This window comes from Trachurus trachurus (assembly GCF_905171665.1).
Source record: "Trachurus trachurus genome assembly, chromosome: 13".
Taxonomy (NCBI): Eukaryota; Metazoa; Chordata; class Actinopteri; order Carangiformes; family Carangidae; genus Trachurus; species Trachurus trachurus.
This window is the reverse complement of record NC_139892.1, coordinates 12,492,104-12,726,562: the sequence shown is the minus strand read 5'-3', so window position 1 is coordinate 12,726,562 and position 234,459 is coordinate 12,492,104. Positions and strand designations below refer to the sequence as shown.

Here is a 234,459-nt window from a genome sequence, read left to right as displayed (position 1 = left end):
CTTGAATTGTGTCCTAGATTCAACTCTGGACCGCTCTAGCCCAACACATAGTGTGCTAAGTAAATCTGCACAATGCATTAACTCCTTTTGTAAAACATATGGTATATTCGATCCATGGAGATATGCAAATCCGACCTCCAGACAGTACTCCTTTTATTCCCCGCCACACCAAACTTATACTAGAATTGATTATTTTTTGTTAGACAATAAATTGACCCCTACAGTAATGAGTGTAGAATACCCTGGTATAGTAATATCTGACCATAGCCCGGTCATACTGAAACTTCATTTTCCTGAGTATACGCCACCTCAGAGGATGTGGCGGCTTAATAGTAGATTATTGGCTGATGACGATTTTAAAGAATTAATTAATTCGCAAATAGTTTTTTTCTTGGATCTTAATGATACCCCTGATATAAGTAGTGGCACTTTATGGGACTCATTAAAAGCGTATATACGCGGACAAGTCATTTCATACAGTGCTGGTGAAAGGAAAAGAAAAACGAAACGTACCATAGAATTAATGAAAGCAATAAAAGAAGTTGACCTGGCAAATTCTATGACTCCCTCTGAGGAGCTGCATAGAAAGCGTATTTTGCTCCAGCCTGAATATGACATCTTGACAAGTCAACGTGAGGAGGATTTATATCTTAGGTCAAGACAAGATCTCTATGAGCATGGTGAGCGCGCTGGCAAGCTCCTGAGCTACCAGCTAAAACAGTCAGCAGCTGCTGGTATGATAGTAGAGATAGGAGATAACGTGGGTAATAAAATTATAGATCAGAAGGGTATTAACAATCAATTTAAATCTTTTTATGAGGACTTATATACCTCAGAAATAAATGATAGGGACCGAGTGAAGAATTTTTTAGAAAACCTTGAAATTCCATCGCTAGAGGCGGCAGATAGAGATAGATTAGAGGGACCCATATCTGCTAGGGAGATAGACAAGGCAATTCGGAATATGAAGACAGGAAAAGCGCCGGGCCCTGATGGGTTCCCGAGTGAGTTTTATAAAACATTTGCTCCTAAACTGATACCCTTGCTTTGCAGAGTATTTAAGGAGGGTCTTGATAAAAAAGCTCTGCCCCAAACAATGTCACAGGCCTTGATCTCTGTACTCCTTAAGAAGAATAAAGACTCACTTAAATGTGAGTCATACCGTCCAGTAAGTTTACTTGGTTGCGATTATAAAATATTGACCAAAGTACTGGCAGCTAGAATTGAGCTTGTTATAAGTAAGATAATACATCCTGATCAGACAGGGTTTGTTGCAGGTAGACAACTCTCCAGCAATCTCCGCCGTCTGTTCAATGTGATATACACTGCTGAAGATAACATTGTGCCAGAGATTGTGATATCCCTAGATGCCCACAAAGCCTTCGATAGAATAGAGTATTTCTATCTATTTACGGCCCTCGAGAGATTCGGATTTGGTCCTACATTTTGCTCGTGGATTAAGATAATTTATGCGAACCCCCAGGCTATGGTAAGAACAAATATTATAATATCTGAACCCTTTTCTTTGTTCCGGGGAACAAGACAGGGGTGCCCTTGGTCACCCCTGCTCTTTGATGTGGCAATTGAACCCCTTGCAATAATGCTGAGACAGGCTGCTGAATTGGTAGGAATACAAAGGGGGACACAAAACCATAGGCTGTCTTTGTATGCTGACGACCTCCTCCTTTTCCTGTCAAACCCTGTCATTAGTGTCCCGGTGGCCCTTGGTATTATCAAAGATTTTGGGAAGGTGTCGGGCTATAAAATTAACTTAGAAAAAAGTATTCTTTTCCCCATTAATAAACAGGCGAGGAAACTTTCTTTCCAGGCCTATCCCTTCGCAACACATAAGGATAAATTCACCTATTTAGGTGTTAATGTAACTAGTAAATATAAAGATTTATTGGATCATAACTTTAGAGTAACATTGGATAAGGCAAAATTAGATATGGAAAGGTGGGCATCGCTCCCCCTATCATTAGCAGGGAAGATAAATTCTGTAAAAATGAATATAATGCCACGGTTCCTCTATCTATTCCAGACGATACCAATTTTCATTCCTAAATCATTTTTTAAAGAATTGAACAAATGTACATCTGCCTTTATTTGGAAAAAAAACAGTCCCCAGGATAAGAAGAGAGTTTCTTGAGAGACAGAAAGGAGAGGGAGGCCTGGCGTTACCGAACTATATGCACTATTATTTTGCTGCTAATATACATAAATTGTTATTTTGGGTCTCAGAGTTAGATGAGGATGAAACCCCAATGTGGGTTCATATGGAAAGATATACTTCTAGCCCAGTGTCCCTGCACTCCCTGGTCTGCGCTCCTCTGCCCTTAAACAAACGCCTTTACACAAACAACCCTGTGGTATCTAATTCTTTGAAAATTTGGGTCCAATTCAGATCACATTCTAAAAACAGAAACGCCCTCCTATCTGCTCCCATGGCAATCACTTGTTTCCCCCAGCCCTCGGGGGAACAGCTTTTAGGGAATGGCATAGAGCTGGGGTGGAATGTGTCAAACATCTTTTTAAAAATTGTATTTTTATGTCTGCTGCTCAGCTGGAAAAGGACTATGGAAACTCCTCCAAGACTAATTACTTTAGATATTTCCAGGTTCGAGACTTTGTGAAAAAGACATTCAGCCCCTCCCTCGAGCTTCCACAAAGCGGATGGATAGACGAGCTGATGGACACAGATCCGACTGCTAAAGGGACAGTCTCCACGCTATATGCGGATATTCAGAAGGTGGCTTCCCCCTCCCTGGACGGTGTGAAAAGGAAATGGGAGGAAGAATTGGGGCTGGACATATCGGAGGTTGACTGGGGAGGGGCAGTGGAACTAGTACACTCTTCTTCTGTATGTGTGAGACACGGATTGATACAGTTCAAGGTGTTACACAGACTCCACTTGTCAAGGGACAAATTGGCAAGAATGTACCAGGGGGCCGATCCGACTTGCCCTAGATGTAAACAGGTGCCAGCCAACTTATGCCACATGTTCTGGTCTTGTTCCAGGCTGAAAGAGTTCTGGGCCAAAATTTTTAGAACGTTCTCATTCATTTATAACAAAGATATAGAGCCAGTGCCTCTGACAGCCATCTTTGGTGTGGCACCGAGGGAATCTCAACTAACAGCCTCTCAGAGGAAGGCAATAGCATTCACCTCACTGTTGGCTAGGAGACTGGTCCTATTTAACTGGATAAAGGCAACACCGCCATCCATGGAAGAGGTGATGGCACACCTCAAATTAGAACATCTTAGATTTACTATACAGGGCAACACCAAGAAATTCTCCAAGGTCTGGCAGCCTTTTATTTCCTATTTTGAAAATGAGTTTCCATCTGCTCCAACATAACTGGCAGCTTTTTACCCCCCCCCCCCCCCTTTTTTTATTTTTATTTTTTATTTATTTTATTTTCTTGAACCTTCTAATCCGTTTGTATAATAACTTTCATCCAAGACTGTCTGTCTGTCTGTCTGTCTGGGTATGTCAGGTTTCAGTATGGTATGTTGTGTTATTGTTTCGTAGTTTAGTCTTACATTGTGCTGTAGGACTTGAGTTCGTGTTTTTCTGTATGAATGATATACTTTTTGAAAACTCAATAAAAACACTTTGATTATTATTACATTCCTGCTTTTAAAAACGTTAATTGTGGTGACATTTGCCTATACACAATTGTCCTCCAAGTGCTGCTGTATGTCCACAATGACATTCAAGACTGTCATATTAATACTTTTATTAATATGTGTGTACTGTGTGCATATGTGCGTGTGTGTTTTCATTTAAGGATGTGTAATACTTTGCCCTTCAGAATAATGGTGCTTCAGTCATAGTAGGGACACTTAACGTGTGAGCTATAAAGCTGAAGATACTAGTTAATAACAGCAGCATAAATCAACATGACAGTCCCACTTTGTGCTCTCAGGCAAAACACTTGTATCTGTCCTTGTGTAAGATATTATGCATTGATAAATCTTCTACAGCAGAGTTTTTTTCTTTTCTTTTCTTTTCTTTTTTGATTTAAAGATCTTCAGTTTATACACATATAATTTGAACTAGAAAAGTGGCAGGATAATAGAAAATAAAGTAGATTTTAAAATGTAGAGACTCAGCTGTCAGCAACAGAGGAGTTATATTCAGCCAGACGTCCAGCAGCTCCACGGGGAGTGGGTTTACTCTCTGGGCTGAACACTGTGGTCTCCAGAGCCTTGTACACAGGATCTCTACAGACCTCTGACAGATGGTGAATCTCCAGTAGGTGCTCAGTTCACAGGAGAGAAAACTATGACCTGAGGTTAATAAGGCGAAAGCAAACAAGACACTGAGCAGCTGGAGAAAGAAGAGGAACTTAATGGTGGATAAATGGCAGAAATTCTCAAACTATAGCTGCTATAGTAGAGCTCCTTTCAAATGTAATCCTCGACATAAAATGGTTACATTTTTTATTTCACTAAATAATATTATCAAAACAACTATAAAGACAAAATAATATATTTATCGAAAATGGACACATTAACAAGTGTGGGTAATGTTGATTCATCCACATTAATATGAGACTATTTTATAAACAAAGCAAACGTCTGGGAGTATATTTAAATTTAGAGTATTCACAGACCATGGTTGCACATGTTGACTTTGTAGTTTCATTGTCTAATGAGCCTAAACTACAGTAGCTACTTTTGATAGCTTGTTAGCTTTAGTTGATAACTAGGTAATTAGCCTACTAAACTTCAAATGTATTGCACTTGACCTGGTCTTTTTAGTTGTGGAAACTGTGTTTCTGTATTGTCAATGTGTTGTCTATTGTCTATTTGTGTCATTCTATGTATCATCCTTGTATAGTAGTTTGTGGTCTGTGTTTTCTGTGTTATATGTTGGGACTGCAGATGGAAATTGGCTGTAAGCTAAATCTGGTGCAACCATCTCTTCATTTTCTGCAAATGATTAATGTCATTGCTCACTGCCCCTTAATAAACTAAAAAAAAACGAAACAAAATTAGCCTCAATTTAGCCTTTGAGCAAGATGTGCTCATAGGAACTTACTAAACCAGTATGAACTCAGTCTTAGCATTTTTGGATTAGCCATAAAGTAGGCGGAGTCAGGCACTGTCAAGATGGTGACAACAACAGCAGCGTCTTCACACAAGCTACTTCCCTCTATACAGCCTATTGAAAAGCTACTGTTAACGGGAATACTTCACTGACACTAAACTGTGAACCTTCACAGCTACAGTATTAGTCTTCTACTGATAATTTGGATTCCAGCAGTCACAGACATTTTAAGATTAAAAAATATGAGAATGAGAGATGAATGAGAATTTATTTACGTTTTGACCCAAATACTGTTGGGTTATGTTCAGTTCACAGCGTGTGCAGCAGCCATTCAGCCAACCAAGCCTCAACATCAGATTTCCCACTCTGTTACAGAGATCTGATCTTTTCATGGTTGTCTGAACCGGGGGAAATCAGACGTGGTTCCAACCTGTTTCCATGACCAACACCAGATAAGATTTCCTCAAAGGAGTCATTTTTTGTACCTGTAACTGTTTTGTAACTGCATTTATCTGCTGTATAATGTAGAGTAGGTACAAGGATCTAGAAGAGGATAAAAGTATGTGCACGTTTTTCACTGACATGATGTGACAAAAACTCTTTATGCACAAGATTTTTTACCAGCCTTTTGATTGTGACATTGCATGAGGTGTTTGAATCATTAAAGGAATTCATGGACATTTCTGTCTGTTTAGGAATCTAATACATTACATTATACCATCAGAAATGCAGCGTCTGGCTCAGGCTTTCATTTTCTCTCATCTCAGAAGGACATTGGTGATCTGTCTGTCGGATAATTTATGTGCCAACAAGAGATCATCAGAGGAAAAGACAACCTGGAGGTGGAGAGAAAATAAAAAGACTGAATGAGAGTCAGGAATCGGGATTAAATAAAGCAGAGATACTGTTCTTTTACACAAGAATATACTGATCCTTGGCAACCAGTGTACCTACTGTATACCTTACCTGTTCTGTTCCCTCTCTTGTACCTGACCCGATTGACCTGGCTAGGCTTTGTTCAACAGTCTTTCTCTGTGCAAGCCATTACCCAACTTCACCTAATAGCAAAGCACATCAGCAACCCAGCCACATCCACAACATAAAAGTGTTGTGCAGTGCTGCAGTTGTGTTGGTCTGATCAAGGCCTTCCTAAAGCCTGTGCCTCTGTTGGATGGCGCTACATTAGACTTACAGTAAATTACAGTAAATGTCTGATCAAAATAATCTGGACAAACAGTCAACGTCATAATTCGCCCCCAAACCTTAAAGTAATAGTTCAACCCTAATAATAGCCCTTTTTTTTTATTGCAAAACAAAAAGATTTAAGATTTATTGCAAAATCTAAAAGATAGATAGATAGATAGATAGATAGATAGATAGATAGATAGATAGATAGATAGATAGATAGATAGATAGATAGATAGATAGATAGATAGATAGATAGATAGATAGATAGATAGATAGATAGATCCAGCTTAGGAAAATTCATAGAGCCTTTTTCCTTGCATTTTCATATTTTTAGAAACCTCATCATGGAGCATCTTATTCACACCGGACATGTGTATGTAGGAGGTCCAAATGTCTAAAAAAGAAAACCACATGATCACACACACACACACACACACACACACACACACACACACACACACACACACAGGCTTTGATTTGAAATCCATCAGGTCCTGCTCTGATATCCCCCCCTCCTCTCCCTCCCTGAACGACCAATTGGATTAGAGCGCTCCCCGGGGACCCATGATGTCATGGAAAGATGAAATACTCACTGCTGTAGAATCACTAAGACCAGCTCGACCCTGTGCTGGTGTCTCTCCGACTGCGTCCTCTGCCCCGGTAATAACTTAATAATGATGATGATGTCGTCATGTCATCTGGGGTGGGTGGGGGGCGCTAATTGAAGCAGGTTTTATGGTGTGTGCACCGGAGTGAACATCCAGTAGTGATAATTCATTATTTAATTAGAGTCATAAAACACTAGCCTATATACGTGAGATTAATGTAGATTCCTATATGCCCTCATCTGGTTCCACAACACTGAAAATTACTCTCTCAACAAGTCCTCCAACCCAGTGGCGTGTCTACAGGTGGGCCGGGAAGGGCATGGCCCACCGTGAGCTCAGCCTTGCCCATCCAATGGAAACAGTGACACATAATTCACACGCCTGCATTATCCAATGCAAAAGAAAAACTGCCCCACTTTCATCCCGGATTTACTTGAAAATAGTAGTTTGCACAAAGTTTGGGCTACATCGTCTAATAGATGAGTCATTACACTAATTTTAAGACCCGTGGTGGGATCAAATATATCATACCATATTTCTCTGTTTTGTGTTTTTTTTTGTTGCAAAGAACAATAACAATAATTTATCAACTTTATCAATATTTTTATTAACTCGAAACCATATCAGATGCAGCAAACAAAGATTCATTTGTCAAATCCAAGGTGGCAATATTCAAATAATTACATTCAGCCAAAAGAGGAAGAAAAGTATTAAAAAGGAACAAAAAGAGGGGGAAAAAGAAAGAAAGACGGGATTGAGATTTCAGAGGGACGAGAAGGTGTGTGTGTGTGAGTGTGTGTGTGTGTGACTGATGCTGATGCTGATGGTGATACACAACCCACTGTGCAGTGGATGGGACAGTACATTCATTCAGGGTCATCTGTTTTCCTCGTACCCTGTTAGTTCATAGTGTCTTTGAGCTGTATGGCTTTGCTGTCTGAACTCTCACATGCCGTCTTCACTGTAGGTCTCTTTCTATTCAATGTGTGTGTGTGTGTGTGTGTGTGTGTGTGTGTGTGTGTGTGTGTGTGTGTGTGTGTGTGTGTGTGTGTGTGTGTGTGTGTGTGTGTGTGTGTGTGTGTGTGCGCGCCTGGTGTCACTGTGTGCAACCCCCCCAAGAGGATTGTGGGACTTTTTAATTAAGACGTTGGAGGCTAATGTGGGTTAAACACAGACCATGTCTCTCTCTGTGTTCAGATCCTCCAGCAGTTTTCACACTCTCAGTTATGTGTTTGCACGTTTTTTTGTCCTGATGTTCACAGCTGGAGGGGGGTGGGATTGAGTGTGTGTGTGTGTGTGTGTGTGTGTGTGTGTGTGTGTGTGTGTGTGTGTGTGTGTGTGTGTGTGTGTGTGTGTGTGTGTGTGTGTGTGTGTGTGTGTGTTTGGGAGGTGGAGGAGGTGTGGGGGGGTTGGCATGAACAGTCCCCAGGCCCTTCAGCTTTGTTCTAAAATGGAAAGTAGGCTACAGGCGACCACCACCACCACCACCAGCAGTTGAATATTCATGCGTTGCCCTCCTGCCTTGACACTGTCCAACAGATGTTTTGATGTCTTTTTATAGCGCTGGGTTCTTCCGTCACTATCACACGCACACACACACACACACATACATACAACCTCACACACACAGAATCTGGAGCACTTCTCTCTGATAAGTATCCAATGTCAGCACTTGCCTGGAGCAACAAACTAAAACACACACTGCCCACCCACACACACACAAACACATACATACATGCATGGGACATGTTTCACGCTAAAGACATCGGTCCGACTCAAGGACAGCGCGGGATGTTCCTCTGTTACTGGACTATGAAATGTTATTAATCACTTCCAAACAGACAGGCGAGCAAAGAGAAGAGAAGAAGCACTTCCCCTTCATTAACCCGTCATCCCTTCCACACAAAACGGCGAGGAGCTTTCTGGGACAGCCAACCTCAAAAGATGGCACGTAGAAAAAGATTGTGACAGCGGGTTGGGAGGGGGGCGGGGGGGAGTGAAGGGGAAAAAAGAAAGACAGGGGAGAGAGATACGCATCTCCTGTTCGTCAGGCGGTTTTATAATCACGGGCTAATTGCCTGTCAGCAAAGGTAGCACTCAGATGTCCTCTCGGTTACGTAATGATGAGCCCCCCTCATCCCCCCTCTCGCCCACCCCCTTGTGGGAATGGGTGGATGGATGGATGATGGGGAGGAAGGGGAAGGGGGGGAGAGAGTGGAAGCAAAAAAAAAAAAAAAGGAGAAGGACGGAGATGAAGGAGGAGGCAGGAAATGACAGGACAGAGACAGAAGGATGGAGAGGGGAGACATTCATCAGGCTGTCTGTGTGCAGTGTGTGTGTCTTTGTGTGTGTGTCAGTGGGCAGTCGACAAAGTGTTGCTGTTAGATTCAGGATGGGGTTAAAGGAAAAGTTAGAAGAAGACAAGCGGGTGAATGAAAAGTGCATCGCATCAAGGTGCCCGTCTTCTCACTCACACACTCTCTTTACTAGAGGAGGGGGGAGGGTGGAAGGGGGGACACGGGGGAGACAGACTGAGCAAAAATGCACAGCGGTGGAGAGAGTGAGCTGATAAATAGAGGTGGGTGGATGGATAGAGAGAGAGAGAGAGAGGGAGAGAGGGAGGGAGGGAGGAACAATGCTGCGCTCGCGTCACTGCGCCCGGACAAAAGCACAACCTCGCCTCACCAGCATCGCCCGGCTTTTAATGTCAACCAAAAGGACAATGACGCAAATCGGGCCGCTGTAACCTCCAGCTACGGCAAGAGAAAGCGCACACACACACACACACACACACACACACAGAAACACACACACACACAGTGGAGATGCAACAGGATATTTACTCCCCACTCACCCGGTAGCGTTTCACTCTTCTAACTCATGCTCATTTAAAAAGAGGGGAAGGAAGCCAAGCTATGGCCTGAGTGACAGAGATGATGATGATGAGGATGAGGATGAGGATGAGGATGAGGATGAGGATGAGGATGAGGATGAGGATGAGGATGAGAGGTCAAAGTTGACGAATGAAAGGCACAGCTTCAATGGTTCCCCCTGAGTTGTCACTGTCTTTTCAGTTTCCTTTCCTGACTGAGACTCGTCTACGTCTTCTTCTAATTCTTCTTCTAATTCTTCACTGGTTTATTTACCGTCCAGCCTCCAACGAGAGCTCAGCTTCACCAGACACTGTTTTTTGTTTTGTTTTTTAAAGGGAATCGCTGCGTTGGAGGGGTTTTTGGAATGGATATACAAGTGCAAGCCTGAGCAGCTTGCTGACATCTTACAATACACACACACACACGTACATACGCACTCGTGCAAAAACTTCCCGGACTCACACATTGAGGCTTTTTTTCTAAACAACATAAAAGAAGGATGCAGAAGGGACTGGATCTGTGCTTTAATTATCTGTAGAAAATAACTGCGCACACACACTCACACTCACACTCACACAAACATGCACACACATGCGCGCGGCGGAGGAGGAGTGGAGTGGTGTAATGCGGTGCGGCAGGATGCATTTGATGCTCTGGTCCGATGGGATTTCCTGAGTTGTATGAATGACGGTCCCTCTGGGAGAACCTCGACGGGGGCTCCTCGCATTTACGGAAGTTTTCTGCAATGTGTCGCAATAAAACACGCCCTTTTTGCAAACACCATTAGAAAAGAAGGGGAAAGTATAGAGTAAAAGGCCAAAGCTTTTCAGTATGAGCAGAGGGGGGAGGAGGAGGGAGAAGAAAGTAGAAGAGGAGGAAGAGGAGGAAGAGCAATTAGAATTTTTTTTTTACAAAAGAAAAAACAAGAGCTCTTCGTGAGGATCATGACAAATGGCAATAACAAACCGTATCACAGTATCCTCTTTTTGAAAATAAAAAATAAAATAAAAACTTTTTTGTTCACATTTGTTTTGTTGTTGTTGTTTTTTTTGTTTGTTTTTGTTTTTGTTTTTTTTCCCAGTAGACTATATCACACAGTGATAACGAAGAAAAGGAGGAAAATCTACAGCCACGTTAGCTTCGTGCAAAAAACCACATTACACTGGCACGCCGCATTATAGGCAAAGAGATCAAAGCAAGACAACGCATACAAAAATATAGAAAAATCTCCGATGCAACTTCGTCTCTTCGCAGACACACACAAAAAAAAAACAACAAACAAAAAAACCCAAAGAAAAAAAAAAGGTTTTCTGTCTTTTCATTTCAACCTCAGCGAGGAACGGTCACTTCAGGGACATTCTGTTTGTGTTTGTCGTCACTGTTGCTGCAATTGTTGTTTTGTTGTGTTGTTTTTCTTCAAAGACAGCCAAAGTTCTGGCGTCTTCCTCGCAGGAATCCAGAGAACAACCCCCCGCCCCGCCCCCGCCCGCCCCCCAGCCCAGTAGCTATTGGTTGATCATCATTATGACCCACGTCCGTCATAACGATGCTTGGAATAATGTGAACAACAACAACAACATGTTGGAGTGATAGAAAACTAGTACATTTAAAAGCATATCATTTCTATCGTATCGTTTGTGACAAATCTTTTTTCTTTTTTTCTTTTTTTTTTTCTTAAACGTCGTTATTTTTAAAATACATACTATGTTCCTGTCACTTTTTGAAAGACATTCCAGCATTTGCTCATAATTGGTAGTGACAGGGTTAAATAGTTTGGCATACTCAGCAAGCCATGCCTCAAATGGATGCTATTTTTTGTCTCTTGCAAAGGAGGGGAGGGATTTTTGGGGGAGGGGAGGGGGTGGGCCGGGTAAGGGCAGGTCCCAGGATGCAGTGTCAACCTGCCCCCCTGTGGGAGATCCCGAGGGGAAGAGGGGAGGAAGGGGAGGAAGGGGAGGAGGGGGGGGGGGGGGGGGGGGGGGGCGGGGGTTATACAGAACAGTTGAGATTACAAACCGTGCTCAAGACCGGGTCAGCCCCATTGATTTCAGCACTTGCAAAAACACATGCAAAGATTAAGTCAAGAGTTCTGGACTCAGTCTTTCTGTCTGCCCCCAGGTGTCGGCGTCCATTTAGTTTTTTGTTTTTTTTTGTTTGTTAGTTTGTTTTGTTTGTTTCCTGTCACAGGTCTTTCACAGGTAGAGACGGAGCTGAAAACTTAAGAGCGTCATACCCGCCGCGGGTACAGTAAGTCGTTGGACGGAGCCACCGCCACCGCCACCGCTCCTGCTCTCACACTGATAGAAAAGATTGTTTGGACGCCTTTAAAGAAAAACAAAAAAGAGTTGGTACATTGAAGAAGGAGGAAGAGGAAGGAGAAGGAGGAGGAAGCGGAGGAAGCGGAGGAGGGAGGTCGAAATGCTGCGAGTAAGGCAAAGACGGATGATTTTAGTCAGATGTGGGGGAAAAAAGAAGAAAAAACACACATGCGCAGAAGTCTGTCTCGAGGTGATGAGTGGAATCGAACACTGAGGTAAGGAGGGAGGAGTCATTGGTTGCTCGGCGCTCCTGCCCTCTCCTCTTCTTCCTCCTCCTCTTCGTCGTCCTCGTCCAGCGACACCACCCCGGAGGACGCCACGTCGGAGACCCTCCTGCGTGGGTCGTAGTCGGGCGCCTCCACCTGGCACACGGGGCTCTCGTAGTCCTTGCAGGGCGTGTCGTCGTCGTCGTCCTCGCCCGGCGACAGGTACGTCTCCGAGTACGACATGGAGTAGCAGGGAGAGTCCTGGCCGCCGCAGGGCCTGATGCCGCGCCCCCCTCCTCCGATTCCACCGCCTCCACCGCCGCCGCCGCCGCCTCCTCCTCCTCCGCCCAGGCTGTGGAAGACGCAGTCCCCGCCGCCGCCGAGCCCGCTCTGCCCCACCCTCTGAAGCCGCGCCAGCAGCTCCTCCCCGCCCTGCAGCGCCGACAGGATCTTGGCGGCGAGCTCGGCGGCGTTGCTGTGGGAGTGGTTGCCACGATGGCTACCGCTGCCGCCCAAGTCGCGCAGCAGCGGGTGGTGCTCGTCCAGGCTGCACAGGCTGGAGCACAGCGTGTCCGGAGAGCCCGCCGTCGGGGAGGGCTCGCCGCTGCCGCTGCCACCTCCCTCTCCTCCTCCTACTCCTCCGCCACCGCTGCCACCGCCGCCATCGCAACAAGGCCCTCGCAGGCCGAGATGTTGGCAGAGCTGGCTGTGGATCAGGTCCTTCAGGTAGGGAGGGTACGACGGCACATCTAGAGAGAGACAACGACACAGACGGTGAGGTGAGCATCAGGTGTTCGTAATGTGAAAACACTAAAAAACTCGTTCCAGTCAGTGTTTGTTGACTCATTTAAAATCACCTGTGGAGAGATTTTACCACCCGCCGGCCCCATAAAGCAACACTTTGATGATCGGGCCTCAGTTGTGTTTGTATCTCAGGTTTGTCTAACACATGTACCTGCCAACAGCTTCCTGCTCCTCCACCGACTGAGAGTTGGCAGCAGTGGCGCAAAAACGTCCAACAGCACATGGCAGGATGTTATTATTAAATATGTTTGTTAGGCCTCAAATGTGTTTAAGATACATCACGAAACGAAGCTCCAGAGTCCAGAACCAACCGAGACCCGACTTGTACCTAATATCAAAACACACTCAGATTAAATCTCATCTGGTGTTCAGAAAAGGCTGTTTGTCCTGTTTGTCGCGCCTCCTTCCACAAGTTTCCATGAGTTGCCGCACTAGTTTACCTGAGTAAGGAAAACAAATTTGATTGGACATAATCGAGCGGGCGGGATATTCAATGTTTGGGGCGGGACCGAGCTCGGTGTGTGTGCGAGTGTTTTTAGTAAACGTAGCTAACTGTTAGTGAGTAGACTTGCTACTTTGTAGCTCGTTAATTTAGCTAGCGTGGCTAAGTGATGGACCGCAGGGATCTGAAGAGAGTGTAGTACGGATGGAGGAGAGTTTGTGTCCGTGGTGGTGGACAAGAGCAATGTGACATAATTTGTGCGCCTGCATTATCCAATGCGAAAGAAATTACCCCACTTTCATCCCGGATTTACTCGAAAATAGAATTTTGCACAAAGTTTGGGCTACAAACTGATAGATGAGTTACCCTAATTACTAAATCTAAAATAGCCTCTTGGCTAATTCTGGCGCATTTACAGTGATGTTATTAATGTGCACTGTCCCTGTTTTCAAATAAACTTATTATTACGCTAATTTAAAGATCCATAGTGGGCTCAAATTCAATGTACTTTTCTGAATACCTTTAAGAACATTTTTATGATGATTACTTTGTGGTTTCTGTCCCATCAGAGAGGAACTATGCAAGTCTGGTCTCTTCTTCACTGTTTTGCTAACCCTCCTCCCGGCCATGTGCATTTGTTTTCAATGAAGCTGGCGAGAAATCAATACATGAAGCGGTGGATAACGTTATTAATCACATACAGTATGTGTTACGACATATTTGTGTAGTCTTATCTTTCATAAACAAGAGATTATGGGGCATGTTTCTGTCGCGGTGCCAGGACGCCGGGTCGGAGGCTCTGATCTTACAAGGTTGGTTTTCAGCCAAGAGATGCTAGGTGGAAGGCAGAGAGCCTCCATTCTCCCCCTTAAGAAGTTACAAGTCATTTATTTAACCATCACAATTACTCCCAAGCTGTTTAATTAAGGTAAAAATGTAGCTTAGGTACAGTATGTAAGAAATCTAAAGCAACCTCCTAATATGTCACAGAGACTCAGGAATAATGTTCATATAACATGATGAACTGACCAACAACAATAGTACAGCCAGAGTATTCACATTAAAAATCTTTTTTTGCAGACTGCAAATCATGTTTATGTTTTGAATTTACGTGCGCCACCTAGCCCTCTCTCCCAGTCACGGCGGCGTCAGTGGCATTTCAGCCTCCAGTCTGGTCCACTGAGCTGCTGCTACGACTGGGAGAAAAAATGAAATCGCTGTGTTTTGAATTTGACTGCAGTAACTGTTTTTGGCCACATTCTTACATATTGCACCTTTAAGGTAAAAGTCTTGCATAGTTCCTCTTTAAGATGACCATTTAATAAAAGTGGCACAAAGCTAACATCTGTCCACATGTTCTGAGAGAACTCCAGTGACTCTGAACTCTCACCTCTGTACTGATGGTTAACTGTATTGCAGGAGCTCACAATAAAATTTTGCTTCTTCCATCCACTGTCTCCCCACATTAAGTTAATTTTCACCTGTGAATTAATATAAACATAGCTGTTGCACACAATTTTTGTGAGCCAAACCCATTTAGCTGACCACTTTCTGCTGCTGACTGAAAACTGTACTGTTATACTGTATAATTATTAATTACTCGAGGAAGAAAAGAAAAATCACTTTGAAGTAAGAAAAACTGTTGCAAAGCATTGCATTTAGTAACTAACCAACTGTGCTGTTGAACGCGTTACCATTGAAATGATTTTTTTTTTTAAAGTCAGCATTAATTAATAAACTAATAGGGAATGGAAAGTACAAGCAGATGAGGGAAAAGAAATCAGGCAATACAAAGAAAAACTATGACACTGTAGATAAGGAATATATACAATGAGAAGAAAAATGCAAAAAAAAGAAAAACATATACCCAGCTGCAAAATGTAAATGATGACATATGCTCTGTGACTTTTGACTGTCATTCTCTAGATTATGTGTCCACAACAGCGCTGAAGGTCAACATCTGTGTGACAGCGGAGTAAAGAATCAGGTTGTGTAGCGGCGTCGACTCTGATCAGGTTTCACACAGAGTTGATTAATGTCACCGGTTCATGTGAAACTCAGTGTTTCATTCACTAAACGGTCTCTGCTGCAGACGCCCGCCGTCGTCGATGGAGGTTTTTAAAGATGCAGCAGCAGCGACACCACTGTGTGTTATGAATGTTATTAGCCGCTGCATGCGCAGATTTATTGGTGATGAACAAAATGAAAGCTTCTGGTAGACACACACACACACACACAGAGGGTCAAACACAGTGTGTATTTATAACCCCGTCACGCACCCTCCTCACACAGACACTGTCTCTGCAGCAAAGGAAATTATATTAAACTTGCAGGAGGGATATCAAATTGCGCCGGGGAACAAAAAAAAAAAAAAAAGAAAAATGTCGGGAGAGGATGAAAACTAGGGCACTGGGACAATGAGCGATACGGAGGGAGGAAGATGGATGAGGAGGAGGAGGTGTGATGGGGTATTAAAGAGGAAGGGCGCTATATGAAGGAAATAAATGTGATTTAGTGTCACAGCGGCTATTGTGGTATAGAGGTTCATTGTGTGTGTGTTTATGTGTGTGTATGTGCGTACCTGTGCTCTGTGTGGTGGGCTCGTTGGCAGGCAGAAAGTCTTCGTCATATGAGTCATCGTTGGACTCGTCGCCGTCCACAGAGGACCAGGCTCTCAGCTTAGCCTCCGCGATGGCAAACTGCTCCGCCACACCTTCAAACACACACACACAAACACACAAAGACAAATATATATGTATAGGTAAATAAACACACACAAGCTGCACATGTACACACGGTTGGCATGGTAACAAGAACACAGAACAGAACCGTTGTGTCATGTGGGGTTTATTTGATTGGCAGCGTGTTTGTGTGTGTGTTTGTGTGTGTTGTTCGGCTGCCGTCGTGTGTGTGCTGCTCTTAAGATGGCTGTCTTGGCGGTTTGTCGTTGTGCAGCTCAGACAAACATCTGTAGCTACGTCACAGGAAAACACCTGGAGTAGGTATAAATGTTTATTTCCTGTAAAAACACCTGGACTCAGGTAGAAGCTCTCATCATCATCATCATCATCATCATCATCATCATCATCATCATCATCATCATCATCATCATCATCATCATCATCACCATCTTTAATTACTTAAATACGACCGTTGGTTCCAAACAAGTGGTTTGATTAAACCAGAGGTAACTCCCATGTATCACTCCTTCTTTACAGGTGGTTAATTAACAACACATCAACAGACATCATCAATCTCTGCAAAGACAAATGTATTTCCAAAAAAAACAACATTTGAATGGGTAACACTTTATAATAAGTACACACTATTAAGCATTAGTTAAGCATTTATTAATAAATACTGAATTCTTCATTTAACGCATGAATACTCATTAGTATGTAGTTTATAAATACAGTTAGTGCTTATCAATGATGAGTAAAACATTTTTAACTGTGTTTATAAACTACATACTAATGAGTATTCATGTGTTATAAATAATAACTAATGCTTAATAGTGTGTACTTGTTATAAAGTGTTACCCAATTAATGAAATGATGTTTGGTCGTCAGAAGAGGAACGTGGAGGGAAGCAGAAGATGCTTCAGTGAGCAAACACTTGACAAAGAAGGAAGCTCGTGTGCAGGGTCGGTGAAATGTTTTTGTGTTGCTTAGCAACAGCCCAGTACCTGTGGCACCTGCAGAACTTTTTGTGAAATAAATTATAAAATAAACAAAGAAATAATTATCTGTTGCAGGTTATTGTAAACTAATATGGCGCTTGTTGAGCCTTTGACCTCGTTCCTGTGACTATCACATTTAAAGAATTCAAACTTCGGTCTTCATTTATTATTATTATTATTATTTATTTTTAAATTTTTTTTATCATTATTATTTTCCTCTGTTCAGTGTTTTTAATTTGATGTTGTATTTCTTTATGTAGCCTTCATGTTTAATGACTGGTTGAAATGAATGGTTTCCCTCCTCTCTCTCTCTTGCTGCTCCTTTCTTTTATCATGTTATGTCTTACCGTAACTTCTGTGCAAATGGATAAAAAAATAAATAAAACTAAAAGAACAGATCGTCAATAAAGGGCAGGTCGGGAAAAAAAGGAAAAAAAAGAAAGAAAGAATCACTGAGTGGTGTGGGATTACCTGCAGCCTAATGGCTCACATGGTGAGTTCAGCATGATGCACATTTCTGGAGCAACAATTCCATCAGCACAGCCGATCGATACACTTCTCACCACCCGGCTACTATCAGATTGTATTTTCTTTCTTTTTTTTCCTCCCAAACAGACATGCTGGTGCACAAAAAGCTAAAAGCCTACTAATAAAAGCCGGAATAAAATTAGTTTTAATTTGAAAATAAAAAACAAAACTGCAGGAAGTGTTGAATTTCACCCATAATAGATCATCATAAACCAACAGAGGAGGCCAAATTAACCCAGAACAGGGAAACAGGAAGAATTTAGGGGATGAAAGTCTAAAATAAACCTGCTCCTGTAGCAGCTGAGGTGGATAAAGGCTCCAGACAGTACTTGAGGTTTATTTGCGAAGCTCATCTATGGGTCTGTGTGTGAATATAAAAAACCTAGAAAAAAAACAAAACACTGCAGGTGCTTTTTTTTCTGCGGCTCTAAAATTCATCCATATTGGAGCAATAATCCTGTAAACAATAGCAAATTAATGTCAGACCTGGGATTTGAAGCTCCTCTTTAACTTATGACCACACACACACACACACACACACACAGGGAGAGGACATCATGGACTGTCTGTATTGTTTGGTTGAGGTGACTCAGCATGTGCCAGAACCAGTGAGCCACAAGGTCCAAGCGACCAATCGCCTCCAATTATCATCAGCGTCGGACCAATCAGAGTCTCCCTGCTTGCCTCCTCTTTCCTCTGGATCCATCTGTTTTGTATTCCTCTCTATTCATCCTCTCTCTCTCTCTAAACCCTCTCTTTCTCTCTGCCTTTTCTTCCACTCTTCCACCTCTCAATAAAACGCTCTATCGACTCACCTCCCTCTCTCCCTCCCTCCTCCTCTCCCCCCTCTTTCTGCTCCTGCTGCCGTTCTCTTTTCTTCTGCCGAGCGATCTTTCAGCCTTGTCCCTCACTTTTCATTTTGATTTCTATCTCTCTGGCTCTCCCTCCCTGTCCTCCCCTCCTCTCTCTCTCTGACTCTGTTGCTCAGTATTCATGTGTTGTCTCCCACAGAGAGAGATCGATGCTCTCATTCATCTTCCACTGTATAGCCGGGGCCCTGAACTCTCCTCGCAGACACTGGCACATCTTCTGGAAAAATGCTTCTCTTCAAGTTCTCCTTTGAAAGCTTCTACTCTATCTTTATTTATTTATTTATTTTTATTCAGTAAGAAAGAGAGGCTTTCACCTGCATACTGTATGTGCTTGTTCTATGTCCCTGACCCACATCCACACATAAATCCTTTACAATAAATTGGGATAAAGAGATAGCAACATGTGGGAGGGAACCTGGTTTACGTAATACCAGTCATAAAATACTAAATATGAGTAAAACATACTAGTACATATTCTTTTATACTGACCTTTGGGCCTGGAAACAAATCAGCTGCAGTCAGGTTTCCACTTTGACTGAGCTGAAATGTTTTTATTTGAATGCAGTGAGATCTTTGAGGTTTTCTGGACATTTGTCATGTTATTTTGGTTAAGTTAAATATACATAAAGTAGAGTATTGGCCTATTATCAAACATTTGAAAAATCTCCCTGTAAGGTACATTTTAAACAAATAAAAACGTGCAATTAATTTGCAGTTAGTTATGGTTAGCTTGATTGACAGGCGTAGTTTAAACAATTTTTTATGTCAATTTAAAGTAAAACATGTGAGATTTTTTTTTGATTTAGTATATTTTTGGCCAGTTTTGCCTTTAATTCATAATTACCGTAAGTGGAGAGAGACGGGAAATGGGGAGGCAGAGAGAGGGAAAATGGCATGCAGCAAAGGGCCACCCAAGTTGGGATTCGATACAGGGCTGCAGCGAGGACTATAGCCTCTGTATATGGAACACCTGCTCTACAAACTGAGCTAAACAACGCCCCAAAAAGTGTGAGATTTTATATATTTTTCTCATAAATATTCAGTTGTTTAGAAGTAAGTGGTGACTCACTCACACACACTGAAGCGCAAATAGAGACTCGTGCAGTTTAGAGGGACAAGAGGTTGTTTAAAATGTACTGATGTTCCCTGAATGCGTCACGACCAGGCTATTGGTAAAACACGAGTTTCGGCAGCTACGCACAGAGAAGATGACTGTCATCCCACGTTCAGTTACTGCAGCACATGCAACTCAATCAGGCGAGAGAGAGAGAGAGGAGAGAAACAGTGTTTATAATTCTAATATATGAGATTTTAGGGACGTCACGCTGTCAGAGGTCACTGAAGCAGCATTTAACTCTGATAACAGCTGCTTCACTGCTGCAGGAAACCAAGGTCACTCTGGACATTGGTACAATATGTCTCTGAAAATGTCCTGAGAGAACTTCATATTTGATTTAGAGACAGTTTATATGTCAGGTGAGAGTTTGTATGAATCGGTCTGTGACTTAAGCACCACGGACAGCACCATGGGTTTATCAATACACAGCACAGTTGTCTATGAATTAACTGTCAATCAAACATGTATCTTTAACAAACATACTAATAATCCATAAACTACTAATGAATATGAACAAAATGACAACACTTTGGTTTACAATGGTTGGACGTTTATACACAGCATCATGTTAAAGCGGTCCTTCATATTTATTTCTGTCCAGTTGAGTCAGTGCATTTTGATGGAAACAAAATAATGTAGTTGTGTAGTAATGTAATAATGTAGTTTTAGGGTTTACACGACAAATGTGTTGCATCACCTTGTCCACCAGACATAAGCATCAAACTCTAGTTGTGTTTCTTGTCATCTTGATGAATTTAAGTTCTATATTTACTCTATTTTTTGAGAGGAACTGCAACGTTGAGTGATGATTTTCTGCAGATTGATCCTGATGAGTAACTCACTTTTCAAATTAAACATAGTTATGAGACATCTGACAAGTGCTTTAGAGATGATGCCGTTCGCGGTACTGTCTGTGTTGATTTCCTGCTTTTTATTTCCCAACAGGTTTGTTTGCTGCTGGGAAAGTGTAAACGTGACTTGGGCTGGTCTCTTAACACACACACACACACACGCACGCACGCACGCACACACACACACACACACACACATACACACTCACAGACACATGGTGACATAAGCTCCTCTGCGTGTTGGTCAAGGCAGGCAGCCAGGTTCATGCAGAACAGAGTCACTGCAGTGTTACAAAACTATGTGCACGTGTGTCAGTCTGTCAATAGGACGACTACAAACTGCAACTTCCAATTCTCAGGATGCATCCCTACACACACACACATAGTGGCGTGTTCTACTGTAACCAGATTGTATATACACACCAAAAGCTTCACTTCACACCTCCGAACACACTCGCTTGATGTGCTAACGCGCTCGCTGACATTCACGCGGTTGTGTCCAGTCACCCACAGGAACACCGTCACCGGGGTTACAAGGAGACGGATGACAAAAATAAAAAGGAGTCAGCACAAGTGGCAGTTCCCTGATGGGGCGGGTGCACGGTGGCGATGATGATGATGTAAGCTGATGAGACAAGGAGAAGTGTAACGTGCAGCAATAACTTCCCCAGGATTTGTCCCATTTAAAGTACAAGTGTATCATGTATAACATGAATGAGCAGGTTCAAACTGTTTTAAATTTAAATAGAATATATATAGAGGAAGAGCAGTGAAACCTATTTAAAGAATAATGAAATGCCTGATTTAAAAAAAAAAAAAGAAACTTGACGGATAATTTTGGGGTACTTTGAACTTTGTCATTTTCATAAATTGGCTTGTTCGAATCATCATTAAAGCCGCACATAGCCAAAGAGCATTGAAATGGATCTTAAAAGAAGAGCAGTCATGGAAATAGTAAGATAAAAGAGAGGACGGACGGAGAGAGGAAAAAAAAGGGGGAAGGAGAACAGAGTAGGCACAGAGGAAAATCGCTCAGTCATGGTGGCACTAGCCAGGAGCAAAACCTTACTGTGCAAATTAACCTTGAGAGTCTGCATTGCAGGGAGCGAGCGAGAGAACGGAGGGAGAGCGGGCGGGCAGGACGGACGGACGGGGGTGAAAAAGAGTGAATAAAAAGGGGGAGATAAAGAGACGGGCGGAGAGGAATATTAAAAGAAGGGACAATGTGAATGAGGGAGAGGAGGTGGAGGAGGAGGAAATGGATCTGGGCAGGAAAGTAATGGGAGAAAAGTAGGAGATGAAGTGAGGGAGAGAAAGATGGAAGAGATAGACGAGCAGAGGAGAAATGTGGCTGAAAAGCTGCAGAATAAGAAGTTGACGATTGACACCTGGTATCAAGGTGGACGGGACAAGTTAGCCAGGTGCAGAGTGGGCGCTACTTGATTTTGATTTTGACAAAGAAGTGTTTGTCAAAAGTTTTCTGACGTGCACCTTGAAAGGTAGAAGAGACTCCTGAAGGTGTTGGATGGACTTTTTTTTTCTCCCAACAAAGAAAAACTAGTCCACATTCGAAGAAATGTGCACCGCAAGTATATGTAGATGTTTTTGTAGCTGTAAAAGAACGTAAAGAGATATGGGTCTTTCTATCTGTCATTGAAGCTGCAGTTCCACCTTCCACCACAATGAGGGAGTGGCGCTGTTTTCAGTCATTGACTCAAATACTATGAAAAACAAAACAACAAAGTTTTCACCCGACCAGTTCAATTTACTGGTTTGAGAATTTTGTTGTTGTTTATATCACAGTTGTTTTGTAAAAATGGTAAATGTGATCACAATTTGCAACTTTAACACTCTTCAGTTCAGCTGAAAAGTTAATAATGGGACTTAAAATGATTTGTTCACTGTAAACGTGAACTTTTTTTATCTTATATTAACAAACTAGAATTAAATTAGTTGTTTAGTTAGAATTGTAAGTGTGATTTATTGTGAAATTCTAGTTTAATGCTATTACAATGCATTCTTGGTGTCATTCATTTTAATGTTGGACTTATTGACTTTCTTTTTGGCCGAGCTCTTTGGTTGTAAAAAGGTTGATGATGACCGGTCTAGAGTCTGAGAAATGAACCCTAATGACGTCACAGCAGTGGAGTTTCTAAGATGTGGATCTGTATTATGGGAAATGTACAAATCAGCTGGTTTTGAGCTCAACCCACACTAATGAATAAAAGGATATGTGAGCCTCTCTTCTGCATCTGCCCAATCTGATTAGAATGGCCGGAGCTTTCTACAGTCTGTACGTTTACATCTTTAATTATATAAGATATCAAAGTCCACATTAAAAGCAGCTTTAAATGGGCTAATAATGTGAGTTTTTGCTTGCAACCAGAATCCAAGTTGGGGGTTTTTTTGTTAGTTTTTTTCTGACATCAGTTCAAAACGATTCCCACCGTTGTGTTAATATGATGTTACAGTAATGTGGAAAAACTGAACTCGTTTGAAGCTTAATTCAGCACATCCATGTCTGTCAAACACTTGCTGGGAAGAGTTTCCCTTTTAATTATCTCAATACTTTCAACATCTTGATTGTTACTGACTGGAATTAATGACCAGATAAATATTGTTTATTGTTTATTTCACACCAGACCACAGCAACCAAACAGAACAAACTACAGACACCAACATACCAATACAACAACAGCACAAAATATTCATCTGCTCCTTTTTAAAAACAAAAAAAACAAAAAAACATGTTGAGCTTTTTGTTGTGATGGTTTTCCGTGTAATTAGGATCCCGTCTGTGATCTTTCATCGTTAATTCACACATTTTTCAGAAGCTCTCTCTCTTGCCCCTAGGTGTGTGTGAGTCATCTCGTCGGTGTGTGTTGTGTGTTGTCAACTGGCCCGTGCAAATACAACAAACACGTAGCACAGCGGGGTGTTTTAATATTTATGTAACAAACAAAATCCCACGCACAGTCAACAGAAGTCTTACCAGCAGCGAAGCGTGCCTCCTGTTCTCCCTCGGTGAGGTCAGAGTAAGAGTTGAAGTCTGATTCGAGGGCCGCCGGAGTGTCTATGGGCTTACACCAGCCTTTCCACTCTATCAGGTGGGCCACTCTGCCCTGAGCCATCGCTGTGGGCTTCGTCACATGGTCCTTCACTACCTGGGAGATTCCTACAAGGCAAAAACATAAGCAGTCAGGCTACAGCATATTACCTTGTAATATACAGGTGCATCTCAATAAATTAGAATATCACGGAAAAGTTTATTTATGTCAGTAATTCAATTCAAAAAGTAAAACTGGTAACCCTTTAATTTACAGGTCATTGATTACGTGATAATGTCTAGAAATAGCCGAGAAATAACGGTCAATTTCACAGTAATGTTGAGAAATATAGCCAAGAAATAACAATTGATTGCGTAGAAATTGTCCAGAAATAACAGTCAGTTGCAAGGACTTGGTGGAGAAAAATTGTTTCCCAAAAAACTCAAAGCATGAAAAGCATGTGTAATCTTTTGCCTTTATGAAAAACATGACATTACTATGAAATTGACCGTTATTTCTGGCCTGTTTCTTGACTTAAAGGGTTAAAGTGAAACTAATACATTCTATAGATCCATTAAACACAGAATGAAAAATTTCAATTCTTTATTTTTTCAATTTCTTTTAACTGTAATGATTATGGCTTACATTTAATGAAGAACTCAAATTAAGCATCTCCAAAAATTTGAATATTACAAAAGGTTAATTTAAATTTCTAATATGGAAATGTTGGCCTTCTGAAAAGTATGTCCACCTATATGCACCCAATACTAGGTTGGGGCTGTTTGACTTGAACAACTGAAATGGATTTTTCCATTATATTCTAATTTATTGAGATGCACCTGTATATGCATACTTCAGAGGGAGGGGAGGGGGGTCAAAAATCTGTGGTCTCAGTGCAAATGTTGTACTCACCATGCAGGGAGGATCGCGCTAACGCAGCAATCTCTTGAATGGTAAGAGCTCTTCTTGATTTTGGTAACATTTCAATGGTGTCATCAACATTCACCTGCAATGACAAGAGGAAAAAAAACACAGTGTGACTCTCAGGAAAACAGGTTTGTTAGCTGAGCTCAGCATGAATGAGAGCACAGCCTCAGTCTGAACACGTCCTGCTATGAGTCACTGGAAAACCCAGCGTTGTCTTTTGACGGGCGACAGAAACTCACGAGAAGCCTACTTCAGCTACTGCAGTGTACTTCAAGGCCTCAAGAAAACTGAAGGTTTTTCTCTTTGCACATTGATTTATGTTTTAATAAGTCAAAAGCTGCCACAACATCACACACGTGCATTCATGTGCATGCATGCACAGAACTGCACTAAAATATGTCACTGCTTGTAAATCGTGTAATCTAAGAACGTAGCTATGTAGCATCTTAAAAGGTCGCAAACAATCTCGACCTAACATTTGATTCATAAACTATTTTTCTAAGTGTGACCGATGTTGTCTGGCCTGCCCTGAGTGAGTTTCGAACCCAAGTCTCCCGCACCACAGGTAACGATGCAAACCGTTTCCCCAAGACCACTTGGCAAGTGGGGTTGCATGTTTTTTTTTTGTTTTATGGGCGAGTGAGTTTAACTTCAGTACCGCTAACCACCACACACCGTCACTTCTCCTCACTGGTACCTCATGACTGTGGTTATAACCACGGACCTCCGTTACATAAGAAGCATGGAAACAACTATTTAAAAAAAAACAAAAGCAGCAAAACTAGATGCTAGTTGTAGCCACATGTTAGGTGTAGGAGTGGTTTGTTACATTAGCCATAATTAGCAGACTAATCATTTGTCAGTTAACTGAGCTGAAACCTCCAAACTACAGCTCAGAGTATTTTGCTGTAATTACAGCTGCAGTGTACTTATCTTTGGTTTTCCGTTAGTTGCATAATGCGTATATATATTTACACATCATGTGCACACAGCATATTGAACCTCTGCAGCCAGATGTGGTCATTAGGATATTTTACTGCAAACATTGAATTAATTACAGCAGAGAGTGATAATCACATTCTGTCTGTGCCTGCATGGCCTGATGGGTAATTTCCTTGCCAAACAGAATCAGACAGTCAGCTGAAGATGGACCTCCCTCCCCCTCTCCCTCCTCCTCCTCCTCCCTTAGTGTCTGTCCGTCAAATCTGTCGACACTGTAAAGTCAAACCACAGAGGGAGTATCAGGTGTTGACAGGTCCCTTTGTCTACTAACCCCCTTTTTATAGCCCCACCTGTGCTCACGTGGGAAACGGACACGTCAACAGTAAAAGGCCACATGCAGAGCCGACGCTGCCCTGTTGTTACTCAATATGGGTCAACAACAACACACATGGCTGACTGAGCGATCTGACAACCAGCGCCTGCATCTCAACAGGTACAGATTGCGTGCAGTGAGTTTCAACCTGCTTTAGTTTTTCGGAGGAGGATGACTGCAGCGAAGTCAGCTCGTCGCTCTGCCCTCGTTCTGTCACGTCATGTTTTAACAGCCAACAAAACCCAAGGCAAATAAAACAAACAAACAAGTAAATTATCTGTGAGGAACGGAGTGGGGGGATCCCGGGCTTACGATGGCATCAGCGGCTGCTGCCGCGAGGCGTGATAATCCTCTTGTGCCGCAGAGCAGCTCACAGATCAGAGGGAGGATAATCTGCTGGAGATGTGACATATACCCTCGAGTAGTGTTCCAATGATATATTGTTTGTGGCCTTATTGTTTTAATTAAACGTCAGATGTGAGGCGTTTTTTTTGTTTCCACACACCCAGTGATGATTTTAGAGACATTTCTATTCAGGCAAAAAAAATAAAATAAAAAATCGCATAATTTCTGGAGTTTGGCACCACAAAATAGTAGGTATGAATCAACATGAGCTTTTAGTAACCAGCACTTGAGCATCAATGCGCCGCACAGCTTCATTTAACAGCACTGCTGCTGCACTCTGCCGACTCGGCTCCTTCGTTCAGCCCCCTCCCTCCTCCCCTCCCCCCTCCGGTCTCCCACTGCCCTACTGAACAGCAGAGCGAAGACATGAGCGGTGCTCAGAGCAGACCGTCAGACTGTGCCACATCTTTTACATCACACACACACAGCGCATGGACATAATAAACAACACAGATCAAGCTGGATATCTTAAACTACCATACTCACATTGATCTATCTGGCCCTGCACAAACACACACACACAACACACACATACGTAACGCCAAGAGGCCGTAAATCTTCATGGTCTGGTGAACGCAGACAGTGGAGAGGCTGTTGTTGATGCAGCTCAGGTTCACGTTTGGCTTTTAAATCATTGGTTAACCGTTGTCTCCATCAGTGAGTGAGTGCGGCTGATAAAACGTGGCCTGGAGACAACGCAGAGGAGGGAAGAAAAAAAAACAGAAAACACAACAGATTCGTCAACACGATGCACCTGTTAGGAGCGCAGAGCAGACAGGCTGCAGGCTGACAGCAGGTGACTGGTGTCTCACCGTCTGCATCACCTTGAATCCAGTATACTTCAAAGATTTCAAGGATTTTGGGTGTGTGTGTTTCAGGTTAGACGCTCTATTCAAAATCACAATGCAGATTTGAAGTGAAATAAACAACAACAACATCAAAACCTCAATGAATATAATGATATCCACTTTAAACAAAAATCTAGATCATTATCTGGAGACTTTTACTTTGATAAGCCAGATTTCATCATCTATAGGTTAAAGCCGTTCAACCTTTTTTGGCTTGTGACCCCATTTTTACATCATAAATTTCTGGCGACTGTCAATGAAGATGCACCAGCTCATATTTTTATAGGCTGCATTTTATTTGAACTGGATTTATATTCGCAAAAGTGAAAGTATAGAATACAGTTGTTTAAAATTGTGTGTGGTGTTTTTAATCACAATTTTAAAAAGAATAATTATTATTATTTATTTTTTTTTTTGTAATTACTAGACATTTCAGGCGACCCCTTTTGAATTTCAGGTGACCCCACGTTGGGTCCCGACCCCAAGGTTGAAAAACACTGGGTTAAAGCCTGAAATATCAGGGCAACTACATTTTGCACAGCGTTAGTTATATGACTTATGTTTGTTCCCCAGCAAACACTTCTTTCTTTTTGTGTTGCATTAGCACAACAGCTCATGTCCTTGATCGCCAAGACGCATTTGTGTTTATTGTTCTAATTAACGTTACATCAGAGCAGAAAAAACTAAACTAACTAAATCCATTTTACTGGCTGATTGAGTCAAATCTCCTTTTTCTTATTTATCAAACGTCAGCTCAGACGCAAAACACAACATCACAGACGCGTTTCGCCTGTTGATTGGATTGCTCTTTCAGTTTCCTGTCAAACAAACACACACAGACACACACATTTACATGGACTTCATTATACCAAACCAAATGAATGGTTTCAGTGGAACAGATCGGCGTGATATCTGCTTTCCCTGGTGGAAAATAACCTGAACATCCTTCTCCTTCTCTGACACGCCACGTTTCTGCATCCCTCCCTCTCTCTCTCTCTATCTCTCTCTATCTCAACTTTTTTCCACAATGGGAACATTTCTATGGCAACCGGTCGCCATGTAACAATGCCTCCAGGCAGGCTTGCACGCTTCAATCACTGATGATGTCACGCACTCAAAACACAAACCCGACGGCCACCACAACAGCCAGATGAATGATGACTCTTGCACGTGCACTCGATGTAGACGAGACTACGTCAGAGATGGGGCTCTTTGCATCACTGCAGCCGAATTCAATCTCACTTGTTGCATTGTAAAACATCTGAGGTAGAGAGGGAAGGGGGGCAGGGGAGGGGTACTTGAAGTGCAAAGCATTCGACAACTCCTCCTCTTTAAAAGAGATGTGATAAGATCAGCAGTCCAGCCAAACCTGTCTCTCACCACCACGGCCAGTATTCAATAACAGCCGGCCCGCTCCGTGAGGACCGAGAGGCTGCATTTCATAATGGATCACTTAGGCGCCGCTAATCGTCACCTCGCTGGCTCACTGCGACACATCAGATTCACACCCAGATGGTGCGCCTGATGGATGGATAAAAAGAGGCAAGGTGGATTCATCATCCTCATTACCATCATCATCATCATCATCTGAGACAATTATAAGCATCCCATTGCCTTAAAAAAGCACAGCCAGTACTTTGCCTTAAGGTCCAGGGATTCTGCATATAATATATATATAATACAGTGCAGGTGATATGCAGCAGAATTAAATGGTTTGCAGCACAACACAGCCCCATAAAAGAAAATGTTCTTTACAGCTGTGATTAAAGAAAAAGACAACACAAGGTCTTTGAAATTATTCTCCCACTGACAAAGCTAAACCGACAACCAAAAAGTCACTGGAGCCTGTTCGAGCCTGTTAATCCACCTAAATCTGCCTTTAACAGGCCAGAATCCAGCAGAAAAGGAAACTGTGTCTGCAGGCTTTTGACTTGTATTAAATATTTAAGGTAGCTGGAGTTGATCCGGCCAACAACAGTTAAGTCTCACTGACCGCACCTCTCAGGAAGAACTTTCATTTTACATTTTGTCCAAAGGCGAGCAGCATTACATTACACTCTGTATCACATGAGATTCCATTCATTAAAAATCCTAAATTAAAAATGAATTGCTAATTATGCTGAATGACTTGCAAATAATTAGAGACCAACTGGTTAACACTAATGAAAACTAAAATGGAGAGAGAACTCAGAGTTGAAACACACATTAAAGACTTGGATGGCTTGATTAATAAGGTAATTATTAAACCAGGAAGGGTTGAGAAAATAATTTTCTGCTTCACATGGCGCATTACATTTCAGACTGTCAGCTTTGATTAGCCGTATCTGCTAGGTGCCCACCTAGGTTGTGGTGCACTGGGCTGCTCGTAGCCTGGCTAAAATCACGTGAGGTGATGTATGCAGAACATCCCATAATTCATATTACAAGAAAAACCAATACCTAAGAACTTTTTTTTTCACAAATTAGCTAACTGGGACTGACTTTTGTGGGTAAAACATAATAGTGCAGGCTGATTTAAACACTTAGGCACAATATAAATGTCTTTTTATCGCTTGTGTGGCCACATATGGCAGATAAAACAAAATTATCTAACAATTATTTTACAAACTACTACTCAAAATTATATTTAGAATCTATTGTAGGGGGTTGCTAAGTTAGTTTATTTACTAAATGGATCATATTACAGCTACCTGGGGGGCTTTAAATATACTATACAACCCTACTGTATCTAACATTTAATTAATACAGTCGGCAATTCTGATGTGGTTTGCTACTAACTGTACTTAGTGTATCTTAAAAGGTCCCAAAAACAACAGGGATAGACCGATTATCAGCATGTCCGATGATATCAGCTGATATCGGCAATTTCACCATACTGTAATTGGTATCGGCCATTTTTTCACCAATAACTGATCAAATAAATATATTTTAAAAGGCGCTCCTTTGGCTCAGATGCAGTCGTCTCTCTGCCTGAAGTCGCCACTGAACCAAAGTTTGTGTTGCCGTTTGTGTTATACTACAAAAAATGTATGGTCTTTTTATCACAGATTTTTACAGTGTAGAAAAAACCCAAACAAACACTATACTGTATTCAGCCTGATCCCAGGTGTGTTATTCTAAATTTCGACCCCCCTGAAAAACAACACCTGTCCGAACAAGTTAGTTATTCTTTTTCAAACAGTATGTTGTTGTTGTATACTGTGTTTTATTGGAATTGTGTCACAGTTCACAAATCCCATATTATCAGAAATTGCCCTACCATATTTCAAATAATGGTTTCAAAGTCCAGCGAAGTGATGGCAAAGCTAGCAATACATTAGCATCCAGGCTAATTAATCTGAAACAACAATCTGTTCTTTTAAACAATGCCTGAAGGCTTAACATTTAATTTAAAGGGATGGTTCAACATTTTGACAAATTCGCCTATTGCCATAATGCCTATAGTCATAGCAGTTGGTTCATTACCTTTAATTATCGGTGCATGTTGTTTTAAGATCCGCGGAGCAGAGATGCGAGCTGCTCAGCGAACACAATGGATGTGAATGGTACAGGTTCCCTGTCCTTCATCTAACTCATCAAATACCAAAATGCCAAAATGTTGAGCTATCCCTTTAATGTGTTTTTCATTTACTTCATTTGAATCATCGCTGTCCATTATAAAACATGTTCATATGGTTACTTAACAATGTTTTAATGTTATAAGTGACGATAACATAGAAATAATACAGTGGGTGGGGCTACATCAGATAAAATAGACTGTAAATTAGCGCCAGGGTCAGCCCAAGCCTCCATGGGGCCCTAAAAGCGAAATCTTATTTATTCATTTACACACCTGCAACAAACTTCATCATTCTAGCCTGGCATCTTTTCAACCTAATCTTTGGTTTTTAATCTGAAATAAATCCAGCTAAAAGTGCAGCCTGGGGTCGACTTACACTTCATATTCAAAGTGATAGTACCAAGTGGGATGCTAGGTAAATAAAGTAAATTGAATAAAATAATGTACAACTGTCTACATAACCTGTATAACTCAGGTGTATTTGTGTCACCATGGATTCTACAGATATTGAATGACTGCGATTTGTGGTATCTTTGGCTCTCTCAAAAAATGTATCAACACTGGCTGGAGCTAACTGCTGAGCAGAGACTAAAAGATCGGTTCCTGCAAAGTGAACTTGGTAGCATGACGTCATGTCATGTGACATTTATATAGAGCTTAAACAAGAGTTCAAATTAGAAAGGTACCTCTACTGTGTCCAAACCCAAAGTACAGACAGGCCATCTGCAATTTTAGAGTGAATAACACTAGAATACCAAAAGTCATTGAAAGGTATAAAGGCCCACATAGAAGTCAGAGGTTTTGTAACCTTTGTGACAATAACCGTCTTGGTAACGAGTTTCATATTTTATTTGAGTGCAAGCAAGAACACAAGCATTATAAATTTCAGAGAAATATATCTCCCCAAGTGTTATGTTAGTCGCCATCTATGTTTAAACTAATCTTGTTACTACAGGCTGATAAAGCAAATGTTATTTATAAATTAGGTGCCTTTCTGAAGAGTGTCCTTCCTATATTTTATTATTATTTATTTATCTTTTTGTTTTTCTGTTTCTTTTTTCCTCCAGTTGTCAGAGATGGAAAGCATGTACAACTAAAAGTAACAAAATAAGCCAATAGACAATGCTTTGCAACAATTAAGGGTTTTTGTAGTTATGCAGGATTTCTCCAGGGATCGACAGAAGCTACGAAGTCACTATAGTTTTTTTAAAAAAAAAGGTCAATTGCTCTTTGGGGCCCCCTAGTGGTCACGGGGCCCTAAGCAGATGCTTAGTTCACTTATGCCTTGGGCCGGTGTGCTGTCGATTTCTGCTACTTTTCAAGAACTGCTACGTTGTGGTTTTGCACATGCGCAGAGGCGATTTTTCAAGTTTCATTTCCACGCCCATATTTTTTTGAAACCGTGTGTTGCAGCTCGTCAGTCCACGCAGTTGTTAACAGTCTGCAAATTCTGAATAATTGTCGATAATATGACATGTACTACTGTAAGCACTTTTGCACATGTTTATTTATTTATCTATTTATTTATTTTTTATTTGCACGTGTTACGTTAATTTTCTAGCCTTTAGCAACATGTTCACGTCATCATCAACGTGAAAAATGTCCTTCCTTATTCTATTTGCTTTTAGCCTTTCAAAGATGTATCAGTAGTCTTACATGAATGCATAGAGTAGAGGGAGCATTATTTGATTGGACTATCAAAATATGCTACCCCTGAAATAAATGTCATTACACTTTTTGTACATTAGACACATGAGAGAAGAAAACACTTACTTTATGCCTTCATTCGATATACAAAGGTAGAAAACCAAGTAGCATTTTTTGATAGGGTGGCTTGAATCGATAGAGACAGACCTATCGGTTTATGTGGCGGTAGCAATTTCCGACAAAGCAGCAGAAATCGACAGAACACCTGACTGTAGCGCTAGGCTACGTCAGTTAAACCAGGCTGTTAACTAAACTAGACTATGTTACAAAACCATACTAGATTTCTGAAGAGACGGCAAGAGAGTTAAAAAAAAAAAAAAAAAAAAAATGAGAAAAATGAAGAGAGGGAGCACCTCGCGGAAGTCCAGTACGCCCAAAGGTGCTGTCAGAATCAGTCTGCGCGCCAAGCAGGTCCGCGTGCTTCCCAAAAGCGCGAGGTCAGACAGGGAGCTTGCCGCGCTCCAGTCCACGCGCAACGAACCGTCAACCGCCACTGTCAGGAGGAAGAGAGCCACGTGAAGAAGAAAATAACAAAGCACAAAGCTCCGAAACCACATTATCGATCCATATTTTTTTTTTTTTAATGTAACTAATTCACTATTATGACAACAACGGCAAAAACGCTGTTGTTCATAATACGTGTGTTTCGATCACTACAACTATGAGTTATAGTTGCAATCACCATGCCAACCCATGCCTCCATAGGGGGTTTCCAGGGCAGCCACTGAGGGGCGATGACCATAAAGGGAATGTAAGGTTGCCTATATCTCACTGCAGTTTCCCCCGAAAAATAAACAAACCAGACGGTTTTCTGATAAGAGATGCATCGTAGCCCGCAAACAACGGGGCCGAGGGGGGTTGAAAAGAGAGATTCAAAGTATTTAATTGGAAGAAAAAAAATTAACAAACAAAACTCAAATGTATTTCAAAGGAAAGTGTTTGAAGATTTCATATACATTTTAAATAGTTTTTACAGCACCCTCAGGATGTAGTTAGGCTTTCACTGAAGGTGCTGTGGAACTAAAATAAAAAATATAAGAAAAAAGCTCTTTGGGCTTGTACCATGCATGCACTTTCAAAGGGTTTACTTCTGGAGCACCCATCCTTTATTTCTATTATGTATGGTACAAGTCAAAGTGTTCGGGCTCGGCCTTAACAGGAACCTTTTTGTTGCAGCAAACTCTGTAGAGATTACTTGTAGTGAGATAACATAGGGGGGTGTAGGAAGGGGAGAGGAGGGGGGAGGGTGTTTATCCATGCACTTTAAAGCCATGCCATGTCATGCAGGTAAGGCTCTGGCTGCAGTCCAAGCCTGTTTGATATTTTATGAAGTTGGTTCTGCTTTGTCAGAGGAGGAGAGGTAAGCGGTTACTATAAAAACATAATAAAAAGCACAGAATAAGGGACACGCCTGAGATGGCATCAGTTGTAGATATAGGCTCCCACACTGTCACGTTATCTACCCCTCCACATGTTGTCCAGCTAATACAAATTTCTCACCATGAACCAGAAACAGCTTCTACAACAACAACAACCCAGCAGCGCCACAAATGTCACTGAGTAACCTCCTGGTCGCTAAACGTCACTTTAATGGCATACAGGTATGGATTATGTGAGTTTAACCTTTCTAACAGCTGCTATCGTCGTGACCCCGAACAGCCTCCTGGACCACAGAGGACCAGAGGTGCTTAGAAACCGTCTGCAGGTGGTGTGTGTGTGTGTGTGTGTGTGTGTGTGTGTGTGTGTGTGTGTGTGTGTGTGTGTGTGTGTGTGTGTGTGTGTGTGTGTGTGTGTGTGTGTGCCTGGCACCATCAAACACACCTATACAGCAGATTTCAGCACCCTGGACAGCTCCAGTCCAGTCACACATAAAAGAGAGGCTGAAGCGACTCTTTTCAAAATCAGATTTGCAAACAAAACAAAACAAAAAAACAGATTAAGAGGCGGGCCCCTCTAAATGTCAGAGCCAGGCTCCTCTTTCCAGCCCTCCGCTCCGCTGCAGGGGGAAGCGTTTCTAGTTACTGTCGGTGAAAAGAACAACTGTCCGGCACCCGGCTCAAATACTGAGCCCAATATCAACACCTCCTCCGGGTCAAAGACCTGCCGTTTAGCGCGCCGAGCTCAAGTTGCCCACCAGCAGAATTCAATATGTTGCCATTTAATTGGGTGTGATGAGATCAGGTGGCTATACCCCTCGAGGGTGGGGGGGATGCTCTGTGTTTGCTGAATCTGGGGCATCCTTATCAATGAATGAAAAGTATTGTGAGGGGTGAGGGTGAGAGGGATGCACACGTGGATTGATGAGAATGATGTGACAGTCACTTGAGCCCAGTCTGAGTTTGCTTTTCATTTATTTATGTATTTATTTATGTAAATTGTGACAAGGCAGCAACTTTTTCATTGTCAGAAAACGCTCATGTTTCACACGCCTGTCGCCTCCTCGTGTGTTTTCTCACTGCGACACTGATTGTGCACAGAAACAGGCCTGGTGTTTGTTTGCACTAATCAGCACTTATAGTCAGTGTTGCATATGTGGGGGTTTTATGCTGCATTGACCCCAGAGTCATTGCAAAGACACAACTGAAATGTCACTGCTGGAAAGAAAGGGACAAATAAAACACTGGTGCATTCTGGGTGCGTTTGTTCTTGCTGCAACTTGTGGCAGCTCATCCTCCATCTGTAGCTGATCTTTTCATTTGTTCCACGTCTTTTTATCTTAATGAATCTCCAATACCCCCCCCCTCCCCCCCTCCAGCTCCTCCACCTCCTCCTCCTGCATGCCTGTGATCTCTGCAGCGCCTCCTCCTCCTTCTTCTCCTTCTTTCCCTCGGAGACAACGGCAATCGCCGTCATTTTCTGTTATTTTTATTTATTTATTTAGCCTATTTTACTCAGGTCTCTCTCTCTCTCTCTCTCTCTCTCTCACACACACACACACCTTCTATCTGTGTAGCTGCCGTTGTCGTGGAAACTGCAGATGGAGAGACCTCTGCCTGCCGCGCATCTCTTCTCTGTGAGACTTTATGAGCGAATCAACACAAATAGGTCAAGACCAGCAGCAGCGGCGGCGACGTGTCTCCCACAAACACACAAACACACACACACACACACACACACATATATATATATACACACACACAGGCTAAAAGATGCGAGTCAAACAGGTGGCTGCGATTAACCTACTGTATATATATGTATGACAAAAACGCGCAGGGGCGTGCACGCCTGTGGTGCTGGTGCCGGTGGCTTCGTGGGACCACGGGGCTTTTACGCAGCTCTCCGAGACAAGGAGACGGGGACAAGGAGGCGCCATAATCATCAAGTGACTGAGGCGACAGATTACACAACCAATTAGAGGCGGAGCGGCGGATCTGTTCTGTGTGCGTGGATGTGACGGATGGATCAGAGTGGAAGGTCGAAGTTGGATGGAGGGATGGATGGATGGATGGATGGATGGATGTGGGGCAGGTCTGACTGATGAAGGCTATATTGTGGTGTTGGTGGTGGTGGTTGGGGGGGGCAACATACGCGTCAGAGGTCGTGGTCTTTCTAGAGCATCCACAGAGGAGCGACATCAAGCCTGATGGGAGACACAGACACGTAGACGCACTACACGGCCGAGGTGTAAACAACCGTGAGAGCCAGTGTGGATGCGGTGGCAACAGGAAGCTCGTCTCTTGGCAACAAGCTGCTGCTGCTTGCTGCTGCTTGCTGCTGCATGTGTGAGCCCAGAGTCCCTTTCAAAACGTGCACGCCTCCCGTGTATTTTCACTTTAACGCCAAGAGGAGATTCCTCAGAAATAAGCAGTGATGTATAAGCCGAGGGTTTTATTGTTATGATCATGTCCTGCGTGCGTAAAAGGAGCAGAAACGTGTCCTACCTTGCAACTAAACTGGGTCAGCGCGGTCAGAACCATCGTGTCCGGATGTGTCTCCTCCTCACACACACAAACACACACAAACACACACACACGCTAAACAAAAACGGCCGTTTATCAAAAGCAGCAGCAGCAGCGCATCCCTCAGCGGTGTCAAGAGCGAGCGCCTCTGCCTTCCCTCTCCGTCTCAGCCTGGCGTGCTCACCAAAAAACCTTCTTGCAACTCTCGCAGCATCGCGATGTTTAGGCTGCAGATACCAGCCCCTCACCACCACCACCACTAAAACGCTACCCCCTCCCTCCCTACCTCCTGCATGCGTACATATAGGGCTACACCATGTAACCTCTACTAGCAGAGACTGAGACTTGTTCAAAGAGATCGCACATCTAAGATGAGGTTGTTAGATGTATTAGGCTCCTTATTCGCATTATGCATATGACTCAGCAGCAGCAGCAGCGCTGTCATGTGTCACAGCATGCTGTGCACCACAAGCACCCACATTTCTCCCATAAAGCCTCTGCACCCGTGAAAGGCTGCAGCAAAACAAAATGCGTAAAAAAAAAAATAAAAAAAAAAAAAAAAGAAAGAAAGAAAAAAAGAGTGAAAACAGAACCAGGCTTCCTTCCCCGCGTGCTTTATTTAATAAGAGCAGATTAAAAACAACTCTTACCAACTGGCGATTTGGAGCTGATACAGCCCATTGTCTCAGCTGCATGTAGAGCCTCTTTACACTGGAAGCAATCTATCAACAAAATAATGTTTCCTGCCCTATACAATCTCTCCCCTTGTGTTAAGAGAAACGACCAGCGTACCTCACTGATCGAAAGCCTCTGTCACTCTCCTCCTCATCTACGGAGGCTCCGCTGGGTTCCGGCGCGAGCGAGCGAGCTCAGACCTCCGGAGTGACGCCGAGGGCGGGGGGGGGGAGTCCAGCCATCATCACTTCTGCTCCGCGTTGACTTGCTTCAAATCCATATATGTAGCCTATATATGTATGTATGTAAATGCATAAATAAATAAATAAAAGTGTTTGTTTTTTATTTATTTATCTATCTATCTTTTTATTTATTTATTTTTTACTTTTAGTTGAGTCTCGGTTCTACGTCACCGGTTGCAGGGTCGAGTCCTGCGGTTCAGGCTCAGGTTCAGGTTCAGCACCACAGCGGACGGACAGCTCCACGTCGAGCGGCACCATGAGTCTCGGTCCCGGCCTGAGCTGTTGTGTTGTGTTGAGGGGTGGGTTGGTGGGTGTAGAGGGGGGGTCTACTGCTGCTGCTGCAGGCTCCCGCGGGGGTTCCCTCTCCTCTCGGTCCCTTTAGCCCCGGTCAAAGTCACACAAAGCTGCACAAGCACCGACCACCACCACTGCCACCTCCACGGATCACGGATCTCCGGTTCCCCCCGCGTGATGCGCTCTTGCTTGCATGTGCGTGTATGCGGTGAAGTGAACCACCGACCAGAGGGGGTGACACGTTGATACAGAAATCCCACGCTTCACCGCTTAGATATATATGTACAGCCCCCCCACCCCACCCCACCCGGCCCCGCCCCCCTCCGGAACGGGTTTCCGCCTCCTTGTGCCGTTTGTCTGTGCTAGGTAGAAGCGGAAGGAGACGTGATTGGCTGGTGTCACCTTACATGCCAGCCCCGACATGGGGGAAGTGTGGGGGGGGGGGGGGGGGGGGGGGGTGTGAGGGCGGGGTTAGTGGTGCCAGCGCAAGAGGAGCAAGTTGTCAACTCAGGGATTGCGTTTCCCCCTCATCCATAAATCAGCTGACATCATGATAAAGAGGCAACACGGTGCTTATGTCAACAGGTCTGAATGGGAAAATGCAGCCTGGAGCGCAATAATAAGAATAACAACAACAACAACAACAATAATAATAATAATGTGAGACACTGACTTCTTTTTCCCCTTGTGGAGAATAATTTTGGTCCTGTAAATGCGCGGGAGCTCTGGTGTTGCATGTAATAATGAGACCGGTCTAATTCTATATGTGCGGAAGGTGACAATTTTCACACGCGAGTCTCTGGAGATCACAGCCTACTACACAGTCCACGCGTCTAAATATAGACACCGTGGCCAGAAATAATCCTTTAGGGTCAATCAGACTGACCCCCTCCTCCCTATTGGAAGTGGGCGTGAGTGATTTAAAGAAGAAAGAAGGGTCCATTGTGGCCTTTTTGAAAGAGACCTATTCTGGTCTCCAGGCAGGTTGAAGCTTGAGCATCTTCTTCACTGCGCCTATTATGTGACACCGGAGAGCGGAGCAGATCCACCCGGGGGTCCTCCTCCTCCTCCTCCTCCTCCTCTAAGAGACAAGCTTTCAATTCATCCACCACCGACTCGGGCCTGTAAATGTAACGGCACGGCACACATAGGCTATACACGGGTACACTGTGTGCGCTCGGTTACAATTAAAGAGCCACATTTACTTACCCGCACAGATTATGATTTACTCATGATGAACTGATCCTAATCATGCGCACCGAGCTGCACAGTGTGATATTTTTTTTAATGAAAGGATAAAGATCATCCACATGCTTCACATCAACAAATGTTTCATTAAATGTACCCCAAATTACGCAGAGAATTGCGCACAGTGGAGGTTTAGTGGGTCTTGGTGACGATAAACTTGAATTTCAGCCCTTTACAGAAAAGTATGAGGGGAGGGTGTCTTTTTTGATTCGTTCAAAATCTAAAAGCTATTGGCAGCGAAACACCCAAAGGGATAATTTGGATCTTCATCGTCGCGCGTAAATACGCGCGTTGAAGACAAAGAATTGCGCAGAGTGAGCCTGAACAGTGTCTTTCAGTGTCACCATGAGAACATTCAGAGATCATAAATTACCAATACTCAACTTAACTGACTGACAGGGGGAAAAAAGTCCTGAAAGTGGAAGATAAACTTTAAATCCAGACACTAAACATGTGTCAGACTTTATCTCCGCCTGATGTGTGATTCTTTACCCCCTCAGAGCTGCTGTGATCTGCTCTGCTCCCTCTCTCATCCTGCACTGCGCACTCAGCTCTCATTTCATAACACATCACAGTTGCGGCAGAGCCAGAGCTCATTTACCCCGATCGCTTGCTGCTCCTTTTTCTGTGCCGTAACAACACACACAATGGCATTTCACGTATGTCTGGTGCTCGAGCGCCACCGACAGGACGCGCTGCGGCACAGGAGGCTGCAGGGAGGAGGAGGAGGAGGAGGAGGAGGAGGAGGAGGAGGAGGAGGAGGAGGAGGAGGAGGAGGAAGAGGAAGAGGAGGGGGAGTGGAGTGGGGAGCCTGTTGCGCAGTACAGTACAGTACAGTGTGTGACTGCAGAGCTGTGCTGCATGGGGGAACATGAGGAGATGCCGTAATCACAGCCTGAACAGCATCACTGCAAACCTCTCATACAAATACATAACATACAACTCACTCCAGTGGTTTGTATCAGACACTGTTGCACCTAAAGTAAGCAGTATTGTGCATTTGAATCCACATTTATATGGCTGTTTTATCCACTAATTTAAACCATTTATCAACGTGCAATAAATTGATAAACAAAACAGGACAGCTATCTGTTGAATTGCCTCTTAAATTGACCTGGCATCAGTCTGATAGATGGTTGGGTGTCTGTGCATGAAATGATGAAAAACAAAATCAGGTTGTTCCAAAGTTTGTGGTTTGTTTAAGTGGATGAGAAGCTTTTTTTTTTTTTTATCAAAGTGGTGCAGCTTTGGATTTACATTCTCAACACAAGTATTTAAAAGTTTGTTGGACTGCAGCTGCAACGTAGAGTTCAACATCAGGGTTGAATTGTTTTGCGGTACACCTGGTGTTTCTATAAGATACGAGCAGCGTGTGACTGAACCATGAAGCACTTAACTGGCACATTGGGGGTGAAACTGAGTTGAATACCATATATTATATGCAATCTGAATTTGAATCTGAAATATAGTTTTAATTAAAGCTTTCAGTCGTGGATCTGCTTATTTCTGCAGATCGAGGTGGTGAGAGAGTGTAAAAAGAGTGTAAAGATTTAAGAGGCTGAAACTACGGTGGCCCTAAGAGGTCAACATCCTGCAACTATACTAGACACTGACACTTATTTATTATACCCATCTCCACACATCTTTATTATGAATGTATTTGTATTTGTATATATTTTCAGTTTCTTTTTAACCTGGTTATTTTTCTTGTAGTGTTTAATCCACATGTTTTTATTGTGGCCCGATGCAATGTAATTTCATTCTGCCAGTGCATGACAATAAAGAAATCTGAATCTGAACTCAAGAAAACACCTGCAAAGACACAAATGTGACGTGGGTGAAAAAGAGTCACTGCTCAGGTTCTTGAAATTAATGTCTCTTCATTCAAGTTGTGCACAGAATCTCCCAGAGTCATGAGAGAAGAGCTTCCTGAACAGAAAAAGTCAAGTACAACGCAGAGTACTCATAGACACAGACTGCCACGTTATCTCTTACGTTGCAAGGAAGATGTTTTCGAAACTTTACCCCTAAAAGCCGTTTGCATACCTTCACTATCTTCAAGGTCGCTTTGCTAATTAAAACTGGACAGTTTCTCACAAAACTTTCATGCAAGACAGGACATATGAACAACATGGTTTAAAGGGATAGCTCAACATTTTGGCAAACTGGCCCATTGCCATAATCCCTATAATTTTAGCAGTAGGTTCGTTACCTTTAATTGTTGGTGCAAGCTATTTTTAGAACGGCGGAGCAGAGCCACGAACTGCTCAGAGCTACGCTACGGAGGCTCATGGGATTTCTTGGTTTCCCTCATCAAACTCATCAAATACACAATCCAACAAAACGCTCTGGTGGACAAGTTGTGAGCTGCACATTCACCACACTTTAAGATAATAACAGAACGTTACGAGACAGAGTTGTTTTAGAGGTAAATGCAGAGACTGCTTGCTGAAAAACTGCCCCAAGCGGGAACGTGCATCAGAGGTTTTGCATGAATTTACCTCGAAAACAACTCTGTCTCGTAACGTTCTGTTATTATCTCATAGCGTGGTGAATGTACAGGTCACAACTTGTCCACCAGAGCGTTTTGGAATTGTTGGATTGTGTATTTGATGGGTTTGATGAGGAAAACCAAGAAATCCCATTAGCCTCCGTAGCGTAGCTCTGAGCAGCTCGCGGCTCTGCTCCGCCGTTCTAAAAAATAGCTTGCACCGACAGTTAAAGGTGATGAACCTACTCCTAAAACTATAGGGATTATGGCAATGGGGCAATTTGCCAAAATGTTGAACTATCCCTTTGAATGAACACTCAGTATTTTTCCATCATGATACAAATTCAAAAAGCAAAACCTCACAAACCAAAAGAGGAGAGAGGAAACAGGGCCACCCTACAAATCTTAACAGATAGAGAAAAGAAAAGAGGAAGAAAAAACAACAAGAGGCCAAGTGAACAACACAGACTGGAAGCTGAGTGAGATTTAAACCCTTAACAAAGTGATGTAAAGCAACAAAGACGAGTCCACCTCCAGAAAAATTTACCTTTACTTCATCCGTCACACCTCTGGGTCCAAACCTTCTTTAGCGGAGCCTTTACAGCAGCAGCAATTGACCATAAATCAACCCTCAACCCATCAGCTGAATAACAGGCCTTTAGCTCACCGGTCTGTGGAGGAAACCAGAACGAAAACCCTGTCGAGCAAAATGTGTGTGTGTGGACGTTTGGACCTGGAGCTGAGTGATGAAGCTTCAGAGAGCAGCATAGAACATCAGGCTGGTGATGAAACAGAGCTCTCCTCCTGCCAGCAGCGCAAACGAACCGTAACATCCATCTTCTCCAGAGTTTCACCCTTCCTCAGTGCTGAGGCCGCAGATAAGAAGGAGATCTTGATCAAGGGAGGCCCCGAAGATTTCAGCTTCTTGGAAAGTCTTGAGAAGGAAGACGAGGACGAGGATGAGCTGAGCTGAGGAGCAGCAGAGAACAGCAGAGTGACAGATGCTTTGACCCAGGTGAAAGAAAGCCGAATGTAGGGAGAGCCGGCGTCTCTCCTTGTGGCAGCAGGAGATGTCCTGTCCCCTCAGGGCTTCAAACGCGAGAGCCAGGAGGACGGAGGCAGGAGAGCTGTGATGGACAGGAGTATTCATCTGGAGCAGGAAAACAAGAGTCCTGGCTCCAACCAGAGAGACAGAGAGGGAGGGAAAGACAAGAAGCAGATTCCCCCATGTCTTCTCATTAGGGATCTGATTTAAAACATTCGGTCTTTATCTGTTAGTGTTTGTCACTAACAGTCTATAATATACAGCCTGTGATTTACAGTGCAATTTCACTGCCAATAAAATACTGACTGGTGCTTAAATGTAGGTTCAGAGGAAGAAAACAAGACAATGTGGAGCGAGGGAATAACAACTGGGAATACTTGAGAGGGAGGGGGAAATAAAAGTATTTTTTGTAAATACTTGGCAGCAGCCCACGGCACACAGTGCTGGGAAACAAGTGGACTTTTGAATAATGGGTTTCACAAACTTATTGTTAAAAAAAAAAGCTTCTTTCTTGTTGTGTTTCTTTCAGATTTTGTTTAATCGATCTGTAGCACAAATACGTGTTTTTTATTATAATAGTTTTTCCCCTCTAGTGTGTGTGTTATGTATGTTTTTTTTTTTACATGGGAATCATGTTATTCTCACATGGGAAACATGTGGTTTTGGACCAATTTTATGTGAATCATAATGTGAAACATGGGAATTCACAAAGCGCATGTGTAAAACATGTTACCTCATGTAGGAAATGGGTCCACCTGGGAATTCACGAATCACATGTGAAGTTCATGTGGTTTTTCTGTAAGGGACATGTCTGCTATAGATCCAAAAGTGGAGACCATGTCTTTGTCATTGTTGTTATATATCATTATATAATATAGTGAAGTAAAAGACAGGTCAATAAAACTCATGTGTGATGTAATTCAACTGCAAAAGGCAACAAACAATCATTATTGCATATTAAATAATTAGCTTGAGAAGAGCTGTTGCCTTATTAACTAGCCAGTTTCCAGTCCTGATGTTAAAGGAATAGTTCACCAAAAAATGAAATTCAGTCATTTTTGACTCACCCTCATGCTGGTGAATACTCCGGAGTAGTCTTTTATTCCTCAAAGTGCATCTGGAGACCTGGGAGGGCGGTTCGTAGTCCAACGAAAACTTTATATGAGATTAATAGCACCCGACACAAAAAGGTCCATAAAACTACACAAAAACCTTGTAATATTCCTGCACACTGATCGTCCGCTGCAATCCAAGTGTCCTGAGGGGATAAAGTCCAGAGTTTACCCGAAACAATGTCTTTTAGGACATTTTTACAGCCTAAACAGTCCTGTTCATGTTCATGTGAGAGCATGCCCCACACACACTTGGATTGCAGCAGACAAGCAGTATGGGGGAATATTACAAGGTTTTTGTGTAGTTTTATGGACCTTTTTGTGTCAGGCGCTATTGACTCTCATGTAAGTATTTCGTTGGACTACGACTGCCGGTTGCTTTATATTCACATGAGAGTGGTATCAGGTTTTCTTCTCTAAATCTGTGTTTCCACCGTGAGATATAGAAGATACTGTAGCTGATGTGTTAAACACAGCAGGAACATGTGTTTATGAAAGAGACACCGTCTCTGATCACCGCCTCCTTTCTACCCATAAATATAACTTCAATACCAGACAGAAGAGATGAGACTTCCTCCTGCGTCTGTTGAGCTTCCCTCCACTGTGTGATCTATAAATGAGCCTCAGCTGAAAGTGTGTAAAAAAGACGAGAACGGGCCCCATCATCTGAAACACAAACGACGGCCCACGGGCCGGTCTAAATGGGTACAAGGAGAGTCAAAATCAGGTTTAATAAACTCCAAACCCCAACAGATGTCCAAAATAATTACCACAATCTGTCTCCCGCAGATAAAAATAGGTGATCTTTAAGTATTTTTGCATTATTAATGGATTGCTGTAGTAGGCCTAATGTCGTCAAACCCAGTCGTCCTCAAATCTCAGGTAGCAGGGCGGATATTAGGAGAGGATCAAAGCAATGAAGAGTCATCCGTGTTGTTTAAATACAAATACACAAAGCTATTTAATCACACAGATCTGGTCTGACATGTGACGTACATTAAAATGTACTAGTCCAATTAATGTATCCTGACATACTCTGACAAAATACAGTCTGAGGATATCACTGTATGCCAGATGGGTATTAAAAATTGAATAAGTTCACGTTTGAATGTGTAAATATAAACCTAACTTTTTTTTTTTTTTAAGTATATTTTTTTAGCTTTTTTTTAAATTTGATAGTAGGCTACACAGTGAGATAGACAGGAAAGGGAGAGGCAGAGAGAGGGGGAATGACATGCAGGAAAGGTCTGCCCGACGCGGGATTCGAATCGGGGACGCCTGTGTTGAGGACTGTAGCCTCTACTTGGGGCGGACGCTTTAACCACTGCGCCACGCACCGCCTCTTATAAACCTAACTTAAAGAAGCATTTTTGTTAGTTAGATGAGAAGTCAAGATACCACTCCCGTGTCAGGGAATGCTAAATGTAAATGTAACTAAAAGCTTAGCATAAAGACCAGATTATTTTCTTTAATCTTCTTCTTTAATCTTTAATCTGTATATTTATAGAAACATAAAATAAAGACTGTCCTGATAAAGACAAATATACATACAACCTGTGGTCAAAGATCCTCAATACAGTATGCTCCACTCTGTGTGATTTGGTCCCAGTCCTTTGGAGGGTTTTAAAGCGACTTTCCAGGGTCACAACTTCTCCCAAGATATATTGTTTTTATTATTTTATTGTACCACTTTCAGTTGTATTTGACTGTGTCAAACGGTTTCTGTATATCTGTTTCTTTTCTCTTTCTGTGTCTTTAATGATGATAATTGAACAAATGTATTCACACTAATTACGAATAGCATTCAAAAGAGTGGAGTGAATTTTCTGATGGCAGCAAGACAACTTTTTAACTTTTAGCAGCAGAGCCATTTCTTCATTTGTGCTGGATGGTAAGAATGACAAATGCAAAATTCATGTTTCAACATGACAGTTGGTTTAGGTTGTTTTTAAAGCCTATATGCTCATTGCTTTCCCAATGTCTCCAATTTGGTAAATTTGAATTTATGACTCCTTTCTAGTCTTACAATAAATAAACCATTTGAAACAGCTTTGTTTGTATTGGATTGAGTTAAATAGGAGGTCTGATAGTAACAATTATTGACAGTCATATTCTTCCAAATCTACCTAGTAATGTGGTGGTAGTTTGTGAGGTGATATAATTTTAAATTTGGAGCAGCTAGGCCTCCACTGTCTCTTGAGCCGTGTTTCCACTGCAGGAACTTCGGGGTAACTTTACGGGGCCAGCCCCGTTGGTGCGTGTTTCCACTGCAGGAACCTCCCCCACAGGGCCATTTACAGGAACTTTTACAGGGGCCAACGGAGTACCTACTCCAGGGTAGGTACTCCGTTCGGCCCTGAAAAGCTCCTGGGTGGGGCTCGAGGTTAACCCGGCGCTGATTGGCTAAAGCTAGAGCAGGCTCTGACGCTACCAGAAAGCACCAAAACAACCGGCATTTTTAAAAGGGGGAGCAGAAGCGGAGCATTAGCCTAGCAGACACCGCTGTAGACAACAAGGAAACAGCAGGAAGATGTACACAAATGGACCGACGGTGAGGTGCAGACATTGATTGCAGTCTATGGCACCGAGGAGATTCAGAGGGGGTTTGAGTCATTGCGGCGAAATGAAAATATCAGCGCACCTCAACACACTGGGGATCCATCACGCCACAAAACAATGCCGTGAAAAGTAAAAAAAAAAAAAAAAAAAACTCAAGCAGGATTACAATCAACCGCCATGCGCACAAACACACAAACCAGAAACGCGGCTACCGCCTCAGCTTCTTCCATCCTTCTCCGTTGTTGTTATGATTTTTGTGCATGTGCTTGTGACCTGCCGGGGTGACGTCACGGTCAAAACTGTCGCACAGCGATTAAGCGGCGATCGAAACTCATGACGTCACCGCGGGGTCCGACTCTGCAGTGGAAACACGACCACTGAGAGGGCCGAGTGAGAGGACGGTTCCTGTAGAAGTTCCTACCCCCTCCCTTTACCAGGAACTCCTGCAGTGGAAACACGGCTAATATTTGGAAATATAATCATTTGAAAACTTTTTTTGATCAGCTGTAAAATGCACTGGAACAAGCCTGAGAGCAATATCCTGATTAATGTAATAAATCAACAGAACTCTCTTTTCAAGGGAAGCTTTATTGTTCTAAAAGCGCTTCAGTATAAAGATGATTTGTTGTGATTTGGACACTGTTTGTTCTCATTTGTCTTCATCAGTTGGAGATTGAGCACTGACGTTAATGATTGTTTTCAGCCTTCAGGAGACAAGGAAAACCCCTGGTTCGATGAGCCCCAGCGGTACGACCTCCGCTCCCTGAGCAAAGTCCCCGAATCCTCTACGACCCTGACCTCTAATCCCTTTTGAAGTGGCAACTGGAATCAGATCAATGGGATCCACCGAGGAGGGGGGGGGGGTTGGGGGGTCTTACATCAGCAGCGTAAGCGCCACCATCACGCCGAGGAGGCTGCTGAGCAGAACCGCGGAGCCGTGAGCGCCCCCGGCCCCGTTGAAGCCGTCGGTGATGGTGGAGTGAGCCGCGGGCGGTTGGGTCTGGCCCCGGCAGTGCCTCAGGTCGGCGCCCACGCAGGCGGCGTAGCCCATGGCGTGGGCGACGTAGTTCTGCTCGTGGACGCCCTGGAAAAGGTGGGACATGGGTCCGCGGGCGAGCACGGCCACATCCTCGCCGCTGTGGGTGGCCGACTCCGTGGGCACGGCGGACAGCTGGACGTAGTCTTTGGTTTCTGGAAGACACAAGAAATATTACATTACATTTATTTGTCTGTATTTACATTATATTACATTTCAACTGCATCTGATGGTTTAATTCACTTAAAAACTGCTATTATCAACGTTTTTATGTATTAAAATATAACTTAAAACTACAGAGACACAAGAAAAATCGGTTTACTTTGTGTGTGAATAAACAACTTTAACCCCCCTGTTGTCTTTCTGGGTCACATTGACCCAATTTGTTCCCTTCCTCCATCCTTCCTTCTTTCCTTTCTTTCTCCCTTTCTTCTTTCCACAATCCTTTTTCCCTCCCTCCCTCCCTTCCTTCCTTCCTTCCTTCCTCTTCCTTCCTCTTTTGATACAACTGACCCTCCATCTTTCTTTCCTTCCTTTTCCCCTTGCTTCTTTCCTCCCATCTTTCCCTTTGTCCTTACTTCTTCTTCCTTCCTCTTTTGATCCAATTGACCCTCCATCTTTTTTCCTTCCTTTCCCCCCCTTCTTCCTTCCTTCCTTGAACAAATCTGTTCCCTCCCTCCATCTATCTTTCCTTCCTTTTCCCCTCCCTTCTTTCCTCCCATCTTTCCCTTTGTCCTTCCTTCCTTCCTTCCTTCCTTCCTACTTTTCCTTTGTCCTTCCTTCCTTCCTTCTTTTCCTTTGTCCTTCCTTCCTTCCTTCTTTTCCTTTGTCCTTCCTTCCTTCCTTGACCCAAGTGGACAACAGGAGGGTTAACACCTTAGCCTTGGGGGTGTTGTGATTACAGTTTGTCGCGCTGCCCCCAAGTGGCCAAAAATATAAATAAATGCCGTTTTAATTAAAGTGTGTATGAATATAAGTGACTAATGCAGATAAAAAAAGATTACATTTTAATCATCCATGTTAGGAAAGTAATGATCACACACTATTTATAGTTTCCATTTCTTACTTGAACACTTGAACTCCTTTAAATTGATTCTTTTTGTCGAGTTATTTGTTTTCCATGGGTCCCATCATCGTCATCATCATGATCATCCATATTACCTTAACTGAACTGTCATTTTCTTTTATGGCTTATAAAAAATATATATATGAAAATCAAATCACAAAAATGTCAGCGAAAGAGAGACGGGAGGTAATGACATTATAAGGAAAGGTTAGAGCGTGTTAGTGGATATGGATCTAAATACAGACGGGTGAAATCTAAAGGTCAATCCAGTTTTATTTATTTTTTTTTTTTTTTTTTTTTTGGGGGGGGGGGGTATACTTTTGTTGTGTGTTTCTGTCCTTCAATGTAGTGAAACTGAAGAAAATAGACAAATATCTATGAATTACTAATGATCTTAAAGAGGTTAAGTGAAGAAACTGTGTGTGTGTGTGTGTGTCTGTGTGTGTCTTACTGGTGTTGACGTTGCGGATGTCGGGGCGTTTGCCGTCTGTGATTTTGTGTCCAGGTCCGTTGCCGTACATCAGCGTGGTGTAAGGCAGCAGGTCCGTAGCCCACAGAGGGGATTTACCTGCAGAACACACACACACACACACACACACACACACACACACACACACACACACACACACACACACACAGAGAGAGACAGGTAGACTTTCAGAAATTATCTTTGAGTTATTGTTTTCATTTTTCTGCTGCTTCTCTCTGCCTCAATTTGCTAAACATATGCAAACACACACAGACGCACACACACACACACACACACACACACACACACACACACACACACACACACACACACACACACACACACTCAGGAGAGGTCTTTGGATCCCCGGGGGGCTGCAGGAGGTCTAGAGCTCGTTGAGTATCTCAGTGTTTCTCTCCAGATGAGCCATTAGCCTGGTGAGTCTCCCCGCTGATGAAGAGCTCAGAGTTTCACAAGCACATTAATCACTGCTGCACCGCTGAGAGGAGGAGGAAGAGGAGGAGGAGGGTAAACTAAGGATAGGACAGGAAAAAGAGAGAGCACACAGAGGTGGAAACAGCACAAATACCCAATCAATATGGCTTCTGACGCTGATTTATTTGTGTGGTGGTGAATCATTAAAGGAGATATGTGTAAGGATGAGCTGCTGCTGCTGCTAGGTAGCTAACGTTAGCATCTGCAGCTGTTGAGAAGACAAATCTGCAGGTTCAGCTTCAGCATCAACATCAACATCATTTCTTTGCTTATGCTGCCGTTGAGACAATTCGCAACGCAGAATCTCCCAGTTGAAAAACTCCTTCAAAGTGCTGGAGACGCACCGCGCCAGAATAACCAAAAACATGGCGGACCGGGACAAACTTTGCATTAAAAGTGCTTCAAGTAGCCTAGCTAAGGCATGGAAATGTTACAAAGGGCATGTATTTTGGCATTTAAATGCATTTTAATCGATGTTTTACCGTTGACAGTGTGTGTGTGGTTCTGCGCGGGTGCAGACTGTTGCGTGACGTCAGACAACTGATTCTCTGAGAAGTCGGGGTAGATTTTTTAGATTAGATTTTTAGGCTACGTTTACACGGAAACGATCTGAACAAAAAATGCAAAAGTGGCGTTGCGTTCACACTTTTTCTTCCACGTTTAGACAAGCGTTTTTTGGGGGGAAATCTGCGTTGTGCATACAGTAACGCAAAAGTTTGTGGAATCCGACATGTTTGTTGGTATTTTCCTGTACTGGCGCATGCCTGTGACGTAAATGCGTTTTTACCCTTTAGACGGGAACACGACAGTGGAGCGTTTTTTTTTTCCTTAGTGACTAACGTTTTTACATTATAATATTATAACCTCTTGTCATGTAAACGTAATGATGGCAAAAATCACACTTGCTCCTGGTGAGTTCAACAGCAGAGATACAAGACGTTAGACACTGACGACTTTTACGTAGATTAGCAGCTTTGGAAGAGAGCGACTGCTTCACTCATTTAAAAGGTTTAGTTTTTATTTCCCAGCAGCTCTATAATGATAGTTTCCCGGAATTTGTTCAGACTTTTTGAGATTTCTTCCACCTCTTCGCATGCTCACGGCTTTGAAGAACGACTTTCATTAAACCAAACCATGTTTTTGTTTCTATTTATGGTCAACATTTTTGTTCTGTAGCAGCCAATCAATGTGTTTATGTTGTGTGATTACCTCTCCTTGTAGTAGCTTTTATTGTCAATGGCAGATTTAAGGATGCAGCGTGTAATTCAGTATTATTGTATTGTAATTTTATCAGCCAAAATATTTCACTCACTGAGTCAGAGCTCTTAAGTTACACAACTTTTCCAATGGTTGTTTTTTGTTTTTTACTTACAGGAAATGCAATTTGTTTGTCAATCAAAAGCGTCCGCAAAACAAAACATGACAATTTCAGATGGAGATGGAGTAATGAAGCAAGAAGGACACTGAGAGTACAATACAGGAGTGCCAATAAATCATTTTAACCCTCGGCCCCTCTGTGAATGAATGTGGTCGGTTCATCTCAGGTTTTTAGACGTTCCAGGTAAAAGGAGAGAGGACGACAGGTGACGGAGTTGAGGGGGGGAATGTGGGTTAGTAAGGTCGATAACGAGGGAGATTAACGGACGAGGAAGACCGACTGGAGCGAGAAAAGGACTCAGGAGAGAATAATGTAAAGTGAGGGAGAGAGGGGCGACAGCCGGCGAGAGGTAGAAGGAGGAGAGAGACGGAAATAGAAAAGGCGAGGGACAGAAAGGCTGCCGGCTATGTGTGTTTACGCAGGCTGTAATTGCAGGGGAGAGAAAGCAGAGGAAATGTCAAGCTGCTGGTGGCAGAGACACTGAGAGGCATCACACACACACACACGGAGCGAGCACAAAATGCCACCTTGGGTGTCTATTGTCACAGGATGGAAAGACACCTGGAAGGGAATAGGTGGATGGAGGGAAAAAAGGAGGAGTTCAACTCTACTGGAAAAAAAAGAGGATTGTAGCAACCCAAAATGTAATAACCGCCAAAATTGTAATAATTTGGGCAATTTTTGAATGTAATAAAACCAATAACGTAATAACTTGCCAATAACGTAATAACATGTTTGATCCAATAACGCAATAACTTTTTTTTTTGCCACTAATACAGTAAGTTATTACATTATTGGCTGGTTATTACGTTATTGGCCTAGTATTAAAAACCATTTTGAAAATGTAATAACAGGTGTTGATAATGTAATAATATATGTACGACTTTATTAATTAGTTTTTTTTTTTCAGGGTAGAAGATGTCAATATGTTACAACGAGGTTGTTGATAGCCTACGATGCTTTTTTTTTCCTTTTTGAAAACATATGTGAGAAACTGCCAAACAAATCGCATCATATCATGTAATAATGTAATAATTTATTACATTATTGGTAAAAAAAAATGTTATTACATTATTGGCTGAAACATTTTATTAGATTATTGGCAAGTTATTAGGCTACGCTATTGGTTTTATTACATTTAAATTGGCGAAAATGATTACCATTATTACATTTTGGGTTGCTACAAGGATTCACAACACATCGACCATATGAAGTCTTTTCATCATTACCCAGAATGCTTTGCCCACGGAAGGGGTATCCGTTGAAGGTGAAGGGGTGGGAGTGGTCGGCCATCACCACGGTGAGAGTCTCGTCCTCCTTGGTGAGTTCCAGGCCCTTGGCGATGGCGTAGTCGAAGGCGACCGCCTCGTGGAGCGCCATGAAGGCCCGGCCGGCGTGGTGAGCCTGGTCGATGCGCCCACCTGACCACGGAGGGAGGGAAAGGGTTAAAGCAGAAGTAAGCGATCCGGTCGTTTTGGCTAACTTCGTTAGTTAGCAGCCCCCGCCCTTGTCATGGATCTATTGGTCCTCGTCCCTACGTCACCACATTCACGCGCATCCCTTGGCTGCACACACAGCCCTTCATGCCGTTCTCTCTCCTCATTGGATAAAACTTGTAGGATACAATGAAGTATACAAGACGTTTTCTCCTCGGCTTACAGCAGAGCAGAGGGACTGACAGACCCGTGTTTCGGACCAAACACTCTATGTAAGTGATTGCCGTCTGAAGATATGACTATTTAAGACTTATATTAACACAAATATTCCACTTACTTCTGCTTTAAAGACGAGGACCAGGGAAGGTAACAGCCGCTGGTGCTGAGTGGGATTTTTAAGTGACAAGAGAACAAAAGTAAGAAAATGTTTGATTTACTTCGGAGGACACGACTTGGACCTCGTCGTCGGTACCGATTGAAGATCTGATACTTGACTCCGACTTTTTCTAACGACTTGACAGAAATTTGAGTCGTCGCTCTTGTCTCGTCTACTGTGGTTCAATCCAGTAACTTGGACCGGTCCAAATGACTTGACAGTTGAAACGTCATCTGGATCTTTTCTTATTTGATTTGAGCGTCCTTAATGACTTTTGGATATTGTTGTTGTTTTCTCAAATGACTTGAGACTTGACAGGAAGTCGTCCTGGTTGATTTGAGACTTGACTCTTGTTCATCTCAGTAGAGTAAAGACTTGACTCTGACTTTTCTCAGATGACCTTTTCACTGTCTTAAGACTTGAGACTTTAGCAACTTGTCCTGGATGACTTGAAACTTGACTCCAAGTCGTCTTGAGTGACTGAAGGCTTCACTCACGCTACTCTCAAACGACTTTTGGACTAAATGACTTGAGACTCGACTGAAACTTGCCATAGATGATTTGAGACTTGACTCCAACTCATCTTGACTCAGGTTCAAATGATTTTGTCTTAAATGACTTGAGACTTGACTTGTCTTATTAGGCAACTAGAGACTTGACTGAGACTTGTCCCATATGACTTTTTGGACCTTGTCATTGTCTTAAATGATACGAGATTTGACGTGAACTTGTCTTGTTTGATTTAAGACTTGACCCTGACCAGTTTCCAATGAGTTTAGACTTAGTCACTGACTTGAGACTTAACAGCAGGAACTAGATAATTTGACTCTTGAATCCATTTAATGATTGAATGATTGAATGATTTTTGGGCTTTGTCACTGTCCCAGATGTCTTAGATGACTTGTGACTTGGCAGAAACTTGCCCTGGATGATTTCAGACTTGACTTCAGTTCATATCAGTGACTTTTCTTGTAACTGTCACTTAAACGTCTTGAGACTTAACAGCAGGAACTTCTCCTGGAAAACTTGACACTTGAATCCAATTTGTCTTAGATGACTAAAGACTTGACTCTGACTTGTCTTAAATTAGTTTTTAGACTTTTATCACTGTCATAAATGACTTGAGACTTGAACTCAATGTGTCATTGGACGGCTCTGCTCTGAATTACGTATTTAGTCTATGAAACATTCAGAAAACATCCCCAATTTTTTTTCTTCCCTATGTATTTCACCCCACTTTGTTTTGTTTTTTCTTTCTTTTCTCCTTTCTTTCTAAGTATGGTTGTTAATAGTCTCTTCACATTTTTTTCTTTTTCTCAGTGGCTGTATGAGTATGTCCATGTTCGGTTGTTTGGACAAGGGGTTATGTTGCGTCATGGGTGGACGTTGGACAAAAAATCAAAAATTATCTTCCTGTGCAGTGCAACAAGGGGGAGTGAATTTCAATTTGAATAAGCTCGAGAGTTGAGTGCCTGGAGTATATCTGTATATATTAATGTATACATATATATTAATGTATACACATATGTATGTATATCCTACGCTGTGCCTTTGGACCCTGTTAAAAATGCAATAGGCTACATTTCCCTTCGTATTGTTAGAGGTGAGATGAGATGATTTCTTAAAAGGAAATGACTCTGAGGAAAGAGTTCCCTCAATCTCCTGCATAAGAATCAAAGCTGAATTTTAGATCAGTCCTCTTGCTGGGAGATGCAGCTCATATAAACATCTATTTTTCTTTTTTTTTTCATTATCAAATTCATCGAGCACCTGTCCTCTTCACCAGCTACACCGGAAAGTGAAGTAGACTGCGGTTAATAAGCTGCAGGTCTCGGTGAGCTGTCAGTGATTGGGTGCACCATATGCCCGTTTCTATTTATACATTTGCCTGTTATTTTAAAGTCATTGTGAAGACACTCGGTTGCATTATGGAGTCCCCGGGCAGCTGCCTCAGATTAAAGCAGAGATGAATGAGGAGGCCGGTGAGGCAGCCGTGTGGAACGAAAACACCTCAGCCAACCACACTCCGCAAACACATACACAAACACACACACACACACACTGCGGCAAACTCATTGAACTGTATGAACAATCAATGTCAAGTCAGCGGGTCCACTGTTGTCTAACCTTATATATTCTGTAGGTTGTCTCTTCCATGAGGATTGGCTCAAGCGCACCCAATGACATTGACGGAAAAATACATTTTATGAAACACACCTTGAAGTTTTAGCAAACAACCACCAATTATACTGTATTGTAGCTTCTTAATTGCCACTCGAACTCCCTTTGTGATCGTTACCGGGTCAGCAGCTATTCAATTGATCCACAGGAGGCCAACCACGTGTCCCTTTTTCCCCCCCTATTTTTAGCAGCGCCATCATCCACCAGGGGATTTGGTTATCCAATCTTTGATTGGCAGAGTAATTGATGGGAGTGTGGGGAAGGTTTGCTGAAGCTCTTGTCCTCACCCTCCACTAGCAGGAAGAAGCCTTTAGGGTTTTTCTGCAGGATGCGAATGGCCTTTTCCGTGGTCTCGACGATGGACGGGTCCATGCTGGGGTCCCTCTCCGCCTCAAAGCGCAGGTCACCAGGTTCAAACAGAGCTGAGGAGAGCAGGGGGAGAGGTAACGCCACATAAAACAACCAGCTTTGGGTAAAAGTGAAGCATATCAATTCTTTTTTTCTTTTCTTTTTTTTTTATCAGCCCACAGTGGAGGAGAAGCACAAAGGAAAGTCCCATCCTCCTACTACTAAAACTATTTTCAGCTCAAACAGGATGTCATAAAGCACAGAGGAAAAGTGCAGGAGTCCAGAAACAGCACAATGACTGGATCTCTCCATCTCCTCCGCACCGTTACACACCACTAAGACCACTATGAGTTTACTTCGTGCCTAGTAACAGAAAAACAAGTTGGCACCTGGCTGGTGAACACATTCAATGGTCCATTTAGCTGCTAAGAGCCAGAGGCAGGTTGCACAAAACACCTTTTCTACCTCAGTATGGTACTTAAGGGTTAGTATCTCCTTTCACTGAGGGAGTTATTTTTAAGGGTTTTGTCAAGAATCTCTTTAAAAGTTAAGGCATTTGCACCAATGAAAGAGTTTTACTGGATCATTTAACCTGTTAAGCCTAGTTGGGGTCACTCATCTTTGGATGTTTAATTTTCTTTATCTATCACCATAAAATCAGCTGTGTAAAGTCAGATGTACCTCTAGTTTTTTTGCTGTGGGTTTTTGTGCAACAGTTTTTTTGACTTGAAGTGATTCCTTAAGTGTAAGGCCAAGATAAGGAGAAAACATTTTAAGAAAACTTTGCAGATAAAACTTAAGGGTTTATTGTGCAACAGTTTCTATTTAAAGGTAATCTTAACTCAGACTTTAAGGAAGATCTTAACTGAACGTGATTTGTGCAACTGTCCAGGAGTAGGTGGAGACCAAAAACAGAGCTAGAAGTGTGAATACTGGACCTTAGATAAATGCTAATGCTAATTTTTCCCATATCTGCCTGTTTGCATTTCTGTTGTAACAACAGATTAACTGATGTTAATATCGATCCACTGCCCCCAAGGTCAAAAAACAAAACAAAACAAAACCAAAAAAACAACCTAACACTGTATCTTTAAATGAAGAATGACGGTTTATTCAATAGTGAGCAGCAAACTGAGATTTCAGACTGACTCATGCAATCAAATGCATCTCGAACATGTGGCACAATGCATTGTGGGCCTGTTTGTAGAAAGTAGTGCAGGGTCACTCTTCCTTTGTGGGATTGTACGAGTGAGTTTACGTGAATGTCTTCACACATTGAAAAACCTTATGTAGGTCAGGTACAGTGGTTGGAGTGAAAACATGAGCAGTTGTATTCAAACTGACATCTGAAGATGAAGTGACTAAGCCGGTGGGCGAAGCGAAGACGCCACATGACATCACATATCTGTTGACATAATGTTCTTCTAAAGTCTGATGGGACTACTTCACCTTCACATACTGTTCTGCTCGGAAAAAGAGAAAATACAAAATAAAGAGAAATATATAAATAAATTAGAACTCACCCATGAGGTAGTCGGTCTTTTCAGGGTCAACAGCATCGAAGTCTGTTTTATTCCACACATAGTGGGCTACCTGCATGACACACAAACACATTGAAAACACTGAGTGGGAGGAGGATAGTAAAGGTCTTTGTGCTTGTTGTTGTTAGTCACTGGATGAGTTCGCACGAGTCACCGTGCACCAAACACAAACACCTTTCTCTTTATAAGCACTGATAACAAACCTCAAAAAAGACAAAAGATGTCTGTACTTACATACTATACTGTATGTCTGGTAATTAAAGATGAACAATAGAAAGTCGTTACGATGATTAAAAAACAACACACCGCCTCTTTAATCAAGTGTTTTGAGTGTAAACATTTGTGTCATCCCTGACACTTCCACTTCTCCTTGTCAGCAAAGAAACAAACAACAGTGAATCTGCATTTAAAGCCGTGCACGGTGAAACTATACTCGCAGCAGATTAAACACAACATTTGCATGCAAAGTTTTAATGACGTGCAAAATAAACAACAACATTAAACAACGACAGCTCTGCAAATTTGAAATTGTGCTTCTACACTAAAACAAGTTTTCATTTAAATATGGCACAAATTTAAAATAAAATAGAGCAGAAAATGTTCATTAATCCAAGTTTACATCTATTTATGTGGAAATATTAGAGGATTGGTCATTCAGTCTACCCATATAAAAACCACAGAAGACTGTGTTTTTATTCTTTTTACAATGTGTCACCTTTCCGGTCTTCTGGGTCTGCCACTCTTTGATGAGGTCGCGTCCGTCTTTCCTTTTGCCCCTGGAGGAGTAATCCCTGGGGTATTCTGGGTCCTTGGTGCCCCTGGGGGTCATGTACTTCCTGCCTCCACCGATGATCACCTGCAAATACACACGAACACAAACACACACATTTAGACTGTGAAACTAATACATTCTATAGATCCATTACACACAGAATGAAACATTTCAAGTCTTTATTTATTTAATTTCTTTTAATAGGGTAACCCTTTAATTTACAGGCCGTTAATTACGTGATAATGCCTAGAAATAGCCTAGAAATAACGGTCAATTTCATAGTAATGTCATGTTTTTTTTTATAAAGACAAAAGATTACATATGCTTTTCATGCTTTGAATTATTTCTAGGCTATTTCTAGACATCATTATGAAATTAATTGTTATTTCTTGGCTTTTTCTTGACATTATCACGTAATTAACGGCCTGTAAATTAAAAGGTTACCCATTTACTCTCAATTCACCCCTAAATTCACCCCTAAAAAGAAACTAACATCATGGCTGACTGTCTTACATCGATGTCTGTGTTTTTGAGGAGCTGAGAGGAGATGTCGGTGCAGCCCTCCTTCTTGGCGGAATCGGGCATGTCGGCGTCGCTGTACCACTTCCTGCTGGCGCTGTGGGCGTAGGTGGTCGCTGGAGTGGCGTGCTGCACCCGGGTGGTTGTTACGATCCCAACAGACTTCCCTACACAAGACCAGTTTGTTTTAATGGTTAGTGTGCAGTGGATTTAAATAGGCCTGTGTGTTCGGTCAGGTGATTGCTTCAGTCATTAATCAGCAGCTTTCTCCTCCTCCTGTGGATACATGTACTGTTATTATGAACATGTTGTTGACTGTAGGGTAGAAAATACAGCTGTTGTCCTCTCAACAACCTTTATACCCAGAATCCCTCGTTAGATTTGGACAATGAGATAAACGAGCTGGAAGCAACACACAGACTCACCTTTTCCTACAAACATCTGCTAAATACAAAATAAACGTTCAAATTCAGGGCTGCTCTAATCACACACAAAAAATATCTGCACACTGCAGCTTTAGGTAATTTTTTGGACGATGCTCTTTGCACCCAGCTGTCTGAAGCCAACAAAGCTTTTTGCATTGTTATTTTGTGGCACTTTCAATTAATTAAATGGTGCATGGCAACAATTTGTGCTGCACTGAACACAATTTTTTTATTAGTTCCAAATAAAACAAGGTGTCATGTGACTGTTTTCACCCAGGTGCAAATATGAGTCTGAGAAAAGGGAACTAGGATTGTTTCTGAAGAAAATCAGCAGGTGTGATGATGTCATGTCCTGTATTATGTGTTATTTTATGCCTAAAGAGGCAGGATTTGGAATAAAGACAATGAAAATGCAAAGCAATGACTAATGGTTCCACTGGTGTGTTGTGGTGAGTGAACTGAAAAGTTTTCTGCAGGAGTGTTGCAGACTAATGAGTCCAGTGAAACCATCAGTTAGGCTGTAAAATGTGATAAAATCTGAATGGTAACCCGTTAATTAACAGGCCGTTAATTACAAGATAATGTCAAGAACTGGCCAAGAAATAACGATTGATTGCGTAGAAATAGCCCAGAAATATCCATCCACTGCAAGAAGACTTGGTGGAGAAAAATTCAGTCCTTTCCCAAAAAAATTCAAAGCATAAAAAGCATGTGTAATCTTTTGCCTTTAGGAAAAACATGACATTACTATGAAATTTACCGTTATTTCTAGGCTATTTCTTGACATTACTACACAATTAATTGTTATTTCTAATTTATTTCTTGATATTATCAGCCTGTAAATTAAAGGGTTACCAAACTTTTTAATAAAAGAATTGATTTTGAGGAGCAGGAGCAAGTTTTTTTTTTTGTCCTGGTCCTGGTCTCCAGGTGGTTTCTTTGAGTCGGAAGTTGAGCCATTTAATGACTTTAAGGCTGAATGATCTATTTCTAAAAATGTGCTTTTATGACATGAAACAGAGTCGTCCTCTGGTCAAAGACACTCACACACCTGGCGTCAGTCCCTGCTGCTGTGCCGGGGTCAGGGCCGCGGCCTGCTGTGTGTCTGTGTGTTATGAGATATTTATGTCCGTAGATAACACTGGAACATGATAAGAGTCAAGGTGCTTCCTTGTGCAGCGTATCATCTGGCAGGGAAACCAGCGGCCGCAGGCGGCTGCTGCCCTCAGCTCCCCGGTGGCGCCTGTAACAGCCAGGACACGGAGCTCATGGCAGAGCGCTCAGCTGTAAAATCAGGTTTTGCTATAAGACTTGAGGGATTTTCTTTTGTCAGGAGCAAGAAGTGAAGTGTGGTACAGAAGGGCCTGCTGCTCAAGAAAAAGTAAAAAAAAATCCAATTTGTTGCTTCAATCACAGCAGCATGTGAAGACATCCTGCATTATCGTCCCCTCGGCATCGTCTGGAGTGGCTCCGAGGAGCAGTTTTCAATGTTTACCAAACAGATATTCTGATTTAAGAGTTTTTATTCCTGCATCATCCTGCGCAGCTGTGGTGCTTTCATTCATATTTATCATAGACATTTTGTTGAAATTGTTCTGTTGCCATTTTTAAGGCCCTGGTGCAGGAAGGTGAGGCGCTCTTTCGTATAGAGAAATTATTGAATAAGACGAGGAATGCATCATGCATGTTTGCACTAAAGTTTGAGATGCTATTCTCTTCTGTTTGTTTTAACACTGTTGCTTTGTGTTTGTCTCACCTGCCTCTTTGGCCCACTTCAGGATGGAAGTGACCTCGTTGCCCTTCTGAGTTTTGCAGACTCCGTTGCGAGCGGCTGCGCTCACGCCGACGGTGTTCAGGTTGGTTTTGACTCCACACAGATACGCCGTGGCTGTAGCTGCACTGTCTGCAATCTGGAAGTCCACGCTATAGGTCTGAACACACACAAACACACACAAAAGAAATACCCCTTGATATTAATGTTCCCAATATAGGAAATGTGCTGTTGCACCAGAAAATAATAATAACAAAAAAGTCAAGAAGAAAACAATGTACTAAGGAAGGAGCAAATGAGGCATTAAGAGCAAAATAAGCAACAATTACAGCACTGTAATCTATCACGTAAATGGAACTGTAACAGTAAACTGCAGATCTGCTTACATTTTCTAATACTACGTTTATTTCTGTAACTCTCTGACTTTCCATTCGTACACAGAAGTGATCCATCAAATCCAATCTATGTAAGATTGGATTTTTTTTTCTGTGTTATCTTATGTTGACCGTGTGTTTTATCTTGTACATAAGCCTTATCAATCTCAATCTTATGATACAATAAATTTGAAATTATTAATTTGGATTAATAACAGTACTCAGCAGGATAGGAAGAACAATAGTACAAGGTTCAATAGAGATAGAATAAAGTTATTTTGTCACAATAATTGATTTAAAGCCCCTGTACAGACTTTTCATTCAGTGTTGATTTTGGCGGCCCCTGTGGACGAAAGCGGTGGTTTTTTGCCGGAATGAAGACTGCATTTTCCACTGTCATGAAGACGTTTGTCTGGCCGGCGCGTGTAGATTTGTTTTGGAAACGTCAGAAAGAAGACGGGACTTGCTTTGAAAACTTTTTTTTTTAGCAGCTATCTGCAGCGTGCATACGGATGAGGTAATGTATCTATTCGTATCATTTCGTCAGTGGTCCGACCCGACCATGCCTTCCAGAGGTGTAGAATTCGACTACTTAGAAATAGCGTATCTTCACACTGATGGGCTCATTTGCTGTTGTAGGTAACAGAGACACATCAGCAGAAACCAGAGACTATTGCGTATCCAGTTAAAAGCTCCGTACCAGGGCTTTGCATATTTAGTGTTTATATGAAACATTAGAAGCAGAAAGCTAATGCTATCTCACCAGCTATCTTTCACAAAAAGTGTTTCTTGTCAATTGTGTGCATGCGTGTGTTCGTGTGCATGTACTTTAGCCAGTCCCACGTTGGGGAAGGTGTCCATGGTCATCACTGTCTCCTCTCCTGTCTCGTTCTGCAGCTGTCCCTTGAGGATACGAGCCGCTGTGTAGGTTGTGATTCCCATGCCTGTTACACACACACACACACACACACACGCACTTCGTAAAAGTAGTTAAACATTGTTTTCTTCAAATATTTGCAATTTCTTGTTTATTTTTTGTTCTTTGTGAATCTGTGACAGGTGGACAGGTGGCAACGTTACTTGTAAAAAGAAGTGGGTCAGGCAGTAATTCCAGATTCTGCTTGTCGTACTGACTCATCCGGGCAGGCACGGCTGTCGGGAGTTATTAGTGTGAGGCAATTAATGTGTTGTGTAACTTACCATCTCCAAGGAAGAACAGGATGTTCTTGGCAACGTTGGTGTTGAGCTTCCTGTCCAAAGCCGACTGCAGCGTCCTCCGCGCCTGTGACCTCCAATACTCCGGGTTCTCCTCCTCAACTGATGGGCAAAAACATGCACAAGTCACACTGGAGTTAGTACAAATATATTGCTGTTATTGGGAACATTGGCGTAAAGATTAGAGGAAGTGGTATTACACATCTCGCTACAGGTTTTTTTTTTATTTGAAAATCTTTAATGTCCCCGAAGGGCAATTTGGTTTGCAGCAAAAGTTCAACACAGTAGAGCTCACATAGCACACACATGACACAATAAATACATATAAATACATATAGTCATCACAGATTACAGTACTGTACATCCTTCCCAACAGGTTCGCCTACAGCGTATTAAGGAATCTAACGGCAGACGGGACAAAGGATTTTAAATATCTGTTTGATTTGGCCTGACAAGGGAACGTGTACCTCCTCTTAGATGGGAGGAGTCGAAACTCTGCATGAAGAGGGTGGAGAGGGTTTGCCAGAATGGCCCTTGCCCTCTGAATGGCTCTGACCTGATAAACATGATCAAGGTCATTCAAGTTAATGCCAATTGTTTTTTGGCAGAGTTTGACCACATTCTTCATCTTATTCTTATTTGATATGCTAAGGTTCCCAAACCAACAAATCATTGCAAAAGTTAAGATAGACTCAATAAAAGATGAGTAAAACAGTTTAAGAAACTTCTTATCAACGTTAAAAGACCTCAGTTTCCTTAAATAAAACAACCTCTGATTTACTTTCCTGCAGATGGCATCTGAGTTGCTCTCAAAAGACAGTTTATCATCCAGGATGGTGCCTAGATACTTATAATGGTTGACTGTGTCCACAGCTGTGCCTTTGACAAAGGTTTTGGCTGTGACAAAGGTTTGGGCTGTAACTTGTGTAACTTAAAGCAGGTATATGACAAACGCAGGGAGTCTAAAGGCTTTAGGGCTCTAATATGTCTATTATTAGCATGTTTGTTTGTATCAGCACCTGTCATACCTCTCTCACATGCTTCCTTATCAACAGTTCAGCTCTCCAGGCTGTAACAGGTAGCGTTTTGTTAATACAGTCGTCCACTAACAAGCTGTTAAGTACTGATAGCAGCCAGTTACACAACTCCACAAGTACCGAGTGTGCCGATTTGAAAAGTTCAGGAGCTCCTTAACAAAAAGAGAGAGGGTAGGAAAGTGCACAAAAGAGTGAAATATCACAAAGAATGAAAGAAAAGATGGAAGCTGAAGAATCAGAATAGGAAGAAAGAAAAGGAAAAGAAAACATGGAGAATGAAATGAGGGCAGAAGTAGAACATCAGTCCTGAACCAGAGATGATTACGTTTTTAAAGCAGAGCATAGAAAAACAGAAAATTTGTCTGACTCCAGGGTGAAAAGGTGAACGACACACATCAAGCGGAACATTTTCGGGCCACCGTGATGTTATCATGAAGAAAAAAAAAAAATGTGTTGGTTTGGGTGAAAGCAGCCAGTGCAGTCAGTCGAAGTGTGAGCACTGAAAGGTGACGAAATGTCAGCTGAAGGGAAATAACTTGGAACTGGGAAATTGAAGTTGACATGAAACAGTGAATGAAGTTGAAAGGCCAGATGAAAATATTAAGAAGAACACAATGGACATGTATGTTGACTAGTGACCACAGAGCACAGTTGAAGTATGAAGTAAGTGGAAAAAGAAAAGACGAAAGCAGTTGCAACGTCACATCAAAAGTGAAAAATGAAAGAAGTTGAAATGTCAGGTGAAAGGTGAAAGACAAACACAGCTGAAATGTAAGATGACAAGTAACCACTGAAAACAGTGGAAGTGTTTGGTAATTAAAGATGAAAACAGGTGAAGTGTAAAATCAAAAGTGAAAGATGAAAAAAGTTTCAAATTTCAGTTGAAAAGTAAAAGAAAGTTTATGTGTAAATGCTGAAAGCAGGTCAGCTGTTGTGTGGAAAACGCATGTGAAAAATATAAGAAGTTGAAACATCAGTTGAAAAGTAAAATGCAAACACAACACAAATGTAAACTGATGTGGAAGCATTAAAAGCAGTTGAAGTGGCACATTCAAGATGAAAGCAGCTCAGACTGTGAAGTGGAGGTAACACTAAAAAAGGGTGAGCTGAATTAAGCTGAATACCAGAATATTTAAAGTGCTGAAAACGGTGGTAGTGGTTCACTGTAAGAAGTTGACGTGTCATTTTAAGTGTGAGTTAAAGTTGTTCTCTGACAGGTAACGTGAGAGCAGCTGCAGTGTGAGCGGGTAAAAGTTACTGTGACACAAAGAGACAGAAACTTAAAGAGATTATAGACCAAAACATGAATTTGCATCTGTTCTGAATTAATTAGATGAAGTACAAAGAGTGGATACGGTCTGAAGTTTCTGATTGAAAATATGAATGAGTTTCAAGAGGCTGAAGAACAAAACGGTTCAAGGATGGTCGAGTTTTTACAGTTTGAGCTTTGAAAGCAACAAAAAAGGGGCAGATTCAGATTGTACATTTTCAGAAAGAATGAAATCTGAATAGGAGACATGAACAAAGTCATTTGTTTTTCTTACCTTTGGCACTGGAAGATCCAAACACCAGCAGCAGAGAGAGAGCCAAGACGGCCACTCGAGTCGATTCCATGGCCACGTTCAGGCTGGAGATGAGCTCCTCTGATCTTCGATCACCTCCTCAGCTGATATAATGCTCTTCTCCGCCAGCCGCCAGCTGCCAATCATCTTCAACAGCATGTCATAAATGCCCAATGACCCCTTGGCCTTTGGTGGATTTTACGACCTCTGACTGGAAAGTCTTGTAGTTCGGATGGAGCTGGGGAAAAAAACTGCTGGAAAAATGCAAAGTGGAAAAATTATAAATGTGGCTAAATTGCTATAGAACAATAAATAAAGTTGAGATGTGTCCACTTGAGTCTGTAAACAGTTTTTAACAAATAGTTTAAATCTAAAGAATTAATTATTAACAGTATTTAAAGCTTAATGATTGGGGTTTTCGTGCATAATTTATGACGCTGTTCTAAAGATCAAGGGAATGGAAGCGAATCTACCAAACAGCTTTGGAAAGAGTGCATGACGTGTGTGTGTGTTCTAATCATGAATGGACTGTATCTGACAGATAATACGATAGGGGACACAGTTATGTAAGTGAGAAAGACAGAGTCCACAGGGACTGAAGCTGAATGGCACAAACACACGGCCATCTATTTTCCAATGAATGCATTAGTGAGAGAAGAATGTCTGTATTGTGTTTTGTTTGATTGCTTGTCCCACAATTTCTCCCCTGGCTGACAATGAGTGTGGAAAAAAACACACACACACACAAAAAAAACACAGGTAGCATGGCAACTGATGCAAAAGTGAGTTTCACCTCTTATTCAACAGGTACCATGCGTCACACACCTTTAATGGGACATTCATCTGAGCTAATTTGATCACGTAATGTTCCCACCGAGTTCAGTGATTAGCTTTGCAAATGCAGAGGAGGACTGTGGTTGATTTTTTTTCTTTTTAATAAACGCTATGCTTCGCTGCTCGGGGCTGGAATTGGATTTGTTTCTAAATATTGTGAATGGAAGCGAGTGCAGCTGCTAAAATGACACTCGTTCATACTGACGACATTGAAACAGCAACAGCTATACGAGAAACTGGAGGCTCTACCTCCAAAATACGAATCAGGTATCAAAGTGGGAAAGGTGGCACACACATCAAAGCAGCTTCATATTTTATTCAAAATGTGATTACTGAGGCCTGTGGAGGACATGAAAGGACCATACTCAACATTTATGCATTCATTGTATTCAATTAAAGCCTCAAATCTGTTCTATTCTGTGAAACTATTTGTTTTGTTTTGTTTTTTATTCCATGTGATTTTTTTTTCTATTTTCCAGTGTTGAACTTGTTTAATGTTTGGTTTTTAATGTTTTCTTTCTAAGTTTATAGAAGCAAAGTACAGTAGCTAATCAAGAGTTTTGATTTTATATAGTTGGCAGGAAACAGGTAATCTAATCTTATTCTAAAGGGATAACTGACAAATTGGCCCATTGCCATAATCCCTATAGTTTTAGGAGTAGGTTCGTTCACGTTAATTGTCGGTGCAAGCTGTTTTTAGAACGGCGGAGCAGAGCCGCAAGCTGCTCAGAGCTACACTACAGAGGCTGATGGGATTTCTTGGTTTCCCTAATCCAACTCATCAAATACACAATCCAATAACTCCAAAATGCTCTGGTGGACAAGTTGTGACCTGCACATTCACCACGCTATGAGATAATAATAATAGACAGAGTTGTTTTAGTGGTAAATTCATGCAAAGCCGCTGATGCACGTTCTCGTCGGAGGCAGTTTTTCGGCAAGCAGTCTCTGAATTTGCCTTGAAAACAACTCCGTCTCGTAACATTCTGTTATTATCTCATAGCGTGGTGAATGTGCAGGTCACAACTTGTCCACCAGAGCGTTTTGGAGTTGTTGGATTGTGTATTTGATGAGTTTGATGAGGGAAACCGAGAAATCATTAGCCTCCGTAGCGTAGCTCTGAGCAGCTCGCAGCTCTGCTCCGCCGTTCTAAAAATAGCTCGCACCAACAATTAAAGGTAACGAACCTACTGCTATGACTATAGGGATTATGGCAATGAGCCAATTTGCCAAAATGTTGAACTATCCCTTTAAGCTTCAACTGACAATTATCAATTTGACTGTTTCTGCATCACCATCACACTTTTACATTTCCATTTTGTTTTTCCGTTTTCTGTTTTCCATTTTCCACTTTTACAGCTACTTCTATTCTAGTTGTATTAAACCTAATTCAAAAATCAGCTGCTGCTTTTAGTCTTTTCTTTGTTATATCATTCAATATAATGGTGCTGATGTATTTTAGCTGAGGAGGCTAAACTGTATTAAGTTATTCATTTATATCAGAGAATTTTCCATTCACAATTTTTGGCTTCAAAATTAAATTGAAACTGTTAATCATACACATTAATATTCTACACTACATTAGCATAACCCATAATGACATAGTGAAATCGTGTTTTTAGAAAGTTTTGGAGATCAACTGAGGTCTCTTATGCACAAAAACTCACACCCTTTTTCTGACGCTTCAAATTGTAGTCAGATTACATTATGATTGATTATATTAATGCTTAAGAGAGATTAGATTTTGATTTTTGATGTGCAATGTGTTTGCAATTCTCCCCATATACATACTGTCCATACACAGTAAACACAGGCTGTGCTCCATTTCCTGTCCTTTTTTTTTTTTTTATCAATTTGCATTAAAATCATGTTTAACCTTTAGTAAAACATGGATTTTATAAGTAAATGTGACCTTGTACAAACTCACACACTCAAAACACACACACCTGAGGTTGTGGCTGCAGCTCTGTGATGGGCCGAGTGTGACAGCTGAATGGGTTGGTGAAGTGGTGAGTCGGTCCGGTTGACATGTTGCTGTCACTGATGCTGGTGAAGGACGGAGACTACATTGTGTCCTCTCTCTGTGGTGTGTGCATGGGATGGGATGGCAGACTGTTGCACACACCCGCTGCCATCTGCTGCAGGGTTTATGATTCATGATGATGCGATGTAGGCTCATTACTTCACTGTACACATGGCCGTGTTTGTGTGTGCAACTGCAGTGATCCCCGTGGGAACCGACGGGTCAGGGCAGCAATTAGTCAGAAAAAAATCTAAAAAGGTCAAAACATAACAGCAGCATCAACAGAACAGAACAGGATATTTTAATGTTAGGAGAGTTTAGCGAGGAGGATGTGAAAAATACGATTACATACAGAAATGTCTGACCTACTACTGATGACTCATGTCTGTAGTAGGCCTATATGCTAAATCTGAAGCAAATCTACATTTTTTCTTGTTGCAGCTTCATTCGTGCCATGAATTATCGGCCTGTTCGGTGTCTTGATGTGTGTGCAGGTTTAGGCTACATACACATGTTTAATAAAATTATTTGTGATGATCACATTTTATCATGTCCCTTTATTTGACAAGGTTTTTGCTTGTTAAACTGTAGGTCAAGTGGATTTGTGAGATCAGTCAAATCTAATACATTGTTCATATTTAATGGGGCCCCGGGGCCACTCTGTACTAAAAGAATTGGGCCTCAAGGTAAAAAAGAACCCGTTTTTTGATTTTGGCTAAGTCCATAATCAGCCAAGGGATGTAGCACGATCGCATGACTTTAGGAAATCGTGAAATTATGATATTTTTCAACATTATTGTTAGTCTTTTCCTAAACAGTTCATTTATATATGGAGTTGAAATGTTGATCTTGACATTGTCAATCTCACAATAAAAACTATTAAAGATGTTAACATTTTCTGCTCTTTACAGAGTGATCACCTCCTCAATGCTGAGGATGTTGAACTGAACCAACATTTTTTAAAAAGGGGTAACTGGTATGTTGTTACAGGGTTGAACAAAACGGGGGCATGATGAAATAATTTATATATTTTTACTGATTTTTGTATTGTTTTGGTTAAAGTAGTCAGGGAATTTTTTTTTATTTAAATTAGGTAAATTGCGTTTATTTGTTTTAAATTCAATGAAAAGGTGACTCTGGTGCAGGGACATGTTCGCTGTCATCTATTCGTTTGCAACGCATAAATAGTTTTTTTTTTATTATTGTTTTTTGTCTTTAATAATCCAAAGACACTCTCAATTTATGGCTTTAAAATGTAAAAATCTTCGAGTTTGAGTTTGACTGATTGTGTGGGCAGCATCAAGTTGTTCAATGGGATTTGGTTAAACTCAACTTTGGGCAGTTTATTTTGTATTTTATACGTATTTTCTCATCTTTAATCAGTGTTAAATCCACCTATGACCCTGAGAGCAGCTCTCAGTGATGGACGGTGAGCGAGGACATCTTGGCTCCGAGTGTCTGATGGTGTTGGGGAGGTCAAAGCAATCAAGTCGTCATTAAAACCCTCCACAGTCGGCTGATTGGTCCTCAGTCCACTCTCAGCAGATGTTTAGTCAGACTAATTAGAAGTAATGAGACTTTACAGTAGAAGGTGCTCTGTCACTTCCACAGTCATAATGTTCTGTCTTCAACCATGGAAAGAAAAAATATAGTTGCTTCAACTACATTATGGTTTCAGGGCCATCGGCGACTGGGGTTCCTTCAGTCAAACACCTTGTGGTACATTTGGTTCTTCATAAAATGGAAATTTATTGGCCGGTGGACTCATGAGGGAAGTCCTCCTGTTTGCCTGGATGAAAGATGGCTGCCAAATAATGTGGTAAAGTTCATTTGGCAGCAGTTACAACCTCTATAAAGTGCTGGCGGCGGTGATGTGCAGCAGTATTTCCTGGTTCGACCTTTCAAGTTCCTCTGGTGATCGAGCTCGACTTCACCTCTGGGTACGTTACATAACTAACTGAAAACACAATTTTGCATAGGTCAGCAGCTTAAAAAGGTGGGAGGCATCATGGGATTGGTGATTTGAAAATATTTAGTGTGAATTTTCGGTAACCCTTTTTCTAAAATACAGGCCACTAATTACGTGATAATGTCAAGAAACAGCAAAGAAATAACAATTAATTGCATCATATGTCTAGAAATGGCCTAGAATTAACAGTCAATTTCATAGTAATGGCGTGAAATATAGCCAAAAAATAACTTTTGATTGCATAGAAAGAGTCCAGAAATAACAGTCCATTGCAAGGACTTGGTGGAGAATTTTTTTTTTCCTTTTCCAAAAAATTCAAAGCATGAAAAGCATGTGTAAACTTTGCCTTTATTTCTAGGCTGTTTCTTGACATTACAAAAAGAAGGAAGAACGCGTAACACTCAAAAAAAGAAGAAAAGAGTCACAAGGTGCTCAACTAAATTGATACCTGGGTTTTCCAGCATAACTGCTCCTGTAAACAAGATTTTAAAAAAGCTATTTTACCTGATATGTATTATATTTTCTATGTTTTGTAGTCTGTTTTTTAGAGGAGTTTTGTCATTTCAGATTAAATGTACCAGCTGCCACCAGGACTTATTCACCACACAGAGCAGTAATGGACGTGTGCAGTGCAATGGCGTCCTCTAGTGTTGGACAATGGTGAATAATGAAGCTCAACTCAAGTGAGTGTGAGGTAGAAAGTTCAAACTCTTTTTATTTATCCTCCTAGGATATTGGTTTTTGAATTTATATTCTTGAAGAAGTAAAAACACATTTTAGATTCACAATATCTAAAAGAAAAATATTCTTTGTAGTTCTCTATATTTTTTTTCTATAAAACACATTCCAATCATCCAACACTGGAAAAAGAGACAAAAAAAAAAGGGGAACGAAAAAGCTAGCTGTCTACATAAGCGCTTCATGTAGATCAAAAACACTGAACATACGACATGACGACAACGCCGCAAGATGTGAACAAGATGTGAACAACCTTTTTAAAGTTTTTTCCTTTTTTTAACAACTGTCGTTAAGCAAAGTGTCTTGAATAGTGTTGCCGTGGCGAGGAAAAGCCAACTGAAAAGGATAAACCTCCAAAAAAAACAAAACAACGGAAAAAGGAAAAATAAAATAAAAACACTGAAGGAAACGGCATCGACTCCCACGGCTCGTAACTTCTCAGCATCATCGTCTTCTCTCATTGTATCTATTCTCTCTCTTTAATCCTGTTTGTCTAAAAAAAAAAAGACATTCGATTGCACAAAGGAAAAAAAAGGAACCAAAAAGAAACTTAACATGATCGACTCCTTTGCCCTGCTACTCGACCGGGTCTGCAGAGCTCAGCTCCTTCTTCTTGCTCTTCTCCAACTCATCGCAGAGCGTGAACTCCACATTCTGCAGACAGAGAGAGAGAGAGAGAAACTAATCTGTAATCTGTTCGTTAACGACCTCGTTACCGCTGCTCACTGGAGAACACCCAGCTCGTCTCTCAGGCGACGACCTCTCACCTGTTCTGTCACAAATTTGTCGACGTCTACGTCCTCGGGCAGGAAGTCTTTCCACCGGAGGCCGGCCTCCCTCCACATTGTGCCTGCTTTATTATGGCTCTGATGCAAACACACACACACAGTTGGTTCATACATGAGGACATTTGAATTAAAAACTGTTTTAACTACAGGCAGCCAGAGTAAATGTGGTGTTACATGCTTTAGGTTGTATATTTATGTAGTTTTCCCCTCTGAGAGGACGACATGCTGCAAAGGATCATGGGTCAGACTAAAACTACAATATGTTTCTGCTCTTTGAGTCCTTGTCCTTTAATATCACCTGTGTTTTCGTCTCAAACTATTGCACATCTTTCTCAGAGCACGAGATGTTGCTGTGGTGTCTTCATGTGTGATTTTCATTGTATATTACTATACACTCCTGGTTGTTGTAAATGTGGGTCAGGTAAACAAAATGTGATTTGATAGATTTGATTGATTGTACGGCTTCCCCCTGCCCCCAAACCACAAACATCGGAAAAAGTTGGTTTTGACCCCCCCCCCCCCCCAAAAAAACGGACAGCAAGTCAGTCTCACAACTTCCTGTATCTGGCCCTTCAAATCAAAAGCCCTATAGTTTTTCACAGTTCAGTCATATTGATTTTGACAATTTTGACAAGACACGACTCCAAATGTTTTTCTTGTTTTTTTCCTGCGACAAATCGACCAATGAAATTTTGGTTGGCTAATGACTTCTTGGTTGACTATTTCGAGGCACCCCTTATTGATTGATAGATAATGGCTGATAATCAATGACAGCTCTCACCATTCCTTTGCAGAGTATGGTCAGGACGTGGGCCAGCAGGACTCCGGCTTTTCCCAGAGGGACCAGAGGCTTAGAAATCTCCCTAGAGACCAAAAAAAAAAGTTAAAAAGCCTTTAAAAAAAAAAATCTCAGACAGATTTTTCCCTCCCGTGGTGCCGACGGCTCACCTGAAGAGTTCTCCCATGGGGAGTCCTCCCTCCTGGAGCATGGGGGTGATCAGCTCAGCCAGGTAGAGCCAGATGTGGGGGATGTCGATCGCCATGTCCTCAGACACCTCCAGGATTTCTTGAAGCCTGAAGAATTTCAACGTTTTATTCAAAGATTCAAGAAAAAGTTAAGAGTTGCTAAACAGATGGAGAAGCCACAAACATACAGAAACACAGACGAAAACTAGCATCCTGCTATAATCCGACATATTGTACATGTTCTTATTTTTTTTTTTTATTAGTTTATTTCATAGGGACAGTGCACCACTAATCAACAGAGTTAAAAGAAAACCTGTAAGTGGGCCAGAGTTAGCCGACAAGGCTAGTTTTCGTCCGTTGTCCCTGGCCAGATGTTAAAGGCAACCTAAAAGCCAAAATATATAGCCATTGATGTTCGCTGTCCCATTCAAATAAACAAAATCTCAGCTCATGTAGCTGCTCAAAGATGTTAGCTACTAGTTTAATTCCTCCTGGTCAGTGTCGCACTCACCCACTCTCGCTCCAACTTTCAATTGACCCTTCGCCAACCCCTAAAAAGAAAATAGAAAGGCTCGCACACCGCAGGGCTCCTGAATGCAGTCCATTTAATGTCAGGAACAAACTTCGCCAACCCCTCCCACAAACGGCTATTGTCCAATCCTACGTTAGCAACCGTAACTATAGGCCTGGCAAGCTTTCCGCAGTGAGTCATTACGTTTGCTTTTGTGGACACATTTTGAGACTAGGACGAAAAACATTTGTTTGTAGAGAAGGATGTTGTTGTTGCTGCTGCTACTACAGTGGCGGCGGCGGCGGCAGCAGCAATATAGAGATGTTCAGATACGAGCTGACTTTTTTTTTCGACTTGAGCAAGTGTAAATATGGGGATAACTATATTTTCACCTCCAAAATGACAGCTGTACTTTTAGGGCTTTTACCTGGGCTTTTAGGGGAGGGATCCTCCAGGCAGGGACTGCTTTCACTGACTGATACAGCGGTGGGAGAAAACAAAACAGCAGGGAAAGCTGTATGTGGTTCACAATCGCCCAAAAACTTGCAGTTTGACAACCAGTGAGGTGACCTAAGTCTTCGTGGGTTGATAGACGGTAAAATGACCAGCCCTTACTGCTGCTCTGTACATTGTCCAGTCGTGTCGTTGAACAGATGTTTTATCCTCCTGCGCGAGTCACGTCACTGAAAACTATGAATGATCTTTGTGACTTCTTCTCTCTATTATCTCAGAACAGTTTATCCAGAAATTTGCTGATATTTCCTTTGAAATCGATACCAATTTTGCCAGGAGCATGGCTGGGAGTGAAAGCTTGCCCGGCGTAGCAACAGTAACCAAGGGGGCGGGGCTTACGAGAAGGGTCAATTGTACTGGTTGCCAGGTAGCCTACGCCTACAGGGAGCGGCTAGCAGCTAAAGCTAAGCTAACGCTAACCATATTTAATTAGCAGCAGCTCCGGTGTTGACGGCGGACTGGAAACACATCTGAATCGTTTCACACTTACTCACCTGCAGATGAACCCGACAAATCCACAGCATCACGCCTGCACCAGAAACGTTACAGTACCGGCTGACCGTTAGTTAGCATTAGCATTAGCATGATGCCATTTTCTCCACAGAGCTATCTCGTTGTGGGCCCCTGAGCTCTGCCTCACGTGACATCAACGTACTAATGCTGTTAGCGCAGAGATGATTACATGCCGATGTTGCCAACGTGATGTAAATATTTATTTAGGACCCGTCACTACCTAATTAGGGTCTCTTTGCATGTGAGACAGAAAAAGAAATAAAATAAAATAAAATAAATGAAAGTTAAATAAATAAATTAAATAACTATGGGTATATGAAAAGGGTGCGTGTATGTACAAAATTGCACAAAGATGCAAAGAGATTGGAAAGATTGATTCTTCAATTCTTTCAAATCCTGCTGTTATAAACATCAAACTTAAAGCTCTCAAATAGTCACACGGACATAATTTGCTCTGGTCTTCATCTCTCTTTCTCCTTCTCTCTCCGTTTTTTTTTCTTTTCTTAGTAGCGATGACACTGACCCTTTATAGTACTGCTGCGTGGGCAGCGTGCCGGTCTTCAGCAGCTGGTACAGCAGCAGGCCCATGTGCTCGCGGGCGATGGCGTTGCACTCCAGCGTCAACTTCAGACCGTTTCGCACAAACACGAAGAGCAGCTGGTTGCTGTTCATCTCCTGCACGCACTGCAGCGCCTCCTGCAGGAAACACACCGACACAGCGGGTTAGAAATTGTTGAAATATTGATCCTCAGCCTCGGCCTCCTTGTGTTGTATGTTGTCGTGGTTGCTAGGCTGGTCGCTATAGCGCACCTTCATGTCTTTGATATGCAGGTACTCCTCGATGATGGCCGTGGACTTCTTGTCCAGTTCTTCTTCTGTCGAGGTCGACTTGGTGGAAGTCTGTGGGGGTGGAGGGGTGGCGGTCGTCTCCTGCTTCCTTACACGCTTTACTGCACACAAACACACACACACAAATCTGTCTTTGTCTAAAATAATAAATTATTTTCAGATTTAAAGTTTTTGCAAACATAAGTTTTAAACTCCTCCCGTTCTCTTTGCTTGTCAGTAGCGTGCCATGTTGACTGAGTGCAAGCAAAGTGTCTTGTACGAGTCGCGACTGGTGCGACGTCACGTAAATTAGCAGGTTGACCCGGGTGTAATGTTTCCACTGCAAGCCGATGGGAGGCAAGTGATTAAAACAAAAATTTTAGGGGATCTTTGCCTTTCTTAAGGGTTAAAGAAATAGAAGCCTGCGCAAGAGTTTTTGTTCAGCTGTTTTAGAAGTCATCTTGTCGATTTACTCACTTGCTTGTCGACACTGAGTATTTTTAAAGGTACAATATGTAGGAATGACCCCCATCTAGCGGTGCGGTTACATATCGGAACGTATTCTTGATGTTGCATTCACGTGAAATCGGGCAGACGTCAGACAGACAACAGACGCTGCATGTAACAGGATAAACAAGCCTCTATGTAAACAAGTGGTCCGCCAGCACGAGGCAAAACAATACAGGCGTGACAATATGTTGTCATGGTGATGTCGTATTGTTTACCTGACCCGCGTTTTACCGTCTTTCTCTCTTTGAGTAAAATGACATCCGGTTGGTTTGCCGACGGCCGTCTGCCTGACTGCACCTGAATGCAACATCAGTGCCTCCGTCCTTCCTCACACTACACAGTGGTGACAGTTTTAACAGGCCGAGCCGACAGCTCCGGTGAGTTTCCGTGGTTACCTACAGTCACGCTGCCACTCAACGTAAAAAAAATGGCGATGCAACATGGCCGCCTCGGTTCGGTGCGTCGCCCACTTATGTATTTGTAACGACTTGTAACAACTCATTCTAAGGTACGAGGAAGCTTTCATTTGTATGCAGGTGTGATTCGACTCCAATGAAATACATATTTATGAAAGCAAATGCAATATTTGATTTTTGCTAATAAAAAGCCAAATAAGTTACATACTGGGGCTTTAAAGCTTTGGGGTGTTGAAAGCATAGCGTTTTTTTTAAAAGGCGGCACTGGCTCAGGCGGTGGAGTGGGTCGTCCAATAATCAGAGGGTTGGCGGCTCTCCCAGTCTCTTACCCAACTTGCCTCGTGTGAATGCGTATGAATGAACATGGTGATGGTCGGAGGGGCCGTTTGGCGCGAAATGGCAGCCATGCTTCCGTCAGTCTGCCCCAGGGCAGCTGTGGTTACATATACGTAGTTTACCACCACCGGTGTGAATGTGGTATGAATGAATCATGGTTGCTGTACGCGCTTTGGGTATTGGGTAACAATAGAAAAGCGCTATATAGATGTAATCCATTATTATTAAAAGATAGCGAGACTTGTGCAGCCACTACGTATACATACCGGATCTCAACCGCTAGTCCTAAACAGGTTTTTTGACCAGAGGCTTCACTGCCACCCAAATGATATGGATTGTTTTTTTTTTTCGTGCGGGGGAACCTACCAGAATCTGCAGGTTTGGTGCTGGTGCCGCCGCTCCTGCCCTTCTCTAAGCTGCCCCAGGTGTCAATGTCCCCGGGGGCGAGCAGGGAAACCCAGTTGTTCTGGGAGGAGGGAGGGGACAGAGGTGAGGAGGAGTTTATACACATTTATGTAAAATAGAAACTTAAAATATGCCTTATTCTTTCCATTTATTAATTAATAAGGAACTAACAAAAAACTAGAGCCTGATCACACCTTAAAGCTATGGTCTACGATAGCTATGGCCCTCCTAACAACACGCCCATCTTCAGCAGAGAAGAGCAACAAGCCTGCCGGCAGAAACCAAACACGGCACCAGCTTTGAATGCGGAGCAAAATGTTGGATTCACAGTCACAACTTCCACGATAAAACCAAAGATTACCTGTTCAACATAAACTCCGCTGTATCACAAAAACCAAAATAATTTGGTATTTGTCCTTACTAATAACACAGAAAAAAAGTACAGCATAACAATGTCGTCTGAGCAAATGGATATCCAAATCTTTAATAACCTACTGAATTACACCAGGTTTCAGCAAAAATTTTGAGTTAATGTTTGTAGTGACGCAGTGTCCTCTGTGTGTACGTGTGTATGTGAGCAACTCACCCGTCGCAGGTCCAACACATCCTGCAGCTTGAAGCAGCTCGTGGGCGTGGTCTTCCCCTCCTTTATGATCTTCTCTATCTGATTGAAGTACTGGTCCATACGAGGCTGAGGAGACAGACGACGGTTGGATGAGTGACTCTGTCTCCATCCAACTAGACATTTATCAGCATTAATTTCAAACACTAATTCCCTCTTTAATCACGTGTGTGTGTTTGTACCTTGGCCTTCTCAAAGTCCAGGTCCTTGCCGATGGTGGACAGCAGCACACACAGACACTCCAGAGACTCCTGGTCCTCGTTTTTCAGCAGCTTCTCGATGCAGTCATGCATTATGGCCTCCGTCAGCATCTTGAGCTTGAACAGCTCGCCGATGAACTTGATATTGCCCAGCGAGCGCCTCCTGACCTTGTCTTTGGCGTCCTGCAGCTCCTCGATGAGCCGCTGCTTCTCCTCCTCCTGCCAGGGAGAGACAGAGAAGGAGAGAGAGAGACGTCGCTAATTGCAGAACATTGGTTTGTAATTAAACTAGGGCTGGAACGGTTTCTGAAAACTGTCCGAACCGAACGGTTCGACTGTCTCAGTTCGCGTGAGTCCCCTTCCACTGATTGGGCAAAGCATTGTTACTGGAAGAGTGCGAGCGCTACGTCCGACATGAGAGTCAAACCTGGAAATTTCAAAAACAGAGCGGCAACAGCGGCCGCTGATCTGTATCGAGACTGTTGTTATTCCTTCACCTGAGTTAAATAATGCCGTGTGTAAAACCACACTGTGGTCTGTTAACGAGGTGCAGACGAGTGAGTTTGGAGCTGACATCACATTTTCCCATTTCCTGTGGCAATGTTGTATGTATCATCCCTGTTAAATAAACATTGAAATAAAAATAAAATAAACCATACCGAGGAGGCGGCCTCCAGCTCCTTCTGCTTCTTCTCGAAGATCTCGTTGTCATCCGTCTTGTCCTTCTCAAACTCCTTCTGGCATTGGTTTAGCAGAAGCTTGCGGAAATTCACAGTGATTCGTGGCTTATCTCGGCTTGGGACTTTTAGCTGTGGAAGAAAACGGACATTTAGTTAGAAGAAGAAAAGAAGAAAATGATGACGCTGGGATCCCATCACTTGGATCAGTGGCCCAGATATGTGCCGCCCAGGTCCTTTCTGTGTGGAGTTTGCATGTTCTCCCCGTGTCTGCGTGGGTTTCCTCCGGGTGCTCTGGTTTCCCCCACCACTAAAAACATGCCAGCTAGCTAATCCTCCAGTCAGCGCCCCTGACCAAAGGCACTGGCTCATAATCTGGAGTTGGTCCCCGGGCGCTGCACCTTGGCTGCCCACTGCTCCTCAGGGATGGGTTAAATGCAGAGAAAGAATTTCACTGTACTAGCTGTATATGTGACAAATAAAGTACCTTTACCTTTACTTATTTCAGGTCATCAACTGTGTCCTGCAGAAGTGTGTGTGTGAAAACCACGGCTGGTAAACACCTCTGCAAGAGTATTTCTTTCAGCGTGGTGAATGTGCAGGTCACAACTTGTGGCTCTGCTCCGCCGTTCTAAAAACAGCTTGCAAAATCGAAAATCGATCTTGAAGTCAGTGATCGATTGTTTTTTTTTCCTTCCTTTTTTCCTTTTTGACACCGGTTCTCATAGGCAATTGTTACATTGCAATGAATAGGCTACTTGGCATCCTGGAAACCTGCGTGATTTTGGAGATATGCAGTGTTTGTTTGCCACCACTTTCATTATTTCCGCTACGATCGCGCACCCCCCCTGGTTACGGTCGCCGCTGCCGCACCCCCCCCCCCATGCAACCATCGGCCGTCGAAGCTTCGATTAAAAACGATTTTATGTCCGCAAAGCTTGAAGCTATTTTGAAAATCGATGCTTCGCGGACATAAAACAGTTTTAGGTTATTTTAAAACATTCTCTGTGGTCTTAAAACCACACCAATTCAGCATGTTTACTTGTTTAGCATAAAACTGCACACAGTTTTTATTTGGACCTAACCAACTGCTGATCGGTGGGCGCTAACCCTGGGCCAGAGGAATACGCGAGTTGGTTAGGTCCAAATAAAAACTGTGTTTTTCCTGCACTTTGAAGGGCTAGAAAAAATTATATTATAGCGAACAATGGAACTGTGTATTTTTTTCCCCACGTAAAACCTCTTTTAGGCCGCGAAAATAGGCCGTTTCTTTGGGTCCATTCACAAAACTGTATGTTGTAAATCTCTGGGCAGGGCTATGGGCTGGCGTTGCTAACGGGAGGAGTGCAGAGAGTCTTCTACTGCAATAAAGTACTTAGGGGCTATTTGTAGATCATACAACCTAACTTTAAAAAAAATGCTACTATCCCTTTAAAGCAGAAGTAAGTGATATATTTGTGTTAATATAAGTCTTAGCCTAAATAGTTATATCTTCCGACAGCAATCACTTACATAGAGTGTTTGGTCTGAAACACGGGTCTGTCAGTCACTCTGCTCTGCTCTGAGCCGAGGAGAAAACATTTATCGTATCCTACAGTTTTTATCCAATGAGGAGAGAGAACGGCATGCAGGGCTGTGTGTGCAGCCAAGGGACGCCGTGAATGTGGCGACGTAGGGACGAGGACTGTTATGGTGCGTTCAAGGAAACTCGTATTTTTCCGACCGTGAAGTCGTACCAGTTTGATTACGAGTGGCCGTTATAGTGACTTTCACCGGTAAAACAGGTCGGAGAAACACGAGTGGGTTGCCTGGAACGCTACAAAGTCGTAAGTTGTGACTTGAAGCTGTAATTTACGATTTCAAAAGCCTGCCTGGAACGCAGCATTAGCGAAAACGACCGGACCACTCACTTCTGCTTTAAGTTATGGTGCAAGCTGCTCTACCAGGTGAGCAGTGAGGAGTTGTCGTCACAGCTCAGAGCCCTAATACATCCATGTCAGAGCCCCGCCCCCCTTCTCCGCCATGATGGAAGGATTCCGGTGGCAAAAGCCTTACTAGTCTATGGGCAAAACATAATCGTCTACTCCGTAATTTACTGTTTTACAATGCCGGAAATCACTGCTGTGTTAAAAACTGCTCCAGTGATTTACTTTCTCCTTATTCTTTCTAGTAATTTGTTGATCTGTTGGCGCAAAAAAGAGCTAGAATTTAGTCGCGTCTCTGTGCTGTTCTAATGACGTTGCCCCTGGCAACCGATAGCGTCTCCTTCCATCATGGCCGACCATCGTCACGTGACTCCTCACTCTCAATACCTGTTGTACCCATAGACTGTAAAAAGAATGGACGTAGCGTCCGTGACGTCACCCATTGGTTTTGGGGGGTCTGTTTTGTGCCGCTACTACGGGGGTTAGAACCGCGCCATGTTGGATTCTACTTGCCATATTTGGAGCGGTGCGGCCGTTGGCCGGCCGAGAGCCCGCCCACTGGCCTCGTAGCAGCGGTCGCCGGACCTGTCACTCAACGGTTCTGCGCCCTGATTGGCCAGAACTTTAACCCTAATAATAGTAAAACGGTAGAGTTTAAAAAAAATTCACCCCCCTCAGAGTGTGTGCGGGGGTAGAAACTATCGATTGAGCCCAAAAAAATAAAATGTACCAGGCTGTAAATATGTTTTTTTAAGCTGTAAAATCGGCTATTTTAACATGGGGCTCGATTGGAGTTGCTCCCTTCTGGAGCCAGCCCCCAGCGACAGCCGAGGGGATTGCAGCTTTTTGAATGCGGAAGTGAGCTTCACTTCTCAGACCGACAACTGCCCCCTTGGTTGTACCTTGACATACCCTCCCCTGGGGTTGTGACACTTCAACCACAGTCTCCCTGAAACTGCCAGTTTGCGTCTGCCATTGGTTCACAGCAATTTGAAGGCAGAAAAACTCAGAAATGCAATTTTGCACTTCCTTTTCTGCCTAACACAAGAAAATGTGAAAAGCACGAAAAACACGATTTTCATCGGAGGGGGTCTTTAAATTAAACAAAATGTGCCGGCCAAGAGAGCTTCCAAAAAGATCAATATATTACTGTATTTGACGTGCATATAAGGTCCGGTCACCTGCACGTGACTGCTCCAAACGCGGCCTCGTTTTGTCAGGCTAGTGTCGAGCTAACATCACTGCTGTAGGCTACACAGTTTTTAACATATCACCCATGACAGCTTTGCTCTCACACGCACAGTCTCTGCTCACACGTCTTTATTCGGTGTGTCTGCGGGCGCCACTCACCCGCATAAGGGAGCGGCACATGTTGGCGTAGACCACCAAGAGGTCTGGCTCGGAGATGGCCTTCTCATGGATGAGGTCGATGACGCCCTGCAGCCTCTCCTCGGTGTCGATGCTCAGCTCCGACATCTGGTCCAGGAGCTGGTTGAACGTCTGCGGCCTCGGCTGGTCGAGGATGCTGCTGCTCACCCGCTTCAACAGCTCCTGGGTCTCGGCCTTTGCCTGCTCCGAGTCGCTCTCCTCGGGCTCCCGGGCCTTCTCCGCCTTGTTCAGCGACATGCTGGTGGTGATCTGCCGCGGCTCTTTCCTCTGGATCTGCTGAGAGCGACGCGCACGTGCTAATCTACAAGTTGGTACAGTATTTCGGTAGCATCAGCAGGACATACTAGGGACACCTGGTGGACAGGTGAGGAATGACGTAAACACACATTAGAGACGAAGGAAACAGAAACATGTGTGAAGTTCAGTGGTCGTATTTCAATAAAGTAGCCTGGCTAAGTCTGATGATGTAAAATTATGATTTTCAACCTAAAACAATTGTAAACTGTATTTTCCAGCATCTTACCTGATATTTTCTGTTTTGTAGTCTGTTGTTTGGAGGAATTCTGTCATTTCAGATCTGCTGCCACCAGCACTTACTCAACACACAGAGCAGTGATAGACGTGCAGTGCAATCGCGCCCTCTAGTGTTAGACGACGCCACAGGTAAACAACCCTAAAGGGACAGCATGTAGCTTATTTGGCTTTTTATTAGCAAAAATCAAATATTGCTTTATACGTATTTACCGAAGTCTAATCACAACCGCATACAAATGAAAGCTGTCTCATAGCTTAGAATGAGTTGTTTAATAGGTGGCCGGTGCACCCACTGGAGGCATGTTGCATCCATCCTTGAATAGCCTATACTACGGTATGCAAAAGCATACACATTTTTTTGTTTTTTTCTGCCATTATAAAATACTCACGGTGTACAGCCAACAATGTGATATTTGATATTTTAATGTTTTACCCTTACTGGGACTTCAACCCACAACCTCTGACACCAAGTACCAGCGCCTAACTCACTGAGCTAATTGTCTTGAAGTGAGACATGGTGTGTGGCTTCTCAAATAGACTCAGGGAGTCACAGACGGGGCACCATCTATCGTAGCAGATTTAGAAATTGTCAAAATGTCACAAATTTTATTATCTAAACACAAATCTGATAATACATAAATTTCATCTAGACAGCATGCAAATGTGGTGATTTGTTTTTAATAAGTGTTTTTCTTCACAAGAGAAAATCTGATGTTTAAAACCACCACTTTTACATACTGCAGTTGTTCCCATGAAAGCAGAATTCAAAATGTTCTCAAAAATTCAGTTTTTGAGATAAAATTCTGATATTTGCCAAACTTCATCAACCACGACTCCAAAATATTGTCAATTTTTTTCAGGAAGATTGAAAATGCAGTTATCAAGAATTGGATGGTATATGTTTACAGTAGGCTACTGTTTACAGTTAGGGGTGGGCGATATGGCAAAAATATCATATCATGATTTTTTAAAAATAAAGTCACAATTTCGAGTTTATCACGCTCTTAAATTGAAAAAAGAAAAACACACAGTTTAGGCCAAATAACCTTTCTGAACAGATTTTAATCTAAATAGTTGCAGTTTTGTCAACATTTGCAAACAACGTAAACATACTAAAAGATAAACAACACTCTGATAAAGTGCACTCTTGCAACATAAAAGGTAGCTTTCAATGAAGACATTAACTGTTTGTTTTATTCAACACAGTAGTAGTATTAAGTAGTAACAGGATAAGTATATCAAAAAAAGGGTCAAATAAAAATGCAAACTAAAGTAACCGGTTATCTCTTTTAGCAAACTTTGCAAAGGACCAGGCTCTCCATGCGGCTACCCTACACACACAAACAAGGAGGCAAATAAGAAAGCTCGTCACTGCCTGTAATTCGTTATGATTGGTCGGTGAGGTTGACGACGTAACACGTCTAGTGCGTCAGTGCATCAGCATAGAACTGCAATTTATAGAATGGGCCCCAGACGATCCTACGATCTCTGCACTTTGGCAGATCGTCTACACGCTCTAATCCTTCACAATCTAATATCGTCATATCGCCCACCCCTATTTACAGTCAAACGTTTTCATGCACTGTAGGCTCAATTTTCGATAAATCAAAAATCTGTGTGGATTGTTTGTGGAGGACAGTCTGACGCCGTGTTCCCACCAAACGTGATGAACGTGATTTAACCGCGCGTCAAATGAAATCGCGTCAGTCCAGTTTTGATGCTGGTCCAATATGCAAAAAACGCCTCGGCGCGGCATCGCGTCACGCGACGAGCCCGCCCAAACAACAACATTTCTTCCACTATTTCATTCTCTCGTCGACCATGGCTGAGATAACCACCATCGCGGGTCTCTGGCCGCAGCGGAGACAGCTCCGTGACACTACTGTGTGACTGACCGCCTGTTGAGTGCTTTGGGACAAGGCGGCCGGCTCACAGCGCCTGCTGGTTGAAAACAGCAGTGATAACGTGCTTTCAGGTCCGAATCTCCAAACCAGAAACATTTGTAACAGCACCGGAAAAGCAACACTGAATAGCTGTGGCTTTGCTGCAGCTAATGGGGATCTGAATAATAAACTAAACTAAACCAAAGATAGTCTATTTAGGCTATAAACCGTCTTTAACTAAACTGCGACGCGCGACCAGGCGTCATCACGTTTGGTGGGAACACGCCGTGAAGATGCTCTCTAGCAAGTTTGGTGTCAATTGAGCAAAAATTGTGGGAGGAGATCCATCTGAAAACGATAAACCTCCCAAAAAAAAACCCAAACGGAAAAAGGAAAAATAAAAATACTGAAGGAAACGGCATCGACTCCCACGGCTCATAACTTCTCAGCATCATCGTCTTCTCTCATTGTATCTATTCTCTCTCTTTAATCCTGTTTAAAAAAAAGACATTCGGTTGCACAAAGGAAAAACAAAAAATGAAACCAAAAAGAAAAATAACATCATTGAACGTTCAATCCATAATACAATCTCTCCCATTTGATTTTTTTCTTAGCTCTCCGAGCTCCCGCCTCGTCTCCCAGGCAGCAGGTCTCTGGGGGTCAACAGGGGGGAGGGTGGTGGTGTAGGGGTGAAGGGGTGAAGGGGGGTTGGAGGGGCTTGAGCAGGGGGGTTTAAGGTGGTGGGAGGGGCCTAGCTGTTGTCGGACTCGGCCTCGGCCTCGCGAATCCACGTGAAGAAGGCGGTGGCGGACTTGAGGGCGACTCCTTTGCCCCACTGCTCGGCGGGGTCTTTGCTCGACTCCCACTTGAAGAAGGCCTCCTCTTTGATTATGTCGTTGTCGTAAAACATGTCAAAGAACATCCGCAGCAGATCTGATGGGGGCGAGGGGAGAGAGAGAGACAGGAAGTGTGTTTCATAACAACATTTAAAGTTGTGACACACACATCATGTGTGCTGCTACTCACTGGCAGGTTGCTCCATCTGCACCATGAGGGCCTGCAGGGCGTAGAGCGCCTGCAGCTCCTTCTGCTCGTCCTTCAGGTATTTCTGCAGCAGCTTGGCTCTCTGCTCCACCTGCTCGCCGTCCACCCTGTAGGGGTTCTTACCTGCACAGGAAAACATCGGGAAAAACTTTATTGAACGAGACTCTGCTGGTTCAGCCTGTGAGCTGGGACGTCACGTTTACAGTGTTTTAACGATGAAGGTGACGGCCGCAGCTGGACTCACAGATGATGGCCGACTGGCAGATGCTCGTCATCAGAGCTCGGACGAACATGTTGGAGGACGTCTGCTGCTCGTCCAGGTTGGCCTACACACACACACACAGAAACACATCTGTTTTACAGCTGGACACAACAACAGTGAGACCTGCTCCTCCGTCAGGCCGATGAGGTGGACGAGCCGGAGGCGGCGGGGACACGAACCTCGACCCAGTCAAAGATCCTCTGGTTGTCGGACTTGTCATGGATCAGCCGGTCCAGATGTTTGCTCAGCTCTGCAGAGCTCAGCTCCTTCTTGCTCTTCTCCGACTCGTCGCAGAGCGTGAACTCCACTTTCTGCAGCACAGAGAGAGAGAGAGAGCCGTAACAAACTGTAATCTGTTCGTTAACGACCTCGTTACCGTTGCTCACTAGAAAACACACAGCTCGTCTTTCAGGCGACGACCTCTCACCTGTTCTGTCACAAATTTGTCGACGTCTACGTCCTCAGGCAGGAAGTCTTTCCACCGGAGGCCGGCCTCCCTCCACATTGTGCCTGCCTTCTTATGGCTCTGATGGAGGACACACACAAAGTTTTTTATTTATTTGTTTATTTCGGGCATGTCAAATTTAAATCATCATCAACACACTTCATCTTTGATATTCATTGTATATTACTGTACAATGCTGCTGATAATTGATGACAGCTCTCACCATTCCTTTGCAGAGTAAGGTCAGGATGTGAACCAGCAGGACTCCGGCTTTTCCTAGAGGGACCAGAGGCTTAGAGATCTCCCTGGAGACAAAATACAAAGAAGAAGAAACAAACAAGTTAAAAAACGTTTTTAAAAAAACAATCTCCTCTGACAGATTTTTCCCTCCGTGGTGCCGACGACTCACCTGAAGAGTTCTCCCATGGGTATTCCTCCCTCCAGGAGCATGGGGGTGATCAGCTCGGCCAGGTAGAGCCAGATGTGGGGGATGTCGATCGCCATGTCCTCAGCCGCCTCCAGGATTTCTTGAAACCTGAAGAAACACGAGTTTCAATGTTTATTTAAGGATTCAAGAAAAGGTTCAAAGTTGCTAAACAGATGGAGAAGAAAACAGAGTGACACAAACATATGGAAACATCTCAGCTTCTGCAGCTGCTAAACAATTTATTGTTTTATATAGTACACTCACAAAGTAAACAATAAAAATTAGCTAGAAAAAGAAAGCATCTTCTGCAGGAAATCCGTGAATGCTGAAAGCAGCTGAACTGCTGAGGCAATGTTGAAAAAGGCTAAGGCTAAAACATAAAACTTGAAGTCTGAGAGATGAATGTCTTTCTATGGGCAAAAGAAAGAAAGAAAGAAAGAAAGAAAACGACAGAGAGAGAGAGGGGTAGAAAGAAAGAAAGAAAGAAAGAAAGAAAGAAAGAAAGAAAGAAAGAAAGAAAGAAGTAAAAAGACAGAGAAAGAAAAAAGTAGAAAAAGAGAGAAAAAAGAGACAGAGAGGGGATGATAGAAAGAAGTAAAAAGACAGAGGGTAGAAAGAAATAAAGAAAGAGAGAGAAAGAAAGAAAGAAATAAAGAAGGAAGTAAAAAGAAAGAAAGGGGGTAGAAAGAAATAATTAAAAAGACAGAGAAAGAAAGAAAGAAAGAAAGAAAGAAAGAAAGAAAGAAAGAAAGAAAGAAAGAAAGAAAGAAAGAAAGAAAGAGACAGAGAGAGGGGGATGGATAGATAGAAAGAAGTGGATAGATAGAGAAGGGTAGAAAGAAAGAAAGAAAGAAAGAAAGAAAGAAAGAAAGAAAGAAAGAAAGAAAGAAATAAGTAAAAAGACAGAGAAAGGGGATAGAAATGAAGAAAGAAAGAGAGGGGGATGGATAGATAGAAAGAGGTAGATAGAAGGGTAGAAAGAAAGACTTTTTGACTTTTAACCCAACTTTTATTAACTACACTTCCTTATTGCACGTACTTTCTGTCAAAGAACAAACAAACATAAAAACATCATTAATAATACCTGTAAATGGCAGTTAATCTTGTCTATGATAATCTATGCAGTTCTGCCACTTTACGTTTTTTTTGTGCTTTATTTTGAAGAACCTGTCGGTGCCCAATCCGTACCCGGAACACGATCCGTTCCAGGACGCTTCTGCGCATGCGCACGCACATGCGCACTCCCCCCTTCTTTTAGTTTACGGCAGACACCGCGGATATGCATGAAAACAGAGACGTTCATTGAGGAAAAACACAAGCACGTCGCAACGAATTCCCCTCTGTTCTATTTCTGATTAAATTAAATGTAATTTAGACCGATCAGTTAATTGTAAAACATTTATTTATTGATGTAAATGTGTTGATTTCTGCACATACAGACAGCAGCAAGTCAGCACTGCTCCTCTGACCAGCTCCTCCTGAAGCTTCACTTTTCATTTACACAAACTAATCAATGAGACCATAAATTAATCTGCTCGCTTTCTCCACCGGCATGACGACGTCTGGGTGACCGGTCGATCACCTCAGCCGGCCGCTGCTGCCTCTGAGATGAGCCGAGCAGCGAGCTAACGTTAGCTCCCGGTGGCTACTCCCAGCTCTGCTCCCAGCTCTGCTCCCAGCTAGCTCTGCACTTCTCCCAAAACCGGAGCAAACTTCCAAACAGACGTCAGTTGGATAAACTGACCACAGATTAGGACTCTAAACTGTGACTTTCTCGCATGAAAAAATATTTAAAATTAATAAAGTGACGTTTTAACAACGCTACGGCGGACTTTTAGCTGCTCTACTGCTAGGCTATCAGTTAGCATAGCTTTGAAGCTAATGCCGTAAAACGGCGCATGCGCAGAAGCGCTGGAACGGATCGTGTTCCGGGTACGGATCGAGCACTGACAGAACCCACTCTCATTTTGTTACTTCCTGTTATGCCGACGCTAGACTTCCTGCTCCCGTCTCAGCAGAACGACATGCTGCTCACGTTATTACAGAGTTGGTAAAACATACAAATGAACAATTAACATGTCGTCGCCTGTATTGAAACCTATGAAAGGTTATTTCATTGCAGTTCGCTCCGTGTTTTTGTGTCATTGTGTTTTTCGTGTAAGGACTGTTACCGCAAGGTGTGTGTGGAAGACAGGCTGCTAGCAGGTTGTGCTCAAACTTAGCGCCCTTGGAAGCAGAAGGAGGTAGGAGGAGACTAATGGTGTATTCATTGTAAAAGAGAGTGATTTATTTAATTTAAAACAAAGAGAAAATGGCCGCGTTTCCCAGATTTGTTAAGAAGCTCTTAGCGCTAAGATCTTCTTTGGAGCGCTCTTAAGAGCGCTGTGAAAGAAGAACGTGTTTCCGAGAGTCGCTCTTAGCCTAAGAAGATCTTTCACTAAGAAGGAAATGTAAGATCGAGCGGACCCACTCTTACGAGTCTTCTTAGCGACCAACGCTCACGTTTTCAAGGCAAATCAATATCACACTAAGCAAGATATTAAACAGTGCACATCGTATGTTTAAAACATTAAATTATGTGCCGAAATAAAAAATAAAGAGATAAAAAAAATAAAATAAGAACAATAATAAACTAAATATGAGGAATAACATGTGCTCTGCACATCAGGCACACAAATAAAATTAATCATCATCATTCATCATAACTTTTTACGCACACATCCACGTCCCATATCTGCATGAACATCAAAAACAACCGTTCTTAAATCAACCCCTAGTGTCGCTGTTTCATCGTGTTTTTACACAGTGGGGAGCTTCTTGGTGTGGTGGGGGCATCGCAAGCAAGGGTCAGTGTCACGGAGTGTGGCAGCCGTGACACCGATCCTCCTGTGCCATTTTATACTGGCACCAAAAAGACTGTCACGCATTAACACTCCACTGCCTAAATATATATGTAGCCTATATACATAATGTAGCCTTGTATTGATCATTTAATGATGATGAGAAAAGAAAAACGTGTTGATCACCAAAATAATATTTTAGTGGGTGGATTCGAACCCAGACCACGGCAATGCTTCCACTTTCTTTTCCAGAGTTGTCTGGCTGTAAACCAGCCAGCCCCTGCGCACGTTTTTATTTTTTATTTTCACACACATCAAGCACATGGCCGTGCAGCCGTCTCGGCCGCATCTTTACGCGGCTGTGCCGTGTCATCTATGGCCAGTCCGTCACTGCCCGTGACCAACGCGGCAACAACAGCGGAGAAGTTTCTAATCAGGCCCGCGGACACCGGGACCTGTGTTAACCCCATGTTTGGAAATCCCGTCTTCGGTTTATTCATGGCCCGTCGGTGCAGCTGCGCTGGTCACTGTGTGTGATCTATGTGTGTATTAGGTGGCGTGTGATATAATAATCGATTTGCCTGGCATCGATTGATTCAGTTTCAGTACTGTGGTGGTGGACAGCTCCCGTTAAGAGCTTCTTAAGAAGCTTCTTTGGCGTGATCTTAAGAAGGCAGTTAAGAACGCATCTGGGAAACACCCGTATCTTAGCGCTCCTTCTTAGCCGAACCCTTCTTAAGAGCCTTCTTAAGTCCTTAAGAAAGATCGAATCTGGGAAACGCGGCCAATGTCATTATTTTCATTTAAATAAAAGCTGTAACTCGTAGCAATTTAAAAAGGGTAATTTCATGTAATATTCATTATTTAAGTTTACTAAAATGTATTTGTTTAAGTTTAAAAATGTGAACATGATTTCTATATATTATTCACTGAAATCTGGTATTATGGCATTTGTATTTCTGTCCATTTTCATAGTATTCACGGTGTCATGGTGTCAGAAGGTGAAAAGAGGAGAGAATTAAAGTAACACCAGTCGAAGCGCTCTGCGTCACGTGTGGTAATTCCAAGTGGGCCGCTACAATACCATTACCTTACAACTTTACACACACAAAACAAAACACGACATTACAAGACAAACTTGTTTTTGAGGCAAATTTATGCAAAACCACTGATGCGCGTTCCCGTCGGGGGCAGTTTTTCATCAAGCAGTCTGCATTTGCCTCGCAAACAACTCTGTCTCATAACGTTCTGTTATTATCTCATAGCGTGGTGAATGTGCAGCTCACAACTTGTCCACCAGAGCGTTTTGGAGTTGTTGGTTTGTGTATTTGATGAGTTTGCTCGTAGCTCTAAGCAGCTCACTGCTCTGCCGTTCTAAAAATAGCTTGCACCAACAATTAAAGGTAACGAACCTACTGCTATGACTATAGGAATTATGGCAATGGGCCAATTTGCCAAAATGTTGAACTTTCCCTTTAAAGCTCTCAAATTATCACACGAGAGATAATTCCCTCAGGGCTTCGTTTCTCTCTCTTTCTTTTCTTGTGTTAGTACCGCTGACACTGACCCTTTGTAGTACTGCTGCGTGGACAGCGTGCCGGTCTTCAGCAGCTGGTGCAGCAGCAGGCCCATGTGCTCGCGAGCGATGGTGCTGCGCTCCAGCGTCGACTCCAGGCCGTTTCGCACAAACACGAAGAGCAGCTGGGTGCTGTTCATCTCCTGCACACACTGTAGCGTCTCCTGCAGGAAATACACCGACACAGCGGGGCGATTTAAGTTACAAATTGTTAAAATATTGATCCTCCTCACATGAGGATTATCAGATGACGATGGCGCACCTTCATGTTGTTGATATGCAGGTACTCCTCGATGATGGCTGTGGACTTCTTTTCCAGCTCCTCTTCTGTCAAGGCCGGCTTGGTGGGGGTCTGTGGGGGGGGAGGGGTGGCGGTTGTCTCCCGCTTCATGGCTGCTGCCACACAAACACGAACACACAGACACACACACATTAAAACCTCTCCTGGAAATCTAATTTAATCTTATTTCATGTAGTTAAATAATCAACTTAAAAAATGTATTTCTGTGCACTCTGTCCTGAGCACTCACCAATCTGGCTTCCAAGAAAAACATAGTACCTCTACCGCTGCAACTCTTGTCCTAAATTATATCACCCTAGCTTAGCCTTAGATAAAAAGAAACACTGTGCTGCTCTCTTTATTGACCTTTCAAAAGCCTTCGACCCAGTTGACACAAACTACTCCTAACCAAACTTCTCAACATCAGCCTCGATGACATTACTTTTAAATGGTTCCAAAGTTACCCCAAGGGTCAATCCGTGGCCCTGTTTTATTTTCACTATATATTAATAACATTGTAACTACTGTCACTGGCTGTAACATTCACCTTTATGCGGATGACACCATTTTGTATTCCATGTCTGACTCTGTACCCTCTGCTATTGAAGCTCTTCAGCACCGTTTCACTGACTTACAAGTTGCTCTCAATAATCACAAACTGGTTCTTAATGCAGGTAAAACAAAATCTATGCTCTTGACTAAATCAAAAAACATCACTTACAATATGCAAATCATCTCCACTATTAATGATACAACTATTGAAAAGGTTTCTGAATATAAATATCTTGGACTTTGGATCGACGACAAAATCACCTTCAAACATCATGTATCTAATTAAACTAAGACAAAAAATAGGCTTTTTCTACAGAAACAAATCATCCTTTCCTTTTCACTGCAGGAAGAAACTTATCGAGGCAACTTTTATGTCTTAGACTATGGAGACATCTTGTATAAGCATGCATCAGCTACAACTTTACATCCACTTGACACCGTTTATCACTCAGCCCTGAGGTTCATTACTGGCGACAGCTACGACACTCATCACTGTGACTTGTATTCCAAAGTTGGATGGCCCTCACTATCTACCAGGCGTGATCAACACTGGATTTTATTTATTTTTAAAGCTCTCACTGGTCTTTTACCATCTTATATTAACTCGCTAGTATCTTTTAATGGAGGTTCCCATCGCACACGCTCAAAAGACTGGCTCACACTGCAGGTTCCCTCTGTCAACTCCTAACTTGGAAAGACTACTTCTTCTTACTCTGCACCTTCGACCTGGAACTCTCTGCAAAATCATCTGAAACTTACCTCACTTTTTACCAATAGGGCAATTTAAATCCATAGTTACATCATATTTTACCTCTAACTGCTCCTGCTTTTAACTACACTTATGTATTCAAGTTATGCTTATGTATGTTTGTTATGTCTGAATATTTATGTATGTCTCAATTGTTTTGTCTTCCGTCTTTATATGTTCTGTGTTTCATCTCGGCTATATCGTAAATGAGGTTTGTTTAGGTTTGTCTAAAATAGATTATATTCAGATTATTTGAGGTTGTTACAAACATAAATTTTAAATTCCTTCATTTCCTCTCCTCCTACCGTTCTCTTTGCTCCTCGCTCTCTCTCTGCTGCCCCGGTCTCGGTCGTCCGTCATACTCGCCACCCAGCGGACGGGGTCGGCAGAGCCGCGCTGCTCGCCGAGCGTGAACTCCACATTCTGCAGCACAGAGAGAGAGAGAGAGCCGTAACAAACTGTAATCTGTTCGTTAATGCCTCTCGTTACCGCTGCTCACTGGAGAACACACAGCTCGTCTCTCAGGCGACGACCTCTCACCTGTTCTGTCACAAATTTGTCGACGTCTACGTCCTCGGGCAGGAAGTCTTTCCACCGGAGGCCGGCCTCCCTCCACATTGTGCCCGCCTTCTTATGGCTCTGATGGAGGACACACGCAAAGTTTTTTATTTATTTGTTTATTTAAATCATCATCATCACACTTCATCTTAGTTCAAGTAATACAATACACATGGCTGAAAGGGTAAAGTAAATGGGCTTTATAACTTTAAAAATAAGCTTGATTTGATAGATAATGGCTGATAATCGATGACAGCTCTCACCATTCCTTTGCAGAGTAAGGTCAGGATGTGGACTAGCAGGACTCCAGCTTTTCCCAGAGGGACCAGAGGCTTAGAGATCTCCCTAGAGACAAAAGAAAACAAAGAAGAAGATACAAACAAGTTAAAAAACCTAAAAAAAAAACAACTCCTCTGACAGATTCCCTCCATGGTGCCGACGACTCACCTGAAGAGTTCTCCCATGGGGATTCCTCCCTCCAGGAGCACGGGGGTGATCAGCTCGGCCAGGTAGAGCCACATGTGGGGGTCGATCGCCATGTCCTCAGACACCTCCAGGATTTCTTGGAGCCTGAGGAAACACGAGTTTCAAAGTTTTATTCAAAGATTCTAGAAAATTAAAAAGTTGCAGATGGAGAACACAAACATATGGAAACACACTGTTTCCCACAGGTTTACAGGGAGACTGTGGCCGTAGCGGATTGTCCGACGGAATAAATTTGTGGCGTGGTGGTCTTGATTCTGTGGCGCAGCGCCACACATTGGTCTATGCATGGGAAACACTGGAAACATCTCAGGTTGTAGCTGCTTAAAGATGTTAGCTACGAGTTTAATTCCTCCCGGTCAGTAAGTGTTGCACTCACACTCCCCCACTCTCGCTCCAACCTTCAATGGGCTCTATGCACAGCTCCACCACTTCCTGAATTTAAGGCAGGTCCTTCATTTCCTGTTTTACATTATTGGACAAACTGATTAATCCAGGTGTGTCTGAGTAGTCACAATGGTCAGACACACCTGGATTAATCAGTTTGTCCAATAAAGGAGAGGATGTGCAGGGTCGGGTTGTGGCAGGACTTTTGTCTTTCCAACATTGACCTCCAGGCCTGCACTCTCATATGCTTCCACAAAAGCATCAGTGGACTCCTGTAGATCAGCAGAAGAAGAGGCTGGGGCACAGTTGTCGTCGCCATACTGGAGTTCTGAAATGTATGTTTCAGATGTCTTTGTTCAGGCTTTCAACCGCCGAAGGTTAAAAAGTCCTCCGTCCACCCAGTGTCTGATACACACTCCAAGATGAGGGTGAGTTGTTTTGACATGTATCAGAATCCGTGAGGGTGCAAACGTTCCAGGAGATGAGACAGAGAGATTGCAGGGTCACCTTTCTTCTTTCTGTATTCTGACCGCAAAAGAGGGTGAGTCCGCCGAGTGCGGTTATTTTTTCAAGTTCAAGTATATACTCACAAAGTAAACAACAAAAATGAATGAAAACAGACAGACAGACTAACTGAGGTTCTACCAAATTAGGGTCTCTATGTATGAGAGACAGAAAAAGAAATAAAATAAATTAAAGATAAATAAATAAATACAATTTTGGGTATATGAAAAGGCACAAAGATGCAAAGAGATTGGAAAGATATCGTGTATGTGAAGGCAGTGAAAGAAGCTTTGCAATAAAGTAGCCTATTATTATCTCACAAGCTAAATCCTTCTTTTCCAAATCCTGCTGTTGTAAACATCAAACTTAAAGCTCTCAAATAGTCACACAGGACATAATTTGCTCTGGTCTTCATCTCTCTTTCTCCTCAGTTTTTTTTTTCTTTTGTTAGTAGCAATGACACTGACCCTTTGTAGTACTGCTGCGTGGACAGCGTGCCGGTCTTCAGCAGCTGGTACAGCAGCAGGCCCATGTGCTCGCGGGCGATGGCGTTGCGCTCCAGCGTCAACTTCAGACCGTTTCGCACAAAAATGAAGAGCAGCTGGGTGCTGTTCATCTCCTGCACGCACTGCAGCGCCTCCTGCAGGAAACACACCGACACAGCAGGTTAGAAATTGTTAAAATATTGATCCTCAGCCTCGGCCTCCTTGTGTTGTATGTTGTCGTGGTTGCTTGGCTGGTCGCACCTTCATGTTTTTGGTATGCTGGTACTTCCTGATGATGGCCGTGGACCTCTTGTCCAGATCCTCTTCTGTCAAGGCCAACTTGGTGGGGGTCTGTGGGGGTGGACGGGTGGCGGTCGTCTCTCGCTTCCCTGCACGCTTTGCTGCACACACACGCATTAACAAAGATGTTAAAACCTCTCCTGGAAATCTGAATTTAAGTTATTTTGTGTAGTTAAATGTTTTATAGTTTGTATAAAATTAATTATATTCAGATTAAAAAATCTTGTGGACAAGTTGTGACCTGCAGAGAGAGAGAGAGACATGCACATCGGGTAGGCCCAATTGGGATGGGTGCTGGATCAAAGAGGAATCAATGCAATAAACGAAAAAATCTGCACACCAAAAAGAGCTCCCTTAAGAAAATTTAATAGCGTGACGTTTCGAGCAAAACAATGCTCTTTTTCAAACTGCTCTCAAACTGCTTTCAGACCTGCACATTCACCACGCTATGAGATAATAACGGAACGTTGCGAGAGGGGACTCGTTTTCGAGGTAAATTCATACAAAACTGCTGATGTGCGTTCCCGTCGAGTGCAGTCTCTTCATTTGCCTCGAAAACAACTCTGCCTCGTAACGTTAAGGTGCGTTCACACCGGACCTTTTATTTTTGTCTCTGGCCACTGAGATTTGTGCTGCTCTTTAATTGCTTGATTAAAAACCTCAAATTGACATTGGTTCCTGTAGCGGAGAATGGCTGTCGCGCTTTTTGTTTGTGCTTTTCTGTGCGCTGAAAAGAAAGACTTTTGGGGGCAAAAACTTGTCGTGACTTAAAGCAGAAGTAAGTGATATATTTGTGTTAATATAAGTCTTAAATAGTTATATCTTCCGACAGCAATCACTTACATAGAGTGTTTGGACCGAAACACGGGTCTGTCAGTCACTCTGCTCTGCTCTGAGCCGAGGAGAAAACATTTATCGTATCCTACAGTTTTTATCCAATGAGGAGAGAGAACGGCATGCAGGGCTGTGTGTGCAGCCAAGGGACGCCGTGAATGTGGTGACGTAGGGACGAGGACTGTTATGGTGCGTTCAAGGCAACTCGTAACTCGTGTTTTTCCGACCTGTGAAGTTGTACCAGTTTGATCTGGTGCGAGGTCACGGGTCGGAAGTTACGAGTGGCCGTTATAGTGACTTTCACCGGTAAAACAGGTCGGAAAAACACGAGTGGGTTGCCTGGAACGCTACAAAGTAGTAAGTTGTGACTTGAAGCTGTAATTTACGATTTCAAAAGCCTGCCTGGAACGCAGCATTAGCGAAAACGACCGGATCACTTACTTCTGCTTTAAGAAGGAAGGATGTGTGTTATTACTGACCTGTAACAAAATTTTGTAGGATTGGGGAGGGCTGGGAAAGGGAGGGAATAAGTGGTTGTTGTTTTTGGGAAAAAAAATGAAAAAATCCTTATTTTTCATTGTATGTACTTTTACCTGTCAAATGAATAAAAACATAAACATAAAAAAAAAAAGAACTTGTCGTGACTTGTCGTGACGTAGGACCCCACACATTGTCCGTCACAACGAGAAATTTTCTGGCATGCCAGAAATTTGCTGGGAGGTCGGCGACTCCTTTAGGACATCGGGACGTGACACAGAGCCTCACTAATTACGCGTCCCGATAAATGCTCACGACCCCGCGATCTCTCTACGATTACGTAAATTATGCTGCGACACGTCTGGGACGACAAAATCGTACAATGTAGGCCTGCCTTTACTCACTTGCTTGCTGACACTGATTATTTTCTAAGCTTTGGGGTGTTTAAAGCGTAGTTTTTTTCTTTTTTAAAGATGAGAGAAGTGAGACCAGTGGGAAAGAGACTTCACCCCAGATGATGTGGATTTTTTTTTCTGTGCGGGGGAACCTACCAGAATCTGCAGGTTTGGTGCTGGTGCCGACGCTCCTCCTCTTCTCCCCCAAGCTTTCCCAGGGGTCAATGCCCCCGGGGGCGAGCAGGGAAACCCAGTTTTTCTGAGAGGAGGGAGTGGACAGAGGTGAGGAGGAGTTTATACACATTTATGTAAAATAGAAATTTAAAATATCTCTTATTCTTTCTATTTATTAATTTTATTAAAGCTATGGTCAACGATAGCTATGGCCCTCCTAACGACACACCCCCCTTCAGCAGAGCAGAGCAACAAGCCTGCCGGCAGAAACCAAACACGGCACCGGCTTTGATTTCGGAGCAAAATGTTGGATTCACCGTCACAACTTCCACAATAAAACCAAAGATTACCTGTTCAACATAAACTCCGCTGTATCAGCACCGCCCCTGCAGCCTGGGCGGGGTCGCTCTGCTAACTGCACACTGCGAGTCTCCCTGCTCCTCTCCTCTCCCCGACACAGCACCCTGCGCCTGGTCGCCCCTCCTTCGCTAGGCACCGCTAATGGCGGCGTCAGGGAGTCGAGGGGATTGGATGGAGGGTACGAGAGAGAAATTGAGCAATAGGTGCCATCTGGGCTGCATGGCTCCTATTGGTCAATTTCTCTGCAGGTCTGCAGCCACTACTATATTTTTTTCATCCTTTGGCTCTTCACATTGTGTAGGTCGTACTACAGGGCCATAACCACCGTCTAAATGACGTTAATAATAATGATCAATCTTTCAAATCGTAGACCGTAGCATTAAGTTATGAAATATCCACTTGAAAAACAGCAAATCTTCATATTCGAGAATCTGTAACTACAAAATAATTTGGTTTTTATCTTTACTAATGACACAGAAAAAAGTACAGCATAACAATGGCGTCTGAGCAAATGGATATTCAAATCTTTAACAACCTACTAAATTACACGAGTTTTCAGCAAAGATTTTGAGTTTTTAATGTTTGTAGTGACGCAGTTTCCTCAGTGTGTATGTGAGAGACTCACCCGTCGCAGATCCAACACATCCTGCAGCTTGAAGCGGATCGTGGGCGTGGTCTTCTCCTCCTTTATGATCTTCTCTATCTGATGGAAGTACTGGTCCATACGAGGCTGAGGAGACAGACGACGGTTTGATGAGTGACTCTGTCTCCATCCAACTACACATTTATCAGCATTAATTACAAACACTAATTCCCTCTTTAATCACATGTGTGTGTTTGTACCTTGGCCTTCTCAAAGTCCAGGTACTTGCCGATGGTGGACAGCAGCACACACAGACACTCCAGAGATTCCTCGTCCTCTTTTTTCAGCAGCTTCACGATGCAGTCGTGCACGATGGCCTCCGTCAGCATCTTGAGCTTGAACAGCTCGCCAATGAACTTGATGTTGCCCACCGAGCGCCTCCTGGCCTTGTCTTTGGCATCCTGCAGCTCCTCGATGAGCCGCTGCTTCTCCTCCTCCTGCAGGGAGAGAGAGAGATGTCATAAATTGCAGAGGAGAGATGGTTTGTATTTAAACCTCTAAAAACTTTGGGATATAAAAAGTAATCGTAGCACAGTGGCTCCTTCGAGACATCTGGCCGCCACACAGCTGAGCTGACCCATCAGCCCAGCCCAGGTTTCGTTAAATAAAAGACGCGACCTAAAGCCTGACCAGGGACAAAAACAGCAAACGTCTTCTATACATCATATTTTCCCATTTCCTGTGGCAATGTTGTTTGTATCATAAATAAACCGTACAGAGGAGGCGCCCTCCAGCTCCTTCTGCTTCTTCTCGAAGATCTCGTCGTCCTTCTCAAACACCACTTGGCATCGGTTTAGCAGCAGCTTACGGAAATTCACAGTGACTCCCGGCTCATCTTGGACTTGGACTTTTAGCTGTGGAAGAAAACGGACATTTAGTTTCAATAGGCTTCATGCACAACTCCACTACTTCCTGAACTTTAGCCAGCTCCTTTATTTCCTGTCTTACATTATTGGACAAACTGATTAGGCCCTAGTGTGACTGCACCCTTAATGAACTTTTCAGAATTTCCACTAGCCAATATTTTTCGGGTGAAAATAAGGATCCTGTCCCTGTCCCCCGCTGGTCTGCACTCACATTACCCCGAACCCAAGTGTGCTCAAGCACGGTTGCCTCCTTCACATTACACTCGCGTTACATTGTTGTTTAATTAAAAATAAACCAAAGCCGTTTCCTACAAAAATGTCTACATGCTTTTATTTTGAAGTTTCTTGCGTGCACTTCCTGTCCCAAGCGGCTTGACACTGGAGGCAGCCTGAGAGTGGAGCCTGCACCGACCCTCTCGACACTTCCACTTCATTATGCTCGAAACGGTGTCAAGCGTAACATCACTATAACACCCTAGACAGCTTTGCTCTCACACGCGGGCGCCGCTCACCCCCATAAGGCAGCGGGACATGTTGGCGTAGACCACCGAGAGGTCTGACTCGGAGATGGCCTTCTCATGGATGAGGTGGACCACGCCCTTCAGCCTCTCCTCAGTGTCGATGCTCAGCCCTGTCACCTGCTTCATGAGCCTCTGGAACGTCTGTGGCCTCAGATTGTTGAGGATGCTGCTCATCCGCTTGAACAGTTCCTGGGTCTTGGCCTGCTCCGAGTCGCTCTCCGCCTTGTTCGGCTGCACGTCGTCGTTCAGCGACATGCTGGTGATGATCTTCCGCGGCTCTTTCCTCTGGATCTGCTGAGAGTGAAGGTGCGTGTGCTAATCTACAAGATGGTGTTTGTAGGTAGCATCAGCAGAACATACGAAGGTCACCTGGTGGACAGGTGAGGAATGACGTAAACACACATTAGAGACAATGGAATGCAATATAATAAAATAAAGAACTAAATTGCTCCTTTTGTGTTTCAGAAACTTCAGATTCTAAGTATTTATGGCATTAATATTTTTCAAATCTGTTTTTCTTTATAAGATACTCTCAAATGAAGGAAATGAGTTGCTACTATTATTTTTTTCATGTTTTCTGACTCTGCTGGATGAAGAAAAGTGAGTTCCGTTCGCTACCATCATATGGACATGCAGTGCTGCGCGGAGCCCCGCTGTAACTCAGGGAAGGCACGGAGGACTCTGAAACTTCTCCCAGCCTTTAGTCCACATGAGGGTGAGTTGATAATGAGTGAAATTTGAATTTGGGTGAACTATCCCTTTAACTATTCAAAGCTGCCTAAACTTAACCATTAACCTAATTATAACCTAAAGTCAAGTCTGTTCTCTCAAATGGCCCTTGGAAAAAGTGAGGACCGGCCAAAATGTCACAAGTACAAGTACAAGTACAAGAACACACACACACACACACACACACACACACACACACACACACACACACACAGGAAGAGAGAGAGAAGCTTACGTGCATGACAGCAGTGTACAGTGAAAGCGAAACTCAACTCACCAAAAAATGACAAAGTGATTTTCCCTCGAAGATTTTCTGACCAATAGCTGACCGACCTGTAGACCACATGTCATTTCTTTACAAAAAAAGGTAAGTATGAACTAGTGTGAACCGTGTGAACACAGACAGGACCAAAACTTTGCAACAATGTATCATTTACACGGACCCCTCTGGTCCGGACTTTCAGGTGTGACAGCGACCTTAAGGATAACATTACCTTTTCTGAGTTAACAATAATTTAGAGCAGGCGTATTTGAAGAAAGTATATCATGCTAACCTTTTGTAAACTCCACACCGTCGCCGAGCGTCTTCTCTGTGAAAATTACTGCATCGGGTTTTCCTTTAGGTGCGTGCAGAGGAGGAGCGGGCCAATCAGCTGTCAGTGTGTGTGCATGCACCAATGATGCGCTGGTTGATAATGTAAGTTTCGTTTTTACCTTCGTTTTTACCACCACGCACCAATGATGCGCTGGTTTATAAGTTTCGTTTTTACCACCCAAACCAAACCAGTGATGCGCTGGTTGGGGAGTTCCTCCTCCCAGATGTAACAGAACACGTCCTCAGTGATTCACATCCATCTCTTCACAGTCGTGTAGGACTCATGTTTCTCCTCAGTCTGTTTCAGCAGCTTCGTGGATTCTCTTCTGAAAAAATGCAAGAAGAAGTTTGATTTTTAACCGTGGGATGTTTCCATAATAATAATAATAATAAAAAATGAAGTTAAATTCAGGTTTGGCAGCTGCTGCTTCTGTATAATGTGTTAATGTCAGCATGTTTCTCTGCAGTAAACTGTGTAGTTCCAGAGGAAACCAAGTACAGTGTTAAAAAATCAAACATGAGACATGAAACTAGTGGATTTGAAAACGTTACAAAACTCAAGAGGAACATGGATAGTTAAAAAAAAAAAAAGTTCAAGTTCATGTATTGGGAGACACTGAATCAAAAGAACCCAGGGAAGTCAGAGTGAAATCCTCCTCAAAGTGACAGAGAAAATTCATAAAAATGAAACTGTGACTCACAGCTCAGCAGACTTTGTTATTGTTGTGTTTTTTGGCCGTTCTTCATCTCAAACTAATCGAGGAACTAAATGTTTTTGGAGGTTCAGCGAAAGCCAAGTCTGGTTTTCTGGAGTTCCCCGAGAAGTCCAGTCAAAACACAGAGAGATGATGATGACATCACCGACGCTTCACCCAGCTTTTTCCTACAGTTTCATCACTTCTCCATGTTGATCTCCCACAGCTTCTTCTTCCTCTTCCTCATGTCTGCTAAACAAAACTGTGAGCATCCAAAAATACTAACAACAACAACAGCTCCTAAAACCTCCACTTCAGACGTCAAGTCAAATCCTAATCAGACCCAGAAAGGATGTGTTAATGAAACATCTGTACACAAAATACAAAAGTGAGGTGTTCGCTGTGGAAACCAGTGGGTCAAGGGGGAATTTTTTGTTCAGTTTGTTGTTTTGGTGGTGGTGGACAGCAGCAGAGAGATTTTTTAGGTTACGTTATAGTTCAATATATATAATATATATGCTTACTTACGTAGTTGGTGTTTATATCCAACATGCCACTTTTTTACAAAATGAAGATCTAGTTTGTTCTTACAAAATAAAGTTTGTAAAGTAGCTATATGGAGCACAGCTGCTGACAGATGTGCAGCTGACAGTGACAGTGTCCTCATCAATAAACCTGAGCCACAAGTGTCTGTCTCTCTCTCGCTCCCATTCCACATAAAAATGAATGTTATATAAAAACAATAACTAGTAAGAAAGAAAACAGATGGAGTGACAACCACAAAATGGAAACATTGTAATAATTCCTGTGACCTGTAGCCACAGCAGGGCAGAGTGGTCTATACCAGCTGTCTATAATATGATCACTATTGAGTGTGTTTCATTTTAATAAGTAGTAGTAGCTTCAGAAACACCGCGCCCCACCTGTCATGTCTCGCCCCACCCACACTTTGAGGATCACTGGTGTAAACAAATAGTTAGAAAGCTGATTCCATCGACTCTGAGCTGGTTGATTTGGCAGCAGCATCTTAACACTCTTCAATTATTATAAATTTAGTACATTATTGTCATTATTTCTGCAGGTAAAATTTACTTTTTTTTTTTTTTTTTTAAAGCTGGCATCTGTTTGCGTTAAGCTTCTCAATGTTTGTGTGTGTGACTTGTAAATCATCTGAGTAAAAATGCATTCAGGGTTCCCACGTGTCCTTGAAAACCTGGAAAATGGTTGACCAGTTTTGGAAAACACATGGAAAATGAGAATTAAAAAAAAGTCAAATGTCCTGGAAAGGCTTGAGTTGTCCTGGAAAATTATTTATCACATCGTGACATCAGCTACCAGAGTTCTTCCATTTGACTTTTTAGCATGTAAGAGATTATTTCATACTGTAAGTTAGAGCCATAGACTACATATCTAAAAAAATACAAATAAGGTACAACTGTGGAAAAGAACCCTTCTCCAAAGCATGAAAGGGACGGGGGATGTATTAGTGTATGGCGTGATAACATGTCTGCCAGACTGTAGCAGCTGAAAAAGTCCTAGAAAATGATTTCAGGGAAACAGTGGGAACCCTGAGCATTGTATAGTTTATCCTCAGGACAAGGTCAGCTGGGAAAGAGCTGCAGCTCCAGGTCCAACTCATGTCTCGACTGCAGCTATTCAATCAGTGATAAAATGCAAATATCAAATTTACAGACGCCTTTAAACACCACATGCCAGTGAATTAAACAGTGGAAAACACAGACAATGAAAGTGAAAGTGAGGAGATTCTGAGGAAATGGTGCGTTCAATGTCCTGAGAGCGCTGCCGTCACAAAAGCACTTTTCTTTCTCTTAGTGTTTTTTTTTTTTTTGCAATGATCTTTATTATCTCTTCCAGTTTTGGATGTGAAAAGAGGCATTAATTTTTCTTTAATTAAATATCTTTTTTAATAAAGAAAAAGCAAAAAAGTATTTACAAATTTTCAAATAAATTGTAATCAATGACCAGGAGGGGTGGGGAGGAAGGGGGGCGTGGATAATTACAACAAGCACCTTCTGCCAGCTGTGGAGAGAAAAATATAAATACAGAGGGGGAAAAAAACTGCCACTTTATCTCAGAGGTGGGGAAAAAAATACATAAACATTTTCTTCTTTGAAAAAGAAAAAAAAAAGAAAAACACTCCTCCATCATATATTTACAGAACTCTCCTGAAATGCATTTTTCACTCATGGAAGCAGAAAAGGCCTTTTAAGGATTCGTACTGTTAAACTCTACTTTTTTTTCATTAAAGTCCTTTTTCGTTAAAGTGGATTTTTGAACTTTTTTCAAGTTTTAACAACGATATTTATTTTTTGCCTTCTTTTAAAATCCAACATCAGGCTTCGTGGGGAGAGGCTGCAGCCGTGGCTCTCCCCGTTTCCCAGTCCACAGTTTGTTTGTGTGTTTTTTCATTTATTAAAGCGCCAGAAACGAGTAAAACAGACACATGGGAGGGAGGGGGGAGGTTTTTAAGAGCAGGGGGAGTTGGTTGGGGGTCGAGGGGCATCGGGGGTTGAAGGAAGGGTGGGGGGGGAGGAGAGCGTTGGCGTCGCCCCCGCCCCAGCAGCAAAAATGGTCATGAATGTTCATCGCCCCTCCCCTCCTCCCTCCTTCTCCCTCTCCTCAGTGAAGCCGTCCTCGTGAAATCCACAAACCGTTGGTGAAGCGTCCGTCAGACGGCCGTCGCCTCTTCTCTTTGTAGTTTTCTATATTTTTTTTTATAAAACACACTCCAATCATCCAACACTGGAAAAAGAAAACAAAAAAAAATTTGACAAAAACAAAAAAATCAAAATAAAGGGAACGGAAAAGCTAGCCGTCTACATAAGCGCTTCATGTAGATCAAAAACACCGAACATGCGACATGACGACAACGCCGCGTCATGTCGACATGATAAAGGATGAATTCATCAAAAATATAGATGTGAACAGCCTTTTTAAAGTTTTTTCTTTTTTTTAAAGTTTTTTTTATTTTTTAATATCTGTCGTTAAGCAAAGTGTCTTGAATAGTGTTGCCGTGGCGAGGAAAAGCCATCTGAAAACAATAAACCTCCCAAAAAAAAAAAAAAAAAAAAAACGGAAAAAGGAAAAATAAAAATACTGAAGGAAACGGCATCGACTCCCACGGCTCGTAACTTCTCAGCATCGTCTTCTCTCTTTGTATCTATTCTCTCTCTTTAATCCTGTTTGTTAAAAAAAAAAAAAAAAGACATTCGGTTGCACAAAGGAAAAACAAAAAATGAAACCAAAATGAAAAATAACATGATCGAACGTTCGATCCATAATACAATCTCTCCCAGTTGAAGAATTTTTTTCTTTGCTTTTTTTTTTTTTTTTTTTTTCTGTTTATGCAGAAGGATTTTGCAGATTCAGATTCTTCTGAATCGTCCACAGAACATTCAGGTTCCTCTCCGAGCTCCCGCCTCGTCTCCCAGGCAGCAGGTCTCTGGGGGTGAACAAGGGGGAGGAGGGTGGTGGTGTAGGGGTGAAGGGGGGTTGGAGGGGCTTGAGCAGGGGGGTTTAAGGTGGTGGGAGGGGCCTAGCTGTTGTCGGACTCGTCCTCGGCCTCGCGAAGCCACGTGAAGAAGGCGGTGACGGACTTGAGGGCGACTCCTTTGCCCTGCTGCTCGGCGGGGTCTTTGCTCGACTCCCACTTGTAGAAGGCCTCCTCTTTGATCACGTCCTCGTCGTAGAGCGTGTCGAAGAACATCCGCAGCAGATCTGACGGGGGAGGGGGGGGGCAGGAAGTAGTTTAATAACTATTTAAACAAGATGTTAAACAAGTTTTGCACTGAAAAAACTTCACAGGAACATCCAAGAAGCTGATTTGTTGTGAATTTTGGAATAAATAATACACAGAATCTGTCAATTCTGCACTTGACAATACAAGCAGAGGAGCACACTATAAATTATTTGTGTGTTTTATGTGAATGTTGTCTGTTGTCCTGTTTGTGTGGATTTTGTGTCTATTGATTTTTTTTTTAGCTACTTTCATGTCCTTTTAAATTCCTTTCCTTCCTTAAAGTGATTGAAATTGAATTGAACTAAATTGGATTCTGATATTTGAGGAGGGTCACACACTAGACAAACTTGGGCCTGATTTGCCGCCTTTATGATCAGGTGGATCGTGACCCGATCTGAGGCTTGTTGCATACAAATATTTGTCCAAATAATCTTCACATTTGTTACGATGTTACGATATTTTTACAGAGGACATTTTTTTTACTGGGAAACGTAACTGACCGGATTTTGTGCACTTTTGCAGCTCACAAATAATTCAGCCCTAATTTTTCCTTTCTCTTCAGACAGGATTTCACAAATACTCTTTCTTTCTTTTTTTCACTGCATAAAACAACACAAGCCTTGACAGTCAGGTGATGATATTGATCGTCTTCTGTATTTGTTTTTCTTTTTGAAATTGTGTTTGATGACACAAGTTTCTGTGAGATCTCCACTGTGAAATTTTGATTTAATTTAGGGACAATGTGCACTCACATTTATCATTTTTAAAAGAAAAGAAAAAAAACTAAAAGATGGGTGCACCAGATTTAGCACAGAGCTAATTTCCATCTGTAGTCTATAATATTCGTCCATATTTGTAGTCCAAACTGTCGCTACAATCAGCAGTGAGTGTTTGGATGATTATAACATTAAATCTGGTTAAAACCGTCTTCATGTATGTGATTTCAAATGTTTTTAAAGATTTCTAAACTGTTGAGGCGTCTGAAAGTCATGACACACATCATGTCAATCAAATGGTCGGTGGCTATGGGAGCCTGGATGGGCCAATACTCACTGGCAGGTTGCTCCATCTGCACCATGAGGGCCTGCAGGGCGTAGAGCGCCTGCAGCTCCTTCTGCTCGTCCTTCAGGTATTTCTGCAGCAGCTTGGCTCTCTGCTTCACCTGCTCGCCGTCCACCTTGTAGGGGTTCTCACCTGCACAGGGAAACATCGGGAAAAACTTTATTGAACAAGACTCTGCTGGTTCAGCCTGTGAGCTGGGACGTTACGTTTACAGTGTTTTAACGATGAAGGTGACGGCCGCAGCTGGACTCACAGATGATGGCCGACTGGCAGATGCTCGTCATCAGAGCTCGGACGAACATGTTGGAGGACGTCTGCTGCTCGTCCAGGTTGGCCTACACACACACACAGAAACACATCTGTTTTACAGCTGGACACAACAACAGTGAGACCTGCTCTTCCGTCAGGCCGATGAGGTGGACGAGCCGGAGGCGGCGGGGACACGAACCTCGACCCAGTCAAAGATCCTCTGGTTGTCGGACTTGTCATGGATCAGCCGGTCCAGATGTTTGCTCAGCTCTGCAGAGCTCAGCTCCTTCTTGCTCTTCTCCGACTCGTCGCCGAGCGTGAACTCCACATTCTGCACAGAGAAAGAGAGAGAAACTAATCTGTAATCTGTTCGTTAACGACCTCGTTACTTCTGCTCACTAGAAAACACACAGCTCGTCTCTCAGGCGACGACCTCTCACCTGTTCTGTCACGAATTTGTTGACGTCTACGTCCTCGGGCAGGAAGTCTTTCCACCGGAGGCCGGCCTCCCTCCACATTGTGCCCACCTTCTTATGGCTCTGATGCAAACACACACAAAGTTTTTTATTTATTTGTTTATTTCGGGCATGTCAAATTTAAATCATCATCAACACACTTCATCAGATGGCGCATTTCCACTAGCACGGCTCGGCTCGGTACGGCTCGGCACGGCACGGCTCGGCTCGGTTTGGTTGTGTTTCCATTACAACTGAGTTCCACTAGTACCGCCGTGACGTCATTTACACGTCGCCGAGCAACGCTCTAAACTCTGTAAATATATAACTTTAGCAACATTTGAAACATTTTCAGGCGAGAAAGTAGTCGTTTAGATCCCCAACGTGTTGAAAATCTGACTAAATACCAGCTGTTTACAATTTTGTTTCAACGAAGTCGGCGTTACTAAAGCTAGCCGTAGTGAGCAACGCACTTCCGGTTATTTTCACAAAATAAAATACCCGTTGCCTTTTATCATAAGGAAAGCCATTACGATAGAATTGGTGCTTTTACTTTGAAAACAGGAAGTGAACCTACCCTCGCTGTAGCTAGCTTTAAACCGCCGTTTTGACAAACAAACTTCTGCTACAGCCACAATTGTTAGATTTCATCAATGAGACCAACATTTAAGAGTTTAACCAGCCGGTGGTAAACCTCTAAAAGCCATCGGGGAAGTTAATTAGCGGTCTGTTCTCCTCGGGGTGACGGTGGTAGGCTGGCCGGCGGAGCACGTCAGGAGCCGGGCTGCTGCCTCTGTGATGTCGCGGTCGCTGCTCGGACCTGGAGCTTCACACTCGAAAAACATCGGGGCAAACTTCTAAACAGCCGTCGTTTGGATAAACTAACCGCACATGGGGATCTAAACAGTTACTTTCTCGCATGAAAAAATATTAAAACTTAATAAAGTCACGTAATAACAGAGCCAGTCTCAATATTAGAAATTCTCTGGTAATAACAGGCTTCAGGCATCAGCAGGAACATTTCTGTTGTCGGTCGTCGCTTCCAGTGACGACACTCATCGGCCAATCAGTGGAAGGCAGTCGGCTGACGTCACGTTTTAGTAACGCTTCGGCTCGCTTGGAACCAGGGCTGAGGTGATACCAAAAATGTACCCGGTTGCAGGTACTGCGTGCTAGTGGAAACACGCAATAGCGCGCCGAGCCGTGCCGTACCGAGCCGAACCGTGCTAGTGGAAATGCGCCATTAGTTCAAGTAATACAATACACATGGCCGAAAGGCCATCCTGACCAAAAAGACGCCTTTTCTATGTTGTGTGATTTTCATTGTATATTACTGTGCAATCCTGGTTGTTGGAAATGGGCTTTATACATTTAAAAAAATAAGCTTGATTTGACAGATAATTGCTGATAATTGATGACAGCTCTCACCATTCCTTTGCAGAGTAAGGTCAGGATGTGGACCAGCAGGACTCCGGCTTTTCCCAGAGGGACCAGAGGCTTAGAGATCTCCCTGGAGACCAAAAAGAAGAAGAAGAAACAAATAAGTTAAAAAAACATTTAAACCCCCCCCCCCAAAAACCAATCTCCTCTGACAGATTTTTCCCTCCACCGACGACTCACCCGAAGAGTTCTCCCATGGGTATTCCTCCCTCCAGGAGCACGGGGGTGATCAGCTCGGCCAGGTAGAGCCACATGTGGGGGATGTCGATCGCCATGTCCTCAGCCACCTCCAGGATTTCTTGAAGCCTGAAGAAACACGAATTTCAAAGTTTATTTAAGGATTCAAGAAAAGGTTCAAAGTTGCTAAACAGATGGAGAAGGAAACAGAGTGACACAAACATACGGAAACATCTCAGCTTCTGCAAACATTTTTATTGTTTTATATATACACACTCACAAAGTAAACAATAAAAATTAACTAGAAAAAGAAAGCATCTCCTGCAGGAAATACGTGTGAATGCTGAAAGCAGCTGAACTGCTGAGGCAATGTTGAAAAAGACAGAGAGAGAGGGGTAGAAATAAATAAATAAAGAAGTAAAAAGACAGAGAAAGGGGGTAGAAGAAAGAAAAAAAAGTACAAAAAGAGAGAAAAAACAGACAGAGAGAGGGGGTGATAGATAGAAAGAGGTGGATAGAGATAGAGATAGAGAGGTAGAAAGAAAAAAGAGAGAAGTAAAAAGACAGAGGGTAGAAAGAAATAAAGAGAGAGAAAGAAGGAAGTAAAAAGACAGAAAGAAAGAAAGAAAGAAAGAAAGAAAGAAAGGAGTAAAAAGACAGAAAGTGGATAGAAAGGAAGAAAGAGAGGGGGATGGATAGATAGAAAGAAGTAGATAGAGATAGTCAAGGGTAGAAAGAAAGAAAGAAAAAGACAGAAAAAGGGGGTAGAAAGAAAGAAGGAAAGAAAGAAAGAGAGGGGGATGGATAGATAGAAAGAGGTAGATAGAGATAGAGAAGGGCAGAAAGGTAGAAAGAAAGAAAGGAAAAGGGGTAGAAAGAAAGAAAGAAAGAAAGAAAGAAAGAAAGAAAGAAAGAAAGAAAGAAAGAAAGAAAGAAAGAAAGAAAGAGAGGGGGATGGATAGATAGAAAGAGGTAGATAGAGATAGAGAAGGGCAGAAGGGTAGAAAGAAAGAAAGAAAAAGACAGAAAAATGGGGTAGAAAGAAAGAAGGAAAGAAAGAGAGGGGGATGGATAGATAGATAGAAAGAGGTAGATAGAGATAGAAGGGTAGAAAGAAAGAAAGAAAGAAAGAAAGAAAGAAAGAAAGAAAGAAAGAAAGAAAGAAAGAAAGAAAGAAAGAAAGAAAGAGAAAGGGAGTAGAAAGAAAGAAATAAAAAGACAGAGAGAGGGTAGAAAGAAAGAGACAGAGAGAGAGGGGGATGGATAGATAGAGGTAGATAGAAGGGCAGAAGGGTAGAAAGAAAGAAAGACTTTGACTTTTAACCCAACTTCTATTAACTACACTTCCTTATTGCACATACTTTCTGTCAAAAAAAAAAAAAAAAACATAAAAACATCATTAATAATACCATTACCTTACAACTCTACACACACGCCTAAAAGTTAAGAAACGAAACACGATATTACGAGACAGAGTTGTTTTCGAAGTAAATTCATGCAAAACAGATGACGCACGTTCCCGTCGGGGCAGTTTTTCAGCAAGCAGTCTCTGCATTTGCCTCGAAAACAACTCCGTCTCGTAACGTTCTGTTATTATCTCATAGCGAGCGAGACTACACGAGAGATAATTCCCTCAGGGCTTCGTTTCTCTTTCTTTCTTTTCTTGTGTTAGTACCGCTGACACTGACCCTTTGTAGTACTGCTGCGTGGACAGCGTGCCGGTCTTCAGCAGCTGGTGCAGCAGCAGGCCCATGTGCTCGCGAGCGATGGTGCTGCGCTCCAGCGTCGACTCCAGGCCGTTTCGCACAAACACGAAGAGCAGCTGGTTGCTGTTCATCTCCTGCACGCACTGCAGCGCCTCCTGCAGGAAACAGACCGACACAGCGGGGCGACTTAAGTTAGAAATTGTTAAAATATTGATCCTCCGAACATGAGGATTATCAGAAGACGATTCATTTTCCACTCCTGAATAATCGGACAGCTACGGCGCACCTTCATGTCGTTGATATGCAGGTACTCCTCGATGATGGCTGTGGACTTCTTTTCCAGCTCCTCTTCTGTCAAGGCCGGCTTGGTGGGGGTCTGTGGGGGGGGAGGGGTGGCGGTCGTCTCCCGCTTCACGGCTGCTGCCACACAAACAAACACACACACACACTTTAAAACCTCTCCTGGAAATCTAATTTAATCTTATTTCATGTAGTTAAATGTTTTATCGTTTGTCTAAAATAAATTATATTCAGATTATTTGAGGTTGTTACAAACATAAATTTTAAATTCCTTCATTTCGTCTCCTACCGTTCTCTTTGCTCCTCGCTCTCTCTCTGCTGCCTCGGTCTCGGTCGTCCGTCATACTTGCCACCCGGCGGACGGGGTCGGCCGAGCCGCGCTGCTCCCTCTCGCGACTCCGCTCCTCGTTCTCGCGGCTGAAGCTGCGCTTGGTGACCTGCAGACGGTTGCGGTCGTCTCGTCGGTCGAAGCGGTCGCTGCCGCCGCCGCCGCCTCGGTCAAAGCGGTCACCGCGCTCTCGACTCGAGCTGTTTCTGTGGAGAGAGGAAGGGAAAGTCTCATTATAACACACACACACAGACACCACAGGGGACATTTTAATGGCGTCTCTGCTCTGTCGAGTGTAAACGCTTCCTGTCGCTCACCTCTGAGGAACTCGTCTGTCTGAGTCCAGCGAGGAGGACGACGGCTGCTGCAGCGCTGAGAACCGGTTCAGAGTGCTGGTGGCTGGACGGCCGCCTGCCTCCGAGCCTGGGGATGGACACACACACACACACACACACACACACACGTTGAGCTCCAGCTTGTCACAATACCAGAATTTCAATAGTCGATACCAATACCAGTCAATTAAAAAAAACGACAATAAAAAAACATAACCCATGTCCTTCTAAGTTCATTAGGCTTCTGAGATCAAACTTTCTTGTATTTAATCTCCACTGAGCTTCAACAACTTCTCACACTGCACAGAATTTAACGAGCAGCAGAAACATGAAGTAAGAACAGAGTTAAAATGGTAAATATGGCTCAACACAAACACAAAGTCATGTAGTCGTTACTTTTATCCTTCAAATAGAACTGTTGTTCTCATTCATTCACTTTTTCACACATACTGATGCAGAAATTATACATTGTTTCATTTTTTAGCTCATACATTTCGTGTTTACACGCGTTTGTTTTTTTGGGGGGCCCAAACCATGGATGTATCATGGTCCAAATACCGCACCACCGTCAGAGACACCGTCATGGACACCGTCATGAACTCAAACTTGTGGCGCACACCAAGCAGTTGGAGTGGGTCGATGTCTGGCCACAATCACATAAACGGACCGTGAGTTCGACTGTAGCCGCACCGAGACCATGCGTGTGCTCACATGCATATACCCGACAGGACTTGACACGGCCCACCAAGGGCAAAGTTACACTGCCTGTCCAAAAAGAAAAAGTCACAACTTGGCTTTAACTAAGCTAATAGGTCAGAGACTTCCATTGGATAATTACTTATTGCTGGCAACAACTTATCTAACCCTATGTGATGCAGTCTCATTTCTTAAACAACCATGTCAGAAGACACATCCTGTGTTAATTGTTTTCAGAAGCGTCAAATTATTGGCATCAAGCAAATAAAACATCTAAGGAGATTACTGAGACTAAAATTAGGTTAAGAACTGTCTAACGCATTATGAAAAACTGGAAGGATAGTGAAGAACCATCATCTTCAAGGAAGAAATGTGGTTGAATGTGACCACAGAGTCCAGACCCTAACCCCACTGAGAATCAACTCTGGACGGAAATAAATGTGTGTGACATTGCAGAAGCGCATTGAAACGATGCCACAGCGAATGCGTGCTGTCATCAAAGCTAATGGCGGTCCAGTTAAATATTAGAGAGTGTGACTTTATTTTTGGACGGGCAGTGTATATATCCGGCACTCATGGTACCAAAAGCAGGCACTGACATATTTTTTGCGTGTTGGCATCGACTTGGTGCCAAAGTATCTGTTCTCGTGACGACCCGAGCTCCAGCTTTGTAACTGCCGACCCAGATGATGTAGCTTTGGTGTCCGTGCGGGGGAACCTACCAGAATCTGCAGGTTTGGCGCTGGTGCCGCCGCTGCTGCCCTTCCCCCAGCTGCCCCAGGTGCCTTTACCCCCGGGGGCGAGCAGCTGGTTGTTGAAGTCGAGAACCGGAGTCTGAAAGAAGAAGAAGAAGAAGTTACATCCACTCGACACTGGATTTTATTTATTTTTAAAGCCCTCATTGGTTTCTTACCATCTTATATTGACTCACTAGTATCTTTTAATACAGGTCTCTATCGCACGCGCTCAACAGATTGGCTCACACTACAGGTTCCCAATATTAACACTAAACTCGGAAAGACCAGTTTCTCTTACTGTGCACCTACAACCTGGAACACTCAAAACACAACACAAAATCATCTGAAACTTACCACACTTTTATCAATAGGACAATTTAAATACATAACTACACTTTATTTTACGTCTAACTGCTCCTGCTTTTAACTACACTTGTTTCAATTTATCTTTTGTCACCTGTAACTTCCGGTATTATGTTATGTTTATGTACGTTTCAAATGTTTTGTGTTCTGTCCTTATATGTTTTGTGTTTCATCTCGGCTATATTGTAAATGAGGTTACTCCTCAATATACTCCGAGCTTAAATAAAGGTTATGAATGACGGAAGACGATGAGAGGTGGAGGTTAGAGAGACGAGCTTCCTGCTGAGATCAGGAAATGACATGTGCTCCACTTCCTGTTTGCTCCTCCCACCTTGGTGATCTTGCTGAGGCGCGACGTGTCGATGGGTCGGTTCTTGGAGATGGGCACCGTGTTCCAGCCCTCGTCCTGGGGCGCGGATCCTCGTCCCGGGGTGTGCTGGCCGCCGCGGCCGCCCTGACCTCCTCCTCCTCCTCCCATCCGGCCGCCGGGGCCTCCTCCTCCGCCCATCTCCTTCTTGGAGATGAGCGCCTGCTGCACCTTCAGCTGCTCCCGGTGCTCCTCCAGCTCCGCATCCTTGTGGATCTGGTCGATGGTCTTGGGGCCCTGGTCGCCTCGCCTGGGAACCCAGTTGTTCTGGGGGGAGGGAGGGGACAGAGGTGAGGAGGAGTTTATACACATTTATATGTAAAAATAAAAACTTAAAATATCCCCTATTCTTTCTATTCATTAATTAATAAGGAACTAACAAAAAACTGATCACACCTGAAGTGGAACTTCCTCTGACTGAAATAAACTTGATGGATCTTTTACATTTATATCATTCAATATACCACATGATCCTGTGCTACAACAACCTGACAACTCTTTTTAATTTAAAGGGATAGTTCAACTGCTCAGAGTTACGCTACGGAGGATCATGGGATTTCTTGGTTTCCATCATCAAACTCATCAAATACACAATCCAACAACTCCAAAACGCTCTGGTGGACAAATTGTGACCTGCACATTCACCACGCTATGAGATAACATGAGCCTCCGTAGCGTAGCTCTGAGCAGCTCGCGGCTCTGCTCTGTTGTTCTAAAAATAGCTTGCACCGACAATTAAAGGTAACAAACCTACTGCTATTATAGGGATAATGGCAATGGGCCAATTTGCCAAAAATGTTGAACTATCCCTTTAAATAAGAAACTCAAATCTACTAATATTGATAAAATCTTATTTCTGATATCGTTTTGTAGATCTGACCCCACACTACTTATTGTTCCTCTATCCATTTGTAATTCTTTAACTTATTTCTGTCATTTGCTTTTATTTATCTATTAAATTCAATTCCTCTTTATATACTGGGGTTTATTTTTTGATTCTGTTTTCATTTGTCTTTGTTTTGTTGCATGTAATTTATATGTATATAAAAGTGACCAACCAGAAATCAACTCACAGGGACATAAAATGTTAAATACTGGATACATTGTTCTTCAATTGTTTCAATGGTTGTTAAATTTTATAGTACGTAACATAAAAAATGAAAAGACTTTATTTGTCTCTTTTAAAACACACGTTCAGCTCGAGCTTACACAAAAAGGAAACAACAAAGGCTGGAGTGTGTGTCTCGGCTGAACTGGGCCGACTCGCTGCCTGTGGAGCAGCTGATTTTGGCTCGTAAAAACCCTGCAGACAGCAGGTTTCTGAGGTTTTGTAACGCCGGCGTGGGCGGGACCGGGGGAGACTAACGACAGGACGGCAGCATTCCTCTCGTCAGAGGAATCAGCTTTGACTCGACTCGGCTTCACAAAAACACACAGGCACACACTCACACAAAAAAGAACTAAAATAAGATGGAGGAAGTAAAAGATGCTGCAACACGGTGTTAAATGAACTAGTGACATAAAGCCCTTTTGTCTCAGCCTATGGCGCAGAGCAGCTCTGAGTTCAGGAGCTGCCCTGCATTAAACGGCTGAGGAGGACGCTTCTTTCTTAGCCCATGACGAGACTCACACAGGCCAGGGCTGAAGGACCAGTGTGGATGTCTCTGGGGCTGTGACGGGAGGAAACACACACACAAACTAACAACAACCCACTGAAAACACCACAGACAAGAGGAGAAGGTCACACACATGAGAGGGAAACGACGAAATAACTCAAACAACAAGATACGACAAACATGCAGCGTGCAACAAAAAGAGAGAAGTGATGAAACCTCCGTGTGACACTGATCCTTCACTGAACAGGAGTGTCTAGTGATCAGCAGCTCGCCTTGACGTGAAGTCATATTTCTAGATAATATGGTGCAACAAGCTGTGGTGCGTTCACTGTCATATTCTGTGGACACTGGAGTTCATTAGTGTAACTGTTGAGGTCTAAATCTAATATCAAAGTATCAATATAAAAATGTACAGATATGATGTGATGGTTTCTTTTCATTCATCTTTAAATGTTGATATAAATGCTTTTGGTACCCTTGTATAATTCTTACATATTTCATATTCTTATTGTGCAAGACTGCAACAGAAGAAATGCCTAACCCTTTTTCAAGTTAGTTCAACCTCTGAAACTACTTTAGGGCTGCTACAGTCAAAGATCAACACCATAGCCTTAATTCAGACAGGTGTACTTACGACTGAAAATCAAAATATTGAATCTAGGGCTTCAGTTATCGACTAGTTATTTTTATGATTAAAGCTTCTTAAGTTATGAATTATTCACTTGAAAAACTGCAAATCCTCACATTTGAGAATCTATAACTACAAAATAATTTGGATTTTGTCTTTACTAATGACACAAGTACAGAGAGCAGAACCAGTGTCGTCTGAGCATATCGATATTCAAATTCAAATCTTCAAAATCTACTGATTTACAAGTCGAATCTTAAAACTCACTTATTTAGAAAGGCTTTTAATATCCAGTGAAATTTGTTATTTGTCATGTATTTTATCACTTCTGTGTTCTCTTTGTTTCCTTTTGTATCTGTTATGTAAAGCACTTTGTTCATCATTCCGGATGTTGTAAGGTGCTATATAAATAAACTTTATTATTATTATTATTATTATTATTATTACTACACCAGGTTTCAGCAGAAATGTTGAGTTTTTAATGTATGTTTGTGACACAGCTTCCTGTGTGTACATGTGTGTGTGTTTTTGTGTGTGTGTGTGTGTATGTGAGACTCACCCGTCGCAGGTCCAACACATCCTGCAGCATGAAGCGGATCCTGGATGTGGTCTTCCTCTCCTTTATGATCTTCTCCATCTGATGGAAGTACTGGTCCATACGAGGCTGAGGAGACAGACGGCGGTTTGATGAGAGACTCTGTGATTAATGCTGATAAATCGGTCGTTAGATCTGAGACGACCCCTGATCCCCCTCTTTAGTCATGTGTGTGTGTTTGTACCTTGGCCTTCTCAAAGTCCAGGTCCTTGCCGATGGTGGACAGCAGCCTGCACAGACACTCCAGAGATTCCTCGTCGTGGTTTTTCAGCAGCTTCACGATGCAGTCGTGCATGATGACCTCTGTCAGCATCTTGAGCTTGAACAGCTCGCCGATGAACTTGATGTTGCCCAGCGAGCGCCTCCTGGCCTGGTCTTTGGCGTCCCGCAGCGCGTCGGAGAGCCGCTGCTTCTCCTCCTCCTGCAGGGAGAGAGAGACAGACGTTGCAAATTGCAGAGGGCGGTTAGTTAATATTTCTACCTCTAAGACTTTGGGATATAAAAAGTGATCGTAGCACAGCCGAGCCCGAGTTTCATTAAATGAAAGACGTGACCGTACCGAGGATGAGGCCTCCAGCTCCTTCTGCTTCTTCTCAAAGATCTCGTCGTCATCTTTGTCCTTCTCGAACTCCTTCTGGCATCGGTTTAGCAGCAGCTTACGGAAATTCACAGTGACTCCTGGCTTATCTGTGGTTTGGACTTTAAGCTGCGGAAGAAAAAAACGGACATTAGTGAAAGAGAAGAAGAAGAAAATGACGACAATCATGAGATCCCACTTGGATCAGTGGCTCAGACACGTGGCACTTATTTCGTGTGTGTGTCGGTGTGTGTGTGTCGGTGTGCGAGTAAACCAGGGCTGTCACGGTAAACACCGCTGCAAGAGCACATTTCTGTTTGCCGCTCACAGTGTGGAGGCCAAAACAACCAACGGCGGCTGCGGGCGTCGTGTTTTTTTTCCTACATTTCTCCCTAAATATTTGTGAACCACAGAAACACTTCCACTCTGTGTTCCCTCCGTGACCCAGTTTCTCTGATTTAAAAGCGTAAAAAGGTCGACACACGAAGCTGAAATAGCTGCATTTGAAATGTTCATAGGTGGGTTTTTTTTTTTTTTTTTTTTAATCTAATGACTGGCAGCATATCTGTAATGGGTCAATACGCAGCAGAGTAATCAATCAATTTCCTTATCAAATACACAGCTTTTATTACGCTGTAATTACGTGCTCCACTGCTAGCGACTTGACGGGCAGCAGACTGATCAATCAGGTTTGTATTGGGAGGATAAGTTATTGTCTTTCTTTTCCAGTTTTGTTCATTATTGATAACCTTAAAATTTATACAGAGCATCAGAGCTCGGACCTCAGAGACAGATTTAACCCCCGGGCGGTCAGACTACTCAACGGTAGCTATTAAATGATTGTGGAAGCTGTGGACTATTTATTTATTTATTTATTTATTTATTGAGGTTTTTTATTGTATATTGCTCTTGTTTTTATTTTGCCATTGTTTTTTATTGCACTATTTATATGTTTTAAGGGCTGAGAGAGAACCAGGGCAGAATGCATTTCATTGCATTGATTGTGCAATGCAATGAAATGCATTGCACATTGATTGTGCAATACTTTTTAATGTATATGACAAATAAACTAAACTAACTACAAATTATAACAGATATTGATGCATACTGTAGCCCCATTTTGAGCAAAACAAAAACAAAAATACATTTTTAAAAAGGTCTAATGGAAGAAGAAGCTCAATTTAGTTTAGTCTCTGCAGGTTTGTGTCTTTTTTCTTCTATGACTTTAAGTGAAAAATCTAATAAACACAGTTCATAACTTAACACCTAAGACAGCTTTGCTCTCACGCATGTTTTAATTTGGTGTGTGTGCGGGCGCCACTTACCCCCATAAGGCAGCGGCACATGTTGGCGTAGGCGACCGAGAAGTCTGGCTCGGAGATGGCCTTCTCGAAGGTGAGGTCGATGACGCCCTTCAGCCTCTCCTCGGTGTCGATGGTCAGCTCCGTCACCTGCTTCATGAGCTGCTGGAACTTCTGCGGCGTCAGCTTGTTGAGGATGCTGCGCACGCGCTTGAACAGGTCCTGGGTCTTGGCCTGCTCCGAGTCGTCCGCCTCGGGCTCCTCGGCGGCGCGGACGGCACGGACGGGCTTCTTCGCCGACGGCTTCCAGGCCTTCTCCGCCTTGTTCAGCTGAATGTCTTCGCCCAGCGACATGCTGGTGATGATCTTCCGCGGCTCTTTCCTCTGGATCTGCTGAGAGCGACGTGCACCACCGCCGCCACCGCCGCCACCACCACCCATGGAGCCCATTCCCATGCCTGGAGGCTGGAGGACAAAGAAGAAGGAGGAGGAGGAGGAGGAGGAGGAGGAGGAGGAGGAGGAGGAGGAGGAGGAGGAGGAGGAGGAGGAGGAGGAGGAGGGGGAAAAAGAAGAACAAGAACAAGAACAAGAACAAGAACAAGAAAAGAAAAGAACAGAAAAGAAAAGAAAAGAAAAGAAAAGTAAAGGCAGAGATGTTATTTAATTTCTGGTCTGAGATCTTCCAGTGCAGATCGACTTGGTCGCGGTGAGAACGTGTTGAACTCACCGGTCCTCTGCCTCCTCCTCCCATTCCCGGTCGGCCCAGGTTGGCGAAAGAGGGCGTGAAGTCGGGACCACAGTTCATTCCTGGGAGACGACTGGGGTCAAGCTGACGCAGAGGAGTCTTATTGGCCTGAAGGGACAAAACACACAAAATGAAACACAAACCAACATTAAATACTGAAAAACACTTGTTTTTTTGTTTTTGTTTTTTAACATATTTTACATATTTTAAGAGAGTTCATGTCAGAACAACTCTGAAAAGTATGTGCATAACAGTCGGTGGGGTGCAATTGTGGAATGCTCTAGAGAATGAGCTCAAAAATAGCACAACTATAAAACTAAAAAAAAATTATATAAAAACATGTTTCTAAAAATATATGAGAATGAAGAAAAGTAGGTTGGACTATCATCTTGACTACATAGGTGATGATGAAACTGAGAGTGAGTCTGTGACTGTGACTTCTTGTATTCTGCCTATCTGGTATTATTGATTATGGAACGATGGAATAGTGATAAAGGGGTGGGAACTGAAAAGCTCGGCTTCCTCCTGCTCCTTTTCAAGCTATCTTTGTTTATGACTTAAATACTTGTTTGGGACTTGTTTTTTAGGACACTATAATGTGTTACTTATTTTATATGACTTTTTTTTTTCTATCTCTGTCTTTATCTTTTTTAATATGTTCGAAATAAAGACTAATCAATCAATCAATATATAAAAACAAAGGTAATCGAGCAGCCGCACCTTGTCCAGGACGACGTCGCTGATGGCGGGCAGACCCTCGGGCTTGTTCATACTGGCCGTGATGAACTGGAAGCCCAGGAGGAACTCCCTGTCGTACTTCTTCTTCTCCTCTGCGTTGAGCGGCTTCCATTGTTCTGAAACGAGACGCAGAAAACAAAACGCTCCGATTGATTCGGGAACTCGACTTTCAAAATGTTTCTTCTTCACTCGTGGCAGGAACCCAGGACGAACCGGTCAGTGTAGACCGTTACCCACAATGCCCACCAGGTGGCAGATAGAGCAGCGAGTGAATGAATGAATGAATAGATAACAGGACAGTTGAATATATTAGAGCAGAGCAGGTGTGGTGATCTACCGGTTGATCCCAGGAATAATGAAGACAATAGAAAGATAAATTAGTGCTCCTCAAATATATAAATAAATAGATAAATATGAAATGGAAGATTTTATCAGTGGAGGTCCAATGAAAAGGGAGAAAAAACAAAGATAGGAAGAGGAATTTCTTTTTACCTTGGTGAAATTCAAACCTAAGTGTGTGTTTGAGTGTGTTTGTTGTACCATCAAATTTTCATTTCATTGCGATTAATTCCATTCATGGTTTACAGCCTTCACATGATAACACATGTTTCCATGATGTACACATACCATAAATGAAAAGGAGCAGGATGAAGAAAAATGTATGGTACCTGCCCCTTTCTATAGTTATAACTGCATTGCTTTAGTATCAGCACCAATATTATACACTATTTTAAAATTTAAAAAAATAAAGATGATGAAACATAATAGTGACAAGAAAAAAGTAGCAATGGACACAGCTCATCTATCTTTTCTTTTTTTCCCCCTTCTTTTTCTCTTTCTCCTTCTTTTTTGTAGGCACTTATTTTGTCTTTTTAAACATCTTAAATTTAAATATACTTATTTAATGTCAACAAACTAGTTTCCTCCTAAATCCTTGCAAAAGTGTGAAAATTATTATTGTTAAATTATTGTTATTGTGAAATTCTCAAAACAAGAAGCTGTGGATTTCAAATTCTAGTTACAGTGAAATTTTGGTGTCATTCATGAGAGAACTGGAGATGTTACAACGGATAGATTTCTGACAAAGTTTGGTGATCTGAGTTATTCTTCTCTCTCTCTCTTCGGTTTTTGTAGTTTAGTCATACTGTATATACAGTATATATAAAAAAGAAAAAGCTCTTAGGTGTCGTGACTCACGGGTTAATAATCACGGAGTCGCCATCGTATAAGTATCGATTTCCTCTGAAGCCTCATATCAGCGGAGGCGCAATCAGGTTGAATGACACTCCCACGTTCTCACTGAGTAAACCTGAGAGCGCGGCGGCGCGAGATAAGAAGAGCGCTGTTCAAACCCACGGTGCGTTCAAGGACCCACCTTCTTTGTACTGGTACTTCTTGTCGGTGGGAGCGTCCGGCTCAATGTTCTCGGCGTCCAGCTTGTCCTCCTTGTCCTCCTTGTCCTCCCAGGTCAGGTCCGACTCCTCCGGGGCGGGGGAGGAGGAGGAGGCGGCGGGGGGCTGGGGCTCCGGCGCCGGGGCGGGGGCGGGCTCGGGCTCAGGCGGCGTCACCACCTGCTCCTGGATCGTCAGAGAAGAAGAAGAAGAAGAAGAAGCAGGATTAGGACGGACAGGTGTAGATTTACATACAACAGGGAAAAATCGATTGACGTTTTCCACTATATACATTTAGTCATGGCCGCCCGCCACTCCTTAGTCATCGCCGCCACTACTTCATAACCGGGTCGGAGCAGATGCACAATAATAATCTACCAGTTCCCGTCACTTTGTAAACTTCCTCAAGTGTCTCTTGATCCGCTGGATGGCGCTCGGTTTATCAATAAACAACGTCAATGAGGTCATTAAGGAGGAGGAGGATGAGGAGGAGGAGGAAGAGGAGGGGGGAGAAGAAGAAGGCCCATAAGTTTTACACCACGTGTCCGTTTCTGTTTATGATCACCTCTCTTCAGCGCTGACGTTCTCACTACACGCTGCTCTGTTGACGACATCACGTGACGGTGGCGACCGATGCTGAACGTTAAATTGTTGGTGTTTTCTTATTGCTCTGGTGTGTGTGTGTTGCTGGAGGTGATGTGTGTGTGTGTGTGTGTGTGTGTGTGTGTGTGTGTGTGTGTGTGTGTGTGTGTGTGTGTGTGTGTGTGTGTGTGTGTGTGGGGACCGGGGTTCACGTGCCGCCACATCTTAAAGAGTCCTAGAGGAAACACTGCACCTAGTAAATAACTGGATATAAATAACGTAGAGTTCTCAAGTTCCCGATTGGACGCTCCGGTTCAGACTGATGATAAACAGCCACAGGCTTCCTTTATCGTCTTTTACAAAACACAACTTTCTCGCTGGTCGCACTGCGCGAAATGCACTGAATCGGCGTCGACGCATCAGGCCAGGCGTTTTGTTTGACACGTATTGTCCAGTTTCAGTCAGATTAAGGCGAATACATGCAGAATACAATCAGTTTCCAATTGCATCATCTGGGCATTTTAGCCAAACTCCAGTTTTAGTCGGACCAACGCACTGTAGTCGTCCAGTTACAGATTTAGGCCATATTTGTGTGTTTTTCCAACTGTCATGTAAACGTACTGAGCGCCGTCAGAGGTCGATTTGATTTGATTGGAGTTTAGGATCCTTCAAAACTCAAAATGAATAAATAAACACATTACAACACACACCTCTTTAAAGGCATCCAGGAGGTCTCCCACCGCCTCCTTTTTGTTCAGGTCCTTCATCTTCCTCTTCTTCTTTGGCACAGACACAGCAGCTGCAGGACGACAGGACGACAAAACGGCGTCTGTGTCAGATCGCTGAAAACACGTCGATCAGAAAAAGAACAAATACACAAACGGAGGAAAAGCGTCTGACCAACCTTGCATAGTAGTTTCTACGGGGGCGACCGCCTGGGGGGGAGCGGCGTCCTCCCGGTCCTCCGCTGCGGGAGGGGGAGGCGTGGGCGTGGGCACTGTTTCCGGGGCGCTGTCGGCGGCGGCGGCGGCGACAGGAACCGTCTCTACAGGAGATGGCGTCTCCTCCTTGGCGGTGGACTCGGGCACTGGGGCGTCCTCCTTCACGACCGGGGCGACCGTCGGAGCCGTGTCCTCGACCTCCTCCTCGGCCTCGACCTCGGCCTCGACCTCGGCCTCAACTGGTGCCGGCGTCGCCTGGACGACCGGCTCGGCAGGAACCTCCTGCACAGCGGGCGCCGGCGCGGGCGGGTCGACGGGCGCTGGCGCGGGAGCAGGAGCGGCGGGTTCTTGGACGACGGGCGCGGGTGTGGGCGCGACCACCGCTGCCTGGGCGGCGGAGGTCTGTGCGACCTCGGGCTCGGCGATGGGGCTGTCGTCGCACTCGGCCGTGCTGACGGCGGGCGCCTCGGGGTCCTGCGGCGCGGGCAGCGGCAGGCCGTTGGGGAGGCGGAGCTCCTCGGGCTGTGCGATGGGAGACTCCGGGGGTTCCTCCTGGTGGTCGGTGGATGTGACCGACGGCTGCTCGGGCTCGGCCGCCGCTACGCCGTTAGCGGTGGCGGAGGGGGGCGGGGCCGGGGGCGTGTCCGTGGAGACGGCGGCTGGCTCCTCTGCTTTAGGCTCCGCCTCCTTCTCCTCCGCCACCTCCTCCGCGGCCTTCTTGTCTGTTTTGTCCCGTTTTGCTGCGGCGCTGGGGACGGGGTCGGGGAGGGGGGCGGGGTAGGCCGGCACCTCGGGCGCCGTCGTCGGGGTTGGGGTGGGTTCCCTTGGCGGCGCGGGGGCGTCCATCACGTCCGCGACGGGGGCGGCTGGCGTGAGGGCGGGCGTAGTGTTGCGGGGGGCGTCGTCTGCTTCCGGTAGTAGAGGGGGGGCGAGGGGGGGCTTAGTGTTCGTGTCAGAGGGCGGAGCCTCTGTGACGGCGGCGACGGCGTTGCCCTTAGAAAGTTCTGGGGTCTTTGACGGAGGGGGAGGCGCCGGTTTACCTCTGTCATCTGGAGGAGAGACAGGAGACGGCGTCAGGACGTCACAGACAACACACGACTTCATGTTTTCTCTTCTTCTACATTCACACGAACATGACGGTGAATTACTCCACAGACTTTACAGAGATGACATCACTCACAAAGATAAAATATAATGTCTCTAGAGACGAGGTCCAATCACAATCATCCTAATCATCCTGTATATAATTCAATCTGTACAATTGCATGTTAACCTAAATTGTGTATGGTGTTTATTATGTTATTATGTGTATTGTTTAACATACTACATGTGCATCTCAATAAGTTATATCATGGAAAAGTCCATTTCCAGTTGTTCAAGTCAAACAGCCCCAACCAGTGCATATAGATGGACAGACTTTTCAGAAGGCCAACATTTCCATATTAGAAATGCTCTTTTTTTTTTAGGTCTTCATTAAATGTGAAGTCATAATCATCACAACTAAAATATTCTAATTAATTGAGATCTGCCTGTATATATTTTAAATGTTTTGAATGCAAGAGTCTATATTATCATCATTATTGTTATTTCTATTATATTTATGTGGAAAGGAGCCCTGTTACATAATGATTTCCCAGAGGGGATCAATAAGATATTTCTAAATCTGATTCTAATATTGGTCGTAACTTGTTTTGTTTTTTTAATTTGTCAGGAAACAGCACGTGATGGAATATGATGAAAGCAAAAGGAGGCGTTTTGCTTTTTTTCTATTAAAGCTTTGCACAATAAAGACTACACTATGTGAAACATCCCAGGAATAGTACAACAGCTGCCATTCCAGTGTTTTACCCCTTTATATAAGCATTTATACTGACATTTTAGAATAAATTGTGTGTTAGGCCATGTCAGACAACTCCAGAGTTTTGAGTTAAACACTCAAAACTGAGACTTTTAGAAACGGCGCTGGTTCTGTTTTAGTGTTAAAAACCTTTAGTCTGTTTGGGTGAAAACAGATCTTTGGAAACACCAACATAGACACTCACAGTCGCTCCCTGATTGGGCCTCAACAGCCTCGACTCCAGGGGGTGAATAAAACACGGTGTTGCAGTTATTGTGCTGTTAAACTTTGCATTTGTCTTCACTGTTCTTCAGATCGTAGGGTTTATTTTTCTACTTCTCAACTACAGAGTAGATCACCTACTTCCTGTTTAAACTGGTTTGCACAGTCGATTTCAGGTGGTTCAGATAATATCAGATGACACAATGTCAGATTTAGAGATATTTTCTTAAATCACATCTCGTATCCTCTCAGTGAGCGACCAGCTGTTTGGAGGTGGAAAATGTAACACAGGATTCAAACTTGTCTCTTCACACAACTATTCAAACAATGATCATGACGTCTCCTTTAAAAGAGCAGCTCTTTAGTTTCTAACACGGCGGGCTCCGTGGGTGAATTCAAACGCTACACAAAACTATCCACGTTTTTCCCTGGATGCCACGTCGTCTGATAGTGGTTTGCTTCTTCTAACTGAAAACAAGCTGCACTCGTGGCGTCCCTCGCTCTGCTCGACCAACTGGTGCGACACATGTCAGCGTTCAAGTCGTGGGTCCTGATTATCCAGAGGTTTCTGTGTGAGATCTGAGTCACAATGTCATCACATCCAAACAGTCGAACAAGCAAAAAAGAAAAAAAAAGAAAAAAAGAAGTTGACTCATTTTTCCCCATTAACCAGCTACTGAATGAAAACTCATTCATGAATCATGAGGTCAAAACCGGCAACGGGATCAACCGCCGCTCTCTATCGGCTTAAAGGTCCACTCGTCCGTAAAAAAAAAAAACTCTTAACAGTGAATCGATCTAAAGAGGAAAACCATTAGCTGGGAACACTTAAGTGTCATTTTTGTTTTCAAGCGGTGGGGTCACATGCTTCCGAGGGGTTTTACAGCTGTTCGGCCTGAATTTAAGTCCTTAAAAGGCGAAATAAATAAGAGATAATGACGGCTTTGAAAATGGTAAATTGGTGAGAAAATGTTTTTATCTCACAGACTTCATGCAGCACAAAAAACAACCTGCTGCTGCGGCAAGAGTGTTAATGCACATGCACAGATAAAACAGCATCTGTGTGATGAGCAGTTTTTGCAGCCAAATTAAAATATTAAAAAAACAGTTTCATGAAGAGACTTCGTGTGCACGTGTCACTCACCTGGTCTGACCAGCGCTGGTGCAGCAGCAGCTGTGACGCTCTCACCGTTGGCCTGCGCCGCTGCTGTACTTTCTGATCCAGATATGGCTGTCTGTTGGGACACACATGTGAAATCATGAGGTCTGACCTCTGTGGCGAGGACAACACTACTTTTTCCACTTGACTAGAGGAGGGGAGGAAAAAAAATTGCTCTGTAGTAGTAACGTGTGTGTGTGTGTGTGTGTGTGTGTGTGTGTGTGTGTGTGTGTGTGTGTGTGTGTGTGTGTGTGTGTGTGTGTGTGTGTGTGTGTGAGAACTGGAAATCTGTGGTGTTTCCCATGAATGAATTCTTGTTTTAAGAGCTGCCTTCCAGGATTAACGTGACACAGAGGCTGAAGGAAACTATAGGAAACGGTTCCAACAGCAGCAAACTACACTTCATTGTGTTTTAAATTGAATCCATAAGCGTCGGTAAAACCGCTGATCCTCCGGCTACAGCTGCTCCGATCCGATACGTGTTGGAAATACAATAGATGCTCTCACAGTAGAGACAGGGGGTTTTGTGTGTTTGTGTGTGTGTTATGCTGTGGTGGTGGTGGCTGTGGTTCATCGTTGCTCACCTGTGGTGGGGTGGGGGTGGAGCCGCTTCGGCCCCCGGACATAATCTCCTCTGTGATGTCTCGCCCTCCTTGGTTGGGGTCTCTTATTCTTATCTGTGGAGGAGAAAAGAAGAAGGGAAGAGAGAGAGAGAGGGAGGGGGGAGGTGGAGAGGTGATAAATCATCCAGGTGGAGGCGACGTAATAAAAAACTGGCTGTTTTTTCACTTGTTAAATGAATGAGTGCGAGGCGTGTGAAGCGAAGTGAGTCGCATTCCCATGATGCAACGTGTCCTGTGTCCTCCCCCCTGCTGCTGCCGCTGCTGCTGCCGTTGAATGAAAAGCTACATTTCTGGCATTCTGAAAACCGAGGTACACCAAATCCAAACACTAACCGCCGTGCAAATTCCTCCTCCCGGCGTGCCTCTGCCTCTGAGTCACCGCCGCGTTGAGAGTCTGAGCTAACAGCCCCGACAAACTCTGAGCTCAAAGTGTCACAACGAAAGAAAAATTCAGAGGAACAGTTTCTGCTGCTGTTGTGAAAACGCCTGACTCACATGAAGGCAAAGCAGTTTTTCCTGTACACACACACACACACAGAAAGAGAGAGCGAGAGCACTCAAGCAGAGAGAGGAGGAAAAAAAAGTGAGAGCAAATCTGATCACTCGCATAAGGAGTGCCCATACATTACAAACACGTGTCTGCAGCTCACCCCTCTCTCTCGCTCGCTCTCGACTCTTTACTTAACTTTCTAGAAGTAGCAACAGGAGCTGTCATGGAAGCAGCAGCGGCTACAAAAGTGACGCACGAGCTCCACGCAGCCCGAGCTCCGAGCGTCCACACCGACACGACACGACAAAGCTCGACTTTGGAAAAAAAAAAGAAGTGCAAACGGCAATATTTGCTCGTCGATTACTGACCTTTACCTGGAATCGCTGCTGTCAGCCCCTCGCCTGCTCGGCTGCTCGCTCGCTCCCCTCCCCGGCGGAGCGTTTACAATCCGCCCCCCTCTTACCAGGCCTCTCTCATCCTGGTGGGGGGGAGTAGAGGCTGGAGTAAGCTGTCCCCGGCAAAGACTTGGACTTTAAACTCCCACCACCACCACCTTCTCCTCCTCCTCCTCCGCAAAGACGCAGGATAGGTGGGGTTGAACGCAAAAAACTCGGTATCCGGCGGAGGGGGTGAGTTGTTGTTGTTTTTTTTCTTTTTGTTTTACAGGCCAGAAGCAGCAGCAGCAGCAGCAGAGGAACAGAACAGGAGCTGAGAGCTGCGGCGCCTGGCCTGTCAGCACAGCACAGCAGAGCAGAGCGGAGCTAGCTTAGCAACTTGACTCACTCCCTCCCCTTTCTCATACGCTGCCCAACAGAACAGGGAGGAGGAGGGGAGTAACACACACAAAAAACTGAAAAAAGAAAAAAGGATAAAGCGACTGGCCTTGTAAAGCTATGGTATTGGAATGCGCACCCCCGCCCACAGAGACCAACAGACAGTTAAAGGGGCCGGAGTGTGAAGGAGGGGCAGGAGGGGGCAGGAGGGGGGCAGAGGGGTAGGGGGTAGGTATGGGAGGGTTTCCAGGAGGAGGAAGAGCAGGAAAAGGAGGAGGAGGAGGAGGGGGGGGTAAAAAAAAAAATATCGTTATCAAATGAGCAGCAGCCAGAACAAGAAACTCCCCCTTTCCCCCCTCGTTCTCTCTCTCTCTGTCTCTCTGTCATCCTGTTCACTCTGAAAGTTTCTCCTCAGATTTTTTTCTTTTCTGAGAGTGGAGGAGGTGGGGGAGGAGGTGTGTGTGTGCGTGGGGGAGGGGGGGGGGGGGTGCCACAGCAGCAGCAGCTAACAGCAGCTAACAGAGAGCAGAGGAAGGCTGCTCCGTCAGTCTGTCAGTCCGTCAGTCGGTCTGTTAGCCCTTCCGGCTCACGAGGAGGGGGAGGAGACCGGTGGCCACGTGGAGCTGAGCTATGTGCTGACATGTCCTTCACCCCCTCCCTCTCCCCCCTCCCCTCTAGATTTTCTCTTTGACACACAGTGAGAGAGGAAAGAGTAGAAAAGTTAAGGGAGGAGGAAAAAAAGGGCAAAAGTTGCATAAAGCTACAGCTACAGCTACAGCTACAGCGTTTTCTTCTGCTGCTGCTTCGTGTCGCCACCAGGTACAAAACTGGGCAGAAAAGTTGCAGAAAAGTTGCAGCAAACCCCCCCCCCCCCCCAAAAAAAAAAAAAAAAACATGACAACTTTTTAAAATCTACAAAGTACAAACACAAACTAATCAACTTCCTTCTCCTTCTCTCTCTGACTCGTACGCCTCAACACAGAAGCTGCTGCTGCAAAGTCCAACACACAAACTCCTAAAAAAATGTCATTAAATCTCTACCTGCATCACCACTGAAACACCAGGTATGCAAATCTCATGGTTGCACGCACAGTCACACACACTGACACACAAATCTCTTTACATACTGAACACAACTCACCCGAGCAGATTTGTGCCACAGTCCCTCTGTCCTGTCATCTTTAAGAGGTTTTTACACAGTGGGAGTTTTTCTTTTTTACGTTTTGTGTCACCAAGTGAGTGTGTGTGTGTGTCTGTGTGCGCTCGGGAACCTTGGAGCCGGTGCTGCAGCAGCAGCAGTGCAGCCGGGGCCCATGGGAACAGGCCAAAGTCCAGCCCAAGCGACCACAGCCGCTGATAACCGGCCAAGTTCCCTGGCAGGACGGACCCGGGGCATCGTGCAAAGTTAAAGTCTTGAGGGAAAAAAAAAGAAGCCCCGAGCGGCGAAGACTCACAGATAAACAGACTTGCACTATCAGCAGGACTTTTAAACTATGACGGGTTCGGATGACATCGTCATCATCGTGACGTGGAGACAAGTGTTAAAGTTCCAGCCTCTATGATATGAAACAAACCTGAGCCACAGACTCAAGACAAAAAATATGGCCAAAAAAAGCTGCAAACCAGACAAAACCAGTTTGTAGACACAAACGGAGCCGTGAGGAGGAAAAAAAACCCAATGCAAATGCAAGACGCAGGGAAACCTGTTCACATGCATGCGCAGGCCTGAGCCGCTTACATTTATGTGTCACATACATGAAAATAACCAAATATCAGAGGATTAAAAGCGTCGCTGCACTGCGGGTACAATGTTTGGTCAAACAAAGACAAGTTTCATCTTGTGCAACAGGTTGAAAAAAAAAATCAACTGTGCAGAAAGCAGAACACGTTCGTCACTCTCAGTTGGACAGAGGGAATCAGACAAGAAGAAGACGCAGGAGGAACAGCAGCGTCTTTACACTTGTTGACTCCATTGTGGAGCTCTGAAAACCAGGATTGCGCGGGAGGCACCGGCCGGGGCCTCGCTTCACAGAGAGCTACCACATACCAGGGCCAGGGCCATCTTGGAGAGCAGAGAGAGGAGGAGAAACACTAGACATACTGTAGGACTCTGTGTGTCGCGGCGGCGGCTTGGTCACTGAACAGCCCAGTTAAGGTCGAGTCTCGCCGCTATCTATTTCAACCCGGTAAACTGAACTCAATGTGCAGAGTCTAGAAGCGTCTTCAGAGGGGGGATTGCAACACAACGGGGGCCGGGTCGCTTTATCTTTATCTCTCGGTGCCATCGGGTCAAACTGTACTGACTTATCTGCAACATTTTGCACTGGAAAAGTGAATAAAAACATTTCTTCAGTGGTATGCCGATAATTCGGTGGTATAAAGTGGTATCCGGTGCTTCCATAAGGCATAAACACTAATAGACTTTAATAAGTTGACAGTGCACTCTTCCAATGTGCAGGACTGACAATAGATAACCTGGTATAGAGTTGTCAGCAGGTTTCAGTCCTTTTATCCGTCCTCACAATGAAGCTACTCTCATTTAAATAGACATGGTATTTCCTTCTGTTTCTAAAAAAAACAGATTTTATAACCACGATAACGTCTGACAAGAAAGAAAAAAAAAACACATAAATCAAAGACAAAGACTGTGCTGTCCGGCTATATTTACTTGTAAAACGATCACTGGACGAGAGAAAACCTCTTGCAGTCCGGCCTGGAGAGGTGTTTCTGTGGTGGAAGGGGGGAGGGAGCGACCTGGCTACACTCATCTCTGCAAAGTCAAGGAGGGTTTGGCCCAAAAAAAAAAGTCGCAGAATTTGTAGCAAAGAGCTTAAAAAAAAAAAAAAGTAGACAGATAGAAGAGCTGCCAACACGTTTTGAAAGAGCAACGACCAACGGGGAAACTTTATCACTCAGTCAGTCAGTCAAAAGCAACAAAATCACAAGACATCACGTTTTCGTCCAAACTTATACTTCACTACCCACAATGCACCTCACAAATGTTGCCATATGTCCACAGTGAAACCCTAAAAACAGTGTCATCTACCATAACACACCAGCTTGGTGCTTGACGATGCCGTTTGAGATCAATCTGAACCCATGAAACTTCCTTCCAAGATGAGCGCGATGATGTGTATTTGAGGTCACGGGATCATAACGTCACAACGTTGCAGAAATTGGAAAACACACTGCAATGGATCGAGGTTGTGATATATGAACACGTGTTAGCCAGGATTAGTGATGATGTTGATAACTTTGGTCATGGTGCCACCTTTTCTGCTTGTAACACTGCTGTGACCCTGCACCACGAAGCAGGATCACCAGCTCAGCGAGGTAACAAAGTAGTGAAGCTCCAGACAGCGTTGCGGTGATTGTATCCAGTTTATGATACATTATGAAAATATATCGAGTGTCTATTCACAACAACAGCGTTAAAGGATTGTCCAGGATCTCACAGCCTGGACTTGAATTTCTCTGCCTATTGTTTTTTTTGAAGGGGTATATGGGGGTGTGTGTGAGGGGTGCTGTCTCTACTATGAGACGAACTGACCCGTCTTATATTAGAGACAGGCGTCTATATGGGACAGGCTTTTATTTAATTTAGAACAAATCTTCTGCTCAGCAAAGATGGAAAATGTAATAAAATCAAATGGTTCTGAGAAGAAAGAGTCGGATCCAGAGCAGCATTCATTTACAAGTTTAATCAGCACTGATTAAACTTCTTCTAAATAAATGTGTCACAGACTGTATACAGGGTCCAGCTCTTTCTTTGGGCCAGTCCGAGTTCTCAACAGACTAAACAACACGACCGGACACACCGGGTTCGGGTTGAAAACATTTAATAACTCGGTTGGGTCGGACCACAGGCTTCTTCTTGTTTTTCTTCATGGTTGTGATTGGTCTGCTGTCTTGAACCCGCCCGTTATACGAGCATTCACCGATTCCCACTAAGACAAACCTGGGTTGAGTTACCGAGTTGATAACCAGCGTCGTGGTCCCACTGATCCGGAGTGACATTGTTCGGACGGTTCAGCTGGATAGGCTGGGTGTAACCCCGGGCAGGTTGAGCTCGCTTCGTGATACAGGTCTCTGATCGACTGCACTGATGTCAGTAAAACTGTAACTGCTGAATGTTTACATTGGTCGTTTTAAATATGAGCATTTCCCATGGGGCTCTGCGTGTCTTGTAACTAAAAAGCAATACTATGTGTTTAAATAAATAAAAATTTTCATAACGAGCACACGCTGCAGCGCCATCACAAAAAAACCTGATATTTGTCTTTTAGTCTGCTTTATCTTTAACATATAGCACTGTGCAGAGGTTTTAGGCCTCCATTAGATTTGTTGTTTTAGTGATGCTACAATGAAATCTAAAGAGGAAGTACTGAAAGAAGATCAATTCAAAAACCTCATGACAGTCACACTAAAGGATGTGCTGACGGGAGGTCACACAACACACTGGCCTTTAGCCTGTAGAGGCAATTTTGGTCAGATTATTGTGTCTTTGCACATTTTGCCTACATGTTTCCCTTATTTTTTTGTTTGTATCTTAATAAAGAGACATGTGGAGGGCAAATCTTTGCTACAACACCAAATCTAAGGCTTTTGCACAATACTGTATACATACAGATGTCTACACAAGATCGGCTCTTTGGAGCTGTGTAGAAAACACACATGTGATATCTCCATATGCAATCAATATAAAAACACCTGATCCCCTGATCTGCTCCTATAAACAGCTGATGACATTTTCCACTTTAGGTGTACTGCCCTTTAAAACGATATACAATCTCATATAAGGAGTTTATTCTAAGGCCCCGTCCAGACGAATTCGTTTTTTTCGAATCCGGATAAATACTTTATCGGATTGGCCTCGCGTCCACACGGATCCGGCGTTTTCAGGGGGTGAAAACGGTATTTTTTGAAAACGGGTCCCAGAGTGGGAAAATTTGAAAACGCCGCCCCAGCGCATCCGTCTGGACGGCCAATACGGATTTTTTCAGAAACGATGATGTCATGCCCCCCGCCGCTCTACCTGTAACCTGACACACACACACACACACACACACACACACCGCTGCAGCAGCTGCTGCACACTGACAGTCTATGCACGTAACAACAACAACGGCCGACTAACGTCGGCTGAATCGCGTCTGTTTAATCATCACTGATCGTAATATTTACTCTGACACGACTCCCTGTCAACATTTAATCCCATGTTTGAGTTTGAATACAGCGGGGAACTTCTTCTATTGAATTACAGCGGGGACCTCCCGTCTTCTTCAGCTGTTTTAAGTGTTTATGTGTGGCAAGCAGCTCTGCAGCGCCACACACACTCCACACACACGCCTGCAGTATGTAGGTACTACAGCGTTTTGGGTCGTTTTCACTGGATCAGTGTGGACGCAGATATTTCTGAAAACGATGCCGTGTTTACGGAGATTTTTTTCAAAACGATTAAGAAAAAGATCGGATTCAGTGAAGCCGCGTTTTCGTGTGGATGGGGCCTAAGGTTCATAAAAGGTTATTAAGCTGGAATCATGTGGAGACTTTAAGTCCAGAGTAGATAAATATGTAAATCCTGAACCACATGTGTGTGTTCTTCTGGTTTATGGTCTGTTTTGTGTTAATGGCGGTGTGTGTGACTCGTGCAACTCTTTACCTGTTTGCGTTCCCGTTTGGTGTGCATGTGCTGTGGGGGCTGAGGCGGTGGTTGCTGCTGCTGGGGCGCCGGGTTCATAATGACGGGCGCCGCCTGCACCGAGGGGGTGAACTGGGGCTGGGCGGGGTAGTAGGCCCCTGCTGTGGATCAGATCAGAGACACAGAGAGAGAAAGAGAGGGGAGAGAGGAGAGAGAGGGGAGAGAGGAGAGAGTGTAAACCAACATATACACCGACTTAATCCCACGGTCATAACACATAAGCTGCGTTAACACATCGCTAAGTCACGTCGGACTAATTTGAGGCTCGTTATACGGAGCTGCGTCTGAAAACTCGACAGTTTGATTTCTGGAGGATTTGCAGCGCGGCAGCTGCGGTTTTATGTCCGCTGCAAAGTTATAATGACATTACACTGAGGTAATTGTACTTTTTTTAAGGTGCTAAAGTCTTTTGGCTGCCGGCTGAGGATGTGGGGGGCTTACGTTTACACCTCCTGGCATCTATCTGACGCTCCGGTGAAGAGCAGCTTGTAAACACACCTCAATTAAACCGGAATTCCTAGATTAACAAAAACAAACAATGTTTAAGCCCCACGCTTTAGAGTCCAAACTGTGATGAGGATGAACAGTTCAGGGTGAGCGGAAGTGGACGTGGGCGATCTGAACAGATGATTCATGACGGAACAAACAAGTGAATAAACAAACTGATCAATAAGAGGTCAGCAGCTTTGAAAAGGAAAAACACTGATGATTTGAACCCAATAAAGGACATTATTGATCAATACACCCAGGCCGACAAGTCATCAAGCTTTATATTGTTACCACTTTCACACTGGTTGTTTGTTTTTTAATGTTTGGACATATACAGGTAAAACTGCTCTTTACCTTTTAAACTCTAATCAGAGCCATGTTGAACTATCTTGTCTTGCTTCACTTGAGCAAATTTGACCTGTTGTGAAAGGTTTCAGCCGACAATCATGTCCACTATCTGCTAATTTGCAGACTATTTTTGCATATCATCTATAAAATGAGTAATAAAATTGTGAAAAATGCTGATTATAAATCCTCAGATATAAAGTTTTATCCCGCTCAAACCTAAATATAACTTATTTCAATGTGATGTGTGTGACATTAAAACTTCTAGATGTTCACATTTTGGTCCCTGGTGACAGCAAAACACTTAATTTTATCATCAAAATAGATGCAGATTAAACATTGGATGATCGACTTCATCGTTTCAGCTCTCACAGCCCGTGTTTACACGCAGAGTCACTAACAGGTGACTTGCTGAAATCAAGTATCAGATGATCAGAATTAAACGATTTCTAAAAATACCTCAAACTGCAATCGCTTCCTTTCCACCGGGCATTTTTCTTACGGCGCTCAAACGCACACCGTTGCACCTTAAACCAACTTTTTGCACCAAAAAGTTGTGTTTTTTTTCTTTTTTCTATCTTTAAAATCTCCCCCTTCGTGTCGTTATCTGCACGCACCGGTTTACCACGGCAGACATGGCACCTGAAGGCACCACCATGGCACAGGTAGGCCTTCAGACCATGACACAGCACTCTCTCTCTCTCCCTCTCTACCCAGCTGTGCAGCAGGAGCCTCTTGTGTCTTAAGGATATAGATATTTATCACGCACACCACACATGCATTCATCACGACAGCAGCCGCCAACCAGACAGAGACCCGAGGAAAAAGGGGTAAAAGAAGAAAAAATACATAAATCAAAAACTCAAAAAGCTCCTACTGTGGCCTCTCCGGTGAATAATGCCATCCAACCACTCAAGTGATATTACCTGGCCTTGCTACGGGCCTCGGTTACAGTTCAGAACCAGTTGCAGTCCAGTTTTCAAAGGACTCAGGGAGGGTAATAAAATCCTCTCGGACTGAAGAGGCCTCCTCTCTTCTCCCAGCGGCTCCCTCCTGCTCTGCCTCTCCCTCTCTCTCTCTCTCTCCCCCTCTGCATGCATTTCAGTCTAACTCACATTACTGAGTCTGCATTGTTGACCAGGAGCAGCGCAGCCTAAATATAGTCAAAAACCCACACCGGCTGAGGGGAAGAGAGAGCAACGCAAGAGGGGGGAAAAAGGGAAAGGGAGGGAAAGAGGGAGACTGTGGGCAGGCAGGCAGGGAAGAGAGGAGGACGAGGAGAAGAAAAATAAGAAGCTGTGAGCTCGCTGGAAACCAGAACGCCAAAAAAGCAGCAATACAAGACACTGATACTGTGAATTAAAAAAAAAAAATAGGCTTGAAGTATGATTCACAATGTGCAGGAGATTGAGAGAGTAATGGAAGAGGAGAGGGAGGAGGAGAAGGAGGAGGAGGGGGGACACGACACCTACCCTCAGAGTCCTGCTGCTCTTGAGACCCACGGTTCCCCATGTTTCTGCTGAAGGCAACAACAAAAATAAAAAAAACAAAAACAAACTGCAAACTGTAGAGAGAGACAGAGAGGGAGAGAGAAAGGAAAGGAGAGGGGGTTTCTCTTCTTCAAACCCCCTCTCTTGACTTCTTCCTGTCCTCTCTACAGGTGCCCTCTCAGAATGACTTCTTTTAACACTCGGCCCTCCCTCTTCCAGCGTGTCTCCATTTTGCTCCTCCCTCTGACCTTCCTGATTCCTCCCTTGCCTTTCACTTTTTCTTTTTTCTTTTACCTTCCTCCCTCCCTTCCCTTCCCTCCGTCTGTTTCCCCCCTCTGGCAGCCGGGCTAAACAGTTCAGTTGTGTCACTGAGAGCGGGCGGCTCCGATTCGGCTGAAGACCCCCCCCCCCCCACCCAGGATCAGCGATCTGATCCATGCTGGTCCAGACTTGACAGGCTACTACTACTAAAGAGAGAGGGAGAGGGGGGTGGGGTGTGTGTGTGTGTGTGTGTGTGTGTGTGTGTGTGTGTGTGTGTGTGTGTGTGTGTGTGTGTGTGTGTGTGTGTGTGTGTTTGCATGCGGGGATGAGTTAAGTAAATCACTCAACTTTGTGGGAGGGGGTTAGTCTTAAAAATAGTCGCCACACTCCGTCAGCGCTGCGCGTGTGTTTGTGTGTTTACCTGACTGCTATTAAAGGACCGAGTGGTCAAAGGGACGGAGCCACTGTGCCTCCATACAAAGCAAACAGCGGCCGGGCCAATCACAGAGTCCGACACAGAGACTCATCGTCACATGACCGGCTCATTTATTAAAGGGGGGGGGGGGTCATATGCCGCTCCTGAGATTGCCACCGGGACACGTGACCAGAATGACCGGTGCGGCCCGGCGCACGCCCACGAACGCAAACACACGGGACATTATGTCCTGTACAGTCATACAAACAAACAGTATTAAGAGCTGCTGCAGAGAGTGAAACTTGTCACTGATATCAAAGGTCCAATAACAGCACAGAGACCTCGTCTTTGATTATTGATGGGCTCTAGGTTCTTTATTGATACTGTGGAAGTATCGAACGCCTCAGTCCACAGAGAAATACACACAGCCCGTGTTCAGAAACTGAGCCTTAAAACCAGCCGGCAGGACTTCTTGTGACTGTGTGATGTCACAACAGAGCCAGCGCCAGGCCCCGCCCACCTGGACCACCACCGTCCAACAGTTATAGGATTTGATGTCAACTGAAATCTGCTCTATTATCTATTAGCCATATTCACAGTGTTGCCATCTTTGCTTACGTCGTCACTTGGGGTGGGAAGATTCAACGCCATAACGTCACATAACGTTACGATTAACATTAGCAGTTGCAGCTAATGCCGGCTGACTTAATTCAAATCAGTTTAACCCAAATGTCGTTTTACTTTGAAATACGGCCCGATGTCCCTTCGCTCGTTAACAACCCATGCCTTCCTTAAATCTGTATCAACCGGGAAGCGATGAAAGGAGTTCATCAGACTGCCGACGTTTGTACGGCTTGAGACGCAGCAGTTACGGTTTGTTTACCCACCCCGAGTGATGACGTAAGGAAAGATGGCGATGCTGTGAATATGGTCAATTCAATGAGAAAACAAAACAAAACAAAACAAAACCAATCAGAGGCGATGACCTGCTGAGAGGAGATGTTTCACTTTCTTCTTCTGGATCAACACTGGAAATGTGTAAAATACTGAACCTTTAACACAAAACCTAAATGTGGCACAGTCTCTGTACCTCTATTGGCTTTTATAAGATCTCATGTTCCAGTTTCTCATGCTAAGTAGGGAAACAAAACCTGATTTGTGTTTCATTTGTAGCTCTTTCCAATTAATGTTGAAATATAAAAATACCCAGGGCTGAGAGTTTCTACCAGAGCAACAATGTTCAGATCATAAATTGACTCCAAGGATCCATTTACAACTTAGTGGTTCCACTTTACATTCAGATTTCAGATTTCAAACCAGATATTGTTATTGTTTATTGTCTGTACTGTAATTTGTTTTGTTTTAATTGTGTGTCTGTTGTGTGGGAATCTGTTATTTGGATCTGGTTTGAAATAAATTATAAAAATAGATTCATTCTCATTTCACAGATGCTTTTATCCTAAAGCATTAAAGCTCCAGGGCGGCAGGAAACTTTGCATCAGATCAAGAAAAGACAAGCAACAAAAGTGCAGAGTCAGCGCTAGTGCAGCAGTTTATCTAAAGTCTAAACCATCTGTTTGTTTCAAGTTGTTTCGATGCTTTTCATGCAAACTCAGGTGAGCAACAACAAGCGCCCTGAGAACATGCACTAAGCTGCGATATAAAACAAAAACAAATCAACAACAGGATATTATTGGTTGCAACAGGAAAAGGTTCAGGCCTCTCTCTCTCATTATGTCTCGCATTTTGCACGCTCACCCTTTCAATCATCGTTAAACACTGAAGATAAGGCTCATTAACCCGACGGTTGAAACTCAAGATAATATTCACTAAAACAGACGTTAACAGAAGAGAGGGGGAAAAGAAACTCGACTTTTCAAGTGTTTACATGACTGAAAATGTGAAAATACAGATAAAGACGCTGCTGACTTCATGCAAACGGTGACATGAAAGAAAGAAACACTGCTAATCGGGTCAAGTTTCTCCTCCAACTAGTAGAAATTGCATTAAGGGCTAAATTGAGTCGCTATTCGAGGTCGGCTCGGGCTAAAAGATCTGGTTAGAGACTCTCGGGCTGCTTCTAAAATGCAGAGCCGGTGAACCCCCCCCCCCCATATCACACAACACAACTGCCGCATTGTGACGGACACAACACGAGAGACCGGGCTTATCTCAGAAGCTTTATGAGCTGATCTCAGCTCAGTTTTTTTAGGGAGAGCAACAGCAACTTTATACACTGAATTCAGACGGGCTGTTATTGTTTCTTCACTGACAAAAGAGAGTTTGAATGTAGGCCAGATGAAAATGCTTCCTGCTGTGTGCGAAGGCCGAGTGCCCAAACACAGAGGCTGCAGAGGTTTTGAGAACAGAGACCGACTCGTTGCAGCTCCAATGAATGATCACCACACTTTTCTTTTTCTATACATCTAGCAGCAGTTTTTTTTTTTTTTTTTTTTTTTTTACAGGAACATGGCGTCACAGGTGCAGAGTGTGCAGAGGTATTGTTTGCACATTGACGCAGGGCGGCGGTGCGGCGAGGTGCAGAGGGAGAGAGAGAGAGAGAGGAGAGCAGCGACGTGGACGACGGCCTAACGGGGAAGAATTGTGTTTTTACAGTCCCGTATTCAGGCCCGTGGCTTTCTATTGCTGATGAGCTACAGTTTAAACAAAGACGACACATAGTTCAGATGCCTGACGGTGGGGGGTCAGCAAGTTTGTTTTCGGGGGCATCATCAGTTCTTGCGGCGCACCGACGGCCGACCGCCACTAGAGGGGGCGACAGTCCACGGAATGAGCAGCAGCAGCAGACGAGGCCGTGGCGCTGCCGTACGGTGTTTAATGGATGTGAAGTAATGTGAGTTAAGATGGGGAATTAAAAAAGACAAAGCTGAAACTTCCACGTGTATTGATTATTGATGACAGCCACATCTGTTCTGATCCGAGTGTCTCATGGAAACATGAAGGTGAAATGCTGAGCGAGGATCTTATTCTCGCTGACCTGCTTGAATTTAATTTTTCACAGAGCGGCCACACCCGTCACCGAGAGCACGATACGTCTCGTAGCTGCATTTTATTACGGTCACAGGGCCTGTGTGTGTGTGTGTGTGTGTGTGTGTGTGTGTTGGCTGAGAGGGGACAGAGAGAGAGAGAGAGAGAGAGACAAAGTCGACTCGGCTCGTTTCTTCCTCCCTGTGTGTTTTTGCTGAATGTCACTGAGCAATTACCGGCTCAGAAAGACGACGAGGACGACGTCGCTCTCTCAAACCAACATCAACGCTGCTGCTCATCAGGAAGGAGATCGTTCAGTCAGATAACTCTTTAGACTGATTTAAACATTTTCATTTCTGACTTCTACGGCCTCAAACGGCTCTAATGTGACCAACTGACCCCAAAGGTCCAGGGTTTGACTCGGCGATTTGCTATTCAAACCGTGGTAAACAAATCAGACACCGTGCCTCTTCTAATAAATCCTCCTCTTACAACACATTTATTTGTCTTAGCCTTGGGTAGTGTCTGATTTGTGTTGTTTTATCCCTTCACACGCTCAATTGCTGCCAGAACCTTTTACTTTAAGCTGATTTTTGATGGGATTTTTTTTTTTTTTTTTTTTTTTTACGATTCTCAGCTGATTTTTTTTCTTTTTTCTCATCAAGTTTTTATTTTTATTGTAAAGCACTTTATCCTTTTAAGAAAAGTGCTATATAAATACAAGCTGTTATTATTTTCATTTTCATAACTATAAAAATATATAGCTCATACTCTTTAAAGAGAGCAGCTGAAAGGCTGTTAAACACAAGCAGCTCTATCATCCGATATCTGTCTGCAGATTCTCCACAAGCACAACAACATGCTGCTCCGTTCATGTCCTACGCAACCAGATTTATTGACCTGTGATAAAGGCAATAGTTTTCTGATAATGTAAAACAAACAAATTGAGCAGGGAGGGACACTCCCAGACCGACAGCTCGGGTCACAACGTCACAACGGGGAAGTGGACGGATGACGCACAGATTTTCCAAACCAACCGAGCACGACACAAAACAACCTGAGAGTGTGAGAGCTGAAGTGATTAATCAATCAACCAACCACTGCTGTGGCTCAGGTTAAATTATGATTCATCAATTACCACACCACTGATTATCTTGGTAGATTTTTTTTCCCCCAGTTTTCTACACTTCCTGCCCTTTATAAAAAAAATTCCTGACATCACATTAAGAAGTGTTTCACTGTAAAGTCTGTCCAAACAAATTTCCGTCGGTAGCATTTTATGATATATTAAACATAGAAGAAAACATAATATTATTGAATCACTAAACATATGCTTTGTGTCATGGGTAGGCTGTACAGTGTGGGAATAAAGGTTGAATTTAATGCATACAAACGGTCACAACATTACTATTTATTACTGTTTATTGTACTGACGGAAATTTGCTAGGACACACTTCATATTTGACTTCAGGGACGTGATCAGTGTCAGTTTAATAATTATTCAACCCTCTATGATTGATTAATTCTGCAGAGGCTGTTCCTCCTGTGTCAGTGTGTGAGTGGCTCAGGTGAGGTGAGGCCCCAGGCAGAGCCTCTTACCATAAGTACCATATTCAGCGGGGCTGGTGCCGGGGTAGAAGCCGGGGGTGCCTGTCGGGACCGGGTACTGCTGGGGCGTGGCCACGTAGGTCGCTGACCGGTACTATGGAGACGATCAGAGGAAGAGAGGAAGAGAGGAGGAGAGGAACAAGGGCGGGAAGGAAAAGACAAATAAAATGATTAGTCAGGGTCATAAAAAGCTGCATAAAAATGTAAAAATAAACCTGCACGTGATCTCTGCATCATAAAGGACCTGGGCTGTTTAAAGACATCTATAAAAAAACAATAAATCTGTATACACTGGGTCTTAATTATGATATTTCACTCTTTTTGGCATGTTGAAAATCCAAAAATGTCAGAATCTCTCTGTTTTGGGCTTTTTGTTTTCAGACTTTTGAACATATTCTTCATAGTAAAGTAATAAATAATGTTAAATTCATTAACACTTCACTTTGCTAACTATAAAAACACATTAAATTCATTTTAAAGTAAGAACATACTTCAAACTACTATTCAGTAGTATCAGGCGTCATTACAGAACAAGTTACTGTTTGGATAATTTAGTGCAGAAATAAGACATTTCACTTTATGTTCATATATCCAATGTACATCGTTTGCCATCTAGCGAGTTATGTGAGCCTGAAAGTTTAACTAACTTGTGCTCCAAAAAGCTAAAATCGTCATGTCCATCACCCGTCACTACCCAGTTTATTCAATAGACTTTAATTAGACTTGAATATATGTTGAGGGAGAAACTTATTTAGACTTGGATACAGAGGCAAGGAAAAGTATGTGAACCCTTTAGAAGTTTTCTGTATTAATTGCTTTGCTTTCCATTGCAGGCCTGAAGTTTACCACTCCAACACACTAATGGGAAAATGTTTTGTGGACTGATGAAACCAAGATTTAATTTTTTTTTTTAATTCATTAGATTTTGGAGGTGGAGGGAGCATCATGGTTTGGGGCTTTGCTGCCTCAGGGCCTGGACAGTTTGCCATCATCAAAGGCAAATTGACTTCCAGAGTTTATCAAGGCTTCCTACAGGATAATGTCAGGGTGGCTGCCCACTAGCTAAAGCTCAGTAGAAGTCGGGTGATGCAGCAGGACAATAGTCAGGTTTACATCTAAATGTATCAACATTTTTGAGCGTATTTGTTGAAAATGCGCAAAAAGAAAACAATAGCACTACAGCGGGAAATAAAACAGCTTTTCGCCTGTTTTACAGCTGTATATGCCACTGCATTCTAGGAAACTGGTATGCTGTATACTGCGGTGTGAATGGCGTCAAGTCATCGTTTATTCGCAAAACCTGTTTCCATGGCAAAAAGTCGCATTTTCCTTTTATCGATACGCTGAGAAATCCACCCCCTCTGAACGTAAATACGTTTTTTGCGAATTTTCAGCCATTTTTCGAATTTCTGGCGTTTCCATCTGAGTATTTTCTCACAAATTTTGAAAATGCGAATATGAATAGGTGGATGGAAACGCCACTAATGACCCTAAACATTGAAATAAATCTACAGCGTTACTTCAAAAAAAAAGAAAATCCACCTTTGGGAGCGGGCCAGTCAGAGCCCGGACCTGAATCCAATAGGGATGCTATGGAATGACCTCAAGAGAGCCGTTTGCACCAGACATCCCATAATAACATGGCTGAGCTGAAGCAGTTCTTTGAGGACCAATGGTCCAAAATTCATCCTCAGTGTTGTGCAGTTCTGATCTGCAGCTACAGGAAACTTTAGGTTGAGGTTGTTGCTGCCAAACGAGGTTCAACCAGATATTAGATCCAAGGGTTCACTTACTTTTTTCACCTGCACTGTGAATATTTAATGGATATGTTCAGTAAATACATTAAACATTATAATCGTTTGTGTGGTATTAGGTTAAGCACATTGTGTTTGTTTATACTTGTGACTTAGATGTAGATTGAAAACTAAGAAATTCCAAAGGGTTCACATACTTTTTCTTGCCACTGTGTATACTGAGGGAGAAACTTCATCTACAATACAGCCGAGCAAAAAGACATATAAAAGGAGATTAGTAATAAAATAAAGAGAAAAGTAAATGATAAAATTGGAAACAGATTAAAAAAAACATTTCACATTTATAGCAAAACTATTAAACAGTTGGAAATAAAATAAGATAAAAATAGGCATTTGAATTGTCCTAATGATAAAAAATGAGGTAAGCTTCAGATATTAACCATCACACAATTGGCTGACGATGATTGATGTCAAACTTACAATCAAAGGCTTTGCTAAGATCTTTGTTCCAGACTATCTGAGAACGCTTTTAAAAGTTAAAATAAATTAATTTTTTCAAGATTTCAAAGGTCAAACGTGCCCACAATTGAAGAATCATCATCAAGTGTCCTCAATTATACATGTATTGTTTACAGGTGCATCTCAATAAATTAGAATAACATGGAAAAGTCCATTCCAAGTAGTTCAAGTCAAATATTGAGTGCATATAGATGAACATACTTTTCAGAAGGCCAACATTTCCATATTAAAAATGCTTTTTTAAATTGGTCTTTTGTAATATAAATTTTTTTAAGATACTGAATCATAGGTGTTCATTAAATGTGAGCCATAATCATTACAATTAAAAAGAAATTAAATACATTTGAATTTGAATGAATTACTGACATAAATAAATAAACTTTTCCATGATATTCTACTTCATTGAGATGCACCTGTACGTATTGATGAATTATAGCTTGTGTGTGTTGAGCCGAGGTGAAAACATCAAACGGTCTGGCGCGGCATGGTGCGGCGTGCTCTACCTGTCCCGGTATGAAGTAGGCGGGTCCCTGCGGCGAGCTCTGGAAGGACAACTGTTGCCCGGGGATCATCATCATCTGGGAGCCAGGGCCCGCCTGGTAGACGTGGGTGGGCGTCACGGGGCGGGGGGCGTTGCTCTGCGGGACGCCTCGGGGCCCGCCGCCCGGAGGCAGGCTCGCCCTGTTGGCATAGTAGGGCTGCAGGGAGGGCGTCGAGGAGGAGGGAGGGGGTGAGGGGAGGAGAACACAGAGAGGAGGTGAAGATGATTGTGTGAAAAAGAACAACAACAAAAAAAAAGAAGAGGTGACAGGAAACGTGTGAAGAAGAGGGCGAAGGGAGACGGACAAACGAGGGAGTTATTAGTTCCTCTGCCATAAAAACAAATAAATAAACATCTATCTACCCCCCCCCCGTATGATTTTTATCTCCTGGACAGAGTGGAGCTGGCCCGGTCCAGGGCTCATAGCTCTGCCCATGAATCTGTGGCGCGGCTCCAAGTGGAAACATATTGGCCCTGCCTGCCAGAGGAGATAAAGCAGCTAATGCCGGTTCATTCAGAGCCTCCTCATTGACATTCTGCTGCTGGCCTGGGAGCTAACCGCCGTGGCCAGCAAAACCACGCCGAGCCAACAGAGCAACAACACTGCCAAATATTAGTCACACACATATGCACTCCTCGGGAGGAGGAGGATGAAGACGGTGGGGAGGGAGAGGGAGGAAGAGAGAGGAAGAGGGAGGAAGAAAAAACTAAACTAAACCAAAAAAAAACAACAACAAAAAAAACAAAACAGGGGGGAATGCGAAGGAGAAACTGAAAGGAAGAGAGGAAATCTTTTAGTTACCTGTAGCGACCTGAAGCTTCCCTTTGACACACATCACACACACACACACACACACAAGAGAAACACACCGAAAAAGGAGAGAGGGTGGGAAAGAGGGGGGGGTCGAGGAGGAGGGAGAGAGAAAAAGAGAGAGCACCACAAGTCAGTTAGAGAGGGGGAAAAAAAGCCCAGAAAAAACCCGTCGGGTCTGAGCCAAGCAGTGAATTAACGAGCTGCATGCAGAGAATAGGCAGAACAGTGGATCCCAATAAACCAGGTCCGGTCAATGCTGAACGAGTAAACACAGGAAAAACTAACACTAAACTAAAAACAACTAGAGCTGGAGGACGAGCATCGGCCACCTGGGTGATTTATTGCTTACAATAAGAAAGCTGCTATGTCTTATTTTCTTTATAAATCAATTTATTATGATTTTAATAGTCAAAAATATTCAGTATGTAGGTGAAATATTAAATAAAAGTAGTGCGATATATTGTTAAATGTTTATTATAGTAATTAATCTTCTCTGGCATCAAGATTATCTGACTTCTGCATCATTTAATGACAAAAAATTTATATGTTTGTCTTTTTATTTGGGAGGTTAACATTTAAAACTAGGGCTGCACAACTGATCGCAATGTAATTGAAATCGCAAGATCTAAAAATTGTAGTAGGTGCTTTTTTTTTCTCTTTCATTTGATTAAGATGAAAACTTGTTGTATTGTTGCTACAGAGATGTCCTGGCCAAACGACATCAAACTCTAAAGACGTAAAGGGGACGTTTGTTTGTTTGGTACAAGACCTAAATAGTCGTATATAATAAATAATTAGACCTTTTACAATGAAATCGCAATTGCAATTTGTTTTGCATACTGTGCCACCCTGTTTAAAAACATGTATTTCCTATAACCAGCCTATAAAACCATAATCACACTATAAAAACATCACAAGGTTATCAAGTAAAAAGTTGCGGTAATCTAATGTCATGGTCCATCACCTTTATTTTAAAACAAGGAAACCCCTCCACCCCTCCACCCTCCATCATGTTAGTCAAGTTATGCTGTTAGTACCTGTTGGTGTATAGGCCGCGGCCCTGGGGCAAACTAGAGGAGGAAGAGGCAGACAGGACAGAGGTTAAGACAAAAAGCACAAGGTCCATGCTTCACTCTGCACAGACCGACTCCTCCGGCCAGTTCAGCACATTTCACAAGACCGAAACAAAAACTCTCTCTCACACCACGGCATCTACGTTTTCCTCATTTGTTTCGGTAAATATTGTAAATTCTCCAATAGAAGCCCCGGCTATTATTTGCTTCAACTGCCGAACCATATAGGACAGGCTTTTATTTAATTTCGAACAAATCTTTTGCTCAGTAAAGATATAAAATAATGTCAAATTGTTCTGCTGTTACTGTTTAAAAGAGTAAGAATAGAAGGAAAGAGACGGATCCAGAGCAGCATTCACTGAGAAGAAGTTTAATCTGCACCAATTAAACTTTTTCTAAATTAACGCGTGTTTCCGACCGTAGACTGTACACAGGCTCCAGCTGGGAGTTCTCAACACAACCAGACGCGTGGGTTTGGGTCGAAAAAAACATACAAATAACTCCACACACACGAATGAAGCAGCTTAGAAACTGCTCAAACGAGCCGATCGTGGGCTTTGAGAGGTTTTTGTACATTCACAAGAACTTACACAGAAAATAGAAATGGACCCGGCTTCTATTTGAGACTCGGCTTTTATTTGAGAATTTACGGTAACTTTAAATAAAACACTTAAAGGTCCAGTGTGCAAAATAGGCGTAAACCCATGATATCAAGCGTTCAGATTCCAGTTTGCAGCGTTCACTCGCTCACACTCACCCCTCCCGTCGGCAAAGTGACGGTGGCCTCCGAGGACAAAAAAACTTGTTTACCACGACTGAGATTATTTCAGCAGCATGGAGCGATGAGGTGGAGATCTAAACCATTTTTTACGATGTGTCTGCTGTTTCCTCCTCCTTCTTGTTTCCTTCCGTCTTCTTCTTCGTTGGTTTATTTATGAACGTGAAACTCGTGAAACGTGCTCTCTGGCTGGCTGGATTTTCCATTCACCCTGCCGTACAAACATGGCGGCGCAAGATGGCGACACTCTCTAAAGCAAGACCCTTGTTATATGTATGTATAAAAGAAGAATTATAAGGCTACGAAAACCAAACAGATTTTATTTTATACACTTATAAAAATATATTCATGGGTATTTTGCCAATTATTACACACTGGACCTTTAAAACTATTTCTTTCTATTGTTTGATCTTGAAAAATGCAGTTGGAGCCACTTGCGTTTTGTCCAGTCGTTTGCTTAGCAGCAGGAGTTTAAACAATGTATATATATGAGGCCAGTGTGAGCGTGTAGCAGCACACTGGGCCGTTATAGTGGCGGTGAGGCAGAGTACAATGGACGGGCTGACACTGACGGTTAAAATGGTGCAGAACTGGTGAGGAGCAGGCAAACAGACATGCAGCCACTCTAAGAAATCCACACATAACACTCAGGAAGAGTGGGGGAGGTAGGGGGTGCTCCAGTGTTTTCCACTGGGGCGGGGAGGGAGGATTTCAGATAGCGACAGTGAGCAGCAGTTGTGTTTGAAAATTTGCAGCATAAAGAAGCTTTTGGTTTATTTTTAAATCAGGAATTAAAGGAGAACAAAAGTTAAGATTGAAAACTTGTTGTTTTTTGTGGGGTTTTTTGGGGGGGGTGTTTGTTCTGTTGATGCGTGCGGTGGGCCGGGCCTACCTGTCGGGTCTGTGGTGTTGGGTTCATTTGTGGAGGCGGTGGGGTGGCAAACACAACAGAAGCAGGCTGCCCGGGGGGGTACGAGGGCTGCAAAGAAGACAGGAAGTGATGTCAGAAGGAGGCAGAAGAGTGGCGGGACGCAGACGAAGAAGAACGAGGAGGCGGAGGAGGAGGAGGATGATAAGGGAGGAAGGGCGGGTGGGCTGAGTGGTCAACGAGTGCACAGATACCCAGGCCAATGTTTACGTTCAGGTTATTTACTGCTCTTTATAACACCACCATCTTTTTGTTTTTAAGTTAATGGAGAGCAGGCGGAGCGTGTACCTTATTTCACAGAACGCCGTGGGCCATCAACCACAAGAATTTGGGGTTGTAGTTTTTTTTTTGTTTTTTTTTTATGGTTAATGGAGATGCACGCTACAGTGACGGCTGGCAACCACGTCACCTCTGACAATAACCACGGGCCGTCGTGCTGTGGCACTTTGTGAGACGTGGTGGTCACGGGGGGTGGGGGATCGCGGCTCGCTCCTCTCCACAGAAAAAAGTGCATTGTTGTGCGATCTGCTTTTCATTATGTGCACAGAGAAAAATGCCGTTGCAGCAGCCCTTTTCCTTTTTTCTTTCTTTCTTTAAAAAAAATAAAAAATTCTGTGAGAAACAAAAGGAGGGATGGAGCGACAAACAGACAAACAAACAAGAGCCGAGAGGAGATGAACAGCGGAGGAGCGAGGAGTATAGTTACCTGTGACAGGCCAGGGGAGGGGGCAGGGTGGGGGGTGGAGGGGGGTCCTGTTATAGGCTGTGGTGCTTTATTCATTTCATGGAGTTCTGCATGTGGAGGCGGATGTGGACCTGTGTACAAATCTGTAAAGAGAGAGAAGAGAGGGAGGGAGGTTAAAATTGATCAATCAATAAGTTCATGGTCCATTCACGAAGCACAATGACATGTGGCAGGAAGGATGGAGGTCGGACAACGCGCTGTGGTTTCTTTCTGTGGAACGAGCAGTTTATTTTAAACGTGTCGTTGAAAAATTAAAAATTAACGTCGACATCCTGCTCAAACAGGAGGTCGCACTCAGAGCTCACACTTCCTGTCGCACACTCGCAGCTCGTCTCTATGTGTGTACACTCACATTTATGAATCCTTAAAGGTCCTACGTCTGGTCACACCGAGGAACCGTTTGTCCTGCGAGACACAAAGACACAAGAAGAATAAGAATAAGAAACCTCGTTAGCAAAAACAGCGCGTATTGATTAACGGCACATCTCAGATTTGTTTACAGCCGCGTCCATGACAACTTTCTGCAGAGGTTACTGAGGGGCACGGCAAACAGACGCGGATACAGACAGATGTTTCTGATGAAGCCGCAAATGTTATAATGATGTCAATACATTGTCTGGTGAGCTGCAAGTTTGAAATGATCTGTTGTTGCTGCTGCTGCTGTGATACAGTGCGACCCTAATAAAACAAAGTGTAATTACAAAGCCGCTCTGTTTTATTTGTTTTTTAACCAGAAGCCAGATAAAAATAAAGTCAGTTAATTAAAAAAGGGAAAAAAAAGCAGCGATAGATCCTTTATAAGAGAGTAAAAGCAGAGATGTTTGACTAACTCCACTATAATGAAAAGATCCATATCAAAGGCTGCAAAGAAAGGCCAGTACATCCTTATAGCAGAGTCCATTCTTTTATTTTTATTACTTTATACTCTGTGTCTGCCTTTATTTCTGATGACAGATGGACAACGATGGGTCCAGTCTTTCATAAAATCTGTGGAGAGACGTTCTGTCGTCCTTCTGTGAGTTCAAGAATGACTACCGTATCCTGTCAGGTATCTCCTCTCCTGTCGAGCTTCTCTCATCTTTTCATTCAGGATTTTGGATGTAAAACTTGTATTTAGCATCTCCATGTTTCTCTTGCAGCCACTGTGGTGGTCCAGGTCCAGGTCCAGGTCCGTGTCAAACATGCTGGACCAGACCTGGTCCAAACAAGGCAGAAAAAACGCTGCTGCCAACATCCATCAGCCCTCTTTTCATGATCTTTGGCAAAACTTCGTTCTTGCAGTTTTGTGCTGTTTTTCTTTTCCTTCTGCTTCTTTCTCCTTTGATGCCGTCGACTTCGTGCAACATCCTTCACACTGTCTGAGCAGGTTACACTGATCCTTGTGCCAAATCAGAAGCACTTAAACGACTGTTTTTCAGTACAAGGTTGTGTGAATAAGGAACTGCGTGCGTGGCGTCACATCTTCAGGGTCTCTCCTGATTCTCCTGCATCCTTTTACGTCTTTATCAAGTCTCTGACTCTGATTACTTCCTTGTGGATCCAAGTTGCACGGCTCAAACCAAACCACATAGAGTTGTGGTGTTTACAGCTTCCTTTATAATTACATTTTTAATCATGCAATTAGAGCCAATTAGAAATCTGATTTGTTGCAGTAATCAGAGGTAAAGTTTGAGGGCTGAATTTTAAACACAGTCCTTCTAACCTGCTTGTTTTTTTTTTTATAGAATAAATAAAAACACATGGCACACACAATTTAAACATAATTCTCAACTTTTGCTAGTTCGTTCATTTGCAATTAACAGGATTAAATTCAGGTGAGCACTGTTAACGCACGACCGTCTGCAGGACTAATGGACCTCGTTAAGACACATGCACTTCTCCAGACGGTGTTTCATTAAACAGGTGGCCGGGTCATAAACATTACACCTGTCGCTCATATCAACAGTCAAAACTTATTAAGCTTCCAGTCAGCGAGAGTCTGATCAGAGTGGATCTTAATAAGTGATAAGTATCTGCAAAGAGAGAGAGGGAGCGATATTAAACACCATCTCACTTTATCTGCTACAACTGTGTCAGGATCAGTTTTATCCTCACAGTTTGAAACCAGAGAACAAACTGACTTTTCTTTTCTTTTCTTTTTTTTTTACTGTCTGCAAAATAAACGACAGCATTAAAACTAAGCTTTGGATATTTGCAGGAGGATATTCAGTGTTGAACTTTGTTCAGAGGTGAGAAAAAGAGGAAACTGCTACATTTCCTTTAACAAAGACAAAAAAAGAAGAGAAAGGAAACATGAGCTCATCAGGAAATTATCAAAGACATTCATTTATGATCATCTCTAGGGTCTAGACGGCATTAGTAACAACATTAATAACACAGTCCATGTCCAGAATCAATTTCCTGAAAAGGTTTTGTCGTCACCTGGATGAATTTTGTCACAATATTAGTCACCAATTATTACAACCATGCAAATTGCTCCCTGTTCATTTTGGTGCATGAGTCGGTGTTTAAAACATAGAACATCTTTTAAATCAAGTCAAGAATCAGCTCAGACTCAGTAACGATCTGATACAGAGTTTGAGCTGGGTGCATTTCATTTCAGGTAACACACGAGGCCGAATCTGTCCGAGCTTGTGCACATTTGACTTGTTTTGTAGGTTTGCAGCAGATTTACAGTCGCAGTTTTTACTCAGTCAGTGGCTAAAATAAATAAATAAACAAACTGTGCTTTGGATCCAGTTTGTGTAACAAAAGTTCTTCGGTTTGGTTCACACCTCCTAGAATAATCATTTGTGGTTTTGTCTCCACTGGCAAACTTTTTCTCAAGAATTTTTCTTTTTTTTTTTTTTTTTGCAACTGCGCCACCTTGTAATACATAATGCAGTTTTTGTCAGGAGGACAGCTGAAACTATGTAGAACATTTTTTCTTTTTTAAACAGACAATATCGTCTCTCTGCAGACTGAAGGGTCACTCCCTGATTCCAGAGTAATCATCATCATCATCCTCCTCCTCTCTGGTTTATATGGTCCTCGCAATAGTGACACATTTGGTATTTATAGCCGAAGAAGCCTACATTATATCTGCCACTGACACACGCAGACACCTCCGTCCCCTGACACACACACACACACACACACACACACACAGCAGTGTGAAAAGCCTGAGTCATGATGAATCAGGGTGTTTTTTCTTTTTTCCTTTTTTTTTCAAAAGAAGAGGAAATCACGCTGCAGAGATGGTTGTAATCGCCCCTGTTACCATGACTAGCAGCACACAAACAAAAAGGAAGGGAAAGAAAGAAAAAAAAAGAAGACAATGGATTTTAACTGAGTGGAGCTTTTCCACACAGTCACAGTCAGATGAAATCTCTGGCTTAAATAAAACACTGGTAAGCTCATATCCTCCACTGTGGAGCTTAGAGAGCGGCGGCGACATAAGACACAGCGCAGATTTAATTATGTGCAAAATGTGAATTCCCTCTTCATGGAAAAAAAGAAAAAGTAAGTACTCAGTAACTCAGTAAGTATTGGTTTTTAAGAAAGCTGTAGACAGGACTAGAGCAGCCACAGGCCAAACACTTCAAAGGCTCATCCACACAAGACAAGAGAGCTGGGCCGGCCGGCCGGCCAGCCGCGACATGAAATGCTGAGTAAACAATCTAGGGGCTAAAAGAGGGTCTCAGCCTCAACAACCTACACTGCCTCAGAGGCTTTACTACTCTCACTGGAAGCAACGCTACTTAAAAGACCTCTAGGTGTTCAGTGAGGGGAAATGCTTTTACCCTGAGGTTGTGATTCTTCAAAAAAAAAAAAAACTACGACACAGGTTTTTCTGCAGGATTTGTACAAATCCTGTGCAGCGCTGCAAAAGAGGAGGGGGACGCACCAGGTCCCCACTTGTCCATGCTATTTAGTGAGGGGGGGGGGGCTAATGCAATGCACCCACCCACCCCTGCTACACACCACCCCACCCCACCCCACCCCACTCTACTAATCACACACAGTCCAGTCATTCGAGCCGGCCTGACATGCAGCGCCGTGGAGACCCAGCCACCAGCACCGCCGCTGGTGAGACATGCTCATTCAACTGTTGCATAAGTCTCTGCATGGACTCCCATGACCCGCTCAAGGAGCAGCGCTGGGTGGGTGGGGTGGGGGTGGGGGGGCATATTTTTGTTAAAAGAAGTTGGCTATCATGTCACCTACTGTACAGTACAGTGGGGCGTAGCCACTGGGACTTTTAGACTCCAGACTCAGCGTGACCGATGCAGCTTTGCTGTGAAAAATCAAACGCTTCCTGTGTTTTTTTGTTTTTTTACAATATTATACAGATGCTGAGAAGTTATCAAACTTAACAGCAGGGTGACGTCATCCAAAGAAACATGAGTCACTGGCTTTGTGAGCTTATGGGCCTACTGCAGATTTAAAGATACTTAAAAAAAAAAAAAGCCACAATATACTGTACAATGCACATACTCATTCCTCAGCTTTCTCTCTTTTTTTCCCTAAAAGCCTATTGTGCCCCTTCTTGTGCACTCAGTAACTTCTCTGTTGTATACAGCTCGCCGGCCTGCAGGCTGAAATCTGTACCTGCCACCGAGCCACGGCGTTTGTTGGCTCTGGTGGCAACACAGTGACACAAAAAGCACCAGTGGTGGTGGCAGGCTTCACTTAACTCGGCTGGACCGATTATAACTGCACAAGTACTACAACTTAAACCAAGCCTGCAGGAAATAAGGGAGCATGGATGTTATGGAAAACAAGAGTTGCATTTAAAGCCTTTAAAAAAGGCAGGAGCAACACATTTAGAAGAAAAAAGTATATTCAAAATTCACAGGGAGTCAAAGTTGGTCGTGTCTGCAGCACCGCATTTCTCTGTACTGATTTACTGTTGCACCAGGATGCAGTAGAAAGGTCAGAATCGAAGCCGCACAGACCGAGATGGTCCACAGGCACTGAAGAGTGCATGTGCCAACGATGCACCCCAATAGTGCCTGACATTAGAGAAACTGCTTGGTAAACTCCCAAATAAACTCCACACTCCATTTGTTTAATTTAAGTACATAAGAGTTGCTTTTTCAACACCTTAAATGCTCCCTGCAGGGCAACAGAAGATACAGGTAATCCTCATATGTAAAATCAGTAAAATAATGTTCTTTCAACGCAACATTATCACAGCTTACAGAATAAACTCCGTCTTTACAGCTGTGGTTTTCAAGTGGCATGCACTTGCGAGTGTGGCTTCAGTTCAGTCTTGACATTTGAAGCCTAGCAGCGATGTACAGACAGACAGTCAGTCAGTCAGTGAAAGTTTAGCTCCAGTGACACAGCATCACACCAGCTCAGGCTGCATCCATCAACCCATCCACCCACCAACACACACACACACACGTTCCTCTGGTTAACCAAGACTTTTGCCAGGATCCCACACATGTCCAGACACACAGCTTTAAAACGTTTTCACAACAGGAAGCTCGGGTACCGTCCTTATGTCGGGTAAACACTGTGACAGCCTGGCTCTGACACATCATTCATATTAGCTTCACTCACCCATCCATCCTCTCTTGCTAAATCTAGATTATGATGACTGCATAATTCTGGATTGATGAGTGGTAAACTAAATATTTTGAGGATAATGAGTAAACATATGTCCTCCCTGGGGTATGCCAAGGAAATAGCATCCATCTTGCACCCACTTTCTCAGCTAAGGTCAGTCTGCAGTCCACAACACCTGCCTTGTGTGCGTGCTGCAGCAAGCAGGCTGAAGTAATCAACACGGCCTCAGCATGAACACATCACAGCCTCTAAAACAAATGATGACACTATGTCAGAGTCACATGATAACAACTGCGACTGAATCACCCGGCGGCACAATACCGGCATTTCGTGTGTGCTACTACAACAACTATGGGGGGACACTTTTGCCATGACACAGGGGCGTGTCTGCCCTGCCTTACTCATCACGCACACACACGGACACACACAAGACAATGACAGCTATTTTGCATGCAATTGCAATAATTATAATACAGAAACAAACAAACAGGTGTTTGCTGAAACAGCTGCAAAATCGGGATGCGAGGACGTGCTGCTGCTGCTGTCCCTCCCTCCTGTTAGCCGTGATGCTAACTTTCCTCTCCCTAGGCCCGAGCTGGATTTTTACCACGTGGTTTTCCTCTTGCTATTGGCGCGATGCAATACACATCACCATCACAGCTGCCGCCGGCTTCATGCCAGCCACACCTCGTCGGCTCGGCCCGTGACAACCACGTATTTTATTTTTAATGTAAAAAAAAAAGAAAAAGAACAAAAAGCACACAAACCATACCCGAGCAGAGAAGGCGACACTCACCGGTTGTAAACGACAGACGTGACGGCGGCCGTCGCCAAAAAATGAATGGGACCAACTATAACTGTCACAAGCTAAAGAGGGAGGCGGCGGCTACCATGGCTACGACATGTTAGCACGCGCGTTCCATCGTTCGTTCCGCCGTTTCATCGTTCGTTCTGTCTCCGTAGCTCAACATTCTACTCGCATTCAAATCCGCCAACCGTTAAATCGAACGCTGCTTAGCTTTAGCTTTAGCTGGCTACATAAACACAGAAGCGGCAGCGGCAGGCACCACCACTGCGACACAGGGATGATGCTGCTGCTGCTGCTGTGTGTTTAAGGCGATGCTGCCAACTTCAAAGCAACTCCCATTAACTAACCTAGTAACAAACTAACTAACTGGAGGAACAGCGAACTGTCATGTCATGTCATCACCGGTTCAAAACAACCTGCCCTGTCAAATCAGCCTCCAGTCACCACCGTCTCAACATCCCTTTGTACACGTTACAACTGCTACATACCTCAGGTTGTCTAGGTAACTAAAGGAGCTAGGATCTTTAAAACAAAATTTAAAACAATAACAATAAAACAACAACATTTCCATATACCTTTACCGCCCCCAAGTACACTACACACGTAGTTTCAGGTTGCTGCCTTGCCTGGTACCAACTTTTACATCCATCCATCCATCCATCGTCATCACATGCTTTCAGTTCAGGTATCGAGTTATTATCACAGTATGCGTTGTTCTTTACAATCACAACTGGCACAACACATTGCTTTTTTACATAAAGCCACGCTGGCAAACACAAGTACATAATTGTCGTACTGGTTGCTGCACAGCAAGGAGGTTGACACCGCTACGACTCAAAACGTTGATTTTTTTTTAACCTCCCGCTATCTCCTATATTAGCTTTAATGTTGTTTCGCTACCTAGCAAACAGTTGGGGCTAGTTGCTAGTAGCACAAATTACGCTAACCGGCGAAAACAACAACAACATTGCGACGCGACAATCTATTTGTTGTCGCTTGATGGAACACGTGTAAATAAAAACACACACGTGCAAATTATAACATGCCGTTATATGGACTCATTTTGGTTGTCTATAGTGATATTATCAACTTGCTACTAGCTGGACTGAGCTAAAGTGATGAAAAGAAACACCCACGTCGTCTTAGCATGGGATGATGCTAGCAGCTAAACTAAGCTAAGCTAACGTAGCTAATCCCTGAAAACACAGCAGGAGCACCAGAACCTCACTGAAGAGGAAAAGTCACCGCAGAATCTGTATATCTGAAGACTAAAAAAACACTGAAACGTACAGCTGGGCCTCCTTAAAGGGTTGTGTCAACTTGCCGGCAAAAGTGACGCTTCAATACAGAGAAATCAAGCATTTTTAGGAAAGAATATAGCTGAGTACCGCGGCGTTACCTTTCTCTCCTTGAGTCCGCGGAGCCGGACGGACGGAAAATCTTCCCGGAAGCCGGTAGCAAGGTAATTCCGGCAAAATCCCATCACGTGAAACTTTCATGTTCTTTTCTTTGCTGGAAAATTCTATAAAGTCATATATATATATATATATATATATATATATATATATATATATATATATATATATATATATATATATATATATATATATATATATATATTGTATACATATGTTTATTTCAAATATATACACATTTGTATATATATATAGATATAGATATAGATATAGATAATTATGTACATTTGAAAATATACATTTGAAAAATAATCTTGCGTTTTGTTTTGTTTGTGTTTCTGTACTTTTTTTTCTATAATATGATTTTCTTTTTTCATTCATTTATTTTTTGTCTGATTGTCTCTACAGTTGTTTGCTCTGTCTGTAAATGTTATTGTTGCTCGAATTCAATATACTATTAGAAATATATATTATATTCAAAGCGTTTCCATTTCAATGACGTGTTTGGAGAGGTAAATATTATATTATAATACTGTATAATATATTTAAATCAAAACATATTTAAATTATATGAATAAAAGAGTAAACTGAAAAAGTGATGGCTTGTCTTGAATCTCGTCTGGTATCTATATAACTCAACTCTCAACTTTAACCTATATTATATCGTAAAAATGAATAATACAATTTTTGTCAATATTGTAAAATCTCATTTAATTGCCTCAAAAGACAGATTGCATAAAGGTCAAGTGTCTGGTTCATATAGATTTAGAAAAAATAACTTATGAATTTATGTGAAAAGCACCTATAGGACGTCAGAATTATTTTATGTTATTTAGATGTCAATTATTTCTATATTCAGGTAACAATTATATGCATTTAGAAAAATAAACTGAAGCATCTGCATATTTGACCAACTCTAAATGTTAAATTTACATTATATATTATGGAGAGATCAGTTTACATGTTTATTAGGCCAAGTCACGTGGGAAGAAACTGATATTTACTCTAAATTACTGTTGCCATTAGTTTCCTCCATATTCACGTACATATGAGAACAGAATACTTAAAATATAACATTAAACCTTTTTTCTTTCCCATAGTGTCTGCTCCTTGTTGAGGTATTTATCTGTAGCTTGTTTCACCTAAACAACATCACATGTGAGTTTCACTGAATTACAACCAAGTTTCATGATATTCCTGCACCTAAATTAACACATCACACACGGATCACATTTCCAACATTAGGATCTGAGTTTTTATTTTTTGATTCAACCTTGTACAGTACTGTAACAAACAATAACCCCCACCCCCACCCCCCTCCCACCAAAAACAAAACAGAGGAAAAACGTGAGGAAGTATACATACTTTTAAATGCTCTAATTACAAAAAAATGACTGAAAATGAATGGAAAAAAAAAACCAAAACAATTCTGAAGCGCTGATGTGGACTGAGCAGTTGTTCATTTACTGATGACTGAAACACACAGACAGGTGAACAGTTCCCACTTTTCAAGAGGCCCTCCCCCCCCCTCCCCCACCCCGGGTCAGTCAGATAAGCTGATTCAGTACAAGTGGGAGAGAGGGGGATCGAACTCAGAGTAATGAGGAAACCATCTATGAAGAGTGTGAATAAGGTCCCAGTTAAACCTTCTCTGTGTCATACCAGTCCAATTAACCAGACCCCAGCCATCCATTTTTAATGACTTGCTGGAGCTGGGCCACAGATGACAGTGAGAAGACAAAAGCGAGGGAGAAGAACAGGCCCCCCCTTTACCTCGCTCTTTTATTCTTTTTTTCTTTTTTTTCAGCCATGCAGTAAATAACTAAAATATAACAACTGCCAAGAGCCATGGAGGGCGACCCCTTTACAAACAGAGAACGCTCTTTTTTCTTTTCTCTTCTTTTCCTCTTCTCCGGAGGTGCAGAAGTCTAGGTTTCGTAGTTGGGGTTCTTGCGGAGGATGACGAAGCCCTCCAGGATGGGGGTGACGGGGAGGTACTCCTCTGTGGCCAGCTCGGCCCTCTCTCCATGAGCCAGCAGCACCGGCGTGGTGTGAGTCTGGAAACCTGTGATGGCCTTTGGCTTGCCTGCCTGACCGACAACGTCCACGGCCTGGACGGACGGAGAGAACGCACACACATAAACAAATTCATGAGATAAAAATGAAAAGGAGTCACTCAATGGTTACAGAAAGTAAATCATGTCAACATGATGGAATATATGACTGCCCAGTTACAGCTAAAATAACCTATTTTATGAGAAGCTGGCCTAAATCTAAGACTCTGATACCTCAAAATTTAAATTTTATTTAAATAACTATGTTATTATCATCATTTGACTTGTTTTTATTCATTTATGGTTTTTATTTATTGTTTTAAACATCCCTTTCTTGGAGTTACAGAACTAGATAAGGTATACATGCTCTACCTTTATACAGTGCTATCTCTGTGAGACAGATTAGACCCAGTCTCAAGATGTTTTTTGTTTTCTTTTTGCCTGTTAATGTGCATTAAAACGTAAAATAATAATAATAAATTACAAGGACCTGTTTGTTTCACGTTGGAGGAAATGGATGGACTATACAACACCACGCAGGTCAGACTTTGACTTGTTTAACTCTAGATAATATGCTGTATATGTAGTAATAACCATACCTCACTCCCTACGTGTTCATGTTTTTATTTTGTTTCTTTATGTTCTTTTATTACTAGAAAAAGGACATTCATGTTGATACTCTGTGACTAATAATTGAAATGGATGTACATGTCATACTTGTTGCAGAATGTCAATAAAAAGCTAAATTAAAAAAAATAAAAAATAATACTGAAAAAGACTCTTTTCTGTCTTTACTTTCCTGACTGTAATTGCACTACTCTACGTTGCTGCTATTTTGCATTTTGTATTATTTATTATTTTGTCTTCTATGCACTTTAATGTTGTATGGTATCACTTGGTGTATCTGCTGTACTTTGCTGCTCACATCCTGTATGTTTTATGTCCTTGTCTGCTGTAAACCAAGGGACAAATCAATAAAGTGAGGTGAAGTGACTGTAAACCGCTTATTTTCGGTTCATCATACCTGTCCAACTCTGACGGACACAGGCAGTGGTCGGAGCTCCTCGTCGAATGTGACCAGCATACGTGGCTGCATGGCGGCGACCAGGCCGTACAGAATATAGTGAGACTTCCCCAGGATGACTGTAATGCACACAATGAACACCAGGGTGGAGGAGAGAAGGAAAGAAAAAAACCTCTAATGAGCACAAACTTCAAATTGCATAACCGTGATGGACAATGTTAAAGTGTGTGGATGCAGGAGCAAGAGGAGGAGGAAAATAAACTGACTGTTCTTGACATCAAGGAAGGAAACGAGCACGGTTAGCAGCCCGGCGACGGCAACCTGGCTCATCAGCTGCCTGTCGCTATGGTAGGGACAGAGTGTCAGTGTGCCTTTGCCCAAATGAGTCAGACCCTGTGGAGGCACAAACAGCAGAGAGTCAACAGTCACTCAAACACACTGTCTGGTACAGAGTGCCTTTTGTGCCGCCACCCACCTGAGCCAGTCGGACCATGAAGAGATTGTTAGGGTCTTTGGCGTGATACTGCGCCAGCTGCCGCAGCATGGCGGCCAGACGGGCGTTATTTGTGCCTGAGGAAATGGAAAGAATGAATGAGTGTGTTGAACGTATTAAGGAAGTTGACACTAGAGGCGCTCCCAGAGGAGGAGGAGGAGGAGGCGGCAGCGCTGTGCATCACTGGGAATGACAAATGTGTAACATGTAACCTTCAAAGTATCTGATGCTGTTTCAAGTGAAATACGTCGTTCAATAGGTTTAAATCTGCAGAGCGTCAAAGCTTCAACGTCATAAGATGCTATGTAAAATAATTCACAATGACAAAATGGAGCACTTTTATCACTTTAAGCAGAAATGCGTCCTTTACCTCTTTTTCATCTCCAACCTCTTTTCATATCCATGTTGCACTCCTCTGTGTATATCATGTGCGTATCCTCTATTCTTTTAAATACGCATTTTCCCTATAGTTTTACACTTTGTTAATGTTTTTTTTTTTTATCGCTTTCCCTTCCTGACTCTTCTGTCTTTATGCCTGAGCATGTTACTTGTACATTTATAGCCTGACAGATAAATTAAGTCTTATCTTATCTCTTAATATTACTGCACGATTAGATGAAAGCACTTTGACACCTTCATTAACTGTACTCAAACTCTAACCTCATCTTTGTCATCCTTTTTGTTTAAACAGAATTTTAATCGGTTGTAGTTTTATTATCAACGATATATCATGGTGTAAACTTTAATTTATTTCATGACCCCTGATTGCATCACATCTTTTGTCCTCTTAGTTATAAACAGCAAATGCCGCATTGAGCTAAAATGTGGAGGTTAATAATACTGCAATATTGTGACCCAAGAACACACACATTTGTAATTAATTTATATTAAAAAAAGGCAACAGCACATGAAAGACTTTGGGTTAAACACTTTGACACAGGGGTTTGGCATCATCTACACTGCTTCATTTAAAGCCCAGAGTCACGACTCACCACTGCCCACCATGCCCATGGCGAAGATGGAGTTGTGGGAAACCTCGGGGTCGGCGTCATGGGAGAACTTGCTGAGGGTGTCCAAGATGTTGAGGCGAGGGTTGGACACGGAAATGAGGGCCAGGGCGAGGGGCACGGCTCGCCTCAGGGTGGGCTCGCCATAACGCAGCTAACACGGAGGAAACAGAGATGATAGAGTTTATTACAGAGGAAAAGCATCTGGAAGAAGCAACGATGGAGAAAAAGAACAAAAATATGGTTTTAATTAGTTTAACTGTTGACTAAGAACTGTCACACCCCCAGACAGACACGAACTCTGATTCATTAAAAAACTTCAGGGCGAGTAAGAGCAGGGCAATAAACGTCAGATCACAACTGAGAAAACAAAAGCAAAAACAGTGGGGAGCGGGATCAAAGGAGGGATGATGTAATGTGAATCAAAAAGAAAAAAGGATAAATGGTGAAGTCTGAAAATATGAAAGCACAGTTTAGTCCAAGATAACCAGGGGAAACAGTGGAGGGAAAAAAAACAATGTGAAGTTAATAGAGAAGGAAGAGGAAATCAGAGGCTGTGAGGTTGTGGAACAATAATGAGGTCACTAAAGGTCAAGAAGAAGACTGACCAGATGTCCAAATGTCCGTAGTGCCATTTCAGAGCCAATCTCCTCACCCATGGCTATCAGAGCAATACCGAGAACAGCGACACCCTGAAGGGAAAATATAGAAATTAACATTTTCTCATTTGTCTAAGTGGAAACAATCACATGAATCCATATTACAGCAGGAACTAATGATAAATAAACGTGTTATGTGAACAATAAGCGAGTGGTTACCTGGTGGGAGCCCATGTCAGCAGCTGTGTCCTTCTTGTCTTTGTCTTTCTTGTCCTTCTTGTCCTTGTCCTCCTCCTTTTCCTTCTCCTTGGCCTCGTAGTGCTCGCTGCAGATGTGCAGAAGCTGCTGCACCTTCAGCACGTTACCAGAACCTGAGGACAGAGACAAATTATTAGTGCTTATTATAGATTATTGCAACCCACCCTCTTCCCCGGAAAATGAAAGATTAAAATCTGATGTAGGTCAGTGCATGATGGTTGACTCTACGGGAGATATGGAGAAGTGAATGGAGCAGGAGGTCGACTGATGGATATCTGCATGTCATTTTGTTTTCAACGGCTGCTAAAAAATAATATAATATATAGCCAGACTGACCTGCATATGCACAGATATCCACTAGTGTGTTGGCAAAGCTGCGGAAAGGTTCAGGCACAACCTGCAGAGCAGCCAGGGTCGTCTCAATCGCTTCTCCTTTACCTGCAGACAGTGAATGACACACACACAGCAGTTAGAGCAGCACCGAGCCGATGGGAAACAGACACAGCCGTAATGGAAACGACCTCTAAAACAAATCCCGACCTACACAAACCGATTTAGAAAAAGCTGCCACAGTGTCAGCAGAGCTACGGGAGGAAACTTAACTAAATTGGAAATCTCCACCTCCACCTAAACCCCTTAAAATGTGACTCAACGAGCTGCTTCTACTGCTGTAATGAAACAGATTGTAAATAACTCACAAATGTCGTTTCCAGAAGGTCTGAAAGTCATTCCTGACGACACTTGAAGAGACTTTACTTCTTAATCTATGAGCTCTGCTGTCATGTTTTACCTCTAGTCTGTAAGCTTCACTCTCCTCCACACATTTTGTTTTGCCTTTTTCTTTTTGCTGTTGTTGTTGGCTTGTTTTTCCGTTTTAATTTTGTTCTGCAATTTATAATTCTTTCACTGGACGTTGTTTATTTGTCTGTGCAGGCTCTTGGGAGCTCTGCTTAACACTCTCCCTTGTCTCTCAGTTCATTTGTATCACTGTCTCAGTCTGTGTGCTTATTCAAACGTAAAAAATACATCACAAATAGTGTATTTTAAAAACAGCAAAAGAAAGAAAATGCAATCTCACATCAGCAGTCTCAGCTGCAGCTCTTCTCACACAGTTCTTAATTGATTTAATAAGAGTTAATTAAAGCTGAAGCCCCCTACCCAGGTGGTTGAGTCCCAGACCCAGAGGCAGCCAGCGGGCGTACGTGTCCTTCAGCTCCGTGTCGTTCTTCTCCATGATGGTCTGAACGATGGTGGAGGTCACGTCGCCGTTACATGAGCCGACTGCGATCATACCGCACGCCAGCGCCGTCACGCCAACCACCTGGAGATCAAAACACACACACACACAAACTGTTCAATCTGGCTCAACTGAAACATGTCTTAAAGGGCAAATCAAACCCGAGGCTGTCGTTTTCTAATATTTTAGGTCTAAAAAAAGATTCTGAAGATTTTCGTTTTAATTGCTCCTGTTTTGCAGTAGTAGTAGTTATGCCCGTCCCTGCATCGCCACGGCAGCGTATAATGAGAGCAGATTGATCTTACGCACACGGACAGAGTCAGATGCCTTCAAATATACACAGAGGGGTTTGTTTACTTCAAGCAAGCAGACATGTTTGTAAACGGAGCTGTAATACAAAGTCTCGCAAAGTCCCGTGTGAACTCACAAAGTCTCACTTGAGAGTCAACTTGACAGCTCACGATGTTTATAGGTCGTCTGAAGCTCCCGTTTGTTTTATCAACTCAGAGCCACAATGACTTCGTAGCAGTGAGAGTAAGGATACTCTTTATTCCACTTGTAAACATACTGAGAGCGTCAACTTGACTCTCGCGCAAGACTTTGTATTACAGCTGCGTTTACAAACATGTCTGCTTGCTTGAAGTAAACAAACCCCTCGGTGTGTGTTTGAAGCCATCTGACGCTGTCTGTGGGGGGGGGAAATTGCAGCTGTAAGGGATGTAAACAGCCTAAACAGCGTAAGATTGATCTGCTCATTATACGCTGCCGACAGGATAGCAATTAAAAACGAAAATCTTCAGAATCCTTCTTTCAGACCTAAAATATTAGGAAACTACAGCCCCAGGTTGAATTTGCCTGGAATTGTCCTTTAAGTGAGAAGAGCTGTCGAGATAAGTCCATACCTCCATGCTTGATTTGGAGTCTCCCATGACGGGGAGAAGCAGAGAAAGGACGTCTTCCCTGTTGGAACCGGCGTAGGCCAGGCCCAGTCTGGAAACAAGACAGCCATGATGAGTATAAATAAATCTGCCTTGTAGAAAAAGGAAAACTCTCCTGGTATCAATGATCTCCTCACCCAAAGATGGCTCCTATCCTCATGACATTGCTGTTGTGGAGGACGTAGTCAGAGAGCAGGGCGAGGGCCGGATCGCATTCGTTCCTCACGCCCGAGTTTACGATGCCACAGGCCAGGAGGGCGCCAGACTGCACAGAGAGGGAGGGAGAGGAGGACGAAGCAGGTTTAAGACGAGAAACAAAGACACCTTGAGGGCTTCATGTTCCCCCTCGCCCGGTAATGAGCCGGAGAATAGCTCGTGCGTGTCGTTCACAACATCAAAATGAAGATGCAGTTGTTATCGAGTCGTTACAATGAATCCAGTTGACTGGGAGCTAATGCGATGTTGCTTAAGTACTGGGCGCATATGGAGTATCTCATTAAGAACAAAACAAAAAAAAAAACTGCCAGGATGTAAAAAGCAGTGGTGCGGAGCAGTTAACAAAGCTGAGCAGGGACACTGATACTTTTAATGGCTCACCTTAAAAAGAGACTGTGGGTCAATTGAACTATGTTGTAGAAAAGTTTCCAGCACTTTCAGAACCTAATGTTTACCTTGATGTAGTCCTCAGAGGAGTAGAGGTATTTGTCGATCTGGGTCAGACCGCCGTCCACGTCCCACAGCAGGATCATACCCAGGGAGGCCGCAGCACTCAACATGCCTGAAGACGATTAGAAAATCACTGTTAATCGCCGAACAACCCAAGGCTCCAGACTAACTGTTTTATTTTTACTAGGCGCACAGTGGTCCCATCTTCAAACTTTAGGAGTGTGAGCAGAAAATTAAAGTGACTTCGAGGAGTTTCACATTACACTTCCCATGAACCTCTGCGTGCACGGTGAAGCCTGGCCCAAGACGGACGAAAGCGAAATCATTTGCCAAGAATGTTTTCATTAATCAAGAATGAAAGTCGGAGGTTCGAAGTCGATCAGATACCGTCGTAGTTCCGACCATAAACGATGTCAACTAGCGTCCAGGAAACCGAAACTAGGAAATGCTGGGTGAGTCGACCACTAAATAATATCAAAATGATACATGTATCGAAAATTGACCCATTAACAAGTGGATTCATCCACATTAATAGGAGACTCTTTTATAACCAAAAGCAAACTACTCAGGGTCTCTTTAAGGGGCGTAAATTGATTTCCTTTTCATTCATGATTCTCACACACATTGGCCTGACGCGTGTAATGACAGATTTCAGATTTTTGAGTTTCCCGTTCCATATTTCATCAGTGTTAAAAAAAAGGAGGAAAATTTACTGGTTGCACACGTGCAAGTACATGAAAAATGTACTTGTGCTGTCTCAAACCTTAGGGGCAAAATTACTCTTTAGGGGCAGTCTGGAGCCCTGCAATCAATAAAAACACATAAAAGCGAATTCAAGGAAGGAAACTTCTAGATATTTTTGTTAATATTGAAAAACAACTGCATGTCCTAGAGCAAATGACTTACTCAACCAAACTCCAAAAAGATCTGTGCGAAGAACGATGGCCGAAGTGGCATGCCTATTTGGCTAATGAGTGAGACTGTTTATGATTTGTTGTGTGATATTTTGTCTTTTGGATAAACACATCACCCCCCCGTACTTTGAATAAGTGTAATTGTTCAGTGTTTTGTATTTGTCCTTTTGTACTAAAAAGACAATTATCTATAAATATTAAATAAAGAGTTTTTAGAAAATGAAAGGAAACTTGTTCTTACCATGGTCCTTGTTCTTGTACAGCCACTTGTTGCCATCGTCCGTGAGCAGCTTGTCCTGTCCAAATGCCGCGTTGACGAAGCCGTTCACGAAGGAGGACGCCAAATTCATACGAGCCGAGTCCACCTGGGAGCCGCTGCCTCCGAACCCTGTCACGTATGACATGAAGGTCACTCAACGTGGCTTACACAAAACAAAACAATAAAGGATAAACTCATTTTCCACCATGACATCATCCGTCCACATCGACTCACTGTTGTTTTCCAGGTGTGTCTTGTAGATGTCATCGGGGACTTTGGGCTCCATGATGTCCAACTGCGGAGGACAGCAGCAGCGCGTTGTTAATGACGGTGAAATGTGTGGAGTCATACTGAGAAACTAAAAGCTATTAGAAAGAGACAAGCTGAATTTTTAATCCCCCCCACCACCTGCTGCTGTGAATCACCACCATCATCCTTTCAGTGCCCCTCCTCTGAAAATTTCCATTCACCATTAACCTTTCATCCGCTCAACCTCTCTCATCCCTCTTACACATTTCATCTTAAATATCCTCAAAACGCTTTTGTTTTCATTACTGTAAAACGTCCAAAGCTTTATGCATTTTTCAATATAATTTCATTTAAATCTTTGGTTGTAATCTTCCTGCACATCCCAGATTTTTACTTAACCGTTCAGGATGCAACTGGACTGATATCAGAGTAGTTACTGACCTTAACAACTGAATCAGGTATCAGCTATGACATCAACTAACCCAGATGCACACAGGCCTTATTATAAAAATCAGTGTTCCTGCTATCAGTTACAGTCATGTAGTCACACAGAGACTCTGACTCAGCCACAGATCCTCTGGCTTTGTGTTACTTTACATAAAAATGACTCCACACGGTGAAGTACACACTTTATATCTGGAAAATGAAAGTCACTGAGCAGGAATCAGCATGAAGAGAGAGAGAAAGTTGAATCTGTGCATCCATATTGCCTGTTTAAGCGCACGTTTTTCATCTGTTCAAAATTCAAACATATTTTCAATTATAAAGCTACCCACTCATAATGACATCAATTTGTTTCTCCAATCTAAAGGTCTGTGTTCATCAAAGCCATCAAAAAAACTAATCTACTTTACAACAGAAAAATTCCAGCAGTGTGTAAATGTGAAGCATCTTCACTTAACCATGAAACTTATAACGAGCAATACTGACATTATCCATAACAAACAAGTCTTTGGTATCAACACATTTCTTCTCTCTTACCTCTCTGGCCAGGGCCAAGAAGTTGCTGTTGAGCTGCACGTTTGACATAATCTCCGTCAGGTCCTCGTAGTCCTCGACGTCCTCATTAAGCTCCAGGAACATGCCGTGGCGACCCAGCATGAAGGCCATCTGCTTCTGGATGACGCTGCGAGGGACACACAAAGTTTGCTTTATCATATAAACCATGTACGATGACTTGAATAACAGAAAGTAGGAAAAGGAATAACAAACAAACCAATTTCCCCCCCTAGCTGCTGTGTTTAATACTTTTCATTATTACTTATGTCCTCTGGGAGCAGTGGTGTAATAGGCACTTACATGTCTTTGCAGGATGTGAAGATATTTTCAACCAGCTCCACATCGTTGAGCATCAGGGCCAGTCGCAGAGCCTCTGGGTAACGGTTGAACTTTCGGAAAATGTTCAGGGCACATCGTAGCAGCGCTGAGTTTTCTGGCTCAGGAACGTAACTCACACAACTGGAGGAACGAAAAAGGAAGTCAGTTGTGTTCCAGAGACAAAATCAAGTACGTTTAAAGATATGTTTTGTGTTTGCTGAGCTCTGAACACACCTGGTGAGGTAAAGGCAGACTTTTCCATAGGCGTTTTCATCGATGTAGTCCTCCAGCATGTCCAGCCTCTCGATCTCCATCAGCAGGTCGCAGGCCTCGTGCTCAGCGTTGTGGGCCATGTTGTAGGGCACGATCTCCTTCACCAGTTTCAGCAGCGTCTCCTGCTGCGTCTTATCGCTCTCCTCCACTTCCTGCCACTCCTTCGCCACCTCACCTGCCAGGTGCCTGGAAGGCGATGGACAGAAAAAGATTTGTTACCAAGCAGCAAATGACACCAACACCTCACGACCAGCACTCTCGTTTTTTTAATGATGTAGTTGTTTTTCTACTAATTTAACAAAGTGAACCACAGCAGGTTAAAGAGGAACTTTTCCCCGCTGTTTTGCTACCCCTCTTCCTGGCCATGTGCTTTTGTTTACAACGAAGCCAGCAAGAAACCAATCAACAGAGCAGCATATACAATGTTACGACCTGTATATTTGTGTAGTGTAATCTGTCATAAACAAGAGATTACGGGTTACGGAGCACGTTTGTGTCAAGCTGCTGTAGAGACAAGAGCTTGGACACCGGGGCGGTGGCTCCAATTCTGCAAGGTTGGTTTTCAGCCAAGAGACACAATAAGTGACACACACACACACACACACGGAAGGCAGAGAGCCTCCACTCTCCCTTTAACAAGTTAAGCCATTTATTAAACCATCACAATTACTCCGAGCTTTTTATTTAAGGTAATAATGTAGCATAGTTAAGCTACAAATCCTGCATAGTTCCTCTTTAACAAAGTGAACCACAGCATGCTAACTATGTTAACTTAAGCGATCTTGGGTGCTTTGAAAGGCACCAACAAATAAAATGTATTATAATTATTATTGTAAAAAAAACAAAATTCCTTCCTTCTTCTTTTGCTTATAAAAAACATAAGAACAAAGTTGTAATCCCTAATGTTACAGGTTCACCAAGACTTCTACGTACATTCTTGGTAGTGAAGTGTCTTACCTGACATATTCATGACCCCAGGAGGCCAGCTCCTCCTGCGAGCCCAGCAGACGATACTTCAGACACTCCCTCTCGCCGCTCATCGTCATGGCCAGCACCGACACCACATCAGCACAGAAACGCTGCAAACACAAACAACATGTACAGTTTTAAATGTGATTCAGTGTGGCAGCTGGATTTAACAGCATTAACATTTATATAAAAAAAACTTTGGCACAAACTAGAAGTTGATAAACTTTTCATATCGCGATGCCATCTGCAGAACGTTACCTTGTTTTCTCCAGCGGCCATGCCCTCGTAGATCTCTTTGAGCTTGCCGTAGTGTGGCCGCAGGAACTTCAGGGGCTTGGGCACTGAGGTCATGGAGGTGGTGGAGGAGCGGATCAGTCTGCGCAGCTCTTCCAGCGCAGGACGGTGCAGCTCTGTGTTCTTCTCCTGTCGATGTGTAGGAAATTATGAGCATTTTGTCTTGTATGGGATTTTGCATACTGACACACGAGGAAAAAGAAAACATCCAAATTGAATACTCACGCCCAGTCTCTCCACCATCATCTCCAGGTCCTCTTGTAACTGCTTGTCTTCCTCTGACTAAAGGGGAGAGAGAAGAGAAGAACATTATCACAAATCAAAAAGACTTTAAAGAAAAGCAAGACTTTATCAGACACTACTTTTTCTGGCATCAAAAGGGAGAGTGTAGCCACATTTTTTACTTGATAATTGTTTATTTTCTTCTCATGTCCTGCAGAAAATATGCATCAATGTTTTCCATTGCCAGCTGCTGCTACTTTTGCAGCATGTTATGTACACTTGGTTTGAACATTTGTTGTAAAAGTAAGGGACAGAAAATGATGGGTAATCAACTTGGTGACCTAATGACCTCTTTGACAAAGCTGTCTACTTTCAACAGTGAGCAAACGCCTGCTGCATTTAGAGGCAGCATAACCTAAAACTCAATTTATAACATGAACGTTATTTCATACAATAGGGGCAACAGTTACACGTGTTTGCACCAGACAATCCACTAACAATGTGAAAAAACAATAATAATCTGACCATTGACATTTAGCATGGGTCAGGCTAATTACAAATACAGCTACATGCAAGACTTTATCTGACACTATTTTTTCTTGCATCAAAGGAGAAAGTGTGCCCACATTTTTTAGTTGATAATCGTTTATTTTCTTCTGATGCCCTGCAGTGCATCAGTGTTTTCCATTGCCAGCAGCTGCTACTTTTGCAGCATATTATGTACACTTGGTTTGAACACTTGTTGTAAAAGTAAGAGAAAGAAAATGATGGTACATTAACTTGGTGACCCATTGACCTCATTATTACAGCTGCCCACTTGAGCACCTGGTGCTTTTAGAGGCAACATAACCGAAAACTTAATCTATTTATTTATTTCTTTACTTTGATTTGCTTATTTTTGTTTTGTCATCTTTTCTTGGATCTTGTCTAGCTGTTGTACACAACATCTAGCCTATTGCACGTCTGCCCGTCCTCACCCTGAGGTTTCTCCAACTTTTACCCTGTTAAGAGGGTTTTCTTGGGAGTTTTTCCCCAGTCGATGTGAGGGTCTAAGGGCAGCAGATGTTGTTATGATGCAACTTTAATGCTGATTATTTATTTTGCTTCATCTGTTGATTATAAGATTTCTGCTACTTTCTGTCACATTGAAATCATAGAACACTAAAGGTTTAACTGAAATGAAGAATTAAAGGGTAGGTACTCATAAGCTGAATAGCTTCAGCCTACACCTTTTCAATCTATGTAAAAATGATTAATTAAGTTTGAATTAAGGAATGCTTTATTGAAGGTCGATTGTTACAGTCAGGCATCAATCAACAATCAATTTGTGCATTGATCAAATAAACTACTATGATAAATATTATTTCATACAATATAGGGGCAATAGTTACACGTGTTTGTGTTTGCACCAAGCTGCACCAGACAATCCACTAACGATGTGAAAAAACAATAATATGACCACTGACAGCTACAGCTACATGCAAGACTTTCTCAGACACTATCTTTTTCTGGCATCAAAAGAGAACGTGTGGCCAGTGCCACATTATATTAGTTGATAAATGTTCATTTTTTCTGATGTCCTGTAGAAAATATACATCACTGTTTTCGATTGACAGCTCCTCCTGGCAAAAGTAAGGGACAAATGATGGCAAATTAACTTGGTGACCTATTGACCTCTCTAACATAGCTGTCCACATTGAAAAGTGAGCACACGACTGGTGCATTTCGAGGCAACATAACCTAAAAACGTAATTTACATTCTCTCTAACTTTTTATTTATTTTCTTTACTTTGATTTGCTTATTTTTGTTTTGTCATCTTTTCTCAGTCCTTGTCTAGCTGCTATATCTATGTTGAGTTGTGATTCCTATTACACAATGAGGTGCTCTGTCAAACCAAAGACCGAAATAAACTAAACTATAAATATTGTTTGATACAATACAGAGGCAACAGTTACACGTGTTTGTGTTTGCACCAGACAATCCAGTAATCATGTGAAAAAACTATAATCTGACCATTGACACTTAGCACAGGCTAATCATAAAGACAGCTACAAGCTAACTATGAAATCAGACTGTTGTAAGTGAATAAATGAACAAATAGCTCAAAGTTAGTGCCAGTCGGAGAACTGTTATTGTGTGTGTTTGTTACGGTTTGTTTTTACTCCACGTTAGCTGCTGTGTCATACAATGTGTAGCTCAGTGCTAGCATGACTAGCATGCTAACGTTAGCATACCGGCTGAGCTCGGCTAGGCTAACGGGAGCTAACGGGATGCAGTTAGTTTGTCTGCAGCTTTTTAAAAACACCACCGCAACGTGTAAAATAAGTCAGAGTGGAGACATTTCATGTAAGAAACTAATAAACATAGTAAATAGAAGTTATTATGTCGTGTATTTTGAAACGCACTGGCTTGACTCGGGCCTGTTGAACCATGTTGTCACAGCGGCGGTGACTAAGGAGAAATAACTCCTCTGTCTCCTCTGCTCACGTCTGAATGAGAAACACCGTCCACACTCACCAGCTCCTGCTCCTCTTTCTTCTCCTTGTCTTTATCCTTGGGCTGCTGGCCCTTCTCCTTGTCCTTGGACTTCTCATCGGTCTTTTCGGGGTGTTTATTCTCTTTCTGTTTTGCCTCCTCCATGGTTGCGGCTGTATGAACTATCAGCTAGAAAACGGAAACTGTGGAAGAGTCAGTCGTTGCTTCTTCTACGATAGAAAGAATGTGCTGTTGTAGTTTCCGCTTAGCGCACCCCTGCTGGCGGTGGGTTGTTATGGCAGCTTGTGTGCACTTCAGGTCCCGCAAAACACAGGCGCTTTTTATGGTTTCAAATGTTTTTATTGTGAAACAACCAGTGTGTATCAATAATAGCACATCCATCTTTGGTTTATACATTGCCTCGTTGCTTTGTAACCTTCATCTCTGGAGGAGATGACGGTCTGGCGAGCGAGACTATAACCTTCATAACAAAGGTAAACAACAAGTGAATAAATAAATGAAAAACAATAGATGGGAGAAAATTAATATTAACAATAATAATAATAATAATAATAATAATAATATTTTTTTAATGGTTTATTAGTACTTTGATTAACTTTTATATACCTAAGATACAATTAATACGTAATCAATTGTGTTTCAAGCCATATACATAACTGCAAGAGCCACAATTTATGGATGAATAAAAATTAAGTTGAATAGTTTCTTCTTTTTGAATGTCATAGTTTGTATTTTTAGTCTATGCATTATATGTTTAGAATGCTTTAGTTTGTGTAATAAAATGACGTCCCTGACAGCTAAAGTGTTCAGATGGGAGCACATAGTTTTTTTAACAGAATGATGTGATGGATGTAATTGAATGATTCCTTAGTAAATTTTTATTTATGTATTTTAAAAAAAAAACAGATACATCTCGTTTTTCCATTCTCGTAAGACCTACCCTACCTTTCTTGCCTCTCATGTTGCCTGGACACCCTGAAGGAAAGCCACAATAATAACACTGTATGGGGTTACAACATTTTCAATGAAAAATATGTGTCATTATAAAACATACTTGTGATAAAAACACACATTTTCTTTACATAATTAAGAAGCAAATATGGTCGTTGATGAATTGAAAACGGTCTTTGAAGTAGGAAACTCATATTTCCCACCCTTCGCGAGTACTCTAACGCCACATGAGTACTTGTCATATGACCACATGAAACTCAGTCACATGCCCTTGTCTGTTTCCCTGTTTAAAATCAACATGGCTCTCCTGACGTGTGGGTTACCTGTGAGGTTGTTTTACCTGCTGTTTCTGTTCACTGTTGCAGATGGACAGTATAAAGGATTCAGGAAGTCGGGTCATGTGCAGGACACCGCGCAGAGAGCTGTGTTGGAGGAGCAGTGGTTCATTCAGAAACTGGATCACTTCAATGGTGCAGAAACCAGAGAGTGGAAGCAAGTAAGCCTGTTTATGTTTTGTGATGTGAATCCATTCATGGGTGAATGTATTTAGAAAAAGTGGATGATGTCAACAATAATCTTTTTGGCTTTTCATAAAGACATGAGACATATACTGCCCCATAATAATCATATTATAGCATTTCCAGTTCTTAATAACTCTCTCCATATTTATTTGTTGCAGAGGTACTTTGTAAATGAAGCCTTCTACAGGCCCGGGGGTCCAGTGTTTCTGATGATAGGTGGAGAAGGTCCAGCCAACCCAGCATGGATGAAGTATGGCACCTGGCTCACCTACGCTGAGAAACTTGGAGCTCTGTGTTTGATGCTGGAACATCGCTTCTATGGAAAAAGTCACCCCACAGTGTATGTACTTGATTTTGTTCAGGGTTTTTTCCTTCCTTGTTTAGTGCTTTTACTCCCTTGACCCCTTTAAGGCAGACAGCAACAAAAGGTAAAACTGTGTTTTTACAGATGTATTCACAAATCTTAGTTTATTACAATCCAAAGTTCAAGTTGCCTGAGCTACAATCACACGTTGACTTAGATTTACCAATGATTATTACACTGTAATTAGGCCTATGTGTTAATATGATCTTTTCAATTTCATTTTCTTGTTGTGTTTAGTTTGTTTGCAAATACAGAAGTGCAACAACCAAAAAAAAGAGGCCTACATGTGGAAGCTGTTTGGTGCTTTATCTTTTTAATCCAGTTAACCTGGGTCAAAGCATTTTGCAAGTCTTAAAAACCAGGACATTTTAATAAACCTTTGCTGAGTCATGTACAAACAAAAAATTCACTCAACCTGGGGAAGTTGTGGTTGTGGATTCTACTCCTCTAATAGGGAAACGTTGCTTTTTAGATAGACGGACGACTGGTGCATGTTTCAATTTATTTCTCACACAGAGCGAAGAGAGATCTAGAGCAAAGGGCAGCCATCATGTTTTATAAGAATAACTCAGGCTGAAAGAGTGACATGAGGACAGTAGCTGATCCCAGTAAAGCTGTTTTACCACTAGATGGCAGCCCTGCATTCACATAAGAACCATGGCTCCTGTGATATTGTATTAACACTATAAATGACCCCTCAGTCTACTTTTTAATCTAACCTTCCCTTCTTCTCTCCCTTTCAGTGACCTCAGCACCGACAACCTGCATTTCCTCAGCAGCCGTCAGGCTTTAGCCGACCTGGCCCACTTCCGCACCGTGATCGGCGAAGACCGGGGGCTGACCAACAGGAAGTGGGTGGCGTTCGGCGGCTCGTACCCCGGTTCTCTCGCCGCCTGGTTCAGGCTCAAGTACCCGCACCTGGTCCATGCCTCCGTGGCCACGAGCGCACCTGTTCATGCTGCTGTCAACTTCCCAGGTGCGAAGAGAGAGACATCAGGAAACATCAGAATACAGTGGCATGCAAAAGTTCCACCTCCACCTCTGGGAAAAGTTTCTGATAATGTGAACAGTTAAGCAAGTGGAAGATGAAATGATCTCCAAAAGACATAAAGTTACAGATGACATATTCCCAACAATATTTTTTATCTTTTACATTTTCAAAATGACAGAAAAGGAAAAGGGCCCGCAGCAAAGATTTGCCCACATAGTTAGTACCTTGTAGCCCCCCCCCACCCCCTGGAAACTATCACAGTGTGTAAATAGTAAATATCTTGCTTGATACCTTGGTCAAAGTTATCTAAGAGCTCAAGTCTCTTGTGTTTCCCATTCTTTTGCAGGGTGCAGCTTTGTTTCCCTTTTTCACTCAATCAATTGTAAAAATATATATTTATTACACTGATATTGCTTAACATATTGCAAAACAGTGTTTCATGTTTAACTTTGTGCCTTTTGGAGATCGTTTCATCTTCCACTTGCTTAACTGTTCACATTAACAGAAATTTTGACCAGGGGTGCCCAAACTTTTGCATGCCACTGTATGTGTAGGATAAACAGAGCTTTATACCAAAGCCTTTATAGAAAAAGGCATTAATACAGCACATGAAATTGTAAAATATTATTGTTAAATTACTAAACCTAGCTTTATATAATGCAGCATCCATCATGTCTAAAGTTGAACTATTGAGCAGTTTTCCAGATTTCTTCAGTGTCTTGGACGTCAGAGTCCCAGACAGATCAAAGATGGAGAAAGAGAGAGAGGAGAGGAGAGGGGGGTTTATTCTGTATCTGTGTCTGTGTTGTGTTTGGCTGAGCCCATTGTTTTCCTCCGGAAGGCTCCGGGCTAGAACCAAGGTCAGAGCAGCTTTGAACACGGAGCTGTGCTGTTTCCGCCCACACACTCCTCCTATCTCCAAGACACTATCGCTCACCTCCACATCCTCGTAGACTTTATCCGTCTGTGATAATCAGAGACAAAACACACACACACCGAGGTAGTAGAGAGTGTTGTATACGGTGGTCTGACGTCTTTTGTCCCCAGAGTTATTATTTCCCAGTGCAGTTACTCAGCATTATTGCCAGTAAGACACTGGCTTTCATCCCAGGTGAAAAATTCCAGGATTTTGTAATGTGTATTCTGCTTTTAGACTTTCATAAACTGTGAGATCCACTCATCACTTCACTTTCACCCTCCTTTTAGAGTAAACACTCTCTCACGACACGCATTTGAACAGAACATGATTCACACTCCCAAAACCCTGTTTTGAAGCGCCTCAGAATAAACTGAGACTTTTTAATGTATTATTGTGGCCTTTTTTTAATGGTGGCCCCAGGTTTAAAGTGTCCACCCCTCCCTCTTGTCTTGATGTTTTGCCAGAGTACTTGGAGGTTGTGTGGCGTTCGCTGGCCTCGGAGAACGCAGAGTGCCCCCTGCTGGTGAAGAAGGCCTCGGATACGCTGCTGGAACGCCTGAAGGATCCCAAGACTTATGACAACATCACCAAAGACTTCAAGTACAGTACAACCCCTCTCCATCCTGTTATTTACCACAAAATTTAACCCAACCCAGACTGGAAATGATGCATTTATTCAATATTTGATTGAAGTCGTTGGTGGAGTTTGAATTACATAAGTGATTACGTAAAGAAACCTAATACTTTTTTACTAGACGCGACAGTGCCAGGGATAATTTACTCCCTAAAACTGTTACACTGAACAGGTGTTTTCACTTTGACTTCCTCTCTGGACCGTGTGTGTGTGTGTGTGTGTGTGGGTGTGTACGTTTGCTGTTGCCTTGGCATTTCCTCCCCTCTCTTGTTAGCTTTGTTATTGCTCTTAGCACTTGGGACAAATTATTCCTCTATTACTGTCATTAGCTGACGAATGGTGACCTATGCAGAGTTGTAGCACGGCTCCAATCACATGGAAAAAAACTGGAAAACACCTGCACTGTATCTTGAGAGCACTTTTCTTAGAAAACCTTTCACAAGAAAAAACAGAAATGTATTTTGATAAGCGCTGCTGTTCCAGGGTGAATCATGTGTGCATCATTATGCCAGCACAGAAAAAAGCAGAAAATGACTGTAGGTCATGTGTTGTGTTCGTGTTGAGCAGGTGATACGTTTTTTCACCACAGACCATGTGGGTATGATGAATTGTTGTGTGGGGTCGACACAAAAGCTATAACTCTCACATGTATTTGGGACAATCACAAGGTTATGTGCACAAGGTGTAACCTTTATTTTAGGAGGACTAACAATAGTTAAACATATCTGTGGGAAAAAGACTGGAGACTGCACACACACACAAAAAAAGCCTGGCTGCATCTAAATTTAACAAAAACCCACCTCCCAACCTCTAAAGCTCAGTTGTTTAAGTATGCAACTATTTTCTTGGCCAGCTGCAGCAGCTTCCTCGAGGCCCTGACGGTTGCCAGGTAACCTCGCTGGGACAACAAGGTGCAAAACCACAAACTGAGATTTTTACACTTTAGTGTTCCTCAGCATTGTTGGACTGAACCCAGTAGCTGTCAGACACTACAGCATGTAAATAATATAATGTGAATCAGATTGATGAGCTGGTCAGTAACACTTGTGAGAGGGCAGATGCAGCTGGATTGGCTAAGTTCAACTATGATTTAATGTGTTTTATTATTAAAAAATAAAAGTGCATTTTCTCAATATTTTTATTAGTGTCTCAATAGATTTAAAATTTAGTTTTGTTTTTTGAGATTTTGAGATAATGGTGTTGCAGATTTATAGCACCAATATGAAGCTAAATAGAATCTCTGTAGAGACAGAAATGTTAAAATCAATGTTTTTTTATTTTCATTATCAATCAAATGAGACTGTATATTTTTTAAAGTTACTTATAGTAAGGGATTTACAGAGCCTTATAGGCTACTACAGTGTTTTAGCATCTAGCATCGAGCTAATTCAGCTAGCAGACACATGAACTTCACTCCCATTTATCTTGGCTCCAGATGCAGTTTGCACTATTTTCAATACTAATAAAATAAAAAGCTCTTATTAACACATTGCGTGCTAACTATCAGCGCCAAACTGACAAAGAACCAAAGACACTTCAAATTAGCTTGTGAGCAAACCCATTCCATGAAATTGGTAACTTTTCAACTTTGAAAAGTTAAAATTTAAACTATATTTAATTGCTATTTTTTAAGTAGCCAGGAATCAAAGAAAGTTTAAAATGACAAGAAATTATGTTGTGCCATCTCAGGCTGTGGAATTTAATATTTTATTACAGTTTTAATGTTTTCCTAATCTTGTCAACCCTGTTACCGACATAAACTTTATACAGTATTTCTAATTAGAGATTATTGAGAATATTTTCTATATATAGTCTATATAGTTTTAATTATAATGGTAAAAGTTGAAATTCAATTTTTTTTAAAACATTTTTATCAAATTAATGACAACAACAGGGTTGAAGTTATGGTAACAGGGTTGACAAGAGTAATAGATGACAGGACACACATTCTATTGTCTACACTGCAAAGGTAACAGGGTTGACAGTAACAGGGTTGACTATTTCAAGCTAATTTGCCCATTGCTAGCTGAAATAAATGCTAGCTAAAGGGCAAACTGTGTACTTTGAAAGGTAATTACCTGTAGATATTGATTATATTATGAGAAATAGAAAATTGTTTAGATTTATATGTTAAAAAGTGGTAACAGGGTTGACGTTGTATGCTTGTCCCCCCCGGTCCAACCTTGAAAAACCATCAAAAATAGCACATAAGAGATGAGAGAAAGCTACTTGTTACTGAGCTGTTAGCATCCTGGGTAAGAGATGATGCAAACTCCTGTCAACCATGTCAAATCTGGGATGTACCATTGTTTTTCTAGGGTTTTTTGGTTAGGGTAACAGGGTTGACATAAAATCAGGGGACACCGATAAATTGGTAAATATTTATAATAATTGATATATATTATTACCAAAAACACTGTTTTACAATAAGATCATACTTAAAACAATATGTAAATGTGAACATTTTAACATTTTGCCAACATTTTACATATTTAAAGTCCTACAAGACGTACAACAACAACAGTGAGGGACAGGCCAAAAACCTCACCCTCATCAGCATAAAAGTCATTTTAATTATTTAAAATTATATTTAATTGACTTTAATTTGATGTTATAGTAAGGAGAGAAGACATGGTAATGTTATATTTTTTAATTACATATTAATTTGTTGTTATCATAATTTTATGACTGATTACTTCTTGGGGACGCAAAAGTTACCGATTTCATGGAATGACCCTGCTAACGAGCCAGATTTCCTTCAGTAGGTGGTGGAGACCAAACCTGAGCTAAAGTGGTAGTGAATTATGGATTAACATTATTCAAATGACCAAAATTATTACTGCAACATGAGGGATAATGTTGAACCATGCGCTGGACCTGGATGTAGCGCCAGCAGTAACTAGCCTATTTGGCGCACAAACATGTCAGGGCATTACTACAGCTTGTTTTGGATGTTTCTTTTTCTCCTGCTGGCTAAAAAAGTTAATTTATCAAGCTTAAATAATTTTGTAATAGAATAACATTAATTGATATAGGCCTACTTAATCAGCTGTCTTCTGTTTTAGCTCTTGTGCCTAATTTGGGTGAAGTAACCCTTTAAAAAGGCTGTGTGGCCCCTGCTGCAACAAAACCGACTCCACCTTGCTTTTATTTTTTGATATTTTCTCATTTCCTATGTGACAGTATTCTCTCCTCAGTCTGTCTCATTGTTTGCTGTCTCTTGCTATTTTATATTTGTGTATTTTAGGTTGTTATAGTGACTGTAGGGTACGATGATTAAGCATGCTTAAATTGCTTTTACAATGGTGTGGTTAGACTCACACAAACTAATACTGTCACGGAGACACACTGAAGCCTTGTCTTTGTGTCTGCACTGGGCCTGCTGTGACCACGCTGGATGTCCTTTTATTTTAGCTTTTTGCAGATGATGCCGGTCCATAGATGCAGACATGTCCTCATGCAGGCATAAACACACAAAGGTCACAAAAAGGTGGTTTGGAGGCTTGCACAGCTTCCAAACCACAATGCCTCAGAGGATACAGTGCTTGCGTCAGGATTTCATCTTGAAGGACATATTATCTGCACACACACACACACACTCACTCACATATGAGTTGTCGCTGAAATCAGCATGTTACCAAAATGCAAAGTGACAAACACATGTAAGCTATTCAAGTGTGAGAAGATGAGCAATAAACTATCTGTAGGATCTGCTCATCATGGTACAGTTCAAGATAATACACAGATTTGTTTGATGTAAGATCAGGTTGTCCAAAATTAAACCAGATTTACATGGGGAAGATGCAACCAGAGTCCCGCAAGCCAGGATGTCCAAATCTACACCAATGGTGGTTGATGATTGGTAACACTCAAAAGATTTACAAAAGCACTGGATCCATACTTTCATATTGCTTTATTTTGCAATATAGGATGTTGCAGTATTAGGTGCAACACTGGGAGTGCATCAAAACAATCTTAAGTGATATTGAGATGCTCACACCACAGGTCTGCCCTGAATTTCTGTGTAATTTGAAAGTCATTTTTGATGTTTGTAGAAATCATAGAAGCAGAGAATCTAATCCCATAATACTTGATGGATAGGCAGGTGGTCAGTGTAGATACTGAGTAGATTCTTGGTATCTAAATTGTGAAAATATTCTTTATATACATTCTGATGATAAAAATTAAGCAATAAGGAAGAAAAAGAGGAGAAAACATGTAAATGTGTCAGTAAACTAACTGTTTCATGTATTAATTTACAACTTCTGCTGCTCTCCAGCTTGTGCTCCAAACTGCAAATCCAGACGGAGATGGACTCTGCCTACTTCCTGGAAACACTGGCTGGCAACTTCATGGATGTGGTCCAGTACAATGAAGACAACAGGGCGTTTGAGGTGAGAGAGAGAGAGAGAGAGAGAGATGCATTAAACGACATCTGTAAACATCACAAAACGTGGATTTCTGGAGGCAGATGGGAGTCGTTTTAGCATTTTAGTAGATTGAGTTTGTGCTAAAAGTTGTTTAATGTGCTTGTTTTATTGTCAAAATGGCAAATCTTTATTTCCCCAGTGTTACAAACGGTATTCTGAGATTTATGAGAAAATGAAAAACTCTTGATTAGAACAAATTGAAATCCATTGTGTTGAATATTAGCTGCTTGATGGGTCATTTCTACATTTTTCAGTGCATGCTGTTTTCCATAAAACAAGTTCATCATGGCTTGAGATGGGAAAATGGAGAGTATGTGGAGCGACTTTGTAGGTCAGGGGTTGACCTAGTATCCAGTCTTGGTTGAGTGGAAGGCAGCTATGAGGTGTAGGAGGGTTATAGACAGCCCAAGCAGTATAGTGAAACATAATAAACCCGGCATTGTTCTGCAGCGAGAGGCCCAGAGATGCTGCCTCCTCCAGAGTTGGTCCTGGTGCTGCATGTCTCTGGGCTTTATCTCAATATGAGAAGTCGAGCTCTATTTGTCATATACATTATGGCTTGTGATTCTGCAGAGAAGGAGCCAGCTGAGTGTGATAATAGATGGGAAATTAGTTTTTTGCTTTGAGAGGATGTTTAAAGAATGTTTAATGTGTTTGAATCTTCGAGTGGAACGGTTTCTGAACCACAAAATGAAGCCCAGGGTCACGACAAAAATTATGATTATAACAATAATTGAGTATGAAATCTGAAAATGTTGCATGGTAATTGCAATTGATGAAGCATAATTGTTTCTCCATGGACAGACTCTGTAGTGGTGATTCATCCTGCAGAGTTATACAATTCAGTTTGAGTATGAACACACTTTTGACAATATTGATGATATATAAAAAATCATATGTACCTGTCATGACCTCATGAACTGCATGAAAAAGAGGTTCTGAACAACACTGGAAAAACTATTGCATAACTAGATTAATTTTTGCCAATCTTTTCGATCACATTGTCAGGTCTCTGATTGATTTTCTATAATAGTCGAACACTCGGGGTGAAAACTGATTGATTACTTTGAAAGTTGTGAATGAAATGTATTTTTTCAGATGTGTCTGTTTCTGAATCTTTAATCGAAGTTAGTTGAATGTCTCTGGCGACAAAGAACAACCTTCGAATCTTCAACACTAAATATTCACAGCTCACATCGTAAAAGAAAATCCCATTATATCCTATAAACTATATTGCCTGGCCATTGTCTCCAAGTTGTGGAAAATATGAGTCCTGGTTGTCGTGAGACATAATACACAATATTTCTTTTCTTAATATCTGTTACTGTACATCTGTCCTCTCTCTGTGTGTCCTTTTTTTTACCAGTTACCCCTCTTTTTCCCTCTCCTTTTTCTTCCTCCTATCCCCTCTCTGTCCCCCTGGTGCCTTGAGGAGACGTGAGTCCGGTTACCAATAAGCTGATGTGAAAAAGTAACAAAAGCCTCTTTGGTCTCTCTGGTTTCCTGTCGCCCCCGAGCTAAAGAGACGCTTATAAAAGAGCAGAGAAGAGCGGGCGGGCCACGGAGTCCACAGCACGAGCGGCGTAAACGCAGCCAACAGCTGCCTCTCTGACAGAGAGCAAACCTCTAGGTTTTAGGTACCATTCATTTGAGGAATGTGGGTAAGAACCAACCAGGAGAGAGGTGTAACTCAATCAGAAGAGTTGCAGCAGCAGCAGCAGCTTCACAGCAGAGGGGTTATCAATGGGGTGCTTTATAAAATACAGAAGGATGTGATGAAGCGCTGCAGCTTGAGGAACAAGCATGAAAAGCTCTTGTTTTTATGCAGAAGATGCAGATAGGACAGAAAACACGGGTCATTTACAGTCAACAAGGCTTTCATTGCACATAACTGCTGCCAAATGTTGACTTCTCCAGCACACTGAGCCCTTTATTAGGAACACCTGTGCACCTGTTTATCCAAGTAAATATCCATGCGGCCAATCATGTTTGCAGCAGCGCAGCACATACGTATAATGGCTTCAGTTCATGTTCACATCAAACATCAGAACTGAAATGTGGTGTCCAATGGGTGGTTTGTTGGACTTTTTATGAGACCGCTGATCTCCTGGATTTGCACAAACACCAGTCTCTGCAGCCAGCAATGAAATATATCCTCTGACCAGCAGCTTTTCAGACGGGACACACCTTACTAATGAGAGAGGTCAACTGGCTGGAGCCACCAGAAATTCTATGGTAACTCAGATAACCACACTGTTGTGAGCAGAAAAGCTTCTCAGGTTGGACCTGGACACAGAGCAAAATACCCCAGAATCTGGAGGTGAAGTTGTCCGGATGTTATGCCACCATGAAATCTGGACTGGACATGCTCTGATCAATGCATTTTAGGATGTTGTATCAAAAAATCTCCACATATGATCCAGATTCTTGCAAGAACCTAAAAAGGATCTGTCTTGAGTCTTGGGAATTTAGTGAAGGTCATCCTACCTTCAACTGTCCTGGCTGGTGGTGGCAGTGGTGTAAAAGTGTAGGGAATGTTTTCTGGCCACATATTGATGCTAGAGGCCATGCACATTATTGCTGACCATGTTCACTCCTGTGTGGCCACAGTTTAGCGTCTTCTAACGTCCACTTCCTGCAGTCAAATACTCAATGGCAAAAAGGAAAACGTTGTCTGGTCTCAAACTTCAGTGCCCTCCCCAGTCATCAGAGCTGAATCCTGAAGAACACCTCTATGAGATTTGCTGCAGAAATCTGCAGAAATGATGTGATGCAGCGACGCCAAACACTGAGCAGAAGCTCAAAGGAAAGTTTCCAACGTATGATAGAGTCCATGACATGAAGAACTAAGGGGAGGTTCTCTACTTAGTGTTTAAAGGGGAACTATGCAAGTCCAGCCACTTTTCTGCTGTTTTGCTAACCCTCCTCCCACCCATGTGCACTTGTTTTTAACGAAGCCGGCGAAAAAGCAATCAGTGGAGTGGTGGTTAATGATATATATCATAAAGTTACGATGTGTATATAACTGTAGTCTTATCTGTCATAAACAATAGATTACGGGTTACGAGGTGTGTCTGTTTGTGTATTTGTGTATATTGTGTATTTGATGAGTTTGATGAAGGAAACCAAGAAATCTCATTAGCCTCCGTAGCGTAGCTCTGAGCAGCTCGTGGCTCTGCTCCGCCTTTCTAAAAATAGCTTGCACCGACAAATAAAAGTAACGTACCTACTGCTATGACTATGGGGATGGCAATGGGCCAATTTGCCAAAATGTTGAACTATCCCTTTAAGACCAATCCCATTTGTACCCCTTAGCCCTTTCCTGTATCCCTCCCCTTCTATTTTGCATGCTCACGTCTGTGGTAGGGGCATCCCAATTGTCTTTTGCATGAAGGGGTATTGATGAGAAATGGGATTTATGTTCTTAAAGTGGGCAGGGACAGAGGAAATGGAGGTGACGGCTTTCAACCAGTTCTCTTGGCCGCTACTGTGGCTGTGTAGACTCTCCCTCGAGTTCTTCAATAAATCAAGTAATAAAGAAATCACTGTAACTGGCATTTATAGGTCCTACCATAGTAAACCAGGCCATACCCATGATAATTACCCATCAACTTTTATGTGGAAGGCGCATAAATACATGTAGTGATGAAAATGATGTCAGATATATTTGGCATGGAGAGAAAACAAGAGGAGCATAATGTTTCATAAAGACACTGAAGCCGTAGAACGTGGGAAACATTAACGACAACAATCTCGTTAGATCCCTGAGCTCATTCAGAGGGTTTAATTTCTCCCCAACTCGCCTGGAATCAATTCAGTTCGGTGTCATCATTGCTCCATCTACACAATCTGGAAGCTATAAACAGTAATGGGCACAGTCACCCTCGATGAGAACAGCTCGGCCCACATGCAGAGCACACAGACGTTCATGTGACATTAATAAAGAGTTACAATTAACAGTTTATATAACAAAATCTCTACAAGTTCCTTTTAATAACCGTTCTGGAGATGGTGTTTGTATGAAATCTCTGGATCAGAATCCTGCTGCTGAGAAAAAACCTATTTATTTCCTATGTTGACATGAATTACTGGTCAGATATTGGACTGGTGGTGCCAATTCAAATCACCAATCCAGATTCAGCTCTGTAGTTTGCACATTTAGTCTGTCTCACTGAGAAAGAAGTAAGTTGAAAGCACAACAGTAGCTAAGCATAGGAGTCTTAGTAGCTGGATAGGAGTGTCACCAGGTGGCTATGTGTGTTATGCTGCATTTGAGACATCTCAGAACTCAGATTTTTACAACCTCCTAGCTGAAAAAGTGCAATCGAACGCCACCTCAAGTCGGCTCTCCCACTCCCACCATAGTTGGAGAAAAACATCTACCCCGACTTCTCCGAGAATCAGTTTGCACAATCTGCACCTGTGCAGAACCACACTGTCAGTGGTAAAACACCAATGCATAAAATGCATAATAAATGCCAAAATACATTACAACGTTATGAAATATACAATATTTACTCACGCTTACAGATTTTGACGTTGTGGAACAGTAAATTTATGTTGTTTTTTCTCTTCGATTTTAAATGATCTGTTTCATTATTTTAAAATGCTTCTTTTTGTATTGTTTATGTGCTCTCTGTAATGTTTTAATGCCCTTTGAATGCAAAGTTTGCCCCTCCTGCGCGGTGCGTCTTGAACTGAGGTTTCAACTGGGAAATTCCAAGTCTCGAATGCAGCATTAGTTGTTGGCTAGCAGGTGGTTAGTTAACAGTAGACATTTTTGGGCTTCCATTTAAAATATTCAAAGTTTTTGTAGATTTAATTTCTTTTTTTTTTCTTCAGTTCTTGCACTTTTTATTTCAAATATTCAGTTTGAAAACCTGTTGTTGCTGCAGGCCTACCCATTTGTATGCAAAGCCATGTTTCGATCGCAACTGAAAGAAAATGGATCGGTGCATCTCTACTTCTGATTGGCTGTGAAAAAAAAACCCAGAATTTTATTGAAAGTGTAATGTACTGCAAGGTGACCAAATACATCCGTAGCTAGCTACCTCAAGCTGGGCCTTAAGGGTGTAACATTTACATCAACCTGTAAAATACGTCCCGTAGAAGCTCCATTGTGTGTGAAAGAGAATAATAACTGACACCATGACATCAGTTTTGGCCAAAAAGACATATAATTAAAGGTTTAAATTTTCCAACAGTAACAGTCATACTTTCAGGAAACATGTGGAGTGATGGTGAACTTTGTTCTTGCGGGCATCGTAATTGCTTCATGACAACACTTCAGGCACCGCATGGGTTGATCTCTCCAGTCATAAAGTCATTTTAATTTTAATTTTTTTAATCCCATGTGTTTTCTTCTTTGTATTCCTTTATAAAGGTTTCTTAAATTACCATGTCATAAATTGCCATGTCATCTAACTAGGAGATGAAGATCATTATAAACTGGCTTTAAATAAACCATCTAATTTAATGTATTGTTGTTGTTTTATTTTGGTGCTGTTCTGTGAATGCAGGGCGTGGTCGGCACCAACATCACCATCAAGGTGCTATGTGGCGTGATGGGTGACACCTCACTGGGCGAGCCGTACGCCCGCTATGCTGCTGTGGCCCGACTCATGATGGACACCTTCTCTATGAAATGCCTGGACGCCAGCTACAGCACCTACCTCAGAGACATGACTAACTCATCCTGGGAGGGGCCGGCTGCAGGGGGAGGTGGGTCGGATCATGTCTTTTTGTTTGTGTTATGTTATGTTTGCTCTATTTTTAAACCTTTATAACTCAGTCACTGCTTGGCTATTTTTTGCATCCAGTTTGTTTTCAGGTAGCATGTTTTTTTGTTCTCATGAACAGAGAGGGGAGTTGGCGTAGACGACGTGATGAGTGTCTTATGAAAACTTTTCCGCTGTGACCGACCAATAACAGGAGCGATCAGCTGTGTCGGAGGCAAAAAAAAACACCAATTTCTCCACCATCTGTAGCTTCACGGGACCAGAATATAACAACTCAGCCACGGGACAGTCTGTGTGCTCAGTAGAAAAGGATGTGGTTATTGTCGTAACGTAGCAAAACCATTTCTGGTGGCAGAGTCTTTTTTTGGGGAAAAAATGGGATATTACTCATTTAAAATAAAAGTAGAAGCGACTGCTTGTGGAAAACAAGGTCGACCAAAAAATGCGATTGCATCACTGTACGCCAAAACAAAACCATAATCTGGGATGATGTGAACATCCTCAAATAGTGTTTTCTTTCTTTTTGGGGTGAAGCTAAATTAAGACCATTTTCCCTGTGTGTTTATTTTGAAATCTTACAGTGACTATTCTGAGACAGGGTGTGCTGTTTGTTTTTACTATGTTGAGTCTCTTATCGTGTCTGAAGTGTTGAGACACATCTCTGCATATTTAACCAGAAGCAGGTTCTTTATATTCCCTGTTGTACCCTTGCCCAGGGCTGTGGTTCTCCCTTTCCCCAGCTTTGGTCTCATGAGTGGGAGGACTGGAGTGGGATCACTGGAACAGGAAGTGGTCTTTTTTCCAAAGCCATTTGGATGCGTCTACATAAACTCCCCTCTCCAGCTACGCCCCTTGTTTTGTGGGTTTCAGTGAAACTCTTTCCTCTCGTAATTGGGCCTGAAAAGTGAGAGTGAATGCTGTTTTTGCAGAGAGAGACGGAGCCATTTTAGAGCAGCGTTACCTGCCCTGTGGTGTAAGTGACGTGTTTTCGGTGAATGAATATTCTGGCCATGGGTAAACTTTGTGTGTGTGTGTGTTGTCAGGGAGACAGTGGGTCTACCAGACCTGCACTGAATTTGGATTCTACCAGAGCACCGATTCGCCCAATCAACCATTCACTGGCTTCCCTCTTGTGTGAGTCCACCACACATGGCCTCCCTCGACAAACTCAGAATTGTGCTTTAAAGGGAAAGTTCAACATTTGGGCAAATTGGCTCATTGCCATAATCCCTATAGTCTTAGCAGCAGGTTTGTTACCTTTAATTGTCGGTGCAAGCTATTTTTAGAACGGCGGAGCAGAGCCGTGAGCTGCTCAGAGCTACGCTACGGAGGCTCATGGGATTTCTTGGACAATTAAAGGTAACAAACCTACTGCTAAGACTATAAGGATTATGGCAATGGGCCAGTTTGCCAAAATGTTGAACTTTAACTCCTCCACCTCTTTCCTCCCATCACTGATCTTTTTTAGTTTGTTTTTTTCACATCTAGGTATCATGTGAAACAGTGCGCAGACTTATACAATGTGAGTGCAGAGCAGCTGGCGGAGGCCGTCGCTCAGACCAACGAGTACTACGGCGGCTACGACATCCGCTCCAGCAGAATAGTTTTCCCCAACGGATCCATTGATCCCTGGCACGCCCTGGGAATCACACAGGACATCACACCTGCCCTCCCAGCTGTTTTCATCGCAGGTGAGACTGAAATTTCACACATGTAGAGATAAAATTTAACAATAACAACTTTATGTGTGATGGCACCTTTTAAAAACAGAATTTACAGAGTGATTTGACAAGTGAATCCAAAGCAATAGTGGTCAAAAATGGGTCAGTAACACAATTAAAGGGAACAGAAACACACATGGATGCACGCAAACACAGTAAAAATAATAAAAGAGGCAATAAAAAGACACCATTCCTAAAAGCAGGTCTATAAAGATTAGTTGAAAATGACTAAGAATGCAGTGCATGAAGTTTTATTCTGTTTCCGACTCTCAACAGATGATGGTACAAACTGGGGAGGTGCACATTTTCACTCAATGCAACAACAACACGAGCAGCATTCAGCAGCATCGACTCATGAAGAACAATCTCACAAACATCCAAATACATTCGCAGCAACACAAGTGGAACAATGAAATTAGACAAAATCACTTAAAATGGCACTTTTCATTACACAACATGAAAATGGTCTTCTTGCACCGGCTGTACACTGAGTATTGTGCACTTTATAGTAAATGGAGAATGAAGACTTTGTGCCTAAAACTCCACCATTTCCACCCTTTAGCTTGAATGAGCTTAAATTGTTGCATGTGGGGAAAAAAAAAGCAAATCAAAGACAAATTTTCAAAAGAAAGATTTAAGAGCTTAAGATTGATATTGTGTGACTGTATAACCATTGTTTCAGTGGAATAAATCATTATTAATAGTCTGGCAGCCTGAGTAAGTGTTGAAAAATTGTAAAAACTTTGCTTCACCAGCCAAATTCAGTTAATATTCTTCGACGTCTTGTTTTATGATGCAGATGTGTTTTTTTTACCATATGATTTTAAACATAATGAACTAAAAATGAAGGACATCTAGGTTATATATATGGCCTTTTGTTTTAGCAGGTGTGTTGTACAGTACACATCCTCATTGACCCATTTATGAGCTTTTCAACACTTTTTTTTGAGTTTCACTGAATCCAGGTCCAAAATCTGTTGCAGGTTAATGTCGGTTGTGGTTTATTTACATTAACAAGAACCAAGCGACTCTTTCACAGCAGAACAATGACTCGCTTGTTCAACTCTAATTTCATTGGGTGGATAATTGTTCTTGTAAAGCTCAATTTTCCCACTTTTCCCACCGTGCCACGTCCTTCATACATAAAATTTCTCTTCGATCCAGGAACGGCCCACTGCGCCAACATGTACCCTGCCAGGAGCGAGGATCTCCCCCAGCTGGCTCAGGCCCGCGATCACGTCTTCCTACTCCTGCAGCAGTGGCTGAAGCAGTGACGGACAACTGGACGGGCCAGTCGGTGGCGTTGAAAATCAGTATAATTATTCTTTTTATCCAGATCATTGACGTTGGAACAAGACTGACTACTATCCTGCCACAATTATGTCTGATTGAGAGGCACTTTACACAAGCATGAGTGGGTACAAAGTTCAGGTAATTTTTAGGGAGTGAATAAAGATTTTTGTTTTTTTTATGACTGTGGGTTTTTCTGTTTCATTCTGAGCTAATATTGCAGAGGTGCACATTATGCATTCGCTCAATGCTGGTTTGCAGGGCAGGGCATACATGAACATGAAACATGAGTGTGCTATGTCTAGTTAATCCTTGATTTTTAAGCCAGATAAGAGTGTTTGTTGTTTCAGGAAGAGTTTAGAATAGTCCCAGATAGCCTTAGGTAAACTCTCAGTGGATTGAATGTCTCATCAGAACACCAACAAGAACATTTTCCTGTGTCCAAAAAAAAAAAAAAAGTGTGGATCTGAAATTTCCCATGCATGACATTTGCTTCTAAATATGCAATGTCACTGCCTTCTGTCACGCTCTTGCATACAGGACACATTGTGCATCCAACTCTTGACAACACATTTCATATTGAGAAACGTTGCATCTTTCACGGCACACTGAATATCATGTTTAAACGGAGAGCAGTGAAATGAAAAAAACAGTTTCATCTAGTCCAAAAACGGCCTCAGGTCATGTGTTTGCATGGGACACATGTTGCACAAAACATGCGCTCATCTGGTTTTGTTCAGCACAAGTTTGGTCTCGTTTGATGATAAAAGTGTAACTGCAGTGTTGTTGTGGCTGCTCAGCCCTGTGCACGACGATATCTCCAGCAGCACCCGGAGAGATGGCATCTTGGCCACACCGAGAACATCTGGCAATTATGTAATTTGGACGACATATTGCAATGTTTTTGATGTTTTCTCTCTTGATACGTGTCTTTAGTTCATAAGCAGCATCTGCCATAAGTGGCTTTGCAAGTCACAGCTGTGTGTTCATTTACTACCTCCACAAAACTTCACACACACAATGACCCCTCCCCACTTCCAGCTCAACAGTGTTTATTTCCACAACAGTCTCATCTCTCTGCATCACAGCTGGACGTGCATGACCCCCGCCCTGACACAAACTGAACATCCTCAAAGAACCAAAATCTGCCCTGAATCCGCCAATCTGTGGTCCAGCTGATATGATTCACATGTGAAATATATATTTTATATCATTATGACAGGCTACAATCCAGTCTTTCATGATAGATTTAGTCATAATTTGCCCACAGACGCTCTTTTAATCCTCTGTAATTCAAACCTTCCCATGCACCATGCCATAATCCTCTGTTTGGCTGCAGCAGGGATGTAATTGAGCCTCAGCCGCCTTTCAGGTGTGTGTTTACCTGTGTGTGTATGTGTGGCCATCCAACTGTAGCCTATCACTTCACCTGAGAGAAAAACCTACAGGCGGTTCTTTGAGAATAGGCCTCAGCAATGTTTTCCCAACTGGAAATGACCCAGCATGACAAGGATGACTGCTCTTATATGTTTCTTAACTTTTTTTCTATTATTGTACCTCACTTCACTTGCGTCAAGTTAGCCGAAGTTAGATAAATTGCTACCGGAAGTAACCACACGGACTTAATGTAAAGCTGATTTTCTTTTTTAATTTAATGAGAAAAATATAACTTATAGCTTTGCATAAGTGTGTTATAACATTATGTGTTGTAAAAAAGGAGTATGAGAGCATATATTTTTATAATGTGACGGCGATATGCTAATTAACTGGGTTTTATTTTGAAGGTTTACCGGAAGTTGTTGTCCCGTAGGTGTAAAATTGACACTAACGGCCAAACCCCCCCCCCCCTCCTTCTTCGTCGTGCCCTGTGTGGTCTGTAGGCGGAGTTGAGTCCGATAAAGTGCTCAGAGAAACTGCAGCGGAGTCAGTTGAAGCTCTCACTTGAACTAGGATAATATTAAATCGAGAAAAAAAAGAGTTGGTTTTGTTTTTTAAAACATTTTTATTTACGGAACAAACCCGTCGTTTGTGGCCCGGACAGGAGCAGCAGCAGCAGCAGCAGCGGGACTGACAACAGCTTCACCTGCGAGAGAAGTCGAACCGACGTCACTCACGTCCTGAGTCCGCGCGGTAGGTAACGTCGTTTTTTTAACGTTGATGATTCCAACTCACGAGACACTGTTCAAACGTTACAGTCAAAAGTTAAACAACAGTTAAAAGATGCTTTAACAACTTAAATTTTTGTCTTTCTTTCTTAAATATATTGCTAACATGTGTTTCTGACAGGTGGATTTTGTTTGCCAACAATAAATTGATCATTTAGAAACAGTTTTGTTGTTGTTGTTGTTGCTTTGTCAACTTATTTTCCGTTAATGATGTGTGCAAGTGTTGAGGTGCGTTCACGGTCTGTTTGCTTTCACTGTTGGTTGTTGAGTGCTGGTGTAATGTATGAGAAACATGCTGGGCAAAGATGGCTTTTTTTCTTCTTCTTTTTTTGATAAAAAGAAGAAGATAAAAATGTTGTAACTTTTCAGGTTAAGCATATTTACTTTTCACAAAAGACTTAGTATTTGGTCATGTTTTCTGTAAGATTTCCACACATAAAAAAAGCTGAACTACACTGTTATTTTTGTTGGCTATGACCTTAAACCTAAGCACAGCTCACAATGTAGGCTAACTGTGGAGAAAACAGTATCCTAGTATAATTATTTAACCATAGACAACAAAATCACTCTTTTCACATCGATGTTGTATCCTCTCAGCAGGTCAGCAGGCTTTCTACAGTAGGTGGTTCTAGTAGCTGTTTTCTAGTTGAGAGGAGCTGCAGGCTGAATCACGGTCCAAAATATGTAATTTACCATAGACTCAAATTAAAACAAGAGCAGAGAGCAGTTTCAGTAGGCAGGTTGTGGTTGAACTGTAATTTTTATGTGCAAGCATGAGTAAGAGTTAGTCAGACCCTGCAGCAGTGGATGAAAGGCTTTCTTGCCTAAGGACAGCCAAAGGTGCGCGTGATAATTGTGGTAAACCAAGATGAGTCATAAGAAAGGGACATTCAGCTCCCTTGGAAGTGAGTTTTAAAGAATGCCACTTGGATGTTTTCATACATCTGGATTTAAGATGACAGGAGTCGTCGTGATTGATGACAATGGAAACATACACTTGTAAATACATCTGTTTTCTTTCTCTTTAATAGGTGCCGTATAAATCACAATGAAGCACCTCTCCTTGTTTTGCCTGTGTGCACTGGTGATCCTGCATGACCTTGGCGGCGTGCTGCCCCAGGCTCCGTCATACGGTGAACGGGGCTCGGATCTTGGCATACAGGTGTTTCAGCAAGTAGTCCGCTCCAAGCCTCTGGAAAACGTGGTGTTTTCACCCCATGGAGTGGCCTCCGTCCTGGGCATGCTGCTGCCCGGAGCCCACGGAGAGACCCGGAGGCAGCTCATCAGTGCGCTTCGTTACAAGAAAAACGGTAAGTAACTGAAGAACGTTTGCATAAACTGTGTGTTAAAGCAGCGGTTTCCAAAATGAATAATGTTTATTCATTCTGCACAGGTCCTTACAAGATGCTGAAGAAGCTGCACAAGGCCCTGACAAAGTCCAACCAGGACCCTGTGCTGATTGCCAACGCCATTTTCACCCCGGAGACCTGCCCCATGGAGGCCGCCTTTGTCGCAGCCAACAAAGAAAACTTCCAGAGTGAGACCAGGGGCCTGGACTTCAGCAACCCTGAGGGGGCAGCCAGCGAAATCAACGACTGGGTCAACAATAAGACCAGAGGTGGGAGAGGTGGCGGTGCAATGTCTAGCAGTATATAGATAGGATCCCCATGTTTGTAGATGTCTGTACTTGTTAGTTTCTGTTTTTGTTTGGATACTTTTCTGTCATTTTATGTGGTCTTGTTTTAGCTTACGGTATTTGTTTTTGTTCTGTTTCTGTCCCATTTTGTGATGTTGATTGACACTGGGGTTACCAGGGAGAAAGTTTGGATCAATTATTCACTTTGCCAAACACAAATTTAAAGGGAAAGTTCAACATTTTGGCAAATTGGCCTATTGCCATAATCCCTGTAGTCATAGCAGTAGGTTCGTTACCTTTAACTTTAACTGTTGCAAGGTATTTTTAGAACGGCGGAGCAGAGCCACGAGCTGCTCAGAGCTACGCTACGGAGGCTAATGGGATTTCTTGGTTTCCCTCATATGGCAATGGGCCAATTTGCCAAAATGTTGAACTATCCCTTTAATGGTCACATATGCACAAGTAGATGAAAATCTTTCTTGCACTGTCTTAAATTTTTGGGGCAAAATGCAAACATTTAGTGGTAATCTGGAGTCCTGCATTTCCTTAAAAAGATAAGAAAAGAAAGTAAAAAATTATGAGAAAGAAAAAGACGGAGAAAAAAATGTTTCTTCTTTTTCACAAAGTCAGTTTTCCTGTCACGTACATGTATCTAACGATGCTGCGTCATTACTTCCTCATCTGTGTTGACACAACCGTGACAAGAGATGGCGGTTCTCATGATGAAGCCTTGTTGCTGTTGTGGACGTTTTGCCTCCTTCCAGGTCAGATCACCAGCCTGGTCGACCCGGGCATGTTGGACCCGGCCTTGACCCGCATGGTCGCCGTCAACTCCATCTACTTCAAGGGTTTATGGAAGTCGCGCTTCCAGCCGTCCAACACCAAAATGAGGCCGTTCACCGGAGGCGACGGAAACGTGCGTTCGGTCTCGATGATGTCCCAGCTGTCCGTCTTCAACATGGGTGAGTGAGTGGCGACGAGTGACAGGTCTCAGGCCAGCCAGTGGAATATTCCTAATAAAAGCCATAATTTAGTATTACTGACTTTCTTTGATGCATTATACCATGTAAACACTGCTGTAGATAATTGCAGTATTGGATTTTTAAAGTGGTTTAAATGAATTGAGCAGATAAGGACGAGTCAAATGAGACTGTACTCCGTAAATGTGCTGACATGCAGTATTCTTGATTTGTTAGATAATGGGTTTTCCATATACTTGTACAGAATGAGGGCCAGACGGTGACTTACAGTGGAGTATCGTCAGACACTGAACTGAGCCTGAAATTAAAACGACATGAGTGTGCCCACATCTTTAAAAAAAACATCATTGTGTGTGTGTACACTGTACTTTCACTGGCAACAGGATCCAGTTTGAACGTGCGTCAGGAACGCTTCAAACCATTTTGAAGGAAAATGTCAGTTCTTAAGTTGCTAAAAACAGAAGTAGTCATGAGGAGTTCATGGCAGGAGGCAGGAGAACAAGTGAACATCTTCCAGGGGACGGGGTGTGTGTTTGTGTGTGTGTGTGTGTGTGTGTGTGTTTGAAGATCTGCTGTTGGCAGCCACTGCACACCCCCGTCAGGTGGGAAATGTGCTGTGGGTGAGCTGAATTTATCGCAATATTTTTAAAATGCTGGATGGTACTGGAAGGTTAAAGGTGGGGTTTTAAATGTTTCCCATCAAAATGCATTATTGATGTCTGGTAGATGTGTTGAGTGCACCTCTAGTCCTCTTTAAAACATCTGTAAAGTCAGTTCACCACTTTAACTCAGCATTGAGTGATTGCTGAATGGCCTTGACGTCTGGACACATTTCAACCATTATGTCAATCAGCAGCTGCTCCTGCACTCTGCTCTGCTAGAGTCATATACTAAATTGTTTTAATTTATTTATTCTTTTTTTGCCAGTGTATGATTCATGATGAAGGTCAGCTCAGGTCAGGTTGTAAGGGGAAAAACATGGGCTCAGACCAGACGTGCCACGTTCGTAGGACATTGCTTAGCCCTGTGTGAAATGAAATGCTATACCAGTCAGTTGTCTATATTTAGATGAGTTGTCAGAGTTGTGTAAGCGTGATGGGTGCTGTGGGTTAGAGAGTGAAACTAAGGCTCAGCTGTGAGCGTTGCACAGATGTTCCTCCAGTGTCCTGCAGAGCTGCTGCTCTCGTTCTTGTCCCCTCATTCCTGCACGTAGGTCGAGAAACAGAGTGAAAGGTAAAGTTAATAAACCACTTAGATATGGGCCTGATGCACTCACACAGGGATTTGTATCCATATATACTTGGTTGTACTGTGTTGTTTAGTGTAATGTCCATATAAAGCAGGAAACGCAGTTGACTTGATGCTTGTGCTGTGACTTCATGTGCTTTCTTTGTCCACAACACTCACTCACGCGTTGAAGCTGGAGTTTACTGTTGTTTAAAGAGTTAAAGGACCAACATAGACCGGCTTCAAGCAGCATGAATAATGTGTTTGAACGAAGAGAAAAGTTCCTGCTCGCTAGGTCTAAAAATAGTCGTGATCTGTGATATTTGAAATATCACTGTTTGTTTTGCTGCGCCCCATCACTCACTGATACAACACAGTGCTGTTAACAGGGAGGGAGAGTTTTTGCATTTGTCCTTATGAATATGTATCTGTTGCAGTGTGGTGGGTCCTACTGGCCAGGAAATTATGCATTTTCCGCTTCTAGTTTGTTTAGACTAAATAAAAAATTTTGAGCAATGATAACCACAAACCACAGGGGTCAGAGAGACACAGAAAGCACTGAGGGTTGAGCCCTATTTTTTCATTTACACACAGATTATGTGGCATTACACAAGTCGGAAAGAAATGAACTCATGCAAAGAAAAAACAGGGATAAAAAGACTAATATTTACAGATGCATTAATGAGGAAAATATTTAATTTGTCCTTGCATAATGAGGAAGTTAACTTTTTACTTTTAGCTTAGGAACACACACATTGAGGTAGAGACATTGTTTCCAATAAGCTAAGCAAAATATGAATTATAAGGTCATAGACACGAGAAACAGCAACGTTGAGCTCACATTAAAGTGTCAGGAAACTACAGAGATACAGAACAACAATAAAAACCACAATACAGAGGGAATAAACTACGGTCAATGTTTTAGATAACTGTCATCTTAAACAGAAATATCAGAGACACCTAATCAGCTATAAAAAGGTTCAACAGACACAAGAAATGTAATAAAAGCCATTTTTATATCAGTGATGATGATGATGATGCATGAATCAAGTTCCATCTTTGTTTGTCATCATTCATGAATCCGTGACCTCTCCTCCTCCTCCTCCTCCTCCTCCTCCTCCTCCTCCTGCTGTGTCAGGCATGGCCACCACACCCCAGGGACTGAAATACGGGATCATCGAGCTGCCCTACCACGGCAACGCCATCAGCATGCTGATCGTTATGCCCTCTGATGAGGACACGCCTCTGTCCCGCGTGATCCCGCACATCAGCACGGCCACGGTGCAGAGCTGGACCAAGCTGATGCACATGAGGAAAGTCCACCTGGTCATGCCCAAGTAAGACAGACACACACACACAAAAACACAGAAACAAACACAAGAGCGTTGCCTTTATAAATGTGTTTAACTCAATGAGACAAACACTGACGCTGTGTTTGTGCCTGCAGGTTCAGTGCTGATGCGATGGTGGACCTGGAAGCCCCCCTCACAGCTCTGGGAATAACAGACATGTTCAGCGCAGACAAAGCCGACTTCAGACACATCAGTGAGTGAGAGAGAGCACAGCCACAGTCGAAAACCCAAACCCAAAAGTGACGCAACGCCTCGGGCACCTCCAAGTATTTACAACCTCTGAAAGGATTGTTGGCTGTTTACTGCTAAGAGCCCGTTAGGAGTCTGAATCGTGTCCGAATGAGCAGCAGCAGCAGCAGCATGGCAAACTGACTCACTCGCTGCTGGAGTGAAGGGCTCTACTGCCATCTGGTGGTGTGTTGTGTAAAGGAGTTTATACTCAACTCGGTGCAAGGGGGGGGGGGGGGGGGGGGGGGGGGGGGGGGTCATTGAAAACATGCATTTTATATCATTAATTAACATTTTTCAATCATTTAATCAACAGAATCTGATTCCCACATCACAACTATAGTAAAAAACAATCATTATAATGAGGAAATAGCAGGAAATACTGCACTGCAAATTCAAACGGACACTTTATTTATGAGGCAAATCTAGATAAAACTAAACAGAACTGTAATAATTGTGTTGGTTTATTTTAATAGTTATTTTAAGGGCTGAACTGTTAGGGTTACACAGCTCAATAGTAACCCTGAGCTTTATAATCCCTATGAGGTGAGGCTTTATTACAGGCCTGTTGTTTTATACTGCACTGGTTATAGATGTGGATTTATAGATTGATTTAATAAGATGGTGCCTTTACCCTGAGCTAGAGAATCTGAAGAATATAACTAAATATCATCACTAGAGAAAGAGAATCACTGATAAATTTGAATTAGAAACAATTTTTAAAACAATTTTCTCTCCTCTTACATGGATGTTCAAGGAAACAAAACACATAACCGCTGAATAACAACAGAAGCTAATAAACCGAGATATCGGCTTGGATGGAGTTAAAAAAACAAAAAAATAAAAACAGGACTGTCAAGAGCACTGTGATGCTTTCGCTTCAAGTGCAGAGCTGTTAGAAGCCATTTCCAATCTGCAGGGCTCAGATATTCCCAGAGCAGCACAGCGAGGGAGAAAGATGTTGTTGTTGTTGTTGTTGTGTGGGCGAGACCCATGCAAAGCCATTAATGATTTCTCATCAGTAGAACGGGAAGTTTTATCCACTGCTGCTATTGATTTCTAATCTATTATTACACTAAAAAGGTGCCCCAGTCGTTGGCTGGCTGTAAATAAAACACAGTGACGATGACACAAGCCATATGAATATACAGGATTTGTCTGAAGCTAGAACTAACATGAAGTGTGTGTTTTTTTTTTCTCAGGTGCTGAGCCTTTGTTCGTATCCAAGGCGCTCCAGAAAGCCAAGATTGTTGTGAATGAAGACGGAACAAAAGCAGCAGCTGCCACTGGTCAGTATTGCAGAACACGTTTGTGGTGTTTGTTTGTTTTTTAAAACATAATATGTACTTTTAAAGGGATACTTCACCCAAAATCGATAATTCACCAATTTTCTACTTACCGTCATGCCAAGGAAGGATTTGGAGAACTTTCAGAGTTATCAAAACGCTTTTAGAGTTCCATGGGGGGTCTAGCTGGCAACGGATTTTCATATAATGGCGGCGGATTGAGTTCACTTTTGAATCGTCCAAAACCTCCATACTGCTCGTCCGTACTGACCCAAGTGTCCTGAAGCCGCAACATGAAAAAGTTGAATGAGCAGTATGGAGGTATCTGGATGTTTCATAGTGTGTGTTCTGGATGATTCAAAGGTGAACTCAATCCGCCGCCATTATATGTAAATCTGTTGCCAGCCGGACCCCCCCTGGAACTCCAAAAGCATTTTGATAACTCCGAAAGTTCTCCGAACCCTTCCTTGGCATTGATTTTGGGTGAAGTATCCCTTTAATAGTATTATTCAACATGTTTTTCTTTGTCTGTGTAGCTGCCATTTTGCAGGCGCGGTCCTCTCCACCCTGGGTGACGGTGGACAGACCTTTCCTCTTCCTCATCAGACATAAATCAACAGGTAATGTCTTCTATCTCATTTATCTCACCTTCAAAGCTTTTTGTAGGTATATTTGTATAGTTTTAACGTGTCTGCAGCTGTGTAGGAGAAATATACGCATCAATAAGTCGGACCTTGCTGTGAGACTGATGTGTTCTCCATGTCTCTGTGTTCAGGTACCATCCTCTTCATGGGGCAGATCAACCAGCCTTGAGCATCGTAGACGAGCAGAGGAAACGCTTGTACACTGCCACGCATGTACACACACACACACACGTACACATGAATGCACACTTACACACATACACACACATGTTGCTGTAGACTTATGTACAATGTGGACATATGATGTTATATTTGTTATAAATATTGCTTTTCATGTTGCCCATTTTCTGTAATGCATAACATGCTTTATAAAATGTTTTGCAGACTAAAATTTTCCAGTTGTTTTAATTTTTTTTTATACTATTTTGGAATTTATTACATTTTTAAAAGACGCTGAATGTCAATTGTGTATTTTGTCAAGTCTGGAATAGGATCATTTTATTATTTTTGTTTTATCGTCACTTTTTTTTCAGTTTAAACGTTTTCCTTGGGCCAATGTACATCCTGTGTGACCTTGGATGCCTTTTCATTCAGCTACTTTAAAGTGATTGTGTCCCTCACTGAGGAAGATTTCTGTTCTCATACTTGCTTCATATTTGATAAAATAAATACACATATTTATAACACCAATGATTTTGCCTTACTTATATTCTGTAATTGTTGTATTCCTGAGAAGGAAATGTTTGTGTACATTCTGCTTTTTCAACTGTATCAATGTCTGTCAGTCACAATTATAAGAGTCATTTCTAATGGTGCTCCTTTGTTCACTAATTACTGAAACACAATATGGAAGAATATCTGATTATCCAAAACACGTAATGCAAATCAGAATTAGTATATCAAGAATCAAACTAAATCAAAATTTCAAGTTACAGTTTTAGGTTTAAAACTTTCAAATAACAATACAATCTACATTGTCAATTCTGTGATTTTAGATGTTATACAATATGAAGTTACAGTTTTGCAATAGAGAGATGGAGAGCTGTGGCAAACAATAATTTTCAGTTTTTGACTTTTATTATTTTCTAGATTAATCAATCAAGCATGCTGCATTGCATTTGTTCAGTTTGAGTTTTTTTTAGAAGAAAATCTTAAAAACTAGACTTGGAGAGGAATTGGTGAATGTGCAGGTAACAACATTACTGTTACAAAAAGGACAACAACAGATATGAGAGAGATTAACCACTAAAATAAATTTACATTGCTTAATATTTACAATAAAAAGTGTAGTGCAATTAAGTATGACATGCACCATCCTGCATATTGTGCAATGTCAGAAAATTCCTCATTAAATCTTAATAAGAGTGACTTTCTGTAACTGTCTTTATCACAGAAGAGCTAAAAGAAGTTATGTTGATCAGAGAATGATCAGAAGAGACAATTTATTTCAACCATGACTAATAACACGTACAGTAACAGGCATCATCAGAGGAGTGGATGGTGGCTGCTGAACAGGCAGAACTGGATCATTCAGTTTGTTGTGTCAATCTCAGACACTTTGGTTGTTGATATATTTTTTCTATCATCTCTTCAGTGATCCCTCACTGTTTTGAACTCCGGTGACCTGCTTTCTCCACTGATATGAGGTTTATCGTAGCCAAGGGCGTTACTTTGGATTAAACACTGACAAATCATTAACCTTTATAAAAGGACATGGGTAATTTACCTCTTTATTTTGGCATTCTCATAGCAACAGTAGTAAAAGATATTTCAGTCGTGCATTTAATTTTGTTGTCAATCAAGTGTTTATTTAGGACAGGACTAATGCTTATTTATCAATCTATCACATCACCACTTGCCTAACTATTTCTTACCAGGCAGATGAACTAAACTACCGGCACATTTATTCTGTGGCCTCCTCCGCTTTACCTGTTGCCACAATGGATGTATAATTGATCCATGGTTGCCACTAGCAACCAGTTACATATTGTAATGTTATTAAAAATTGGTTGCTTGCAAATTATATTAAATCAGTAAAAATGAAAACTTTTTCATACCAGCTTGTAGATATTTTTAGTCACTCACTGCAATGATATGATTATTAAAGGGATAGTTCTACATCTTGGCAAGATGTACCCCCCCCCCCCCCCCCCCCCCATTACGCCCATGAGTAACACCCAATACAGGGAGACTGCCTACCATCAAATAGGACCACAATGGAAACAAGCCTTTGGGCTTTATTGTGTTTTTTATCCCTTTGAACACTTGCCTAATGTTGTTCAATAAAGTTGTCAATCAATCAATTCAATCAAAAGAGGTAACACCTGAATTACACAATTAACATCTGAATTTTCCGTGCTCCTCGCCGCCTTTATTACGGTATTTCTGACAGCAGCTGCGGGCGCCTCGCCCTCCGTCATTACGGTAATCCTGACAGCGGCTGCGGGTGTCAGCTGATCCTCCTCCTTCCTTCAACTGGCGAGACTGAGGAGGAAAACCAGCTGAAGGAAAACACTGCTGGCTCGTACTATTAAAAAAAAAAAAAAAACACCACACAAACCATGGCTGCGGAGATCCACTCGAGGCCCCAGACCGCCAGACCGGTGCTTTTGAACAAGATCGAGGGGCATTCAGACGCTGTCAACGCGGCCGTGTTGATACCAAAGGAGGACGGAGTGATCACGGTCAGCGAGGACAGGTGAGTTTTAACAGTGTGTAGCCTCCACCAGCGGCTAGCGGCTAGCAGCTAGCCGGGCTCCGTCTATTTGCTGGTCATTGCACTGGTAATTCCTGGTGTAATACTTGAAATAAAACAGAGGACTAGTTAAAAAGAAAATAAAGTGTATTTCTTAGCTCTCTGGTTGATATAGTTTAGCCGTGTTATTCCATATGGAGCTGAAGGTTTTTATTAGCACAGGATGGAAATTCATCCACAATGAGACGTTTCCATTAAATATCCGCCAACAAACTAACAACTACAACAGTAAAACACGGGGAAAACAACATTGGCTATTTATATTTTTAACGTTTTATTTCAGTGTTTGTGTTACGAAACGTTTTTATCTGATAACTATATTAGCTTAGCATCGCGCTAGCTGCAGCTCATAATAGTAAACATAAAACAACTAACGACTTGCTGCCTTCAAGTGCCCGTCGTAATTTGCAAAACATTGTTATTTATTAGAGGTTTATTTAATTTAGCGGACTTGAACTCAATTGACAATAGGACAATTGAAGCCTTTATTTATCCCCGTAGTGAAATTCAGGAGTCCAAAAACAGCAACAGTTAAAAGGGGAGAGGCAGCAGACAGTCATATAAAAACATAAATGGTTAGATAAAGCAAATTAGTTAATAAAGTTAATAAATAACTAATAACTAACTAAATATAACCATTAACTCATTCACATTAATAACAAAGGGTTTATTTTTTTTAAATTCCTTAATTAATCTTATTTTCCAGTTGGATTACTCAGGGTGACACAGTTTAGCTTCGCTTGTTTTGACGCTTTTTAAATCAGCTGTGTGTTTCCCCTGAACGTCACATCTATCCAGACAAGCTTGGTGGGTGCTATAGAAATGATTATTGATGATTGATTTGAAAACTGTGGTGCCATCATTTCAACTGAACCTAAAGGCAGCAGGACAGGTATAAATATAACTTTTTACTTGACTGATTCAAGTGTGAAGAAGCAGAAATCACCATTCAAAGATAAAGGAACTGAGGTGCTGTCAAAAAAAAACTTGATGCAGTTTCTATCTCACATCTGAACCACTTGATATTTAAAAGGGAAGTTGTGGAGTGACAGTGCAGAGTCAAAAACTCAGGTTCCTTGATGAAACACGCCTTTGGTGTCGATTCTGCTCAGACTCTGGATATTTTACTGGAATAGAGATGAAAACTCAGTCTGATTCCTTAAAATCTGAGAAGAAATGAAAACCTCATGTGGTTCTGGAAACCACAACATGACAGTAAATATGTTGGGTTTTTTTTGCAGAGTTGACTTGTTTCTCTTGTTATTTTTTATTGGTTTTGCTTCAATAACATGTTAAACAGTATACAGTAAAAGCTGAGAGAATAATTATGTAAAAATGTTCTTTATGGTTTATACAGTAACATAAAAGAAGTAGATAAAGGTAAAAACTGTACAGTTTCGGAAGTGGTTCAGCTCTGAGTCATCACCTCTGTAATGTGGTTTCAGCAGTTACGTTTGCAGAGCGTGTGCTGCGTGGTGCGGGTGTCATTTTTAGATAATACGGAAAATGTCATGTGCAAAGAATAATTTGGCTCAATGAAACGATTTTGAAACTAATAAACGTGTAATCTGGGCTCTTTTCAGTGCTGTTTTGTGAACAGAATCAGGCTTTGTGTGTGTGTGTGTGTGGAGAGGGAGAATTAGGGCTGGTTTCCCAGACGAGGATTAAGTCTCAGTCCTTTTTTACTTCACTGGATATTTCCATTGATAAGTGCCAAGTCTCATTGAGTATGTATTTGTTTCCGTTTAGAGTAGATCTCTATGTATGCTAAGTTAAAGATTACAAATGCATTTGAATGTCTGTTGTTGGCGTGTTAAGATGATGAGTGCTCTGAATGTGATGATCTGACGTTTTCCTGCAGGACGATCCGGGTATGGCTGAAGAGAGACAGCGGTCAGTACTGGCCGAGCATCTACCACACAGTCTCCTGTAAGTACTTCTGCTGCACGATGGGGATGAATTATGAATGTTTGTACAGGTTTGATACGATACAAACCTCTGTCTGCCTCTCCTGCTTCTCCCCCTGTAGCTCCGTGCTCTTGCATGTCGTACCACCACGACAGCAGGCGCATCTTCATCGGCCAGGACAACGGAGCTGTCGTGGTGAGTGCAGCCAACTCAAACTAAAGTCTTCATCATTATAACCCACCGCAGGCATCGTTCTAACAGTCTAGCCTGCATATCTGGTTCAGAACAGGCCACAATTTCAATATTTAGACTCCTTCACATGCCTGTGGGGGCCCGGATGGTTATTAGAGTTGAAACTTAATGTGTGTCTGTGTGTGTCTGTGTGTGTTTGCGCTCGCCTTCCAGGAGTTTCTCATCTCTGAAGATTTCAACAAGATGAACCACGTCAAAACGTATCCAGGTGAGAAAAGAAATAACTCAACTTGCACGATATAATTAAAAGTGTTGAGACTCGGCAGGAGTTTAATTTCCTCGCAGAGCTAAAAACACACACCACACAACACAACACAAATATATGAACCCAGCCTCTCGCTTTTTATTTATATCCTCTGCAAACACCGTTCAGTGTCGTCTGTGCTACTTGCAGCATGTGTGCATTTAGATTTAAAACATATAGAAATGTACTTAATTGTACTTTACAGTTGGAGGAATTGGACTTTGGCTCTACAAATCTAGACCAGACACAAATAGGGGCACAGTTTAGAAAAAAAACATTAAAATAGACATTAAAAAGCACAGAGTTTAAGAGTAAACCATGTTCCTGCCGCAAATGAAAAAGGAAAATACACACCCTGAAGCATCAAGTGATTGTGTATTTATATTACAGCTCCAATCTCTTCTTATTTTAGCCTGCTGTTTAAAACACCAGCCGATACAGGCACAAAGGAGCTGCTAGTGTTTTTCTTTAAAACCAATCAACCTCCTTATTCTATAACCGAGTTAAATGATAATTAGAAGTTTATGCCTCTCTATATAATCATCATTAAATTCACATTTAATCTAATATACACAAATCAACTTAGAGTATATCAACCCACTGTGTGTTCTGGCCTGTGATGATTTGCCTTTGCGTCTCCTCCCTGGAGGTCTGATGTCTTGTAAACAAACACAGTTGATGTTTACATGAAGTGTTAGCTCACTGTGTGTATCCTTGACTATTAGACTGCCTATTTTTTTTTGTACTTGTTTTTATCGAACAAGGAAAAAGCTGTAGCCCTTATAAAGCTGTTACCTCCTAAATTTCCTCTCTTCTCATGCTGTCATCATTGGACGTCTCCTCCTGTGTCTGTATCAGCGTCCGTTTTCGCCTCCTCAGTGGAAAAATGGGGCCGTTTGGTTCGTCGAACAGCACATGTCACCACTGGAATGCTCCATCTGGTTTCCACCACTTTCATCGAGCAGCAAGAGCAAAAAAACACGACTCACAATCTGATCAAACAGGCTTTAAGATGTGTGTGTGTGTGTGCGCGCACTTCAAAGCCAGGCAGGGGCTTAACGGTGCCATTTGCCTCTTGGCAGTTTCTCCCACAAGGAAAGTGGCCGGTGATCAGAAACAGCTACATGTGTTCGCTCAGGTTCTAAATTATTATGACAGACTGATGGAGATTATTTTTCCTCTAGTTTGGATTAATTACTGAAAAGAATCTGCATTGCATTATCATGTAAACATGTTCAGGGTAAGTTATTAGAGTGTCTTTTGAACACACTGCACAAATTATAAAAGGAAAAAATAAGGACATCAACAGAGGAAACATGAGAGAAAAAGGGGGTAAAACTACGGTGGCCCTGAGGGGTCAACGCACTTGAACTTAAAACACCTGCAAAGACACAAATGTGCTTAAAATTCAGAAAACAGCTTCATCAATTTAAAAACATATGAGCTGCAAGAAAGTAACACAACAGACGTGTTTCCAGAGGAAAACCTAAAAAGTGACGACCAAGCTAGAGACTAATGCTAAGCTAACAGCTCATACTTGCAATATGTGATATTGACGTTATAATAAACCAAACAAACTCAACTTTTCTTCAAACACCATGAACAACTAGCTGCCTGCACAATTTCTTATAGAGGAACTATGCAAGTCCGGTCTCCTCTCCTCTGTGTTGCTAACCCTCCTCTCCTCCATGTGCCTTTGTTTCCAACGAAGCCAGTGAGAAATCCATGGAGCAGTGGATAACGTTAAAAATTGTATAGGATGTAATGATGTGTATATTTATAGTCTGATCTGTCATTAACAAGAGATTACGGGTTACGGGGCGTGTTTGTGTCACGGTGCTTCAGAGACGAGAGGGGGTTTTTGGCCAAGAGACATTACGTTGAAGGCAGAGAGCCTCCATTCTCCCTGTAACAAGTTACAAGTCATTTATTAAACCATCAATATTACTCTGAAGCTGGTTAATTAAGGTAAAAATGTAGCATAGTTAAGATAAAAATTCTGCATAGTTCCTCTTTAAGTCAAGAAATGTCCCAGCTAGATCCATCACTTTCACGTCCTCTGTTGTGTTGTGAGCTTTTGCAGCAAATTTGTATTTGCAGTGCACTAATGTGTTTGAGCTCTCAGGGCCACCGTAGAGCCTCAGCCTCAGAGGCGAGATGGTTTGGTTGTGATGCATCCTTCCATTAGCTATACTGCTTATCATTAGAGGGTTATGGGTGGGCTTGAATGCACCGTGGATGGACAGGTTGCCGTTCTACCACAGGGCCGACACATCGACACAAACATCCAGTCACGTCCACACCTACGAGTCTCCAGTTAATCTGACCTGCATGAGAAGAACATGCAGCAACGACCAGAGGACGAAAAAATGCTAAGAATCTGAGGCAGAGCAGCGGAAAAAATGTGATCACACAGAGCTTCATGTGGCGTAGAATATCAGACATGACTTCTCCTCTGTTCGTCTTACAAATGTCTTGTGCAGTTAAAGGGATAGTTCAACATTTTGGCAAATTGGCCCATTGCCATAATCCCTACGCAACGCTACGGAGGCTCATGGGATTTCTTGGTTTCCCTCGTCAAACTCATCAAATATACAATCCAACAACTCCAAAACGCTCTGGTGGACAAGTTGTGACCTGCACATTCACCACGCTATGAGATAATAACACAACGTTACGAGACGGAGTTGTTTTTGAGGCAAATGCAGAGACTGCTTGCTGAAAAACTGCCCCCGACGGGAATGCGCATCAGCGGTTTTGCATGAATTTATCACTAAAACAACTCAGTCTGGTAACGTTCTGTTATTATCTCATAGCGTGGTGAATGTGCAGGTCGCAACTTGTCCACCAGAGCGTTTTGGAGTTGTTGGATTGTGTATTTGATGAGTTTGATGACGGAAACCAAGAAATCCCATTAGCCTCTGTAGCATAGCTCTGAGCAGCTCGCGGCTCTGCTCCGCCCTTCTAAAAAGAGCTTGCACCGACAATTAAAGGTTATGAACCTACTCCTATGACTATAGGGATGGCAATGGGCCAATTTGCCAAAATGTTGAACTATCCCTTTAAGAGACAGAGCTCAGTGCTGCTTTGTTTTACCGTGACCTGCAGCTTTCTTCACTCACTGTTTGCTGCTCTGGCTCCTCTCCAAGAAATATGTCCATCATATTTCTTTATGATGTTTAATGTGCAAACACAGCATCATGTGTTTTTTTTATTTTTTTTTATTTTTATGGCTGAACATTGGACATTTTAAATGTCCTCCCCATCTGTTGCATATTTACCTATACAATAGTTCAGTTGGCGCTTGTTTGGTTTCAGCTGAAACACACACTTGTAATTTACAGCTGCTATAATCAAGACTTTTAACAGGGGAAGAAGGGATTTGTGTTTCAGCTCGGTGTGTCTTTCACTTCTTTGTTTTCTGTTTCCTGCATCAAGCAGCTGTTTTGTTCTTGTTTTTCACTCTCTGGCCTCCAGCAGCCAGAAAATCAATTAATGCATCTTAGAATATGATTAATGAATAGATAGAATATCAGCAGGCACTCACTGTGTGTCAGAGCTGGGGTTTTTTTGGTATTGATCTTTGTGTCGTGTCAATATTTGTTGTAAACAACAAGGCAGAGCTTCCCACTGTCGACCGCTGACAATCGACAACAAAAAGATGCCGCAGCGTTAAGAAGAGGGACGGTGAGTGGAGAACAAATGGTCTGAAGGGATCGGTGGGTCTTAGTGTGGATTAGTGCGACACTAAGAAGAGCCGGTGATGGGATCAAAGCATGTGAAGGACCAATTAGTCGTCTTAGGTGGAGCTGCTCAACCACAACGCCTCGGATGCAAAGCCCAACGGAGTAGATGTGATCTGGTTTAATGTTTATCCAACATGAGTTGTGTCTGTTAAACATGCCATCTGTCTCTGTGTGTGTGTTTTGCAGCCCACCAGAACCGTGTGTCGGATATGGTGTTCTCCCTGGAGAGCGAGTGGGTGGTGAGCACCGGCCACGACAAGAGTGTGAGCTGGATGTGCACCCAGAGTGGCAGCATGCTGGGCAGACACTACTTCACAGCCTGGGCCTCCTGCCTACAGTATCCTTCTACATCCACTCACTGTGTGTGTGTGTGTGTGTGTGTGTGTGTGTGTGTGTGTGTGTGTGTGTGTGTGTGTGTGTGTGTGTGTGTGTGTGTGTGTGTGTGTGTGTGTGTGTGTGTGTGTGTGTGTGTGTGTGTGTGTGTGTGTGTGTGTGTGTGTGTGTGTGTGTGTGTGTGTGTGTGTGTGTGTGTGTGGTACCGGTCCGAAGGAGAAGCTTAGACGGTTTAAGGCCTGATTCGAGGATTGTCGTAAACAAGTTTTTTAGCCAAATAAATCCTCACGTTGTTGTGTCATCATGAGTGTTTTTACTGCTCCAGATCCAGTCGGAGTCTTCCCAGTCTCCGATCATAAATATCAGAAATTCCAGGTCGTGCTGCCTCCGCGATGGAGATCTGAAATATCGCAGACCTGATGTTGATAGTTTTACAGCTCACAAACATTGGCAGCAAACCGACCCAGATGAGATATAGAAAATAGAAGAGCAGCTAGTTGAACTAGGTCAACAACATAAGTGGCTTTTTAACGTCTCAGGTGAGACCAGACCAAAGACGTGGGCAGTGAAGTCACGTTTGATCACATGAGTTCCTGTGGTCTCCCAGGTTTTTAAAAGTCTGACCACGGACTGGATGTTTGGATGGATTTTGGGCCCTGACGATCTTGGGATGTGACCCGATTCGAGACTTGTCAAAAAAACAGCATTTGTCCAAATCATCCTCAAGATTCAAGATAGATAGATAGATAGATAATCTTTTATTACGGACTCAGGTCCATTATGGGGAGACAATACAAAAACACATACAATACAAGATAAAAAACACCATCATAAATTTAAAACCTAGTGCAACTATGGTGCTATTGCTTGACTGATTAAGTCGACACCTGAACCTGTACATGTAATTTCTTAAAAGAGCCTGAAAGGTGGATACATTACAAGATACAAACATATGACTCGCGCTTGTCCATCTTGGGCGCCTAAGTAATATTCGAAATGCATCATTGTAAGCTACCAACAGTTTTCTCATTTTTGCAGCACTGTACTACTTGCACCACAAGTGTGCTGTGTACAGTGTAGTACAATATGATCTGAACAAGGCTATCTTTACATCCTCTGTACACTTATTGAATTTCCTTTTAAGCATATTAGCCTGTGCATAGAGTTTACAACACTGACGTTGAACGTCATCATCATCACATAGATCTTCTCTGATTATGTGGCCCAGATATTTAACTTTTTTCACAACACCAAGTGCTTGACCAGCTAAGAAAAAGGAGGGGAATTGTGTATTCCTATAGATAGATAGATACTTTTATTGTCATTGTCACTTTCACAACAACGAAATTGAAAGTGCATCTTCTGCAGTGCAAAAATTCATAAAAACATTTTTTTTAAAACATAAAACACACATTAACTATCCACAGCCTTACTCATCATTAAGTACAATCAGTGCTTTAGGGTAAAAACTGTTCTTAAATCTGTTTGTAGTGGCTTTAATTGTCCTGTATCTCCTGCCAGAGGGGAGTAGCTAAAATGTCACAACTACACCATCCTCTTAGCCAGGATTTCACCTCTTTTTTTCTATTTTCCTAAAAGATCACACCCCATGGACGGTCAGCTGACGTTGATTGTCCTCCATATTTTTCTTCTGAAGTCAGGTTTGATCACGTGAGATCTTGTGTCTTCACTGTGAGATTGTTTCTACAAATAGCAGTAGTGAGGTCTGGCGGTCTGTTCAAATCGGCTTGTGTGTGTGTCCGGAGGATTATATAATGTTACAAATCAGTTGAAACTGTCCTCATGTCTGTGGTCTCTAATGTTTTTTAAATCATTTACAGCTGACCACACACTGGAGGATTTTCAATTTTTCAAAGCTCGTCAGTTATTTCTCCAGGGTTTGTTGTGCCAGTGTGATTATTTTAAGGCTTCTGATTGAGCTGGAGCCTCCTGAACTCCTGTCATAAATATTTATGATGTTAAATTCAGTTCAAACCCTCCTCATGTCTGTGGTTTCTCACTTTTGAATCTGTAAACATATGAAAGTCGAACTTGTTGAAGCCCTGACTCTTCGCTCAGATACGACCACGAGACGCAGCACGCCTTCGTCGGCGACTACTCGGGACAGATCACGCTGCTGAAGCTGGAGAAGCAGACGTACTCCACCATCACCACACTGAAGGGCCACGAAGGTAAAAACTCTGACACTCTCATTTCTTATTTTATTTTGAAAAACTGAAACATAATATTACCATAAAAGCTAAAAAAAAAAAAAAGAAAAGGCTGCTCATCTTTTGGAGAACAGAAACAGACAGAGGTTATTTTGGCTTTAAAATACAAAACCACTGTGTGTGTTTTCCTTGAAGAACCTACATAAATATTATCAGGGTGAGGTCTGATTGAGTCCGACATCTTCTCTGAGTGTCTGGGCAGGAAGTGACATCACCACTGCTCCACAAACAGTTTCATTCCATCGCGACCGCGATGATGATAATGATGATGGAAAATGTTATCTCACTCCAGAAATTCCCCGTCTCTGGGTGTTTGGGTTGAGATCTGGTAGCTCTGCCCGTTGATGAGCTCGTCATGTTGTGGAAACTCGTGCTCATCCTGTTTCATCGAGGGACGAATGTATGACTCAGTCTGTGAGGATTTTTACTCCGTGGTCGAGAGACAAACACTCGTCTGTCTTCTTCTTCTTCTTCTGGTGTTTATCACACAGGAGCTGAGTGAGGGAGGGAGGGAGGATTTTATCTGACCTGATGATTACAACCACATCTCTCGTACATTATCTGGACCAGTCAGTGTGGCTTTTGTCTTTGCGAAATTTAGGAAATTTACAACCATCACAGGCTAAAAAAAAAAAAAAAAAAAAAAAAGGATTATATTAATTCCTTTTCTGTCTCTTGATCTGTAAATGAGCCTGTTCGGTGTGTTTATGGTAATTGGACCGATAATGCATATTAATGAGCGCAAGGTGGAGTTCCCTTCAAATGTTCAATGCAAATGAGGATGAAAATAGAGTGAGAGAAACTCTTCTAACACCTGCTTTTGTTTTGTTTTGTTATAATATACATTTAAACGGCTATATAAGATAAGATAAGGTACAATAGAACTTTTTTAAAGAAGAAGAAAGACAAAAGTGAACAATATAAAGCTAAAATAAGTGAAATATAAAATGAATATTTGTACGATTTTAAAATATATAAGTGTATTGAGCTGTAAACCAGAGATACAGATGTTTAAGTGAGGATGAAAGTGTTTACAGGTCTTGCTGCATAGTTAATGTTAGCAGCTGTTGACCAGTCTATACTTATGCCACACTCACAATACAATATTATTGTAATGTTATCTTGCAATATTATACTGTGACCTGTTGCGATTTATTACTTTTTTTCAAAAATTACTTATTACTTTGTCAACAACTGTTATTATCTAATATAATAATGTTTTCAGTCTTCACATGTCACTTAAATTATTTGTATTCTTACAAAGTGAGACTGTCAATCACAGAGACTCAACAACACAGTCATAAAAACTATTTTTCCAGGACTAAAACATAATTTCATATTAGCAATTTCCATAATTTCCACATTTCCTGTACCTTTACAGTCTACAGGAAATTCCAACACCAGGTTTTACTTTTGTTTCTATTATGTTTTTTCATCAATTGTAGTTAGCATGCTAACCAACTAGCCTTATCACTTTCCGGTAGCGAGTCACTGTAGCCTACTGAAGACGAAGCATTTTAATAACCTCTTGTCTTGTCAAAAACAATCACCAGCACCAGCTCCTGCAGAGAAACTATATTCAGATGAAAAATTAAACGTACAAACATGAAATAAAAGTGTAATATAAATGTAACAACCCTCCACATTTCCTCCTTCTTTTGTTTCCTGCGAGAGAAAGTGAAGTTATAACCACTTGTTTCTGCACAAAACATCGTCAATAACTCAGCTGTGAGCGAAGCCCCCGCTGTTCAGTTTCCCCTGTGGTTTCATGCAGCTTCGGCCTAATCAGCCCTCCACCACCTGCCACAGGCTATTATTCATCATATGACCGGTCTGGAGTTCAAGAGCCGATCTCTCCCACAGCTCCTTTTTTTTCTCCCTGTTACAGAAAACATGGAAAACATTACAGCTTTTTTTTTCTTTTCTTTCCAGAAAATCAATGATTCACCCAAAGAGAAATGCAGTTTAAAGCATCTTCAGTTGTCATAACTGTGGGTTAAAGGTTGTGTGGTATGAAGCTGCGTCCGCAGACGGGCGGTGGGTTTATCATGTGCCTCATGAACAGATGGTCCATCAGATGAAAACAGCTGAGTTCACTGTTGAATTAAGACCAAAGCACAAAATCTTCTTTTGCTCACCAGTGGTCCCCAGTACTCCCAGTGTAGCAGCAACCGTGATTTATCTTCCTGTAGTTGCACCATTCATCATCATTGTTATATAATATTTACAATGAGCAACACACTTCACTAGCCTGTCACATGATTTGTATTTATTCTGTTCATCTCTCAGATAAACATAGATTAAGAGGGAAATCACGAGGTCATGAGATGATGATGTGGATATTTAAAAGTTGCACAACATGGAAATATGCAAGAACAAATACATAAATAGCTTGTTATTTTCTAATGGTAACAAACACAGATGGCTGCAGTTACTAATGTGGTGAGCAACAAATACAGCTGCTTTAGTTTAACAAGAAGACGGCAAACATGTTTCTAGCTAGCTAAGAAGTTAGCCGCCTCTAGCAGTAATGCTAAATTAAATATTGATATACTTAATTATATATATTAAAATAATACATTTCAGAATCAGGGTGTGGAATTGGTTAAATTGTATTTTTTTGGGGGGGGAAATGTTCAAAAAGTATTCAGACCCCTTTAAATTTTGCAGTCTTTATTGTTGTGGATTTAATTTTAACTGTATAAAATTACCATTTTTGCTCAATCTGAGTTAAAACATGCTTTTAGAAATTCATCAAAACAAAATAATTTATTAACCACATGCACAGCAGGCTATTTTTTTTTTTTTAACATTTTCTGCCTGAAACGACATGCCCAAAGTACCAGTATATCGGTAATATCTCAACAACTGTAGGGCCTAGATAAACAATCTTGGTGTCTATGGAAATATAACAAATATATATACATTTATGCATTTTAGGGAGTAAGCACTGGTCTTACTTGTAAGAGGAGAATGTGTTTTGATATATGATATGTGGTATGAAGTTACAAGACCGCTTTTTCTAGCTCAATTTTATTGTTGGAGCCGCTCCTGCTCGAGGCGTAAGTGAATAATACACAAAATAGTTTTTCATTCTTGCAGACGCAACCTGTGGAGAAATATTTAGTATACAGCTGTTTAGACAAACTCCAGGCAGCCTGTAGCAGAATCAGACAAAAAAATAATTGTTTCATCATCTTGTGGTTAAACTATTCAGACCGTTTATTATACTGTTAACGTACTTTTAAGACAGTGTTGTGTCTTGCAAGACTAGGCTAAATAATAAATTTAATTTATTCTAATAAAAAGAAATGTTCACCGTAGCAGTTAATGAGATGTTGGTATAATTAGATCAACGTGCAGAACAACAGGAGGAAAAAAGGCTCAATAAAAGAAAAGGGCAGATTATATGGAGGTTTAGATTAAGTGTAGTTTGCTGTAGTTCTCCCAGCAGCCACTAGGTGGAGCCAACAGGTCACAACACTTTCCATCAATGAGCTCCTGCAGCATCAACTCTGTTCATTTTTTTTTTTACAAGTATGTGTCTATTTTGTGTCAACTCCAGGAAGTATAGGAGCTCTGTGGTGGGACCCCATTCAGAGGCTGCTGTTCTCAGGGGCCTCGGACCACAGCGTCATCATGTGGGACATCGGGGGCCGCAAGGGACGGACGCTACTGTTGCAGGGACACCAGTAAGTCAGTCTGTCAGTGTTTCATCCACCTCTTATGGATTCGTCGTCCCACAGGTTCCTACCCACATGTCTCGTTTCCTTTGTTTCCTGTCGTCCATCTTGTCCCTCTGTGGTGTCACCCCCCCCACTCCTCTCCACTCCCTCTGGCACCGACTCTGTTTTTATCTCCTCTTCATGCATCTTTCACCTCCTCCCATCCATGTTAGTAAGAAGCCGGTGCACACTGATGCGTGACAGAGCTGGACTCTGTAGATCCTGTTCCACTAAACAACAGGATTTACTGAGCTTTGTCTCTCACTCACCAATAAAACTGAGAGTCGACGATGTCATCGTCCTCCTGTTGTCTTTGTCGTCCAACATCCAGTAAATCTTGTTTTGGCTCTTTGTCCTTATCTCCTCTCCGGCCTTTGTAACGTCTCCTTGCTCCTTTTTTTATTATATTCATTATTCTCCTGTATTGAAATGTGCTCAATAGACCTCCTATTATGGGATTCAAAAAGCATCCGCTCATTATTAAATGAGCGGATGCACCGCCCCTGCTGGTTCTCATTTTAAAGTTGTTTTCATTGTGTTGTTTAACGTTTTATATATGAAGCAGGTGAACATCAAAAAGAACGAGTTGTCTGTTAATGTTTTTCATTGATGCCTGTTGCCGTTGGTAACCAGGTTTATGGGAGCAGTGATACTGGGCATCAGTAGTAAAACTGCAGGTTGTAAAAAAAAGAAAAAAAGAAAAAGCAAAACAACAAGCTAATAGGTAAAAATCTTATTGTTAAAATGTAATTAACTTCACATCATCCTCCTTTACAAAAAGACGACTCCAACTCAAACTGCGTCTCATATCACAGTCACATCATGTTAATGTTCTTATTTACACATCGCTCAACCTTAATTTCTTCTCTTTTCTTATTTAAAATTAGTTAATAATTGGTATCAGCCTCAGTCATACTGAATTTAATCTGCTGTAATCGATATTATCACACTGCTTTGTCTCAGTCTGTTGAACTCTCCTCTGTGTGCAGTTGGTGTGTAACCTCAGATGTGTGTGTGTGTGTGTGTGTCTCCCTCAGTGAGCGTGTCCAGGCTCTCCGTTACCTCCAGTTGACGCGGCAGCTCATGTCGTGCTCGGCCGACGGCGGCATCGCAGTGTGGAACATGGACACACAGAGAGAGGAGGTGTGTGACGCTGACACACACACACACACACACTGTTCAAATAGACATGTTGTCTCTTCGTATCAATAAGGTTTATAAGGATTCTTTTTCTCATAAATGTCTGTGTTAACTACTATAATCTATACATCTATCAATACCACGTATCAATAGATATGTCTGTCTATACATCTGTCAATATACCTATTCATATATATCTATTGATACATCTATACATCTATTAACAGAGCTTTGCACCTGTCTTTACGTCCGTTGGTAAATCTGTCTATACATCTATTGGTACACCTATACATAGCTGGGGTATCTATACATTTATTGATCTGTACATCTGAAAATGTAATGATCTATACATCTATTCAACCATCAATTGATACACCTGTACTCTATCTTTACGTCTATTGATAAATCTATACATCTATCTATAAATCCATCAATCTATACATCATACATCTATTGATACATCTATTGATAAGCTACACATCGACTGATACATCTATCTATCTATCTATCTATCTATCTATCTATCTATCTATCTATCTATCTATCTATCTATCTCTCTCTAACTCTGGTGATGATGTAACTCTCTTCTAATCCTCTCTTCTCTCTCTTCTTCCTCTTGTTAATTGCTGACACTTGTTAAATCTCCTTCAGTTCACTCACTGATGGTGTTGGTCCGTTACCATGGCAGCAGTTGTCCTTTTCTGTTGTACCTCAGTTTTATCTGTGAGGAGTTTTGTTTCTCGTCTATAATCTGTCTTTAAAAGCTTTTTCTTACACGAGTGCAGATGTTTCCTGCAGCTGTGTGTGTGACCTAATCATCTGTGTGTGTGTGTGTGTTTCAGGCGCCTCAGTGGTTGGACAGCGACTCGTGTCAGAAGTGCGAGCAGCCGTTCTTCTGGAACATCAAGCAGATGTGGGACAACAAGACTCTGGGGCTGCGACAGGTACGACATCACCATCGCTTAAAGGGATAGTTCAACATTTTGGCAAATTGGCTCATTGCCATAATCCCTATAATTTTAGGAGTAGGTTTGTTACCTTTAATTGTCGACGGAGCAGAGCAGTGAGCTGCTCAGAGCTACGCTACAGAGGCTAATGACATTTCTTGGTTTCCACCATCAAACTCATCAAATACACAATCCAACAACTCCAAAACGCTCTGGTGGACAAGTTGTGACCTGCACATTCACCACGCTATGAAATAATAACAGAACGTTACGAGACAGAGTTGTTTTAGAGGTAAATTCAGAGACTGCTTGCTGAAAAACTGCCCCTGACAGGAACGCGCATCAGCGGTTTTGCATGAATTTACCTAGAAAACAACTCTGTCTCGTTCTAAAAATAGCTTGCACCGACAATTAAAGGTAACAAACCTACTGCTATGACTATAGGGATTATGGCAATGGGCCAATTTGGCAAAATGTTGAACTATCCCTTTAAAATCACCATCCTCAAAATAAAAGCAGCCGCTGTTCCCTCGGAGACCGGTCCTCTCTGATGTATGGGTGTGTTTCCTCTGTGTGTGTGTGTACAGCACCACTGCAGGAAGTGCGGTAAAGCTGTGTGTGGAAAATGCAGCTCCAAGCGCTCCACGTACCCGATCATGGGCTTCGAGTTCCCGGTGAGGGTATGTGACGCCTGCTTCGACACCATCAAAGAAGAAGAGTGAGTTAAACGATCTGTGCTGGGAAACGTTTGGTCACATGGTGCCGCCATTTTAACTCTGATGAAACACTCATGTCATTGTTTCTGTGTGTGTGTGTGTGTCTGTGTTTGCAGTCGAACAGCGTTGGCCACGTTCCACGAGGGGAAACACAACATCGCCCACATGGACATGGACCCGGGCCGAGGCCTGATGGTCACTTGTGGAAGCGACCGCATTGTTAAGGTAACAAAAACAGCAACAACAACAATAACCATAACAACAACAACAAACAGCTCTTTGATACCAGACAATTCATGCACTTGTGTGTTCAGGCTGCGACAAACAGAAGCTTCCACACACACACACCTCGAAACTAACATCTGCAGACCGCCTTAAAATATTTATTCACATCCAGTAGCATATGAGTCATCTATCATTCAACTCTTTTGACGATTGATTTATAATTTAAGAGAAATATTAAATGTTTTTCTAGTTTAGATGAGGAGTTACTGCCTTCTATTGATTCTGTTTGAAGAAATCCACTCAAGTTCTTACTTAAAAAAAACACCTGTTACAGGTTCTATTTTCTTATATGTTATTTATAAGTCTTTATACGTTTTATTGAGTTTTATAGCATCAACAACAAAAAAGTGGAAATATGAAATACAAAAACATAAGAAAATAGCAGGTAGAGCAAAAAACAACCAGATAAGTAGAAAACAATAGTTATGTGACAGACTATATCTCCTCTAGATAAACACACTAAATGTGACCGATTGTTCAGTAATTCTTCTAATTTAATCTTCCATCTACATTTTTTCACACATATTGTAGTTTCTGTCTGATATGACTGACCAAATGATTCAAGAAAATAATTGACAGATGGATTGATAATGAAAAGAATGCAAGAAAATTACACTATTGACCTATTTTTGGACGTTTTTATGACATTTTTGGTGACAAGGATGTAATGCCTCCCCTCTCCCATCATCATGAGAAAAAACTTTAATTTGTCAAATCTCATTTTTTTAAGGTGTTTTAAGCTTCAAAAATCAGGAGTGAACATATAATATATAACATATGATAACAAGAAACATCATATGTAATATAATTATGACAGCAAAAAATGCAAAAATATGAAATTAAAGCCGCAATAATTAATTTTGTGGGCTCTTAGAATGAGCTGTAAACATTACCCTCATATAATACCACCTTAAAAAAGATGTGGTGAGTCTAGTAAACAGCCTTTTGATTGATTACAGTTATTTCCTGTCACTTAAACTTGTTGCTACTGAAGCCGATAGAATAGAACAACAAATAAATATAAAATAGATTAGATCTGTATCGTGATTGTTACAAAAAGTAATAAAAGTTTTTATTGGCTAAAGAAGATGAGTTTGTTCCCCATGAAAAAAGAAAATCGCCGAATTTTAAAAGAGTAGATTTGTTATTTGTTCCTCTGCTTCTTGTTAACTTTTTTTTTTTTCATTAAACTTTAGTCAGAACCCATCAGTCACTGACCTGAGAACAGCCACAGCCACTTTCACCTTCCTCTCCTCCTCACTCTCTCATTGGTCGTTTTGTCTCCACAGATTTGGGACATGACGCAGGTGGTTGGCTGTAGCTTAGCAACAGGCTTCTCTCCACGCTGATTGGTCCGGCCCCCACTACACCCCCCCTCCTCCCCCCTCCTCCTGCTCCCTCCTCTTCAAGCTCCGCCCACTCTTCCAGTTCCATGGAAACCTCCCGTGTACAGTGCATCACGCCTGGATCCTCTCTGCTGCAGCCAGGCCTGTTCTGGGTGAACGTGTGTGTGTCTGTTTGTGTATATGTGTGTATGTGTGTAGTTGTTCCCCTCCACAGTTTTTTTTTTTCTTTTTTTTTTTTGCTTCTCATTAAAAAAAAAACAACTCTTTATTTTCACTAATCGTCAGTCTTACATTAAAGTGTGTGACTGATTTTTGACTTTTTGCGCTGATCTGAAACAAAACCCTAAGCACAACGGTATGTACTGTATGTGTGTGTGTGTGTGTGTGTGTGTGTGTGTGTGTGCGTGCATGTGTGTGTTATAATGGTTTCTCCTATGGGAGGAAAAGGTATTGATATTGATAGTGTTTACATTCAATATTTCTGATGCTTCTTTTGACAAAACATCTTTTTTTTAAATGTTTATTATTATTATTATTACTGTTGTTCTTGTTGTTTACCCCTGCACTGTAAAATCTGGGTTCATGAATCGACACTAGCTCCTCTTCCTCCTCCTCCTCCTCCTCCTCCTCCTCCTCCTCCTCCTCCTCCTCTTCCTCATTAACGTGGCCCACTAACTGCATCTTCCTCCGTCACTGTAACCTGTACAGACACCGACCTGACCACGTGTAAATAGCTGTGCTTCATGTGTAAAGCAAATGACTCTCACTTTCTTTCTTTGTTTTATATTTTCGTTCCTCTCTTGTTCCGGTTTCGTTCCTCTCGTTCACTAGTTGGCCTTAAATCACTCTCTCAGGAGGTTTTTACATCACTCGTCGTCGTCGGCCAGTGGGCGGGGCCTCTTCATGTCCGTCATGATTGTCGCTGTTACCGCTGTAGCGTGGCGTGGCGTGGCGATCATCAATAACATCGGCCTCCTCCTTCTTATTATAACACGTGAAGGAAAATCTGCCATGGAAAAATTGCTGTATGTTGCCACGGTAACCTTTCTGCAGATGTTGCTATTCCCAGCCAGCAGCAGCCAGTTCCTGGAGGTGTAGCGGCGAAATTAACAGTTTAATATTTGATAACTGTGGCTTTGAATCTCCACAACTTTATTTAGAAACGGGTTGACAGAGTAAAAAAATAGCATCACGGCATTATTATCACCGTCGCCTAGGTGATTTATTACCCCCCTTTTGGCGTAGGTAGATGTTTAAACACAGAAGGAGACTCAAACGCCTCATTGGAGTTACTTTTTAAGTGTAATTTGATTAAAAATGTATAAATATTACATTTTTTGGGGGGTGTAGATGACGTTGAGGCCCCAGTAACAGCTGACATGTTGAATTAACCCCTCCACCACCGCTAGCGTTAACCCCACTACACCCTCCCTGCTGAATCGTGGGTCAGACCAGGGCTGCCTGTCTCCTTTTAAAGAAACAAAACACAACAGAAAAAAGCCTTAAAGAGAGATGGATTCACTCATAAAGCCTTTTTCATTCATTCACTGTCTTTTTCACTTCTTGCTTAAATGTGTGTATGTGTGTGTGTTTGTATATGTGTGGGCATCAAGGACGTAAGAAAACACTCATCACCACTGCACTGAATTGCACAACTTCTGTGTTTCTTTTGTTAATTAATTAATTAATTGATTAATGAAACATTTTTTGTTTGGGAGAGGGATAACAGCTGGATTCAATGTAGCGTCCCTGTAAATAGCGGCTAATATCTTTAGACTTTAATGCTTGCCTTATCGTCAGTGGGAGGGGAAGAAACAAAACAAAAAACAAAACAATGAGCATTATAATGTTGGGATTCCTGATTTGAAAATTGTAGTCACATTCCAGTTTTCTGATCATGTAGTGTATATTTATATTTGTAGTAAAGTATTTATCTATTATCACTGTAAATGTTGTTTATTTTTTTTCTTTCGCGCCCATCTGATAGAAACGGAACATGTTGAAAAGTTTTTTTTATACGAAGCACATGGACGGACGGAGATCGACTGGTTGACAGCCTCTGTTGCCCCCCCCACCGCACCCCACCCCCCACATCACCAACACCTCACTCACAGCATCACATGTTGTCACACTTGGGGTTGGACTGAAACCAGATATTGATTTTATTTTTAAATGTCCTGTTCCTTCGTGGTGGAAAAGCCTAAAATAAACAGGACAGGACTGAAGATTTTGTGTAAAAAATGCCTTAAAATGCTATAATAATAGTTTAAATCTTACAAAATATATAATTGAAGCTGCAATAATTAATTTCTTGGGCCACTTTTTGGCAAAAAACAAAAAAAGCTGTAAACATTACACTCATGTACAGTAATACCACCTTAAAAATATGGGTGAATCTAGCTAACAGTTGCCAACATTAGCATTAATTAGCAACTTTGATAATGGATATGTAATTAATATAATCCAACACTCACTCTGCTTCTGGTCTCTACCCACTCCAGAGGAAAACATCTGGTTTATCATCTGGTGCATATTAAACACATTCTTTTCTTCACTGTTAATATTTAAGAATTGTTTTTTTTTCTTTAGATTTAAATTACTCAAAAATTGTAGAATTATAATGATAAAAGATGTTATAATACATTTTGTCCACTTGTAGCCAGCAGAACAAGCTGTAAACACCATGTTCATGTAATACCACCTTAAGATGATGAGGTGAATCTGCTGAAAAGAAGCCTGTTGTATCTTTGCATTAATTAGCAGCTGTGTTTCTGGACATCTGATTAATGTAAATCCATCCCTCGCTCTCGTTTAAACTCTGTTTTGGTCTCCACCCACTCCAGAGTAAAAACATCCTGGCCTTTAGCTCCAACAGCTGGCTGCTAATTCTGCCTGCAGTCTGGTGCATTGTGGGTAGTGAACAGTGGGTTTTTCCAGACTTGTTTTCCTAAAATATGCCACTGTTGAGAAATCAAAACAGTGATCTAAAAGTGGCTGGAAAAAAAAACTTCATACATCCACATAGAGATCCACAGTTATATTATACACAGTATTTTCTTTACTTGTATTACTGTGTATATATATAAAAAAATTACTCAGAAATGATCAAAATAAAAAAAAGTAAAAAAGATGTTGAAGCTGCATTAATTAAGATTTTTGCTGCCTGGGGCTAGCATGTAATACCACCTTTAAAGGGACAATGAGGAGTTTCTATTTGGTTATAAAAAAAGTCTCACGTTAATGTGGATGAATCTACGCTACCCACACTTGTTAATGGCTCCATTTTCAATAAATATATCGTTTTGTCTGTATCGTTATTTTAATTAATGGTGGAAATGCTGGGCGAGCCGACCAGCGTTTCCTTACTTTTGGTTTCGCGGACGCTCATGAGAATAACGCCGCCGCATTGCCGTTTATGGTCGGAACTACGACGGTATCTGATCGTCTTCGAACCTCTGACTTTAATTCTTGATGAATGAAAACATGAGTCCGTCTTGCGCCGGTCGAAGAATTCTACGGTGCGTGCGGAGGCTCATAAATGTACTGTGAAAACGCTTCGCTTTTCCAAAACTCCTCGTTGTCCCTTTAAAAGATGCTCCACAGTTGTACACAGCAACTGTTGATACTAAAAAATTAGGAATTTTTAACTTTAAATGACTCAAATCAAAAAAAGAAAAGAAGAAGAAGTCAAAGCTGGATTAATTGATTTATGACCACTTCCTGTTTACCAGCTGCTAACTGCAGCAGCTGTGGGTTGGAGTTTGACCTGTAGTTCCCTAGCTGTCCCTGACTTTCCTGTCCACTGTCCTTTCAAAATAAAAGCGAAAATGTCCACAAACAAAATAAAACCAAAACAATAAAGTTTAAAGCTCATTAAACTCATCTCTGTCAAAACTGATCTCAGTCCAGCTCCTCGGTGTGACCAGACACTCATCCGATCAGGGATCTTACTGTACAGGGTTATTGACGATGCTGCCGTACAATCAGGAGTCGGAGCTCTCTCCTCCTTTTCCACTTCACCGGACACTGAAGCCTCCTTCACTCATCCACCGCTCTTCTTCTTCCTCCTCCTCATCATCACCATCACATCCTCACAGCAGGTTGCATTCAGCGATTAAAAAAAACAATGGTAGATGGATTGATGGATGAACTTGATCCTCAGATTGTCACAGGACGGAGCAGAATAGATTTTTCTGTCACGTCATAAACAGTAAATCGTTAGTCGTTTTGTTTCTGTCATCTGTCGCTCATTAAACACTACAGCCGTCGCTCTTCAGGCCGTCAACAACACGACACCGCCGCCCATAAAACTCTGAAAACTGTACATTCATTTCTGGTTTTCTTGGTTTGACTTTTTTTCCTCCTCAAACTGCTTGTACAAAATTATAACAATTAAAAACAAAACAAACAGCTGTTCCAACATGATGTTAATGTTTATCTCTGAAATACTTGTATTTTTAAATACTTTTGCTGACAGGACAGTACTGACATTATTAAACTCTCGGTGCCCTCGGACACAGAGAGCGAACCGATGCTTAATAAAGATATTCTGATGTTTATTTGACTCTCTGTTTGTTCTTGTAGCTGCAAAACAACACAAAGACAAAATTAGTAATGTTCTTTATTCAAGCGAAGCATTTACAAGACAAACACACATCAAGTCACAGTCAGTGAAAGGCCTTTGCTGTTTTTTGTATGTTTTTTTGTTTGTTTTAAAGGTGCAGGGCAGATGAACACGTATGTTTTATTGCACATGTCAAGCGATGCTGCTGCTGCTGATGCTGCGTGGTGCGTTCAAGGCACACGGAGAGAACACGTGACCTCCAGCCTGAGCTCAACCTGCACAGGAGTTACTGACATAGATGTTTTTTAATACACGTCGAGGACTTATGTTTTGTTTTGTTTATAAATCACACAGACAGTGACATCAGACCGAGCCCAGAGCTGGTGTCATGGATGAAGAGTGAAAAGTGTGTGTGTGTGTGTGTGTGTCTGTGTGTGTATGTGACTTCGGTCACATCAGATTCCCATCTGATTGACAGCTTCAATAAAGTCACAGTAAACAGACCGGGTGTGTCTCTCTATCAGCTGGACAGCAAACAGCATCGCTATCAAACAATCAATCATAAAATCATAAAATCTAACAATAAAGTTTGAAGCTCACACATAAGAAAACACATTTATCATATAAATAGTTTAAAAAAGCGTTAAAAAAATGTTGCTACAGTAAGTTACACATGAGTTAAGTCTGAGGTTGGGTTAGTGCTGGTTCCCGGTGTCCTGCCGGCCATCCTCAGTGGGGCTGGTGCGTCTTGGCCAAGTCGTCCAGCAGAGACATTAACTTCTGCTCCTCCAGGGCCGAGCTGTGGGTCCAGGCCAGCGGCAGGTGGGTGGACACCATCCTCCGGTCTGAGCAACACACACACACACAAAAAAACACAAAGAAGTTACAGAAAACTGAGTTTAGAAAAGTCAAGTGAACGCCACACACACTCAGGATTTATTCTCAGCCCTCGTTCCCAGCGGCAACAACAGGTGGAACATAACTCAACGATGCTTCAGGGCTCAACAAGTCACATTTAAAGCTTTTTTAACGACACACAGGAAGTAGATTAATACGTGTTCATAAAGCCTCAAGTGAGACAGAGTGAGCAGAGGAGATGTGACTATGAATTATTTATTATTAGGCCTATATATATTTGTTCCAGTAACTTCCTGCAGCGTGTAACAATAATGTCAGGACTTGAACAGGAGGCAGAGAAAGAATTGATGGATGAACCAATGAAAAGTGACTGATGAACACTCGACTGACACAACCGTCCTGATTTTAATTTAGAGGTTTGAAACATCGCCTGAAAATTTAATTCTAAACGAAATTAGTTTTCAGAGTTTGTTGGACAGACAGACACAGAGCTGTGAGGCGTTCAGGTGGTGTGAAACGTTTTGAAACACACAACATACTGCGACCATCGCTGATCCACAACATAAAACATCCAGATGTTTTTGGAGTGTGTTTAGTTTGTGGTTAGAGACGGCTCAGGTGTGTCAGTTGTCCTCCATCTCACACTTTTACTCACACGTCACTTCACTCTGGTGTGAAACGAGGTGCGAGTAAAAACCAGCGACTTGGAGGCGAGACACTGGTTTTTCATGCACTGATCAATTTTGAGGTTTTGGGCTATTTTTCTACCATAACATGTATTCTTTCAGAAAAGTCTAAAAAAAATGGTAGAAAATCCACGTTAAGGTTTTTATTTAACTTCATTTTGTCTCTTTCGTCTGTAGATTTCTCCTAAATTCACCAAAAGTTACTCTGACCCACGTCATGTCAGGTATCATAGTAAAGCTCTCTCTCTCCTGAACAATTATGTAGGCTCCAAAAAATGTAATTTCTTTTGTATCCACAACCAATCGTAAAAGTATGATTTACATAAACTTTTTTACAGTACAAGTCTTTAAAGGTTGTTTTCTCAAAACGAGTTTTTCCTTAGACTCTGAGCTAAAAATATCCACTTTAGCAGCACTTACAGACACCAAACCTCCCAGTTTGATCCCTTTCTATATTCTGAGGGTTTTTACAGAGGGGTTTGTTGATATATCATTCACAGCCTGATTTATACAACATTTTATTCCTAGATTCCTAGAATTTTGATTTTTTTTTTTTTAGGGCTGGTGACAGTATTTTCTCATTTACAGAGTGATAAAAAGACAAAATCCCCTCTGTAAAAACTTCTGACTCTAATATGTCAACAAAATAAAACAAGAATTTTGAAAGTAGCTTTATCTATTGTTCAGATTTCAGTTCTCAACATGTATGCAAATTAGCACATGTTTCATTAGATATTGCCTCATTTACATATTTAAACATAAACTTTGACAAAATTTGTGATACAAAAAATATTTGTCTTAATGTAAGTAATAAACTTGGGAAGTTTCATGGTGATATTTGTTAGTTTAAATTTTTTACCCTATTCACCTGTAGCGTCCCCTCAGTGAACTGACTCATGTTAAATAGTGGGTTTGTGTCTCCGCTCGAGAGTTTGGATGCAGCCTCCTCGTCAAGGTCACTGGGTTCATTGTGTGTGTGAGTGTGTGTGTGTATGTGTGTCGGTGTGTGAGTATGTACACCAAAGTGCACTGGCCTGTGTGTGTGTGTGTGTGTGTGTGTGTGTGTGTGTGTGTGTGTGTGTGTGTGTGTGTGTGTGTGTGTGTGTGTGTGTGTGTGTGTGTGTTCACAGAGGCACTGTACACTCTGGCAGTATCTGGCACCAAAAGCAGCAAACTCCAGCTGCAATGGAAACCAGCCAAACCACTCACTCACTCACTCTCTCACACACATACACACACACACACACACACAGACCGTACCCTGATAGAAACGTCCGCTGGGGTTGGTGGCGGCGGCCTCGGACACAGCGAGCCACACCACGGTGTCGGCCCCCTGCTCCGGGGTCCGCAGGCTCTCCTTCATGGATTGGTGGAAGTCCGGCATGGCGTTGGCCACGGCTGAGGAGGAAAACACACGGCAGCCGATTTAAACAGGGAGTGAGTTTGATGGATTTGTCCACAATGTATTACATGAGTGTGTGTGTGTGTGTGTGTATGGGGGGGGGGGGGGTTACCTGGGGTGTCCACCCAGCCAGGATGCATGACGGAGAAGTGGATGTTTGTGTGAGTCTTTGCCAGCTGGTCTGTCATCACCACCTGCTGCCTCTGGACCACACACACACACACACACTCATGAGCAAATGTGTCTTGAAGCAGAAAGTCCAATATTAAAACTCATATTCTCATATTTTTATTTACATATTCTATTATTTTCTCGTGAATATTATTGTATAAGGACATTTTAAAGGGATAGTTCAACATTTTGGCAAATTGGCCCATTGCCATAACCCCTATAGTCATAGCAGTAGGTTTGTTGTCGTTGCAAGCTATTTTTAGAACGGCGGACCATAGCGTGGTGAATGTGCTTTATATTTGTATATTTATATCTTTATCTTCATCTTGTCCAGTCTTTGCTGAGAGAGCGTCTGTAGTTCGACCTTATTTCCTCCTGGGGATCAATGAATTATCAGATTCTGGTTCTGATTGAACTCATTAGACAGAACAGGGTCCGGCTGATATGAGCTCTCCATGGCTGATTCTCTTTAGATGAAGTTTTGGTCTTAAATTCACTTTTATTGCATTTGATGCACTTTTATATTTGCCCAGTTTCACCCTAAATGTCTATCTGATGCTGATTCACTGGGATTAGATCAATATATCAACCAATACATCTCCAATATCTCCAGCAGTGTCTCTGCAGGTCCAGGTCCAGGTCTGGGTCTGGTTCTGGTTCTGGTTCTTACCTTGTGCTGGGCATAGACCATGGTGCCGTCGTAGCGACCTCTGTCCGACTGCAGATTTCCTGTCCGCAGCTTCTGCACCAACATCCCGCCTGAAGACACTGTGATCTGGAGACGGACACACGGAGGGGGGGGGGGGTCGTAAAGGCCAAAGATTACAGACTTTTTATGCTTTGAATTTTTTGGGAAAGACCACAATTTTTCTCCACCAAGTCCATGAAACTGACCGATATTTCTGGGCTATTTCTACGCAATCAATTGTTATTTCTTGGCTAAATTTCTCGACATTATTGTGAAATTGACCGTTATTTCTAGGTTATTTCAAGACATTATGACGCAATTAATTGTTATTTCTTGTCTATTTCTTGACATTATCACGTAATTAACGGCCTGTAAATTGAAGGGTTACTGTGGTAGGACTGTCTGTTGTGTTTGATTATTTCTGGTAATTTAGCCAATTTTATGTTTTTATTTGATAGAAGATCAATAGAGACAGACTGAGAGAGAGAGAGACATGCAGCTTATAGTCGCTGACCAGGAAATAAACCCTCACAGGTTAAAAAAAACTTTCTGCTTCCTGTTGGTCTGTTTCCTCAGGTGTGAGACATCTGAGAGATGCGGACTCACCACTCTGGGGTCGGCACTCTTCTCCAGCAGTGGGATCAGACTCTTGGTGAGGATGTAAACTCCTGGAGGACAAACACAACGACACAGCTCAGATCCGTCCTCATGTCTCCTTCACACACTGAGCTCTGACCATCGACTCACCCAGGACGTTGGTGGCGAAGCTCTTCTCCAGCCCCTCCACGTTCACGTCCCTCTGGCTCATGATGGCGCCGGCGTTATTGATCTGCACACATGAGGCCAATATTTCCCCTTTAGATACATATACGATCAATCACTGACATATACGACATCATAGATTAATATCTGAGACTCACCAGGACGTTCAGGGCCTTGTTCTTTCTCTTGAAGGCCTCGGCGAACTCCCAGACCTTCTTGGTCTCAGACAGGTCCAGGATGTGGACGTAGACCTCCTGCAACGACAGCAGCAGCCGCGTGGGAATAATAATAATAATAATAATCATAATAATAATGAATAAAGCATCAAGTCTGAGTCAAGTCTGAAGGTTTCTCTGAGTCACACTCCTCGTACTTTATTCCCCGACTCCTTGACGATGTCGGCCCTGGCTTCCTCAGCCCTGTCCTTGTTCCTGCACACCATGTGGACGGTTCCACCTGAGACAGAGGAGACAGAACCGACATCAGTCTGTTGTAACATGACGGAGCAGCTGCAGAGCGGAGGAGGAGAGTACAAACATTATTCTGGTTTAGTTTATGACTGTATTCATTGCAAATGAGCAGAAACTAAGTGTACAATTTTAAAAAATCAAAATAATAGTGATTTTTATTCTTCCCTAAGTATAAAATAAACCAGAAATAGAGCAAAAGTGATAAAAACAAACTATTATCCTATAATTTCAAATTAAAAGTCTCACTGCAAAGTTATATAAATGTCAATTTTAATAATTTTGTGTTAGAATCATGAACTAAATATGATCAACTTGAATCTTGAAGCAAAGACAAGAAAGTTACAGTTAGTTTTTTTTAAAGAGAAGTAGGAGAAGAGGAGGAGCTTCAGTGACAGGTTTTGTTCCAGTTTGTTTATGATGAGAGAGAAAAGACAAAATATTATTCTCACACATGAAGTAGGACTCATCTCATACTCTTACGATCCCTCTGCCTTTCTATATTTATACATTTAATGAGGGAGAATACATTTTAAAAAAAACATGTGGAATAAAGCCACAATATTTCTATGTAGGAATCTTTTTGACAAGTTTCGACCTTTTTCGAAAAATGTCCATGTGTTTGGCTGAACCGAACACATCGCTGATGTTTATAGATAACGCTCGGCCCTGTGATAGAAGTGACCCTGCACAGATAAATGGCACAGCTAATAAATGGATGGATGGATGGGTTGATCCAATGCCTTAGCTTTAATTTACATCTTAATAAGGTGAATATGGCAGGACTTACAGTTCCTGTCTGGATGCATTTATCTGTTGACTCATATTACTTCCATTTAGATTTACACAATTTATAGTTTATATGATACAAACTGGGAAAGTTTTGTATTTTCTTCAAGTTCTGAGTATATAATGTGCATCAGATGATGCTATTCTTATTCTTATATATATATATATATATATATATATATATATATATATATATATATATATATATATATATATATATATATATATATAAGAGGTGTAAGGACATTTATATTCAGTAGAACAGACTTAAAGCAGATATCAGTGGAATGTTTTTGTTAATATAAGTCCTAAATAGTCCTATTTTCCGTCAGCAATCACTTACATGAAGTATTTCAGCCTAAACACGAGTCTCTCCGTCACTCTGCTCTGCTGTAACCCGAGGAGAAAATTTTCCTTGTGGGATACAAGTGTTATCCAATGAGGAGAGAGAACGGCATGAAGGGCTGTGTGTGCAGCCAAGGGATGCGCGTGAATGTGGTGACGTAGCACGAGGACCAATTGATGCCTGACAAGGGCGGGGGCTGCTAACTCATGGTGCGTTCAAAGAAACTCGTACTTTGTGTTTTTCCTTCCTGTGAAGTCATACCAGTTCGATCTGGTACGAGTTCACGGGTCGGAAGTTACGAGTGGCCGTTATAGGGAACTTTCACAGACAACAGGATGGTAAAAACACGAGCTACGGGTTACCTGGAACGCTACCAAGTCGTAGTTGTGACTTGAAGCTGTAACTTACGGTTTCAAAAGCCTGCCTTGAACGCAGCATTAGCCGAAACGGCCGTGAAGCTGATATCTGCTTTAATGTACAAGTTCTGACTGTTTCACATCCTGTACATTATTAGTGTCAGAGACAGATTCAGTATAACAACATAATGAGTATCATTACAGTACATGGCACAGAGGGTGTTCGTGTCTAGATGTGTCTGTGGGCATTAGCTACTGACATAATAGTAATATAATAAATAAGTTGTATTTTGTGACCACTTCTTTCTTTTTTTTATTGAAATACAGTTTAATTTAGTTTGTGTTCTGTTTAATTTATTATTTTCCGTTGTATTTCCTTACTCTAAATATGTCTAAATGTACTGATAGGTTTCTATATGTGTGCACTGATGTTTCTCTCTTTCTTGTCCATTTTATTTCACATGCAGTATATACTGTATAATATATTTTTTGTGTATGCCTGGTCCGACATCAGTAAGGAAAAACTCACTAAAATGTTAATCGCTGATATGGAACTTGTAGGTTTATAACTATAACTCCTTGTTATTATAATGATATGATATGATATGATATGAGGTGGGGGTCAGGTGGGGGCGTGTGGACTGGTACCTCTCTTGGCGATGGCCATGGCGGTGGCTTTCCCGATGCCGCTGTTGGCCCCTGTGATCATGAAGGAGCGTCCGGCCACAGAAACCTCCAGGTCCTTCTCCACAAACCTCTTGGAGGCCGACGTGAAGGCGCTCCTGCACAGAGAGAGAGAGAGAGATCAGCTGCTTGTTTATCTGCATCTCTGTGCCCCAGTGTGTGTGTGTGTATGAGTGTGTGTGTGTGTGTGCAGGTCATAGAGGGTCAGTGTTTGAGGTCAGCCTGTGTTACTGTATTTCCCATCACAGCTTTACTGTACAGACACAATGAAGGAGAGAGGGTGCCTGGCATTGTCTCTGTGGAGAGAGGGTTTGGGATGAGACGACTGACAGTGACAGCAGCATCACAGTGTGTGTTTGTGTGTGTGTGTACATATGTGTGTGTGTATGTGGCACCAAGGACCTCAATTCCCCCCATTGTCCTGGATGCCATTGTTGAGGGCGGCTGAAGGAGAGGGGGGGATGAGGGGGTAACACTGAGGCTAAATGCTCTTTCTGTTCAATGGTGTCATGCAGAGAGCGATTAGTGCAGGGTCAGAGCGGGCGGCTCGCTGCGACAGGAGATAACACAGAACAAAGGGGAGATGGGAAACAATCACAAAAGCACCTCTTCACACAACTTGGCTTTCTGAGCTCCGACCAGGACGAGGAGCCGCCGGCCGAACATCACATCACATCAGAGAAATGTTGGGGCTGAAAGACGTTGTACATGGCACTATCAACTAATCATAAAGCACTGATGTTCATTGTGTTTGTCAGAGAAGCAGTGAAACATCTGTTACAGCTGTATTCTCATCTTCACAGATCCAGCAGTTTCAACCTGACTGTGAAAATCACAGATAAATGTGATGAATAGTTCTTTTATTATAGGGATAGTTCAACATTTTGGCAAATTGGCCCGTTGCCATAATCCCTACAGTTTTAGGAGTAGTAGTAGGAGTTGTTTTAGAGGTAAATGCAGAGACTGCTTGCCGAAAAACTGGCCCTGACGCGCATCAGTGGTTTTGCATGAATTTACCTCTAAAACAACTCTGTCTGGTAACATTACGTTATTATCTCATAGCGTGGTGAATGTGCAGGTCACAACTTGTCCATGAGAGTGTTTTGGAGTTGTGGGATTGTGTATTTGATTAGTTTGATGAGGGAAACCAAGAAGCCTCCTATGTAGCTCTGAGCAGCTCACGGCTCTGCTCCACCGTTCTAAAAATAGCTTGCACCGACAATTAAAGGTAACGAACCTACTCCTAAAACTATAGGGATTATGGCAATGGGCCAATTTGCCAAAAATGTTGAACTATCCCTTTAATCAATAGATTTGTTATGGTGGAAATTATTATTAAAGCTCAGCGTGACGTCTTCAAATATCTTGTTTTGTTGGAGTGATGAGTCCAAAACTAAAAAGAAGTGAGAAACATGGAGCTGTTGGTTGAAGGTCGTGACCTCCGAGGAGCCTGAATGTGATTTATTGTTATACAAATAAAATTGAAATGAAATATTTGTGATTCACATTGAGATTAAAACACAGAAAAGCAGCAAATCTTCTAATATGAAATACTCAATTTTAGGAAATTTCTGGGAAAGTGATTGATCACTTGTGAAAAAGATTTACTTTCTGTTGAAAACTGATCTGGTCTACTGGTGTCATCTCCACTTCTCCTGGTTTTAACTGCCATACATAATCAAAACAAAATTTTACTGTAGTGAGTTTATCTGCTTCTATTCTTTTCTCTTCTATGGTGCAATGGTCTGGTCCAAACCCATCCTTTCTCTTTGTGCCTGTTTACTGTGTACAGACACATTCTGGTTTAGTCTATACAGTAGGCCTACATTGATTCATTTCAAATGAGCAGAAACTCAGTGTACAATGTTTAAAATCAAAATAAGTAATAATAGTGGTGATTTAAAGTTGACCCCATATAATAACATAAAGCAAAAATGTAATAATTTTGTGTTAGAATCATGAGATAAATAGGATAAACTGGGATTTTTTTGTTGTTGCTCTTGTTAAAATCAGAAATTCAATGAAATGAAAGGAAGTTACACTCAGTTTAACACCAGGAAACATTATAACAGACATTTTTCTTCTATACTGAGTTTCTTTTATTAGTAAATGCTGATCTAGATTAACTGACCTCCAAACAAATACACACATCTGATGATGCACACCTGGAGTCACAGCCCGGCTCCAGATGTGCAGATGTGTCCGGAAACACAGTGCTGGTTTGGAGGGGCTAACGGGAGGAGTAAAAAAAAAAAAAAAAAAGCCAGTGTTGTCTTACCTGGTGAACTCGGTCATCCCCTTCAGGAACCAGGCGGAGTTGCGGTACAGAGACATGGTGTCGCTCTGGAAGCCTCTCGCCGAGCTCCGAGCTCCCGCTGCGCTTTAACTCTGGAGCCGGACCACGTGGAGCCGGAATAAATCAACGGAGAGAGGAGGAGGAGGAGGAGGAGGAGGAGGAGGAGAGGGCTCCGGTGACCACCCAGCGGCCGGAGGGAAGGATGCATCAGGTCGGTCGGTTCACAGTGTTTCTGAGCCTGAACAGACTGAGATGTAATAATGATGATCCATAGAGATCGATCTGTCACCTCCATGTCCTGCATAAACTCGTTTCTATTACTGATCAATATCAATTTGATATCAATATCTCGACAGCTTATATACAAAATAAACAACATGATAGTGAATAACTTCAAACAGCTAGCACAAGGGAATAGAAGAAACAGAATGAAGGTTAAAACTGTTGATAAGAGGAAATATTAATATCATATCAATAACATATCAATTAGTGAATATCAAAAAATAAATTATATGGATTTTTAAAAAGTATCTGGGACTGTTGCTTGTACTAAATAAAAATATGAATACTTAAAAAAACAAAGACAAAAAAAAAACCATACTTGCCTCCACTCACCTGTGTGTGTGTGTGTGTGTGTGTGTGGTGTGTGTGTGTGTGTGTGTGTGTGTGTGTGTGTGTGTGTGTGTGCGTGCGTGCGTGTGCGTGTGCGTGTGTGTATGTGCGTGTAGCCAATCAGCAGCTGGAGCGTAAAAGGGCGCGGCTCTGACCAGGAGCAGGTGCGCACGAGCCGGAAGCAGCAATGTCGCCAGTCCTCGCGCCGCGGCAGGTAAGGCAGCAGCAGCATCAGGAGGAGGAGGAGGAGGAGTATTGTGGGAAAGACTCATCATCATCATCATCACCATCTTCATCAACCTGCAGCATCTGAACCTGAGCGACTTCTGTCGGACGGCTCGCGACAAAAATGGTGGGTGTCAGCGCGCGCTGCTTTAACCCGATGTAGATACAGTCGACGTCAACGCACGTGACGGCAGGAAACGGTTAAATAGTGTTTTATAATGAGCTATAGTTGCTACTGACAGAATCGTTGTGTTTTGACTTCCTGGCTGTAAATCAGTTCAGGTGTAAACCTCCTCGATCAAAGGTCAATAATCGATCACTTTGACATGTTATAAGATCTTTATTACTATGATTTATCCCTAAACTGATTTTTAAACATGTGGTACTAAACATCATAAAGTTAAAGTTTTCCCTTTTCATTAAGAAAACTTGAGAAAAGCTTAAAAACAACGTCTGAGAGGCAAATCAATGCAAAACTTTACGAGACGTATAAAGAAATCCTGACACCTGAGAATGCAGATTCACAAACACAGTTTTTCAGCTTGTGTAGCCTACTGCTGTTCTCTGGACCTGGACCTGGACCTGGACCTGGACCTGGACCTGGACCAGGACCAGGACCAGAACCAGAACCAGGTCCAGACCGGTCCTGTTTGATCTGGCTGCAGGCAGAAGCAGAGCTGCTTGGCGGCTGCACCTCAGGGCAAAGAGCTTCATTAATGGCCCCTTGCACAACACAACCATTGTGTATCAGTGCAGTGTTTTATTACTCTATTACACCACGGTGATAAGGACGAGTTGTGTTTCCTTGGTGATTTTCATTCACGTTTCTGGTTGGGAACTCTGATATTGCAGATTAGATGTTAACTGCAGCGTCTGTTGGGTTATTTTATGTATATTTTCTGCTAGCGTTGTGGTCCAAACCACCTAACCCGAGACCGAGTCAAGACCAAGACCAAGACCAATGCAATGCAAGACCATTTTGAAGACCATTACTGTGCCAGTACTAAAAATAATCATGTGGCTTGATATTTACATTATTCCTCAGCTAAAAAGAAAAGATCATTTTATGTAAACCAAAGTGAGCGAGTGACATTTAGTCCAGCTCTACCGATTCTGAGACAAGACCAGAAACCTTGAAAATGTGGTTTCAAGACTGGATGCGAGTACCACAACACTATTTTCTGCAGCTGTCCCTGACGTTGCACAACACACACACACACACATTTGATAACAAAGTGTGTTTTCCCTCCTCAGATGCGCTTTATGCTGCTGTTCAGTCGGCAGGGGAAGCTGCGGCTGCAGAAGTGGTTCACGCCCATGACGGAGCGGGAGAAGAAGAAGGTGATCCGGGACATGTTGATGCTGGTGCTGCCTCGTCCTCCACGTTCCTGCAACTTCGTCCAGTGGAGAGACCTGAAGATTGTTTACAAGAGGTGGCTGCTGCATCACACACACACACACACACACACACACACACACACACACACACACAGACAGACACACACAGCTGTGCTTGTTTTGTCTTATCTTTACGAGCTTTTTTTTTTTTTTAGTAAAAACGTCTCAGCGTGGTGGAGCCCAGGTGCACAACTCAGGCCGCGCTCAGCAGTGGGTTAACAAGACCTATAAAGAGTAAAGGTCGAGTCAGACACACAGAGCGTGACCCAGATTCAAGGCAGGAGTGTGTTCTGTGTGTGTGTGATGGTGCAACATAGTGATTGTTCTCCTACGGCCTTTTATCTCCTCACAGCAGCAACAACCAGGTCATAAAAGTGGAGTCAGTGGGAGTGGATGAAATAACAACCTTGCAGTGTAACAACAGAAACCAGTGCAGAAACTGGTTAGAGAAAAAAAAAAAACAAGGGCAAACAACAACTATTACATGGTAGAAATAATGTGCTTGTTTCTCAGTGAAATCTTTATATACTTACATAATGATTTAGTGGACGGCTTCTCCTCCTTTTCTGTTGCTGCGACATGTGACCTTTATCTTCCTCCCTTTCAGATACGCCAGTCTGTATTTCTGTGCCGGCATGGACGCCCAGGACAACGAGCTGCTGGCCCTCGAGGTGCTGCACCGATATGTGGAGCTGTTGGACAAATACTTTGGCAATGTGAGTATAGATCTGAGTGGTCGGGGGTTTTCTTAAGTAGACTCAGTTGACTAAAGGTTGGAGCTGTTGGGATGGTCTTCACCTCTCCCTGTAAATTAGATAATGAATATTAAGATTTGGCACTGTACAAATAAAATAAATTTGAATTGAATTCTGTCCTAGAAGATATACACTTGCTGTTTCCTTAGCCTGAATCTGGGCTATACTGTAGACAGCATGATTGCAACATCTGGAATCTGCCCAGATGTGGATATCAATGGGTCAGACTTAACTTGTACATCTCTGAAAAATGAAGTTTTTCTTATTTACTATCAACTATCATTATTATTATCATTATTTCTAGTGAGCTGGAGGACAAATGAATTGCCCTAGTGAATAAATGATTGATCTGTAACGTTGAAACATCAATTGATACACGTATACATCCACTGATATCAATCTATACATATACATTTATACATGATACATCTATTGATATATCTATTGAAACACTGATTAATACACCTAAACATCTATCTATCTATCTATCTATCTATCTATCTATCTATCTATCTATCTATCTATCTATCTATCTATCTATCTATCTATCTATCTATCTATCTATCTATCTATCTATCTCATAACTGATTTATATATGGACTTTAAATTGGTAGTGAAAAAGATCAATACAAAGGAACAGTTAACACTTTTATCGATACTCCAGTCTGAACTACAGTGACTCTGTGTTTTTACTAGTACAGTCTTTACTCTGTACGTCCACACTTTACCATTCAAACTCCCTCTGGTGGCCACAAGACGTCACTGCAGGAGGTCCAACCCTGTTTGTTCTCCTTCACACAACTAGACAAGAGCAGAGGGAGGTTCTCGTATATATACAAAACGTCTATTATACTATTGTTCTGTGGTTTATTTCATCCATTCTCATCCATAACTAACAAATGGAAGAGTATAGGTAAGCAAACTTTCATCAAGGACCCAGAAACTGACGTGTACTATACGACAAACCCTCAACTGATTGATTTTTTCCTTTTATTACAGAAAGTGTCTGAAATCCACGATGAAATTAGTCTCATGTTCTGTCATTTTGTTCATTTAGGTGAAATTAGAAACCCAACTTTGACAATCATTGTTTATTGTTCTGTCCTTTTCTGTCAGGTGTGTGAGTTGGACATCATCTTCAACTTTGAGAAGGCCTACTTCATCCTCGACGAGTTTCTAATGGGAGGAGAAGTCTTAGAGACGTCCAAACTGGCCGTGGGCTTCTCTCTGGAGGAGGCGGACACGCTGCAGGAGGTTCGCTCACCCGTCATAGATCGTGAAGTTACTGTGGCTTTTTTTTGTTATTACTCATACTATGTACCAACGAC

The 234,459-nt window shown here is 42.4% G+C and overlaps 11 protein-coding genes across 18 annotated transcripts in view; 4 read left to right on the top strand and 7 right to left on the bottom strand.

The window, feature by feature from the left end:
• Positions 1–12,273: 12,273 nt before the first annotated feature.
• On the bottom strand, positions 12,274–36,930 carry fam131ab (family with sequence similarity 131 member Ab; the record flags this gene model as incomplete). Its single annotated transcript, XM_083985828.1, has 6 exons — positions 12,274–12,998; positions 16,077–16,208; positions 23,535–23,717; positions 24,502–24,595; positions 32,704–32,843; positions 36,900–36,930. 6 exons carry the CDS (start codon positions 36,928–36,930, stop codon positions 12,274–12,276), a joined length of 1,305 nt encoding a protein of 434 aa, XP_083841954.1.
• A 9,859-nt stretch (positions 36,931–46,789) lies between these two features.
• On the bottom strand, positions 46,790–63,968 carry alp3 (alkaline phosphatase 3; the record flags this gene model as incomplete). The annotated part of the gene is made up of 11 exons (XM_083985603.1): positions 46,790–47,106; positions 48,469–48,585; positions 51,589–51,780; positions 54,640–54,774; positions 56,224–56,293; positions 56,957–57,097; positions 57,527–57,699; positions 59,714–59,888; positions 60,931–61,046; positions 61,303–61,419; positions 63,899–63,968. The coding sequence occupies 11 exons, from the start codon at positions 63,966–63,968 to the stop codon at positions 46,790–46,792; spliced, it is 1,623 nt and encodes a 540-aa protein (XP_083841729.1).
• Positions 63,969–69,555: 5,587 nt separating this feature from the next.
• Positions 69,556–80,316, bottom strand: LOC310996219 (eukaryotic translation initiation factor 4 gamma 1-like; the record flags this gene model as incomplete). Its single annotated transcript, XM_083985602.1, has 11 exons — positions 69,556–70,134; positions 70,248–70,346; positions 71,050–71,131; positions 71,217–71,342; positions 73,295–73,467; positions 73,582–73,721; positions 75,228–75,327; positions 75,853–75,957; positions 76,071–76,307; positions 76,748–76,897; positions 80,041–80,316. The coding sequence occupies 11 exons, from the start codon at positions 80,314–80,316 to the stop codon at positions 70,057–70,059; spliced, it is 1,566 nt and encodes a 521-aa protein (XP_083841728.1). The 3' UTR covers positions 69,556–70,056.
• A 2,819-nt stretch (positions 80,317–83,135) lies between these two features.
• Positions 83,136–154,101, bottom strand: LOC310996417 (eukaryotic translation initiation factor 4 gamma 1-like). 8 transcript variants are annotated; one of them, XM_083985799.1, is made up of 40 exons: positions 154,082–154,101; positions 146,671–146,723; positions 146,280–146,401; positions 145,538–145,624; positions 143,832–143,864; positions 142,783–142,803; positions 141,943–142,137; positions 141,118–141,156; positions 139,167–139,260; positions 131,532–131,671; positions 124,568–124,660; positions 123,969–124,059; positions 120,729–121,814; positions 120,535–120,623; positions 119,227–119,428; positions 117,834–117,967; positions 117,096–117,221; positions 116,393–116,833; positions 115,050–115,196; positions 114,675–114,911; positions 114,455–114,559; positions 111,616–111,918; positions 110,907–111,018; positions 109,471–109,576; positions 109,115–109,359; positions 108,812–108,945; positions 93,070–93,242; positions 91,676–91,798; positions 91,492–91,573; positions 91,211–91,309; positions 90,976–91,093; positions 89,353–89,486; positions 89,082–89,254; positions 84,657–84,782; positions 84,471–84,552; positions 84,230–84,328; positions 83,982–84,113; positions 83,785–83,866; positions 83,523–83,663; positions 83,136–83,429 (listed from the first exon to the last, which is right to left on the bottom strand). In XM_083985799.1, exons 3-40 carry the CDS (start codon positions 146,352–146,354, stop codon positions 83,248–83,250), a joined length of 6,081 nt encoding a protein of 2,026 aa, XP_083841925.1. In that variant the 5' UTR covers positions 146,355–146,401; positions 146,671–146,723; positions 154,082–154,101; the 3' UTR covers positions 83,136–83,247. The 8 variants fall into 8 exon arrangements, with proteins under 8 accessions (XP_083841925.1, XP_083841926.1, XP_083841927.1 ...); XM_083985800.1 differs by lacking the exons at positions 139,167–139,260; positions 141,118–141,156; positions 141,943–142,137; ... (4 more) ...; positions 146,671–146,723; positions 154,082–154,101 and adding an exon at positions 133,877–134,331 and having other exon boundaries at positions 83,141–83,429; XM_083985801.1 differs by lacking the exons at positions 139,167–139,260; positions 141,118–141,156; positions 141,943–142,137; ... (4 more) ...; positions 146,671–146,723; positions 154,082–154,101 and adding an exon at positions 133,877–134,331 and having other exon boundaries at positions 83,141–83,429; positions 131,532–131,668.
• Positions 93,295–99,923, bottom strand: LOC310995697 (eukaryotic translation initiation factor 4 gamma 3-like; the record flags this gene model as incomplete). The annotated part of the gene is made up of 8 exons (XM_083984818.1): positions 93,295–93,488; positions 95,250–95,352; positions 96,253–96,357; positions 96,471–96,707; positions 96,987–97,124; positions 97,649–97,951; positions 99,250–99,307; positions 99,880–99,923. 8 exons carry the CDS (start codon positions 99,921–99,923, stop codon positions 93,295–93,297), a joined length of 1,182 nt encoding a protein of 393 aa, XP_083840944.1.
• A 1,314-nt stretch (positions 154,102–155,415) lies between the features above and the next one.
• psmd2 (proteasome 26S subunit ubiquitin receptor, non-ATPase 2) lies at positions 155,416–169,603 on the bottom strand. The gene is made up of 21 exons (XM_083985814.1): positions 169,389–169,603; positions 166,874–166,930; positions 166,613–166,777; positions 166,343–166,464; positions 165,347–165,571; positions 165,095–165,253; positions 164,777–164,921; positions 163,781–163,841; positions 163,529–163,675; positions 162,379–162,485; positions 161,845–161,972; positions 161,672–161,759; positions 160,691–160,853; positions 159,869–159,970; positions 159,494–159,645; positions 159,284–159,367; positions 158,661–158,829; positions 157,651–157,745; positions 157,442–157,568; positions 157,176–157,294; positions 155,416–156,208 (listed from the first exon to the last, which is right to left on the bottom strand). Exons 1-21 carry the CDS (start codon positions 169,509–169,511, stop codon positions 156,026–156,028), a joined length of 2,721 nt encoding a protein of 906 aa, XP_083841940.1. The 5' UTR covers positions 169,512–169,603; the 3' UTR covers positions 155,416–156,025.
• A 996-nt stretch (positions 169,604–170,599) lies between these two features.
• prss59 (serine protease 59, putative) lies at positions 170,600–187,099 on the top strand. Its single transcript, XM_083985825.1, has 9 exons — positions 170,600–170,814; positions 170,998–171,179; positions 171,947–172,179; positions 173,578–173,713; positions 178,027–178,141; positions 183,697–183,898; positions 184,959–185,049; positions 185,404–185,606; positions 186,801–187,099. Exons 1-9 carry the CDS (start codon positions 170,617–170,619, stop codon positions 186,908–186,910), a joined length of 1,470 nt encoding a protein of 489 aa, XP_083841951.1. The 5' UTR covers positions 170,600–170,616; the 3' UTR covers positions 186,911–187,099.
• Positions 187,100–188,825: 1,726 nt separating this feature from the next.
• On the top strand, positions 188,826–197,151 carry serpine2 (serpin peptidase inhibitor, clade E (nexin, plasminogen activator inhibitor type 1), member 2). Its single transcript, XM_083985829.1, has 9 exons — positions 188,826–189,056; positions 190,123–190,401; positions 190,485–190,709; positions 191,492–191,689; positions 194,073–194,271; positions 194,382–194,479; positions 195,717–195,803; positions 196,337–196,420; positions 196,576–197,151. Exons 2-9 carry the CDS (start codon positions 190,140–190,142, stop codon positions 196,611–196,613), a joined length of 1,191 nt encoding a protein of 396 aa, XP_083841955.1. The 5' UTR covers positions 188,826–189,056; positions 190,123–190,139; the 3' UTR covers positions 196,614–197,151.
• A 1,766-nt stretch (positions 197,152–198,917) lies between these two features.
• On the top strand, positions 198,918–216,254 carry wdfy1 (WD repeat and FYVE domain containing 1). Its single transcript, XM_083985827.1, has 12 exons — positions 198,918–199,142; positions 201,061–201,128; positions 201,229–201,302; positions 201,513–201,567; positions 205,536–205,686; positions 207,762–207,874; positions 211,479–211,605; positions 212,676–212,781; positions 213,621–213,722; positions 214,313–214,443; positions 214,558–214,666; positions 216,016–216,254. Exons 1-12 carry the CDS (start codon positions 199,006–199,008, stop codon positions 216,073–216,075), a joined length of 1,233 nt encoding a protein of 410 aa, XP_083841953.1. The 5' UTR covers positions 198,918–199,005; the 3' UTR covers positions 216,076–216,254.
• Positions 216,255–221,365: 5,111 nt separating this feature from the next.
• dhrs12la (dehydrogenase/reductase 12-like a) lies at positions 221,366–230,179 on the bottom strand (the record flags this gene model as incomplete). Its single annotated transcript, XM_083985574.1, has 10 exons — positions 221,366–221,481; positions 223,441–223,578; positions 223,695–223,785; positions 224,424–224,528; positions 225,048–225,109; positions 225,189–225,270; positions 225,362–225,457; positions 225,577–225,659; positions 227,810–227,943; positions 230,124–230,179. 10 exons carry the CDS (start codon positions 230,177–230,179, stop codon positions 221,366–221,368), a joined length of 963 nt encoding a protein of 320 aa, XP_083841700.1.
• A 2,053-nt stretch (positions 230,180–232,232) lies between these two features.
• The window catches only part of ap1s3a (adaptor related protein complex 1 subunit sigma 3a), a gene marked incomplete at both ends in the record, with an annotated part of 2,294 nt that continues 67 nt past the window's right edge, over positions 232,233–234,459 (top strand). The window contains 3 exons of the mRNA XM_083985834.1: positions 232,233–232,411; positions 232,984–233,092; positions 234,248–234,385. Coding sequence (XP_083841960.1) covers positions 232,233–232,411; positions 232,984–233,092; positions 234,248–234,385 — 426 coding nt within the window. The remainder of the gene's footprint in view (positions 232,412–232,983; positions 233,093–234,247; positions 234,386–234,459) is intronic.

What these genes read in the sequence shown, in the direction of transcription:
- serpine2 (XM_083985829.1), top strand. Translation starts at nt 190,140, where the DNA reads ATGAAGCACCTCTCCTTGTTTTGCCTGTGTGCACTGGTGATCCTGCAT. An exon ending in GCTTCGTTACAAGAAAAACG is followed by an intron (nt 190,402 to 190,484) that starts GTAAGTAACTGA and finishes CATTCTGCACAG; the next exon opens with GTCCTTACAAGATGCTGAAG. An exon ending in AAAAGCAGCAGCTGCCACTG is followed by an intron (nt 195,804 to 196,336) that starts GTCAGTATTGCA and finishes TTGTCTGTGTAG; the next exon opens with CTGCCATTTTGCAGGCGCGG.
- LOC310996417 (XM_083985799.1), bottom strand. Translation starts at nt 146,354, where the DNA reads ATGAATAAAGCACCACAGCCTATAACAGGACCCCCCTCCACCCCCCAC. An exon ending in GAAGTACCAGTACAAAGAAG is followed by an intron (nt 117,968 to 119,226) that starts GTGGGTCCTTGA and finishes GTCTCGTTTCAG; the next exon opens with AACAATGGAAGCCGCTCAAC. An exon ending in CCCATGGGAGAACTCTTCAG is followed by an intron (nt 91,574 to 91,675) that starts GTGAGTCGTCGG and finishes TTTTGTCTCTAG; the next exon opens with GGAGATCTCTAAGCCTCTGG.
- prss59 (XM_083985825.1), top strand. Translation starts at nt 170,617, where the DNA reads ATGGCTCTCCTGACGTGTGGGTTACCTGTGAGGTTGTTTTACCTGCTG. An exon ending in AACATCACCAAAGACTTCAA is followed by an intron (nt 173,714 to 178,026) that starts GTACAGTACAAC and finishes GCTGCTCTCCAG; the next exon opens with CTTGTGCTCCAAACTGCAAA. An exon ending in CCCAGCTGTTTTCATCGCAG is followed by an intron (nt 185,607 to 186,800) that starts GTGAGACTGAAA and finishes TCTTCGATCCAG; the next exon opens with GAACGGCCCACTGCGCCAAC.
- psmd2 (XM_083985814.1), bottom strand. Translation starts at nt 169,511, where the DNA reads ATGGAGGAGGCAAAACAGAAAGAGAATAAACACCCCGAAAAGACCGAT. An exon ending in TCTTGGCCCTGGCCAGAGAG is followed by an intron (nt 163,842 to 164,776) that starts GTAAGAGAGAAG and finishes TGTCCTCCGCAG; the next exon opens with TTGGACATCATGGAGCCCAA. An exon ending in ACTCCAAATCAAGCATGGAG is followed by an intron (nt 160,854 to 161,671) that starts GTATGGACTTAT and finishes TTTGATCTCCAG; the next exon opens with GTGGTTGGCGTGACGGCGCT.
- wdfy1 (XM_083985827.1), top strand. Translation starts at nt 199,006, where the DNA reads ATGGCTGCGGAGATCCACTCGAGGCCCCAGACCGCCAGACCGGTGCTT. An exon ending in CACACTGAAGGGCCACGAAG is followed by an intron (nt 207,875 to 211,478) that starts GTAAAAACTCTG and finishes TGTCAACTCCAG; the next exon opens with GAAGTATAGGAGCTCTGTGG. An exon ending in CTACTGTTGCAGGGACACCA is followed by an intron (nt 211,606 to 212,675) that starts GTAAGTCAGTCT and finishes TGTCTCCCTCAG; the next exon opens with TGAGCGTGTCCAGGCTCTCC.